At 43.4% G+C, this 288,358-nt stretch overlaps 1 protein-coding gene across 1 annotated transcript; it reads right to left on the reverse strand.

The window, feature by feature from the left end:
• Window positions 1-5,664: 5,664 nt before the first annotated feature.
• On the reverse strand, window positions 5,665-229,536 carry LOC126161886 (uncharacterized). The gene is made up of 14 exons (XM_049918026.1): window positions 226,538-229,536; window positions 34,663-34,776; window positions 28,312-28,417; window positions 28,054-28,117; window positions 25,272-25,349; window positions 23,701-23,795; window positions 21,210-21,356; window positions 17,826-17,973; window positions 14,465-14,628; window positions 12,241-12,418; window positions 12,000-12,129; window positions 11,016-11,142; window positions 10,590-10,652; window positions 5,665-7,545 (listed from the first exon to the last, which is right to left on the reverse strand). The coding sequence occupies exons 1-14, from the start codon at window positions 228,456-228,458 to the stop codon at window positions 7,380-7,382; spliced, it is 3,501 nt and encodes a 1,166-aa protein (XP_049773983.1). The 5' UTR covers window positions 228,459-229,536; the 3' UTR covers window positions 5,665-7,379.
• Between the last annotated feature and the right edge of the window lie 58,822 nt (window positions 229,537-288,358).

Raw genomic sequence — 288,358 nt, forward strand, 5'->3', positions numbered from 1 at the left:
TAACCCGCCAACAGTCAGAGAAACACAATACCACACTTGCATGTTCAGCTCTACACTGACGCAGTCTGCACAGCTGTTTCATGAAGGTCTCTACTAACACCATCTAGTGTGAGAACCCTGCACTATGTCTACAAGTGGCAGCACCCTCGGAGTCCAGTTTCTTTTGTGTCCCCCCTCGTATTGTGCTCTGGTTGAAAGATAAAAATATCCCAGACAATATAAGCCAGACTCATGCTAAGTCCTGCAGCTCATTAATTTGTAAAAGTCAGGTGACAGAATGTACAAATTTGACTTTCTTGCACATGTATGTGCTCACACAGTTTTGCATTTACCCGCATATCGTGTCAGTATAATCCGACAAAATTAATTTTTTCACGGGTAGCAAGCTATGGATGGGGTGCGGGGTGGGGTGGGGGGGGTGGGGTCCGACAAAACATACTGAAATACTTGTGCACGAAGCAATAGACAGCATCCCCCTTCAGCATGGGCACACTGTATGAAGCACGCTAAAAAGTTTCAGGTATAATACTCTGACAGGGAGATGAAGATGGATAACAGCCTTGGTTTATCATCCTAAATTTACAAACACATGATTCAAATATGAACTTGGATAGCAAATGGTATTATGATGTAGATGTTGAAACAAAGTAAAGACTCATGGTTTTAAAGACTCATGATTTAAAAATGTTTTTGTCTACATATCAATTGCATACATATTACATGAGAATTTCCTAGCTTTTACTGATTGGGAATATGTAGCCTATGAAGTAATCAGACAATAATGTTCAACACATTGCCCAAGGAGGAGTTAAGCTTTTCCCAGAGTATCATATGCTCTAACTATTCGCGAGAATGCAGCCAGATAAATTTGTCAAAAATTCCAATATTTTGATAAGTGAACCCCTGTCATTTTCAGGGAACAAACTGGAAAATGCCTTAAAATGAAAGGGGCTGTTACATGTCAAGATATGGGTGGTTTTAAACATTATCAGACAGCATTCCATCAAGTTATTAACATAAGATCGTTAATTGTTTGCTTGTCAGTGTATCATAAATATGTTCTCCAACTGTAATGTCGAACTAATTTGTCTAAAATCATAATTATATGGAAAAATATGATAACATTTGACGATTTTTACAATAGTCTTTTGCACTACTCTTTGCTACCAGTAATTCTTTTTTACACATAGTGATTTACATTGAACTACAGTGAAACACACCCACATAGGCACATTATACACACTTTAAAAAAACTGTAGGGCATAGAAGCAGTTATCAAACAAATCTGATGATTTCACTTTGAGTTTGAAGTGTATTTTGTTGTGTATTACATTTTTATTTATAATATAGTCCAAATCATAATAAATGACAATTATTGCAACCATTTTCGATGATTTTGTCATTAGACAGTCACCGTTTTGAGAAAAATTGGACTTGACGTCTTCACAAAGTTGAGCCACCTGTTCTTGCCTTCCAATGTCACACAGATGATTGCAGTGCAGCAGTGGACACAACCTCAAGGTATGAAGTGAGATTTCTCTCATGGAGACAACTGATTGAAATCGGTTTTAAAATGTATTATTATTCCCTCATAGATGTGGAAGTATAATATGATGTACTGAAGGCAAACGAACCTTATTGTTGCCCACAGCAACACACACTTTATTTGCCCATTCTCTGCCACCATGCATATGCACTCTTCCTCTATGCATGGGAGTGTCGTCCTATATGATGCGAGCTATAATATGACATTATGCACTCACTACATGATTCTCATAATATTTATTAACAGCATAACTGTTAACATCGCCTCCAAAATTCAGCTAAATTTGCAAGCCAAACTAATGCATGCCACTCACTGCCTGCCATCTTACTCCTCAGCGTGCTGTGTGTTGTACATTTTGGCAGTATATTGCTTTGACAAATTCTATATCATGATGATACTTGGAGGAATAAATAAATAAAATATGAAGTTTAAAGTTTGTATTGAAAGTAAAATGCACCATTTTTATTTTGAAAACAATAGAAGAATAGCAAAAGAATCATTAGATACCATTCATGGTGATTTAAATGGGACTTACTCAACTCGTGGTTTCCATGGAGAAAGAGATTTTCATGTTTTTATTGATGATTATAACAAAGCAGCTAGAATCTACACTATAAGACCTAAAAATCAAGTTTATGATTGCTTTGTGCAATATGTTAATGAAACTGAAAATTTACTGGCAATGTTTTGTGGAACATGTTAAAATTGAAAATTCAGCTGGGAAAACTTTAAGGAAATTGAGAAGTGACAATAGGAAGGAATATTTAAGTTCAGATGTTTATCAGTTTATAAGACAGAAAAGTGTTATTTTAAATACATGTCCTCCTATGTACAGGAATTTAATGATACAGCAGAAAGATACTACAGGTCAATTATGGATATGTCATTATGCCTGTTAGCTGAAACAAGAATAAATGGGAGATTTGGCCTGAAGTTGCTTGGGCAGCTGCATACCTTGAAAACAGTACTTTAACTAATGCTTTTGAAAGCAAAACTCTTGTGAGATATTGTCTGGGAAGAAATTTAATATTAAATATTTGTAGTTGTATATAAGTATGGTTTTTGTACATGCATGAGAACAATGGAGAAGAAGTGGAATCATAAAGCAGACCTTGGAATTTTAATTGGCTACAGTGAAGTTGGATTAACTATAATGTTACCATTTCAGAAATGTTAATATTGTGAAAGAGGACATCAGGTGTAGGTTCTAAAGGATTCAGGGAGTGAACATTTTTAGTGATAATGAGTATAAAATCATAGAAAATGAATCTTTAAATATCAAATGGAAGAAACAGTTAGCAAAGGTATCACGCAACCAAAAAAATATCAAGAATGCGAATAAGGTCAACTATAAAATGTAGAGTGCCTGATAAATGTCATGAGTAACTTCATTTATGTAAAATTCTGTAGTCCAGAAACTTTTAAGGAGGCAGTTTGAGTAATGAGTTAAAAGTCTGGAAACAAGCAGTGAATCAGAAAACTGAATGCTTTAACTTCATTAAAACTGGAAACTAATAATTAAACCAGTGAATGTAAATGTTCTTTATGTAAAGGGGTTTGCACAAGAACAGCAGATAACCTTGTAAGGCAAGATTAGTTGTAACAGTTTTATTTTTTTTAAAAACGTAATTGTGGGTGATATTTATTTTTCTGTTGCTATGTTGCAAAAATTTTTAGACTTTTTATGTTATACTGTTGTCAAAATGGATGTACAGTATACATACATTTCTTAATGCTACATATTTCTCACAAATTTATGTAAAGCAACTCCAGGACATGAGGATGAAAGAGGTGGAGTTTGTAAGTTTAAAACAAAAACAAAAAAAAAGTCATTGAGTGTGGTATAGTTTTAAAAGAGGTAAAAACATTATTGTGTATATGTACTGATAACTGCAAATTATGTGAAATTGTGATCTATATAGTTGTTTATTGATGATTTTCTAATTTGTTGTAAAAGTAAATGAGAAAAACAAGAAATCAAGACTTTGTTATCCAAAAGATTTCAACTGAAAGACTTATGCGAAGTAAAGAATTATCTTTGTGTGTGTATATATCAGATTGAACATTAAAAGTTATGCAGCACACCAATGGAAATTAATTTGAAATCAGAACCAGCACAAGACGTAAGTCTCAATATTAAGTAGAGAAACTTGATAGGTGCTTTCCTGTACATTAGCTCCAGAACACAGCCAAATATAAGTTACAGTGTAAACTATTTGAGTAGATTTCAAAATTGTTGTAATGACACTTGCTTTAAGTATGCTTTGTGAGTAATGAAATATTTGTATCTAACAAAAGGTTTTAAGTGAACATATGGAAAGGCTGAAAATATCAATTTCTTAGATTGTTCTGTAGATGCAGATTGGGCAGATTTGTAAGTCTGCATCAGGGCATGTAAATAAATTATTGGGGAATTTAATATTTTGGGAATCTAAGAAACAAGAAAATATTTTTAATGCAAAGACTGGTGAGCCTGTTCAGATATACAAAGACAACTCAGGGGCCTATGGTAATATTACTAAAAATTCAAAAGATGTTTAAATACACTACCATTTTGTAAATGAATGTTACATGAAAGGAGTTGTATATATTTGTATAGTAGATTCAGAAAACAATGTATCAGACATTTTGAGTAAACCTTTGAGCAAGGATTAATTTGTAAAATTTCAAGAAATGTTAAAAGTAATTTGATTGCGATATAAATGTAAGGAGGTGTGTTGAAATATGGTACATTTATATCGAGATTATCAATAATGTGAGAGGTTCCTCAACATTAAGCATATATTTGTTCACGACACAACAGTCTGTCAGTTCCGTACTGTGTTCTCAATTTAAAGATCGACGTATGTTGCGTTTACCTTGTTGTTAATAAATATTCTTCGTAGAGCCTAAAAAAGGGATTGGTTTCAAAATACTTCTGCCTTCTGTCACAGAATATTACTCAAGTGTGTGGTAACAATACAAGATAGGACTAAAACGGGATATTGGCCATAAACAAAGAAGGGTAGCACAAATAGTTACAATGTTCTTTGACCTATAGGATAGTGTCACTGAGATTCTGAAAACTGGCAGGCACTTGAAGATAGACAGTAACCATCCCACAAAAGCCTGCTTAAAAAGAATCAAGAAACAGTGCGAAATGAGGAATCTAAGAATATACTACAGTCCTGTACATATTGCTCCCATAGGATTGCAAAGACAGTAGTAGATTAATTACAATATGCAGAGGAACTGAAGCTACCAGTTTGCCTACACTCCAAGGAAAAATGAAATGGGAAGAAAGATTAACAGTAGTACAACAGGAAATATTATCTACCACACACTTTATAGTTGTTTGTGGAGTATTAGGTAGATGTAGACACTTTTCTTGGCCAAATTCTTGCTGGTCATCTTCCCCCGGAGAGTGTCGATCATTACTCCTCAGCACCCAAAAAACAGTGTATATTCAAAAAAAACCTCTGTCAACACAAAAACCCTTGGAGACAGTTACTGGTATCATTAAGATGACGTCAGATTTTGTGCCAAAAGGCAGTGCAATCAGTACTGTCATGAGGATTGTTTTCTATGGTACTATGCTTCTTCATGTACTGTCTGTCCTCACACTAATACTACAACTGCTGTATCTGTTTGAATGGGCAATCTGCAGTCTAAACCTTGATACTACAGTCTTTCCAGTGACAGGAGAGCCCTGATAGTTAAAGTGGCCTTAATGTGGCTGCTTTCACATATATCACAACTAATCACATAACATGACAGATGAGTTGTTGTCAGTCACACAGCTTCAGTACAACCATCAGCCTTTTTGGTTTTGCAGATGAAAGCTGAAAACAGTACTGCCAGTTATCTGATGCCTCTCCTTCTGACATATGAAGCATGGTGATTTTCACCTTTACATGCAGCACAAAAGGTGGGAAATGTTTTGGAATTGATGCCAGGGTGAAGAATGCAGTAAGAAACTGGCCCAATGGAGGGCCCATAGCAACTATGACATGGAAACATCAGTATTCAGTTTATCTCTAAAAACACATTTGCTCTTCTGTGGGAATATTTTTTGTCCTCTAGGGCCTTTACACTTGTGGTAATGTGGTAGTCCTGGTATAAGTAAATAATAACTTCAGTTGGTCAAAAAATATTAACATTTATTTTCTGTATAATTTGGACTATTTTAAATGACACAATTGACCTTTATAAAAGATCATCAATTTCTGTATGTACAAAACACACAAAAGCAGTTTACAGATACAATCATAAAGTTTTACATTTGAGCTCACAGTTCAAATCATTTTGATGTTAGAGCATTTTATGTATGTGACATTTAATTTTTAGTATATACATAAATTTCAAAGAAGCTGATGAGTTACCTAGCTCCAGCTGTAGATACAATCTCTTCATTAAAGAAAAAGAGGGAGTGAGTGGAGACCATCATAGAATTTCAAAACAAAAGATGACAAAGTAATTTCACACGACCATTTCAGATCACAAAGGTAACAAACATATATGTACATAAAATACAACATGCCTCTCGTTGGCAACTTCAATACTTTGAGCAGTTTTGGTCCCTAAACTAAAGATCACTGGCGATGACCTACTTCTGCAGATAAAGTTTGAAGATAAGTGCAGATACCAAACTGAAAACTTAAAAAAATTGTAACAAAGATAAATGGCACTGCTTTTGTTATTCCGTTTGCAGATATAACAACAAACACCTCCAGTTTCTAGCAAATTTTCTCTGGATTACATGCAAGCATTGATGTTACAGCAGTAAATACATTTCCAGTAAGACTACAGAAATTCTGTTAACAAAAGTATGAGTAATGTCTGGTAAGTACAAAATAACATTCTAAAAGCTGGAGTAAAAATGTATATGCAACAAAGGAACTTTCTTCTATCTTTTTTCTTTCTCTGAAATACCATAATATCCTAATGCTGACAGAGCAATAAACAAAAACATGTTACTTGATCCAAGACTGCTGCATCTTTAAAATTACATACAAATTATATTTAAGGAAACAGGTTTTCAAATTACATTATTTTTCATGTAATACATGCCACAGTCTATCACCTCACTTCTTCACTGTGTGAAATAATATTCCTTTCATTCCTAATAGTTTAAACATCTATGTGTTATCCTTGTAATGTTCTGTAATTCAGACATTTCGTATTAAAAATGTATACTTAAAGAGGAAGTAATAAATTATATATTACAAAATATAACTTGCTGAAAATCATTTCAAATTCTGCTGGATGAGAGATAGTAATACAGATTACTGACACGCATATTTAAATGACATACTTATTACAATAAACACATGGATAATATAATAATGTATACTGCAATTATTGTACCTATTATTTCCAACTAGCTTGTTGTTTATTATTGTGATGATTTAACTTATTATAGTTTATTTTCTTTGAATTTTGAAAAATTTGAGGTTTTTCAAGATTTTCATCCTAATATGCTCAATATTTGGCAAGTACATAGATGATTGATCTACAACAATGTGTCAAAGTAATAAGCATATTACATTTAATGTGTGTACTGGATCTCTTAAAGGTAGTTTTTACTCTTTAGTATCAAAAAATATTCAGTCTGTCAATGGCGTAAGATGAAAGAAGGTAGCACAGCCCAAGAGAGACTTTGAAAACAATTTCACAATTGTTATTTTAATTTCTTTGAAAATATGATGAAGCAGACATGGATCCATAGCATGATTTCATAGGCATTATCTGCATTCTGTCAGCTCTTGTCGCAAACACGCAATGAACCTTCCTGCAATGAGAGACAGACAGGCTTTCTGCTGTTGGCACTTTCCCCTGTACATCCTAAACTTCCTTAGAAGTCAGCATCCCAGCCAGTAAGGTCATCAGGAGGAGGACCATCACTGTCTGGAGGGTAGGCATCGAAGTTTGAGGTGTCCGTTACATTGCGAACAACAGGCACAATGGGTGGGGTCAATGTAAGATTGCGAAGACCTTCCCAATTAAAGCCATCAAACCACCTGAAAATTGTAAATTGAAGTGTATTGGTTAAAATATCTGGATCAAATAAACCTTATTATTACAGACAACAAAATGGTGTATCTTAAGATAGGGTGTTTTATGACTATGAAATTACTAAAGAAACCTGCTTTAAGAAAAAATCATAACAGTCAGGATATGGTGTTCATTTAACTGGAAATGATTAACAGAAGGCAGAATGTCAAATGATAGCTTTAGAAAAATGGTTATTTTGTTCACTATGTATAGTTTTTCTGTCCCTTTTTTTTTTTTTTTTTTTAGATAATCTCCTTAGTGTTGAATCAAGTATAGCATCACAGTCAGATTGTAATTATCCTTCATACTGCTTATTGTAACTGTATTTTGAGCACAGAGAAATCTCATCTTCCTTGAAGATGAATTTACTCCTCAAATATAAAGCTTACCACTTATAAGCTTTCACTAATGGCTTCAGTTGGTTTCCTTGTGATGCCTTCACAGCAGTGAGAAACTCAATTTTACTGCACAACAATTTTTTTGCAGCCTTAGTTCACCATTCTGCAGTTCATTTCTGTTGATATGATGAGTCTAGTGGATGATACTGTAATTCATGCATCAACTCTCTTAGTTTTCCCACCATCAGAGCTGCTTTGTGGGCAAGCAGATTGCCCTGATGAAATGTTAATCCAGGTCTCATTTTACTTTTTTTCCATTTAGTTGATCAAAAAACTTCTATATCATTGATCAGTTACTACTTTGGTGTTCAGAAGGTAATTGGTTAGAATAATTCCTTTGGTTAGAATAATTCCTTTACAGTCCAGAAAAAATTCTCCATAATCTTTCACCCTTTTTTGGTGTAGGACCATCTGCTATGACCCACTGCTTTGACTAAACTTCAGCATCAAATCTGTACTTAAAGCAACTGGGTTCTGTTTAAATCATTCCAAACACTGTAAAGTACCTTGTTTCTGGATGTATTTTTAGTCAGCTTTACATAAATCTTCTGACAGTTAGTTCTTCAAGTAAAATGTGCCCTTTTGTGCCTAAGCATCACCTATTCTGCAGGGCCTAAATCACCAATGGTTCAATAACATGCTGTGTACTTTCTCACTGTTTTCATATACACTGATGTCCAAAATGAAAGCAACAAAGATAATTTTGCAAGGGTGTCTTTATTTTGCCACAAAACAGTATAAACAGATGGTTGTATAGTAGAAATGAAGTAGAGGATACAGAACGTAAAAAACTACAACATGCACAACAGTAGACACAAATGTTCTTCATTTTTTCCAACTTAACAGATTTGCACACACATTCCAAGAACTGGTTAATGTGCTCAGTATGGGGTGTGACCACCTCTAGCAGCAATACAGGCATGACAACATTGGGGTATGCTGTGAATGATTTTGTCAGTCCCACATTGAGGCAACAATGCCCATTCTTCCAGTAGAGCTGCTCCCAAGTCTTGGAGACTGATTTGAGGATGCTGACATGATGCAGCCCATCTTCCTTGTGCATCCCAGACATGCTCTATTGGATTCAAATTGGGACAGCAAGCAGGCCAAGCCATGCACGTAATATCTTCCATTTCCAAGAAAACATCAACAACTAGTGCTCTATGAGACCGAGCATTATCATTCATCAGTGTCAAGTGTGGGCCCACAGCATCTCACAACAATTGCAAATGAGGTCTGAAGATCTCATCATGACACCTGACACAAGTGGAACTGTGCCAATTCATCCATATAGCTTCAAGAAGAGCTGTTTGAGTGGTCAAGGTAATCCTTGCCCACATCATTAGGGATCCTCCTCAATCTCAGTCTTTTTCCACAATGTTTTGGCCCTCAAATCATGTCCCAGGTTCCCTCCAGATGCGAATCCATTGAGAATCACTCTCCAGACCAAACTGGGATTCATCTGTGAAAAGAACATTGGTCCACTGTTCGACTGTACAGGATGCATGTTGATGACTTCACTCTGCATGTTCCCTTCTGTGAAGACCTTTCAGAGGTGCACATACAGCAGGTCTCCAACACTAAAAGCCACCCTGTTGAAGCTTCCTGTACACCCTTGCCTTGATACAACATGGATGCTGCAAAATCAGATGCCAGTTGCTGTGCAGTACTAAGGTGGTACAGTCATGACTTTACAGTCAAATAATGGTTCTTTCTCTCTAATGTTGCACATGGTTGGCCCTGCCTCGCTCTTCGCTTTAAATTCAACCACCCCTTATTAATTCTTGACTTCATAAAAATCTTCATTGATTTAGAGTACTCTTTCATCAGTGTAAACCACACAAAACAAAAAGTGTTATGACAGTACGGTATTACTGTCTCTCTTTGTGTACAAAATGCACACTGTGTTATTTTTAAAAGTGGTGAGAAATTTGTAACAGGATGATACATAATTACTATTTGAGAACAACTTGTTATCCACTTCGTCACTTTGCCTCTAGGTTTCCTCTTATTCTCTGTGATACACTCAGTAATATGAGAAATAATCTTCCACTGTGCAGAAGAATTATTGAGCAGTACTAGGTACATAAATATGAAATCGGATTGTGATTTGTATCTTTATATGGTTACATATCACCACCCAAATAAAAACACTTTACTATGTGCAGTACACATTTTGTTGCTTATTATTTGTAAAGTATCCTTTTAATGGTAATTTTTTGTGAATTTTTTCATATCATCTATACTTCATTTCAACTGTTTAGAGTTATTTGCTTTTCTCCAATTTACTGTCCTTTGACTACATGCATGCACTTCCCCATCACTAGCAAGGTAGATAAGAGAGTGTTTTTGCTCGTACGTTCTAAGCACACTCAATCAAACTGATACGAGAAGTGTAGTTACAGCATCCTTATACTGCCCAATAAAAGGTGTCTACTACAGAACAGAAAAGGTTTATCCAATTTTTCCACATATGTTGAGCTGGTTAATAACATAGGGAGCACTGTGTACTGCCATAAAAATAACAGGAAATTATATTCTATAGGAAATTATATTCTATTACAGGAAAGTTAAATAATAAAAGTTGGAGATTATTATGAAAATGTTCTTACTTGTGCTTCTGTATCTCACTAATACCACCCTTTTGGTAACCAAGCCTCTCAGCAGGATTGTCCCTGAAATAGACAAAGAAAAATTTAATATTATAGAAGATGGAAAGTAAACTTTTCCACTTAATATAATTTCCAGTGTGTCACTCCAAAGACTATAGCTACTACTAACAGCCTTCTTTGAAGCACTGTTTGTCTTTACTGTATGAAAACACTTGTTTGTTATTCTATCAACATTCTGATATGCAGAACTGCATTAATTGATATTCTCAATCAAACTTTCATGCACAAATCTATGGTCTACAATCACATTACAAGATCTATGAACATTACTGAGCAGAATTACAGGTATGCATTTTTAAAAACTGCACTAATTTTTATTGTGTAGATAGAATGAAGAAAAATAATTATGTAATTTAATTTACTCACCGACATAGTTTCTTAATAAGTGCCATGGCGTTGCGAGTAATAGTCCTTGGAAAGTCTATGGCATCAATACCCTTGAGAATTATGTTGTACGTCTTCATTGGATCAGCCCCAGTAAATGGTGGTGTCCCTGATTAACAGAAGAATATAACACTGTCACCAAATGAAAATATGGCAAGTAAACCATTCATTTCTAATGTTCAGCCAATAAGTGACAGCAAATTGGCAGATACTTGCAAAATATAAAAGACTGTTGCACTTTCAGAATCCGTGGTTTCTTAGCTACAAAAAATACGACAAAGATTACAGTAGGAACTGTTCTTTTCTGTATTATTCTTCAGTTGCTAAATGTGTGCTGCTATTGTGGTATTAAAAGATAACTTTTTCTGCATACATGCTTTCTCTATTTTCCCACCGAGAGAGGTGGTGCAGTGGCTAGCATAATGCACTCGCATTTGGGACGACAACAGTTCAAACCCACATCTGGCCATCTTGATTTAGGTTTTCCATGATTTCCTTTAATCACTTCATGCAAATGCCAGGATGGTTCCTTTGAAAGGGCATGGCTGACTTCCTTCCCTGTCCTTCCCTAATTTGATGGGACCAATGACCTCACTGTTTGGTCCCCTCCCCCAAATCAACAAACCAACTTTATTTTCCAGCTCCCCTCTCCCTTCTGAAACTTTTGTAAAATGGTTGAAAGATCAGCAGACACTAATATTACAACAGGTTTCCTTGCTATCTACGATGAACATGAAGAAAGAAAAAATAAATCACAAATCTGTGTGTATTTCTCAGATTAATGCATTTCAACTTTTACTGATACTGAAACACTTAACCTTTTGAAAAAATATAAATGAAAAATAAGGCACTACACAATTTTGGAAGCCTGTTTTAACCATCTGCAAATCTACTGATGTATGGTCAAAAGGTTTACACAGAATTTATTACACGCAAGATAAATCCACTCATAATCAGAAACATTACCTGTCAGCAGTTCAAACATAAGAACTCCAAGAGACCAGTAATCAGCACTTATATCATGCCCACGATTCAGAATTACTTCAGGTGCAACATATTCTGGTGTGCCACAGAATGTCCAAGTTTTTCGTCCATGCTAAAATAAATAACAAGTCATAGTAAGACAGAAAATGAAAAAATAATATGTTAAATTTTATTGAAAACCATACAAAAACAATTTAAGAAACAGTAGTTAAAGGGGACCTACCTGCAGCTTTTTTGCAAAACCAAAATCCACTAGTTTGACGTACCCTGCATTATCAAGAAGCAAATTCTCTGGCTTGAGATCACGATATATAATATTACGGCTATGAAGATAGTCAAAAGCCTCAACCACACAGGCAGTATAAAATCTAGTTGTGCCATCATCAAAATGCCCTTTGTCCCTGTAACCACAAGTAAACATTTTCTAAGTAAGACATGAAATGAAATTCAACTAGCAAGTAGACTCTGTGTGCAATAAGTTGATTATTTTTTGATGTGAATAATCAAATTAACCAAAAGTTTTTGTCACATGCATCACAAATTACAAAAATATAGCAAAAGATGAAAATTACAGAAACCTTGGTGCATTATAACTATACAGCTGGCAGCTGGAGAGCATTTTATTGTTGGAATGCCACTGTAAGTTCAAAGTAGACAGATTGTCCCTAACATTACTGTAGTAATATTAACATAAAATCTTAAATCCACATTAAAAATCAGGGATTATATTTTACCTTTCTTTAAAGAATATTTTGGAACATATTTTACGCACATAACCAACACTCAGCACAATCATTCTCCACTATAAAGGAGTGTTGTACTCCAAACAGTTATTCATTTTTTTTTTACTTCCTTAATGTCACAGCATTGCACAAAAATTCAGGATGACTATTATCTTTAGCCATATGTTATCTACTGAACTGTGAAAATAACAGTAGCTGCAGGTTCCAAGGGACTAGATTTACCATTCATGAGTTGTAGCTGTCATGGGATGATGTGCCTGTGACATTTTAATATGCCAGTACACAGTGGCCTTCATAGTACCTCTAAGATACAATGTGACACAGTTCAGTCTTGAAACTTACTTATTTATCTTCCTCCTAACAGGCATTTAAACATTGAGTAACCAAACAACGACAGTAACAGGATTATGCAACAACTAACTGGCAAGAACAGTCTACATCTAGGTGGGTGTGGTGACTTTGGTAATATTTATTTATCAAATCTCCTTCACAGAGTAATGATTCCATAACTCCTTCACCAGAATACTGCACTACACTGTTATCTCTCAGCAGTTTAACTGCTTGCTGTTCATAATGTTGGTTTTTCCATAGGTCCAATAAGTTCAGTTTTGGTGTATCACAATTCACTTTAGTTATAAAGTTGTGTCATCACCAGACCAAATGGTGTAATTAGCATCATAATCTTTGATGAATTTGTCCAAGAAAATACTGAATATTTGGAAAGGCAACCTCATCTTCACTCAACATCAAGAAACCTATGCATCAGGGAACTCCACTTTCATTGCCTGAAGGTTTTGTGACATGAATCATTGCCACTTGACACTTACAAATCTTGGGATACAAAGTTCCACTTGTTAAACAGCATGTGAAATCTTATAAATGCCTTCACACCCAGCCCTCTCTCTCTCTCTTTCTTTCTCTCTAAGTGGTATAAAAAAGTGAATATTTACAGTTTACAAAGGAAAAAATTACAGTGTCCCATTTATAAAAAAATTTGCTTGTTTCATGATGTAAATAAGTCATACAAGCAACACAACAACTGAAAAAAATGAATGAGTTATAATGTTTTTTTATAGAAAGGAAAATTTTAAAAACTAACATTTGCACAAGAAAGCTTAACTCCAGTTTAAAAACTGTGTTTTACATATAAATGGTCAGGGTTGCCAAAGACATAGTTTTTTTTTTTTTTTTTTTTGGGGGGGGGGGGGGGGGGGGGGGGGGGGAGTATGTGTTTGTTGCTCTCGGTAGCAGAATTTTCTGGTATTTAAAATGTTTCTATGTCTTATCTATCATTATCTTGCAGTAGTATTTTTACCTCTATATGTATACTCTCTAAACCACTGTGAAATGCATGGCAGAGGGTACTTCCCAGTATATCAGTTATAAGCGTTTTTTCCCGTTCCATTTGCACATGGAACACAGGGAGAATGAGTGTTTAAATGCCTCTGTGCAACCTGTAATTAATCTAATATTGGCCCCAGTTTGGCAGCTGGTTCACAGGCACGCCTCTTTTGGAACAAGTACTATTGGTATATGTTTTACTTTAATTATCTGTACATGTAAGACTACCAGTTACTGATCATTGTAAGACACTTTTTATGAGTATCATTCTATATGACAGACAGTTATATCTGTTATATTCATAACAGAATTGTAGAATGCTTAAAAATCTCATTTGGACATACATGCAGGAAATGTACAAACCTCAAAATTGTCCATAATTCTCCTCCAAGGCAAGATTCCATAAGCATGTATAAATACTTCCTATCTTTAAATGTCTTATACAATTTGACAATAAAGTTGCAATTGGCCTCTCCCATAATCTCCTTCTCTGACATTATATGCTGCTGTTGCCTGGTTTCCACAATCTAACAAATAAATAAATACACAAAAATTTAAATAGACAAAATTATTAAATCATGTACTACCTAAAAGTACACTGTACAAACCAGGTCAAACCTTCTAATGGAGTGATTTTGATAGAGAGACAGAAAGAAGAAACATACTATTACATAGAAACCATGAAATAAAAAGATCAAAGAAGGTATCAGCCCATAGAATGAGATAAAATTTATGGTTAAGACAAATGTGAAACAAACAGGGATAACTTCAGGTACAGAAATGTTTGTAAGCATAAAATATTCAAAGTAAAAAAAAAAAAGAAAAAGTGAGACACAGGCACTGTGAACAGATAAAAAATGTACTAGACAGAACAGAAATAAAAAGAAAGCTACCAAACATTGCAGAATAATAAATAATACTGATGAATAATGTTAAAGCAACAAAACAGTAATGCTAAACCTTTTATTACTACCTACACTACTTCTGCTGCTGCTGCTGCTGCTGCTACTACTACTACTACTACTAGTAGTAGTAGTAGTAGTAGCAGTAGTAGTAGTAGTACAAGCAATAATAATAATAATAATACAAAGCTCATTCAATAATAAAAGAGACAAATTGGTCTGGAGAGAAAAGCATTTATTTTTACAAAAATATACTTCTACTTTACGACATAATCCCCTTGAAAATTTATACACTTGTTCCAACAGGCTACAAGCTGTTTTATTCTAGCTGCAAAGAACTCTTTATCTTGATGTTTGAACCAATTTCCTGCAAACTTTTTCATGTCCTTGTTGTCCTGGAACCTCTTCCCATGTAATGCCTCCTTCAGTGAACCAAACAAATGGAAACCACTAGGTGCTAAATCAGGACTGTAAGGGGGATGAGGCAGTACTTCACAGCCCACTTTGTCAATGGTTTCATGGGTTCATTGAGCAATATGAGCACATGCATTGCCTTGCTGGAGAATCGCACCTCTCCTCTGAGATCCATGACATCTCTCTCTCATGGCTGGCTTCACCTCATTTAAAAGTGTCCATTTTTGAACTGCTCTACCCACTTGTAAAAATTTGCATCATTCATTCAACCATGACCATAAACTTTAGACATTCTACAGTATATATTCACTGATTTCTCACCTTCAGCAAGTAAAAAATGAATAACAGAATGTTGTTCATCTAATGTGGACATTTCAAGAAGACTCGCCATCTTGAAATGTATTTTTGAGGTTATAAACAAAACAATGTTGATACATCAGGTGATCAGAGCTCATCCCAGTGATGTTAACTGAAAGCTATAAAGTACCAAACTTCCCCTACTAACTGTTTTTTCCCCAGACCAATTTGTCTCTTACTGAATGACCCTCATAATAACAATAATAATAATAATAATAATAATAATAATAACAATAATAATAATAATGACAATGATAGTAAAATGCCATTAAGGAGTAAATTTCTGAGGAACAGGTCCAATTCATCAGGACATATGTCAAAGAGAAATTGATACTCATTTGTGCAAACAAACATATGAACCAATGTACACAACAGTCTGTTTTGTTGTTAGGAATAGATTTTGTTCTTCATTATGCTTAATTTATAAGTAAATATTTTCATGTTCACAACACTAATTTTATTAGAGAAATACATAAACTAAGAGTTATGTAATAATCTTTGCACTCAAAATATTTAGGATAAAACAGTAACTTGGAAAGCATGAAGAGTAGGGTTTAATGACTTGTCAAATGCAAAGCTAAAGATAAAGAAAAAAGTCAGGCTGGGCAAGGAGTGAAACTAAACTGACTGTGTTCTTTTCCAAAAATCCACTCTGCCGATTTGCTTTGATTTATTCAGGAAAAATCATGGGAAACATCTGGATGGCCAGAGGAGCTTTCAACCTCACTCCTCCAAAATGCAAGCCCAGTATCTTAACCACATATTAAAATATGTACAAACAAAACTGTGTGTGATAAATTGTTATTGTGGCTTGCTAGTAAAGCCTGGAAGCCTGGCACTGTCAGGTAGGAGACAGCAGTCCTAATGTAATATATTTAATAAAAAAAATTTATTGCAAAAAGCTTTTAATGTCTGAACTAAATTTTCAACATAATTTTCCTTCTTTATTACCATCATCTTGTGAGACTATGGTTTACAACTCCGTTCGCTCATGATAAAGTTTTTAACCAAATACTGAAATACTGTCATAGTCTTGTAGGCTCCGTTGCATGACTACAGTTCATGATGATGGTTTTCTAATACATGTCCGCCACTTTTTTTATAATTTGAACAGTCTGAAGATGGTAGATGTAGAAAACAACAGAAACTAGTCATCATACTGAAAATTGCAGTCTAGGCATTAAAAGTTTTTAGATCAAATATTTTTTATTTAATAAGGTGTGTTGCATTATACATACTTCTGAAAGGTTGAATATTCATTCCTTAAAGAGTTGATAATCATCACATTGTTATAAAGAAGCCTACACATACCAGTGACTGTATGCTGGCCCTTATTTCAATTGTATGGGAGGTAGGATTCTTCCTACATGTCGGTCAGGGGGCCTGAAGATGGCATAATGTAATGCCAAAAAGGTAGCAAAATAAAATAAATTTGGAAAAATAGACAGCTGAAGTTATTTTTTATTTGACATTTTACAATGATAATTCTGTGTGCCATCACAGATATTTGGACTTTCATACAATATCAGGCATTAGAAGATATCAATCAGATGTAGAAACATTTCTCAAATAGCAAATGGCTCTGAGCACTATGGGACTTAACATCTATGGTCATCAGTCCCCTCTCAAATAGCAACAACCCTTATTTCTGCATAGGTGTTCCACTGGCTTATGAAACTGGAGTTACATCATTTTGTTGTTTTTTGCCAGGTTAGAGAAGGTCCTATTACATGACAGGTTGTAATGCAAGAGTTATGGGACTACACATAACATGTCTACAGCATAGACAAGCATCATTTTATAACCTGGTCATCATCATGATCTTAAAATCACATATAAGAACACAGTTGCATCTGAGGTACTGCAGGCTATCAAATATGAATGATCTGGCAGTTAATAGTTATAAAGCAGCTTAACTACTTAACATAATTATTTCTATAAATATAGTCCAATTAACAAATGAAAATACTGTATTATTACAAATGAGTTATGTTCACCGTTGAACAACATATGGACATATCTGAATATAAAATAATGATGAACAGACTCACCTGACTTTTCTTCATTTGTTTCAAAGCAAATGAACGTAAAGGATCTCCTGCAATCTGAACTAATTCAACACGGCCAAAACCTCCAACTCCCAATGTAGCCAAAACACGTAGATCTGAGAGCTTAACGTCCCTGAACTCTTCATCAATCCTGTACAGAGAAAAGTTGTGTGAGACAGGGAAAGAGGAAGAAATAACAAACAAAAAAAACTATAACTAACTATCAGCAGCATGCACCTGTTTCTCTGAGAGGGTTTATCAAATGACACAGCTATAGCATTGTGATCATCACTACTTGCAGTGGGAGTAGGTAACTGTATATGAGAAGTGAAGACATTTTAAGTTGATGTACAATTCAAAGGTATAGTGACATATGTTCATTGTATAGTGCAGTTTGAAATGCAAACTCCAGCGGCTGAACAGAATTCTAGAAAAGACTAATTTGTCTGGGACAAAAGTGTACCTTTTTTCCTAATTGCTGTAATGAAAAGGTATTCAGGATATGTGTTATAGAGAATGTTATAGGATATGGTAGGGAAAACATGTTACCATGGTGTCCCAGTATGCTTAGGACGACACAGCAAGATGTCACCAGACATATGTGAAAAATTATTGCTGTCAGGAGTGTTTTACGTCTTTAAATATATGGAACAGCTTCTAAATTCATCTGACTTTAAGATCCCATATTGCTCATTAAAATCAGAACTTGGGAATGCAACAAATCCAGCTTTTTGTCACTGTCTTTTGGCATCTATGCTGCTTAGATCATCAATTACCTTAAAAGCAAAATATTGTGCAACACACTACTAATTGGGTGGTTATAATTCAATCAATATATAGAGTATTACATGCATTTAGGAAATCAAACAGGTGTGGTGAATTATAAAATATATTGTAACTGGAAATTAAATGGTAAAAGATCACATCTATTATAAAATTATGGTAACTTTCCTACCTTGACACTGATCCTATAGAATGGCATGAAACAGATGAAGTGTGTCAGTTAGTCTGTACACAATTTCCCACTACACACAATTAAAAATTTGTCTAGTGTAAAACACATACATTTTGGCAGTTAAGATTGTATAATACAATATTTTTATGGCCATGTGATGACTATGTGTGGTAAAATTTAGAACTTCATTATATGCATTTAAATTGTTAGGAGCTTCCTAACTGAAACACATAATTGTAATAATAAAAGACTATTGTAAAGCATGTAATATAAGTGTTTTGAAACCCGCAACTCCTTCAAAAAAAAAAATAAATAAAATAAAAAGAAACTATTTCCTACACCTCCCTTTTTGTCAGATATACTGACATCCCTGTTGATACTTTCCACAAGAATGTTACCAACATCCTCCACTCAAATTTTAAACATCTCATCCACAAATATATTTTTATTTTACCTTATTCATTGGCAGGACTTTAAAATTCCCTCTAAAATATAGGAATGATGTTCTGCTTGTAACATTATTTAATTTGGAGCCTCAATTTAGCATTGGAGGGCAGTGTGGAGGGTAAAAATCATAGAGGGAGACCAAGAGATGAATACACTAAGCAGATTCAGAAGGATGTAGGTTGCAGTAGGTACTGTGAGATGAAGAAACTTGTACAGGATAGGGTAGCATGGAGAGCTGCATCAAACCAGTCTCAGGACTGAAGACCACAACAACAACAACAGTACATTAATCAGCTTTTGTCTCAGGTTTCAGATTCTCTTAAATCAAGTTCTGAAATAAAACCCATTCAGTCTACTATTTTCTCAATATCTTTATTACCACACACTTCACACATGGAAAACCTGCCCCCACGTACCCTCCGTTCATTACCTTTCCCAAACTTATAAGATATTACATATATGCTAGGAAACAAGACTTGCTTATATTCCCATTGCACATATAAATATGTGGCCATCCTTGTTTGAATGTATATATAAAAATGATGACAAAATGTCAGTGATAGCAGAGAGAAATACTACCTTGTGGTAGCACAGATTGACCTAGCACACTAAAACAAAGACTTTCTAGTGGTGTCTTCCTTATCAAATAAACTGTCTGAGAACACGTTAACCCACAATTCAATGTGAAGACATTACTCTTGCACTGACACTTCAGATTTCCAAATCTTTTAGTATGCTTTCTGGCATATACTTAATTCCTGCTTTCAATGAGATGTCTAAATTTTTCTAATCTTCTATTACTATTTACTATGTTCTCCTTTTCCTTTCAACATACTTCAGTTGTGTGTGTGTGTGTGTGTGTGTGTGTGTGTGTGTGTGTTTCTTATACTTTTTTCTTTTGTATTTAACTACTGCTCTGTTTCAATTTTTCTGCAGCTGCTTTTTGTAACCTATGTCATTTTATAATATTTCTCTTATCAATGTGTCTTTCCACTTCCCTAATTTCTCAAGTACTTTCATTTTCATGGTACTTGCATTTTACTTTGTATCTGTTGCACTTCTATTTTAATTTCTACTGCACAGCATCTTACTGTATCTCTTTGACTGCTATCCATACTACAGTTCTTGTGCAACATTGTTAGAAAAAAACTCAACATTTTTTAAAAACAATTTTACAATTAAGAACCTCTGGTTCTGAGAACTTCAACAGCCAACTCTGTTTCCGGCCTAGGACATTGCTACTGTTGCTATTATTATTATTATTATTATTATTATTATTATTTTTACAGAAAGAAATTTTATTTACATTTGCCTGATTTATTATTTGAACAAAATAATCTATGCCCTGTTTATATTAACATGTAAAAACAGATAAAATTATTGTTGAGTTGAAAAATATGAACACATATGATCAAAATTTGAAGCAGGATATAACGTGCATTTAATAACTGCCAAAACAGTAATAACGGCACTGGAGCTGACTTGCACTCAAATAGCTCAGCCCCGATACGAGAATTTCAGTTTTGGCAAATTTTAAGTATGTGCTCCACATCGGTTTCAAATATGACTGTGATTCATTTTTATATATTTTTTTTTTTTTTAATTCACGTGCTTAAATTTTGACATTAATGCTTCGGTATTATTATATTATACTTCATACAGTTGAGAGCCTGGGAAGATGCTGCTTTCATAACAGTAAAAAAAATCCAAAGAGTGTAAAATGTTCCCTTAATGTTTACATGGAGAAAAGTCTATGTTGCAGCTGGCGTACATTATTTGTCAGTCCTTTGTTGCCACTCTTTCCTAATTTCCTACCACCTATCATATATGATCTGTGACCCCTTCACAAAGGGATTGATGGAATCTGTTGTATGCATGAATAAATGAATGAATGAATGAATGAATGAAAACAATATCTTATTTTCAAGAAAGTTAATTAGACATTTATCCATAGATTACTTTTTAGGAAGTTGTAGTGAATTTACCTCCTGCGTTCAACACCTTCATCTTTGTAGCGCGTTCGAATCTCATCCAGACTTGATATTAGTTGATTGAATGTCTCACGGTCAATCACCAAGCATGTGACACCTTCAGGGTCAGAGGCAATAATATTTGCTGTACGCAGATCATCACTGTTGAGAGAAAATCAAAATGTAATTGACACAGTAACAACACACGAAGCATTTAAGAGTAAAATGGAAAGAGCATTACACAGTTATTTAAAAAAAATTGCCTGAGATCTTCATCCATTTAACATCACAGTGGTTTGTACATTATAGATGCAGGTTTAGATAAACATACAGATTTAGTTCATACTGAAAGGACAAATTATGAGTAGAACATTACACATACGTAATCAAGGCCTAAAACTGAATCACTTATTCTTCATAGATGAAATTGTTCATTATTCACAATAAGGACAGAAAATTTAATTTTTCCTGTGCTAAAACTATAAACAACCAAATACTCACTTCAACACAAAACTGCAACATCATGCATGACATATTAATTAGTATGATTAATGGAAAATCTCATATAAAGATGTGAAACAAATACTAACAAAGAGATAGAGGAGCTGGCCAGTACTTACCTCAGCTCAGTACACCCAATATATACACAAAAAACAGAACTGAAAATTTACGTTCCTAGCTTTCGGAACAAATGTTCCTTCATCAGGGAGGAGAGAGGGGAAAGAAAGGGAAGAAGGGAAACTGGATTCAGTTACTCACAACCCAGGTTATGAAGCAACAGGGAAAGGAAAACAGGGAGGGTAGCAAGGATGGAGGCATGGTTGTCAAAGGAAAGCAAAAGATATTTTACTGTAAGTACTGTGCCAGCTTCAAACCAAAGAGGATGTGTTCAGGTGCTCATTTTGGTATAATCAACTACATAATCAGCTGTGTGTTATAGCAAAAGAAACTGGTACACCTGCCTAATATCGTGTGGGGCCCCCGTGACAACACAGAAGTGCCCCAATATGACTTGGCGTGTCTGAAGTAGTGCTGGGCGGAACTGACATAATGATTCCTGCAGGGCTGTCCATAAATCCATAAGAGTATGAGGGGATGGAGATCTCTTGTAAACAACACATTGCACGGCATCCCGGATATGCTCAATAACATTCATGTCTGGGGAGTTTGGTGGCAGTGGAAGTGCTTAAACTCAGAAGAGTGTTCCTGGAACCACTCTCTAGCAATTTTTGACATGTGGGGTATTGGACTGTCCTGCTGGAATTGCCAAGTTTGTTGGAATGCACAATGGGCATGAATAGATGCAGCTGATCAGGCAGGGTGCTTACGCGCATCACCTGTCAGAGTCGTATCTAGACGTATCAGGGGTCCTATGTCACTCCAGCTGCATATGCCCCAAACCATTACAGAGCCTCCACCAGCTTTAACAGTCACCCACTGACATGAAGAGTCCATGGTTTCATGAGGTAGTCTACATACCCTCACACATCCATCCGCTTGCTACAATTTGACATGAGACTTCTCCGACAAGGCAACATGTTTCCTGTCATCAACAGTCCAATGTCGGTGTTGACAGGCCCAGGCAAGGCATAAAGCTTTTTGCTGTGAAATCTTCAAAGGTACATGAGTGGGCCTTCAGCTCCAAAAGCCGATATTGATGTTGTTTTATTGAATGGTTCACATGCTGACACTTGTCGATGGCCCAGCATTGATATCTGCAGAAATCTGCAGTCTCATGTTGAACAATTCTCTTCAGTTGGTCCTGTTCTTGCAGGATCTTTTCCCGGCCACTGTGATGTTGGAGATTTGATGTTTTCTCTGATTCTTGATATTCACAGTACCCCCGTGAAATGGTCGTACAGCAAAAGCCCCACTTCATCGCAACCTCAGAGATGCTGTGCACCACCACTCATGTGCCGAATATAACACCACATTCAAACTCACTTTAGTCTTAATAACCTGCCATTATAGCAGCAATAACCGATCTAACAACTGCATCGGACTCTTTTTGTCTTATATAAACAGTGCCGACTGCAGTGGCGTATTCTGCCTGTTTATGGATCTCAGGTATTTGAATATGAATGCCTATACCAGTTTCTTTGGTGCTTCAGTGTATAATGAAGTTGGGCAATGTGACATAAACAGTACAGATCTACATGAAATGTAAGATAATCAAATTGAAGTTTATAGCAAACAAATGTTCAAAAGTTGTGGAATTGAGAACTGCCTGGACCACAAAAAATTTTGTTTATTTTATAATCATTTCATTATTGAAATAATGGCAAAAATTTGCAATTAAAGATGGTTTTCAGTTCCACAAAATGAAATACCTAATCTGTGCACTGAGACAGAAACCAATTTTATAATAATTTCTCAGTGATAAAAGCTATTAAGAGAAGCAGCAAAGTATGCACTACACACAGTTCTTACCATTGATGACAGCTGACAGTAATATGAAATGATACATCAACAATGCCACAGAGTCAAATACTATATTAAGACTCACCCTTGTAAAGCCTTCTCTCCAAAGAAATCACCTTTGTGCAAAGTCCGGACATATTTCTCCTCGAGTGAATTGGGCTGCTTCATCGTGACTTTCACCTAAAAAGTAAAAATCAGTATAACCGCTACAGTGATATGGAGATTTATCAGAGGCAAAAGTACAGGAAGGCTCAAGAGTGATGTGCTTAGGATGTAAAATGGTAGTGCACATGTGCTACAAAATTTACTAACTGTGGTATGTATGAAGTACAAGCAAATCAGATTGTATGGTGTCAGCTCACAAGACTGCACAATTTTGATTCTGTCAAATGAATCCATGTACACATACATAGCTACAGAATCTCACACTTCAATGCTGTAGCAGCAGCTAAATGGAGTCCTCCTCCATAGCTGAGTGGTCAGCACGTCCAAATGTCATGTGAGGGGTCCAGGTTCAATTTCTGCTGGCGTCAGAGATTTTCTCCACTAGGAGACTGGGTGTTGTATTGACTTCATCATCATTTCATCCTCATCAACATGCAATTTGCTGAAATGGTATCAACTAAAAAGACTTGCACCAGGTGACCAGTCTATCTGTTGAGAGGACCTAGCCACTTGCACAACAAAAAAAAAAAAAAAAGCCAAGGACTGAATGACCAATGTAATCCTCAGCCAATGGCAACATATGAATGCAGTATGGAGGGATGGGGGCCAGCATGCTGATATACTGGCTGTTGATGGTTAAGCAGATGTGATGCCAATACTTTTCATTCAAGTAGCTCTGCAGCTGGCATCACAAGGTTGAGTGTACCACAGGCCAGTCTCCCCACCAAGAAAAAATCCCTAGTAGTACCAGGAATCAAACCCAGGTTACCCGTATGGCAGCCATCTGCACTGATCACTCCGCTATGGAGGCAGCTTTATGGGCTACTTTAGTAATTCTCTGAACAACATGCAGTGCGGTCAGGCTAAAGACAAACTGCCAGTTGGTAAACACACCAGTTAGAGTAACTATTGCTTCAAAAATTATTCTTATAACAAAAGACAATTCTATACAGTCATCCAAAAATTAATGTAATGAGAAATGGTAATATCTGTCCACTTATACACCACGTCTATGTATTTGGTAACACAGGCCCCAAAATGATTTTAATGATTTTTGAGAACTGTGGTTTTTACCCTACAGCCCCCTTTCTATCTGTCCTCGTCCTACAGTCCAGAGTTATTACAGGATGCTTTAATATGATTAACTAGTCCAATGGTAATGACCTGAATCCATGGAGACAGTGGTGTAATCCTTTCGATTGCTTAAAATTACCATATTTGATGTATAAATGCCAATTCTTTTAATCAGTTTAATTATTTGTTCCAATGCAGAACAGAGGTTACTTAGGTGATACTGTAGTCATGTCAGCCTAAGAAAATCCTTGATGGCTAGAAACACTGTTGCCCCTTTCCAACAGCACAGCGCTAACGGCTGCAGGCAAAATCACCTATGAAGTTCTGACTACACTGACGTGGTGCCCCCCCACATGCACACACACACACACACACACACACACACAAACATTTTTTTTTTTTTTTTTTTTTACATACCTGTCCTTTGCTAATGATGAAGAATGTGTCACCACGTGCTCCTTGCCTGATGATGTAGTCACCCTCATTGTAATATGTCTGCAAATGAAGCAAGTAGAGAAGATTCAACATTTTTCAAGTGGAACTAAAATGTCATTTTACTAGCATAACTAGGTTAATGAAGGAAACAAAGACTCTACCAATACAGTAGCGATAATTTACTTCTACATCTTTTACATAGCATTTACATTTCAACATGTAAAATTTTTTAAATAAAATATTGTCAGTTTTTGTCTACTGATAATACAAAACTAGATTATCTGATATAACTCCAACAATAACCATCTTTACAAAATGGAATTGGGGCATTAAGAATGCCCATTGCTTTAGTTAATCAAAGTAACTCTCTCTCCTTTGTACTGAATGAAACAATTTAAATTTGTACACACAGTAGTAACAGTGATGTAGCATTCACCTAAAGACTTCTCCTTCAAGTGCACCTTATGCTATAGGCCTGGCACTAAGCCTTTCAGTCTTTCTACTAATGATATTTCAGCAGCTGCTAAATATGTTTTATCCTCAGCAGAAACATCCATCATTGTATCCAATGTTTGTGCAATGAACCACAGTTCATTTCCTTTGCTGGCCGTATCGAGTAAAATGTTTCCAACAACCTTTAGTGTCAAACTGTCTCCCTTCATTATTCCTAATATCCCACTGATCTTTAAGAGGTTTGCCTGAGCACTTGGGTCAGAGCACTGTTGTGTCCAGTCAAGCAATATCTTCATATCTGAACTGGGTCATATCCTTAAAACAACTGAGTAGAAGTGGCACAGATTTTTGAAGTATTGCTCACATAGCAGCCATTACAGCTTCCATCAATGCAGTGTCACTGCAATCTGCTTTGAGTGTTGCAATGTCTCCCCACATTTTGTAAAGACCTTTTCTACCTTCAAAACCTGATACATCAAGGTGGGTTATAAGATTAATTAAGCACAGAAGTGCTCAGCACCTCTACATTTAGTCTTTGTTGTAAATATTCAAAGTTTCTGTGTTTTCCTGTGATAATTTACATACTTCTCAGGTGGAAAAGCCATTTTCATCCATACTTTTTGCACAAACTGATGGTGCGCTACTGCTTCATGAACCTCTGCAGATGAAGTCACAACAGATGCTTTACAAGATGGAGGTTCATCATCTCGGATACTTGAGTCACTCATAATACAATCACCTTTTTTGGAAGAGTCAAGCTCCATTGTACTACCTTCATCGCCATCACCAGAGAAAATATTTGTCAAAATTTCCAGACATCTCTGCTACCCTTCAAACAGTGTCTAATATATTAATGATGTTAAAATGCTCCAAGAAAAGTGGCTTCCATTGTAAACCATTCAAATGCTAGTCCAACAATTTTTTCATAACCTCTGAGCAACTACTAAGGTACAGAAAATCAAATAAACCATTATTTTTAGCACAGTGTGACAGTCCTTGATACATCATATCAAAATATATATCACAAATATTTGATATATCATATTAAAATATGACAAATGTATCTGACAAAAATTAATTTTACTAGATTCTGTTTTTTCTTTTTTGCATACTGACAAACATGTTTCATTCAGTCATCATGTTCTGTAGATCCACCTGGCAGGGAAATCTTTATGATGTGGAACAAGTCAACTTACAGATCAACAAAGAGAAGCAGCTACTAGAAAAGGCATTAATAAGAAGTTATCATTATAATATTCATTTGCGTACTCAAGCTATATTTAACACAGTAAATAGGCATGAGCGCCACATCTTTGAAAAAGCTGGTACCCACTCTGTTATCCACTGAAATAGCTCCTGCTTATGTCCTACTACTAGCTTCATACCTACATGGTCACATTACAATGAATATCTACAACTGTAACCAATGATGGCTTGTTTACAATGATTACTACAAATTATCATTAGCCTAATAAGAATCTTCAATTGTTTAATCAAAATAATCAGATAATTTAGGAGTAAAACTACTCCCTTTTGGAAAAATGTATCTACACTTTTCTGTATAATAAATAATTTCAAATAGCTGCAGCATTGCATTATCAGTGGGCACATAAACTTGACAGAATGTTCCTTCTCAGTCTTGTGCCTGTTAACAACTCAGCACTTCAACCATTCACTGCGTTTTTACCTTTTTTTCCTTAACTTATTTATATTCCATCAAAACTTTCCATTTATATATCTGAATGTGTAATATATGGAACATCTTTACAAACTAGTTGTAGGACACAGGGTAAGTGACAATATATTTTAACTGACACTTCCCTGGAACCTGTGTGTGTCACTGTTGTTTAGTCACACCACTGACCAAGCAAGTTATCTAACAGAAAAAAGTCACAGATTACTTGTCACGTTACTTACATTCAAGATCGGTAGTTGTAATAATGTTCAGTGTGTAAAATTGCATTTCACTATAACACACAACTCAAACATTTATCTATGTAGCAAGTCAAGTAATGTGACAACAAAAACATGAATTGCACTTGTAAAATGCAACGCAGGAGAAATATCTGTGAACAAAGGTGTTTGTTGTACTAATCATGCAGTCATGTACATGACTGAATTTATGATAAAATTGAATCAGAATGAAAAACGAACTTCCAGTAACAATTTTAGATTTAAAACTCTCCAGGAACTTAATGTTAAATACTACAGAATGAACTATGATTAGTACCAGTGTTAAACTACAGTTCAGTAACTAACAGTACGTCATGTTTGAACAATAATTCAGTATGCTACGGAAAATATCACTCACCTCTTCCAGCACATCTGATATCTTTGTGAGTGTTTCTTCAGGTAAGTTCTTGAAGATGGGAACGCTAAAAAAAGAAAAAAAGAAATAAACAATTAACAGCTGAGATACAGAGAAGGCAGTAACAAAACGTACAATTCACTGCCCTTTCTTTGGCAAAAAAATCATTCATGGATGTTTAGTGACTGCTGAGAGTTACATTACATTTATCTTTTGCACGAACAAATTATTTTTACAAAAGAAACTTGTGTGACAACATACCTCTTGAGAAAGTCGGTGTACTCTGCCTGCCGGCTGAGGCCAGTCCTCATCATGATGGTCTGGAAGCATTGCCGCTCGATAGCCCATAGCTTACAGTCGGTCGCCGCTGCAACACCCACCATCTCATTCATATCACGGAACAATAAAATAGCTTTGTATGAGTATTTAAAACTAATTCAGTGTTAAAATATATCAAACAACTGAATGATAATGCAACTGTCCATCATGTGAACGTTACTACTCCTGATATGAGGTCAGTTCAAAATGTAACTTCCATCCATATATTATGGGCTCTAAAATGCATACCTTAAGAGCTATGAAACTTGTTCAGTAGAAGAGACATGGCTCACAGTAGCAAAGATGAACAAGTGCTCATGGTTCCAAAGGTATGCAATTTAGAGCCCATGTTTGCTGAATTTTTTTTCTTGTTTTGGACCATACCATCTCTCAGACTAAGGAAAACAAAAACAATGCAGTAGAAGAGATTTGTTTTGCAGTACCACAGATGAAGAAGTACTCAAAACTCCTGAAGTAAACATTGTAGAGCCCATGTTTACTTGACTTTTTAGCTCTGAATAATCATTGCCATCATACTCCACAGTATTGACCAGTCCTCATGGAATACCCAGTATTGTTATTCAATCTAAAGTTTCTTCAGCATCTTTTTCTCCTACACTAACACACTTATTGCAGCATACACTCTTGCCATAGAACACTTCTGCCAGTGACCTTAAGGACAACTTAGTAGCATCACGAAGCTCTGTATCCTTAACAAAATGCATTGACAATAGCCAGTTTTCAAACTGAAGAACATGTTATAATTTCCATTAGCCAAATCAGGACTATAAAGATGAACCTCTATCAACCTCCATTTGAAACTTGCCAAGAGTTGTTGATGTTTCTCTTTTTCTTTATGGCAGGTGGGTGGTATTGTGCAGCAAAACCACACCAGAACTCAAAAAACATGCCATGTCACTTGTTTTGAAGTGACCTTTGTAGCTTCTTCTTAGGTCTCACTGTATACTATTCAGTTGTAAACTGAATCAGCAGTTGTCATTTCATGTCCCAGAAGACAATGGTCGTAACATACTTGGAAGAAAACAACTGCAACACTCTTAAATTTCCATGAACTTCTGTTTTGTTGCTACAGATGCACACAGAACCCATAGCTCATCACCCACATCAATATTATCAAGAGAACAATCACCTTTGTCTGCATACCACAGCAGAAACATGAGAGCTTAATCCATTCTGTAGAATCTTCATTTTGTCTGATAAAAACTCGACATAGTTTACTCCTAATAATGTACAAATAATGTTTCTACAACAAGAAAACAGTAAATGATAATTCTTTGATTGTGAGTCCTCAATTTTTCCTTAAGTTTTTGAAGAACGCCATCTTTATGCCAGTGACTGTTAAAAGTTTTTATTACACACTATCGCAACTTTGGCCTTAGGTCATTATCAAGTGATAGGGCCAAATTGCAATTGTGTGTAATAAAAACTTATAACAGTCACTGGTGTAAAGATGATGTCCTTCAAAAAGTTTTTTTTTTTATGACTGTGAATCCCAGCTACAACAAGTGTTTTCCTTAAGTGTTACGTCTACTTTTTGCAGCTGATTTGTGCCTACAGATAGTTGTGCCCCATTTGGCCAATCGTGCAAACAGATTTATGTAGCTGGTAAATGTATCCACTAAATTCAGGTAGTAAAATAAAGATTGAGATTATTCATTTCTATCTGTATTCAATGGAACTGAATTTTCTGTTTAAAAACTTAATTTTTGTACTGTAGAATGAATTCATGTATTTCATATCTTCTGAAACACTGCTAGCAATCAAAACCCCACAATTCCCTTTTGTTTGATGCAAAGGAGGCAATTCCTGTAACTTTGTAGTTTCTTCCATATACAAACTGATATCATGAAATATTTTTCTTCACTTTTCAAGGGCCATTAAGGTAACCTGACATCCCTGTGACAGCTAATGATTCCAGGAGCTTGTGTGTATCTAACTCGGAACAGTCAATGACACACTTCTGATGCTGCACAAGACTTTCGATGTCCATTGGTCTACACAACCATTTTTATTGTTTCTGTTTTCTGCTTTTGCCTACTGGTATGGCACAGTGATAACAATATGACAGTGTTTGTTTATTCCCATTTTAGTAAAATGTCTATAGCAAAATGTATATAATTTAACATTCTGTAAGAATATACCTTTTGACAAGCAAAATTAGGTTCTCTCTACAGATGGGCTAAAATAAGTCCTATGAACTTTGATTAGGAGCTTACTGAGCTCTTTCTATTGGCTGTGTTTATTGCCTGCAAGAGTCATCAGGCAATTTCGTGAGGAAATGACTATTTATTGTCTTTTGCCTGTTACTCATTGTAGTAGAAGTGGCCATAGTTAAACCATTATCTTCCTTACTTTGTTCCTTTTCTCCATGACACCTCCTTGTTCAGTTACCATGTAACTCATTGGACACAGCTTCACATGGATTTTTTTTTGTACATGTGCTTTACAAATAAGAGTAATAAATTACAGTGATACAACAGTCTCTGAGTGTTGGGTGCTATACTTAATGGTTCCTTATTCTAATCATATTTTTTGACTATGAGGAAAAAGCAAAATAGATAAAAGACAAAGACAAACTGACATCTACAAGAACTATTCAAAAAGTAAGGTCTGATAGGCTGCAAAATGGAAATGACAGTGAAAATCTGATAAATAATTGCATACATGTGTTGGGCAGTGTGTCTAGTATGCATGTCAGTTGCATCATGTCACTCTTTTCACTTCTGAGTACACAGTGGGCACATACAGGTACTAAGAACAATGGTGTCTCCTCCCAAGTATGGGTGCCCACTAATTTCATGCAACCCCCACATAACATTCCTGTCATGTACTTTCTTCTTCATGACAGTACTTTGCCACACACTACAGGAACAATGAGGAACCCCTGCACTGTTTTCAGAGAAGAGTTTGATCAACCACCATACAGCCCAGAGTTGGCTCCCTCTGATGTTCATTCATATGAACCGCTGGCTATGAAGACAACATTTTGGCACAGACATCGAGCTGCAGTCCATCACAGGCAAGTGGTGGGAAACACACACAGCTGCCTTCTCTGAAGAGGATACTGGAAAGTTGGTACAACGTTACTACAAATGTCTTTAAGTTGTACTGGCGACTATGTAGAGAAATAGCTGACAGATGTAGTAAACTGTTGAAAATGAAACATTTTTGATTCTCAATTTGGCTTCCAATTCACGACCGATCACACCTTACTTTCCAAATAGCACTTGTACTTGTATAAATTTCACGACACACTTATAACTAGCAAATAAAAACATAGGATGTAAAATACTATGTGCAATAAACTTATAAGACTTTTTATTTCCCTAGCGTTTCCCTCTTTTAACACAGAGTTCACTGTACATAAGACACTGCATTACAAGGAAAGAAAGACAATCGGACAAAACTGAACTGTTTTTGTGGGCACAGAGTTCACAACAAATCTATTTACAGAAATGAAACGTGTTGCACCATGAACGCCCTGATAGAACACTATAAATCTGATATTCCAGTACTTGCGTACCTCTTCGATATGTTGATTGAAATTTCACCCGTATACATATGAGCTTATTTTCAGCACAGAAAATAGCAACTACTACAGGTAAAGAATGATGGGAGAACATGATCGCTATAGGGTGTATCCGACGTTACTGGGACATTTGAGGTGGAGATGACAACACAGTACGCCCATAGGAAGTAGATGTGCTGCAGTTTATGACTATCTTTCGGACTCTGAGAAAGGTTGAATGATTGGCATGAGGGACACGGGAGAATCATACCAACAGGTCGCACACACCATTGGCTGTAGTGAAATGACTGTGGAACGAGTGGTGGCGAAGTGGCACGAAGAGTAGACTCGGATTCTTACAGGACTAATCCATGCGAAGATCATAAGATCATTCGACTGGCTCTGATGAATATATGGATGGCAACAGCTGAAATCTGGGCGGAGGTTTCACGCAGATGTGTCACCACGAACCGCCGGGAACGTATTGGAAGCTGGGTTGCGATCTCGAGTTCCCATTTGTCGTTTGCCGCTGACACTGTCTCACAGACAATGAAGAGTTGCATAGAGCCAGTGTCAACAGGAACATTGAACAGTTTTTGTGGTTTTCAGCAACGAGTCTTGCATTCATTGTGGTGGTCAGATCGATGCCAACGTATCAATGAACGACTAGTTGAAAGGTCGTAGGAAGCAGTGCTTCTTCTGACCTGTGCATCCCCAACTCCTGCACTCGCAATGTTGTGAGTTACTGCATATCACAGCAGGACTGATATGGTAATTGCTGAGGGGAGTGTGCTTGCCAGTAAGTGGCAAGAGCGGTAAACGTTGTTGTCATACCCTTCATAACAAGGGCACCAAATGGCATATTCCAGCAGGATAATGCAAGATGCCACACTGCAGTTTGCACCGCAAACACCTCGAGGAATGTATGGATCCTCGACTGACCAAGATGACATTCAGGGACTATTTGCTTGCATGCCACAATGAATACAAGAGTGTATTCTTGCACACGGGATCAACATCACACAAATAATGATGTTGGCTATCAGTTCTGAATGGAATGGAAGTTTAAGCGTTTAATACCAATTATGTGATATTCATATCCAGAAAGTTTGATAAATAGCCGATAGGTGATTCGTGGTGCAACTCTTTCCATCTCCGTCCGTGTACTATATCGGATCTTAACTGACAAAACACACAAAAAGCTGAACTTTTCATGATGAACACCTTTTATATACCTTTAATCACTCTTAAGCTAGCGAACATTTACAGAGGAGGCAGTCAAATGAAAACGAGACAGATGGAAAGAAAGTAAGTAAACTATTTAGCATTTCAAAAGTAATCACCAAACTGTGAGACAAGACGGTCAGTGCCTTCACGGAAGAGTGATTGCGGTTGCTTAAGGAAGCACGATTGTGGCTGGGCGTGCACCTCTTCGTCTGAAGCAAATCAGCGGCCACGAATGTCTTCTTCAAGTCTCCAAAAGTATGGAAATCCCGAAGAAACTTCAGCAGAGTACACTCTAAGATAAAAAAACGGCGCAGCACTAACGAATTATCCGAATGGGGAGGAAATCTGTAGATGTACCACACACGTACAGACAAACAATTCACTACAATTTAAGAAAAAATGAATGATTTATTCAAGAGAAAGAGCTTCACAAATTGAGCAATTCAATAACGCGATGGTTAACCTCTGGTCATTACGCAAGCAGTTATTCGGCTTGGCATTAATTGGTTTGACGGCCTCCTGAGGGATATCGTACCAAACTCTGTCCAATCTCTGCGTTAGATCGTCAAAATCCCGAATTGGTTGGAAGGTCTTGCACATAACACTCCAAATGTTCTGCACTGAGGAGAGATCTGACGACCTTGCTGGCCAAGGTACGGTTTGGCAAGCACGAAGACAAGCCGCGGGAACTCTCGCCTTGTGGGTGCGGGTAAACCCTAACCTGGGCATCAAGGTTGCCGGATCTCTCTAACGCGGCAATAGGACAGGATTTGGCACTGTATCCGTCAGGAGAACATGCAACAAAACTATCAGCCAGTGCCAAGAACAAAACTGCTTGCATAACGACCAGAGGTGGACCAACGTATTACTAACTTGCTCAGTTTGTGAAGCTCTGTCTGCATATGTGCATCACATCTACCGATAACTGTCCTTCCGTGCGTCTTTTTTTCGTAAAAGTGTTGTCGAAACAACCTTGCCAACATATTGGCCCACCACACGGTGTTTAGCCCTTACATATCCTCCACACAGTCCCGATGTCTCCCCATGTGATATGTTTTATTATTATTATTATTATTATTATTATTATTATTATTATTATTTTATTGTAGGCCTGAAGAAAGACATTCGTGGATGTCTACTTGCTTCGTACAACGTGGTGCAAGCCTGGATAGCAACTGCAGATATTTTTCCACAAAGGAACTGACTGTCTTGTCTCACATGGGGACACGCGGGGATAAATATATTAACAGTCACGGCGATTACTTTTGAAATAATGGAAAGTTTCCTTGCTTTCTCCATCTGTCTCGCTTTCATTTGACTGCCCCTTCTATGACAGAAATTATTATTACTTCTCATAACATTTTTCTATTAAATACTTCTTCGTCGAGTTGAGATTATAACCACGAACTTGTTTAATCAATATTTAGGTAACATCAAATAGAAATGAGCTTATAAATAGCGCTTGTACAGAATTAACTTGTGGAAACTGTCGTGAACTACTCCGCCGGCTGAGGTGTTAGAGTATGTGCTGGACTTACCCTTGATGGTGGCGGTCCTCTTGCAGTTGTAGAGTATGGCGAGCTCACCGAAGACCTTGCCCGCTGCGAGCGTCGAGAGGTACTTGTTCTCACGCGACACCTCCACGCGGCCCTCTGCAAAAAGAAACAAAAAGCCGGCGTCAGCACGAGAGAAATTATTGCAGTTCTGAAAAAGAGCAACGGAACTTCCCTGTGGCGCTTTCCTCGCAAGTGAAAGCGAACTAAAATCATACATCAGTTTCGGTCATTAACTTTATACGGCGGGCAACACTAATTGATTTCGCGATTTGATTTCATTGCGTAAGCGTCTTTCACTTCTGTTCTGCGAAAGTGGAAGTCAATGCTAAATGTTCATCTTATTGTTCCACTGCTTCGTTACATAAAGCAATAGCCCTTTCGCTTTATTACGTTGTTTACTTTTTGGTTTCGCAATCGGCTAAAAGAAATGGTAGTTTTTAATGTAGTTTATCATCTTCTAGGTCTCTCTATAAAGATTTGTTGCGCCAGTAATGATGGTTCTGGATTTAAATTTTCACTATTCAGCGGGGTATGGCGTAATATAAACTTTAATGGCGATTAATGCCAATGTACTGAACCGATTCTCTAACCCGGAAATTTGTCTTTCGTGGCCGAAAGATACATATCGATTTTCATTGTAACACACTCTTTTGCTCTGCTCGACGGTTGTAATCTGCTACGAGGACTCAAAGTCACTTTACATCACAGTAAAAAAACCTAAGGTAGGAACCAATCTCCAGTCGTATGTATTAAAACGAATTCTACATAGAGGGGATGTATTGTAAAAGTACCAAAAAGTGCAGAACCCTGTATGTAATGTTCTATTAAGAGAAATACATTGTTGTATTCAAGGCAAGTGTGTCTATATATTGACTGGGAACGTAAAAATTGATAGGCTATGCAACACTTCAGATACGAAGTACGTAAAAATGTATTTCCGAATTGTAATATAAGTTTATACCAAACGAGTACCTGCTCAGCTCCTTTTTAATTTTTATCATTGCTGGTGGAATACGTCACGAAACGACGTCAACTTTATTCAGAAGCCGAGTCACCTGCGCAAGGTCTCCAGGAACAATGGCTACAATGTTCGTCAAATAAATGAAGGGATCTCACGTAAGACTTACAATAAGACTAGCGACGAGGCGCAGGACAGACTCTTTTGCCTTTCTGTGTCTCTGTTTAGGGCACAATAAACCTCCTGCCGAAAAGACACCAAATCAAATCGATCTTCCGGCCTCCGACAAAAATACGGCAATTTACTGAGACCAGTTAAAGACGCAGCAGGTCCCAGAATAGCTGGGGGTCTACAAGATCACTTGCGAGAGTGGCCAGTCTTACGTCGGGTAAACAGTGCAGGAGTATCATGAGAAGTTTCATCGCCTACGCTACCCTAAAAGAAACCGCGTTAGCTGAACATGCTGTAGAAAATGGTCACCGGGTCGAACTTGGCAAAAACATCTGTCATAGGCTCGCAATAATCGCCATCGAAATAGAAATCACCAATAATATCCTTAAGACGGTGGCCTGCAGTTCAGCGCGACGTGGGATCCAACGATCGTGAGGTTGAAGTGGGCGCATCAAACGCCGAGTCAACATATGCCCATAAAAATAGCGATTCCGTGATTGGGGCCCACAGGAAATACGAGCCCGGCAACTAATTTGTGACGTCATGCTAGTTCCCTTATCCGAAATACATCGCGAACGGTCGGTTACGTTCGTGGGAGGCGGGAAATCGGTATATCAATGAAAAGGTAGCGAATAAAGTCATTTACTGTGTTCACGTATGTTATCGAGAGCGTGACTCTATCTAGAAGCGCAGCTACGAAGTGTTAGAGTGGTCTCAAACAGTAATTCGCTCCTCACTGTAAACGATTGTCGCGTGCTGTGACCTACGCCTCAGTGCCCGTATATCTCTTTGGCCTCGCGTGAGCACCAGTGACGTCACAGCCAGCAGCAACCCACTGGCGGTCATACCACTTGACAATGACAAGGGAGCGCTTGGTCGAAAGCTCGTGGCATTTTAACCACTCGACACGTCTGAAAGCCGAGTACAATTTATTCATTGTTCAAAAGTCGCTTACACTGATTCATTTTAAGAATTAGACAAAGTTAACAGGTCTGGCTAATATAATGCCAAATTAACCGATTTCTACTGTATCGCCGGCCGCGTTAGCCGAGCGGTTCTAGGCGCTTCAGTCCGGAACCGCGCGACTGCTACGGTCGTAGGTTCGAATCCTACCTCGGGCATGGATGTGTGTGATGTCCTTAGGTTAGTTAGGTTTAAGTAGTTCTAATTTCTAGGGACTGATGACCTCCGATGTTAAGTCCCATAGTGCTCAGAGCCATTTGAACCATTCTACTGTATCTCGTGGTGTACCAGGCACGACAACGAAATAAAGCGGAAGTGAAATAGGCCACAACCAATTGTTATATTAGCCTAACACTATAAGGATCACATCCGAGTTTTTAAACTATACTGTCGCCTTTTTGCAATTAACGAAAGCGTTCGATATCGCTTCGCTAACTCTCATCCAAATTTTCATCTTTCGACCTAATCTAAACCTCGGCAACGCTACAGATCAGTCTGGTATAGCAACATACATTTCAAAAAAGTAGCATCGACGCATAAAAAAATTTGTCATTATTCTGCTCTCTTCCTGTTTCTGCATGCGTGACGGCATACGCCATAACACCATTAAAACATGGGACGTAGCATACATCCAGGATCGGTACGCTGACTCGTTTTTTGGACTAGTTTTGAAAGCATTTTGTTGTTATACAGAAATTTTGAACACCGGATGTGGTGCTCCATTGGGGCAAATTATTGAAAAGTATTTCCTTTTACATCTTACGAACACTTCGTGGCTTCTACGTTTGACTCGACAACCAGTTCGAGGAGACGGACGGGTCACTGTTTAACGTGTCTGTCTTTTAAACCTTTCCGAAGGCATATTCGGTTTCAGTTGCAAATGTGTCTTCAATTACTGTGGTGTCGTACGTACAAAAAAAAATTGTAACATTGAGCGCACAATTTTCTCAGGTGCAGCTTCTCGCTGTTGATTACGGATACGCGATATAGTTTCCCCGCGTCCCAGTTGGCCGTGCTCTCTGCGTCGATATCGATCTCTGCGTAGTTTCCGCACGATTTCACTTGTCTAGGGACAGCGGTGACAACAGAGGCAAGTCGAGACGGACGGGAGAAGGGGGTCGCGGGTAGCGGTGCATGTAAACAGCGGGTGGTGGTCCCTGCTCGGGGCGGCGACACGGCGCGATGTGGAGCAGCGCCGGGGGCGGATCAGGGAAAGCAGGCCGCCTGTTCTATCCTATCCCGTGACAGACAGACCACAAGGACACGGCAGGGAAAGCGAGCGAGGCGACGTCGCCAGGCCGTGGGCAGAGTGCACAGCGAGGCGGCCGGGATCGCGCTGACTCACCCCCGAGACAGTGCGTCAACAGGAAGAAAATGTTCGATACACACACCATGTTCACACACTGATATAGGAGCGGGCCCACAAGAACTTCCCGCCCTGAACAGATTGTACGAATAATTAATGTAACTAATTTTTTTTCTCTGCCAATTTTGGTTGAAAAAAATGCGGAATTTGTTGTGAGACATCGTGAAATATTACGGCTTCAGCCCCTATAGTTTCACGAAGTTCCGTTAGGCGGCGGCGCTATACGTAGCCCTCAAAATGGCGTCTGTAACGGAGGTGCGTTGCAAACAGAGAACTGTCACTGAATTTCTTTTGGCGGAACGCTTGCAGAATGTCTACGGAGACCTGGCAGTGAACGGAAGTACGGTGAGTCGTTGGGCGACACGTCTATCATCATCGCAACACGGTCGCGCAAACTTGTCCGATACCCCGCGTGCCGGCCGGCCGCACACAGCTGGGACTCCTGCAATGTTCGGATGTGCGGTCACACTCATTAGAGGTGATCGACGGATCACAAAAAAACACCTCGCTGCTCAACTGCACGTCTGTGTTGGTAGTGCTGACACAATCGTCCACCTGTTGGAGTACTCACATGTGTACGCTCGCTGTGATTTTCCACCTTGCAGCGCCGGCCACGGTGGCCGAGCGGTTCTAGGCGCTTCAGTCCGAATCACGCACTTGCTACGGTCGCAGGTTCGAATCCTGCCTCGGTCATGGATGTGTGTGATGTCCTTAGGTTAGTTTGGTTTAAGTAGTTCTAAGTTTAGGGGACTGATGACCTCAGATGTTAGGTCCCATAGTGCTTAGAGCCATTTGAGCCATCCACCTTACAGCCCAGATCTCGCACCTTCCGTCTTCCATCTGTTTGGTCCAATGAAGGGTGCACTCCACGGGAAGCAGGACGTGGATGATGGGGATGTTATTAACGCAGCAAGACGTTGGCTGCGACGTCGACCAATAGTATGGTACCATGCAGGCGTGCAGGGCCTAACAGAAAGGTGGCGTAACGCCATCGCATCGAAGGGAGATTGTGTTGAGTATATGGTTTTGTTGCCAGATGAGTGGCGAATAATATGGTGTATTACAATCCTGAATAAAACCACCCTGCTTTCAAAAAAAAAAAGATATGAGTTTCTTTACTTACTGAACGCCCCTCGGACTAAATGCTGTTATCTACAGGGTGATCGGTGATCACCAAGACCCATTATCCCGTATGTATTACAGAGATGTTAATGAACTGTTTTTTTCTTATTGTTGTTGGCGCTGATATACATCTAAGTCGTGGCTGATGAATCCACTTACACCCTGAAGAAACAGATCGCAATCTGATCGCGAACGACCCATACAGAAAAATCAATGCGAACTATTTAGCTTAATTTCACAATAAGATTTCACAATCCTTCCACACCAAAACCCATGGGAGAAAAAGCTCTTTCTAACTGGTTGAACAAAAGACAATCCCGCTAAGGACGACCACCAAAACGACTGGAAAAGAGGGGGGGGGGGGGGGACGGGGTGGCGGGAACGCGGCGGCGGATTGCACCGTCTGTCGAACGTTCGCCCAAAAAGTCTATTCATAAGCAAGAATTGGGAGTACCATATTCGACGTTACAAAAATATATGAAGACTGTTTCTAGAACTTTTCTCGGCGGATCGGGTATTCCATCATTTTTCGGGCGAACATCCCGACGTATTTTTCAGTTCCGATATTTCGGCTGACAACTTGTCTGCCATTCCATGGATTACGATAAAGTTAAGATACTGGCCACAACCTCATCTTACTGGGGTTCAATGGTCAAGGAAGCTGTAGAGATACAAATAGCAGACAATACGTTCAACCGGTAGGAGGGTTTCTTGCTCGACAAATCATGGGAAACCCTCATTTCATGTCTGCGTTCACAAACGAAATATTCTAAACTCCATGCGATCCATAATTATCAACAACACACTTCGTAAGCATTGTTGGTTCGCTGCTTCTGCGCTTGCTTTGTTTTACTCTTAGACGCCTCAGGTTTATCTATGACCGACGCTCTTGTTACCAACAGTGTTTTCTCTCACGCATGCGCGTTTATTCCACAGTATGTAAAGTGATTTAAAAATTTGCAAGCGACTCACCTTGAGAATGGCTGCAAGGTCGTCAGCCGAAATATCGGAATGCGAATTAAAAATATCCCGAGTGCCCGTCCGAAAAATTGTGGACTGCTCGTATGAAGAATGACTTAAATTTAAAGGTATTTAAACATTCGTTAATAAACGGAATGAGTGACTGAGTGATAATGCAATAACATCATCAGACTTGTGGGTGAGTGCTCGATGTCTTTACAACTCTTCCTTCAAAGGCGAACATGTTTTTCTCGGAGGAGTGTGCAATATATTGCAGCGCAAAAGCAAGAAACTCTCATTTTTACGAAGGACTTGAGCACAACCCATCACACGGAATTATATGTGCTGGAATGTCCGTAACCCACTTGGTAGTTCCATATTTCTTTGACAGTGTTTTGAATCACAGTGCATATCTCACAAGTTACATGACTGGTTTATTCCACGTCTGCAGGATCGGGGATTGCTCGGCCGTATGTACTTCCAGCAGGATTGAGCACCAGCCCAGTACGCTAACGCTGTTAGAGAATATCTCAAAAATGGTTCAAATGGCTCTGAGCACTATGGGACTCAACATCTTAGGTCATAAGTCCCCTAGAACTTAGAACTACTTAAACCTAACTAACCTAAGGACATCACACACACCCATGCCCGAGGCAGGATTCGAACCTGCGACCGTAGCAGCCTCGCGGTTCCGGACTGCAGCGCCAGAACCGCACGGCCACCGCGGCCGGCAGAGAATATCTCAATGAGATATTTCCTTATAAATGGATTCGACGTGGTTCTGTTCTCCGTCTTTGGAGAGGTCACCCTGAAGTCCAAATGTGTCATCTTGTGGCAATGCATTATGGGGGTTCATTAAACGGGAGGTTCCTGCCACATGTTACGAGACAGCTAACGAACATCCTTACTGCTGTTCGACGTGCATTTACTGCCGTCACAACAGCGACGTTGAGCAGAATTTCGCATTGTACGTGGGGGAGAATCATACTCCGTTATGAAAATGCTGATGTATTCGTAGACACTCTGGAATACATAATTACACTACTTCAAAGTTGTCCTCTGTCTACGGTCGCAGGTTCGAATCCTGCCTCGGGCATGGATGTGTGTGATGTCCTTAGGTTAGTTAGGTTTAATTAGTTCTAGGTTCTAGGCGACTGATGACCTCGGAAGTTTAGTCGCATAGTGCTCAGAGCCATTTCAACCATTTTTTTGACCTCTGTCATTATCCCACGATAGTACAGTGCGACCATCTATGAACATGAGGACACGCGATAGGGGGACTTCATGAGCACTCTGTATATATTTACAAAAAACTCGCTGTATGCATATGCATATGCTCCACATCTGAATTACTGGAACGCTATCCCGAAACTCAGAACCCAGTGACACCTACAGCGTAAGGGCAACGAAAATTCGATTTTCAGTACTTAGCGTAGTTATTAACCGAATATAAAAATTTACGCTATGATAATATTTTCATTAACAGGTATAATCTTATGTGAGACGTTTAACGCTGTAAGTTTTACAGTTAGAAACTGTTTGTTTGTCTTGAGGCAGCGTTAACTGACGACATCTTGGTTCAAATCGTTCAAATGGCTCTGAGCACTATGGGACTTAACATCTGAGGTCATCAGTCCCCTAGAACTGAGAACTACTTAAACCTAACTAAGGTTAGGTTAGGTTAGTGGTGTTTAACGTCCCGTCGACAACGAGGTCATTAGAGACGGAGCGCAAGCTCGGGTTAGGGAAGGATGGGGAAGGAAATCGGCCGTGCCCTTTCAAAGGAACCATCCCGGCATTTGCCTGAAATGATTTAGGGAAATCACGGAAAACCTAAATCAGGATGGCCGGAGACGGGATTGAACCGTCGTCCTCCCGAATGCGAGTCCAGTGTGCTAACCACTGCGCCACCTCGCTCGGTACTTAAACCTAACTAACCTAAGGACATCACACACATCCATGCCCGAGGCAGTACTCGAACCTGCGACCGTAGTGGTCGCTCGATTCCAGACTGACACGCCTAGAACTGACGATATCTATTTGAGAGTGACAGCACTTGGCGACTTCCAGAAAAGATCACACATAATTTCAAAACCTTATGAAACTTCTTCTCGCTAACACTCTCTCTAAATGATGAAAACAATAAATTTTATTGATTACATCATTTTCGTTGTTCATACAGACAAACTTCAGCGTTAGTCATGAAGTTTACATTTAGTACTTCTTTACTACTAACTCTACTCGAAACACAGTTTGCAGGCAGTATCCACATATGCCACCGAATGTACGTGCTAAATTATATCATTGCACGACACATAGGTCAGGAGATACGACGTCAAACATTTAGATGCATGAAAAACTAGCTTTTGCTTTAAAAGGCGCACAGTAAAACTTCAACATCAGGCACGAGGCTTTTATTTATTACTTCCCTAGCGCCAAATCTATTCGGAGTGTTCTTTGCATATATTGCCTGCATGTGACAAACAAGAACAGGCTTTAGTATGAGTAATAGACATACTTAGATTTGGTAGTTGATTAGTTTTTATTTACGGCAGAAATAGTTTTTCGGTTTTTCCTAATTATTATTATTATGAGAAATATTTATAGTGACGGGAGGTAGTATGGCATAGGAAGTAGTAATGTAAATTACAATTTGTGTAAGAATCAGTACAGCCTATGTTTAAATTATAGATAACAGGCTACAATGGAATAAATAAATAAAATAATAAAAGTATCTACATATATCAATTAATGTACCTGCAAAATTATATCACTGAACGACGCATACTTCAAGAGAAATGGCTTCATGAACACTGAGATGCCTGAAAAAACTATCTTTTACTTACAATTGAGCCCCATCCATTGTTTCATAATGAGAGTACTTGGCCATTACCAAGAAACTTTGAGCATCATTTCAAGACTTCCCTAAACTTTTTCTCGCTTACACGTTTAAAGGCAAATATTTAACACATTAACTCAGTTGTAAAGTATCAGACGTCTGAAGCTGTTTTACACATGGGAGTTCAGTTCAAAGGTTTGGGGTTTACTGGTCTCCTTCTACACCATTGGATCAATTTCAAACAAACTTGGTACACACACAATTTGTTCTCTGGAAGGAAGCACTATGGGGTAAGAATCAACTAACCCCCCCCCCTCCCCCCATAGTGGTGTGGATGACAAGAGGCTGATACAAAAGCATAACACAGAAACTTCTGGAGTAATTACAACAAAATTTTGCATAATTATAAATGGGTTATTTGTATTACTTCTGGTATTATTTGAGGGGTAATACATCCTTACAATACTACGCGGGCAAAACCGAACGTCAAAAGTTAGTATTTTTACATACACTAATTTGCGAAATTCCCAGCTGACGGAGGATAACACAGCATGAAGATCAAATATCAAGAAAACTGCAACAAATTCTAGGTAGTTACAAGTTATGTTTATCACAAGATACTTCTCAGATGCTTGCCTGAGGGCATACCCCCGTAGAGAACGTTGCTGCCTGAACAGGAGCAGAAAACATTTCAGCCTGAAAAAAGACCCAATTCACAGAATGACCGTATCTAGTGCCAACAACTTATCTAAACGCTGTAGAAATGTTACTATCACAGAAATAGCTGATTTTCCTAATCTGTGTTTAGAAGTGAATTATATACAGAGTTGTTTTGCTATATTAACAGAGGCTGCACCGTTCTACTCGGGACGTACAAAAATACATGTATGAAAATAGGCAGCTTGGATTTGTCATAACATTCGCGAAAACTAGAGGTCGTAATCCAAGTGTCCCCACTCTGTGAGTCAGTTTCCTGGTGCTGGTCCAGATGCAGATAAGAGGAATCGTCGCGCGTCGCGTGGAATCTGATATAACAAGCTGCAGTCATGCTTTCCCACATGAGCTTAGGTACGGACTGAGTTGGAAACTCTGCAACCGTGTGTAGCCGCAATGTAGTGCGGGTTGCACGTCAGTCCGGCGCTCCTAGCAAGCCGAGACACGCAGCGCCTGCTATAAATAGCGGGAGGCCAGGAGGCCCGTGGCAATGCGATCGCCACCTCCCACCGTGACCTCGCATTGTCCAGCCTCACCGCCTGCATAAACGCTGTCTCTGGACAGTTCCGCGTGAAGCTCTGCTGTATAGTCTGGCGGCGTGGCGCTAAAACCCCACAGGATCGAGAGAGAGAGAGAGAAATGCAACGTAGTTTACTCAAGTAACTTGAAGATAACTTCAAAAGAAGGCAATAAAAGAAATATCAACAGAACAATTACTTTTTAGCAGTTATATATATATTTCTAAAAAAAATCAGACAAAAATTCGCTTGAACCTTTCTCCACGCCTTCCGAAACATGTAAATGTACACCAGATGTGGCGATTGAGAGATTTATACCGAATAAATTAATAAAAGAAAGTACTGAATCCAGTGGTAAAAAACAGGTCAGAAACTGTTTCAGAAACAACGAAAAAAGCATGCCAAATTGAAAAAACGCAAAATCTCCAAGATTCGCGATATTTTCCGGAAGCTCGAAACTCAGCACGGACTTCGATGCGAGATGCTGTTAGTTGGTTCCACAACGAAGCTCTGTCTCGAAGTCTGGCAGAATATCCAAAGAGATTCTGATCGTTTGTAAAGTAAATCAGCGGCAAAACACAATCAATTCCTTCACTGCGCGATACCAGAGGTAATATTACCGATTACAATGCTTCTAAAGCGAAGTTACTAAACACGGTTTTCCTAAATTCCTTCACCAAGGAAAACGAAGTAAATATATTAGAATTCGTATCGGAAACAGCCGTCAACACGAGTAACTTGAAAGCAAAAACGCTCAGTGTCCGAAGCAGTTTAAAACCACTTAATAAAGACTAGTCTTCCGTTACAGACCGCATACTAGGTAAGTTCCTTTTAGAATATACTGATACGATAACTCCATACTTAGCAATCATATACAACCGCTCACTCGACGAAAACTCCGTACCTAAAAACTGGAAAGTTGAACAGGTCACACCAATGCTCAAGAAAGGAAATAGGAGTGATCCAATGAATTACAAACTCCTACCAGCGGCGTCGATATGTAGTAGGAGTTTGGAATATATATTGTATTCGAACATTATGAATTAGCTCGAAGAAAACGGTCTATTGTCATCAAGTCAGCACGGGTTCAGAAAATATCGTTCTTGTGGAAATAGCTCTTTATTCTTACGAAGTAATGAGCGCTGTTGAGAGAGGATCTCAAATTGATTCCATATTTCTGGATTTCCAGAAGGCGTTTGGCACTTCCAATCAAATGGTGTTCCTATGGAGTATTGCCTTAGATGTGCGATTGGATTCGTGATTTCCTGTCAGAAATCAAATGGCTCCAAGCACTATGGGACTTAACATCTGAGGCCATCAGTCCCCTAGACTTAGAACTACTTAAACCTAACTAACCTAAGGACATCACACACTGCCATCCCCTAGGCAGGATTCGAACCTGCGACCGTAGCAGCACCGTGGTTCCAGACTGAAGCGCCTAAGAGCCGCTCGGCCACAGCGGCCGGCTCCTGTCAGAAAGATCACAGTACGTAGTAATCGATTGAAAGTCATCGACTAAAACAGAAGTCACATCTGGCGTTCCCCAAGGGAGAGTGGGGTAGCGTCAGGAGCGCCCCATGGAAATATGACAGCACTGCTCTTAATTTCTGTATACATACGAGTAAATGACCTGGCGGACAGGGTGAGCAGTCGTCTGCGGCTGTTTTCTGATGATACTGTGGTGTATGAGCAGGTTTTGTCGTTGAGTGACTGCAGAAGGATACAAGATACCTAGACACAATTTCTAACTGGTGTGATAAATGAATGGCAGCTAGCTCTAATTGTGGAAAAATGTGAAATGGAATTAGCATGTAAGGATTGTAGTAGGGAAGGCGAATGGTCGACTTCGGTTTATTGGGAGAATTTTAGGAAAGTGTGGTTCTTCTGTAACGGAGACGACACACAAGGACACCAGCAGGGCCCGTTGTTGATTATTGCTTGAGTCCTTGAGATCCGCACCATGTCGGATTAAAGGAGGACATTGAAGCTATTAATAGGCGTGCTCTTACATTCGTTACCGGCAGGTTCGAAGATTAGGGCCTGTACGGACGCATATAGACAATAGTTTCTCCTTCGTTCTGCTCGCGAATGGAACAGAAAAGGAAATTAGTAGCAAAGGTACAGGGTATCCTCCACCACGCACCATACAGTGACTTGTGGAGTATGTAGGTACATGTAGAAGTGTTATACCCATTCTGCTATTCCTTATCTATATCAATGATTTAGGAGACGACTGAGCAGTCTGCTTTGATTGTTTGCAAATGATGCTGTCATTTACCTTCTAGTAATGTCATCAGAAAATCAGTACCAACTGAAAAAAGATTTAGACACCATGTGTGTATGGTGCAAAATGTGGCAATTGATTATGAATAAGGAAAAGTGTGAGGTCATCCACATGAGCACTAAAAGAAAGCCGGCCATTGTGACCGAGCGGTTCTAGGCGCTTCAGTCTGAAACTGCGCGACCGCTACGGTCGCAGGTTCAAATCCTGCGTCGGGCATGGATGGGTGTGATGTCCTTAGGTTACTTAGGTTTAAGTAGTTGTAAGTTCTAGGTGACTGATGACCTCAGAAGTTAAGTCGCATAGTGCTCAGAGCCAACTAAAAGAAATCCGTTAAATTTCGATTACATGATATATCGCACAAATATAAAGGTTTTATATTCAACTAAATACCTGGCAAATATAATTACGATCGAATTAAAGTGAAACGATCACAAAGATATTTTTGGGAGAAGGAAAACCAAAGACTGAGTTTTATTAACAGAACACTTAGAAGATGCAACAGCGCCACTAAAGAGACTGTCTACACGGTGCTTATCCGTCCTCTGCTAGAGTGTATTATTTTGCGGTGGGGTATCCTAACCAGATAGGACAGACGGAGGATATCGAATAAGTTCAAATAAGAGGAGAGAGGGTGTCACAGAGATGATACGCGAGTTGGGGAGGCAAATATTAAAATAAAGGCGCTGTCGTTGAAGCTACTGTCCTGACAGATCCAGCGGCTGAAGAGATCTCTCTCATACCCCCAGCTGGAAAGGTCTTTTTCATATCCCATATACCAAAGATCCCATCCGATTTACCCATTCATTTTAAGTGACTTCGATTCCCAATCAAGGTTTCGTTTACAGCAGCAATAGGCAAGGCTCAAGGTCGAAAGAGGGTCTAAGAGGAGACGAACAGGGGGGGGGGGGGGGGGGGGGGGGGAGTAAATGGACATGGAGAGAGACAGAGAGGGGGAGGAAGAGACGAGTGATGGAGGGGGGAGCTGGTGATAGACAAGATGAGTGGGAGGATGTAATGGACGGACAGAGAGAGGAGCAGGAGTAGTTTACGACGTATATCCAATTGTCACATATATTTAGCAACTGCAAAGCGTTACCGGGTTCGCAGGTATATTATAACACATTTTGCATGCCAACACAACCGGCAGTTTGTGAGCGATTCCCGAATGTCTTTTAGATGTACTGAATTATCCGTACAAGTGGTCATCAGCGTAACTTGAAATTATATGATTCATAAGACACATCATAATTCTGGCATTGGGCTTGTATGACTTGTTTGACACAAGGAAATGACGTAACAAACAATATGAACAAAGGGAAGCAGCCTGAGGTGAATTTGCGGAGTTGCTGTGAGTTTTGGCACGCTATCGACAGCTGTAGTAAGCAGACAGGCATGTTTTTCTAGATTCCATTGCATTGTTTCTGCCCAGTGTCAGGGTGGAAACACTCGTGGGGCGAGATAGCTCAGAGCATTTCAGTTATTGCTGTTTAAGCCTGGATGTCACATAAATGAACATCAAGCAAACTTTTAGTCTCTTTATTTATAAAGTTAAAAAACGCTTCAAAAAATGGAAGCCTCCGATCCTGGACAACCAAAAACTACAAGATAAGTACTCGTATATTCAAAGGAACAGTGGTTTTGGGACTTCATTGATGGCGTCTCGTATTAATACTGTTTCAAATAAACGTAGATAGACCCAAACGGCTTCAGATTACTACACAAAGACACGCGAGTATATGACAGCTAGCCTTTTACTCCTTCGTATGCCGTCGTAAGGTGTAATGTGTGCTGATATGACACTTTCTGTAGTTGTCATTTTACTAAGAAACGCGTTCGTGAGTGCGGCTCATGGTTACGAACAGGCGTGCACATAAGACGTACGGATACAAAAAGAAGAGTTGAAGACAGCAGTGAACAGATCAAGGATGAACATAAACAGGAGGATAGATAGTGGTAATAAGCTGCCAATGGCAGCTTTAGCAACATGCGTTAATCATCGATTATCTCTGTACCAAATCTCACACTTCTCGGCTTTTGTTTCCGAAGTTCATTGAACCTTAAGCCAAGTCGTCCTAAAGCGCAGAAAGAGTGTCTTCCGTTCTGTATCACTTCTACAATACACCTGTTGATAAAGTAGGATCACGTTAAAAAGAGCCGGCTTGCAATTGCTGCATTCATATGAAGCCTCTACTGTTCTGATCGCGGCAAAGCACACCACCACTAAAACAAAACTGCTTTATTCAACACCGCAACTCCATTTCACGTTTGTAAATTGTTTCACGCTCTATGAATAAGAACTACGAAGGATGAAAATTCTTAATCACCAATCGACCTCAATCACGTGCAAATCCAATATCTATAATGAATTGCCCTTGAACAGATGGCATTCTTAATATTGTCACCGCAGTGTGGTTAACTAGGCGAGTCGGGCGACAGATGTCCTCGTTTCTCGTAACGTAATCAACTGTTTCAACATACGTGTCGCTGTGTGGACAACTTTGTAGCGATGAACTGATAGCGTGACGGCATGAAAGGTACGTTCGCCGCTATGAATAGAAGAGAGCAGTGCAGAGATAACGGCGGGCTTTCAGTGATACAGAACAATGCTGATCTTCGCGATAACGTACAGCATGTGTGACGCAATCAGACAAAGCAAGGACCAGGGGGCAGCGCCGAATTACGTACATTACATTATGTTATGTTACAGAACGTTGGCACACGCACAGTCTCTCGCCTGAATGTTAAAAATAACTCTAGGTGAAACACGTACGTGCAGGAAACTGTCGCATTATTTTATTTAACTAATGGAAACTGTAAGCAAATGATACATGGCAAGTATTGCAGCACACTATATTAAGTCTATGCAAAGTATATGAAATACAAGATGTGACACTTCACTTCATAGAGATGTAAGTCACTTTAAGTTTTGCAGTGTAAATTATAAGCAGCACAGTTAATTTTCCATCAGCTAAACTCAAACCAAGTGTTAATTCTTTTGCAGTGAAGCAGTTAAACGGTCTCTCTACGAATTCTAGACGTTATAACTGAGTCAATCGTAACAAGAGAAACTAAGTATCTTAAAATTGGTGAGTAACATGGAGGCGTGAGATGACGCGAACAGAGTAAACGAAACTTAATGTACATAAGTGACTGACCAATTTATACAGTATAATAGGTGTTTACATACAGGTGCTAAGACTATTAAAATATCAAACTAAATGAAGAGTCCAACAGTCTGCTGTGGCTTATTTACTTAAGTCAATTAGAGACGCACACAACCGGTTTCGCAACTTTTAAGTTGCGTCTTCTGGTGTATATAAATGCTATGTCATATGGTATAGCCTGTTATTACAAAATACGCAAAGCTCTCGGCCTTTCTCAATTGATAAAAACCATTCTCAATGATGAATGTCCACTCTGTATTAAAATAACGAACTGTCATCGCCTCACCGATTACAATATACTCCCGTGGGCTTATGTCAAACAACAGACGGTGCCCCACGTAAATGTTATCTGCGAAAAAAATTGGGTCCGGTGGCCCACACGCTGATGTGTATTCTTTACCATCATAATAGTAACCGTAGCAGCAGACAACACAAACCACGAGGTGTCCGTTATGTTGTCGGAGCGTGTGTGGTGGCTGCAGTCTGGGTCAAGATACTTTAATGTATACTTGGCAGCGCTAATTTTCTTTACATGCGCTGCTGCTGCTGTTCGTACTTTATGCTGAATTTTATACAGTGCTCCTGGTGAAAAGGCAGTGTATATAAACTAGTGGCTTTTGCGGTTCGTATGTCCCTAAGTTCCATGTCTTACTACCAAATTAGCAGTAACAAGCGGTAAGACAATGTGAGGGTCCAGCACACTAATTCGCCTGAAGCGACTGTTAACCCTTTAACGAGAAACCCTGTCATAGTTGAATCAATGAAAGCAAGTCCTCATTACGAGACGAAACAAAATTTTAACTTACCTAAAATTATCAGTGAGAAGCTATAAAATGTATACCAGTCAATCGAAGTCTCAATTCCTTTCCTTATGTGACAAAAATGCCATAGGTGCACCGTTTTCCCGCTAGGTATCCATGAAGCTTTTGATGCTAATGATGTTCAGAGATGGTGTTCAAAATGCCGTCTGATGAATATTGATCTAGAGATGTTGCTGACTTCTACGGATTTCTTTTTGTGGGGTAAGCTGAAGCATTTGGTGTACGAGACAATGGCAGGCACTCCAGAGGAGCTGGCTGTCCGTTTGTCTACAGCTGCAGCCATTAATAGTGAAACACCTGGTGGTTTCTAGCGTATCAGACTACATTAACGAACGACTGCCACATGCATGCTAACAATAAACGGACATTTTCAGCAAAATATCTCTAAAACAATATTCATCACACAGCATGTGAATATCATCTTTGAATATCACTATAGTCAAAATTTCATGGACTCCTAGCGGGAATATAGTACATCTGTGACATTTTGGCTCATAAAAGAATTGTATTTTTCTCTCCTGGAAACGATCTAAAATTTTGTAAACGTATTTTTTACACCTTCTATATAACTGGATACCAATAGTAACGTATAAAAATAGTGAGTCAGCTATCCACCGCATAATATGGAAAAGCATTTTTAATTGTTTTCAGAACGAAGATGTAGTAAAAAGTACTCGTCTCTATTACGTAAAATTAATCCTGTATTTTACGTGAAAAGTACTAATATGCAATAATTTATTAGTTAAAAGACAACAATCAAATACGTACTTCTAACTCCAAAAGGAGGACGCTAAATATACTACCCGATCAAAAGTTTCCGATCACTCCTATGCACTGCGAAATTGATCACGAGATGTTACAAGAGAGGAACCTGCAGTATAAGTGCAGGCCGGAGTGGCCGAGCGGTTCTAGGCGCTACAGTCTGGAACCGCGCGACCGCTACGGTCGTAGGTTCGAATCCTGCCTCGGGTATAGATGTGTGTGATGTCCTTAGGTTAGTTAGGTTTAAGTGGTTCTAAGTTCTAGGGGACTGATGACCTCAGAAGTTAAGTCCCATAGTGCTCAGAGCCATTTTGTTGCAGTATAATTATAGACGGGAAGTTTTGTGCTGTCAGTAGGGAAGCACCAGTGGCAGAATGGGTCGGTCACGACAGCTCGATCACTTCGAAGGCTGGTTGTTCATTAGACGTTGCCTGAGTATGAAATCCGTCAAGGACATTCCAACCCTTCTAAAGCTGCCCAACTCGACTACTGGTGATGTGACTGTGAAGTGGAAACGCGAAGGTTCAAATCAAATGGTTCAAATGGCTCTGAGCACTATGGGACTTAACATCTGTGGTCATCAGTCCCCTAGAACTGAGAACTACTTAAACCTAACAAACCTAAGGACATCACACACATCCATGCCCGAGGCAGGATTCGAACCTGCGACCGTAGCGGTCACACGGTTCCAGACTGAAGCGCCTAAACCGCACGGCCACACCGGCCAGCAAACGCGAAGGAATAGCCACAGCTACAACAAGACCCTTACGAACTGACGACGATGATCTTCGAGCACTGCGGAGGGTGATTGTAAAAAGTCGCAAAGACTTGGACACTTGGAAATTTTTGGTAAGTAAAAAATGCAAATGTTGTGTGACTAGGGCCTCCCGTCGGGTGGACAATTCGCCGGGTGCAAGTCTTTCGATTTGACGCCACTTCGGCGACTTGCGCGTCGATGGGGATGAAGTGATGATGATCAGAACAACACAACACCTCGTCCCTGAGCGGAGAAAATCTCCGACCCAGCCGGGAATTGAACCCGGGCCCTTAGGAATGACATTCTGTCGCGCTGACCACTCAGCTACCGGGGACGGATATTTGTGGTAAGTGCTATGGGACCAAACTGCTGGGGTCATCTGTCCCTAAGCTTACACACTACTTAATGTAACTTAAACCAACTTACGTTAAGGACAACACACACACCCATGCCCGAGGGAGGACTCCTCGAACCTCCGACGGGGGAGTGGTGGTGGGGGGTGGGGGGTGGGGGTGACGAGCGAACCTTTGCAACACGTCCCAGACCGCGTGGCTATCCTGTGCGGCTCAGAGGAAAAAATCATTCGTGAGTTCCCCGTGTTCTACCAGTCGGCAGTCGGCCAGCTAGCACAATGATTGTGCATAGCAAGTTTAAAAGGAATGGGGTACAAATTTCGAGCAGCTATTATACCCACACATTTGTGTAGTCAGTGTGGTGCAACTCTTGACGTGGTGCAAGAAGCCACGCCAATGGACAGTGGATGACATGAAACGAGTGATCTGGAGTGATTAATCACGCTATAACCTTTGGCAGTCCAAAGGAAGAGTTTGGGCTTGACGAATCCGTGCAGAACGTTATCTGCCATTCCGTGTAAGCACGGAGGACGTGGTGTTACGGTACGAGGGTGTCTATCGTTGTTAGGCTGTGGTTCAGTTAGTGCGCTAAATTCGGAACGATACGAACACATTTGCCAGCATCGTGTACTGCGTACAGGAGAGGAGCAGTTCGAAGACAATGATTCTTTGTATCACCAGGAAAACACTGACCATCAGGAAGCAGCGTCTCTGAGACAATGGTTTGTGCACAATAACTATCCTGAAATGCATTAGTTCGTTATGAAATGTGTCCTCAGCTTCTATAATTTTTTTAAAATGATGTCATCTTGTTTTCACTGTTAGAATTTTATTTTACGATTTCAATTTCGGCATTAAACCATTTTCAAGCGTAAAATTTTGACTTGTATGTAAACCTACGTCAGAATCTTATGCTTGAAAATAGCTTAGTGACGAAACTGCAGTCGTAAAATAAAAGCGTAACAGCTGAAAGCAAGATTACATCACTTACAAAATTCCTTAAATGGACTGGCCTGCCCAGAGCCCATCCTGAACAGAACGGAACATCGCTGAGATGAGGTGGAATGTTGGAACACTGATTTTGCTCCAGACCCCAGTGTCCAACGTCACTACCTTTTGTGGTTTCGGTTCTTGAGGGAAAATGGCCTGCCATTCCTCCACAATACATTCTGTCACCTCACTGAAAGAGTACGCAGTAGAGTTCAGGCCTTCACAATGGCGAAAGGTGGACAAACCCCTTATTAATGTCCACTAATAACTGTCCGGATATTTTTGAATAGATGGTGCACTTTCTTTTTGGCGTTTAGTCTCGTGTCGTGCGTCCGTTCGCTGATATCGTATTTCCGTTTACAACGGCGCTAACTCGCTCGCGCCGTCGATTCCATTAATACGTGAAAGCACAACGTGCGGCTGTCACAGGCGTTAAAAGGTTAAGTTTGCCCGCTTCCTGATTTGTGCAGGCGGCGTTTGGCTGCCCGGAAGACCCGCTCGCTGAGAGCTGATGATCGGAGCGTAGCGAACGCGGCCAGCCGTGGCCGATGCAGCGGCCGGCGGAGTTATGAAACGCGGAAGAGAGCTCCGCCGCGCCCCCACTGCGGCGGTGGGCTTGGGGGCGGCTCGCAGACACGCCGTGTGAAGCGGCGCCAAACGACGCTCTCCGCGCTCCGATACAGGGAGGCGTTAACTGTACGGAGAAAGTGCTAATCGCGCTGCGACGCGAAAAGTGTTTCCTCAATCGGTCGGGCACTTGCTACACGGCGCCATTGCGCAATCAGCGTGTGCAGTAGGATTACTTAAGGTGGGTACTTCCACTGGAGCCCGGCAATGATCTCCTCAACTCCTGCGTGACGAAGACGCCTCGCACGCGTCCAGCAGATAGAAGGCCTTCGTCTCGCCCACGTAACTTCCGTGGCGTCGCACGAATTGCATTTCACTTGCGGCTGTGGCCGGAACCCGCGCGCTATCGTTGATGTGCGAGGCGCTACACAAATTACGGGACGTCTTGCTCCGCAGTTTCGCAAGGAAACGTCTGTAGGCTGCCCAAATCAGACACAAAGGTCCCACTGAAGGGAGCTCAAACAGTGGCATCAATATACAGAGTACCCCCGTCTGGAGGCAACGCAGGCGTGTATTCTCACATGCAAACGATCATAAAGGTTTTGGATGGGATCTTGTAACAGACTGTTCCAAGCACATTGCACCTTTTGTTGCAATGTGGCAATGTTTCTTGTATGCTCTGCAGGACGAGTTAATTCCCGCTTCATCCTGTCCCACACGTGTTCCAATCGGTGAGTGATCTGGTGATCTTGCTGGCCAGCGCAGTTGTTGTACACCATGAAGAGCACGTTGCGCCCCAGCAGCCGTATTTGGACGTGCATTATCCTGCTGAAAAATCACATCTTTTTGTCGAAGAAATGGGGATAACGACCTGTGCAGTGTACCGGGCACCGGTTACTTTACCCAGCAGAAACACCACGAGCTGTAACTGATGCCCCCCCCCCCCCCCCCACACACACACACACACATACCACGAAGCCTGATGTGAGAAGTATATGTGGTGGGGAAATGCACTCCAGAATAGCCTGATCACCGTATCTACGCCGTACACGTGTACATCCATCACTCCCATACAGACAAAATCTACTCTCATCACTGAAGACAAAGAGTGTCATTCCACAAGTCGACTCTTTCACGACACCAGAGTAGATGTGCTTGACGGTGTCTTGGTGTCAGTGGTAACACGGCTACATGTACACGAGATTTTAGCACTGCTGCTCGCAGACCAATTCCAGGGTTCCTTGGTGACAGATCAAGAGAAACATCTGCCCATATTACGGTTGACCGCTGCTGCTCCAGAACCTGGAGGAGGGTGTGGGAATGTTCCACAGAAAGCAGCGACAAACCACTGCTACAGTTATAAAACAGTCTGAATAAGGGTCACCGGCTCATATTCATTCGCAAAACAGGATTTAACTGCTCAGTGTCCCTAAACTAAAACTAATGACGTGTCCCCTGTAGCTATCTAATTCATTCCGAGGTCATTCATCAGCGAGGTTCTGCACATTGCCTCCGTCCTATTCCTAGCACTTATAAATTCTGCATAAGCAAAACTTATAAAAGTTCAGAGTAAAGTGACCTGGCATAGTTCAAGAAACGAAGGCAATTTACTGGTTTATCGACGATTACTCCGCCGTGCACGGCTCTAGCCTATATCAGAAGCGTATGCACTTTTGACCGAAAATATGATTCGCTTGCAATGCTCGACATCCTTAACATCGGCACTGAAGGCCTGTTTTAAGGTTGTTCTAAGCTGCATCAATCGTGTAATTTGATTTTCGGTCACTTTTCAGTTTCGACGCAGCGGATGGATCACAGTTAAAATAGTCTCTTCACTCACTGCTTGAAACACTTCCTTAGGAAATGTAGTCCACCCATGAAAGGGGCTGCTTATGAAATCCTCGTTCGCCCAATATTTGAATATTGCTCGTCTGATCGTACCAGATGGAACTGATAGAGGGAATAGAGCAGATCCGAAGAACAGCAGTGTGTTTCGTTACAGGTTCATTTAGTAAGCGCCAAAGCGTCACGGAGATGCTCAGCCAATTCTAGTGGCAGAAGCTGCAAGAGAGGCGTTCTGCTCACGATGTGGTTTGCTGTTACGACTCCAGGAGTTCTGGAAAAGTCAACCAATATATTTCTTCCTCCAGGAGAGTAATGTTCGAGATTCGAGCGCACACAGAGGTTAACATCAATCGCACTTCCGCGAACCATTCGCGACTGGCGCAATAAAAGGGGGACGGGGAGGGTGGGGGGGTCAGGGAATGACAGTGGACAACGAAGTACCTTCCGCCACACACAGTAAGATGGCGCACAGAGTACAGATGTAGATCTAACGGACTCATAATCTGATTAGGAACCGTAGTCGCCACCGCTGAAACCCTGGCTATGGGATGTTTCTTCCTTTTTTTCTAGCACAATTGGAACGGAGGAAATAGGCAGTGTGCTTCTCAGAGGAAGCATTCCGGCATTCGGTTAAATGAGTTTAGGGAAACCACGGAAAACCTAATCCTGAATGGACAGTGGGAGATTTGAACACTACTCCACCAGGATGCGACCTCACTGTCTTAACCACGTCGCCTCGGTCGGAAAGTAAACTGGTGAGCCTCGTCCTGACCGGGAACACCTCTTAGTCCTTAGATCTTCATGAATTTCACCAGTGTTATGCCCGCATCGTCTCATCAAGCAGTTTTATTTTTCTTCTGCTCCGAATACTGAAACGCTGACTGTCAAAATTATCACATTCCGTCTACAAAAAAGATTAAATTCTTGTGCACTAGGGCGTACCGTACAATTTGGCTATGATGCAGCAGTGAACATTGACTCCAGCCGTATCAGTCCTTCCAAACACATGATAAGGCACGCCGGCAACATCTAATACTTCTGGGTTGAAACGTAACGTGGACGAGCTGTTACCCAAAATATCCGATAACTGGAATACTGTAACCAAAGCAGCGGCAGTACTATCTTCTTCTGCGGCCGTCTCATGTTGTGTAGTTCAACTGGCTGCTACGTGACATTACTGAGATTGTACGTTCGTCGTAACTTGTGTTGGTTTCGTTCGACCCGTTCAACGAACTGTACGCCTAACGAAGTAGTAAAATTAGTGAACAAAAGATCCTACAAGAAATAATGTTTCAGTATGAAGAAAACTGAGGCTAAAGCCAACCGAGTGTTAAGGGAGGCAAAGCATTAATAACATTATGAACATTTCAGTTGTCGATGAATCAATAGGATCACAACATTCTAATCGAATTTCATGAAGCACAACTCGGAGAAGTGACGCTAGTTTTTCTGATGATTTTGAATTTTGTACGTAAATAATATATAGTTGTTCAGCCTGGTAAAGGGGAGCGGGATATTGTACTACCACGTTTTAAGGAGGCTGAGAAAACATGTACAGTGTAATCGGCGTGAGGCATTTAGGACTATGCATGCAGGTGGCCGAGGTGAATGATTTACTTGTAAACACCCCACAAGCCACTATACGGTGCACGGCGGTGAGTAACTTGTACCACTACTAGTCATTCCGTTTCCTGTTCCACTCGCAAATGAAGCGAGGGATAAACAATAGTCTATATGCCTCCGTCCAAACCCTAATTTCTCTACTCTTCTCTTCAAGGCCCTTATCCGAAATGTACATTGGCGAAAGTAGAATTGTTATTTAGTCAGGTACAAATCCCAGTTCTCTATACTTTTTCAATAGTGTTACGGGAAAAAAGTCCTCTTTCCTCCATTGGTTCCCACTTGAGTTCATGAAGCACCTCCATAATACTAGCGTGTTGATCGTGCATGCCGTAATCGCCACTGAATTGCTTCAATGTTTTGCTTTAATCCGAACTCATGGGGATCCGAGACACACGAGCGATACTCAAGAACGGGCCGCACTAGTTTTGTATAAGCGACCTCGTTTATAGATGAAATACAGCCCGACGAAAGTTACAAATTCTAGTACGACCGATACTAAAGTACTGCACTACAGTTTTTGATCCTTAGAAAGAAGAATTAATCGAGGAAATAGAGAAAATTAAAAGAAAAATGGCGCGTTTCGATTATTACATGCAGGAAGATACGGAAATGTTCATTAAACTCCAGTGGAATACGCTGCAAGAGATGCGTTGTTTATGACGAAGAGAGTTACTGTTAACATTCCGAAAAGGTACGTTCAAAACAGAGTAAAGCAGCGTATTGTTTCCTTCCAAATATATCTCACGCCGGCCTCTGTGGCCGAGCGGTTCTATGCACTTGAGTCCGGAACCGCGCTGCTGCGACGGTCGCAGGTTCGAATCCTGCCTCGGGCATGGATGTGTGTGATGTCCTTAGGTTAGTTAGGTTTAAGTAGTTCTAAGTTTAGGGGACTGAAGATCTCAAATGTTAGGTACCATAGTGCTTGGAGCCATTTTTTTGTATCTCATCAAATGTCCTACTATCATTTTAAGTGTGGGTGTGTGGAAACAGATACAGGGGTTACTTCCTCGCAAGAATACGATCTGTTTCTCCCACCTGCTCTTCTTGCTTGACCTGGTCACCTATGATTTTTAGGTGTTGTTTGAAATGAAAAATTTAGTCGAAAAGGGGACTTGTTAATTTGACTGAAGAGGTCCAAGTGGAACCCCAAAGGCTACGTTTGAGTCGAGGAACTCCGGACAGTGCATCGAAAAGTTTTAATATCGCCGGGATCGGAGGACACGAGCGATTGGAGAATTCTGCAGAGATGGTTCAAATGGCTCTGATCACTATGGACCCGCATCTCGTGGTCGTTCTCGCTTCCCACGCCCGGGTTCCCGGGTTCGATTCCCGGCGGGGTCAGGGATTTTCTCTGCCTCGTGATGGGTGGGTCTTGTGTGCTGTCCTTAGGTTAGTTAGGTTTAAGTAGTTCTAAGTTCTAGGGGACTGATGACCATAGATGTTAAGTCCCATAGTGCTCAGAGCCATTTGAACCATTTTGGACTTAACGTCTGAGCCGACCGTGGTGGCCTAGCGGTTCTAGGCGCTTCAGTCCGGAACCGCGAGACTGCTACGGTCTCAGGTTCGAATCCTGCCTCGGGCATGGATGTGTGTGATGTCCTTAGGTTAGTTAGGTTTAGGTAGTTCTAAATACTAGGGGACTGATGACCTCAGATGTTAAGTCCCATAGTGCTCAGAGCCATCTGAACCATTTTTTGTCTGATGTCATCAGTACCCTAGAACTCAGAACTACTTAAACCTAACTAACCTAAGGACATCACACGCACCCATGCCCGAGGGAGGATTCGAACCTGCGACCGTAGCGGTCGCGTGGTTCCAGCCCTAAGCGCCTAGAACCCCTCGGCCACTCCGTCTGGAGAGATGGCGGCGTAAACTAGCGAGTAGACTAGACTTCGGTTGTCAATGCGCGCTCGATTCCTTTTGGTTCAAGGGGAGGGAGTTCTCTGTTGCTCGAAGTGTTCGATCGTGATAAGCAATTCTCAGCATTTTCGGCAGACACCGCGCATGTCAAATTGAAAAGGAGCGTGGTGTTTCTGCGAAGCTCGAACAGAAACGCTGTAGCGGCCTGTAATGACATGCAGAGAAGTTTGCCAGCGGCGCGCTCGAGCAGAAAGAAAAGCGCCGGCTGCGGCTGTGGCGGCAGCTGGAAGTGGACCGGACGGGACGGAGTGGAGCGCAGCGGCGACTTTCACCGGCCGGCGCTGGCTCTGGGGCCGGGGCTGACCTCGATAGAGCCGCTGCAGGCACGGCGAGGCTGCCCGAGCCTGCAACGCACAACACAACACGGCCAGAACAGCGCGCCACGGTTCAGCGCAGCGCAGGACACCGTGCCGGCTGGCGGCGCTTGCACAACCTGGTCCGCCTGCAAATAGCCGATGCCGCGCGCGCTGCTCGCTACTCTCCTGACTCGTGTACCTTGTTGACAACGCGGCGTCCTCACCGTTTTCCTCATCCTCTCGTGTTGACTTCGTGTCCGCATGTAGGATATGCAAATACACTATCTGTTCAAAAGAATCCTCAAATCTAGAGTTGTACGGCTCCCCGGTAGACTACCGTAAGTAAGCACACACAAAAGTAGTTTTGAAACTTCCTGGCAGATTAAAACCCTGCGCCGGACCGAGACTCGAACTCCGGACCTTTGCCTTTCGCGCGCAAGTGCTCTACCAACTGAGCTACCCAAGCACGACTCACGACCCATCCTCACAGCTTTAATTCCCCCAGTAGCTCGTCTCCTACCTTCCAAACTTCACAGAAGCTCTCCTACGTACCGGCAAAACTAGCACTCCTGTTATACAGGAGAGCTTCTGTGAAGTTTGGAAGGTAGGAAACGACATACTGGCGGAATTAAAGCTGTGAGGACGGGTCGTGAGTCGTGCTTGGGTAGCTCAGTTGGTAGAGCACTTGCCCGCGAAAGGCAAAGGTCCTGAGTTCGAGTCTCGGTCGGGCACACAGTTTTAATCTGCCAGGAAGTTTCATATCAGCGCACACTCCGCTGCAGAGTGAAAATCTCATTCTGGAACCAGTAGTTTTGCTAGCAGCTTTGGTCAGTTTACGTCGTACCCGCGTTACCTGTACGTGTTGCATACCTATTGGGCGTTACCTCATAACAATCGCTTTCTTTACATGTGAGATCGGTGTCTTAGTAAGATTCCTCTAGAAATGACGAGCAGTGAACTGTCTATAAACAGATTGAGGATATATAAAGGACCAAGTAACCTATGGAACATCTTTGTTCTTCATAGTTAGCCACATGTCTGTTACTCAAAAATAAAATTGCAAAACTGAAATTGTCAATATTTAATTCAGGTTTTATTCGAAAACTGATTTTCAAAGTGAAGTAAAGGGAAGTTGTAGTAAAAAATATCGAAATCAATACACATTTATCATATAGCGCTAGAAAAACGCAATTTCCTCAACAAAAAGGTAAAATAAAAAATACTGCAAAACAAAAATGTATCAAACATCGCTTAAATACTTCGTCGAACTTACATAAAACATGTTTCTCTCATTCATAAACGCCGGCCGGAGTGGCCGTGCGGTTCTAGGCGCTACAGTCTGGAGCCGAGCGACCGCTACGGTCGCAGGTTCGAATCCTGCCTCGGGCATGGATGTGTGTGATGTCCTTAGGTTAGTTAGGTTTAATTAGTTCTAAGTTCTAGGCGACTGATGACCTCAGAAGTTAAGTCGCATAGTGCTCAGACCCATTTGAACCATTTTTTTCTCATTCATAAACAACTTTCGCATTTATCAATAATAACAGGAAATTCTTGCCTTTGATCGTAATGAAGAACGTTCTATTGAGTACAGAGTAAGAATAATAATTATATATGTTCCTTATGTTTGTGCGTGTAACCGTACCTGCATAAAAAGTAATTTCTTTGGTTACATAAAAGCGCACAAGTTAGGTTCAAATGGACTGAGCACTACGGGACTTAACATGTGAGGTCATCAGGCCCCTAGAACTTAGAACTACTTAAACCTAACTAACCTAAGGACAACACACATATCCATGCCCGAGGCAGGATTCGAACGTGCGACCGTAACGGTCGCGCGGTTCCAGACTGTAGCGCCTAGAACCGCTCGGCCACCCTGGCCGGGCACTAATAGGTTTCCGCATGCTTTTGATCAGATAAGACTGTGAGATGAAATATGTTTATCAGACAGGAATAAATTTTTAAATAAGGTTCAAGGAAGGTAACAATAGAAAAAATGGTTCGTCGCAGGTAGCAAAGGACCTTAAGAATGAGCAGCACTTGTTAGCAATCATAACGGACAGTGTGAGTATATCATATTTACAATAAAAAGATTGTTTATGGTCAGATTTACAGGAAAATATTTTCCGATCTGAGAGAGAAACTACTCAGCGTCATAAATGAAAAGGCATAGCGTCCAATGGCTATGAGAAAACTGCCCGTAAGCCTAATTCGTTTAATAGTAACTAAGTTTTCATGTTTTCAGTTTGTAATTTCTAATGTACGTAGTGACGACAATTTAGAATGCGGATCATGTGTCATCAGAATTCGATTGGTTGCCAGGTATTGCGCAGACATCTGTAAAAAGTAAGTTCTGCTAAATCAAAGAAAGATGAAAGTAATGAGAAGTAGCAGAAATAAGGACAGTGAGAAACTTAACATCAGGACTGATGGTCACGAAGTAAATGAAGTTAAGGAGTACTGCTACCTAGGCGGCAAAATAACCAATGACGACGGACGGGGCAAGGAGGACATCAAAAGCAGACTAGCACTGGAAAAAAGGACATTCATGGCCAAGAGAAGCCTACTAGTATCAAATATACGCTTTAATTCGAGGAAGAAATTTCTGAGATTGTACGTGTGGAGCACAGCATTGTATAATAGTAAAACAAGGATTCTGGGAAAACCGGAACAGAAGAGAATCGAAGCATTTGAGATGTGGTGCTACCGACGTATGTTGAAAATTAGGTGGACTGATAAGACAGGGAATGAGAAGGTTCTGTGTATACTCACAGAGGAAAGGAATGTGTGGAAAACACTAACAAGGAGAAGGGACAGGATGATAGGACATCTGTTAAGACATGAGGGAATGATTTCCATGACAGTAGAGGGAGCTGTAGAGGGCAAAAGCTCTAGAGGAAGACAGAGATTGTAATACATCCAGCAAGTAATTGAGTACGTAGGTTGCAAGTGCTACTCTGAGATGAAGAGCTTGCCAGAGGAGAGGAATTCATGGCGGGCTGCATCAAACCAGTCGGAAGACTGATGACCCGAAAAAAAAAACATCTTAACAGATGCAAATATTGTAACATACGTGTAAGACTGTTTTTAGCTTTTCCTATGACGTAGATACTCAGACGTTCGTGGGTCACTGAATCTAGATCTGTATTGCAAGTTGGCACTGATGTATAATTAACAAGCTATTACAATATTTGCAGAGCTCTGTAATAACTAACTTTATACCATTATCCGTATGACAGAGACTCTTACATGTTTTACAATGCATGTTTGTGCTTGATTATTTTTGCCTGTGCCTAATGGAATGATACTTTTAGAACACATAATACTGCATGGACTATTCCGACAAATTTACGTTGCATGTATGTAATTGAATGAAACAACACAAAATTGTGTGTGTTTCCCTTGTTTATAGAAATTTATAACGGTAACATGTGCTCCTGCAACATGTGTTTTTAAATTAAATAGATCACACTTTTGGATAACTAGGGCCTCAAAAACTCGTACTGAAAGACAGGGAGCTATACTTGAAAGGAATATCTTGAAAAGCACTGTAAAGACAAGAAACTTTAAGACAGGAAAAGAAAGTGTTTGTAGATGTGATGAGTGCTCCGATACTGTGAGAATAATTTGACAGACCACTGAATAACCTAACTCGAATAAGGGACCTGGAGCAGACGACGTTCCATCAGAATTATTACGATTTTCGTGAGAACAATGCTGACAAAAATTTTACACCTGCTACACGTGATAATGTATCAGAGAGGCGAAATACCGATGGACTCACAGTACTAATCCCACTCTCAGTACTAATCCTAATACCAAATAAACCACGTGCTGACAGGTGTGAGTATAACCGAAGCATCTGTTTCGTAAGTCATTATTGCAAAATACAAATACGAAACACTTACAGGAGAATGAATAAACTGTGAGAGGCCTATGTGGGAGAATACAAATCTCGGGTCCCTTAAAGAGTTAAGAAACGACGAGGTAATACTAACTCTGCGCATTATCTTGGAAGGGGAACTGAAAAAGCCTTAGCCTTTTTTACGTCACTTATAAAAATTCACTAGGATACATAAAAGATTACAAAAAAAAACACATTTATTGATCTTCTCACTAACCGTTTCGGAAAATTATACGTACAACGTTCTCCACAGTAACGTTGCCTATTTGCTGGGGTGGTAAACTTTAATTGCGCATATATGACATATAATACTCCGAAACGCATAGAGGGAGTACTGGTTACAGTTCTCTGTGTATTTCTGTTGGAGGAAGTGAGTTTTTATATACAAGGGCTAGTTGGAAAGGTCTCGACCGCACAGGGTAACATTGTTACTTAGGTAAAAGAATACAAGTGCGATTCCGGAGCCACCGCAAAACACGCAACTACGTCTACCACAACATCTTCGCTGAAATGTAAACTTTTCTCGTCCCAGATGTTTCTGGATGTGGAAATAGGTGGGAGTCAAAGGGTGGCAAATCTACAACAATTCGTACTAGTCCAGCAGGTTCTCCTTTGTCAAATTACGTTAACCATCAGTTTCGTAAGAAAGCTGCAGCGAAATGCAGGAAGATTTGCAGCGGATAGGCACTTGGTGCAGGGAGTGGCAACCGACCCTTAACATAGACAAATGTAATGTATTGCGAATACATAGAAAGAAGGACCCTTTATTGTATGATTATATGATAGCGGAACAAATACTGGTAGCAGTTACTTCTGTAAAATATCTGGGAGTATGCGTACGGAACGATTTGAAGTGGAATGATCATATAAAACTAATTGTTGGTAAGGCGGGTGCCAGGTTGAGATTCATTGGGAGAGTCCTTCGAAAATGTAGTCCATCAACAAAGGAGGTGGCTTACAGAACACTCGTTCGACCAATACTTGAGTATTGCTCATCAGTGTGGGATCCGTACCAGATCGGGTTGACGGAGGAGATAGAGAAGATCCAAAGAAGAGCGGCGCGTTTCGTCACAGGGTTATTTGGTAACCGTGATAGCGTTACGGAGATGTTTAGCAAACTCAAGTGGCAGACACTGCAAGGGAGGCGCTCTGCATTGCGGTGTAGCTTGCTCGCCAGGTTTCGAGAGGGTGCGTTTCTGGATGAGGTATCGAATATATTGCTTCCCCCTACTTATACCTCCCGAGGAGATCACGAAAGTACAATTAGAGAGATTCGAGCGCGCACGGAGGCTTTCCGGCAGTCGTTCTTCTCGTGAACCATACGCGACTGGAACAGGAAAGGGAGGTAATGACAGTGGCACGTAAAGTGCCTTCCGCCACACACCGTTGGGTGGCTTGCGGAGTATGAATGTAGATGTAGATCTAGAATTACGTTTGGCAGGAATGACTAGACTTTCACGACCTGGAACTTGGTAGTCAGCTCTTTATAACCGTTAGCAGGTGCCTTGGCATCTTAATTGGCCATCAACGGCGCGCTGGACGATTTGCAAATCAGTGGCCACGTTAAGTGTCGCGTAGGAAGGACGAGGCCACGGAGCCGCCGCGGCACATATATGGGAGCGAGTGGCTCTGGAGACAAGACAGTCACGAGACACGGCAGGGTGCTGCGAGGGGCCAGCGCTGTGGCCGCGGCTTTCCTCCGCTCGCTTTCACGGCCTGCCTGCTCTCTACACGGTCTTCTCCAATTGCGCCGATCCAGTTGGCATCGCCCATTGGGGACATCTCGCGGGGCAGTTGCCAGCCGTCAGTTATTAGCGCTTCTTGCGTTTCAACTCTTTGACAACCGCACTCCCCACAGTAAAAAGCGCCTGCACTCTTTTCTTAAAAATGGAGAACTTTCATTTTGGTAAACGTCAAAATTATCTGTTTTACGTAACAGTTTCTGTGTTAGCAACCTTCGTTATATCTCATTTACACTATTTTCAGTGCTCATCTCTGCAATAGATCTTGCTATCGTTCACTAGAACATTGGCGCTCGACTCGGTAATATTGAAACTACCGACACAGACGTTTTGTTTTGACCCACGGCGAAAATGGTGGACATAAACCACTCGTTGAAATCCACTATGTGTAAAATACGTCATAATAGGAATAATAGTTATTCTCATGACATCAAAATCGCTTGCTTTGGCAGTTCATAAGCAAACTCTGAATCTAACCTCGACCTCGGGCTACACCACTGATAAGTCTGACACCACAACCTATATTAAAAAAAAAAAAAGAAATTCTCCGTGTCTTTAGCCCACGCTATGTTCCTCTTATGGCTACTTTTTCAGTATTCGTCGCTTGGAGAGTTCAGTTAACCGGAGATACAGAAGATTCCTGAAGATCCCAGCAGAGCGGTTGAATCGTCCAACAACTCAGGTTATTTCACCTCTAATGACAACACGAAAGAGCCGGCCGGAGTAGCCATGCGGTTCTAGGCGCTATAGTCTGGAACCGCGCGATCGCTACGGTCGCAGGTTCGAATCCTGCCTCGGGAATGGATGTGTGTGATGTCCTTAGGTTAGTTAGGTTTAAGTAGTTCTAAGTTCTAGGGGACTGATGACCTCAGATGTTAGGGGTCCCATAGTGCTCAGAGCCATTTGAAGCAGTTTTGACAACAAGAAAGGCTGTCTCTATGCACGGACACGGAAAGCTTGTTCATTACAAAAATACCGGTCTACATCCGAATACATTTGGTAGTACAGCTATCAACCTAATAAACATTAATGATTCACCCAAATGTCATTTTAATGCCACGGTACTTTAGTAGGCACACTAGTATTGTAAGTCGTATGTCGTCCCACTCGTCCGATCTATTTGTCCCTTCATATGGATGCTTAGAGACGAAGGGTAATACCAAGCACAGCTCAGCTTGGCATTTTTCATATAGACAGAGCAACTGCCAGAGGTGAAAAGTGTTCTGGCGTAACTACAAGCGCCGGAACGAAGAGCAAGAACGCAAGACCACAGAAGGTGGTGAGGCGACGTCGGCCAATAGCGCGCTGACCAGGGCGTCACCACGATAAGAGCGCCGGCCGTGGTGGTCTAGCGGTTCTAGGCGCTCAGTCCGGAACTGCGCGACTGCTACGGTCGCAGGTTCGAATCCTGCCTCGGGCATGGATGTGTGTGATGTCCTTAGGTTAGTTAGGTTTAAGTAGTTCTAAGTTCTAGGGGACTGATGACCACAGATGTTAAGTCCCATAGTGCTCAGAACCATTTGAACCACGATAAGAGCGGCGTCTAGCCGAAGTGAATATAAGCGCCGCTCCTGCCAGCCTCGGCCGGACATTAGTGGACAGTATTAGCAGAGTACTAGCACGGCCTAGCAGAGGGAACAGTTATTAGTGCTCCACATCCATTGCTTGTTTGCACTTTGTCTATAGAATATGACTGTTTGCATGTCGTCCATGGCTTGCGACACTTGTTCTAAATACAAAGTCAATTACTGTTAACCAGCTTTATTGAAATAAAACTACTAATGCTATTTGCTTGAATTGTTGTATACCATTCCGAGAACGCAGCATCCCTTAGGCACCCTATACGAGACGAGTGGGCAAGACCCCACAGAAAATGCCTGGGGACAGAATACAGAAACTTCGTATTCACAGTCTGGAAGTGACTCATTCAGTTATAAAATCACACACACATTGATACGAGTCCTTCTCTGAAACGGCGAAAAATGTAGAGGCAATGGTCTCCTGTGGATACATGGAACGGTTGAGTGGAAAGTGAAATTTTTGGTGGGTGTATAAACGGAAGGAGAAATAAGCTATTTGCCACAGTCTTCATTCTTGATGTCATTAGTGCTCAATTATGGTACAAATTCCTGTAAGATCGCCGGGAAAGAATGCAGTATATATGGATTTGATTAAATTCCATTTCACCTAATAGTCTTCAGAAATGTGGCGCTTACTCACCGGTCGAATAAACATGATGTTAGCATCGGTTTAAAGAGACAGTTATGGTCGAACGAACTGCTAACGTTCACGCCGGAGTACTCTGCGAACATTACTGAGAAGGAGCCTTATCAGCCGAGTTTCCACGAGGACTGCGCTTAAATTAGTAGCTCAGATATATTCCAATGAAGGTGAGTTGCGCGCACATACACACACACACACACACACACACACACACACACACACCTGGACGCGCGCAGAGAGAGAGAGAGAGAGAGAGAGAGAGAGAGAGAGAGGGAGAGAGAGAGAGAGAGAGAGAGAGAACTGAAGCTTAAAACAAATGAAGCAAAATTTTGTATTCTTATTGAAGAGAACATTTATAAGGAACATGTTTTAACCAACGATTCGCAGCGCATCAGAACTTCCATACAGCACTGAATGCCAGGTGCTTGTTGTAGGCTACAGCGTTTTTATGTAATGCACAAATCAATTTATACGTCGCTGTGTGATGGACTGTTTGTAAGTATTCTATTATTGCTTCGTGTATTGTTTGTGTAAATGAATCAAATGCACCGAAATTGTATAAATGGTAAGACTGGTGTACAATGAATGAAGAAGCAATAACGTAATAGTAATCAGTGCGAGTAGTTCACAGATGCGGAATAACTGATAGTAACCGATAAGCCGTATTGTACTGATTAACGCGTGGTGTTCCTTAAACGATGGACTATGCAATTTGGTCCCGAAAAACTGGGAAATCTGCATTCGTGCCCCAGTCTGGGACAAATTTTTCAGTATTCACTACAGGTCCATTACAATGTGTATTCGTCATATCTGAACGGTTAGCAATGACGCCGTTTCCCGTCACTGCATCTTCATTGACTTTATCCTCTTCGAATCATTCATTTCATTTCAGGACATTTAATTAATTTCCTGTATCTACAGGCTCTTTCGGGGGGGGGGGGGGGGGGTGGGGTGGAAATAGTAATCATTTTACGAGGTGGAAGTGTAAGCTAATCGGAATGAAATACTCCTTATAAGATATGTTCAATTTTTGTTACAGAGACACAGCTATTCGCATGTAACCCTAACAAATACTCATAGATGGTGTTAGGGCAAATGATTCAATTCAATGTTAACTTTTTATAAATTCCACCTCAGACTTTGATGCGCTTTCGATCTGTCTTGACAACACCAGATCCAGCTCTTGTATGAGAGTAGCACTGTTCTTAATCAGAACGATCAATTCGTCCCTTGCGTTCACTTCTTTAGAGACTTCGCTTTTCAGCCATTCACACAGCTAAATATCAAAAAGTAGGAAGGTTAGAGGACCTTGCTGGCCATGAGACTAGACCATTTCTGCCGATCCATCTTATGGTGAATGTTACGTTTACATGATGCGTCACCTGACGACCAGAACGTGCAGAGTCCGCGTCGTGCGAAAAGACATGCCCATCCTTGTTGCCAGAGGAGCCTCTTCCAATAATGCTGGAAGTTCGTTCTCAAGAATGTCTCTGTAACGAAGCCCTGTAAGACGATGTGGTAACAACTGTTCCGGTCACCTATCACAGCACACCACGCAATTACAGAAAAGCGTTCTTGAAAACGTGGCTCCACCGTGGTTTCATCGGAACATCGATGTGAGTTACGAATGTTATTGATAATGTCGCAAGTGAAAATGGCTTCATCTGTAGACAGTAGTAATGGCATTATCCCCATACTGGGCGTTTGTAAACGCGTTCGGAATGTTTAAACAAAACGGCACAATTAACTAACAAACAAAAATCACAGCTCTTAAATCCAGTCATGTAAACTCAAGCACAACTCCACAACTTGGACTTCAAAAGGGGAATGAAAATCGATAAATAAATCCATAGTAACTGTTGTACCCTCATGCGAAACGAAAACATTTCATCTGAAACCAGCTGTATGTCTCCACCCAATAAAAGATGGACACAGCTTATTAAGTTGTTTTATTCGCTAGTCTATTTTACTACCTCCTAAAATATTTACTACTGAAACGCCCTATGTACCCCGATGCCAGTGTGAGCTTTGAACCATTCTTTCACCGACTGCTTTCCCCTAGGGGTGGAAGAACCTCTGGTGGTAGTGTTTGTAACCCACAGGTCGAAACATCGTCCACAATAAAAATGGGTCTGGCCTGGAAGCGTTTCAGATATCCGAATGGTCAAGGTGTCTGCTCTCGACAAGGAAATCCAGGTTCGTGTCTCGATGCAGCACAAATTTTCAACTATCACCACAGTTCACTTAAGAACTTAACGTTTCACATTGTGGCAAGACCTTCGAAAGATATAGATACTACTGAGCAAACAGCAGAAACTTAAGAATCCAGACAATTATTATAACGATGCCGTGTTGGTGAAAGTGCCGGGAGACGCTTAACGCGTCTGCGACCGGCTGCACATGTAACGAAACTGAAACTGAGGGACGCTCGAGTTGGGATTGGAGTGAGAGTGGCTGCTTAAAATTCCGCGTCCGCCACTTTCCATTACGGGCGTAGGTGTGACGAGGCAGTCGGAGGTCGACGCGTAAGGCGCGCGGCGTGCGTGGAATGCAAGCACACGGGTGCGTAATGCATTGTAGTGTGGTGCTCCGCCGCCGCTCACATACGTGTGCCGCCGCCCTTGCCACAAAGAGGAGATCCACTGGACTTTCTATATTTAACCGAGGCAACACCCAAAGGAAGCTCTACCACCCTACATCTACATCAGTACTTCGCAAGAAACCTTACGGTGTCTGGCGGACGGCACTTCTGTCCCAACAATCACTTTCCCCATTTCCCCGTTCCACTCACAAACGGTGCATGGGAGCAACGACTGTCGGTTAACTTTCACGTAAGCCCCAATTTATCAAATTTTCTCGCCGTGGTCATTTCGTGAGACACATTCTGGAGGAAGAAATATGTCGCCCACTCTTCTTGGAAGGGACGATCTGTGATTTCGACAACAGACCTCTCCCTGATGCACAGCAGGTCTCTCGTTCGCCACCGCAGTTATCCACGCTTCTTTATGGCGCTCCCGCAAAACGAACAAGGGAACAAACCAACAGCAGTTATATTCTGCCGTTTCCAAGACTGCCCATGTTGTATGTCTTATGATGCAAACGTATATTTTCGAAATCCACGAGTTTTTATTTTATTTCGTCCTTCATAAAACTGTTGTTGAAAGGCTACGACACTGAAAACAATGATTCGATTTTCAAAGTATAAGACAAATACTGCCGTCATTCACGATTAATAATTTTACTCCGACACGTTCCGAATAACTACTTCCATTATTATTTTATTATGTCACAAGACCCCAAAAGTTACACTTCCTGTTTATCAGCTGTAACGTTACCATAAACCGAAGTCGTGGAATTTTTTGTTAGTAGTGTCGTTTTTTCGTTTTTAGGAGCTAACAACTTCGAGTGATCTATCACGCGGAAAATCAAAAATGAGCAGAATTGCTACAGGGTGGCTCCAGGAACACTCTCCTGAGTTTAAACACTTCCGCTGACGACCAAACTCCCCAGACATGAACATTATTGAGTATACCTGGGATGCATTGCAACGTTCTGTTCAGAAGAGATCTCCGTCCCCTCATACTCTTACTGATTTATGGACAGTCATGCAGGATTCATGGTGTCAGTTCCCTCCAGCACAACTTCAGACATTAGTGGAGTCCATGCCAGGTCGTGTTGCGGCACTTCTGCGTGCTTGCTGGGACGCAACACGATATTAGGCAGGTGCACCAGTTTCTTCAGTTTAGTACACATGTAGCAAAACTATTTGTATCACTTTATACATTTTTTTAAGAAACAGTGTTTGCTTCTCCTTTAAAATTCAAAAAAATGGGGATACGAAGTTAGCATTGCATACCAAAAAACAAAAGGTTCAAATGGCTCTAAGCACTATGGGACTTTACATCTAAGGTCATCAGTCCCCTAGACTTAGAACTACTTAAACCTAACCAACCTAAGGACATCACACACATCCATGCCCGAGGCAGGATTCGAACCTACGACCGTAGCAGCAGCGTAGTTCCGGACTGAAGCGCCTACAACCGCTCTGCCACAGCGGCCGGCTCATTGCGTGCCATCGATATTTACCACTCATCAGTTACTTTTGTCTGAGAACTTCTGCGCTTGTTCAGATACTACACGTGGACTTCGCGTTTACGGACGCGCACATACGCGTTCCAGAAAGACTCGCTATCCCGGAGGTCATCAGCGAGGGGAGGGATGATCCGCTGATAGCTCGCCGCCGGTAAACAAAGAGCCTCCTTCACCCGCTTCCCTTCCCTTCCCTTCCCTTCCCAGGCTGGTGAGACTGCACGGCCTCCGGGATAACGCCTACGCCTCGCTCCTTAACGCCAGCAGCTAGGCGATAAGATAACGGAGCTACCGACTGATTAAGACGGTGTCGCCTTATCGCTCTAGGCTGAAAAAAAAACGTGGAAAGAGATGATCTTGTCCTGGAGGCAGACGAACCAAGAACCAAGTAAACCATGCTTCGAGATGACTAACGGAAGTATATTTCCTTACATAAAATTGTCCAGACGTTGATAACCATACAAGTGATTGCCATTTACAAGTTGAAAATACAAGCAGGTACAAGACTTGCAGGTACAGCAATAAGAATGAAAAACTTTATTGGTTATCGCGTAACGGAATAACAACGGCGCTCTCCAGCAGAGGAGACACTGGTATGGTAGCTGCACTGAAAAAAATCTTTAATACACTGCCTGACCGAAAGAGTGAAGAGATGGTAGGATCTCAATTTAGCTTCGCACATGTACACACTATGGACGGGTATGTAAATCATTAGAATTGCAATTTCTTATGACTAGTAGAACGGCCAGCAGATTGCATTGGTTGTTCGTGTTTACGGTTGTTACTAGGCCTGTTTTTCATTCAAATGGCGTTAACAACGTCAAATTATGAGTGATCAGTGTGAAGGGCATGGAGATGCTGCTTAATCATTGGAGACAGCGCTATCAGCACCCGGCAGAGAGTGAACTGGACCTCACTGTGGATCTCCATAAGGCCGGCAGGATTTGTGGGGATATACAGATGGGATTTTGATCCCGAGCTGGACTGCTGAGGGAACATGAAGTCCCGGTCAATCCCGTCTGGCCACCACAAGGGAGGGTCGCCGTACTGTCCACCAAGCACTTCATAAACGCTTCAAAACTGCGCCTGCCTTCCTAGAACAAATAATTAACTCCTTGCAACATTCTGTGTCATCCCGCACCACTGGTCGGAGACCAGCACCAGGCACACTAGGGAATTACTGTCCCACGCATAGGCTGCCGGTAACACAACAATGCAAACGGGGGTAGCCACGCGGTCTAGGCGCCTTGCCACGGTTCGCGCGGCCCCACCTGTCGGAGGTCCGAGTCCTCCCTCGGGCGTGTGTGTGTGTGTGTGTGTGTGTGTGTGTGTGTGTGTGTGTGTTGTCCTTAGCGTAAGTTTGATTAAGCTGTGTGTAAGCCTAGGGAACGATGACCTCAGCAGTTTGGTCCCATAGGAACTTACCACAAACACAAACGGGTGCGTTTGTAGAGGTTCATGACCGGGAAGCATGGACTGCTGATGAATCGCATCACAACGTGTTCAGAGAGAATCGCGGTTCCGCACTACCCGAGGTGCCCATCGTCAGCCGGCATGGCGGCGATCTGGGGGAGGTCCCACTCTTCCAATATTTTGAAGAGGCACAGTGATGTTATCACCCGACCACAATATTACTGCAGTTGGTCTCCCATGACCGTCGTCGGGAACATGCAGTGACACTGCAGTAAACAAGTACAGTGGTGACTAAGCAAAACGCATCGTGCTGTGGATGCTTTCAGGGCAGCTGTGCATATATATCAAGTGTTTCAGCGTGTCCTCGTGAAATATCACGATAAAACTCATGATAAGCCGACTATTGCGCCCTCATTCCCAAGTGCAATAATATTGTGGTCGACTAATACTCCGGACGTCACTGTGTGGGAAGCGATTGCGTACGACTTCAGTTTACTACTTGTAGTGACTGAGGGAACTTTGACGGCACAACGGTACGTCATGGACATCTTACGTCCTCGTGTGCTACATCTCAAGCGACAGTATCGTGGTGCCATTTCTCAACAGGACAATGTACGTCTGTTCTTGACGTATGTCTTTATGAAGTGCCTGTGTGATGTTGAGGTACGCCCGTGGAAAGCAAAATACACAGATCTGTCCCCAAAATAACACATCAGCTGCGTCTGGGTATCAGTATCCAGGACATCAAGGATCAGTTAAAACATTTGTGGGTCAGCTTGCCTTAGGGGAGGATACACCAGCTTAACGACACCCTTCCCAATCTCAATCAGTGCATGCATCTAGGCTGGAGGGGGGCAACGTTGTACAGACAAGAGGGCTTATGCTGCCAAGCTCTTTGTAAATCTGACTCGACCTTGTAATCACTATCATAGAATCACACACCGTGTCAGCCCGTGAAGTTTCGTTTCATTCACTCATCCATATCTGAGTCGAGAAGTATAACTTCCGGGTTAGCGAGTAGTATTGATTTGATTTGTTTGAGCGCAAGTACTACTTACGTATTAAGTATCGAGTATTTCGGTATGTTCCTCATCATGCTGTAGCCACATTTTCTATGTCTCCACGTTCTTCTTGACATATTTTTGAGCATGTCCGGCTTATAGTGCGCAATGCGTACTCAACAGCATTGCGCAGTTCTTCATTTGTAAAATAACGACGGCAGATACATGCGCCATAATGACTACCCGTAATGAGTTGTCAGGTGAGGTGAGGTGAGGTGAGGTCAGGTCAGCAGTTCGTGGTGGCCATTTCAAGGGAGTTGTTGCTGCTGATGAACGACCGTTCTGGAAAGTGTTCGTTTAGTACCTCGCGCACTGCAAGAGCGTAGAGAGGAGGCGCTCCGCCGTGCTGCAACCATATGCGTTCTGCGAGGGCCCCTTTCCTCAAGCTGAGGAATTAATCATGTTTCTAACATGTATAAATAATCCGCGCCTTTCACCGTTCTTTCAAAAAAGTACGCTGAAGCAGATGTGATTTCATCGCTACACATATCATTACGTGAGGCGGGTTCTTTCTAACTTGACTGTGTAATGAGGTTCCTCTTTGGCCCAAACGACAATAACCGGCCGGTGTGGCCGAGCGGTTCTAGGCGCTTCAGTCTGGAAACGCGCGATCGCTACGGTCGCAGGTTCTAATCCTGCCTCGGGCTTGGATGTGTGTGATGTTCTTAGGTTACTTAGGTTTAAGTAGTTCTAAGTTCTAGGAGACTGACGACCTCAGCTGTTAAGTCCCGTAGTGCTTAGAGCCATTTGAACCCATTTGAAACAAACGACACTATTTCTAGCATGTTAGCTGCGATAAATAGCACGTTCATCTGAAAACGTAACCTTGGCACGGTTCACTGCCTTTGGAAATTGAGTTAACAGAGCACAGCACGCTAAAACGCACTCATTCCGGTTGGTATCTGATAACTCGTTTACGAAAATCAGTCGAAAAGGTCTGACCTTAAGGTATTTTTCCACGTGGCCTCGCATTGTTGCGCTCGGTGTACCGAGTTCCAAAGCACGTTTACGTTTACTTCATAGGAAATTGTTCAATCGAAGCACAGACTCCGGCACATGCTTCTTCTCGTGTCTTCTTTCTTCCTGTCCGCGGACTGTCTTTCAAAAATGGCTCTGAGCACTATGGGACTTAACCTCTGAGGTCATCAGTCCTCTAGAACTTAGAACTACTGAAACCTAACAATCCTAACGACATCATACACATCCATGCCCGAGGCAGGATTCGAACCAGCGACCATAGCGGTCGCGCGGTTCCAGACTGAAGCGCCTAGAACTACTCGGCCACAGCGGCCGGCGGACTGTCTTTAACACTGCCAAAACCAAAAGCACCTCTTTCCCAATCCAGAAGTGTTGCCTTTCCTGGAAATTTCGCATAATCTGTCTCATTGTTTCTCCTGTTTACTGTCGTTCGTGCACCCACACACTTGTCACTAGGCGCTCCTCAATTGTGTAACTATGACCGCCCACATCTGCTATGGCTACAAATTGAAACTCGACTGCGACTGCGTAAACATGCAAATATGCATTCTAACAGTTGATAAGTTAACCTGGCTACCGAGCGGTGGCGCCTTTCGTGAGGGTGCTCGCATAATTATACTGGCGCCACTTGTGCGCGCCCCTATCGACTCTGACCCTCGTCATATCATCTTTGCTGGGCTGTGTGCTCGCTCTGGGTCTGTGTGGTGGTGAGTCGTGTGTCGGACACGGCGCTGGACGAGTCTGCCTGATTACTCGGCGTCCTGGCGATTCCAACGACTTAACACCGTTGACGGGTGGGCAGTGTGGACCTGCGTTTTCCTGCATTGTTGACCGTTGCTACCGACGACGATGACGACGATGATGATGATGTTTGGTTTGTGGGGCGCTCAACTGCGCGGTTATCAGCGCCCGTACAAATTCGCAACGTTTGCTCGGTCCAGTCTCGCCACTTTCATGAATGATAATGAAATGATGAGGACAACACAAACACCCGGTCATCTCGAGGCACATTTAAATCCCTAACCCCGCTGGGAATCGAACCCGGCACCCCCTGCTCGGAGCTACCGACGCATTTAGTGGGCAACGAGCGTGCTCCGTGGTTACGACGTGCATGAATCAATCTTGGTGTGCTAAATATGCCGAGATGTATTGAACAACTTCTCAGCAGTCACGAGCAGCAGGGAAAAACCTTTCGTTGCCTACCTGGAGTCTTGAAGCTATTGGCCCTCTCGCCATTTGTTTGAAATTATCTACGAAGACTGTTTAGTAAGTACTGCACTTAAAGACTGTTAATTCTGCCCGGTGTGAGCTGGCCAGGAGTCCAGTTTCTTTATTCCTTTCGGTAACCCCTTTGGGGCAGTGTGTCTCAATCTGCAGGTTTCTGTATGCGCCAAGCTAGTATTTCGCAATGTCAATCTCGTACTTGAAATCATGGTTTGATACTATCTGATATTACGGGTTGTAATTTCTGTTTTTCCCCCCCCCCCCCCCCCATGAACCATGGACCTTGCCGTTGGTGGGGAGGCTTGCGTGCCTCAGCGATACAGATGGCCGTACCGTAGGTACAACCACAACGGAGGGGTATCTGTTGAGAGGCCAGACAAACGTGTGGTTCCTGAAGAGGGGCAGCAGCCTTTTCAGTAGTTGCAAGGGCAACAGTCTGGATGATTGACTGATCTGGCCTTGTAACAATAACCAAAACGGCATTGCTGTGCTGGTACTGCGAACGGCTGAAAGCAACGGGAAACTACGGCCGTAATTTTTCCCGAGGACATGCAGCTTTACTGTATGATTAAATGATGATGGCGTCCTCTTGGGTAAAATATTCCGGAGGTAAAATAGTCCCCCATTCGGATCTCCGGGCGGGGACTACTCAAGAGGATGTTGTTATCAGGAGAAAGAAAACTGGCGTCCTACGGATCGGAGCGTGGAATGTCAGATCCCTTAATCGGGCAGGTAGGTTAGAAAATTTAAAAAGGGAAATGGATAGGTTAAAGTTAGATATAGTGGGAATTAGTGAAGTTCGGTGGCAGGAGGAACAAGACTTCTGGTCAGGTGACTACAGGGTTATAAACACAAAGTCAAATAGGGGTAATGCAGGAGTAGGTTTAATAATGAATAGGAAAATAGGAATGCGGGTAAGCTACTACAAACAGCATAGTGAACGCATTATTGTGGCCAAGATAGACACGAAGCCCACGCCTACTACAGTAGTACAAGTTTATATGCCAACTAGCTCTGCAGATGACGAAGAAATTGAAGAAATGTATGATGAAATAAAAGAAATTATTCAGATAGTGAAGGGTGACGAAAATTTAATAGTCATGGGTGACTGGAATTCGAGTGTAGGAAAAGGGAGAGAAGGAAACGTAGTAGGTGGATATGGATTGGGGCTAAGAAATGAAAGAGGAAGCCGCCTGGTAGAATTTTGCACAGAGCACAACTTAATCATAGCTAACACTTGGTTTAAGAATCATGATAGAAGGTTGTATACATGGAAGAACCCTGGAGATACTAGAAGGTATCAGTTAGATTACATAATGGTAAGACAGAGATTTAGGAACCAGGCTTTAAATTGTAAGACATTTCCAGGGGCAGATGTGGACTCTGACCACAATCTATTGGTTATGACCTGTAGATTAAAACTGAAGAAACTGCAAAAAGGTGGGAATTTAAGAAGATGGGACCTGGATAAACTGAAAGAACCAGAGGTTGTACAGAGTTTCAGGGAGAGCATAAGGGAACAATTGAAAGGAATGGGGGAAAGAAATACAGTAGAAGAAGAATGGGTAGCTCTGAGGGATGAAGTAGTGAAGGCAGCAGAGGATCAAGTAGGTAAAAAGACCAGGGCTCTTAGAAATCCTTGGGTAACAGAAGAAATATTGAATTTACTTGATGAAAGGAGGAAATATAAAAATGCTGTTAATGAAGCAGGCAAAAAGGAATACAAACGTCTCAAAAATGAGATCGACAGGAAGTGCAAAATGGCTAAGCAGGGATGGCTAGAGGACAAATGTAAGGATGTAGAGGCTTATCTCACTAGGGGTAAGATAGATACTGCCTACAGGAAAATTAAAGAGACCTTTGGAGAAAAGAGAACCACTTGTATGAACATCAAGAGCTCAGATGGAAACCCAGTTCTGAGCAAAGAAGGGAAAGCAGAAAGGTGGAAGGAGTATATAGAGGGTCTGTACAAGGGCGATGTACTTGAGGACAATATTATGGAAATGGAAGAGGATGTAGAAGAAGATGAAATGGGAGATACGATACTGCGTGAAGAGTTTGACAGAGCACTGAAAGACCTGAGTCGAAACAAGGCCCCCGGAGTAGACAACATTCCATTGGAACTACTAACGGCCTTGGGAGAGCCAGTCCTGACAAAACTCTACCATCTGGTGAGCAAGATATATGAAACAGGCGAAATACCTTCAGACTTCAAGAAGAATATAATAATTCCAATCCCAAAGAAAGCAGGTGTTGACAGATGTGAAAATTACCGAACAATCAGTTTAATAAGCCACAGCTGCAAAATACTAACACGAATTCTTTACAGACGAATGGAAAAACTAGTAGAAGCCGACCTCGGGGAAGATCAGTTTGGATTCCGTAGAAATACTGGAACACGTGAGGCAATACTGACCTTACGACTTATCTTAGAAGAAAGATTAAGGAAAGGCAAACCTACGTTTCTAGCATTTGTAGACTTAGAGAAAGCTTTTGACAATGTTGACTGGAATACTCTCTTTCAAATTCTAAAGGTGGCAGGGGTAAAATACAGGGAGCGAAAGGCTATTTACAATTTGTACAGAAACCAGATGGCAGTTATAAGAGTCGAGGGACATGAAAGGGAAGCAGTGGTTGGGAAGGGAGTAAGACAGGGTTGTAGCCTCTCCCCGATGTTTTTCAATCTGTATATTGAGCAAGCAGTAAAGGAAACAAAAGAAAAATTCGGAGTAGGTATTAAAATCCATGGAGAAGAAATAAAAACCTTGAGGTTTGCCGATGACATTGTAATTCTGTCAGAGACAGCAAAGGACTTGGAAGAGCAGTTGAATGGAATGGATAGCGTCTTGAAAGGAGGATATAAGATGAAAATCAACAAAAGCAAAACGAGGATAATGGAATGTAGTCGAATTAAGTCGGGTGACGCTGAGGGAATTAGATTAGGAAATGAGACACTTGCAGTAGTAAAGGAATTTTGCTATTTGGGGAGCAAAATAACTGATGATGGTCGAAGTAGAGAGGATATAAAATGTAGACTGGCAATGTCAAGGAAAGCGTTTCTGAAGAAGAGAAATTTGTTAACATCGAGTATAGATTTAAGTGTCAGGAAGTCATTTCTGAAAGTATTTGTATGGAGTGTAGCCATGTATGGAAGTGAAACATGGACGGTAAATAGTTTGGACAAGAAGAGAATAGAAGCTTTCGAAATGTGGTGCTACAGAAGAATGCTGAAGATTAGATGGGTAGATCACATAACTAATGAGGAAGTATTGAATAGGATTGGGGAGAAGAGAAGTTTGTGGCACAACTTGACCAGAAGAAGGGATCGGTTGGTAGGACATATTCTGAGGCATCAAGGGATCACCAATTTAGTATTGGAGGGCAGCGTGGAGGGTAAAAATCGTAGGGGGAGACCAAGAGATGAATACACTAAGCAGATTCAGAAGGATGTAGGTTGTAGTAGGTACTGGGAGATGAAGAAGCTTGCACAGGATAGAGTAGCATGGAGAGCTGCATCAAACCAGTCTCAGGACTGAAGACCACAACAACAACAACAATTTCTGTTTGTTGTAGAACTCATAGCCCTTCCTGGGGCAAATTACTGGATTTGGCCCGTAACTTGTGTGCTCTCAGCCTAAAGGTACGCATGGGTTGGTCACGGTGTCTGGGCGTACTTGCATTTGCACATTCTCTTAATAAGTGTTGAGCAGCTCTTCGGGTTACAGGTGTACAGTTTAACAGGCCATCTGCCTTGGTGCGTATCCCCATTACAGTGTTTATCAGTCCCAGTACAGGTATACCGTGACGTTTTAAATCTTGTTTGAATTATTATGTAATTATTCCTTTAAATGTCCTCGTACATTGCTTCTTGTCATTGCTGGGGAGGTTAACTTGTAATATTATGAGCGGACCGCTCCCATAGTGAATGGTTGATTCTATAATTGCCCATTTAAGTATTACTGTTTGTTAATTTTTATCAGACTTGCTTTGCTGTTTGGTATATGTTGACAGCCTTGTATCAGCAGCGGTGGAGGCGTTTCTGTACTGCTGGTCCGGAGCAGGGATGCGTTTTCCTCCTGCTTCGGCGGCTTTTCCGTCATCGAACGAGGCCTAACTGTTGGCAGGTCGCACGCGATTCTGCGGATCTCCCGTTCCAACCTAAAGCTGAGTAGTTTGTTGTTGTTCTTTTGGTATCGTGCCACGACGGGGTTGTCACCGGATTGGGATGTATTTGACTCAGTATTTCTGTTACTGTTAGGCCTTTGTGGGGTGTGTGAAAGTCTTTGGGCAAACTGAGCACTGATTTTCTTGATTTCTTTAAAAAATTAAGGGCTTAATTGCCATTATTTTAATTGTGTTTTAGGGCGCCGGTAGTTCAAGTACTTAACGTGATTTATAAAAAAACAGGCTTGCGGTTAAACAGTGAAGTACTACTTTTGCTTCGGTCTTACATGTGGGTAGACTTTGGGCAGTTATTAAATAAAAATTTTTGTTTGGGAATGATAAATGGTCTCCCCCCTCCCCCTTCCACGTGTTTTCCTTAAATTAATCCCGATCCTTGTTCTTTGTCTCAGCTACCAAACTGCATAACAACATTTGATAGTAAACAGGTGTTTCAGGGGTACGGGGACTTCTCGCCCATCCTGCACATCGCCACAATGTTTTCTTCTTCTTCTTATTCTCAGAGTATTAAATTTGAATACGATTCCCCTGAATTTTCAAAAGCCACTTCATGGGTGCCACTCCAGCTTGTACGACACAGAAACAAACGGAAACGCTGGAGCGGCGCATCAGCGAGCTACACGCAGCTTACAAGCGGAGCGCGCGCGACCGTCACGGCCCGTGTGTGTCGGTAGCCGCCGTCCATGAAGGCGACTTCCGCCGAAGCGCCGAGTGCTGGCGCTTCTAATAGCCGGAGCGCCCGTGGCAGACAGCGGCGCTCGCACGTATTACTGTACTCATACCCGGCCCTAACCGGCCCTCTCCCCCGCGATTACACCCCCGCCAGTGGCGGCCTCCTTCTCTTCTCTCTCCGCCAAGCGTTTCGGGGACGACGATTTCCGTCCCGTTATACCTGTACCTTATGGGTCATCCTCCACGTTCAGCCGTCAGCATTAACCTGAAACTCGCGAAGAGTAAAAGACCGACCAGATCTACAAGTGCTGGCGGCAAAAACTGGAAAATCTGCATGCGTACTCCTCTCCGTCTGCTCTCACGTTGGCCTCTTTACACGTCACGTACAGAACGCAGGAGAGAAGTCTCGTAGATCGTTCACTCCTTCCTGCGTCGTGTATTTCTTGGCTGTGATTTTTGAGTTGTGACCGAAGCACGATATGAATATTTATATTGTACAGTGAGGTGACAAGAGTCATGGGATACCTCTAAACATCATGTCGGACCTCTTTATGCCCGGTGTAGTGCCGCAACTGGACGTGGCATTGACTCAAGTCGTTGGAACTCCCCTGCAGAAATACTGTTCACGTTGCCTAACAGTCGCCCATAACAGCGAAAGAGTTGCCGGTGCAGGATTATTATTATTAATTACGTCCCATGAATGGTCGATGAGATTCACGACCAGTTCTTCGCCTCGAAACCACGTGATTTCTACGGTCGTGGCATCGGAAAGTTACATCAGCGTTAGCAGACTGTTGTAAATAGCGAAGGATAATATTTTATTGGTGACTAAAGTCGCAGCCGGCCGGAGTGGCCGTGCGGTTCTAGGCGCTGCAGTCTGGAACCGAGCGACCGCTACGGTCGCAGGTTCGAACCCTGCCTCGGGCATGAATGTGTGTGATGTCCTTAGGTTAGTTAGGTTTAATTAGTTTTAAGTTCTAGGCGACTGATGACCTCAGAAGTTAAGTCGCATAGTGCTCAGAGCCATTTGAACCACTTGAACTGAAGTCGCTGTTATGCGTATCTGTTGTGTTTGTTGAATTTATGGAAAGACGCTAAGAACTTATACACCAACCCAACATATACTTCACAAGCCATTCCATGGCGCAGGTAAAAATATTACCAATTTTCTTTCCATCTCAATTCGTGTATTGAGCGAGGGGAAAACGACCGCCCACATGCCAGTGCACCTGTGTGCGCGCGCCATAACCCCACTTACCTTATTCTCGTCGTGCGCAAGCGAGGTGGCAGAATAACAGTAACCCAGTCTTATTCGAATACAGGTTCTCAGTAGTCATCCAACAGGCTACATCTTTTTTCATGTAACGATTCCCATACAAGTTCTCCGAACATTTCTTTTACACTCTCGTATCGACTATCTCGATCTGTTAACGATCCTAGCAGCGTGCCTGTGAAAACGTTGTCAAACATATTTAATGAGTACTCCAAACACCGGAAGAACTGATCGCATTCACGTGATGTGTATGACTTTCCTTACAGATACCTTGAATTTACCGAGAAAGCTTCCAACGAATCTACGACCCGCAGTGCCTCTGGAATCCACTTCGAGGCTCACGTGGTCTGGGGGCGTTAGAGATCTCCAAAAGACGAAAAGAAAGTCTTGTCGGCGCGGAACTGACTACACACTTTCACGGATATCCTGCACTTGATCAGGTAGGTAATAGTGAAACAGTTTTTGTGAGATGTGTTACCCGGCCGGGGTGGCCGAGCGGATCTAGGCGCTACAGTCTGGAACCGTGCGACCACTGCGGTCGCAGGTTCGAATCCTGCCTCGGGCATGGATGTGTGTGATGTCCTTAGGTTAGTTAGGTTTAAGTAGTTCTAAGTTGTAGGGGGCTGATGACCTCAGAAGTTAAGTCGCATAGTGCTCAGAGCCCTTTGAACCATTTTTTGATATGTATAAGATGGTCCTTCACCACATAAGAAGAGAAGGCTTACACCACAGTACCAACGTATTTTGTTATCCATCCAGATATATCTCATAACAACCAACGGAAATTAATAATTATCTGATGTGATCCTTGAAGTTTTTAAAAAAGGAAGGAAAATCAGTGTTTATTATCCCATGGATAATGAGGTCAATGAAGACAGAGCACAAGCTCTAGGTGTGGGATCATAAATTGATCCCTTGAAAGTTTTCCCAGGGTAAAAAGTACTGCATGAAATTTCGGGATTACAGCCGAATGACTTCATCTCACCACGATATTTCGGCTGACAACCACTCAGCCATCTTCAGGAGAGTGTTTACACTGTAAAACACTTACTGCCATCTCACACTTGGCAACGGAAGCGCGCAGAGTAACAGCAACTCACTCTTCTTCGAATACAGGTTCTCTGTATTCATCCAACAGCCTTTCGTGAAAACTACACCTTCTTTCATGTAAGGCTTTCCAGTCATGTTCTCCCAGCATTTCTGCTACACTTTCGCATCGACTATCTCGATAGTGATCAGTGCAGGGACCCAGCGGATCCAATGATGCGCACCCGCTGCGTCACGCGTTTTGTGGCTCCGACTACGAATGGCCTCCGTTAATGCGATATAGCATAGTTGGCAGCACCTACACGGCCAGTCCCAGTCGCAGTTTTCGACAGTCCTCAGTCTTAGTCAGCCTTCGAGACCCCGTGGCTACCCCGTGCGGCATCTGGCTGAAATCCCGAAACCGCGGAATAATAAATCTCTCATTAAATAACGCATTTCGAGTATCTGTATGTGACTTAGGGTAGAATCAAGGTGATCAAAAACATCAACAGAGGATGGGCTCAGTACTTGTTGTCCACACAGTATTCCAACACCCTGTATACCATCGTGTCGACCAAGATCTGACTGCCTGTGACATCTATTGAACAAGTGCGGAATGTCGTGAACACAGCAACGGCCGTGGAGCGGAACATACGTAATACAACTATGTTCTAACGACAGCAAAGCTATATAGCTGGCCATCTGGCCTGATGTACAGGATCGTCGTGTGAACCGTTCTTGAAGTCACGAGCAGTTTGGCGAGTGGGCCATTAGTGTGAGTGCAGGTTGATACCGCTCCGGTGTCGGCATGCCCAGGAAACGGATAATGATGATCGCTCGTATTCACAGCTCGCTCGGCTGCCATTGCAGAACCGCCTGACTCACGCACGTGGCAGCTAAGAGGGAATGCGGCCGTGCAAGCAGGCAGAGGTCACAGCGGTCGGTATCAGCTGTTCTTCCGCTGGCATGTGGAGGACACCGCACGACGAGGTGTGCTCTAGCAGACAAGGCCGTGCTAATACGATCCTTGCAGTGGCCATTTCCCGCCACAACGACATAAAACTTAGTTTTTTCCTTCCTAAGAATTTTTATTTTTGATCCTACACCACTTTAAGCCCAGAACATTTTCTGTTTTAAGGATTCCATACCTTAGTCGGTAGAAAAGGAACCCCTATCGAATCACTTTGTTGTCCGTCTGTCTGTCTGTCTGCCAGTCTGTCTGTTTGTCTACCTGTCCGACTGTTAAAACCCCTATTCCTCAGGAACTGGTAGACGTATCAAGCTGAAATTAGTCACATACTAAGGTTACAGTTCCTTGGCGGTGTACATATTTAAAGCTTCTACGTCAAAGCCATGAAAACATAGGTCGTTTATGTGGTGTATTTTGATACTCGAAAACTCACTCATCAAAACCTACCGGGTACTTATCGTTAGCCTAGAATCATGAGATTTGGCAGCCAATAAGGTTTCACGGTACATGTAAAAAACAAAAATCCGAAAAGTGTTGATTTACACTTGGATCACACGAAAAAATTTTACCATTTGCAATCCGACTGTCTGTCTCCCTCTCTGTTCGTTGAGACCCCTTCTTCTTAAGAACGGGTAGACATATCAAGTTGGAATTTATGTCACACAGTAAGGTCTACAGTTCCTTGGCAGTGCAATAAATGTAAGCATGTAAGTCAGTGCAATCATAAGAGACTACCATTTGTGTCACAAACTTTGATATTCGAAAACTTACTCAACAAAATCTATTGGGTACTCACCGTTGGACTACAGTAACGAAATGTGGCAAGAAGCAAGACTTCACTCTTCCGGAAAGTGTTAATTTGTAATTACATAAAACGTAAGAAATATCTTTTGTTATTTACTAAGGCTTCAAACTTAAAACATTCTCGGAACTCTTGCAATTCCCGCTACTCATATCTTACCAGTATCAATGTCGATAACAGCATAATTTTCAGGTTTAACTATAAACAATGCAGGATTAAAAATTCAATTCAAAATTATGTTTATTGGAGTACTTTTAAGATCGGCGAGCTTTCGAATACCAGGGTCGACAATAATCTGTATATACATCACTAAATTTGCACGCAGGCTTCAGTGCGTGAGCCCTACTTGCCCCTGGCTAAGGTTTTAAGAGAAGGGCAAGCAGTTTCTGCGGTAAGTTCAATACCTACGCACAGTTAATTTTTTTTTACATAATTTTGATGCCTTTCGTATTCTTATTACGTTTACACACATACCCAGACAGTGACTAAAACTGAATTCCTTTAGCCAGTGACAAGTGTACGTTATTTTGATTATATGGCGCGTTTCATAATTCCTATTGCAGACATATAGTGGCTGTGGGTGGGACTTAGTAGATAAAATTCCGATGAGGAACCCATTTCCGGAAATCTGCCGTTTAGAAGTAAAACACGTTGGAAGATCGGATAACTTTCAAATCTCCCGCATCACTGTATACACAATGCGGAGACAAAGAGTCCTCACACATGTATTCTACACGAGCTGCTTCCACTGCCAACGATCCTGCTGTTCGTTGCACGAGGTGTATCTGCGGCGCCCGCTTTCATAAGCACGACCCACAAGCCGTGGTGCGCGTCTGGGGAGCGCCACAGTCAACCCTACGAGGTGCGACCTAGCTATTTAGCGCAGTGGTTAGCACACTAGACTCGCAGTCGAGAGGCCGACGGTTCAAATCCGCGTCCGACTAACACTACTTAGGTCATCCCTCAATTCTCTAAATCGCTCCAGGGAAATGCCGGAATGGTTCCTTCCAAACAGCGTGGCCACTCTGCTTCCCCATTCTTGAAACAATCCGAGCTTGTGCTCCGTTTCGAATGACCCCTGTCGACGAGACGTTTAACCCCATCTTCCTTTTCTTAGTTGCGGAGCTCCAGTTTCTCTCAGCTGCTGCTGTTGTTAATCGGACGGAAACGGGCTGAAGTGATTAGGATAACATCTCGATCCATGTGTTGTGCAGCTCTACCGTTACGAACCGAACTGTGGCGAAGAAGATTTTAAGGTAGACTTATTTTATATCCAGACAGCACATTTCTGGACATGGCCTCCTTAAACCAAACTTCATCAGCACCTCCATTTTAAAGCCCCTACATGCTCCTAATAGGAATTGTTAAACGCCTTGTACGTGGTCACGTACGAACCGGTCCCGGTTCGGCACACGCCCACAGCTAATTACAGCAGTACCAGTATTTGTTTCAGACCAGGTCGTGCTCAGCGTATGGGGTTCTGTCCACCGCACTGCGCCTGCAGCAGTTGGCACCACTGTGAGACAATGAACTGTTACAAATCGGTTACTTCAGAACAGCTCCGAGCCACAAGCCCTTTAATGTGCATTCCACTGACCTCATACCACCGCCATTGGTGACCTGAGTGGTGTCAAACGAGATCTCACTGGAGGGCGGCTTGCATGTCTATTGTGTTTTCTGATGAAAGCTGAGTCTGCCTCGGCGCCAGTGATGACCGTGTGTTGATCAGCAGGCGACCACTTGAAGGCCTGCACGCAATCTATGTGCGTGCTAGACACGCTAGACCTACACTTGGAGGTATGGTCCGGCGAGCGATGTGGCATGACAGCAGGGGCACTCTCGTAGTTATACCACAAACTCTGACCGCAAATTTGCACTCAGTGATTCGACATGTTGTGCTTCATGAATACATTCCAGGGCGTGTTTTCCAACAGGATAACGCTCACCCATATACAGCTGTTAGCCGGCCGAAGTGGCCGAGCGGTTCTAGGCGCTTCAGTCTGGAACCGTGCGACCGCTACGGTCGCAGGTTCGAATCCTGCCTCGGGCATGGATGTGTGTGATGTCCTTAGGTTAGTTAGGTTTAAGTAGTTCTAAGTTCTAGGGGACTGATGACCTCGGCAGTTAAGTCCCATAGTGCTCAGAGCCATAATTTCTTAATTGGGTAAATAAGAGTGCCAAATGAATGATCTGGTGAAACACACAACCTACATAGTAAAAGTAATTAAACAGCACCTGAATAATCATGACGTTGACAAGCTATGTCACAATGGTTACGCCAGTAGCGTCGTGCTGGCGGGTGAGTGGTTTAGCAGCAAGTGATCTTTGGGCGACCTCGGCCGTGTGACACAGGCGGCCGTGGGGGAGGCCTTGGCGCATTGCCACTGCTGACTGGGGGACCCTACCAGTAGTCCTGTAAACCGGCTCAGTTAGGCGCGGTGACAGTTACAAAGATATGAATTTACATGCCTCCATTCTAGACGTCACAAGTTCGAAATCGACTACTTATTTCTACTCAGCTTCCTGCATCAGCATTCGGTATGACACCGTCCTATACAGCTTTATAGGGCGAACGATCTTGTACGAGGTTCGGCGTGATTACTGGTAAGTCTATTCAACAGATACACTAAGCAATAATTAGGTATTATCTCTAGCTCACCACATCGTTGTTGCTATAATGCGGACTTATAACTTCAGAAAACTGATAACATACACTATGTGATCAAAAGTATCCGGAGACGCCCAATAACATGTTTTTCATATTAGGGGCATTGTGCTGCTACCTACTGCCAGGTACGCCGTATCAGCGACCTCAGTTGTCATTAGACATCTTGAGATAGCAGAATGGGGCGATCAACGGAACTTCGAACGTGGTCAGGTGATTGGATGACACTTGTGTCATACGTCTGTACGCGAGATTTCCACGCACCTGAACATCCCTAGGTCCACTGTTTCCGATGTGATAGTGGAGTGGAAACGTGAAGGGACACGTACAACACAAAAGCGTACAGGCCGACCTCGTCTGTTGACTGTAGGAGACTGCCGACAGTTGAAGAAGGTCGTAATGTGTAATAGGCAGACATCTATCCAGACCATCACAGAGGAATTAAAAAAAAAAAAAAAAAAAAAAAAAAAAAAAAAAAAAAAAAAAAAAAGTTCAAATGGCTCTGAGCACTATGGGACTTAAGATCTGTGGTCATCAGTCCCCTAGAACTTAGAACTACTTAAACCTAACTAACCTAAGGACAGCACACAACACCCAGTCATCACGAGGCAGAGAAAATCCCTGACCCCGCCGGAAATCGAACCCAGGAACCCGGGCGTGGGAAGCGAGAACGCTACCGCACGACCACGAGCTGCGGGCTTCCAAAATGCATCAGGATCAACTGCAAGTACTATGACAGTTAGGCGTGAGATGAGAAAACTTGGATTTCATTGTCGAGCGGCTGCTCATAAGCCACACATCACGCCGGTAAATGCTAAACGACGTCTCGCTTGATGTAAGAAGCTTAACCATCGGACGATTGAACTGTGGAAAAACGACAATAACATACGAATATTGTACGCAATGTGGCGATCCGATGGCAGGATGTGGGTATGGCGAATTCCCGGTGAACGTCATCTGCCAGCGTGTGTAGTAAAATTCGGAGGCGGTGATGTTGTAGTGTGGTCGTGTTTTTCACCGAGGGGGCATGCACGCCTTGTTGTTTTGCTGTCACTATCTCAGCACAGGCCTACATTGATGTTTTAAGCACCTTCTTGCTTCCCAGTGTTGAAGAGCAATTCGGGGATGGCGATTGCATCTTTCAACACGATCGAGCACCTGTCTGTGGCGGAGTGGTTACACGACAATAACATCCCTGTAATGGACTGACCTGCACAGAGACCTGATCTGAATCCTACAGAACACCTTTGGGAAGTTTCGGAATGCCGACTTTTTGCCAGGCCTCACTGACCGACATCGATACCTCTCCTCAGTGCAGCACTCCGTGAAGAATGGGCTGCCATTCCCCAAGAAACTTTCCAGCACCAGATTGAACGTATGCCTACCAGAGTGGAAGCTGTCATCAAGGCTAAGGGTGGGCCAACACCATCATTACCGATGGAGGGCTCCACGAACTTTTAAGTCATTTTCAGACAGATGTCCGGCTGCTCTTGATCACATAGTGTAGGTCAGTATACTGGAAGATATATAACTAACTTGTAACCTTTGTGTCACTCGGTCTCTCCCTTTAGCTTTTTGGAGCAGGGAGATCCATGTTTCTCCTTGTCATAACTCATCGAGGGTACACTTACAGGGACAGTTGAGCCAAGTCAGGAGAAGTTCTATACCCTGATCTACGCCACATTTATCTTTACCGCCCCAGCTTGATCTGGTTTGCCTTCACTGGTGCTATTCCCTTTCTGATGCAGTTCAGTCTCCTCCAAATCTTCCATCTCAAGTTCTTCGCTGCTAGGTATCTCACGCACTGAAGCGCAGTCGTTCGATGCTCGGAAAGATCCTCGTTCGAGAATCTCTTACAAGATTTAAGTCTTCCAGGTTTACGGGAAGCTCTAAATAAGGAGAGGCGTTCGCCGAATGTATGTTTTAAGCTTCTCGGTATGCTGGTGACCGGTTCTTAGGGAGTTGTGGTCCGTAAATCCGGCCGCTTTGCATGGTACATCGAGTGGCTTGGGTTTCACGCAACCGGTTATTAGTCGGCATGTTTTATTGAAGCTCAAGTTGACCTTCTAGAATTTACGGGCCTGGACTACACCGTGCAACCATATTCTGCCGTAGAGAAGCACAGTGCCTCCTTTGGCCTGCTCCCCATTTGCTGTTAGCAAGTTTTCTGAGCACGTCATTTCTTGCTGCAACTTTATGACGGGTCTCATTGCAGTGGTATTTACACGTCTATGAAAGGTCTAGTGCGACACCCAGGTATGTCATTTCATCTGTGTTTTCCAGGGCGGCGCCATTACAGGTTGCATTCAGTTTTCGCTTTGCTTGTTTTGGGCGAAGAGAGAAGACCTGTCTTGTGTCTCCGACAGCTTTGGTTTAAGGGATTTTTTTCTGGAAATATTCTGTCTTCTTAGAGCGCGTTGTAGGTTTTGTTCTACCTCCCCAAAACTCTTTTCCTGTGCTATGAAGGCCATATCGTAGGCGTACAGGAAGTACTCGATAAATGTAAGATTTTGTAACCTTTTACCTTGACTGTCATACACAACCATATTTTACGATTCTCTTTCTACTAACGATAAAAGCAGTTCGCTCCCACTATTTAAATGCTTGGCTAATTGTGCTATGAACCCCAGTCGGACGTCATACACGTAATACCACAGAGGACAAACGATTTAAAAGGTAATAAGCTTTAGCTGTTACTCTATTCATTCGATCATGCTTCCACTTGTGCTTGGAGGCTAATTTGGTTTTATGCCATATTCCATAACTGAAAGCTCTATCTGCACAGGACTAGAGACGCTGGTAGGCTCACAGCAAAAGGAGGAAGTAACTCTCTAAGAGAAATAACAGTAAAGAATAACTATCCAGTCATTAAAACATGGGTACTGCAAGTGAACATAATAACAATTCAGACTTCAATTTACCTTCCAACGTCCTCGGAGAGAATGGGTAAGTAAAATCTCGACTCAATTATGAATAATCATTGGGCAACGATCATATCTCTACTGACAGTGTAGCCAAGATTCAAATTCTACTGGTTGTTTTATCGTAGTCATTAACCGAATTCCTAGAAAGATTAAATACCCGAGTGACGGTTTGAGGAAAGCTTTAGGAGGACGAGATTAATAAGAGATCTTGTAAGACACCAGCCTGTCGCCCACCTATACGGATTTAATAGAAATAAAAAAGTGTCTGTTGTACAGATATTTGAATCACACTCCTCACGAATGAAAGTGCAGAGTGTCTTCATCTTTACACCATCTCCACTGGTAGGAGGTTTAGTGGCAGGAAGTAAGTGGCCATAAGTTGCGGTCAGTGAAACCTACAGTGCGACCGTGGCTTACCTCCTTCCGGCCACAGCGATGAGAAGAAACTGCTTTCGTACAGTTAAGAGTGGGACCGTCCTCTGGCACATAGCTTTCTCCCACCGTGGGAGGAGCCACAAATGTGCCAAACTTACAGAACATGGATGCCGATACGCCATACTTTAACTGAGAGTGTTTTTAATTTCACAGTTGAGGTCCCCTTTGTCTTCTACTATCTTACGTGGCAATGAGACGAGTTTGTCAGTGTTTAAGGACTTCGTGTACTTTCTGTATTCTAGGGCGACGATATATCTCCACACCTCTTTAACAACGTTCTGGACAAATCTGACTAGAGCGGGAGAAAGAACCGGAAGTTCAGAACTACTGAGAACTCATATACGCGGGTTTGAACTGTAATAGTGGCAACTATTTATTTACAGCTCGTACAAAATAGATGTGTGTTTCAGTGTCCTAGAGAAAGTGTCATCACTTCTGTCTCTAAGCTGGTCGAAGGTTCTGTTCCAAAAATGAACAGCATAGAGACAGAAATGATGACACTTTCTGCAGGACTTGACCCTCATTTTGCAGGACAGTGCTCAAGCACGTACAGTGCAAGCTGTTACTGATTTGTTTGACTGACGGGGCTGTTAAGTGTTTTACCACCTACTACACTCCCCTGACTTAAGCCCTCGTAGCTTCGACTCGATTTCTAAAATGAAGAAAACAGTTCACGGCATTCGCTTCAAAACTGCTACAAATTCGTCGGACAATAGACTGCGCCGCTCGAACTGTCAACACAACTGGCACTGCTAAGAGTATCCTACGACTTCCACATCGCTGGCAACGGGCTATACACAATACTGGTGACTACCTTGAAGGTCAGTAAAACATTGAAACACGTATCTATTTCGTACGAGCTGAAAATAAATAGTTACCACTATTAAAGTTCCAACCCTCGTAGTTATGACGACAGAAAGGTGACAATATTTTACTCTTACCCATTTCAGACGAAAAATATTTTATGATTTGGTTTTGCAGACGAGAAAATAGCAATCAGTCGGAGAGAAATCCTCAAGGAATGCGCTAAGAATTTTCACTTGTAAATTTCATTCCAAAAAACTCACTTCAAGTGCTCAAAACTCGACATCAAAATACTCTCCACGAAGTATGGTCAAACTGAGTGAGTCCCGTCTTCAAGTACGTATGCGAGATCACTGAACCCTCTGGGGAGAAAACATAGCACAAAGAATTAGAGTAGGTATACTCAAGAGAAGCTACGGGAAAACTCACGGCGTTGACAATGTCTGTCCACACATATAAAAAGCAGGCACTGAAACCCATCTATCTAACCAGGAACACTGTACGCCAGCTAAACTCTCACATGGAAAACAACCTGTAAGGGACACGCAAAATTATGAGAAAGATTCTCGTCCCAAACAGAACAAGAGATGGGTGCAGACTAAAACTCCGGAAAACAACAGAAAATTATTCAACGTCGCGTCAGGTATCCGAAACGGAAGATATAAATTTCAAGGACACATTCCCAGATTCCCAGCAACAAGGCTTACCCATGAAATGTAAATATAGACGGAACAACTGAAAATTATACGTTGGCTTCAACAAGCCAAAATAGATCACAAAAGAGCCCAGATAAATTAGTCAAAGTCTTACTGTTAGACAGAAGTGTTACATACAAATATCTGACCGACAGAAAGTTCAAGCGGAGAACGAAACTGTGAAGACAACAGGAACAGAATAGACACAAAAAAGAAACAAAATTCATGGAGGAAAAAAATGAGAACTGCATGGAAACTCAGTAACAATATAATCATTTGTTGAAACACAGCAAAAACGGATTCAGAAAATACTTCTTGTGAAACACAATTGATCTTTATTCACACAAAGTAAGGAATGCTATCGACGGTTCATCCAAAGTTGAGTCCATAATTCTAGATTTTTAGGAGGCTTTTGACACCGCTCCTCGTAACGGTCTTGAAATGAGACTGAAATTTTCACTCTGCAGCGGAGTGCGCGCTAATATGAAACTTCCTAGCAGATTAAAACCGTGTGCCGGACCGAGACTTGAACTCGGGACCTTTGTCTTTCCCGGGCAAGTGCTCCACAGGATGAGCTACGCAAGCACGACTCATGATCCGTCCTCAAAGCTTTACTTCCGCCAGTAGCTCCTACCGTCCCTGAAGGAAGTTTTCACTCTTCTGCGGAGTGTGCGCTGCAGTGTGAAAGTTTCATTCTGGAAACATCCCACAAGCTGTGGTTAAGCCATGTCTCTGTGTCATCGTTTCTTCCAGGAATGCTAGTCTTAAAAGTTTCGCAGGAGAGCTTCTACAAAGTATGGAAGGTAGGAGACGAGGTACTGGCGGAATTAAAGCTGTGAGGACGGGTCATGAGTCGTGCTTGGGTAGCTCAGTCGGTAGTACGCTTGCACGCAAAAGGCAAAGCTCCCGACTTCGGGTCTCGCTTCAGCACACAGTTTTAATCTGCAAAAAAGTTTGGTCTTGAAATCAAATTGCGTGTCTAAGGAGAATCATCTCAGTTGTGTGACTGAGTTTGTGATTTCTTAGCAATTGAGGGGAAGTCCCTGAGTGAAACAGAAGTGATATCTGTGGTTCCCTTTAATCTATATAAACGATTTACGAGAAGATCTGAGCAGCGGTCTTAGATTGCTTGCAGATGATGCTGTCCTTTACCGTCTAGTAAATTCATAAGAGGATCACAAAAAATGATTCACACAATCGTACCTGACCAATGGAAAGTGTAATATTTTCCACGTGAGTACAACAAAAATTCCGTTACTTGTCGAATACACAATAAACTACACAAATTTGAAAGTTGTCGATTCAACTAAATACCTAGGGATTACGGTTACAAAAACTTAAAGCGGAACCATCACACAGAAAATGTTGGAAAGGCGACAAAAGCTTGCGTTTTATTTGCGAAAAATGCAGCAAATCTACTGAAATGATTGCCTATACTATGCTTGTCCGTCCTCTCGTAGAGTCCTGCTGTGCGGTATGGGATCCTTCCCAGACTGTATTGACGGAGTACGTAAACAAAAGATCAAAAAAGAGCAGCTCGTTTTGTATTACCGCGAAATAGGGGAGAGTTTGTGTATTAAAGTGAGATTGGGGAGTGTGTGTCACAGAGCAAAGTGCTTTAAGAGAAAGACGGTATCGTTACGACGAGCTTTTTTCACATTTCAAACATTAACTTCCTCCTCCGAACGCGCAAATATTTTCTTGAGTTCCACCTACGTAGGGAGAAATGATGATCGTGATAAAATAAGAGATCGCTCGGAAAGATTCAAGCCTCTATTTTTGCCAAGTGCTCTTTGACAGTGGAACGGTCTGGAAATAGTGTGAAAGTGGTTCTACGAATCCTCAGCCAACAGTGAACTGCAAGAGTAGTCATCATCATCATCATCATCATCATCCGGTCCTGTGCGTGAAGTCTACCAACAGTGTACAGAACAGCGGACTACAATTCGCTTTCCGTGACCTCCCGTCGCGCCCTCGTTACTTGCCCTGAGGTACCGCTGGAGCAGTGATTGGTGCGCCCCCATCTGAGACCCACGCATCCCGGCCGCGACGACGCAGGGTCTGGGGGCTGGGTGGTCGGCTCGCCTCGATAAGACCGGTTTCTGCACAAGTGGCCCGCCGTCCTTCTCCCGGATGTCACCAGCACCCACACTAACGCGTCCGCGTCCGTATTCAGGAGTTGACTCCTGATATACGAGCAGAGGGCGACAGCGTCCAAGACCAACTCGTCTTTCTCGCCGAAACGCCTGACTCAGCAACCACGCTGTAGGCGATCAAATTAACCCGGCTTTCCAAATCTTCGAATGAACTGCTGTCCACACGATTACTTTTTTACAGAGTTCAAGACACAAACAATTCCAAATTTACTGATCTGACGGAAAGCTCTCAGGTTTCCAGCCGGTGGGCGGTTTTATAATACTGCCTCCCGGCTAGAAACTTTGGAGTTTTTCCATCAACTGTATACGCCAGGAAAGTCTACATTCACATATAAAACCTTATTCATTATTTTGATTTGCTGCTCTTCCATTTGCCGAGTTTGTAGGTAAAATAAAATAATTGGGCCCGCATCTCGTGGTCGTGCGGTAGCGTTCTCGCTTCCCACGCCCGGGTTCCCTGGTTCGATTCCCGGCGGGGTAAGGGATTTTCTCTGCCTCGTGATGGCTGGGTGTTGTGCGCTGTCCTTAGGTTAGTTAGGTTTAAGTAGTTCTAAGTTCTAGGGGACTGATGACCATAGATGTTAAGTCCCATAGTGCTCAGAGCCATTTGAACCAAAATAATTGGATATAAGATCTGCCTGTTACGCGAAACTCTGTTTTCTCTTATGAACCAAACTTGTTTCATCACCTCTGTGAGATGGTCAGTAAAGTTAAGATTTGAATAAAGAAAAAATACAGATGATGGCACAGTAGTGCTGAAACGTGTTTTGCGTCCCGTTAAAAAGAAAATGTTTGACATAATAGGCGGACGTTGTATCCTTCCTGCATAAACGATTCGACAGCAAAATTTATAGTTTCGGCGTTATTCAAATCGATCAGATAATCACAGCTTAACCAACCTCCGACCACGACAGAATGAGGTGTACTATAAATACCGTCTAATGTTCTATTCTGTTCCTCGGAAGAAAAAAGTTATAGAGGGTTCTCGTCTATCCGACGTCTAAGTCAGTGTAGACAGAGCACTAACTTAACTGGGCAAGCATGAATGAGACGAAAGTAATGGTGGCATCTTAGAACGACCAACACAGACATTCATCTACAGCGGTATAGGGAAAGAACAGAAAATATGAGTTATGATGATTGACTGAGAATTTGAATAACGCTATTCCTGAATAATAGTTAGATGCCTTAGCCACTGTCATCTCGCTTGGTTAGAAACACATTCATTCTGAAGCACAAAACACAATCCAGAGAAGTACAAAATATTTTAGCGTGTATAGACAGTTTTGTTATTTTTGTGTCATGAAAGTTTTCGATGTAAACGACCCACAAACAAGTAAAGCTTAGCAAAAAGGTTAAGAAATGGAGTGAAAGGAGAGGTTCTGGTGGCAAGCTGCATCTTTCACGCAATGCGTGAACCGAGCACTGATGATTCGTGCGTTAACACAATATCTGTGTGCTGCAACGTCATCGTCCAGCTAACGACTGCGCTAATTAGCGAATTTTGTAACTCATTTGATAATGGTGTCCGAGAAACACTATACAATCTTAAGAAACCTGTACCAGCCTGAAATGAAAAAAATTGTTACGGGTGTATTCTCTAGACCTGACCATATACCTCTCGGATATTCAAAGATATGACACTCAAGCAGAAAATACTGAAGAGCTCTAAATATCAACTTTCTCCCCATTTCCTCTCTTAATAATGAGTAAAGTTAATCTAAAACCCTGACAACACCACTGTCAACATTCGTGTGCCGACCCATGATTTCTTTATCCTCTGTGTAAGGCACCACTGAAAGAAATGAAAAAAACTTTGATTAGGATTTTATTTTCCTGTAACGATGAGGTTCTTGGTGAGAGAGCACAACATCGAACTGGACAAAAATGGGGGAGGAATCAAAAAAATTCAAATGTGTGTGAAATCTTATGGGACTTAACTGCTAAGGTCATCAGTCTCAAAGCTTACACACTACTTAACCTAAATTATCCTGAGGACAAAAACACACACCCATGCCCGAGGGAGGACTCGAACCTCCGCCGGGACCAGCCGCACAGTCCATGACTGCAGCGCCCAAGACCGCTCGGCTAAACCCGCGCAGCAGCGGGGAGGGGGGGGAGGGAATCGGCCTTGTCCTCTGCGAAGAAACCATCCCAGCACTCACCCTAAACGACTCTGGGGAGTGACGAGGAACCTAAACCAGATTGATACGACGAAGATTAGAGCACCGTTCCTCCTAAAGTCGAGACCAATGCCTCGAGGGTCACATCCCTTCTCTGAGTGCGCATCACTTGAAAGGCGTGTTGCAAAGGCGTGTAGTCCGCTAATCATTCTATCAGCCATTAATTTCAGCTTTCAAAATCAGTTGTCCTTGGGAGATTTAGCTTTCATGAAAGAAACGTCCTACCTGTATCGCAGATCTCCTCGAGGTCGCCTGTGTGAGCTAGATATGCAGTCCACCCCGCCACAGAGTTGCCCGAACAAATAATCACAGGAGGATATAAATGATACATTGTTATCATACGATCTCAGTTGTCTTTTCTAATGATTATTTTGTTGCACAAGCTGCTACATAGTTTGGTGCCATCAAAATGACAGCGGTTGTCCACATTTAAACAAAAGTCGTTTTGGATAGATCATTTCTCTCAGTTACTGAAAATCTTTGTTTCACATTCGGATTGACTAAACTAAACATCCAGGAATTGAGATGTCTGAAATTAAATTTTCCATTTTCTGCATTAGACCAACCATAAAAATATCCTGCACATCAACATATGTGTTCCGGAAGATGTTTGTCTGGAGAATAAAAGTACATTTTCCGCACAGCTCTTCGGAGATTAGAAAGCTGACTGGCCAGCCACTTGGGAGTTACATTTATGTTCTCGTGTCACTTGTCTTCGTGCCTCGCTGCGACCTTCAGCATGTGACAGTATCTCTTAACATGTTATTAACACTCTAATGGAGCACTTAATATCTTACTCTGATTTATATCGAAGTACGACGCTGTTCACCATACGATTCATAATGCATAGATTGTCTTAGTCTGAATCTTTTTAAAGTTTTATCACTAAGGCATGCAAAAGAGAGAGCATTAACATAGATTATCGCGAGTACTTAGCTTACTCGAAGCAGACTGTGAGATCAGGCGGTCGCGTCTCGTTTCTTTTCTTTTCTTTTGTGACACAGCTTACATTAGGAGTGTTTCCGAGCACTAGAGAGCTTGGAAACACGAAGCTGGAGAGAATATTACTACTTCATATGTTCAAAGTTCGGGTCCTGATCATGCCTTAACTACTTCTGACACTTTGCGAGACTTGCACATGAATGTGAAAAACGCCAAACTGCAGCGTAGATCACAATTACATGTTAAACTACGGAATCACATCTAAAAATAATTTTAATATTCAGTTCAGATTCCCAAATGATGACAAATTTTCTTTTCAAGTTACCAAAATCGCGAAGTAGGTTCCCCTCTTCGCTATCATATGTTGTTGACGCAGCGGGAAATTATTTTGTAATACAAATCATGCGTGACCGTCAGTCAGTATCTTTGGCTCTGGGCAGTGTATTCGTAAACTGTCAAACTCTAACTTTCTAGACACACTTTTCATTTCCGGTGACATTTCTTAGAAAATTATGACAGAGCGTTATACAAATAGTGATTCACAGAAGTACCTTCAAATTCAGAAATATTTGAAAGGGTTGGCGGAATAAAGTGTTAACCATGAAAGCGTATTTTAAGTTATAGCATGCTACATGTTTGCTTAAATTCAAACACAAGAACATAAGGACGAAAGAATTTATATACTACACAGTACTTTCAAGTCGCAATTGAGGAGCTACTTGGCTGAGAAGTAGCGGCACCGGTCGCGAAAACTGGCAACGGCCGGGAGAACGGTGTGCTGACCACATGCCCCTCAGTATCTGCATCCAGTGACACCTAAAGGCTCAGGATGACATGGCGGCCGGTCGGTGCCTTTTTTTCTTTCGAGCGATACATAATAAACTAATTGTTACTTGCACGTGGTGCATTCGGAAACATATCAGGGTTTAGGATTAGCACGTTATTCCGTTGACGCATTCAATAAATTAGTCTGCTTAAAGGAGTAGTGCAGTATCTATGCAATGAAACAAGTTAAAGAGGATTAAAACAACAATCAAAGGTTAAGTAACAGATAAGTAAATTATTTTAAATATGTAGATTAACTGCATATGTAAATATAAATTATATTTAAACGTTGAAGATGACGTCTACAAATCAACGAAAGATCTGAATTAACAGACGCGCTTGAAATCGTTTGAGGGCAGACCTAAGTTAGAACGTATATCATCATTTAGTTTCCTGGCCTTTTCTTTGGTAATGAGGCACGGAAGTTGAGACATCTGAAATGCGAATTTCCAACGGGCCATGCCAACGTTTCTCAGAGATAAAATTAGAAGCGACGATACTCGATCTGAATTAAAAATAAACAACATACGCGAGGAAATGGTTAGCTCCGAGAAAGAACAGTTCTCACGTTAACAAGCAACTCAACACGACTGGCTCTCGTAGCTAGTTTATTTTCACAAAACCAGAGAAAGACGTGATATTAGAAGACTCTAGTCAATATAGTATCGGTAGTTCCGCCAGTTTCAGAACAGCCTGGCGCAGAAGCAAAGAACTGCAGACTTTTAAAAAAAAATTACAACTCTACGTCTACAACGACTCGAAACCAGTTCAATCATCAGCGCTCACCTCTCACACTGCGTGGAAGATGAGACTTGATCCTCTACTTTCAAAACCTACACATACACTACTACACTACAGAAGACCCTACACAGTACATGGCGGAGAGTTGATCGCATCGGTACTACCGATTTTGTCATATCCAATTCGCGTATCGAGCGAGAGAAAAATTACTGACTGTATGCCTCTATAGGCGTCCTAATCACTCTTACCTCCATTGATCCCTATGCGAGGCATACGACAAAGGCAGCGTAATGGTCGCACGGTCATCTTCGAATACAGGTTTTCCCAATTTAGTCAACAGAGTTTCTCAAGAACTACATCATCTTTCTTCGAAGAGTTCCCAATTAAGTTGCCCGAACGTCTCTTTTCCGCTTTTGTATATACTGTACCTAATTGTTACGAGCCTACCAACATATATCTGAATTCCTTCGTTTTTCATTGCCATATCTACATAATGACTCCAAACACCGGAAAATTACACTAGCATTGGTCCGATTAGCGTCTTGTACGCCATTTACTTTACAGATGCATTGCGCTATCCTAGAACCCTTCCAACAAATCTCAGTCTTCCATCTGCTTACCCTAATGCCAGCTTTAGGTGATCGTCCCAGTTGCTACCACTTCTTAGTTTACACGATATGACGTACTCAAGATCTTCACCACTAATCTTGTAACAATATACTAATGGGTTCCTTGTCCCTGTTATAGGCACTATCGTACATTTATCCACATTTTATACGTAGAACTGCCATTCATTCCACCAAATGATAAATTTTTGCAAGTTTTTCCGCCATACTTAGGCTCATTCAACGGCAATATTTTTGATATAGACAGTAGCATCGTCAGTAAAAAACACATGTTGCTACTGATGTCATTATTACGTTTCCTTAGAGCACACTTGATGTTACTATTGTTTCTGTAGAAACATTTCCGCCGTGCAGTGTGAAGTATTTGTTCTATTGATCAAGTATTCATCGTGTACATTACGTATGAAGAGAGCACTCGACATGTCGCTCTCAACGGAACAAAATCGATTTATAGGTAATTTCAGAAGTAACCGATAGAAGTGATACATGACATTTACTGTTTACAGAATATATGGGCTAAATGAGCTAGTACAAAAGTGGGCAGCTCTTGAAGACTGTTTGCACACGATGAGATTGTCTATAAGAAGGTATCAATGCCTGAAGACCATAGTGATTTATACGATAAGAAATCCACTACTGTACAACTACACCTTTGATGACAAATTTTGGAAACAATATCGACTATAAAATGTATAGGAGTAATCACCCAGAGCTACCTTAAATTATATGACTACATAAAACAAATAGTTGAAAACAGATGCGAGACTGACATTTATAGGTAGAAATTTAACGAAACTTAAGTAATCCACTAAAGGCGTGGCTTGCGAAACAGTTGTTGGACCGATTCATGAGTATTGCTCCTTACTGTGGGACCCATACCAGATAAGACTAATAGGGCAGATAGAGAAGATCCAACGAAGATTGGTGTGTTTCGTCACAGGGTCGTTTGGTCGGTTCGAGACCGTTACAAAGATGCTCGAGAAACTCCGGTGGCAGACGCAACAAAAGAGGTGTTGTGCATCACGTGACCGTTTACTAATGAAATTCAGAGAGAGTGCGTTCCCGGAAGTGCCTGCCAACATATTACCTCCTCCCAAATACATCTCGCGAAATAAGCACAACGAGAAAGTTCGAGAAATTGCAGCTAACATGGAGGTTTGGCGACAATCATTCTTCCCACGCGCCATTCGCGAATGAAGCAGATCTCCCAGAAGTACGTTCGGCACACATCGTCAGCTGGCTTGAGGACAATTGATGTAGATGCAGACATTTGCGAAGATACTCCATATCTTCGTATCTTGCTTAGAGCAACAGTCGACGATATGATTCTTTCTTTTTCCACAGATTGTGATACGGCAACGGACTCACGAAGACACAGTACTGATCCAGCGCATCTTCACACCATTATCAACTTTCAACGATTCTGCAATGAAACACCTACAGCCGTCCTTACGATGTTATTTATTATATGCACCATCTTCAGGCCCTAACTGACGCTGAGGGGTTTAAACCCAATCGTATACACGATTTTTCAGTGGCCAACATCTACACTACTGGCCATCAAAATTGCTACACCACGAAGATGACGTGCTACAGACGCGAAATTTAACCGACAGGAAGAAGATGCTGTGATAAGCAAATGATTAGCTTTTCAGAGCATTCACACAAGGTTGACGCCGGTGGTCGTGCTGACATGAGGACATGAGGAATGTTTCCAACCGATTTCTCATACACAAACAGCAGTTGACCGGCGTTGCCTGGTGAAACGTTGTTGTGATGCCTCGTGTAAGGAGAAGAAATGCGTACCATCACGTTTCCGACTTTGAGAAAGGTTGGATGGTACCCTATCGCGAATGCGGTTTATCGTATAGCGACATTGCTGCTCGCGTTGCTCGAGATCCAATGACTGTTAGAAGAATATGGAATCGGTGCGTTCAGGAAGGTAATACGGAACGCCGTGCTGGATCCCAGCGGCCTCGTATCACTAGCAGTCGAGATGAGAGGCATCTTATCGGCATGGCTGTAACGGATCGTGCAGCCACGTCTCGATCCCTGAGTCAACAGATGGGGACGTTTGCAAGACAACAACCATCTGCACGAACAGTTCGACGACGTTTGCAGCAGTATAGACTATCAGCTCGGCGACCATGGCTGCGGTTACCCCTGACGCTGAATCACAGACAGGAGCGCCTGCGATGGTGTACTCAACGACGAACCTGGTGCACGAATGGCAAAACGTGATTTTTTCGGATGAATCTAGGTTCTGTTTACAGCATCATGATGGTCGCATCAGTGTTTGGAGACATCGCGGTGAACGCACATTGGAAGCGTGTATTCGTCATCGCCATACTGGCGTATCACCCGGCGTGATTGTATGGGGTGCCACTGGCTTATCACCCGGCGTGATTGTATGGGGTGCCACTGGCTGCACGTCTCGGTCACCTCTTGTTGGCATTGACGGCACTTTGAACAGTGGACGTTACATTTCAGATGTGTTACGACCCGTGGCTCTACCCTTCATTCGATCCCTGCGAAACCCTACATTTCAGCAGGATAATGCACGACCGCATGTTGCAGGTCCTGTACAGGTCTTTCTGGATAGAGGAAATGTTCGTCTGCTGCCCAGGCCAGCACATTCTCCAGATCTCTCACCTATTGAAAACGTCTGGTCAATGGTGGCCGAGCAACTGGCTCTTCACAATACGCCAGTCACTACTCTTGATGAACAGTGGTATCGTGTTGAAGCTGGATGCGCAGCTGTACCTGTACAGGCCATCCAAGCTCTGTTTGACTCAATGCCCAGGCGTATCGAGGCTGTTATTACGGCCAGAGGCGGTTGTTCTAGGTACTGATTTCTGAGGATCTATGCACCCAAATTGCGTGAAAATGTAATCACATTTCAGTTCTAGTATAATATATTTGTCCAATGAATACCTGTTTATCATCTGCATTTCTTCTTTGTGTAGCAATTTTAATGGCCAGTAGTGTATGAACTGGTTTACGAAGACTAGCTGTAACAACGATGTTGCGCCTCCAATCATCAACTACCAATTAGTTGATGTAGTAGACGGTGCACTAAGCACCGAAACTAATAGCCATATAACAAATAACATCGTGAGGGCGGCTGAAGGTATTCCATCTTATTGCATAAGTGAAGCGCCGAAGTACCGCAAATCTCCAGTCAGAAGGACGGACATACAAAAACTTCAATGATCCTGGCGGTTTCATGAGAGTGATTTCTCCTGCGAGGCGCCGGCTTCGGTATGCACATGTGGGCATCGCAGCTCGTGCAGTACCCGCCACGGCTGCTGGCGCCGGCCCAGGCGAAAGGCGGAACTGTGTACATAAGCTCCAGCTGCCTACCACACAGCAAGGCCGGCGCGTGCGCTCCCGCCCCCTGACGTCACACGCCGCGGCCACCCGCGCACCGCCGCCTAACGGTCAGCCAAGGAGCAGATCACTGCTCACTCTCCGCTCGTGTCTCAATTTCCCGATCAGCTAGCAGCGTTGGGGAAACCTGCCACCTGGTGAACACGCACCTAACCGCTTCGCATTCCCTAGCCGCAGAACCACTAGCAATAACAACCTAGTGATTCCTTTCAATTTAGACAATTTCCATGCATGTTCAGCGGTGCTCGTTGCATTTCCCGGGTAGTCAAGATGACAGCCAGCTACAATCTTACATACGACCCTGGTAGTGCACTGCACGTGAAATGATACGATTCAAATAGCCAGTATCGCAATTCGACTGATGTCCTTGAACAACCAGTACGGGGTGGTTACAACTAAACCTTCGCTACTTGATAGGACACCCACGGAAAACGAGTGATCGTAAGACAATGAAACTTTGTCGAAACATTTGTAAGGACATGCGGAAGAGAAATAATGAACAAACCATTGAAGGAAACACATTTTAATTTCCGTATGAAAGAGTCAAATTTATTAATTGCGTACCTTGTATACAGGCACCGGCCTTGCCGCAGTGGATACACCTGTTCCCGTGAGATCATCGGCGCTGGCGCTGTCGGGCGTGGTCGGCACTTGGATGGCTGACCATCCAGGCCGCCATGCGCTGTTGCCATTTTTTCGGGGTGCACTCAGCCTCGTGATACCAACTGAGGAGCTACTCGACCGAATAGCACGGCTTTGGTCAAGAATACCATCATAACGACCGAGAGAGCGGTGTGCTGACCCCACGCCCCTCCTATCCGCATCCTCCGCTGAGGAGGACACGGCGGTCGGATGGTCCCGGTAGGCCACTCGTGGCCTGAAGACGGAGTGCTTAGTACCTTGTATACAAGTTACAAACGTTGCTCAGTGTGCCGACCATCTACATCCACGACAGCATGGAACTTTGTACGGACACCAATTGTTCGGAGCACTTTTCAAACAGTGAATCGTGGAATGTTCAGCCATCGTGACACAGCTCGTGCACTGCTTGAAGGGTCGCACATTGCGTTCAGCATTCTCAGCCATGGCAACAGTAACTTCTTGAACAATTTGTGGCGCAATTGTCCATCGGGTTTTCCGAGGAGCAATTCTCAAATCGTCAGTTAATTCGAACTTCCGAATCATGTTCTTCATCCCGATGTGGAGCGAGGACCTCTCCGTATTTCTTTAATGCGTCGATATTGTCTAAGAATAGCAACAGTCTTGTTGAACTTTTGATAAAACAGCTTTACGAGTAAACCCTTATGCAAACCTATGTTGACTGTCAGCAATTATAATGCACACAGATGCTTGTGTTTCATACCTATGATGCCGTGCCAGTACCGACGCCTAACGGCAACTTATGAAACTAACAGTACTAACAACGCAAATCCTGCAGCGCACGGTCTGAAAATCATTCCTATGAAGTTGGGTGCTCACACAGAAATCGTTCCTTTTCTACTCTGGCTCAAGCAGCGGAAGTTTAACTACAGCTACCCTGTACTTCACAAAGGAAAAGAAAATTAAGATTCAAGGTACGAACAATATCAGTACACCAGAAATAACACAACCTTTCTGTCTCTGGATTTCTTTTCTGCCTTCTGCAGTTCATATCATGTCAGACACGACGACGCAGTCTTCAACGAAACCAGTACAATGACGAAATCAAGTGATCGGATGGTATTATTTGTCGGAAGACCGAGGGTTGTCAAGTAGGCTGATCCATATGTATCTGACAACACTTCGGTGACTCTCGCATCTTTGAGATGAATATGAGATGAAATATTTATGAAAACACACGCACTCTGTGCCCGAGAGAAAAAGATTCTCCACCAGGCCGGGAATCGAACCCGGGACCCCGCGATCAACAGGCACCAGCGGTAACGACTAGACTACGAGCTGTACGAGCTGTGGACATTACACTGACTACAGATTGCTTGTGATCTATTCCATCGGATAAGCTTTATTACCTGAGAGAAATAATGTCACAGAATGTGGGCAGTGAAGTGGCTGCCAGGAACGAGAGACTTAATAGTGGAGCAGAGGAGGCAAATCGGCACTCAGCAAAGGCTGAAATCAGATGGTTCAAATGGCTCTGAGCGCTATGGTACTTAACTTCTGAGGTCATCAGTCCCCTAGAACTTAGAACTACTTAAACCTAACTAACCTAAGGACATCACACACATCCTTGCACGAGGCACGATTCGAACCTGCGACGGTAGCGGTCGCGCGGTTCCAGGCTGTAGCGCCTAGAACCGCTCAGCCACTCCGGCTGGCAAAAGGCTGAAATCCTGGGGAAGATTACTTGAGAATGCATATACTTGAGCTACTGCTAGAACTAAGTGGCCGAGCGGTTCTAGGCGCTTCAGTCTGGACCGCAAAAACGCTACGGTCGCAGGTTCGAATCCTGTCTCGGACATGGATGTGTGTGTGTGTGATGTCGTTAGGTTAGTTAGGTTTAAGTACTTCTAAGTTCTAGGGGACTGATGACCTCAGATGTTGAGTCCCATGGTGCTCAGAGCCATTTGAATCATTTTTGAACTAAGAAGAAAACTCCCCCCTTCTATTAACAGCTAACAGAAACTGAACAGCTCCAGTCTGGTCACAATGGAAGCTTGTTGCTGTAGGAATCAATGAAGATGTTACAATCATGAGAGGGAAGATCCATAGAGAGCATGATATAATGGAGTTTCAGTACTGTCGACGTGGTTTGTTCTTTTCCACAATGACAGTTCACATGTCACAGGCTCCAGTACTGTCTGTCAGCAACATATTCGGATAAAAAATGTTATTGTACGAAAACATGCAGGCCGAGCTGCTTGGTGGTTGCGAAAATAATTGTGCATTTCATGTAAATTCGAATGTTTACATCTGTTTAATTAGTGCCGTACGTCAAATGTGAATTGTGTCGCTCATATCACTGTAATGTCGTCTTGTACTGCGTAATATCGTTTTTGTGCTGTCGTAAATTATTATGGAAAGAAAAGAAATGGGAGAGTGTGAAACCCGACGCCGCGCCCTCCACAACAGCGTCGAGGGCTCCGCCGACCTTAGCGTTCGGATCCGTCAGATGGATCAATGTCAGTCTAAATGCACTGCGCGAAATGCTGTGGATAAGTTTGGGATTTGATGCAGTCCACGCACGATTTCGCGTCAATAAATACGCATCGGCCCTGGCCGGCATTGGATTTATTTCACCAACAAGATTCATCAGCCCGTCTAGTGGCGAGCGTTGCTGCCTCTGGATCACGGGGTCCCCGATTCGATTCCCGGCCGGGTTGGGGATTTTCACTGCCCGCGGACTGGATGTTTGTGTTATCCTACCCATAATCATCATTCGTGACAGTGGCTAGATTGGATTGGGAAAAAAATTGAACTGTGTAAAAACTGAGACTTTGTACGGGATCTGATGACTGCGCAGTTGAGCACCCCACAAACCAATCATCATCATCATCATCATCATCATCATCATCATCATCGTCGTCGTCGTCGTCATCATCAGCCCAACAGCGCATCTGATATGACAATCCGTTCTGTTGACGAACCGCTGTACACTCCCGACGCGATGATCTGTTCTTTCACCGAAGAACTTCTTTCGGGGAAAAATAATCACAAGATTGGAGAAGTTTGCATCCGACTCTAGTTCGGCGACACTAGCGTCCGCCAGCGCCCTACAGCAGCAGGCACCACTAACAGCGGCTGTCCACAGTACTGCATCACGCTGTACGCATGCGCAAGCGTGCACGCAGAACGCTGATTAGTGCTGGACGAGGCAGCGCGTGACGGAGTTGGCACAGAAAAGGACGCGTCGCAGTGAGTGGAGAGAGCTGTCAGTACCTGTGACCCGTGACCCCACAACCGCAGAGGCGACGCGACACGAGTCCGCTCTCCACTGTGCCCGGCTGGACGCCAAGGTTCCCATCAGCCTTCAGCGCGGCTTTCCCCGGCTCCGAAGATAACTCTTTGGACGTCAAGTGTGACAGGGATGGGACGGCGTTTAAATTTCCCATGTCTTTCGCACACCAAATGCTTAGATGTTCTGGAGGTAGTACCACAAACTGCTTTTCACCATGTTTTGCCTCCTCGTTACCGACAACTTCGCCAAGCATCAGGAAAAATAAAGAGAGAACATCTAGACTTTTGTTATCTATATCTTACAATATTTTGTAACTTACATTGCACTGCATAAAGCGTGTCCAGGGAACGCGGGAAACAGTGCAGTGGTTGTCGTAATGTCGAAACAGAGCGATTTATCCAACGTCCAAAAAGGGCATGGTTATTGGCTTTCAACCCAAGGGTGGAAGCTCAACTGCCCGCGTGCCGCCGCGTTTATAGTATACCGTGCATGGCAAAATGGCGCTACCCAAAAGCGGCCGCGAGCCAACTGTGGTACACTGCGGGCAAAACGCAGCAAGGTGAACGAAGGGTTGGGTTGGTTTTGGGGTTTGATGGGGGCTAAACATCGAGGTCATCAGTCCCCAGTTCCAAACAGACATACTTGTAAAAGGCCTATACGGTAAAAGCGTAACCACTGCACCCAGAGGGAGGGAACACCATTGGGTACAGAGCTAAAATGAACACCGCAGTAACACACAATAGAGGACACTTAAAAGGAGCAGAGGAAATAGTTGACATGAGTAAAACAGACTACAGTGGTTGATGCATCAGGTAAAAGGTCAACCACTCAACGACCAACGAAGAACCTCCAGCTGGAAAGCGTTTATGGAGGTACCAACACAACTTGTTACCATAAAAGACACTACTTTGGTATCCACGTCACAATTAAAAGTCGCTGGAGTGGGTGTAGCCTGATAAATCATGCGAGAGCGCTCACACTAGAGCGAGTGATAAAACTCAGCTGCACGGATAAAACTTAAAACGGAGTCAACTATAGAGGCATCGTCACCGAGAATTAAAGGAAGTGCAGCTGGTAAATTAAAGGACTGCCGCAAGGAGGCTAAAAGGGGGCAGTCCATCAGAAGATGGACCACTGTCAGCCCTGCATCACAGCGACACTTGGGCGGGTTCTCACGACGAAGGAGATAGCTGTGGATCAACCGCGTGTGTTCAATTCGGAGACGGCAGAGAACAACTGAGTCCCTACGCGTGTCCCTCAAGGATGAGTTCTATACGGCCGTGGACGACTTGACCAGGTGAACGATGGCTGCGGAGATATGTACGGGCATTACACGTGCACCTGTTGAGTAACTGACAGCCCAGAAGAACCAAGGGGCTAAGAATAGTGTCTCCCAAACGACCGTTCAGCGAAATGTTGCTGTGTATGGACCTCTGCACAGCTGGTTCGTGCACCCACGCTGACTGCTGCTCACCAGCAGCGCAGGATGGAATTTCCAAGCCAGCACCGCGACTGGACGCTCACTGAGCGGCAACAGGTGGCCTTTTCAGATGAATCACGTCTTATGCTCCACTGCAATGAAAGCAAATACCCTGAAACAATCGTCGGAAGGGTCCAGACCGGAAGAAGCAGCTTTATGGTCTCGGGAATGTTTTCGTGGCAATCCCTCTGTAATCTCATCAGTCTGGAAGGCACAATGGATCAAGACAAGTTTGCAATTATCCCTGGGGACTAAGTCCTCTGCTACGTGTAGTCTGTTCCTCCTCGGCACGACAGCACCTACCAGCAGGACAATGCAACACTTGCACTGCTCGTAGTGTGATTAGAGAAGCTCCAGGATGAGTTCACCGTACTCCCCTGGACACCAAACTCTACGGGTTTAAGCACAGTCGAGAATCTACGCGGCCACCTCGATCCGGCTCTTCGTGCCTGGATCCTCAGCCGAGAAACATAGCGCATCTGGTCATGGCACTTGAGTAGGCGTGGTTCCATGTCACTGTCGGTACTTCTAGAACTTCACTGACACTCTTCCTAAATGCCCGCGCTGCAAAAGGTGGTCATTCAGGTTTTTGACAGGTGGTCAGATGATGAGGTAGGACAGTGTAGCCGGCCGCTGTGGCCGAACGGTTCTAGGCGCTTCAGTCCGGAACCGCGCTGCTGCTACGGTCTCGGGTTCTAATTCTGCCTCGGGCGTGGATGTGTGTTATGTCCTTAGGTTAGTTAGGTTGAAATAATTATAAGTCTAGGGGACTGATGACCTCACATGGTAAGTCCCATAGTGCTTACAGCCATTTGAACCATTCGATATATCTAGTAATTTACGCTCCTCATACTAGCATCATGAAGGAAAAAAGGAATAATAATAAAATAGAAAAAGCAAATTTGACTTGTCAGCATTCTTCGCGGCAATTATCTATAACTTCTCTAATGAAATAAGTATACTTTGAAGTGTGCGTGAAAAAGAGAGAGGACTATTTCAAGTACGAAACTTAAAGACACATTATTAGGCAACAAATGAAACTGACGCTGTGAATATTTATGGCGGACTCTTAATGGCCTCGCTGTCAATTTTCCGTTCTTTCCTACCTTTGCCTCCCAGTCCCGCATACAGAAGTAGACAGATGTTGCCCATTGGTCCAAAAGTAAACTACACACGTTCGCTCACCTGCTATCGCCACTTATGCGGCTATATTTCATAACGAAGAGCTACATACAGAATAGAACTACGGTCTTCAGAAGCTCTCTAGATAGTTATGACCTCCAGTCTAATACTTTGTTGCTCCACAATTGCCTTGGGTAACAGCTGCCGCTGTATGAATTTTACAAGCTGCTAAGAAGTGGAATAATGTAGACGGCACCAGGTGCTCTTTCACTCGCGGACAACATTCACACATTTTACGCTATTAGAGGTGTCTTCAGCAAAAAACACATATCCCCGTGGTCCCAGATGAATGTCTCCTCCTTGCACAACACTGCCCCATCACTTCTCAACTCTTGGAGTTTCAAAAAATGGCTCCAAGCACTATGGGACTTACATCTGACGTCATCAGTCCTCTATACTTAGAACTACTTAAACCTAACTAACCTAAGGACATCACACACACCCAAGCCCGAGGCAGGATTCGAACCTGCGACCGTAGCAGCAGCACGGGTCCGGACTGAAGCGCCTAGAACCGTTCGACCACAGAGACCGGCACTCTTGGAGAACTATGTCTTTTTGTCAAGAACAGTTGTTGTATAAATCAGCTACTAAGATCACGCAAACTACAGATCTGCAGGATATTAATTCAACGAGTGATACTGTATGGGTGTGAGATGTACAGTGCTCGGGGACAAGAAGTCCATAGTTTCCTTGTTTATAAACGCAAAGCCTTAAGAAAAGTCATCAGCTCAGTAGGAGATGCGGATAATGGAGAATAGTAAGTCGGGTATTGGATGAATTGTACGAGAGCCTACACAATGCAGGTCTGATATGATGAACACGTCAAACGTGAGAACGCCATGTCATTCGAATTGACATGCGAACAATAGTCATGGCCTGCGAAACTGCGCTTTTCTCTCTCTCCCTCTCTCGGAGGAAAACGGCCAAGAGGTAGGGCAAGAAGAAGGCGAAAAATTTGTCTTCTTCAATGCTTACATGAGACCAGCATACAAGCTGATCTACCTCTACATCGAAACTTTCGAAAGCTACCACACGGTGCATGGAGTAGGGTACTTCTGGTTCCTCTAAGTGATTCCCCCTTTTCCTGTTCCACTTGCGAATGGCGCTTTGGAAGGATGATTGTCGGTAAGTTTTAGTATTAGCTCGAATTTCTCGCATTTTCTCATCGTGGCCATTTCGCGAAACGTGTATGGGAGGAAATAATATTTTATCCAACTATTTCCGCAAAGTATTCTCTCGAAATTTCAAAAGTAAACCTCTCCATGATACACACCGCTTCTGTTATAGCGTCTGCCACTGGATTTTGTAGAGCGTTTCTGTAACGCTCCAGCGGCGACTAAACGAACCCGTGACGAAACGCGCCGCTCTTCGTTGAATCTTCACTATCAGTTCTACCCGGTAAGGGCTCCAGATTTATGAACATATTCAGGAATCACTCGAATAATCGCCTTCCTACTATCTGCTATACGTGGTCATTCCACTTAAGATCCCTCCAGTTACTGATAGATATTTACTCTTCATCTGTAGTGTATTTGTACAGCAGTGGATTTCTTTTCCCGCTATGCGCAATATGTTACATTTATTTACGTTCAGAGCCTGCACCTTTCATCAATCATCTGAGGACCATTCTGCAAATCGATACTAGCTGCGTCGCTACTTTCTTACAGAAAACAGCATCACCCGCCTTCTAAAATATCCTACCTTCTAAAACTTCCGTAACTTTGTACTAAATCAGTTACATACATTGTAAACAGAAACACTGAGAAATAATAGTCACATCGCATACGATAAACTCAGTCGTAGGTATCTTAAGAATGAGAGATATTGTGAATGTATTCTTCGATCAACTTCGTCTAATTTCTGAATACAGGTGCGAAAAACAGTTAGTAATCCTTTGTTAACTATTCGATATCTTCGTAGCCGAGTTGCGGCTATAGTTCTACGAAAATGTCACCCGGTACTTTGGGACTATACAATGGCTACTCTAAATGCGTGCCTACGAGATGTAACAAATGAGGCTAAAATCAATCAGCTTGTGGGATTGAAAAATAGAAGCGATTCAGTCCCATGTAGCTGAAGATAAGCAACGTTAACATGCGAAGCTAATTAGTACGAAAAACTAAAAAGCCTCTCTGAGCCCTGACTGTTGATTAACGCTTTTTGTGCAGCTTATCTGCAAGTTCTCCTAAGACTTTTCATTGTATTAAGAGCACATGGTGGGAACATTATGATTATATCTTGTTTACGCAGGCCAGTTTTGTCGAGTACTTTCACTACTTACTACAGCAACGTAACAGATATTGAGTATGTCTTGGATGCACCATACTCTATCAGCTCTGATTTACAGGTGGCTTACAACGTTCCAAACAATTTTCAATGAAATTTCAGAATTGAGTTTCAAATTAATTTCCAGACAAATTAAATGACTAAGTGATTAAGAGTATATACATATGTAAGATGACGTGTCTAAGTGAGAATGTGATGAACATTACTTTCTACGAGGCGATAGAGCAAGACACTGCCTTCCCGACATGCGCCGCATATCGTAGACACGGTCTGTATATTAGCAGGGAGCAACTACATGCTTGCTAGGTTTCGCTCTGCAACTTTCCTTGCAGTAAGAAAGTGGTCTTCACTTGACGCTCTTACTGCCCTTAGAACCTCCCTTTCTAAGTTCATTATAGTCGGAAAAGCGAAATATAATTCCACTGAACGCAACGTCCACAAGTTGTAATCGGAAGGTATGACGACACCAGTGTACGTGTATCACAAATGATCAGACAAAAATGGTTCAAATGGCTCTGAGCACTATGGGACTCAACATCTTAGGTCATAAGTCCCCTAGAACTTAGAACTACTTAAACCTAACTAACCTAAGGACATCACACACACCCATGCCCGAGGCAGGATTCGAACCTGCGACCGTAGCAGTTCCGCGGTTCCGGACTGCAGCGCCAGAACCGCTAGACCACCGCGGCCGGCATGATCAGACAGGTTACACTCGAATTACGGCGGAAAATCCTAGCACGACGTACTTGGAACAAACGGAAGCGTCAGCCTACCTATAGCTCTGGTGCATAGCTACATTCGGCGTAACAAGTACAGTAGAGGACTGTCGGACTCCCTTCGATTACCGAGCGCGATTGCAATAATTTAGACGCTCCATTCGTGTTCAGGAAAAGCAGCGAACAAATAACTATTCGGCCTCCTGACTTAAGTTTCCCTGAATCTTTTCCGACTAACCTCGGAATAGTTTCTTTGATAAAGACAAAGCTCATTCATTCCACCAAGTCCTGAAAATAACCTAATTTTTCTATCCTTAACTCGAGCTCTGCATGACGTTAGAGTCCACGCTTCCTTTCTGGTTGACAAGCGATTTTCTTTGGTGTTCCTGTGATACAGTGGAGACAAGCATCTCATATCAGAAACCAAGCTGACGACAGACTAGAGACTACGTTCTTGCTAGATACATGTGCAATACTTTTCGTTGTACTATTTTTTCCGTAAACAGCCTCTGCTACCAACAGCTAACCAAGTACATTACAGGTTTCCTTCGTGACTCTGAGAGATTACCAGCGGGACTGAGCAACAGTAGAAAACAGGTGGGCAGACCCGCTTCGTGACTTACAGCTGGTGCTAATTGTAATGATGTCTCGTCCGTTCATCACAGCCATGGGAATTTCCCAGTGAGTCACACTTCAGTCTTGGCACTTGCGGCCAAGGCATACGTGACGGCTATCCAACTAACGCTGGCATCATCGTGCAGCAATAACTTGGGAACTATGTTCTATGATATTCAAGTACTCTCTTTCTCACAGAGTTCCTAAAGCGCACCGACGTTGCAGTAACGTATAACGAAAATGTGTTCTCATGGCGTGCGCAAGTAGGTCGGTTTTTGTTTCAGTTTCAGATCTTCCAAGGAGCAATTGGGTTTTTGTGTGGTGTATTACTTACCTATTTGTTCCCTTTGAAGTCCATGGGACCCTAAACAGTTTTCTCCAGAACCACAATTCAAATGAATATATTATACGACGTTTAGTCTTTTTCATGATCCGGGTCTCACGCCCGCACATCACACCTGGGAAATACCGTAGACCTTACTATTCGAAATTTTGTTGTTAAAATCATGTCTTTACTCCTTGAAACGTTGTCAAGGTTGGACATTGCTTTTCGATCAAGTAACAAGCGTCTCTTGATTTCGTGGCTGTAGTCATCATCATCAGAATCCTGGGAGCCGAGGCAGTTGAAAATAGAAACTACCTCCATTGTTTCTCCTCCAACAAGTCATGAAGTGATAGGTGTAACCGCCATAACTTACGTGTCCTTGGCGTTTAGCATTATCTCAGCCTATGCGCTTTCTTCTTTCACCTTCACTAAGCGGATTTTTGACTCTTCTTCACTTTCTGCCATGAAGAAGGTATCATCTACACAATTAATATTCTTTTTAATTGTCCCTGATATCAGAATTCCAGTTTGTTCTTCCTGTAATCCGGAATTCTTCATAACGTGCTCTCCATGCAGATTCAATAAATAAAGTGTCAATAGACAGCCTTATTTATTTTTAAAAAATCAGGTGTAGCGATATTGCTTACACACTAGGTGCTTCGTACCATCTGAATGTAAGTAACATATCAGCGGTTTGAGATAGCGAAACATTATGTTCGAGAAGTGACTTTATTTACAATGGAAATTAATTTCCGTAGAAGTAAAACTAGCAACTTTTATATACAGGTAGATATTGAAACATCAAGTTATTTTTTTGTATAAAACTACTTTTGTAGCGATCTAGGAACGCTCTTGAGCAGAGAAGTACAATGATGCAATGCTACTTATTGTTTGCAGTTAAATGTTTCACATAAAAGCCAAGAAATGTTCTAAATATGAAGCTCTACAATGGGTTGCCTGATAGTTTGTCAGAAGAAGTAGGACTACACTGTGCCGTCAGCACTGTTGCTCACGTGCAGTTAGTTTTCCAGCTACTCCTTTGCGAAATATTTAACTGTAACATTAATGGCTGTTGTATCAGAGTGATCTTTCTTTTACGAGCTCTCGAACATCGTTAAAGAGGTTGGTATTACGTTCCATTTACATAACCATATTTGCTTCCAGTTATCGGTAGATAAACAAAGTTATGTATATTTATTATGGCAGAGCAGTCCGCCCCCGGTAGCTGAATGGTTGCCGGCACGGTAGCTCAACGTGTTCGATCAGAGAGCTGGTTGGCCTCTGTAATAAAAAAAAACTGAGTGAAAGAATCAACAACGAATTTGAACGGATGTCATGTCACGTCCGCAACGACCAAACACAATGAAAAAAAGAAGTCAGCGTGACGGATTGTCAATCCTCTGGGCCCGGGGAATTTTCTCCGCCCAGGGACTGGGTGTTGTGCTGTCATCATCATCATCATCATCCTATCATCCTCATCGACTGCAGGTCGCCAAAATGGCGTCAAATTTAAAGACCAGCACGTAACTGGCCTTTTATTTAAACAATGAACTCCAGCACTGAATGTGGAAACATAGATATGAAAGTAAAATCATCTGAAGATGGGCAAAATCCCGAAACCGGTCGTGTTTTAAATAAATAACCTTCAATTGTGACTGGTGGCGTATCTTATTCTACATCCTACACAGTTCTTACGCGGCTAATATCAAATATTTAACTCGTGTATAAAATTATCAGACTCTGAAGCTGTTTTCTATACATGGAAGTTCAGATCTTTAAGGAATGGGGGCCGTGAGTTACTGGTACTCATGATCTTACGGCTCCCACTCGGTGCAGTCAACTTATTATTAACACTATTCAACTACTCGCGTCGTGGTAGGCGGCTGATGTGTTAGGTTAGTGCAGAAGTTCGTAGCGTTATGTTTCGGGTGTTGTTGGTATTCCGGTTGCTATGGGATTATTTATCGATTGTAATTTTTTTGTGGCTCACTGTTTGTATTTGAGGTTATACATTGTCATTTTATTATTTGGATACCGGTGGAGCTGTGGACGCAAGTCGGAACATTTCCGACATATTCTTCTGTTTGAGTTCAATGGAGGGGTGACACCAGCGGAGGCAATCAGAAAGATTTGCGCCGTATATAGGGATAATACCGTGGGACAGAGCATGACAAGACAACGGTTGTTGTCATTTTAAGGATCATTGCTTTGACGTTAGTGACCTTCCACGTTCAGAAAGACCTTCGGGATTGATGATCGTTTAAACGGATTAATCCAAAATTATGCAAATCAGTGTGCACAAGAACTGGCAAATGTGATGAACTGAAATCGTTCCACCATCGTGCGACATTTACATGCGATGGGGAAGCTTGAAAAATCGGGTGTGGGGGCAACACATAATATAAGCCAAAATAACTAAAATTTGCGAGTGGCCATTCTTGCAACGCTCCTTGCTCATAATCAATTTGCTCATGATCAACACCGCCCATTCCTGTGCTGTATCGTCACTGCTGACGAGAAATGATGTATTTGTGCTAACATAAGGCAAAGAAAGGAACGGTTGAGCTCAAACAAAGCAGCGGTTCCACGCACAAATACTGTGCGCATACACACACAAGATAATGTTATATCTGGTGGGATAGCGACCGTGTGGTGTATCACTAATTGCTTCCCCGAGGTATAACATCACTGCTGACGTTTGTTGTCAACAACTGAGACGTTTTGCAAACACAATCCAAGACCAACGACCAAGAAGAGTGCGTGAGTTGATGCAGCTCCTCGACAACGCCCGCCCCCATTCTGCTAGCCTGGTTGACTGGCTGGTTGATTTGGGGGAGGGACCAAATAGCGGGTCATGTCCCATCGGAAGTCGCCCTTGCTCTTTCAAAGGAACCATCCCGGCATTTGCCTAATGCGATTTAGGGAAGTCACGGAAAACCTAAATCAGGATGGCCGAACGCGTGTTTGAACCTTGTTCTCCCGAATGCGGGGCCACTTCGCTCGGTGCGCTTTACTCATGAAAACCACTAAACGAGAGTTAGGTTGGGAAGTGATTCGACACCCAACTTATTTACCTGATCTTGTGCGCCCAAATTTTCACCTTTTCCGCTCTCTATCGAAGAACCTTCAACGTACTTTCTTTCCGCATGAAAATGGGCTCCGAACATAGATCGATGAGTTCTTCGCCTCAAAACCAGGTGATATCTACAGTCGCAAAATCGAAAAGTTGCCCCATCGTTGCCAAACTGTTCTAAATAGTGAAGGAGAATATATTATTGATGACTAAAGTCTCCGTTATATGTATCTGTTGTGTCTATTAAACTTACGGAAAAACGCTACTAACTTATGCATCAACCCAATACACGCAGGTATGTGACGGCACCAACTACGAACACGGTAATCGATTCCACGCAGAAAGTGTCTCGTGTAAGACGCGAAGTGAGCGCGCTCGATGCCCTGAGGGGAAGGAAGGGCAGTGGGCTGCCAGCCAGACGGCGGTCCGCCCTCAGTATGCGCGCCGAGGTATCATGCGATCCCGTTGCTGGCTGCGGCGCCCGCCAGCTGCTGCCAGCTGCGAACCCACCGCCCAGATCGTGTCGCACTCTGCAAACTGCTGCTCTCGTCGTGCGCTGGCAATCCATTTATGGTCAGTGGTAGGTGAAGTGGGCCCCTCTCGCCACCCGATCTCTTAACCCCGTACGCAGAGGGGTGTTATACACCGCTCAGCCACAACATTATGACCACCTGCCTAGTAGCCGGTATGTCCACCTTTGGTAGGATAACAGCGGCGACGCTTCGTAGCGCGGAAGCAACGAGGCTTTGGTAGGTCGCTGAAGGCAGTTGGCACCACATCTGCACACACAAGTCACTTAATTCACGTAAATTCTGGGGAGGGGGGAGACGCGCTTTGAAGCCACGTTCAATCATATCCCAGATGTGTTGGATCGGGTTCAGAGCTGGGTAGCTGGACGGCCTGCACCTCAACTGGACCTCGCTACTGTGGTCCTCGAACCACTCAGTCACACTCCTGGCGTTGCGACATTGCGCATTATCTTGTTGGAAAACGCCGCTGCCGTCGGGAAACATGACCCGTCATGAAGCGTGTCTGTAGTCTGCAAGGTGCCTTGCACGAGGTCATCTGGACCCATGGACGCCCACGTTAATGTTCCCCAGAGCATAATGGAGGGACCGCCAGCTTCTCTCCGTCTCGAAGTACAGGTGTCAAGGAGCTGTTCCCCTGGAAGATGACGGAATCGCGTCCTCCAAACGGCACGATGAAGAAGGTATCGGGATTCATCAGACCATGCAACGCTCTGCCACTGCGCCAACATCTCGTGCCGATGGTCACATGCCCATTTCAGTCGTAGTTGCCAATGTCGTGGTATTGCCATTGCCACAACCATGGGTCGTCAGCTGCGGAGGCCCATTGTTAGGAGCGCTCAGTGCACCGTGTGTTCAGAAACTTTTACTCTTCTCAGTATCGAGGCGCGATGTTACTTCCGCCACAGTTCGCCACCTGTCATATTTTACCAGTCTATCCAGCTTATGACATCCGAGATCTGTAACGTGGGGGTGGCCGCCCAGCCCAGTGATGTCTGTACGTGGTTTCACCTCGATTTTCCACATTCTGACCATATTCCTTGAACACCCGACAAGACGTGCAGTTTCCGAAATGCTCGTGCTGAGCCTCCGTGCCATCACAATCTGCCCTCGATCCATCTCAGATAGATCGCGCACCTTCCCCATTCTACACACAGACAGCAAGCTCACTGATACTACATGCACCTTGCGTGTATCTGACTAGTGGTCATTCCTCGCCAGGTGACGCTGCTATCGCCTGGATGGGTTTATAGGTCGGTGGTGATACTCCAGGATAGCCGAGAGCGCTAACGTGCTGCTTTCTGGACTCTGGTAAGATCGCCGGCCCCGGATCGAATCCGCCCGTCGAATTAACGGCGAAACAGCCTGAGAAACCACATGTACTCTGCTCGCAGTATCACACCAAAGTGCGTTAACCCTGTCCGCGAATTCGATTCTGTTCTGTCTCAACTGTATGTCTCACGAGTTAGCGCTCTGAGTTTTCAGCTATACGTGCAGACTAATACACTTACGGAAAAAAGCCCCAACATAAAAAAAAAAAAATTAATGTAGAGTAATGAAATTTCCGGAATATATTTGTCTGGGTAACATACTTAAGCGATTAACATTGAAAAATCACAGGTTAAAGTGAGCGCGAGATAATCCATTGCAAATGTGAAATGCTGGCACATTAATAACCGATGTAACCGCCACAGTGATGAAAGCAAGCATGCAAACATCCTTGAATTGGGCTGTACAAGTGCTGGATGTCATTCTGTGGGACGGAGTTCCGTGCCTGCTGCAATTGTTCGGTCAATACAGAGACGGTCAATGCTGTATGCGGATGAAGCTGGAACTGTCGTCCAATGATGTCCCACATGTGCTCGACTGGAGACAGATCTGGTGATCAAGCAGCTCAAGGCAACATGTCGACACTCCGTAGAGCATGCTGCGTTACAACATTGGTATGTGGGCGAGCGATATCCTGTTGGAAAACACCCCTGTAATTCTGTTCGTCAATGGCAGCACAACAGGTCGAATCACCAGATCGACGTGCAAATTTACGGTCAGGCTTTGTGGGATAACCACGAGAGTGTTCCTGCTGTCATACGAAACCGCACCCCCTGTAGATCCAGTGTGTCTAGCACACAGACAGGTTGGTTGCAGGCCCTCAATTGACCTCCTCCTAACATCTTTGGCACCGACGCAGAATTAGCTAATTAGCTTTCATCGAAAAACACAACCTCCAACCAGCCCCTCAATGAGCTATCGTTTGACATCACTGAAACCGCTAATGGCGGTGGTTTGGGGTCAGTGGAATGCACGCTACAGAGTGCCTGGCCCGGAGCTGTGTCAAAGTTAGCGGTTTGTAACGGTCTGTTGTATCACTCTGGTGCCCACAGCTGCTCAAATTGTTACTGCAGATGCAGTACGATGCGCCAGAGCCGTATGCCGAACTCAACTGACTTCCAATTCGTCAGTGCCACGCGGCCGTCCAAATCCTGGGCTTCCTACGACATGCATTTTCGGGACCACCAACGCCAGCATTCACGTACAATGGCAACATTCCTGCACCTTCTCGTAGCCCTATTAAACGACCCAGTTCAAACTCAGTCAAGTGTTGATAATGTCGTCTTTGTCGCCATAAAGGCATCGTTGACTAACATCAACTCAGCAAGTCCAATCTCAAAGGCAACTATCGATCACGACCGTTACAGCATGTATCTGAAGCAACCTGATTTGCATCCTCACACTGGGGCTATTAGCGCCACTCGTATACGACTGGCGCGAAACTGAAAGAGAGATCATCTTTCAGGTTTAGAAACAAGCGTACCAGCTTTCGTTTATGTCGCACAATGCCTCCTTGGTGTTGCGAGTTTTTTGCCGTCAGTGTGCATACATGAATCTATGAAGTAATTTTTTGTGGCCTTTTAAATTACTCAGAATATTACTGTCTCGACAAATTGCAGTACTGCTGTAAATATTCTCCGTCTTCTGCTGCCACTCTTAGCGGTACGTTTAGCGAAACAAATTGGCGGAGAGAGGTCAGCTATTGAGGCTGCAGCTTCTGGAGACTGGCGTACCAAATCGCGCGGATTACCGCCGGTGGATAGATGCCGTAAGAGAGCGATACCGTCGATACAAAACGTGTGCCGGAGGCGCTTTAAAGAGCGATAAGACCGACACATTACTGTCGAGGCGATGGTTATATTAGGGCGGTGTGCCGTGTGCGTCTGGCATTTGCAGCAGCTGAGCGGAGCCGGGGAAAGGTTAGGTCAGGCAGCGCGCGGCCTTGGGGAACCGGGAACAGCCAGCCGGACTGCCCAAGCTGTGCGACTCCACCTCCGCTTACGCTTACCCCTCCCCCTCCTCCCCCCCCCCCCCCGGTACCACACCACACTTCACCACACCACACCACACCCAACATGCTGGCCTGGCCTGCTGCCCCCTCTTCCGGTGTTCCCCTACCCCTCTGAACACTCGTCTCGTAAAGGGTAAGGTTCGCCATAAGTTTCGTAGATGGCACCCTGGACTGTTGCTACCAGGGAGAGTGGACGGCTATTTCCCATGTCGAACCTGCCGGATGGCGTGGCAGGTAGCAGGCTAGATAGAATACGTGAATGGAAGTGTGCGCAACCCGTTGCTCTGGAATCTTTCTCAAACTATTTAAAATAAACTACTCGGAAAAAATCGATTACGCTGTATCTCATAGCCTCATTCAACAGCTTCATGATGAACCGTCTATCCTTTCGTTAATAGCCACACTTATTAAGATATTTCAAAGTTAAGTACACTGCTGCAGAAATTCGAATAGTCTACAATGTAAAAAGTGGGCGTCTGGTGAATTTTCTGTGATACATTGCTGCAAACGAAATGTAACTAACATACTGAATTATTCTTTAAACTTGGGAGGAGATCTACAACTCTCTCCAGTCTCGAGATAGTGTACGTAGTGCACTTACTTTCGATCGCACATCCTGATTATAAAGTCGGTATAAAGTATTAATAACAACCGACGTATCTCACAAACGGTCTGAGATACTGAAAGGAGATTTTCACAAATGATAGCACACAAAAAGGAGTGTATTTTGCCATGTGACTAATGAGCGAATCTGCCTTATCTACTGCGATATGCAAGTAATCAGATTTTTTTAATGCGATAATGTAATTTTTAAGAGCCGTCGATTCAGTTTGCAGAATTCTGTCAACTGTCTGTTAAGGTGAAAACAGAATATCAGCATCTTTCGTGGACTAAAAGATTGAATACTATGGGCTGTGACTGCTTTCGTATTTCTCGGGTCGCTGAGATAAAATACTTTGGCCAGTTTCAGTCCCGGTCATTTATTATTGAAGTAGGATCCACCAATATTGCAGCAGAGCTGGTCAATTATTTTTCCGAGACTTCTGATTCATTTTCTTCTTCTTCTGAGAAGTGTCATCAATGAGCAGTTTTGACAAATATTTAACTTGTCTTGTTGCCATGTTAAAATTTGCTTCTTTCGCCAAAAGCAGCAGAGGACTGAAAGTTTCATCTCGCTAACATACCAATGGAGATGAAATTTCGATGGAATCCCGAAGCAGTGTATTATTAAGCTAGCAACTGAGGGCAAAGGAGGTCTACAATTTATGAGAAAGCCGATTCTCAGTAAAAAAAAAAAAATAACGCATAGTTCCTTCACTAATGTTATTGCGAAACCATAGCAGTTCTCGTTTGATCAGCTATTGATCGCTCGTGCTCTGTACAGTGCTTTAGAGAGTAAATGTGTAGATGTAGATGTAAATCCCAGTAGGTAGTAGACGTAACACCAATTGCCGCCTTTGTGTTTCTTCAATGAAGGATGAAAGTAAAGAAGGGTAGCCTTCAATATTCCATCAACAGTGACGTCGTAAGACATGTAGCACTAGTTCAGACTGGATAAGAATGGAGCCCCGTTAGACATGTATCACTAGCCTGGCTTGCACAAGACTGCAGTCGCAATGGACGATGAGGCGAAACAAATTAGTCGTGGAGTATTGAAACCAGATGTTAATGGAATACGACAATGATTGGTTCAAAAATGGTTCAAATGGCTCTGAGCACTATGGGACTGAACTTCCGAGGTCATCAGTCCCCTAGAACTTAGAACAACTTAAACCTAACTAACCTAAGGACATCACACACACCCATGCCCGAGACAGGATTCGAACCTGCGACCGTAGCGGGTGCACGGTTCCAGACTGTAGCGCTTAGAACCGCTCGGCCACCCCGACCGGCTGACAATGTTTGGTAATCAAATTAGCCTGACACTGACAGACACTGTTGACAAGATTCTCACAACAGTAAGAACGATTTTTCATAGCCCTTATAAATAGTGCATTGGGTGTTATGACGTACTTTTTCGTTAGTAAAAATTTAGTAGGAAGAAAAGAAGAAAACGCAAGTGATCACTCTGCATGTATCATTCAGCCAGTTCCCTTCAGCGGTTTAGTACAAAGTCGATAAAGCTAAATAAAGATGCTCGAACTGGAGCCATGGCAGTGGTAATTAAAACAAACAACGCAGAAATAAGGTTCAAAAATGGTTCAAATGGCTTTGAGCACTAAGGGACTTAACATCTGTGGTCATCGGTCCCCTAGAACTTAGAACTACTTAAACCTAACTAACCTAAGGACAGCACACAACACCCAGTCATCACGAGGCAGAGAAAATCCCTGACCCCGCCGGGTATAGAAATAAGGTTCGCAGCCAAGTTTGTTCATCAATGTGCGAGAGACTACGGGCAGGAACTTTTTTTCCATGACGCTATCACTTTCTTCAGACCCACAAATAACAATAAATGTGTGTCTCAGACAAGAGTTGTTCTGGAAAACAGCAGTAGACAGCTATGTTCCGCCAGTAACAAGCATTCGCCACTCTTATCACCCATAGTTTGACATTCTGAACAGGAGCTTTCTGTGCCTTTTGACACCGTATTGTATGGCTCGTTGGGGTTACTAACAGGGTATGTCGTTTGAGAAAGGGCGTGTCAGCCCGTAATCGGTATCCACTGCAGCAAAAATTCTATACTCATGCAACTGACACGTACAAATTAAAAAAAGTATCAAATTTCCTCAAAACGATCAATAGCGGACCCAAATCTTTGCTACAAGAGTGATACGCCTACGCATACGTGAAGAGTCATTGTGCCCTGTAGCAACGCAAGGTCATGCACAACATCTCTAGATGACAATGAGTAACAACTTGGTCTAATATACGCAACACCTTCGCCTCCCATGTGAACTAATCTGAGATAATGTGCTTGAGCGCTGGGGAAATGACTGAAGCTCTTTAGGACAGTATTTGAGGTATGACGCTCATCTCAGTCACATCGATAAAACAGACACGTGTACTACTGCGGAACGATATGAAGCGGGATGAATAGATGCAGTCAGCAGGGCAGCCAAATGGATGACATGGACGCACTGGAAGACATTTGGGGAAAGTCTTGGGCAGCTGGTGCAGGGATCTTGTGGGACCTTGCCCTGACTACTGCTCTAGTCTTTGGAATCCTCATGACGCCAAATTAAACGGGGAGATCGAAGAAATTAACGGGCAATTTGTTAAATTAGTTACAAGTTTGTTGAAATAACACGAGATTGTTTAGGGCGTTATTCGAAAATCTTATGAGGGGGGAAGGAGGTGGGGGAGGAAGTGTGTTTTTTTTTCACAAAACAAACGGTGAAACTTTTCTACTGCCTCCATCGTAAGTCTGGATTGTAAGAAGAATTACTCTAGCGGCGCCCTGGCTGCAATGACGTGTTCTGTTGTGCGTGACGTAAGACAAATGTATGTTGTGAATAACTGTGTATACAGTTGCCTTAATTTTTACATGCCGATACCTCAGTCTTCTAGTCTTTTACGTACCGGCCAATTCACGAGAAAGAGCACTTTTACTGGGGTTTTAAGAAATATGCAATAACCTGTCTGTCGAGATCTGAAAAGGAGAACTTTAAATACTGAAACCGATTATCGAGAATAAAGCTTATTACTAGAGTTATTGGCAAAGAAATCTATCTTCTCTAATGGTTCAAATGGCTCTGAGCACTATGGGACTTAACATCTGAGGTCATCAGTCCCCTAGAACGTAGAACTACTTAAACGTAACTAACCTAAGGACAACACACATATCCATGCCCGAGGCAGGATTCGGACCTGCGACCGTAGCGGTCGCGCGGTTCGAAACTGTAACTCCTAGAACCGCTCGGCCACTCCGGCCGGCCTTCTCTAATGTATTATCACAAATCGCCCATTGGTTCTCCAAATGATTAACCAGAAAAAGAAAAAAATTCTCTAAATCGATTAAGGCAAATGCCTGGATGGTTCCTCTGAAAGCACACGGCCGATTTCCTTCCATGATCCGAACTTGCGCTCCATTTCTAATGATGTCGTTGTCGATGGGATGTTAAACAAGAATCCTCGTTTCCTCCTTCCTTCCTTTTTCAGTATTGAGGGAACGAGACGAGATTGCTCGCTGCAGCGTTTGTTAATATGAGACAAATACGCTGCCTCTCAACGAATACGTTCACACGAATGCAAAAAAAGTACGGAATGAGAGCGACATGAGAAGCGCCACTGAGCAACTGAGGAACGCCGTGTGTCCGTCAGGTAAGGCTTTACAAAGACACAGCAACAACTACTATTTATGAATGGCTCTTAGTTCAAGCATAGAATTCAGCGACGAGTCTCTACACTGCTAACCAACTCGGAAAGCCGCACGTATTACCATGCAGATTCAGTGATTCGGGGAGGGGGAGCTGGTGACAGGAAGGATATTTGGCCCCTCTGTACAACAACATTGCCCAATCCACAGCCAGCCAGCCGTTGTCGCCGAGCGGTTCTATGCGCTTCAGTACGGTCGCAGGTTCGAATCCTGCCTCGGGCATGGATGTGTGTGATGTTCTTAGGTTAGTTAGGTTTAAGTAGTTCTAAGTCTAGGGGACTGATGACCTCAGATGTTAAGTCCCATAGTCCTCAGAGCCATTAGAACCCAATCCAGAATAACATGCCGCCGACGACGCCAAAACACAAGAAATTGCTAGGGAAAAAAAAGAAGAAAGAAAACACACCAGTTTGGGAAGCAAGCGTGATGACAGCGGGCAGAGAATGGCCTGAGGATGGTGTAGTGTACCGACATGGATAGCCGGTAGGCAAAATAAAGAAAAAGTGCGACTACAGACTAAAACAAATAATTTTTTTCTGAAAGAAGGAGAGTTTCCTCATAGCTAACAGAGACGGTGGCACTTCCTGGCCAAGGAGGGAAAGGAAGACGCAAATTGCGGAAGGCGTTCACGGAACATCCAACTGCAGAAAATTGAATGGTGGAGATTCCAGGCGCGTCTTACTGCGGAAGAGTGTCTCCTTCCATGTCAGCTGAGATTACTTCCGGCGGCTCGCTTTAAGCGCGGACGGAGTAAGTAGTTGTGCAATCTTGGAAATATAAGTCCCGCTTACTTTCTCCTTTAGATTCGCCAATGTTCCCGTTATGTTGTTTGCATATCTACAATTTCGCTCACCAAAGCGGCAATACATACAAAGAAAAGAATCAAATTTCAAACTGCGCTTTTACTTCCCGTAGTGGTGCGTTCACCAACGCATGTATTGTGCTGAATTAACCTGGCGATTAGCCACAGACTGAAAACATATTTTCTCGATGCTAGGACCTATATCCGTTTCATCATCTGTCGCATAAACCTAGTAATACCAGAGATATTATTAACAACGTTAGTATTTTATTGTGGTCTGCAGACAGAAAGTGAAAGGGTAAATCATAGTTCAAACTGTCGTTGAAAACGTTGTTTGAAGGTTTCTTAATGATTTGGTGTGTTAATGATTTGGTGTCTAGGTGTGGAACACGTAGTGTTCGATAATTCTGTTCTGAAAACGTATGTGATGGAATAAGCAAAGATAAGGGAATTGTATTGCTGTGTGCAGTGCGTCGTCCTCTGTGGGGGAGCAATTACAGACGCTACTTGCTATATGCGGGTCGCCGGTTCGATTCCCGCCCACAACTGTTTATCTTAAACATTTGTGATCTCTACAAATTTGTGGTACTTATTTATGGATTAGGGGTAGCACAGAGTTCTGCGGCCGGACGAATTATTTGCCGTACCGGTAATATATTATATGCACAAACCTTCCTAGTGAATCAGCCCCTCTCTTAGTGAAAAGCGTACAAAATTCCCTGACAGTAGTTTCTGAGATTACACTTCACATACAGATAGAAAAACGCCTTCAAAGACTTAGATTTGTAATATTTATAGATTGTAATTTTCTAGAACATTCTACGTAGTGTATGTACAAAAAAATGGTTCAAATGGCTCTGAGCACTATGGGACTTAACATCTGTGGTCATCAGTCCCCTAGAACTTAACTACTTAAACCTAACCAACCTAAGGACATCACACACATCCATGCCCGAGGCAGGATTCGAACCTGCGACCGTAGCAGTCGCGCGGTTCCGGACTGAGCGCCTAGAACCGCGAGACCACCGCGGCCGGCAGTGTATGTACAAATATGAGTAGTCTGTGCTGAGTCTTTGACGAGACATACGGTAAAAAAATGCTGCCCATTCGCGCCATGGACGACGAAATACTGACAAAGCTGAACGTTTAGTTCGTACTGGGAACAGGAGGGTACGCTGCCTCGAAAACAATACTTGCTGCTAAATAATGAAACTGGTCACAAAAAATTTGTTCATCTACAACTACTGGGGCGTTGCTCCTCTGAGCTTTGAGTTCATCCTTCTACATTTCTGACTCTGCTCGATCATCGAGAATCCACGAAACGTTCTTTAACGACTCATATTCGTCTGTAAAGAGATGCAAACGCTCTTATGCTTGGTTACCAACATAAAAGACAATCTGTTTGCGATTCATGAATAATGTGAAAAGTTGTACTAATGGATTATGACAAATATTTGTGACGTTAGTTGTAGTTACCACGCTACTGTCCGGTCTTTTAGTCAGTCCATTGCCTGGTGCTTCCTACAACGTGCTAATTTTTAAATATATGTATACCTAACGTCTTCGCCACCCTTTCAACACTACAATTACTTTCACTGTCGAGTTCACTATTTTATAGTTACCATCGCTTCAGCTCTGCTACCATGTTACTGATTCAGAATATAGAAAAGTCTAAACAACCTCTGGTAAAATTAAAAGGAAAGGCAGCAACATTAAGAGTCCAGTGGAAATTCCACTGTTAAATGCAGAGCGGAGAGCGGATAGGTGGAAAGAGTGCATTAGAGGCCTCTATGAATGGAAAGGACTCACCTAATGACGTGATAGAAAAAAAAACAGGAGTCGATAGGGGATCTAGTATTGGAATCAGAATTTAGAAAAACTTTGGAAGACTTGAGATCAAAGAAGGCAGAAGGGATGGATAACATTCCATTGAAATTTCTAAAATAATTCGAGGAAGCGGCAACAAAACGGTGTGTAGAATGTATGGGACTGGCGATATGTCATCAGACTTTTTGGAAGAAAAACATTATTATCCACATAATTCCCAAGATCGAAAGATCCGACAACTGCGAGAAGTATCACACAATCAGCTTAACAGCTCTTGCACCTAAAGTTCTGAAAGAATAATGTACAGAAGAGTGGAAAACAAAAGTGAGGAGCTGTTAGATGACGATCAGCTTGGCTTTAGGAAAGGTAAAGGCACCTGAGAGGCAGTTGTGGCTTTGAGGTTGATAATGGAAGCAAGACTGAAGAAAAATCAAGACTCGTTCATAGGATTTGTCGACCTGGAAAAAGCGTTCGACAGTGTCTAATGGTGCAAGATGTTCGAAATTCAGCGAAAAATATGGGTAAGCTATAGTTATAGAGAGGTAACGTACAACATGTACAAAAACCAAGAGGGAACAATAAGAGTGGAAAACCAAGAACCAAGTGCTCGGATTAAGTACGGTGTAAGACGAGGATGTAGTCTTTCGCTCCTACAGTTCAGTCTGCATGTCAAAGAAGCAATGACGGAAATAAAAGAAAGGTATAGGAGTGGGCTTAAAATTAGAAGTGAAAGAATATCAATGTTAAGATTCTCTGAAGACACTGATGTCTTCAGTGAAAGTGAAGAAAAATAACAGAACCTGTTGAATGGAATGAACATGAGCACAGTATATGGATTAAGAGTAAATAGAAAAAAGAAGAAAATAATGAGATGTAGTCGAAACGAGAACAGTGGAAAGTTTAACATCATAATTGGTGATCACAAAGTATATGAAGTTAATGAATTCTGCCACCCAGGCAGTAAAATAACCCATGACAGACGCAGGATGGAAGTCACACCAAACCAGTCAGAAGAGTAATGACTCAAAAAAAAGAAAGTCCCTTCTGTCTGATAAGGCTTATCCATTCTCCACTTTTCTCGCGCTATTACTGTCAGCGTCGGAATAAACCTCTCTCCGTTGCTCGACATTACAGATACTCCCAGTTCATTCTCCTCTCCACAGTGGGCGGCTGAAACGAATGAGAGGCGGGAGTGGGAAGTAAACGGAATGCGAACGAAGGCAAGCTGGGCCAGCCAGGAGTAGCGGGGAGGCATTTCCCGGCGCGGGATGGCGGTGAGTCACGCCAGAGGCCGACATGGCCGCTTCCTCAATCACAGCCGACCGACCACACGCACCGCCCGCACGCACACACACGCACGCAGCTGCCGCGGCCTACGCGCCCGGCTGCTCCTCCTATCAGCTGCTCTACGGCTGCGGGGTCGCGCGAATGTGGAGCAACCAATAGCACGACGAGCTACACATCTCCCGTCCGAGAAAACGACGTGCTCACAGCTGTTTGCTTCATAGGCGTCCCAGAAAGCCCACTATATCGTCTGAACGCGCGGCTACTGCTACAGCTTCAACTGATAACGCCGGCAGTGGTCCGGTAATCACGAAGCGTGTCAACCTGTAAAGCTACCCCCATCGTCTGTCACTTTTCACACAGTCTGCCCTTCTTCCATGTCATTTCATCGGCCGGACTACTATATTATATGTACTACATTGGGTCGGTGCATAAATCCATGCCGTTATCCATTGGATTGCGACCGCTGCACTGTGAACCATTCGTTGTCCTTACACAATTTTTTTCTTTAGACTGGAGTTCGAGTGTTGAGAACAGGAGCTTGGATGTTGCTACTACTTCGTTCTGGCCATTTTCAAGTCCAAGTCTAATTGGTTAAGAACAAATGGAGTCGTTGTTTACCATACTAAATAGCTGCTGCTGTATCAGATGCACAGCACCGGAACAGACGTATCATTTGTGGATCGAGAAACATGCTGAGGTTGTGGGTAATGAGAAAACTGACCAGCTAATGACACAACGATGATTGCCACGCAAGAACAGTGCATCCCAGTGGATCTCATTCCAGTAGTTACAGACATGGCCAAAGATAAATGGAACAAAAAAATGGTTAAAATGGTTCTGAGCACTATGGGACTTAACTTCTGAGGTCATCAATCCCCTAGAACTTAGAACTACTTAAACCTTACTAACCTAAGGACATCACACACATCCATGCCCGAGGCAGGATTCGAACCTGCGACCGTAGCGGTCGCCCGGTTCCAGACTGCAGCGCCTAGAACCGCTCGGCCACTCCGGCCGGCATAAATGGAACAAGATGTGGGTGGACAAACGTGTGCACAAGGGCACCTGGTACAAACAAATCCACCTGCACCTACTGAAGACCCAATGCTATGCTGAAAAGTGTGCTCTGAAACGCAAATCTACTGACATAGTTAATGAGAGAGTTTGTGAGGATCACTGCCAAGTTGAAATTCAACCATGACTGCCACCGACAACAGCTTTCTAGACTCCACGTGGTATCATCGCTATAGTGTGACTGAGGGGAACTCCAGGACATTCACATCTTCTTTGGCTGCTCTTGATACGGAAAGAAAACAGACTGGTTGATTACGCAGCTTGCCCGCATGCATCAAGCACTTTCTTTTCGCTCGATAATCCTTCTCTTCACGAAGAATTAAGACATTTATACGAGGACTATTCGGAAAGTAAGATCCAATGGATCGCGAAGTGGAAAACACTGTGAAAACCAAAAATGTTTTATATGCAACCGTTAGTTTCACTTTCCAGCAATTTCTCTAGCTAGTCGCTGCTCTGACTTGCAAGTCAGGCATTTGTCATAGCGTTTTACCAACTTCCTAATACCCTCGTCATAGAAGGCGGCCGCCTATGCTTTCCGCCAATTCTCTACTCTGCTCTACAACTCATTGTCTGCACCAAAAGTTGTCATCATAGCTAGTGGTTCATGTGAGCAGAAATGAAACTGTGCGCTAAGAACTGAAAAGAGCGACGTGACGTGATCGACGGGCGTACTAGAGGTTTGTGCTGTGCAAAGTTTTCTCGGATTTTCACTGTGGTTTCCATTTCGCGCCCGAACGGATCTCTCTCTCTTTCTCTCTCTCTCTCTCTCTCTCTCTCTCTCTGTGTGTGTGTGTGTGTGTGCATGTGTGTGAGAGAGAAAGAGAGAGAGAGAGAGAGAGAGAGAGAGAGAGAGAGAGAGAGAGAGAAGGAGGGAGGGGTGGGACGAGCCGAGTAAGTAATGGTTTGCTTCATTTAACACTAGACGTGTTTTCATGAAGACTCTTGGAACTAAAAGTAGGCTGAAGAGTGGCCGCGCGGTTCTGGCGCTGCAGTCTGGAACCGCGAGACCGCTACGGTCGCAGGTTCGAATCCTGCCTCGGGCATGGATGTGTGTGATGTCCTTAGTTTAGTTAGGTTTAACTAGTTCTAAGTTCTAGGGAACTAATGACCTCAGCAGTTGAGTCCCATAGTGCTCAGAGCCATTTTCGTAGGCTGAAGAGACGAAAAAAAAAAAAAATGCTTTTCGTGCCGACACGCAGCTAACCTCGCTTGCTGATCATTTTAATTCGTGCTTAGTTGTTAAAAGCTGCGCTAACCGCAAAATTATTCATCATACCTTGAGAAAGAGAGACTGCTTAACATTTGAATTCATATCGCTGTAAACGAATTTCTCTTTCTCATAAACAATTGTCTTGCTATTGGCAAAGTGCATTTCAAATCCTCTCTAATCCAGTCATAACTGTAACTCTGCCGCTCACATTCTAACATTCATCTACTACTTTTAGTGTCTTATTTGCTAATCTAATTCACTTAGCATCGCCTAATTTGAATCGACATCATTCCCTCACCATGCCATACCTCAGGATCGTGTCAGTTTAATCCTCTAACATAAAGCAGGAGTCTATGCACAGCTCGTGTTGTGAGCGGTAGACGCCTGGTCCAGAAATAGACTGACCGATACAAGGCGGTCCCCTTGTTTACTGATTTCACGTGTTGCCGTCGTCAACACTGAAGCTACATTAATGTTCATCACATAGGCACCGCAGCTCGCTTCATTCACATCCCTATCTCTCTTACTTTCATTTCACTCATACCATAACGTACTAAGATAATAGGTGCTCCTTGAAACTAATTCATATACAGAAATGAAGCAAAGAAAAAAGAAAAATCATACACCGAGCGAGGTACCACAGTGGTTAGCATACGGGACTCGCATTCGGGAGGATGACGCTTCAAACCCGCGCCCCGACATCCACATTTAGGTTTTCCGCGATTTCCTTAAACCGCTCCACGCAAATTCCGGGATGGTTCCTGTGAAAGAGCATGGCTGATTTCCTTATCCATCCTTGATACAATCCGAGCTTGTACTCCGTCTCTAATGACTTCGATGTTGACAGAACGTTAAACCCAATCTTCTTCCTTCAAAATAGTGATACAAGGCGACACACTCTACGTCGATCGCATCACCTGTGATTTACAGCGACATAGGTACATTTTACATGTCGAGAAAGCCATCGACTTTACTTTGTATACACAGAAACAAACACAAGCACACATGTTCTACGTTTCCGTATTTGATGTTTGTTTGATTTAAATTTAGACCCCATCCCCCAGTTCTAAATAAGGTTTCTGAGATGTTTTTCTGTGCTAAGATTAATGATGATGATGCTAACGTATCCATAGTAAAACACGGCACAGTGCTTGCGAGTATACACCGAGACGCACGCACCATAAGTACTCATTGCAGTACTCTATATTATGTAGCGAAAAATTTAACCCATGGTACACAGGCCCTGAATAACAAATCTTAGACCATCTCCAAAATGTTACAGCCGAGAAAAGAGAATGCTTGTGTGTTCCGTTAAACACTGCAGAGACTCGAAATTGTCGGTGATTCCCGCTATCTGTAATCCCGAGCCAGTTATGTACAAGTCGTTTTACAAGCTGTTTTACATGTTAAAAATATATTTGTTATGTGAATGTTAGGTATTGAATTTTTTCGTGTAATGGCTGATCATGAGGAGAATGTGTGACGCCTTTGAAGACGGGCCGCGGAGTCGAATATGTGGCCATACGCAGTAACGCGCCAAAGGCAATTCAACTGGAATTAATTTTAAGTGCAGTCTAGCCTGATGAGATTGGCTTGTTCGTTCTAATGTACGGATCTTTCAGCATCAACAAATATTTATTAAAAATTTAATTTAGTGAAAAAGTTTTTTTCTATTTGTTTGTATTGAATTTTAATTTTACAGCAAGAACAGAATCTAATTTTTTGTATACGCTGGAGCCTGGAGGTTATTTTGGGTTGCATGAGTAAAAACGGATAAGAAGTTTATCACAGTCGTCATCTCTGCTCTATGTATCCTATTATCCTTTCTTTTTTACGCTTTAAAAGCCGAACTTGCAAAAGGATGAAAATTTATGTTAACAGTCTACGACGAAGGGACTCCACACCGCGTATAACGGGACTGATGCCGTCACAGAGTAAGTACGCATACGCCACAGATGACCACAAGCTGTAAAGCGTGAAGCCTTCTCAGTCGAATGCGGCATCTCTGGCAGACAAATTAGCGTCGTCCTGGTCTCCGGTTCTGTAAGAGCTATTATTTTGTTGTGCCGGAAAAATGATAAGTGCAACAATGGAGCAAGAAACTGTCGTTCACTTTCACGTGAACTTACGAAAATCTTTCACTGAAACCTATCTTTTACTAAAAACAAGACAATTCATAACTTTTTGGAGTCATTCTAGCATTTCGAAGATGGCCGGGAAGCTGATGAAGATGAATCACGCCAAAGACACCCTTCAACATCAAAAACGGATGAAAATTTCAAAGACATAGGCCTACGTAATCTGTCTGATTCGAAATGACCATCGGTTGAGTATTAGTTCGATTAGTGAAACTGTAGGAACTGACAAAGAATGCGCAAGGCAAATTTTACGTAACCAGTTTAACATGAGAAGAGTGTGTGGAACTGGAGCCGAAAATTCTCACGATCGAACAAAAAGAAACTCGTGAAAATTTTTGTAGTGACACTTTGAATACGATTGAAATGATCTAAATTTCTTGGAAAGAGTGATAACGTGTGACGAATCTTGGTTTTTACTTATAATCCAGAAACTAAGCGTTAATCAATGCATTGGAAGCGTCCAACACCACCGAAAGAGATGAAAGCTCGAATGAGCAAATCAAGATTAAGTCCCATGATAATTTTTTTAAAGATATTCGTGGAATTGTGTATCTTTATTGGGTACCTGAAGGTCAAACTATTAATCAACATTACTACCTTGAGGCTCATGCTCAGCTCCATAAAAAAAAGGACCGGAATTGTGGAAGAACAAATGGTGGGTTTCTGCTTCCAGCCAACGTACCGACTCAAACCGCATTGTCTGTTAAGACGTTTCCAGCGATGTACAACATATCTGTGATAGGCCACCCACCTCATACGCGTGACTTACCACCATGTAACTTCTGACTATTCCGTGAGCGCCGGCCGGAGTGGCCGTGTGGTTCTAGGCGCAACAGTCTGGAGCCGAGCGACCGCTACGGTGGCAGGTTCGAATTCTGCCTCGGGCATGGATGTGTGTGATGTCCTTAGGTTAGTTAGGTTTAATTAGTTCTAAGTTCTAGGCGACTGATGACCTCAGAAGTAAAGTCGCATAGTGCTCAGAGCCATTTGAACCATTTTATTCCGTGAGCTCATATCTGCTTCAAAAGGAATAAGATTTCAGTCCGTTGAAGCAGTGAAAGAAAAAGCGGCACGCGTCATCAAGTATTTCACAGAGGAAGATTTCCAGCACTGTTTCCATTAGTGGAAAATTCGCCTGGAGTGTAGTAGGGGCAGAGCTGATGGGTATATTGAGGATGAAAATAAATAGATATGTTTTTAAATAAAATGTTTCACAGCAGTAGTCTCGTTTTGATAGCCACACCTCGTGTATCTCCCCGTCCGAGAGTCAAGAGCGCTGTCAAAATGACGGACGTAATCGCTGTTCACAGCGTCCATTCTTTGATAGTGACGAATCACCGTCGTTATTTCCAAAGGCACACAACTGGACTTAACGAGTGGCCTCATGTACGCTTCCGTCATTCCTCCACGCGTCCATCACAAGTGACACACAGAGTGCAGCGACCACTCGCGCGCTCTCACCCACGTTACACGGGGCCCGCCTACACCATCCTCACCATTAGGTCAGTAGCGCGGAGGCGTCTTCTTTCCGGCGTCCGAGCCCACCCCTTGCGTGTCAGGGAGGAAGACCCACTTAGTGCCGCCGACTGATGTCACATCCTGTGGTCGTCTCTCGCCTTGCACGACGCCTCCGCGCATCCGAGCAGTCATCGTAGATGCGTCATCGGTCCGCCTGATACCGTAGCCGCTATGGAGGAGCGCAACGCCTTCTGCGCAAAACTGCGTGGATCAGAGGAAAGATTCCGGGCAAAAGAAAAACGTATACAACGATAGAAGCTGAAGAAAGAAGTTGAATCCTAATAACCGTTAATTGGTAGAGCGTGCGGTAGATGTGATACGGCTATACTGAGGTGACAAGAGTCATGAGACAGCGGTATCCGCATATACAGATGGTGGTAGTAGCGCGTACACAACGTATGAGAGGGCAGTGCATTGGCTGGACCGTCATTTGTACTCGGGTGATTCGTGTGAAAAGATTTCTGACGTGATTATGGCCGCACGACGAGAAATAACAGATTCTGAACGCGGGGTGATAGTTGGAGCTAAACGCATGGAACGTTCGATCTAGGAAATAGTTCCGGAAATCAATATTCGCCGAGATCCACAGTGTCAAGAGTGTGCCGAGAATACCAAATTTCAGGCATTAGCTCTCACCACGGACAACGCAGTGCTCGACGACCTTCACGTAACGACCGAGAGCAGTGGCATTTGCGTATATTTGTCACAGCTAACAGACAAGCAACACTGAGTCAAATAACCGCAGAAAACAATGTAGGTCGAACGATGAGCGTATCCCTTAAGATACTGCGGCGAAATTTGGCAGCAGACGATCGACACGAGTGCAGCACCTTTCCTGGGCTCGTGACGACATCGGTTGGATCCTAGACGACTGGAAAACCGCGGCCTGGTCACATGAGCCCCGATTTCAGTTGGTAAGATCCGATGGGACGGCTAGAGTGTGCTGTGGCCGAGCGGTTCTAGGCGCTTCAGTCCGGAACCGCGCTGCTGCTGCGGTCGCAAGTTCAAATCCTGTCTCGGGCACGGATGTGTGTGATGTCCTTAGGTTAGTTAGGTTTAAGTAGTTCTCAGTTTAGGGGACTGATGATCTCAGATGTTAAGTTTCATAGTGCTTAGAGCCATTTGAACCAATTTTTTGGACTAGTGTGTGTCGCAGATCCCACGAAGACATGGATCAGAGTTGTCAAAAAGGCACTGTGCAGCTGGTGGTAACTCCATAATGGTGTGGGATGTCTTTATGTAATGTAATATAATGCGCATACATAGGGGCAGAAATCCATTCCAGTACGATTATGCCATAGGTGGTAAATCATTGGAAGCGGTAACGACCGTAAAATACTTAGGAGTTACTATCCGGAGCGATCTGAAGTGGAATGATCACATAATACAAATAGTGGGAAAAGCAGGCGCCAGGTTGAGATTCATAGGAAGAATTCTAAGAAAATGTGACTCATCGACGAAAGAAGTAGCTTACAAAACGCTTGTTCGTCCGATTCTTGAGTATTGCTCATCAGTATGGGACCCTTACCAGGTTGGATTAATAGAAGAGATAGACATGATCCAGCGAAAAGCAGCGCGATTCGTCATGGGGACATTTAGTCAGCGCGAGAGCGTTACGGAGATGCTGAACAAGCTCCAGTGGCGGACACTTCAAGAAAGGCGTTACGCAATACGGAGAGGTTTATTATCGAAATTACGAGAGAGCAAATTCCGGGAAGAGATGGGCAACATATTACTACCGCCCACATATATCTCGCATAATGATCACAACGAAAAGATCCGAGAAATTAGAGCAAATACGGAGACTTACAAGCAGTCGTTCTTCCCACGCACAATTCGTGAATGGAACAGGGAAGGGGGGATCAGATAGTGGTACAATAAGTACCCTCCGCCACACACCGTAAGGTGGCTCGCGGAGTATAGATGTAGATGTAAAATCTACTGGGTCCTCTGGTCCAACAGAACCGATCATTGACAGGACATGGTTATGTACGGCTACTCGGAGACTATTTGCAGCCATTCATGGACTTCATGTTCCCAAACAACGCCGGAATTTTTTGGATGAGCCACATCACCACGCCACACTTGTTCGTGATTGGTTTGAAGAACATTCTGGACATTTCGAGTGAATGATATGGTCACCCAGACCGCCCGACATGAATCCGATCGAACTTTTATGGGACGTAATCCAGATGTCAGTTCGTGCACAAAATCCTACGCCGGCAACACATTCGCAATTATGGAGGGCTATGGAGAAACTATGGCTCAACATTTCTGGAGGGGATCCCCAACAACTTGCTGAGTCCCTGACACGTCGAGTTGCTGCACTACGCCGTGCATTAGGAGGTATCCCATGACTTTTCCCACCTCAGTATACATTAAAAGTAGCACTGTCACCTGTGCTGCGAAACACAGGCGAACTAACGATTGATGCGGGGAAAAGGGCAACGTGGAACGCAATGACTACTAAAGCTAACCTCGTCTCCAATAAAGCAATGTGTCCAGAAATGAAGAACAACACGTCCTACTTGTTACCAAGCGGTTGTAGAGAGATTATGTTATTTCGCGGAAAGGAAAAAAAAAAGAAAACAGAACTTCCGGGACTACCTCACCATAAAGTAGAAGAGAAACATAAAAACAACAAAAATAAAGAAAACGTCCCACACAACGAAGAATTGTTAATGTAAAACTAAAAGCAACAGAAAAAAACCCGAAGTTAATGCATGTCGCCAAAAATTTAGGTAATACATACCAGTCTCAAAGAGGTAAGTCTAATGTGTTGGGGATATTTATTCTTTTTTTTATTTTATAGTTGTGTCTCAAATTTCTCTCCCTAAATAACACTAAACATAAGAGCACATTATCAGATTACCAAGGGAATAAAGAAAATGTTTTTTTAATTATTGTTTTAGATTATAACATAGTTTGCAAGGAGTCGTAGATGAGAATGCTTCCTTGAATTATAAGTACTTCCTTCCTGACAAAAACTGTTTCGTTGGAAGTAATACATCTCTAGCGCCTTCTTTCACAGAGACAGAAACACCCGTGCGTGTAGCTCGCAGCGCTCGCCATGAGCGTATGTTTAGGAAGTATTACTTTCAGTTACGTCAACTGTTGAATTTAGTAAACTACAAACGGCGAAACTAATTCTGTAAGCAGGCCGTTGTGACCGAGCGGTTCTAAGCGCTTCAGTTTGGAACCGCGCTGCTGCTACGGTCGCAGGTTCAAATCCTGCCTCGGGCATGGATGTGTGTGATGTCCTTAGGTTAGTTAGGTTTAAGTAGTTCTAAGTCTAGGGGTCTGATGACCTCAGATGTTAAGTCCAATAGTGCTCAGAGCCATTTGAACTATTTAATTCTGTAATGGCCAGTACTCTCACGTTTGTGATGTACCTGTAATATTTTGCAAAAGGAACAAGACAAATCTTTTTATGAATATTAAAGAAATGGGAGTGAGAGGGTATTAGACAAAGTCTTATTGCTCGATCAAACAAGTCTCTGGATTGAAGATCACAACAACAACAAAATCATTGTTCGATATTTGACTAGTCCAAAAGTTTCTTTTTGCAGTACTTAAGATAATTTTCATCACTGCCGATGCTCTACATCTTCAGAGAAAGAAACACAAAGGAAAAAAAAATCCCGTTCAAGACCCCCAATAAATAGTTCGTCATATCGGTCTTAATGAGGGTAATGCATCACAGCCTTCCTCCAATCTGTGCACTGACTTCCATAAGACCTTCATTCTGGATAAACATATGCACTTAAACTACATAATACTGACTTTTGTAGTGCCGTCGTTCAAGCAAACCATATCCACTTAAACTGCATAACAAAACATGTCAGCTTTGACATTACCCGACCATTTCGTAATTTCAAGCGTTTCTACGATGCCACCTTAAGACGCAGGTAAAATACCGTCATAAACATAAGTGAGGCCTCGCGATAACGATACGTAGTTTTTAGGATCGCATATTGGCTTAAAAGTCACATTATACATGATTAAGTACGCCAGTAATCAAAGTACGGCAGTATACTTTTTATTTACTAGGATAGCAGGAAATATATCTTCAATTAAGAACTTTTCGGATGCTGCCACCAGTTCTCGTTACTGCCTCTAGCAAACACCAGCCATCAATAAAACAGGACCGTCAGAGAGAGAGATACAGCAGAGGTGACGCAGTACGAGCATTACGATGCGACTGTGCGTGCAGCGTAATGCAAGTAATATCTCAGCTCAGTCTGATTAGTTTATTGAACTTACGGCTGTCAAATTAACTGCAATTCAGCAGTAGTGAACTCAAAAAAAAGAGAAGAAATCACACCAGTGGCGCAGCACTAGCCTTAGTTGCAGCGAAATATTCACATCAACTGCACGAGCTCCGTGTGTGTGTGTGTGTGTGTGTGTGTGTGTGTGTGTGTGAGAGAGAGAGAAAGAGAGAGAGAGAGAGAAAACTACCATTACTAACGAAGGAAGGTTTGAGTTTAGCGATAATTAACGTCGAGGTGTTTAACGCTGTACAACTAGCTCAGTTCACCAAGTAAAAAGGGAGGAAGGAAGGTTAGGGTTTTACGTTCCGTCTACGACGTGGTCATTAGCGACGGACGACAAGCTCTGATGGGGAAGGATATGAATTAACTCGACATTTACCCTAGACATTTCGAGAAACCTCCCAAAATTTCAATCTGCATGTCTGGAAGGAGACATGGACCACCGTCAACGAGTCTCTCGCCTTACCAGAACGTCATCTTGCCCGGTCGCTCGATGGGAATATGGCCATACAGTATGCAAGCAGTTACGTCTTCATGGTGGGTGTTTTTCATTCTCCATTCGTGCACATTAGGCTTGGCCCAGAAGTTGTTGTGGTCTTTAGTCCGAAGACTGGTCCGATCCAACTCTTCACAGTAGCCTGTGCTGTGCACGTCTTAACATCTCGGCACGACTACGGCAACGCACATCCAATCGAACCAGCGTACCGTAGACAATAGCCGCTTCTATTACTCACGACAAATGTAAGGATGTAGAGGCTTATCTCACTAGGGGTAAGATAGATACAGCCTACAGGAAAATTAAAGAGACCTTTGGAGAAAAGAAAGCCACTTGAATGAATATCAAGAGCTCAGATGGAAACCCAGTTCTAAGCAAAGAGGGGAAAGCAGAAAGGTGGAAGGAGTATATAGAGGGTCTATACAAGGGCGATGTACTTGAGGACAATATTATGAAAATGGAAGAGGATGTAGATAAAGACGAAATGGAAGATACGATACTGCGTGAAGAGTTTGACAGAGCACTAAAAGACCTGAGTCGAAACAAGGCCCCGGGAGTAGACAACATTCCATTAGAACTACTGACGGCCTTGGGAGAGCCAGTCCTGACAAAACTCTGCCATCTGGTGAGCAAGATGAACGAGACAGGCGAAATACCCTCAGACTTCAAGAAGAATACAATAATTCCAAGCCCAAAGAAAGCAGGTGTTGACAAATGTGAAAATTACCGAACTGTCAGTTTAATAAGTCACAGCTGCAATATACTAACGCGAATTATTTACAGACGAATGCAAAAACTGGTAGAAGCCGACCTCCGGGAAGATCAGTTTTGATTCCGTAGAAATATTGGAACAGGTGAGGCAATACTGACCTTACGACTTATCTTAGAAGAAAGATTAAGGAAAGGCAAACCTACGTTTCTAGCATTTGTAGACTTAGAGAAAGCTTTTGACAATGTTGACTGGAATACTCTCTTTCAAATTCTAAAGGTGGCAGGGGTAAAATACAGGGAGCGAAAGGCTATTTACAATTTGTACAGAAACCAGATGGCAGTTATAAGAGTCGAGGGACATGAAAGGGAAGCAGCTGTTGGGAAGGGAGTGAGACAGGTTTGTAGCCTCTCCCCGATGTTATTCAATCTGTATATTGAGCAAGAAGTAAAGGAAACAAAAGAAAAATTTGGAATAGGTTTTAAAATCAATGGAGAAGAAATAAAAACTTTGAGGTTCGCCGATGACATTGTAATTCTGTCAGAGACAGCTAAGGACTTGGAAGAGCAGTTGAACGGAATGGACAGTGTCTTGAAAGGAGGATATAAGATGAACATCAACAAAAGCAACACGAGGATAATGAAATGTAGTCGAATTAAGTCGGGTGATGCTGAGGGAATTAGATTAGGAAATGAGACACTTAAAGTAGTAAAGGAGTTTTGCTATTTGGGGAGCAAAATAACTGATGATGGTCGAAGTAGAGAGGATATAAAATGTAGACGGGCAATGGCAAGGAAAGCGTTTCTGAAGAAGAGAAATTTGTTAACATCGAGTATTGATTTAAGTGTTAGGAAGTCGTTTCTGAAAGTATTTGTATGGAGTGTAGCCATGTATGGAAGTGAAACGCGGACGATAAATTATTTGGACAAGAAGAGAATAGAAGCTTTCGAAATGTGGTCCTACAGAAGAATGCTGAAGATTAGATGGGTAGATCAAATAACTAATGACGAGGTATTGAATAGAAATGGGGAGAAGAGGAGTTTGTGACACAACTTGACAAGAAGAAGGGACCGGTTGGTAGGACATGTTCTGAGGCATCAGGGGATCACCAATTTAGTATTGGAGGGCAGCGTGGAGGATAAAAATCGTAGAGGGAGACCAAGAGATGAATACACTAAGCAGATTCAGAAGGATGTAGGCTGCAGTAGGTACTGGGAGATGAAGAAGCTTGCACAGGATAGAGTAGCATGGAGAGCTTCATCAAACCAGTCTCAGGACTGAAGACAACAACAACAACAACAACAACAATTACTCACGTTTTGCCATAAATTTCTTTTCTTCTCAGTCTAAGTGCGTCCACCTTAGAATGTTCAATATTCCTCAGTAGCTTTACATCTCAGAACAAGCTTCTATTCTCTTCTTGTTGGAAATTTTTATTGTCCATGTTTCACCTCCGTACAAGGTTACACCCCAGACAAATAAAAACAGAAAAGATTTTCTAACACTTATATTTATATACGATGTGTAAACATTTATGTCTTTGAGAAGCACTTTTCTGGCAATCACCAATCTGTATTGTATTACCTCGAGACTTCGGGCATAATCAGTTATTTCGGTGCTCGAATATACTCGAGTTTATGGCCTCGGCTACTTAAGAATTCGCGATATATGGCTTTCTATATGCGCACTGCTCTTTGTTATTCCAGGAAAATATCAAAATGACACGCCTAATGGGCGGCTCAGCTTTTTTTTTACAAGCGTGTTATTATGACGACATCTCCATCATTTCGCAGTGTAGCTGACGATTAAAATAGGTGATTAGATAAAGCAACTGATAAAAGTAGAAGTTGTCCAGAAGCATTAAGGAAGCTATTTCGGTTATCATCAGTAACGTATCATCAAGGAAAATAGCTGTGTGATCATTCATTACAGCTGAACTCGGAACCTATAAACAATAAGTTAAATTAAAAGTTCCGTACATTTCGTATCTCACCGTATTTTTCTATGGACAGAAAGCTGAAATGTATTCAAACGTTAGAAACAGGTACTAGAATTTTTTCACGCCCGGGTGCGGTTTCTCAATATCTGTTCGTATAATCATGTAATTGCGGTGGTAACACCTGGTGAAAGGTGTCTCCGAGGTCGTAAAGTACCGTTACAGCAAAAAGATGAACGACGTTCGTGCTGTAAGTGGATGAGACCAGGTTAGCTGCACTCTGGTGGCTGAGTGTTGCATAATGCTGGATGGCTCCGTACATTCAAGAGTGAAAGTGAACGCCATAAAAAAAAAAAAGGCAGGTGGAAAGTCTGCAACCACACAGGCGAATGTTACAGCACAAGCGATGCCTTTAAAGGGCGATAGTTCAAAGTAAAGTAACGGAGCATAAAACCTTTAAAGGGACAAAGCCGAGGAGTTATAATAATAATAATAATTGTGAACATTGAGTGAAAGATGCATTATTGAAGAGTTGCGGTATCGTACTGAGATATCAAACTTCCGAAATATTTAAGTGTATAACCACTTCAATTTTTTTTGCAGTTTTTTTTAATTCCTTTTAATAGTCCGCGTTCAGACTTTGTAGTTGGCTAGGTTATTTCTGCTTTCTTATCCGCCGAAAATCTCTTCATTAATTCCACTATGTTCTTTTTTTCTTCCATTCTTCTGGCTACTTCTTGCCAGTCTCCTTCTTCACGAATCTGTGATTCGTTGCTGATGTCCCGAAGGCTAAACGATTTATTATCTGTTTTCTGTGCTTTTCAAGTCTTGTAAATCTTCCTCCAGTTCCTTCTAACCAGCCGATTGCATTACAGATATTGAGCAATCTTTTGGTGCGCCTATTCTTTCCCATTCTATAAATGTGACAATAGAATTAAAAGCGTCTATTGCGCGCTGTGTCAGCGAAGTTACCTACTCGCATGTAGATGTCACATGTTCCTCTCTTCATCCAAATTCTACTTTTTTGTGTGTCGACATGTTTTCTCAAGAATTCAAATGGCTCTGAGCACTATGGGACTTAACATCTGAGGTCATCAGTCCCCTAGAACTTAGAACTACCTAAACCTAACTAACCTAAGGACATCACACACATCCATGCCCGAGGCAGGATTCGAACCTGCGACCGTAGCAGTCACGTGGTTCCAGACTGAAGCGCCTAGAACCGCACGGCCAAACCGGCCGGCGAATTGACTGTGTCTGATGGCTTATTCGTAATATAATTCTAAGCTGACTAGTATTACTCACACTGTATTTAATTATTTCTATAGCTATCGATGTTAAGGATTTTATTCGCAGACTTACTTGCGCACAGAAACGGATAGAGTGATAACATGCGGGCTGATTACGTCAGCAAAAAATGGTTTAAATCCACGTTCCTCATTATAAAGCTGCCAGTCTAATTTAGAAGTCTTATTTATCATCTCTTTTCTATTTAGTGTTTGTTTAATACTGAGCAGGTGTCCAATTATGTACTTTAAACACACTAATCGCAAATTCGGAAAGTACGGCGAACGCAGGATTGTGATGCACTAACGGCAAACAGATAACGAGGGTACATCTCTCGTCAAGTTGTATCATCCCAAGGAGGATTTTCAGACGCAAAAAAAGTTAGATTTACCACTAGCAATTGATAATATTGAAGAAAGCAAGGAAGATTAGAGTAAAAAAGAGTCATATCGATGACTCTCATTAAGAACAGAGCAGACTTTCTGCTGGAGGAGTGATTGAGAAGGGAGTCAGGGCGCCCCTTCGAAGGAATCATACCAGCATTTACCTTAAACGATTTATGGAATTCATTAACAACCTGAAGCTTGACGCCCCGACAGAGGTATGAACCGTCGTCCTCCGGCATGCGAGTACAGTTTGCTAACCACTGCGCCACATGGGTCGGTGCTAATATTGAAGATAACTATAGCAGAATCTGGCTGTCAATTATGGCGTCCGTTATGCACCTCAAAGCCTAATCTGTACACAAATTAGCGTCGTCAGGATGTAGGTTGCAGTAGGTACTGAGAGATGAAGAAACTTGCACAGGATAGAGTTGCACGGAGAGCTGCATCACACCAGTCTCTGGACTGAAGATCACAACAACAACAACATGTTTAAAAAAATAATAGTAATAATCGGAAGTCCCGCATATGCTTAAATGAGTAGGCCATTACAACATCCTCGAAAAACTAAAAGATAGGACAGTATTAAAGCGAAGTTTTTTCATCGCGAATTGTTATGCCGCCTAAATCTGCTCGTTTTTCGAAAGTAGCAGTGTTCAGCCTACAGAGCTCTGAATGTTTTCCCAGGCAATATCGTTACTTTTTCTCTGTACACTGCTTTTTATACAGAATAATGTAGTTGTCGTATCTTCTACAGACGCAAATCTTCGGCACGACCTAAGGTCGCTTCAAAACAGTTCATAATCTTAGTAACCTTGCACCATTGTCAACTGCTTTACTTAAACGCACTGGACAAGACGAGTTGTTGCCCTTCCAAAGCACAAGGAGTAAGTGCTTGCAAGGAAGTGATAAACAGAAAACACAAGGCTAGCCGGTCAGCAGGTGATAAGCGGGGCGTTTAACGAGTTCTGGAGGACCGGCCAGTGCCTCTCTGCGCTGCCTTCCCACTGACGGGATGCTTACGCAGCAAACTTCCGAAAAAAGGAATAAATGAAAGACTCGGATAGTGAGCCATACGGCAAGGAGAATGAAAGTGCAGAAGATGTTCACAAAAAGCACTGTATTCCTGAGATATGGTTGATCGAGAGCTTGTACGTTACGATCCTCCAGCTAACACTCTAGACGCCGCTTTGTGGACACGTATACAACGATCGAGCAGCGAGATATCTGAGGATCACATCCACGCAATCTTTGACGCCCACCTCTCCCCACTCCCCCCTCCCCCACCGACCAGGCCATTCAGAGGCTCCGAATGCATCGCGAGGAGTGTCCACATTACACTGAATTCCTCGAAGTCATATATCACGCAGATTTCCTCTGAAGTGCTTAACGCGGGGTTTATTGTTTTCTTCAGCTCGAAGACTGGTTGGATTCAATTCTCCGCGCTAGTCTACCCTGTGCAAGTCTTAATTATGTATAGCTACTGCAGCTTCCCCGAGGGAAGACCTCGGGGAATATCAGTTTGGATTCCGTAGAAATATTGCAACACGTGAGACAATACTGACCCTACGACTTATCTTAGAAAATAGATTAAGGAAAGGCAAGCCTACATTTCTAGCATTTGTAAACTTAGAAAAAGCTTTTGACAATGTTGACTGGAATACTCTCTTCCTAATTCTGAAGGTGGCAGGGGTAAAATACAGGGAGCGAAAGGCTATTTACAATTTTTACAGAAACCAGATGGCAGTTATAAGTCGAGGGACATGAAAGGGAAGCAGCGGTTGGGAAGGGAGCGAGACAGTGTTGTAGCCTCTCCCCGATGATATTCAATCTGTATATTGAGCAAGCAGTAAAGGAAACAAAAGAAAAATTCGGAGTAGGTATTAAAATCCATCGAGAAGAAATAAAAACTTTGAGGTTCGCCGATGACATTGTAATTCTGTCAGATACTGCAAAGGACTTGGAAGAGCAGTTGAATGGAATGGACAGTGTCTTGAAAGGAGGATATAAGATGAACATCAACAAAAGCAAGGCGAGGATAATGGAAAGTAGTCGAATTAAGTCGGGCGATGCTGAGGGAATTAGATTAGGAAATGAGACACTTAAAGTAGTAAAGGAGTTTTGCTATTTGGGGAGCAAAATAATTGATGATGTTCGAAGTAGAGAGGATATAAAATGTAGACTGGCAATGGCAAGGAAAGCGTTTCTGAAGAAGAGAAATTTGCTAACATCGGGTACAGATTTAAGTGTCAGGAAGTCGTTTCTGAAAGTATATGTATGGAGTGTAGCATTGTATGGAAGTAAAACGTGGACGATAAACTATTTGGACAAGAAGAGAATAGAAGCTTTCGAAATGTGTTGCTACAGAAGAATGCTGAAGATTAGATGGGTAGATCACATAACTAATGACGAGGTATTGAATAGAAATGGGGAGAAGAGGAGTTTGTGGCACAACTTGACAAGAAGAAGGGATCGGTTGGTAGGGCATGTTCTGAGGCATCAGGGGATCACCAAATTAGTATTGGAGGGCAGCGTGGAGGATAAAAATCATAGAGGGAGACCAAGAGATGAATACACTAAGCAGATTCAGAAGGATGTAGGCTGCAGTAGGTACTGGGAGATGAAGAAGCTTGTACAGGATAGAGTAGCACGGAGAGCTGCATCAAGCCAGTCTCAGGACTGAAGACCACAACAACAACAACAACAACAACACTGTAGCTTACATCCATACGCACCTGCTGATTGTTGTCAAATCTTGGTCTGCCTCTATAACTTTCACCCCTCCACATTTTCCTTCACTATCAAATTAAGTTTTCCTTAATGCATCAGGGTGTATCGTATCAAACAATTTCTTCTATTCATCAAATTATACCATAAATATGTTTCGTCTCCAGCTCGATTCAATAATTCCTCAATAGCTTTTTGATTTAACCATGTAATCTTCAGAAAAACCCCGTAGCGCAAAATTTTTACATCTTCTATTATCTTATTGTCTGAACTGTTTATCGTCCACGTTTCACTTCCGCACAAGGCTGCGCTCAAATTTCTCTTTATCAGAAATGCTTTTCTTGCTATTGCCAATTTGCATTTCATATCCTGTACCTCGGCCGCCATCAGTTATATTGCTGCCCAAACAGAATTCAACTAGCACTTCTAGTATCTCATTTTCTAATCTAATTCCGTGAACATCGCCTAGTTTAATTCGACTGCATTTCATTGCCTTTGTTTTATTTTTGTTGATATTCGTCTTAAAATTTGTCTTAATATCACTCTCCATACCACTGAACTGATCCTACAACTCCTTTGCAATTCTATCAGAAACGGCAATGTCATTTGCAAACCTCAAGGATTTGTTTTGCTGCTCCCTGAACTTCAGTCCCCTTTATTAATTTCTACTCGGTTTCTTTTACTGATTTTTTAATGTTTAGACTGAATAACATCTGCAATATAAAGTTCATTTCAATCATATATACCCTTCTTCGTGTTCCAATTTTAACAAACGTTTGTGTCTAACTGGTAAACCAGTTAGACAAATAATGTGTATGGTCGGCAAGCATTTCAAGGAACTATTGTTCAAAAAATGGTTCAAATGGCTCTGAGCACTATGGGACTCAACTGCTGAGGTCATTAGTCCCCTAGAACTTAGAACTAGTTAAACCTAACTAACCTAAGGACATCACAAACATCCATGCCCGAGGCAGGATTCGAACCTGCGACCGTAGCGGTCTTGCGGTTCCAGACTGCAGCGCCTTTAACCGCACGGCCACTTCGGCCGGCGAACTATTGTTCTCCAGTGCAATATGAATTCAGTATTGGTGAAGTTAGCAGTGTTCGGTTATGTATGCTAGTGGTTTCATTTGATGCGTCAGTAGATATATGGTATGCAACTCAACTCGCGGGTGTCGCGTACGTGACGTGTGGGCTCCACGTGGCAACTAGTCCGCCTGAGAACAATCGGTTACGAAAGTCAGCCAGGACGCACGCACTGAATGGCCAACGGACGGCCCTAAAGTTCACCAAGCAGATTCTCGTTCTAGCAAGTTAGCGCATGTCTCGGATAACATCACAGTACCATGTAGTCGTCGAACACTGGCCTGCAAGCAACAGAAACATGCCGTACTAAACACATACGCTCACGGTCAAACCCTTGCCGACGCTGAGAAGTCAAGGCGTTCAAGTGTAAACAATAAGAAGTCTCCAGTAAAGGGGATGCTTGTAGGTAACCCCGACAGTAGGGCAACCTTGTAGGCACCGGGAGAAGAATAGGGAAAATGACGAAACATTCAGCAGTCACGGGCAAGAAACCTAGCATCGTGCTTTGCTGTCGTAACAAATTCCTGTATCATCTACAGTACCTGGGAGTTTGGATTTCAAAACGTATGTCAGCGAGTCCTGTCTCGTGCTTCCGTGGCGTATCAGGTTGTGTATCGATGCGGCCTCTAACAGGTTTCTTGTCTTTCTCTGGCAACCCTCTACCGAGTCAGCGATCTGAGCACGACTATTGCCTCGATGGAAAGTTTTAATTCGCGAGCAACAATTTTTGACTAGACACGGATGTGACTTAAGCTCACATTTTAGTGTAATGTCCAAGTTTTACTAGTCTTCAAAGTAGTCATCAGCCATGTGTACAACCCGTTGCCAGCGATGTCGATGTCGAGGACATTCTTAGCAGCGCCAGTTGTGTTGACCGAGTAGAGGGGTCTATTGTCCGAAGAATCACAGCAACAGTTCTGAAGGCAACGCAATGAAATGCTTCCTTCAATTTGGGAATCAGTCTTTAAGACTGAGGAGTGTAGTGGGTGGTTTTGCATTTCCCAGCCCCATCGATCGAACGTGCGCCATATGCGCCCGGGAATTGACCTGCAGAAAGAGTCACCGCTTCTTTCTCTGAGCCGTACATTTTTGGCCGGCCGCGGTGGCCGAGCGGTTCTAGGCGCTTCAGTCCGGAACCACGCGACTGATACGGTCGTAGGTTCGAATCCTGCCTCGGGCATGGATGTGTGTGATGTCCTTAGGTTAGTTAGGTTTAAGTAGCTCAACGTTCTAGGGGACTGATGACCTCAGATGTTAAGTCCCATAGTGCTCAGAGCCATTTCAACCATTTTTTGTAGTTTTTTGGAACTCAGCCTCCGACTAACAGAGAAAGAAGCGGCAACACTTTCTGCAGGACCCGCGTGTCGTATTGCAGAATACTGCTCTCGCCCACATGGCGCAAGCTGCGATGATCTGTTCGATCGATGGGCGAGGAAGTGCAGCACACTCTCCGGGCTTAAGCCCTTGTGACTTCAACTTGATTCCTAAACTGAAGGAAGCCGTTCATGCCATTCGCTTCAGAACTGTTACCGAGATTCGTTGGGCAATTGACGGCTCCGATTTAACTATCAACAGAGCCGGCGCTTACAAGGGTATTCAACTACTTCCACACCTCTCTCAACGGGTTTGCACTATGCTGGTGACGACTATGAAAGACAGTAAAAAACAGAAACCTGTATCTATTAAAGTAAGTTGTAAATAAATAGCTCCATGACTTGACGGAGAAATACATTCACGGTAGAGGCACGCGACCGTTCAAATTTGGCGCAACTAGTAAATGCGGAAAGATCTTATTCGCACAATTCTCTATTAAGCGTTTCAAAATTTCAAGTCTACAAAGTGTACAAAGAACTCAACGATAGCAAATTTGTATATAGTAACATAAGTATGCAACTTGGTGATCGATTTCCAGAATTTTCAGTTAATATCGTACTTAAATTTAAATTAAACTTAAGCATATAGATTTAATATAATACAGACCTCATCTCATGCAGATGTCTTTGACAGTGCCGTCGTCTATTCGACGAGAACCAGTGCCAAACTGACTGTGGCGTTAAGCTATCTAAGCTTCAGTCTGAATATGAAATTTTGAAACGCGTAACACTTAAAAAAGAACTGTGCCATGAGGACTTTCAATATTTCAAAGCTGTGCCAAAGAAATAGTTGCCACTAGTCAAGTTCCAACCCATGTACGTGAACATATCCACGAAACTTTTACTTGCACGTAAGACCTGGCTGAATACTTGCTTCGCTGACCAATCTCGTGAAGAAATAAGCAATTTCACTTCTGAAAGACGGGTCGTTCCGGGTCATCTCCTCAGGAGCGGCGAAATTACGCGAAAGCCAGCGTAAAGAAGAAACCTCCCCGACTTGTCGCTAACTTTCTGTTCGGGAGGCAAACGTTTTGCTGCCTGGGACTCACGACCCCACTGGGCGACACGTGAAAGGCATGACTTGCGCTACGGTGGCCACTGGCAGGCTATTTGGGAAAACGGCCAGTCACCGCGCTTTGCAGTCCGCTGCTCGTTTCTTACTTCTCTGGGCTCGTACCGAACTGGCAGGGGATAATGTAATGAGCCGCACGTAGCTTTCATCCTGAATCGCCTCGTCCCCCTTCACAGCACGCCCCTGTCGCCTCCCTCACTGTACGTGTGAGGGTTTGCCTCTCCACCGCCACCACAGAAACCTCTCGTCGGTTTCAATGCACCCAGCTGCGCTCGGCCCCCCAGCCAGGTGTGTACTGGACGCACGTCGCTTCCACAACAAAGGCCCGGCCCGAAACTCTACCTGGCCTCGCGAGCAGCTGCAGCCTGCCACTCTGAGTTTCTTCGGTCTGTAGCCGAATGGTGGTTGTCTGAAGCACTGCTGCATAGCACAGGCTGACGGAGCAAAATCTGAGAGAGAGAAAAACTGCAGAGTGTTTCTAACTTCACCCACCCACCTTCTATACATCTGAAACTAAGGCCAGGTAGGCCCAACGGTACCGACCGGCCGCCGGGCATCCTCAGCCCACAGGCGTCACTGGATGCGGATACGGAGGGGCATGTGGTCAGCGCACCGCTCTCCCGGCCGTTTTGTCAGTTTACGAGACCGGAGCCACTACTTCTCATCAAGTAGCTCCTCAGATTGTCTCCCAAGTACTGAGTGCACCCCGCTTGCCAACAGCGCTCGGCAGGCCGGATGGTCACCCATCCAAGTACGAGGTGCATTCAAGTTCTACGGCCTCCGATTTTTTTTTCTCCGGACTGGAAAGAGATAGAAACATGCGCATTGTTTTAAAATGAGGCCGCGTTCATTGTCAATACGTCCCAGAGATGGCAGCACCGTACGGCAGATGGAATTTTACCGCCAGCGGCGAGAATGAGAACTGTTTTAAATACTTAAAATGGCGACGTTTTCCTTACTTGAACAGCGTGCCATCATTCGTTTTCTGAATTTGCGTGGTGTGAAACCAATTGAAATTCATCGACAGTTGAAGGAGGCATGTGGTGATGGAGTTGTGGATGTGTCGAAAGTGCGTTCTTGGGTGCGACAGTTTAATGAAGGCAGAACATCGTGTGACAACAAACCGAAACAACCAGAGTTGGCATTTCTGTGGGTTCTGTGCACACAATCCTGCATGACGACCTGAAAATGCGAAAAGTGTCATCCAGGTTGGTGCCACGAATGCTGACGGACGACCACATGGCTGCCCGTGTAGCATGTTGCCAAGCAATGTTGACGCGCAACGACAGCATGAATGGGACTTTCTTTTCGTCGGTTGTGACAATGGATGAGACGTGATTGCCATTTTTCAATCCAGAAACAAAGCGCCAGTCAGCTCAATGGAAACACACAGATGCACCGCCACCAAAAAAATTTCGGGTAACCGCCAGTGCTGAAAAAATGATGGTGTCCATGTTCTGGGACAGCGAGGGCGTAATCCTTACCCATTGCGTTCCAAAGGGCACTACGGTAACAGGTGCATCCTACGAAAATGTTTTGAAAAACAAATTCCTTCCTGAACTGCAACAAAAACGTCCGGGAAGGGCTGCGCGTGTGCTGTTTCACCGATACAACGCACCCGCACATCGAGCTAACGTTACGCAACAGTTTCTTCGTGATAACAACTTTCAAGTGATTCCTCATGCTCCCTACTCACCTGACCTGGCTCCTAGTGACTTTTGGCTTTTTCCAACAATGAAAGACACTCTCCGTGGCCGCACTTTCACCAGCCGTGCTGCTATTGCCTCAGCGATTTTCCAGTGGTCAAAACAGACTCCTAAAGAAGCCTTCGCCGCTGCCATGGAATCATGGCGTCAGCGTTGTGAAAAATGTGTACGTCTGCAGGGCGATTACGTCGAGAAGTAACGCCAGTTTCATCGATTTCGGGTGAGTAGTTAATTAGAAAAAAAATCGGAGGCCTTAGAACTTGAATGCACCTCGTACTAGCCCAGCCCGACAGAGCTTAAATTCGATGATCTAACGGGAACCGGTGTTACCACTGCGGCAAGGTCGTTGGCTACCTTCTATACAAGTACATTCTGCGTATTTTCAGATAGTAATAATGATACACATTGTCGTCCGAGTCCGATTCTTAAGTATTGTTCATCAGTATGGGACCTTGCCAAGCAGGATCTCCACACGTGTTATATAAATGATGTCCGCCCCCGGTAGCTGAACGGTCAGCGTGACGGATTGTCAATCCTCTGGGCCCGGGTTCGATTCCCGGCTGGGTGGGGGAATTTTCTCCGCCCAGGGACTGGGTGTTGTGCTGTCCTCATCATCATCCTATCATCGTCAGCGACTGCAGGTCGCCGAAGTGGCGTCAAATTGAGAGACCGGCACCCGGCGAACGGCCTGCCCGACGGGGAGCCCTAGTCATACGATTAAATAAATAAATATAAATGCGTATACGCATGTGTATTTGTGTGTGATCCACATCTCCTCCTAAACCACAGGACCGATTTCAACCAATCTTGGTACTCATACCCGTTACTATCAGGCAACAATCGCTGTGGGAGTAACAACCAGATACCTATCGTAGTTCAAGAGATACGGCGTCATAAACAATGAGATGCGTGAAAAAGTGCCGCATCACTCTTGACGTTTAAATTTATTGCTTCTATACTACCAACTCTATTCGCAGTAAATTTAGCAGGCAGTATCTATATATGTCGCGGAATGTTCCTTCATAAACACATCATTGTATGACACACATTAAGCAGCTGCGCCCAGAGTACAGAAAATATTCGGGATCATCTCACACCGAGTCTACTGCAGGAGTACATATAAGGTAACAATAAATTAAAGGAAGATGTTCGCCTTAGTCACAAGTCAAACATGTTTATCTACTGTAGGCATGCTGCACTAAATAACTGACGGTTACGTGTTGGCATACGAATGTAAAGCTTTCCTGAATTTCGATTTGACACAATTCCTGAATTTCGATTTAACACAAACAGTATTGCCGAGGAGCGCGAATGACCCCCGACAGATCCCCCCTTTTCATTTGAAGAGTCTACAGTTTCCAGTGAGACTTGCATTTGCCATTCAGTTAACAAGCTGTAGGGGCAATCCATTAAATACTGCGAGGTGCATTTGACATCTCCATGTTTTTCTCATGGACAGCTTTATGTCGCTTGCTCACAGGTGGACTCACAGAAGAATTTATTAATCGTAGCTCCTGGACATTTAACTAGAAATACTGTTTATAATCAACTTCTGAGTGAAATAGACATTAGAGAGAAACTGTAATTTGCATACTACGTTTCTTAATTTGGATACTGTCCTTTTACATTTGTACATCATTGTTAGTTCACTGTAAGACTGTTTCATAATTTCAAATATGTTGTCACGAATAAACGGAGACGAATTTTTTTATGTTACACTACAAACGCAGTTAATTTTTTTGTTTTCGTTTCTAATAGACAATTGGAAACATGAATACCCGGGCAATGTCGGATTTGCCATCAAGTAAAACAGATAAAGAACGTCCAACAAAGAGTGGCACGTTATGTCATGGGACCGTTTGGTCAGCATGAGAACGTTACAGAGATGCTAAACAAACTGCAATGGCATTTGCTACAATAGAGGCGTTGTCTTTTACGGAAATGAATAAAATAAAATAATTTATGGCATTATGGCCGAGAGACCCCACCATGTTTAATCTTTGTTATTGGACGTTATTGCGGCGACTTGTGGTGGTGGTGATGATGATGATGATGACAAAAGAACACCATGTCCCAAAGCGGATAAAATCTGCGACCCGCCCGGCAATAGAACCCGGGACCCCAGGGGGTAGAGGCAGCAAGGCTAACCGCTAGACAACGAGCTGCGAACTGTATCAAGGAAAAGGTTCCTGCTGAAATTACGACAGCGTACGTTCGAAGGAGACTTGAGCAACACATTTCTTCCTCCCGTCGGGGTAAGTGCCCGAGTGGTTTGAGGCGCCATGTTACGGATTGCGCGGCCCCTCCCGCCGGAGGTTCGACTCCTCCCTCGGGCATGAGTCTGTGTGTTGTTCTAAGCCTAAGTCAGTTTATGTAGTGTTTGACTCTAGGGACCTATGACCTCAGCAGTTTGGTCCCTTAGGAATTGACACTTATTTGAACATTTTTTGCTTCCTCCCACACATGTCTCGAGGAGTGACCACGATGAAAAAATCAGAGAATTTACTACTCACACGCAAGTATCTGGACAGTAAGCCTCTCCATGCACCCCTCGCGAGTGGAACAGAGAAGAGGGAAAATGGTAGTGTCAGTAGAGATACACACTGTCACACACCGTAAGGAACAACAATGTAGCTGAGGATGATATTATTATTATTATTATTATTATTATTATTATTATTATTATTTGTGAATAAGCTCATCAGAACTACACCCATATTTATTACATTCAATGTATCCGCAATTGCTAATAATGACCGCCATCAGTTGTAGAATGGAATGACGACAGTGAAAATTTGTGCCGGACCTGGTCTCGAACCCGGGTTTCCCGCTTATCGCCAGCGGTCGCCTTACCACGTGGCTATCCGTGCACGACTCACGGCCACACCCAAACTTCCATATGTCGTCAACCATATTTCTTTCATTCTTTTAATGTGGACTTCCTTTCTCTCTTCAGCCCATGTTGTTTCAGTCTTCTACTTTGGTTTTCTCTCTTGGTGAACTTGTCATTTGTGAAGTTTGGACCTGAAGATTTCACGGGTTTTGACATCTGCTGGGGTAATTATTGACAATTTCAGATCAGTTTTGACTCCTTCATTCCATTTCATCGAACCCGTTTTAGTCTGTTCCTCTTGTCCAAAGAAATCAACTGTCTGCGTTCCTTCTCTTAATGTGTCAATGGAACCTTAACGTGCGTTTCTCCACCTTTTTTTTTTTTTAATTGTGGTGTTCATCTTCGCCTGTTCGTACCACAACACGAGTACCAGATCACAAGTACAGGGTAAGACATAAGGTCAGGAAAGTATTAGCTTCGGAGAGGTAAGAACTGCGAGGCCGCCAGACTAAGCGCTGAGCATGAGAGGAACAATATTTATTATGATGTTCAGACCTAAGCGTTTAGTGCAGGTACCGTTACCTTGTAGCAATATGGAGTTATTTTGATCAATGGTGTACGCGTTTGGCGGCAAGTAAAGAACGGTGCTTAGTACTTAACGTCCCGTGGACGATGACAGCATTGCAGACTGAGTATACGTTCGAACAGTACACGGTGAGTATACGTTCGAACAGTACACGGTTGGCGGAGGAGAGAGAGGCCGGGTTCTCTTCAGACGAATAATCCTGACATCATTCTACAGTGCTTTAGGGGTACCAAGAAATCCTAAATCTGAATGACAGGACGAGGATTTGACCTCTGGTCCTCTAGAATGCGAGTCCCACTATCTAAGCATAGTGTCACCTCAATCTATCACGAGAACGCTCCTAGTAGGTAACAGGTACAAACCAGAGGTGATTCAAATGAGCGAGAACGCAAATGAAAATGAAAAGAACAGATGAAGTACGATTCCGCACAGCAGCCACTGCAATGGGTGTTTGTATATTCCACCCATAAGCTTGCATGAGGCGAATAAATCATCTTTAGTTAGCTGAGCACATTCCTTTCCCATGTGACACGACCTGCAATTGCAGCTATTAGACCGAGCAAACAAAATTAGCTGTGCGTCTTCCATATGATAATGCTGACAAGATTAAGAGGCATTAAACTCTGTCTGAAAGTCATTAAGACGCAGCAAACAAATTACCAGTGCAACAGCCTGGAAAGATTGTGTAAAATACAAAACGAACTAAGGAATTTTTTCAGAGATAGTATTGCTTTTAACGAGTTAAGCTACAGTTACCTGCACAACCACGAAAATTCTGGACAATAAATTAGACGACGACAGTTAACAGTCCAAAAATGAAAACCGCAAAGCCCAAGATGTATCAGAAGCTGACTATAACACTGCGTGACGATCACCTTCGGTAATCGCCCCGTATTGTTCTTTTTTCTTCCGACAATTTAGGCCCGTCACACTCTGCCCCCTTCCCGTTGACCTCCCACTCCCCGTTGCACTAGGTCCCTTGGCTGTCTTTATAAACGGTCACATCCGGTCCCACGCTATTTTCGTTGGCTGCCTTCCCATTCAAGCAGACATCGTTTATTGACTGTGCGATACTACCACCACTGCTGGTTAATTCTTCCATATCCAGGTATTATCTTAAACATTGACTCGCTGATAGGTGCAATGAACATTTGACATTAACAACCCAGCCGCGAAATAATTCGTTCGAGTTAAAAAAAAAGAAAAGAAAAAGGTAGTTAACTGCCAGACCAACAACTTTCTCATCAGTTCTAAAATTCACCCATACTATTTGTTATATTTTTAAATATATTTACTTTCAACTCTTCAGAGCAAGTTGGGGTGTTGCACAGATTCTTTCCTTTCATCAGAATCGCAGCAAGTTTGAAGTGGACCAGTGGGGATTCCAAACTGGAATACTGGACTCGCCTGATGAGCAGGACAAACCTCCCGAAAAATCTTGGTTGAAACTGGGGCATGTACTGTTTCGAAACTTCCTCACAGACTCAAACTATGAAGGCCGGTCGTGAGGCGTACCTAGCTAGCTCAGACGGTAAGGTTAAAACTGTGTGCAGGACCGCGACTCGAACCTGGGACCTTTGCCTTACCTGGGCGAGCGCTCTACTGGCTCAGCTACCCAAGCACGACTCACGACCCGCCCTCAAGGCTTCACTTCCCCCAGCACCTCATCTCCACCTTCCATACTTCACGAAAGTTCTCTTGCATACCTTCTGGGACTAGCACTTTTGGAAGAAAGGATATTGCGAGACACGGAGGCATGGCTTAGCCACAGCCTGGGGGATTGTTTCCAGAATCAGCGCACACTCCGATTTAGAGTTAAAATTGATTCTGTAAGGCACTGACTGCGAAATGCAAGGTACCGGGTTCGAGTCCCAGTCCGACACACAGTTATAATGTGTAAGTAAACTCACTTTTAATTTGTTTCTGTGTGTGTGTGTGTGTGTGTGTGTGTGTGTGTGTGTGTGTGTGTGTGTGTACACATATGCATGATAATGGGTAGGCTACATCTTACAGACAAACATTTCAACAAAAGACATATACAGACAATCAACATCAACCAACTGGCTACATACATCATTAGTTCAAAGTATATTTACCGCTGATGCTGTCAGCCACGTTTAAAATTGTGAAACAGTTAATAACTTTTGTGTTAAAAATCACGTCCACTACAGTATCTGTGATCGGTATTCCAATAGAATGTATACTCTAGTCAATAACTCGAGCGGGTAATGCAGCAAAAAGAACCCAGAACACACAAAAGAGAAAGAAAGAAAGAGAGGAGCGGGGAAAAAGATGTCTTAAATCTGCTCTAGGCTGGCTCAGTCTCGAGAAATAATGGGAGATTTCTATGACAACATGGCATTCAATTTATTTTACTCTTATCAATAAAAACAGAGGTCTTCACAGACCATCTACCTCTATCAGGACTGGGTGTGTACAGCATTGTCTTCCCTTCTGGCATATCGTGTGTGGGGCTGGCCGTTAGCACGTTCGGAGAACGGTGTAAGAAACATTAGTAGTACTAGTGAAAGGTAAAACCAGAGAAATCAGCTGTTCAAGAGCACTACCTCTAAGGTAATCATAAAATGAGGTACCACAAAGTCAGTACCGTTCCGCTAGCTCTGACTTTCTGGGTCAACACAATTCAGAAATCAGTTGAAATCATTGTGCTGAAAAAAATAATAAACATGAAATGATAAGCCTGTTTAATCAAGGCTTGAAATGCGACGCAAAATTTATTAAGATCAATTGAGTCTTTTTTTCAGAGCCGAAAATTCCCGAAAGGCATACGTTTAGGGAGCTCCAGTGCTCTGAGCCGTACTCTGGAATAATTAGCGGCAATACAGTGAATATATACTCTTGTGGGGACTATGAGGTTCTGTAATGAAACGCTAATGGCCGTATTAACCCTTAAAAGCATTGCATGCTACACTATAAACGTACACTCATTGAAATAGTCCGACACTAAGAGGTACGTGTATCAAAGCTAGACTCTGGGAAAAGCCAGCGTTGGTTCTCCGAACAACGGAAGTAGGGCAGTGAAGAGAAACCGCGACAATATTCCTGCTGCTCCTTATTCATCTTCCTGTTTGCTTATCGTCATTTCAGTCATTCGCAAATTTCTGCGAATTTCTTTGGGCGAATCTGACAGTTCGCTTACACATAAACGCCATCAATTCCTTTCCTGTTTCTTTGACCGTATGACTAAATCTGACCTAATGTAGCTTTTTTTAAATCTGCATTTGTCTGCTTGGCCTCTGGTCACCTCATTTGTTTTGAGTGAATCTTCTTTGTGTTTAGTTATCATCCCCTATTTTACTTATAATCGTAGTAGATATGCTTCAATATTAAAATTTTGTTTACGTAACTATAGATGAACATTTAAAACCTGTGCCCTTGCGCGAGCCAGACTCGATGCCGTCGGTGAGAAGCTAAAAAATGCAATTTTTAAGGACCTGATGCAGCATTCGTGTGATCACAGATCAAACCACAGCGCGCGTATTTATTTCCGTAGCAGTATTAACTGATTGTGTGACCAGCATTAGATCACATGAAAAACCTTAGAGAGGGGTATACGACGGTGCGTCAACGAAGACTGGTATTCTGTGGCACGCTCAACAACACGGTCGTTAGCAGCGAAGGACAACGCGTATCTAACAAGGATAACCAAAGTAGCGTCGCCTAAGTATACCCGACTAGGATTATAAACACATATCTACACAGTAAAAGTGCACAGTACCTGTGATCTCTTCTAGCTGTTGTTCATTCTTTCCAGAATCATTATATGGGCTAGCGCATGTTAAAATTGGCATGAAATAATTTGAACTTCACCACTGTCGGTTAACTTTTATGTTACAGAGGAAATGAAAGAAGGAAAAGAAACTTCTAAATGGAAGCGAAAACTCTTGCATACTATATGGGTTGCAGATGCTAGTCCTGCCAGGAAGAGAGGTCGACTTAAAAAATCTGTCGACGGGGACTGATAACCTCTTTACTGTAGAAATTCAAGCTCAGGATAGTAATAAAAAAATGAAACTGATAAATTTAAGCAGAAACGAGACTTGTTAGAAGCCAAAATAACGTCTGGTACCTTCTATTAAATGGCATCTTCCAGAAGTATGAGATTCTACATCTACTTCTACAAGGGCTGTTCGGAAAGTAAGGTCCGATCGGTCGTGAAATGGAAACCACTGCGAAAATCAAAAATGTTTTATTTGGAGCATTTAGCTACAGTTTCCAGATACTTCTCTACATAGTCGCCGCTCCGACTTAGACACTTGTCGTAGCGTTGTACCAACTTTCCAACACACTTCGTTATAAAAGCAGCCGCCTGTGCTTTCCGCCACTTCTGTACGCTGGTCTACAGCTCATTGTGTGTCCCAAAATGTCGTCATAGCCAGCGGTTCATCTGAGTAGAAATGAAACTCAGGGGGAGCCAATTACGGGCTGTGATCAAACACTTCCCATCAGAAACGCTGTGGGATCATCTTCATTGCCCCTGCAGAGTGCGGACGAGGATTGTCATGGGGAAGGAAATGCTTGACAGTTACGTCATGTGGGCTGCATGATATCAGGCGAAATCTCCCACCAGTCTCTCATACTTTCAGGAGACACTATTTCCTAGGCTGTGCGCTCAGAACTGAAAAGAGCAACGTGACGTGATCTATGGGCATACTAGAGGCACTGCCCAACATTTCTATGCAAAGCTTCATCTGATTCTCACTGTGGTTTCCATTTCGCGACCGATCGGATCTTAGTTTTCGAAAAACCCTCGCATATTCCTCAAGCTATCTTACGGTATGTGGCGGAGGATATTTTGTGCACCACCGTAACTTCCCCCATTTCTGTTCCAGTCGCAGATAGTGCACAGGAATCTGTGTCAGATTGAATCTCTCTAATTTTTCGTTTATAGTCTTATCGCGAAACGAACGATAGAGGAAGCAAAATAACAGTTCACTCTCGTAGGAACGAACACTCTCGGAATTTGAATAGTAAATCACATCGTTATAGACAACTCCCTTCTCGTAGCGTCTGTCACGGGGTTTGGATGAACATCTCCTTGGCTTTCAAGGTAGGGGGACACCAAACAAACAAACAAACAAACAAAAACCATGAAGACATGTAGAGGATGAGATCGCCAGCAGCAGTGCTGCCAGAATGCAGTGTGTACACATAAAATCCCGCTGTCATTTCAAGAAAAACGTAACTTCCAAACTGTCAGAGACAGAGCATCGTGCTTGTTGTCAAAAGGTTAACAGCTCTCAATGTTTTTCTGTTATGCCATTATTTCAATCTGCGCCCCACTCGTCGCTCGTAGAACATCAAGGCGATATTGGAGCTCTGACCATGTACAGCTCAGCAGTGCAGTATCAGCAGCTCTGACTTTTTCATTGATTCGTGTACGAATGGTAGCAATGTCACTGACAGGCGTTGTGTTTACGCGGACGTTGACGTGATCTCCAAACGGTGTCTAATGACGTGACATCGGAAGAACGCATGGTCCACATGCGATGGGACCATCACGACTCAACCTCCTCTGAGGAAATGTGTCGCTCAACACATCCGGCATGTCCAAACTCCAGTGCGCGGTTGCACACTATCGGGCTGTAGGATGACGTTCGGCTGCAGCTCTTCGGTCTGTGGTAGCAGGAACTATTTGAGCATGTCCAGGTAAACACTTATCGTCCGGGTTTTTCAGCGAAGAAAACTGGGCCTGTAACCCTATCGTGCATTAGACTACACTTTACATTAAGCTTCGGGCTATCACAGGTGTTTTCACGTGTGTTGTGTGAGTCTTCGGATCCCCAACTCCTAACGTTGTTTAGATTCCCACGTTCAGAAATGTGGGGTGTTACTTGATCTGGAAAAAGGCACCTTTTCAGGTAGTCATCGTCAGCATCTATGGAGACCATCATAGAACATGTGAATACATACCGGAGAGGACGATAATTTGACTGCAATGCTTGAATTAATTGCACTTCGTACGCCAAAAAAGATGTAACCACTTATGTCACACTTTCTGGGCAGTTGATCTTCCTATCCACAAGTCGCGTGAAGAATGACGAATTGACTCCTGATGCCGCGTTGAAACACATCGGGCACTCTATGAACATATGCTTGAGACACAAGGGGACGTCCACTTCGAGGAAGGTCTTTGACACACCCTACCTCTTAAGTTTTTTAACCGTTTCATTATCGTCACAGATTTCTATTCTTCGTACCAAATGACACACTGCGCCTTTTCCTGGTATGTCATCACTTGATACTGTCCAAGTTAAAAATGGGTCAAATGGCTCTGAGCACTATGGGACTTAACATCTGAGGTCATCAGTCCCCTAGAACTTAGAACTACTTAAACCTAACTAACCTAAGGACATCATACACATCCATGCCCGAGGCAGGACTCGAACCTGCGACCGTAGCAGTCGCGTGGTTCCGGACTGAAGCGCCTAGAACCGCTCGGCCACCGTGGTCCACCATCCAAGTTAAATTTGCGACAAAGGACAAAGGGAAAAAAGTTTGAGGGCTGGTAAACGTTTTAAGAAAAACCAATATGCTCAATTTCTAATAGTTTCCAAGGAAAGATTTTGTGAAATGAGAACGGTGCTTTATGGTCGCCCTGTACCTACTAGCCACGTATCGTATTCACGCCGGTGGGTGACATGGCGCCGCCATGCTTCGAGTGTACGACTCTTCCCTCTTCCTTTCGCCTGAGAACGTGAGTCCAGGGGGAAAGCAATGATACGCACGGGCTCGCTCATTAGGCACACGTGATGGACTTCTTCAATAGGGGCACGTCGCCGGAAAACGGCGGAACACTTTCGCCGCTACACTACGCTGAGCGCATACTTTTACGACCGCTCTTCCGCTGCGATGAACCTTCGCAATCAGACCTGCCTTTAGCTTATTAAGTACAGCGGTGCACAGAGCAGTCAGACTGAATGCCTTTACCTTTCTCAATTATCTTGAAAGTAGTGTCCTCGAAAACTCAACATCGGGTGCAAGGTACATTTCTACACTGGAAAGGATAATGACTTTCCCCGAGCAGCGATGGGTCGATGCCCGCTCCCAGAAACACGATGGTGAAGTGGTGACAACAGCAAGGAAAAACGTGATCAGTACCCATTACCATTTGCAACAGTTCGTCCACTCTCGTATTGTCAACAGTTATTTACCGGTCGCAAATTTGACCAAGGGCATCTGAAATTAATTAGAGGGCGAAGAAGACACAAACAGGTAAATAAGAGCTGTTATCGTGTGCCTATCACCAAGCCCATGTCCTTGTTTCGACTATTTGATACATCTTACAGCATCTTTACTGAAATTTAACGGATAATAATTATATACCTAGTCTAGATTTAACAGTTAACGAAAAGCACTTTTAGATGAAGTCGGTGTGTATTACATGATTTCAACCTACGAGTAACAATACACACTTCAGTCCGCACTCGCACTACTACTTGTCTTTACAAAACTACTGTTAGTCTGGATATTGTCACTAAGGTATATTCCCAATGAAAATTACTGAATCTCAAACAAAACATTGTTATAGAACATTTACCATTTCTCAACCTGCGTGCGTGTTTCTTAATCTTACAGCACCAGCGCCTTTTGAAACCGACGCTACTCACTTCATAACTTTTTATTACATTATTTTCACCGGAATTCTCTAATCAGTACACTTCTTGTTGTCACACTTTCACCTCTCACCTTCTGTCGTCATTTATCTCACTTTTAATAATCGCAATATTCGATATACTTTATTTTACTCTAGATGATCTCTATCTCCCCTCATGCCACATATCTGTACTTGATTCTTGGATCCTAACTGGTGACTGACTTGAGAATACACGCGCGTTCAGTTCGAAAAACTCTCATTGCCGATGTGAAAATGGTCGACCGAAGAGAAAGAAGAGACTGCGAAATCATTAAAAGACGCAGCAAGCGAGAAAGAATCTGCCGTGACCCTCCTGAGCAAGAAAACCTTGCTGTTAAGTGAATGTGAGATCTACAGCACCTGGAAACGTAACTTTCACAGTTTCCTTGTTCTTAAGAGGGACGCCTTGCACAGACGCAGTGCAACAAATGAGCTCCTGAGAAAGGAAGGTACGACAAATAGCGATTTGGATGAAGTGGACAACAGCGAAAAGATTGTGGACCCGAAGAAAATTAAACATCTTCTATAAGTAAATCAAGTTCAAATGAACGCCAACCAGCAGCTCGAAAAACTGCTCGATTTTGTTACCGATGGGATTATCCTATTAGACAGGCCAACATAAAGATAGAGTACAACTGGAATCCGCGACGTTCTGGTGTACAGGCATACTGGGCGACTTGTGGAACAGGTCAAAAAGCAGAACTCAACAGATGCACAGACTCGGAGATTCTTATAGTCCTCTGTGCATGATCGCGATGTCGTGGTGATAGTGGTGGAAATTACCCTGGAAAGCCCCTGGGAAATCGAAATTGGATTGCCCGTTCGGAATTTGAGCCCCACTCGCGCAGAATACGAGACTAGGTTTTTGCCATTGCACCTCCTTTTTGTAGTGGAGGTGGTAGCAGGATCAGGAGTGGAATCGGAACTACCATTTGAATTCGACAAAGATGGAGGCAAGGAAATCAAATTTGCCCATGCAAGAACTATCCAGGCACTCCCCTGAAGTGATTTTTTGTTTAAATCAGGAAATCCTAAAACAGGAAGGCCGAACTGAAATTTGTACCCGATTCCCGCGATTACAATGCCCATGTACTGCCTATAACGCCGCCCTTTCGTTGTCATGTCTGAAATACTGTGTTCTGTGGTAGTGTTGTCTCAAACCACCACCGTGGTGCGCCAGTCACGTGCTATGGCTCTCTGTGACAGTCGTGCAAAGGGAATTTCTGGTCGGTTGTAGGTGTACGTGTATGAACTGAAGGATGAGCTGGTTGGCGAAGCCTAAATGGGAAACGTTATTACACCCGGAATGGTTGTTGAAAAGGTTTTATCCTCTTCCCACAACAAAACAGAATTCACCTCACGGATCAAAGTGAAACGTCCCCTAAATAAAATTATAAATGACTGTGCTGAAACTGAGACACAATATTATTAGCGCAACGCAATCTGACTTTCAAAAATCCCTACAAAAGAATGGCCCTGACTAACAATAACCTATACCTTTCATGAATCACTTACCTCACAAAAATCTTCGATACTCGTCACAATACGAATGCATTATCTTGGCATTCTCAGTTGCAGTATAAAAGCACAGATCTCATTTTCGCATGTAACGCTGATTTATCCACGTGTAACTAACAAGGGAAGAAATGTAAACGGTCATAAACTAAAGCAGAATTTCAAGAAAACGGAGCTAATTAAGCTTTTGTAACTGCAAGCGGAAAACACAGCGTATCAGTACTATTCCGTGTTAACTTGTAAAATGCGAACGTTTATCTAAAAGAGATAACAGTACAAACACATAGGAGTACTTTTTCATGTTTCTGCAGAATTCGAATAAAAGCTTTAACTTCGGCATAAAATGATGCAAAATATTGCAACACCGCTGGTGAATAAACGAAATTTGGCTTAAATTACTTTTCGTTATTTTACACCGTTGTTTCGACTAGCGAAAGAGGTGAAATAGCGATAAACCCTCACTCGCTCGCTTGTTGGGGCTCTTTCTCCTACACCATTATGTTCAATATATCCCAAAATTATTCTTTTTTCTTTAGTCATGGCTTGAAGAAAGGGCTGCAAACCAGCCTACCGGTAAGGCATTCAAAACTAGCGTGGATGGTTTCTGTTGATTTTATCCGCTAGCAATTTTAGTGACTCTCCCTTCCTTTATAGAAAACTTTAAAACAACTCTTTTGCTGTATGTTGTCTATTTAGGGCTCAAACTGAAAGGATTGCATGTTGTTTGCTTGTCTTTTGTGGATGACCTACCCATTTTTGCAAACAATACTGACTCAGAAATCATAAAGATTGATCGAATTACAAAGATAGCTGAGAAAGTACGATAACAGTTCTCCGTTGACAAGACAAAATACATGACAAACATGGACCAGAATGGATTATTTAAACCAAGGTAGGATTAGTCATGTGAAGAATCTTCCATACCTTGGTGAGGTAATCCAACAAAATGGATTATAAATGAAAGCGATCGATCTTAGGACCTGCCGCGCCCAGTGGCTGCACGGTTAGAGGCGGCGTGTCACGGACTGTTCGGCCCCTCCCGGCGGAGGTTCGAGTCCTCCCTCGAGCATCGGTGTGTGTATGTTGTTCTTAGCAAGTAAGGACCGATGACCTCAGCAGTTTGGTCCCTTAGGAATTCACACAATGTGTTTTCTTAGGACCTGTAAAATAGAAAGAGTATATCATCTGACGAAAAACTTTTATAATAAGAAATCGCTGAGCACTGGAGTCAAGTTAAGACACTACATTGCACGGTTGTTAAGCCAGAAGGGTTTTATGCATCGACGACTTTAATTATGAATAGAAGGTGACAGGCCCACACACCAATCAAAAGAGAACACAGGATACTAAATAAGAGTTCAGGCGACAGATGAGATTAATGGGCCGCGCGGTATTAGCCGAGCGGTCTAAGGCGCTGCAGTCATGGACTGTGTGGCTGGTCCCGGCGGAGGTTCGAGTCCTCCCTCGGGCATCGGTGTGTGCGTTTGTTCTTAGGACAATTTAGGTTAAGTAGTGTGTAAGCTTAGTGACTGATGACCTTAGCAGTTAAGTCCCATAAGATTTCACACACATTTGAACTTTGTTCTTTTTTTGAGATTAATGGGCAAATATGTTTGAGAGCAAATGAGTAACTGTAAAGAAAGATAGAACCAATAACCTCATCAATTAAAAAGAAAAGTTGGTATATGGGCACACCTTTAGAATGTCCAATGACTGCCTAACAAAGAAAAAATGGAACTTTCTAATGCCAAAGGCAAAAAGTTTTTTGATGGTTCCAAGAAAGTGACGGAGATCATAAAATAATCGGTATACCAGAGGTCAAAAATATAGATAGGTGTGGATTTATACAAATGGTAAAAAGTTGCCGGGTTTTTAAGCTGGGGAGAACAACTCAGAAGTCGGAGGGAGCTTCTGTCAGAAGACTGAATTGCCTGATACTTGCAGGACATCAAAGCTGGCTGACGAACAACAGGTAAAAATGAAAAATGATATTGAGTGTTAACTCTCAGTTTATAGTGGCAAAATTTGGTTTTGAAAAAAAAGGGTTTATATTACAGTGACGAACGTTAAAATAGTTAGAAGAGATAATAACGTATTTGTCTTAGAACAAGGAGTTCGGTAGATCACCGAATAGAGAAACAGATCAATGTCGTCAACAACACAAGCAGCTGGAGAGGTCACTGCTCTAATCACATTATGTCTGGAAAGGAGCATGAAAATACCGTATAATCAACGTGGCCGTAATTACGCCCGAATAACAATTTCGAGCTGTATACACAGCTTATCAGCAGCTGAAGTCAAAAATTAATATCCAAGAGAAAGATAGTTATCAGTGCTGCTGTATGAAGCGTGAATGTGCAATCCGCGTGTTGTTTATATTATAAACTTCTGTCGCAATATCGATTGTGCTGAAAAGATACCAAGGGGGTAGATTATGAAGAGAGACAGTTCAGCAGCTAGGTGGAATATTTTGGCTTTAACACTGTTCGTAGTACCTGGTAATTATGAAGTGAATTTTCACATGCTCTACTAACGATTAACACAACAAACATAGACAGACCGTTCACAGTTATAAATTAAAGTTGATGCTCGCTTATTGGTACTGTAACTGCTACGTAAGTAAACAAAACAGCACATCGTAATTTTCGGTAATGCTGTCTTGTGCTTCCATTCTCCAATTTCTGCATGAATATATCTATGTCTTGGATGCCACATTAAGGTGTGTGGTAGACGCAACCCCACTTCTTCCTTTCCAGTTCCATTCGCGAACGGTGGCAGGATAAGTGATGGCCGTCTTCAAGCCTCTGCCTGTTGCCGAATAGCTGTGATTTTAAGTCATAGTCATTTCGTAGGGAATTTGTGTGATGAACTAAGATATAGGTGACTCCTGTTGAAACGTTTATTCTCGGCATTTTAACGCCTTCCCCTCCACCCGCACTCCGCGATGCACCACGTCTCTCTCCTAATGTTTGGCACTCCATGACACTCCCGCGCACACTAGTCGAGCCGGTGACATAACGTGCAGCTCTTCTCTGAATCTTTTCTGTCTTCTATATTACTCCTGCAGCGTAAGAACCCCAGTTTGACGGGCAGCCCTCATGAATCGGCCCAGAAATAGTTTTGTTAGCTACTTTCTTTTCGGAGCATTGTACTCCTTACAACTGTTCTAATATAACTCCGTCTCTACTGAAAATAGTTTCATTTGGCCGTTCTGTCTTAATTAACCCGTACTAATACCTTCAAGCATTTTGTTTTTGCGACTGTTTCGAGTGATTGATCACCAATGACATAATCAAACAGTAATGAGCCATTCCGCATATTTATGCGCTACACACTATTTAATCGAAAGTATCCGTACACCACTATGTAATGCGACATTGATCACTAAAAGTCATGAGAGGTGGACCCGCGAGTATAAAAGAAGGCGAAGAGTACTGTGTCGCCAATAGATAAGCAGTAACAGAGAATGGATCAGTCACATGAGCTCAGAAACAGCGAAAGTGGACTACTCATTGGAAGACACAAGAGTAACTAACTCATCGGGGACATATCAGCCTTCGTAAAACTGTCCAAGTCGATTGTCATGTGGAACGGGAAGGAACAACAACAGGTAACCCAAGACCAGGCAGATCACATGTACTAACGAACGGGGAATGTGAGCATTGCGATGGTTCTTGTGTAAAAAAAACGCATGAACTCAGCGGAAGAAATCACTCGTGAGTTTCAAAGTGCTACCAGCAAACCGCTATCAGAATGACTGTGCGTAAAGAGTTAAAAAGAAAGGGTACGATGGTTGAGCAGCAGCTCATAAGCGAGTTATTTCTACAGTCAATGCTAAGCGACGATTGAGGTAAGAAGCGACGCCACTGGAAGTTGGGTAATTGGAAATCAGTGATTTTTCCTGTGACAATCCGATGGAAAGGTTTGTTTTGACGAATACCTGGAGAAGATTACATCCCATCAGGTGAAGTAAGGACGTTTGGTTGGTTGGTTGGTTGATTTGGGGGATGGAACCAAACAGCGAGGTCATCGCTCCTATTGGATTAGGGAAGGTTGGGGAAGGAAGTCGGCCATGCCCTTTCAAAGGAACCATCCCGGCATTTGCCTGAAGCGATTTAGGGAAATCACGGAAAACCTAAATCAGGATGGCCGGACGCGGGTTTGAACCGTCGTCTTTCCCGAATGCCAGTCCAGTGTTCTAACCACTGCGCCACCTCGCTCGGTAAGTAGAGAGAAAGTGATGTATGGAGGTATCCACCGTAGTTAGGGTGTGGTCGCTTCTTTGCGCTTCAGAAAATACTAAATGGGGAAAGATACGATCACATTTTACAGCGTTGTGTACTACGTACAGTAGAGGAACAGTTCGGAGACGATGATTGTATCAGCCTGGCAATGAGCATTGTCATAAAGCGCCATCTGTGAGGTGATGGTTTGTAGCCAGTAGCGTTCCTGAAATGGACTGGAATGCGTATAGTCCCGACCTGAATCCAATAAACCCTTTGGGATGAGTTAGAATGTGAACCAGAAACCACCATTCAACATCACTAAATTCTGTGGTTTCGACTCTTGAGGAATAATGAGCTGCTATTCATCCACAGTCATCCAGACACCGCCCTTAAAGACTTCCCAGCAGAGTTGAAGCCTTGATATAGGTGAAGGGTGGACACATCCCATATTAAGTCCACTAACCAGGTGTCTGGATACTTTTGATCATGTCGAAGATCAAACACAAACCTTGCACCATGCAATGATCTTCTAGAGCTAGTCCTGGATGACTTCCTGACCTCACAGAGGACAGTGTACTGTAACACCTAAATGTGTTACGCCTGCAGAAGGATGAAGACACTAGATTACTAGTTGTCCTTTTTTTCTTGGCCGTAGCCTTCCTTGCTTCTGGCTGTCTGAGGACTATGGAAGAGTCACCACGCCCTACCGTGTCAGTGAGCAACAACAGAGCTATTCTTCCACTAGTTAGGAGCGTAACTTGGAGATAAGGACCAGGGAGGAACACAGGTGTGAGCGCTGTTTGCTGGCGGCAGGTCTACACGGGGAACAGAGAACTCTCACAAGGCAGGCAGTGCTGACAGGGGCGGTGGCGTTATCAGCGGCCACAGGAAGAGGCGCCTCCAGTTACCGTGCAAACACGCCCTGCCCAGCAGCCGCGCTCAGCGCCCCGTAATCCAAGCTGCGCACACACCGGCCGCTTCCGAGAAACCGTTGCTGAGAATGTCTTGTGGCACCGTAGGCCGGAAGACTGCCTCCTGGATCCTCTCAGGGCAAAACCGGCACGTCTGGACGTGTGCTGGGAACTACCCTCCGGATCGTCTGTCAGAACTGGCGCAACGTTCTGACTGTAAGTTCCGCTGTTGCCTACGGTTGTTCTCTCGACTGAAATGACTCTCGGTAGATGTGTTTCTGAGGAGATGCTCAGTTTCTAAGGAACTTCACCGTTAAATCTTCAGGCACTGTTCTAGAGGACAGGAGATAACCGTTGAATTTTAAATGTGTCGTTAATGTGTATGTAACATCTAACTAAGAGTGGATTACATTGCATAACTTCAAGTTCTGTGTCCTCTGTTCGCATTTTTCCGGCCGCTTTGGCCGAGTGGTTCTAGGCGCTTCAGTCCGGAACCGCGCTGCTGCTACGGTCGCAGGTTCGAATCCTGCCTCGGGCATGGATGTGTGTGATGTCCTTAGGTTAGTCAGGTTTAAGCAGTTCTAAGTCTAGGGGACTGATGACCTCGGATGTTAAGTCCCATAGTGCTTAGAGCCATTTGAACCAAAGACTGTCTGAATGAATCGTGCATGGGAAAAAAATGGAGAAATTGAACGTTTCTATACTCATAGTTAGAGGTCTGCGCGGATGCGGATATCCGCGGATATATCCGCGGTATTTGTTACTTGGCGGATAAAATCGCGACCGGCGCGGATATCCTCGGGTCATCTGCGGATAATGAGCAGTCCTCAGCCCCTGGCTACGACCGACGTAGCTGTACCCAAGAGACCTGCACCTAATCCGTTTCCGCGACCGTGTCTTTTGTGTGGCGTGTGAAGCGCTCTCTGGGTGGCAAGCCTGCCCACTGTCTACCATCAGATGGATAGAGCGTCTGCCATGTAAGCAGGAGATCCCGGGTTCGAGTCCCGGTCGGGGCTCATATTTTCATCTGTCCCCGTTGGCGTATGTCAACGCCTGTAAGCAACTAAGGGTGTTCATTTCATTGTAATTTCATTCTAACGAGATGCATGGTCACCGATTCTAAGTACTACTGTCTATTACTATTAATTACTCATTCAAAACTTAAATATATGCGGATTCGGATAAGGAACTTGCGGATGCGGATTAATTGCTGCGGATGCGGTTGCGGATTAGGACCTTGAGGATACGGTGCGGATGCGGACTGCACTTTTCTTATCCGCGCAGACCTCTACTCATAGTAATAACAGGTTATCGTGGAATTGTTATGGGTGATCAGGTAGGTCCACAAATGATCTGCATCAACGAACAGACAGATTACAGAACATGCACTTGATAACACACAATACTTCTTGCTCATTATGAAGTCGTTACGGACAGGTACACTACGAAAAAGGCGAAAGAATACGCAATGCAAGAGATCTGAAGAGGGAGTGAGGGGACAGGGAGGGCAGGAAACGACGATAATAACGACACGTCTCTCCACGATGAAAAAAATGTACGAGAATAATGTTCCGCGGCATAACAAAACTACGTAAACGACAGTAGCTATACAATTTATAAGATGATGACTGCTCGTCATATGGCATGACTAATTTCCATTTACTTTATTTTACGATAACTGACACCTTTCGGTTTCTTGTTAAACTTATTCTCTAATTGTTAAGTTTTGTTTCTTCATGTGAACAGCGAGAAAAGGATCGTCATTTACAGGAGGAATGGTCAACATTTCGGCATATGACACGAACCATCACTTGAAGCAAAACACTTGAGGCGCCATGTCTCGGATTGCGCGGCCCCTCCCGCCGGAGATTCGAGTCCTCCCTCGCGCATGTGTGTGTGTGTGTGTGTGTGTGTGTGTGTGTGTGTGTGTGTGTTTTGTTCTTAGCATAAGTTAGTTTAAGTAGTGTGTAAATCTAGGGACCGATGACCTCATCAGTTTGGTCCCTTAGGAATTCACACAAATTTGAACATCCGAACAAGCAATACACTTCATATACACATGTGCCATGTTCTAAATGGATTCCGAAATAGAACACATTGATTGTAAAGTGTTACTTATTCTCTGTAGTGTTCACTACACTGTCAGGTTTATTCACGTACACATGTACAGCAGCTAGTAAACATCACAACGTGCGTTTCACAAAGTATCAAAATTTAGTACATAACCACATATGTATCTTCGCGAACTTACATCTTAAAGCATTATCGTACACATACTTGTTGCACAGTTCACAATAAACGTCCGAATATCCCAGCGTCAATTTCAGTGCATTTGTGCGCTCTTGGGAGAACTTTGTGTTGCTTGTCTGAATGCCTCCACACGTTGACTACAGAGGACAGCACTGTTCATGATGGGACCAAGCAGTTCATCTCGCGTACTGACCTTTCATTTGTACGCTTCAGACCTTATCCAATCCCATAAACAAAAATCTAATAGCGTAATATCAGGCCATCTTGGTGACCTCTTAATTGTACTACCACGATTAACTCGGCGACTAGAATAGAGAGAGAGAGAGAACGGGGGTGGGGATCTACTACTTATGTACAACTGAAATGATCTTACAGTACGAACGACGAATTGAAACAGAAAGTTATTGTGAGAATACGTTGCTGACACAAAGAGTATTAATAGAGTGATTTGGTCGGAAAAAGTAACACATGATTACAATGATGATAAGTCTACTCAATCAACTTGACACCTTAGTGCCTGTTTCCTGTTAGTTATCAGTGCTAAGCAAAAATAAACAGTGCTGTGACATTAATAATCTATCTCGTGTCAGCTAGCTGGCTACACGTTTGATGTATTGGTAATGTCTGCACGCATTAAATCCCACCAGGACAATGATGCGATGACGTCATTGTTATGAGTATTGGGCGGCCTTGTCGCCATTCTGTTTGCCGTCCAAAGTGTTATTGTGTGTTGAATTAAAGCGACGGCAGCACAAGCAGGTTTGGAGAGCTAAGACGAAAAGCCACCAAGGTATCTGATAAATAAATATGCAAAAGATAGTTAGCGACTTCAGGCGCTGAGAAGGCGTCAAAACTTGGAAAATGAGGCGGCACGAGAAACAGGAGGGGGCAGCGACCCAAGGCAGATCACCAAGGACGCCTCAGCCGCTCCCCCGTGTATTGAGAAAAAGAGCTGGAAATACCCATTACCACACCGTGAACAATAGGCTAGTCAGGCAGAAAGGCGCGCGGAAACGAGCCTGTTACATTTGTGAGGAACTGCGAATTATTTATAATTGCCAGCAAGGTCATATGAGTCGGTACACCGAGAAATGATACAATCAAGCATACCAGAAGTGCTTTTAATTGGAGTAATACTCTGCTTATAGATAAGGAAAACTATCTGAAGGTTAAGAGAAGGCTCATGAAATGTCGCATATCTGGAGGTATATATCGCATTGAGGCACACGAAAGGAGGATAGATGGAAAGAGACAGTAGGAAGTTTTGAATAAGCAGAGCTCAATAGGAATTATGAGCTCAAGAAGAGTAGAATACAACTAATGTCGTACGTCGTTGTTGGCGTAGGTTCTGCCGCATAACTGGGTTTTCTTTTTTCGTACTCAGTGAGACCTTCCTTCCCGCTAGGGATGGAGGTTATCGCTGAAATAAACGGTTTTTGGTTATATCGGATTTCTTCCGCGCCTGACCGTTAAAACAGCTAAAAATAACCCGTTTCTGAAATAAATGACTTTCAGTTTTTATTCATACTACTTCGTGCAATAAACGCGGAAATCGAACGAAGATTGAGAAATTTTCTCTCTCTCAGTTTCAAGATACATAGAATCAAAATATTAAATTAAAAAGGCATCCACTGTTCGCTATTTTCTCGAAAAGTGATAAGAGGTGGAAAACAAAAAAAATCATTAGTGTTTGCCTATTCATTGTAATTTTTTGAAACTAAACTCAAAAATCATGTTACAATTAGCGGTCATAGCACTATTTGGGCATTACGAATATTCGGTGCTAAAGGGTGAAAACCGAGGTTGGAGAACTCTGTTTTTCTTGTTAACTTATCCCTTTTCAACATCTAAAAGCAAATAAAGGCATATGTGTAGACAAAGGCAGCAGATCAGCTTCTTTTTATTTTTATTGTATACTATAAATGGATTTTGTATAATTTTCTATTTATTACTGTTACCATAATTTCGTTTCTCTTTAATTCTTTTACAGAAATGGCAGATAAATCTTTAATCTTTTAAAGCTAATGAAGCATTGTACTTCATTGCTACGTCACTTCGTAAAAATATTTCCAGACTAGGATTGGTGCCATTCTGCAGTACAACGAATGTCTGGCAACGACAGAGAGAACCTACCTCACAGATCAGGTGGGGCCAAGTCTTGTACACTACACAGTCCACGCGTGTCTTAAGCCACGACACACGGCAACAGGGACATTATAGACTCAGCAATGCTGTGCCAATTCTTATGCCACGAGTTCGTTGCTCGTTTCTGTCGGCATTGTTATTAAAACAACACTGATCGTATTTCCTATTTCCTATAATATCGCAATATTTCAAACCAGTGCAAATGTTACAAACACGAATTACTCCTTTTTTAAAAAAAAGGTTTATTTAAAAACAAAAAACCGTAGCACTGCTGGTATGGCTAATTGATATTTCGGTTTTTATACTCGATTATTAGTAAAAACTGGAAAACACCTGTTATCCCCGAGACCAAACAAATACCGAAAAATATCGGTTATTCATAACTAAGCATTGTAAACTTCGTAATTATGTTGTTGATGAAATGAGCGAGAGGTGTCTGCATATAGTCTAACCTTACTGGAGAACACCAACATGGCCGCAGAGTGAAACTTACAATCCGACATATGGACTGCCATCCCCAGTATAAGATGTCCTAGATTCATAATGACACTATGGAGAGATTTAGCACGTAATTGAGAACACTGACGCACAATCTGTGTGGTGCACCACCATCTCTCCCCCTTGCCAGCCAAATACTGCAGTACGGCATTTATTCACAAGCATAATTCTAATCGTAAAGCTTTGGCTTCGCGGTTGGTCCAGTAACAGTGAAACTTATATACGTGTCATCATTCAACACTGCAACAGGACCATAAAATATGCGTCATCAGATGCCGGTATCGCGCCAGCAAAGACATTGGCTTCTCGCAGAACAGAAAGCGAAGATACCGCCGCTTATCGAACTTGATAATAAGGGGGTTAGGGACAAAGCACAGGCTGCACGCGAGACATAATGAATAACACGCAACTGAGCACCAACATAAATCACAATTTAGTACATAACCACATATGTATCTTCGCGAACTTACATCCGCCGGTTTGAAAGTGCTGTGACATTTTGTAAGTCGTATTCTCCATTCTAGGGTATTCCACTGCGCAGACTGAATGTTATCTGCGTAAATTAATACCTATGCAATATGTTTTGTTCGTCTTTATTGGGCTATAACAAGCGTAAAGCTATTACTGGTGGAGTAGTCATACAGGATTGCTAATGACTGGGAAGAAGGCGGTCGTGGGCGTGCGTAATATGCCATTACAGCTTTCAACTCCAGCCAGCGAGAATGGCCTTTTGAGACCTATGCTGCGACGGCTGTTGCGAGAATTATATACATACCCGTTCTGAGCAGAAATACGGAGTATTTGCGTTCCAGTCGAGCTCCTTTAACAGTCTTTATTCACAGTAGAGAAAAAATTTCATAAATTTGAGTAGTTGAAGTACCTAGGAGTCGTTTGCGAAGTCAGCGAAACGATTAGGTATAACATTCGCTATGAGGAAAATACTGTTTCAAAAATGACCTTCAAATCCTTTAGAGGGAACAAATCTATTTAAGAACGTATTTTTTGTTATTCGTTGCTTGCTTCAGCAGACAGCGTAAGTTGAAAAGGAACAGGGTGCACTATGGCGGAATCCCCGCGTAAGCACAATGCGAGATAGTTTCGTGAACTCCACATAGTTTACTACCAGAGACGGGTCTCAAATAAAGCTGAGGACGTAAGCCTTTGAAACGTCTGCGAAAATCCCGGTCGAGTCGTTCCTTACACTCAGGATTTAATCAACATAACTCACGAGTACAGAGACGTTCGTTTAGTAAAAATGCAAGAAGGAAGGTTGGAGTTTAATATCCCATCGAAATCGAGACCATATAAAATGAAGCTAGTGCCATCAGGAGAAAGATGAGGGGAGAATCGACCACATCATTATTGAAGGAACGGTCCCCAGGGGAAACATTACCTTATTTGACTTACAGAACCATGAGAAACCTAAATATTATAAGGGAGGATGATACGACATTCGTTTTTTCCTAACACATATCCGTGCGTTATGTCGCTCTGTTGAGGCACTCATTGTTGTCATAAATACAGGGTGCCCGGGATAGAGGTGTACAAAAACATTTGCTTGTATTTCAGCATCTATTAAGACTTACTTTATTGGCACAACATTCTATACAGAAGCTCAAACATTTTTATGCATGTTGGTACAGTTCAATGTGGGCACCATTTGTAGCTCGACAGATGTGGAAACGGTACTCCACTTCTCGCCACATGTTCATAAGCATGATAGGTATTTTAGCGTCTACTGCAGCGTAGATCCGTTATCTCCAATCTACCAAATTTCGCACCCCTGCTCTGTAAAGAACGTCCTTGATAAACCCCCATGCACAGAAATCGAGCGGAGTCAGAATGGGAGACGAAGGGGATACGGCAGGGAAGGCTTCCCTTTCCGATCCAACGCTCAGGAAATGTCTCGTGGAGAAATGTGTAACATCCCCGTGATAGGGGATGGGGGGGGGGGGGGAGGGGCGACACCATCCTCCTGGAAAATGATCTCGGGAGGCAACTGTGGAATTGCATACTTCGCCAACATATCGAAAAGATGTGCCGTATCACTCAGCACAGTTCATGAAATGGTGAGGATCACATCCTGGGAGAGTTTCTCTATCAACTGCATATTTACCCAACAAGATAAAATGTCGAAATTTTTCGTTAAAAGGATTTGTTTGTCTATACCTGCCGCCCAGTCAAGCAGTGTACTCTGATTGCTTGGGATGATGGAGTCAATGGCCTCTCTGTTTTATTGTATTTTCTATGGAAATCACTTTGCAAATCAGGGAAAACATCACAAAAAGTTGATTAAGATACTTCATACATAGAGAAACTTTCTATAGAATACGTAGGAACTGCTTATTCACCTTGATGCAACGCTCTTTTTGCTGTCGTCGATAGGCTTTTAGTAACTGTCCCTTTTCACATTATCTCTATGTTTGTCTTGCAACAACTACAGCCTTCCTACCAGACGATCAAGTGTCTCATTTATATTAGATACAGCTACAAAGTAAAATACAGCGTTTTCGTATATTTTAATAACGTGTGGCCTTACGATGCAATTTATGCTGCAAAAATAAATAAATATTTAAATAATACACATGTGAACGAGTAGTAGAACGTTATCGACTGTGTCAAACTTTACCGAAAGATATATAAGTAAAAACAGAAAAGAGTTTTTCTTTATGTTTTTGAATCATGGCGGAACCAGACAGAGGTGTGTGCGCGTGCGCGCGCGCGCGCTTGTATTAATTTTGGGTACTGGGCCGCTTCATTATAAGACACTAAAGGAACTAAACTGTCGACATTTCGACTGACTTTAAGGCAGTCCTCTTCGGTCGAAACCTTGGCAATTTATTGCTTTAGTGTCTTATAACGAAGCAGCCTAATGCCTAAAATTACACTGACGGAAGAAAAATCGCAACACCAATAACTCCAAGAACTAGTTGTGCGAGATAAACGACAGTTAGTAGGCGTGTTTCTACACCTGAAAGATGATGTCTGTTCAAATTAGTAGTGCCACTATGAGGATGTAACTCAGGTCTGCTTGAAATACATGCTGTAACGTTGTGAGAGTTAATTACCTTTGAGATTGGATATGGTGAGTTGATGTTAGTCAGGAACGCCTTTAAGGCGACAAAGAAGCCATTATCAGCACTCACTGAGTTTAAACTGGGTCATGTAATAAGGCTACGAGAAGCAAGATGTTCGTTCTGCGACATTGCAGAAAGACTAAGCAGGAATGTAGCCACGGTACAGATTGCCGAGAGCGGTGGTCACAGGAATGTACGGTCGCAAGAATACCGGGCTCTGGACGACCAAGTGGCAATACCGAGAGGGAAGACCGCCGAGCTCGTCGTATGGCTCTGGCGCATCGTATCGCATATGCAGTATAAATCTGAGCAGTAGTTGGCGCCACGGTAACACAACAAACTGATTTCAAAGACAGCTCGGATGATGTTTGTTTTGTGGGGCACTCAACCGCGCGGTTATCAGAGCCCGTACAAAGTCCCGCTTCCTCCACAGTCCAATCTAGCCACTGTGAAAAATGATGATGACCACACAAACACCCAGTCCCCGGGCAGAGAAAATCCCCAACTCGGCCGGGAATCGAACCCGGGACCCCGTGATCCAGAGGCAGCAACGCTAGCCAGTAGACCACGAGCTGTGGACGACAGCTCGGAGCTAGACACCCTGAAGCGTGCACTCCACTGACCCGACACTACCGCCAGGTCTGTTGCGTTTTCTGGTGAAAGCTAGTTCTGTCTCGGTGCCAGGGTCTGCCGTGCGTTGGTTAGGAGCAGGCCAGTTGACGGCCTACAACCAACCTGTCTCCGTGCTACACCCACTGGACCTACCCCTGGATTTATGATGTGAGGTATGATTCCGTATGATAGCAGCAACACTCTAGTGATTATCCCACGCTGCCTGACTGCACGTTTGTACGTCAGTCTGGTGATTTGACCTGTTGTGTTACCATTTACGAACAAGTTGCCTGGGATTGCTCGAACACCAGATCTCTTTCCAGTCGAGCACTTGTCGGACATTATCGGAATGCCAATGTCATCGCCAGCCGCTGTGGCCGAGCGGTTCTAGGAGCTTCAGTCCGGAACCGCGTTACTGTACGGTCGCAGGTTCGAATCCTGCATCGGGCATGGATGTGTGTGATGTCCTTAGGTTAGTTAGGTTTACGTAGTTCTAAGCTGTAGGGGACTGAAGACCTCAGATGTTAAGTGCCATAGTGCTTAGAGCCATTTGAGCCAATGTCATACAAGAACAGCATTAACCGTCCCTGTACTGATCGATCAAGTACACCAGACACCGAGCAACATCCGGCCCCTGTATAACTCAATAAGTGAACGTTTGCATATTTCCATTCAACAGTCTGGCGGTTGCATCGGTTATTAATGTACCAGCCTTTCACATTTGAAATATCTCGCGTTTGCATTAGGCTGTGGCCTTGCAATGTTAATCGCTTAAATGTGTTACCTAGACAAATGATTCCTGAATTTTCGTTATTCCACATTAATTACTTTTTGGTGTTGCTTTTTTTTTTTTGTTTTCTTTTTTTTTCGTCAGCGTATTTTATTCGGAAAGACACTGGCCATGGAAGCGTCCGAACTTGCGTCTGCTACCAGCACTAGATCCTCTACAGCGCTCCAAAGCAAAGTGTGCTCTTCTAAGGGGGTGAGTAATACTTCGTCCAGTGAGCTTCTTCACAATGATGATGATGATGATGATGAAATTCCATACTCCGTGACAGAGTGTAGAGGAACGATACTGGAGACCCGCACCGCCGTTCTAGGCAAGGTCCTAGTGGAGGTTGTTTGTCATTGCCTTCCTCCGACCGTAATGGGAATGAATGATGGCTGAAGACGACAAAACACCCAGTCATCTCGAGGCAGGTGAAAATCCCTGACCCCGCCGGGAATCGAACCCGGGATCCCGTGCTCGGGAAACGAAAACGCTACCGCGAGACCACAAGCTGAGTAATACTTTGTCCAGCGAGCTTCTTCACATGTCACGTATTTACGACAGCAAAACATCTCGGGCTATTTTAGGAATTCATTCTGGTAAGCTGTTTAAGGCCTTCCAGTTATGCTCGTCTCTAACTAACTGAGGAATATTTGTTGTCCTCAACAGATGGCTGCCATCGCAGACTACCTGCGTCGCTCGAATACGGCGCGGACTCCGCTCAGGCGCGCCATACTCACAGTGTGAAGGCAGTCTCACGTAAAAACAGCGACGGGTCTCGACTGCAGCCTCCGCTTCACGACGGAGCGGCGCTGCCGTCGGAGCACGAGGCGTGTGCACGAGTTCCGCCTCGGAGCAATCTCCCTGGAGTGCGGCAGACGGCCAGGCCGCCCCATCTGTTTGGCAGTAGCGCACGTCGGCGCCCCGCCGAGCGTGTTTCTCGTTAACAACAGCGGCGGCCGCCGCTACCCGAAGACGGCGGCGCTTATCCCCACAGCCCATCGGCACGCCGCGAACCCGCCCGCTGGGACCAGATATGCTACTCCTGTCTTTTCCTTTTTATTAGCATTCTTGCACATCTACCCTTTCTCGTCAAATTAACTCGCTTTGCTGTGCTCCTAAGGCCAAAAAGAATTTCATACTATTTGCTGACGAAACAAGAATAAAGGGCTTAGGTACCTTTCGGAGAATAAACAAGCGTCTAAAGAGGAAATCTACAAATTACAAGACACTTCTCAGTTGATTAAAAGAGGGCCTGCCGTTTCCGCCTACTACACTACTGGCCATTAAAATTGCTACACCAAGAATAAATGCAGATGATAAACGGGTATTCATTAGACAAATATATTATACTAGAACTGACATGTGATTACATTTTCCCCCATTTTGGGTGCATAGATCCTGAGAAAACAGTACCCAGAACAACCACCTCTGGCCGTAATAACGGCCTTGATACGCCTGGGCATTGAGTCAAACAGAGCTTGGATGGCGTGTATAGGTACAGCTGCCCACGCAGCTTCAACGCCAAACCACAGTTCATCAAGAGTAGTGACTGGCGTATTGTGACGAATCAGTTGCTCGGCCACCATTGACTAGACGTTTTCAATTGGTGAGAGATCTGGAGAATGTGCTGGCCAGGGCAGCAGTCGAACATTTTCTGTATCCAGAAAGGCCCGTACAGGACCTGCAAGCCGGCCGGTGTGGCCGTGCGGTTCTAGGCGCTACAGTCTGGAGCCGAGCGACCGCTACGGTCGCAGGTTCGAATCCTGCCTCGGGCATGGATGTGTGTGATGTTCTTAGGTTAGTTATGTTTAATTATTTCTAAGTTCTAGGCGACTGATGACCTCAGAAGTTAACTCGCGTAGTGCTCAGAGCCATTTGAACCTTTTTTTTGACTTGCTACATGCGGTCGTGCATTATCCTGCTGAAATGTAGGGTTTCGCAGGGATCGAATGAAGGATAGAGCCACACATCTGAAATGTAACGTCCACTGTTCAAAGTGCCGTCAATGCCAACAAGAGGTGACCGAGACGTGTAACCAACGGCACCCCATACCATCACGCCGGGTGATACGTCAGTATGGCGATGATGAATACACGCTTCCAATGTACGTTCACCGCGATGTCGCCAGACACGGATGTGACCATCCTGATGGTGTAAACAGAACCTGGATTCATCCGAAAAAATGACGTTTTGCCATTCGTGCACCCAGGTTCGTCGTTGAGTACACCATCGCAGGCACTCCTGTCTGTGATGTTGCGTCAAGGGTAACCGCAGCAATGGTCTCCGAGCTGATAGTCCATGCTGCCGCAAACGTCGTCGAACTGTTCGTGCAGATGGTTGTCGTCTTAAAACGTCCCCATCTGTTCACTCAGGGATCGAGACGTGGCTGCACCATCCGTTGCAGCCATGTGGATAAGATGCCTGTCATCTCGACTACTAGTGATACGAGGCCGTTGGGATCCAGCACGGCGTTCCGTATTACCCTCCTGAACCCACCGATTCCATATTCTGCTAACAGTCACTGGATCTCGACCAACGCGAGCAGCATTGTCGCAATACGATAAACTGCAATCGCGATAGGCTACAATCCGACCTTTATCAAAGTCGGAAACGTGATGGTACGCATTTCTCCTCCTTACACGAGGCATCGCAACAATGTTTCACCAGGCAACGCCGGTCAACTGTTGTTTGTGTATGAGAAATCGGTTGGAAACTTTCCTCATGTCAGCACATTGTAGGTGTCGCCACCGGCGCCAACCTTGTGTGAATGCTTTGAAAAGCTAATCATTTGCATATCACAGCATCTTCTTCTTGTCGGTTAAATTTCGTGTCTGTAGCACGTCATCTTCGTAGTGTAGCAATTTTAATGGCCAGTAGTGTAGACAACATCTGAGCCAGCTAAAGCCGCATGTTCACAGCCTATCAACAACAAATCCGACACAACTCTTGAGAACACAGCCAAAACTGCCCAAGCACATAAGTTTACGTAAGGGAAAACAGAAGGGATAGAAACTAAAAAGAAAAAAAGGCATGCCCTTCGTTTGTGCTGAGTGAAATAGTAGTAAAGATGAGTACACATCTACTTCTCATATTTTCGGAAGGTTAACACACATAGGAATCACAGATACTGTCTGCGTGCGGCCATTCATTTAAATCAGCTCGGAAGGTTTAAAATTTGTGCCGGACCGGGATTCCAGTACGGATCTCCTGCTCTCCAGGTAGATGCTCTGAACACTAAGCCATCTGGACACAGTCGTCATATCAATTGCGCGAACTACCTTAGCACGCCTCCCGTCAGACCCCAATTCTTAACTTATCCACACACTACGAATGTAGTGCCCTTCGTCCGTTACCCTCATTACTCTCAGCATTTCGCCTATTGCCATATTTCAGAAGATTGTCTTTCATGTTCTGTATTTTTCTAATTACGTTTTATTGGTCATTATGCTAGCAATGTAGTATGGTTATATTATAATATTATTAGTATTATTATTAAAACCATAGACGTCTGTTAAGCTAAAAGTGAAAATGATGACAAGTTATATTTGTTGGAAGGGAGGGGGGTGGGAGGTAGAAGGAGGGGGAAGAAAGTTGACCATGTGTGAGTAGGACTCGTGCACTGAGGATTATATATATATATCCTAGACAGACAGACAGAGAGAGAGAGAGAGAGAGAGAGAGAGAGAGAGAGAGAGAGAGAGAGAGAGAGAGAGATCATTCGTCCGGGAATCGAGAATTTCAACGATTTCTGCCTCTTATCGATATCGACATTGGCAAGGTGTAGGTCCCGGGAATTCCAAGAGCGTATTAAAATATCTACACTAGCTCCTGAGACTAGCCCACACATACACAGAAAGAAGCGAGCAGGGAACTCCGCTTGATATACACAGTGTGAGAAGATTTAATAAAATACGTTTTATTTACTTACCAACATGACTACAAATTATTGTAATACTTTTCTATTTTGTTTTTGATAGATGATGGATATAAGTTCTAATGGCACAAAGGTATATTTTATGATATATAAATGCAGTCCAGCAATTTTCGGATTTTTTTCTTTATTTGCATTGTGAAACCTTGCTTCTTGCCAAATTTCGTGATTCTAGGTCAACTGAAAGTACTCTATACGTTTTGATGAGTGAGTTTGCACAAACCAAAATAAGTTACTTAAATGGCCGTATCTTTTAATTGCATTTAATTAAAATCTTAAATGTGTTGCACCTCCAATGGACATAAACCTTACAATGAGACAGAAATTTCAACGTGGTAAGTCCACCCGTTTGCCGGCCGTTGCGGCCGAGCGGTTGTAGGCGCTTCAGTCCAGAACCGCGCGACCGCTACGGTCGCAGGTTCGAATCCTGCCTCGGGCATGGATGTGTGTGGTGTCCTTAGGTTAGTTAGGTTTAAGTAGTTCTAAGGTCTAGGGGACTGATGACCTCAGATGTTAAGTCCCATAGTGCTCAGAGCCATTTGAACCATTTTTGAACCATCTACCCGTTTCTGAGAAAAAAGGATCTTAACACTCTGACAGACAGACGGACGGAGAGACGGACAACATCTACATCTACATCTACGTCCATACTCCGCAAGCCACCTGACGGTGTGTGGCGGAGGGTACCTTCAGTACCTCTATCGGTTCTCCCTTCTATTCCAGTCTCGTATTGTTCGTGGAAAGAAGGATTGTCGGTATGCCTCTGTGTGGGCTCTAATCTCTCTGATTTTATCCTCATGGTCTCTTCGCGAGATATACGTAGGAGGGAGCAATATACTGCTTGACTCTTCGGTGAAGGCATGTTCTCGAAACTTCAATAAAAGCCCGTACCGAGCTACTGAGCGTCTCTCCTGCAGAGTCTTCCACTGGAGTTTATCTATCATCTCCGTAACGCTTTCGCGATTACTAAATGATCCTGTAACGAAGCGCGCTGCCCTCCGTTGGATCTTCTCTATCTCTTCTATCAACCCTATCTGGTACGGATCCCACACTGCTGAGCAGTATTCAAGCAGTGGGCGAACAAGCGTACTGTAACCTACTTCCTTTGTTTTCAGATTGCATTTCCTTAGGATTCTTCCAATGAATCTCTGTCTGGCATCTGCTTTACCGACGATCAACATTATATGATCATTCCATTTTAAATCACTCCTAATGCGTACTCCCAGATAATTTATGGTATTAACTGCTTCCAGTTGCTGACCTGCTATTTTGTAGCTAAATGATAAAGGATCTATCTTTCTGTATATTCGCAGCACATTACTCTTGTCTACATTGAGATTCAATTGCCATTCCCTGCACCATGCGTCAATTCGCTGCAGATCCTCCTGCATTTCAGTACAATTTTCCATTGTTACAACCTCTCGGTACACCACAGCATCATCTGCAAAAAGCCTCAGTGAACTTCCGATGTCATCCACCAGGTCATTTATGTATATTGTGAATAGCAACGGTCCTATGACACTCCCCTGCGGCACACCTGAAATCACTCTTACTTCGGAAGACTTCTCTCCATTGAGAATAACATGCTGCGTCCTGTTATCTAGGAACTCCTCAATCCAATCACACAATTGGTCTGATAGTCCATATGCTCTTACTTTGCTCATTAAACGACTGTGGGGAACCGTATCGAACGCCTTGCGGAAGTCAAGAAACACGGCATCTACCTGTGAACCCGTGTCTATGCCCCTCTGAGTCTCAACAAAAGTGATCGTATAAGGGTTTCGTTTTTACTGATTGAGGTAAGGAATCCTATAAGTGGTGACTCCGCCCCTTCTCCGATAATATTCCGTTGCAATTTGACGTCATTCTGACCAGTGGTGTTATTTTTACAGCGGTTTGAAAGTTTAACTTTAATTATAATCACCCTGTATTTATCTGCTTCATTTTGTTATCAATTACAATCGTGCCATACAACCGCGTTCCTAAATTCGTCTTACAAACTTCTGCGATGCGCAGAGGGCACCGAGAGATAATGGTTCGAACAAAAGTCCAAGACCGGAAGCGAACAGCTATTTATTCTACAGGAACAAACATATCAATCAGCGTCTTCCATCCTTGTACATATAATTGTAATAGTAATTTACTGAATAGCGAAGCAATAACTGTGCTGCCAATGCACGGTTCTGAGGTACACGACGAACGTACAGTATTCTCGTACTACACTATGCACTCTAAGTATCCTCATGTACTAAAGATTCGCATCATGTCATACAAACACATCACCAGTTATCACTGGACACCGTCACCATCAAAGAGAGTCAGGTTCTTATACAGTTGATTAGAAATTCAAATTACTGCAACATACTACCGCTTTTTATGCCACTAACAAAGAATCCTATACTGGCACTTGGAGTCAGCTCTGCCTATATGTCCCATGCGTTTGTGAGGAGAATTTCAGAACACACTGTACACAAATTTCTAATTCTTCGTGTCAATTCACGTGCTGTCTTTTCATAAGGTTGTACATTAACGTAAGACCAATTCTTCGGCCGTCAATTTACGTCCTGCTTGCTTAATATGCAACAGCTAAATATCTGTTACTGTCATGAGGCTTTCTGTTGTCCTCGCAATTTTTGTAGAAGTCCCATCCACACATTGCTCAACATCAACCGGTATGCAGAATAAAAGAAATTAATATCACAGAGACTAGTTAATTCTTAAACAATACGCTATTGATATTTAGTCGTACCATTTCAAACTGCCACTTGAGGACTGGATAATAATGCGATAGTAACTACTTGGCACTATAGTTGATAATATGCTTCATACACAGCATCTTCTGTACACCTCTTTCCCCAGCGATGCGCAACTGGAGTTACAACTTTCACAAAACACGACGCAGATGTGAAAGCTGATTATTACAGAGACACAAAAGAAGAAAAGCACTGATTATAACTGCTGTAAGTGCCTCACAGCTAGATGTGGGAGAACATTAAGCGCGCAAATATACGGCAAGCAGCGCGGCGGATATTATACAGCTGTGAGCAGACCAACAGCCCGTCTATTTACAGCACCGGCAGCGGTACACTGCATCAGCTGCTGCTTCCACTCATGCAGCCTACAGTGAAAACTTGGCACATTACGTCCTGTAGGCTTTTTGACAAGCGTTTGACATATGCAGCCTAGTAAAAAAAAATGTGGTTACAACATATCAGACCACTTACGCGGTTCGGCTACACCAGAAGGCTCACCAAAAACAGTTAATTGTCTCGTTTTCATAGGAGAGACAGTGATTCCCTAAGGAAGTAATACAGGGCTGCAACTATTTGCGAATGATATAGATACGCTGGCTGGTATTGTTGGTGCACCTCTGTGCGAGTCCGTGGGCTGTGCGCTTGTGTACACGCGGTTTTCTCTCAGTAGAAAGCACGGCAACAGATTGAAAATTGTTTCATTATACCATCGAAGATCCATCACTGAACTCTAAACACAACCCAATGCAACCTCAGTACAAAGCACGGCAACAGGCTCAAAATTGTTTCATTATACCATCCAAGATCCATCACAAAATTCAAAACCACGAGTACCTAGGAAGGAAGGAAGGAAGGAAAGAAAATCGGAGTTTAACGTTCAGTGTTCGAAGAGACATTAGAGCTGAGGCCCAGCTGCGGGAATCAGCCGTGTTATTTTCAAAGAAATCATCCTCGAATTTGACTTTAGAGATTTAAAACCTAAATTTGGATGAGAGAACGGGGATTTCAAGCCTCGTCCAGCGTCTTACCAGTGCGCCATTTTGCTAGCTGTAACACCTACGAATATCCAGCGACAGCAGTTTAAGGTGGTACGAAAATATAAATATAGCTATTAGGAAAGGTACACACCAGACTTTGAAGACGTTTCCCGAGTATTTCTGCTTGTATGAACTATTTCGACATATTATCATCTTAATAGTGCGTTTCTGAATTCCTTCGGTGTTTGTTGCTATGCCTACTTGGTAAGGACTCTAAACGCTAGAACAGTACTCTTAGAATTGGTCGAACAAACGTCGTACATGCAATTTCCTTGACAGAAGTATTTCATTTTCCCCAGAATCCTTCCGACAAATATAAGTTTTTTATTTGGCTTCCCTATTAGTTATTTCACACGTTTGTTACATTTCAATTCGCTTCGTAGTATAACGTTCACGTATTTAACTAACTAATGACGCGATCTACTGATTTGCTTTTCCCGCAGCAATGCTGAGTCGTACTCATTTGCTTTAACACCGTCTACTGTACGGCAATACGGAAGAGTACTCGCATTTATCCATTTTTGCACAGATTCCTAAGAGTATTGTTTCCAGGTACGGTTTATCTCCTGTTGGTTTCTTGTCTTCCCGTTCCTTATTTTGCCATCGTTGGCTTTGTTTCATTGAGAAGATTCGTCGAAAGAAACCTGTTTTCTGTCTTATTCCCCGAAAGCACTTTTGCCACTGACTGTCACTTTATAAAGGCGTGATGGTCGCTCCTACCTCTTCTATCTCGAACGTAATCACACCGCTGCTACTGCACCGTGCCTCCTCCGGCTCAGATCGCTAATCGTCATCGCCCCTGCCGTCTGCTGAGATTTTTAAACTCTTTGCGAACTCAGTGAAAGAGGTATCATTTCAGCAAGATTAAAGGTGGCTGCAGTGAGAAGGCAGGCCACCAACAGTACTGGTACATACAATACTTACGAGTGTAGCCACGGTAGGAATTCACTGAAATCAATACAATTACAATAATTCTAAAAAACGAACGCTCATGTGGGGTTGAGACAATTTCAGAGTTCCGAAAAGATGTTCCAGCGTAAGAAGTAACGTCCTTAGTACACCACTGGCACAGGGAGTTCTTCCTGGCATTTAAAAACATGCCGCTGTTAAATCACTTCATAAGAAAGATGGCGAGACAGGATTAAACAATTATTGCATAGTTTCCTTACTGTCATTTTCTTCCAAAATATTAGGAAAAGTGTTGTTAAGAGTAGTCGCACACTTACTTGGAAACAATTTACTTAGCATACCACAGTTTGGATTCCAGAAAGGTTGTTCGACTGAGCATTTTGTTTATACAACCACTCAACAAATGATGCAACCCTTAAATAATAATATGTCTCCAGTTACTATTTTTTGTGAGCTTTCCAAGGCGTTTGATTGCGTAGATTATATTACTTTCTAATTTTATGGAACTAATGGCTTTACACGCAGCTGGTTTAAATCACGCTTCAGAAACAGAATTCAAAAGTTGTGCTGAATAATTCAGACAATGACGGAAAAGTAGATAATTTTAGTGACTGGCGCAAAATCACAACGGGAACCCTGCAGGGTTCAATTTTGGGCCCATTCCTATTCCTTATGGATGTGAATAATCTTCGACTTAACATTCAAAAAGCAAAATTGGTACTTTTTGCAGACGGCACTACTGTTGTAGCAAATCGCATTAGAGGGAAAGCAACAGAAGAGTTGGTAAATGATATTTTCGAAAGAACTATGAAGCAACGAATCAGCCATCTGATATATTTTGCATTGTCACTCAGTGTCGCACGGTATAATTCTCTGGGGTAAGTCATTACTCAGAAAGAAAGTACTGATTGCACAAAAGGGAGCAGTAAGAATAATTTGTGGTGCTCACCCGTGGATGTCATGTATGTACTTCTTCAATGAGCTAGGCATTTTAACTGCGCTGTCAAAAGACATACTTTCACTAATGAAATTGGTGATAAATAAGCCATCACAATTTGGGGAAAACGGTGATATCCAAACCTGCAATACTTGAGGGAAAATTACCTTTATTACCCATCGTTAAAGCCGTCAGTAGCTCAGAAAAAGGAAGAGTTCAATTTATAGCAAGAAAATTTTTTCATCATTTACACAATAAAATAAAACTTCTGTGGGTAGTAAAGCAAGCTTTAAGTCTAATTTAAAATCATTCCTCCTGGACAAGTCCTATTCCACTGACGAATTTGTACCTAAAAACTGGTGGCCAGTAACAAAAATTAAGTGCAGTTACATGATGAGAATTAAAAATAATATGTTCATTAATGCTACCACTAATCACGTATACATATCGTGTAAACTGACTCGTCCCACACCATTTCGAAAAAATATTGTGGAACATATGACTAGCTAAGTAACTCACTCACCGAGGGATTTACCTCCACGGCGTGAAGCGCAGTGTGGGAGCAGCAGCCTTAATGAGTGGGACCGCTGCTGGTTTCACCTGAGTTTTCCCATCCCACGCAGGCGAGAGCCATCACGGCGCCGTAATCTCGCATCGTTCTGCCACCTCCGCTAATTCTTAAGAGCGCACCACGTAGCGTCTGTACTGTGTACGGGCCGCGGCGCGCCGCTACCACTGGCAACGCCCATTGAATAGTGACTAGCGTATCATCAAGATCAGAATCAATAATAAAGCGAAGCTGTGTACTCCGTAACATTACCAACAAGTCACCAAGATTCAGTGATTAAAAATAAAGCGAAACAGACAGAAAAATTAAATTATTTCAGTTGGATAAAAGTTCCTCAGTTTTCTTACTGAGTAAAACTCTGTTGCTTCTGAATTGTGTTTTCTTCTTCGGCCTACATCTGGAGCTGCGATACCAGATACGGTGGTTGTCGAGTTATTAAACACGTTATACGGAGTCGTGTTCACAAGCTGCGTACAGCAAGTGCCGCCAAAGACGCCGCTCGACAGCATGTGGAACAGATCAGTGGAGGCAAACTAACCATTAATATTACCAGCCCTACGAAGCGCGTGTCAGACAATTTCTACTGTACGACTTATTACAGTTTCTTCCCTGTAATTCACGGACCGGGCAGGGGGAAAACGAATACTTGTAAGCATCCTGGGTTTTAATTTTATCCTGAGTCTATTAACAAAAGCGATATGTTAGAAATTAGAATTATATTAATACCTTCAGCTGCTAACGGGCGTTGATATATATCAACGGGGACATGTGAAACTGTCTGCCCCGACCGGGACTCGAACCCGGAATCTCCTGCTTACATGGCAGACGCTCTATCCATCTGAGCCACTAAGGGCACAGAGGATAGTGCGACTGCAGCGACTACGACTGCAGGAACTATCTCGCGCACGCCTCCCGCGGGACCCACATTCTCATCTTGCATGTTCACACACTACATTCGTAGTGTTCCACCTCAACACACTCATTACTCGTGTAAGACATTCTTACCAAGTCCCGTAATAAATGGTTCACATGGCTCTGAGCACTATGCGACTTAACTTCGGAGGTCATCAGTCGCCTAGAACTTAGAACTAATTAAACCTAACTAACCTAAGGACATCACACACATCCATGCCCGAGGCAGGATTCGAACCCGCGACCGTAGCGGTCGCTCGGCTCCAGACTGTAGCGCCCAGAACCGCACGGCCACTCCGACCGGCAGTCCCGTAAGAGTTCGGGGAATATCCGCACAGAAGAAGAAGGTCATGGCCGGTGTTGCCAGAACTATATACTTATATGGATATGTGGTGAGCTACAGAGCGTATACTCATTACAGTCTGAAAGCAGAAGTTTGGGATTTCATAAAGAAGTTCTCGCGAGATACGCGACGTCCTCCTTCGGGTACGTGCCAGATGTGGGTTTTCAACATTTCGCCAATCAAAGGAGCACGTGACTAATCGAGCAGCTCTTCTTTGTGACGTCTCTTCTTAGATTTCCAGATGAATTTAGACGCCGTTCCCGACAAGCTATCTTTAATCAAACTACATGCCTATGGAGTAACGCCTCAAGTGTGCGATTATATTCGCGAGTTCCTGTCAGAAAGAACACAGTTCGCAGTTACTGCCGGAAAGTTATTGAGTGAAACAGAATTAATATTTGGAAATTAGCGGCAAGTTCCTATGGGACGAAACTGCTGAGGTCATCGGTCCCTAGGCTTACTCTCCACTTAATCTAACTTAAACCAGCTTACGCTAAGGACAACACACACACCCATGGCTGAGGGAGGACTCGAACCTCCGACGCGGATAGCCGCGCGAACCGTGGCAAAGCGCCTATGACCACGCGGCTACCCGGCGAGGCTGGGAAGTAATATCTGGCGTTCCCTAAGCAAATGTTACAGGCCCTCGCTGTTCCTGATCTACGTAATCGACATAGGAGACAACCTGAGCAACCCTCTTACATTGTTTGTAGATGACGCTGTCAATTACCGTCTTGTAAATGACGTCAGGTGATCAAAACCAATTGCAAAACGATTTAAACAGAATATCTGTATGATGCGAAAAGTGGCAATTGATTCTAAACAATGAAAAGTGTGGAGTCTTCCACATGAGTAATAAAAAGAATCCGATAAATTACACGACAAATCAATCCGATCTGAAGGCTGTAAATTCAATTACGAGTGACTTACACTGGAACGATCATATACGAAATGTGTGGAAAGCAAACCAAAGAATGTCAATTATAGCCAAACCCTTAGAAAATGTAACAGGTCTAATAAAGAGGCCGCTAACAGCATGCTTGTTCTACTCTTTGAGTATTGCTGTGCGATGTGGGATCCGAATCAGGTGGGACTGGAGGAAAAAGTTCAAAGAAGGCGAGATTGTTTTGTACTACCCCGAAATAAGGGAGAGAGTGCCTCGGACATGATACGTGATTTGGGGGGGGGGGGGGGGCAAACACTAAAAACAAACGGGTTTTTCGTTGCGGATGGACCTTCTCGTGAAATTTCAGTCGCCAGCTTTCTCCTCTGATTGCGAAAATATTCTTTTGGCGCCCACCTACATAGGAAGAAATGATGATACTGATAAAATATGAGAAACTGGAGCTTGCATAGAAAGATTTAAGTGCTCGTCTTTCCCGCGCGGCATCAGAAAGCACAACGGTAGAGAAATCGATTGAAGGTGGTTCCATGAACACACTGACAGGCACTTGATCGTGCATTTCAGGCTAATCATGTAAATGTATTCTGAACTGGAGCATATCGCAGATACTTGGTTAGGTCCTACACTCTTTTTTTATAACCAACAGTGGAGTTTCTCAGCATTCTGCAACTGAATGGAGCCCTGCCAGTTCGCTTTAGACCCCACTGAACCTACGCTATGTTTCCGCTTTAAATTCCGATCCACTGTTAATACCGGCTGTTTTTGGCGTAACTCTCGTTGCGATTAATTATAGATGCAAATAAAAGTATACCACGTTTTAATTTTTTCGAAAAGCGCACAACTACATTTCTCAACGTTTCGAGCTACTTCCATCTTTCTGTCGTGTTGATATTATTTTGTTAGGATTCTTCAGAATACGTGTGTATAATCATAACAACTGCTCTGCTCCCTTTAAACGGCCGTAAATGTAACATTAAATATATCAGTCATATCACATTGCCCTACGCCACACACTGAACTGTTTGTGACTCCGTCGACGATATTCCATCTAGGACAGAGGTAGTCAACCTGTCGTACCTAACGTCCATTTTTGTATCTCTGTTAGCAGCTGAATTTTCTAACCGCCCACCAGTTTTACGGTAAAGATGATTAATAAAGTAGGGAAGTAACTTTACATTCTAAAATTTATAAATTATGTCAAAATTTTATGAAAACTTAATGACAATATCTTTAGCCCCCCAACTGCACACCGCCCACCATAAAAGCTGGAACGCCCACTAGTGGTTGGTAGGGACCACGTTGATTACCACTGATCTAGGAAAACGTGCTACGTCCTGTGTCAGGAAGCCTCAGATCAGTTGCAAGTTGCAGATACACGGAAGTCCATTCTGTGGTACTCATAGATACGATATTCACTCAAAAGCGTTTCTAAAGTAGAAAGACAACATTTTTTAAAGAAATTTTCGCCATTCGACTGTTAATTGTTCATTTATTTTACATAATCATGATTTCATTTTTATTGATCATTCTCAAGTACATGTTGAAATGTTAAAATATGTCTGACCTGTATGTGACATGTCATCGCCAAAAAAACATATTTGTGTCTTATAAACCGGTTGTCGTATTACAGTGCATATCGAGGATATAATATGGCTGACATTGCGGAAAGTGGAAAACCATTAACACACTGTATGTCATTAATACAAACATAAGTGACGAATGTAGGTCACACAAATATATTGTTTGTTAAATATGCCATAATATCAGCCGTATTACTGTGTGTGTCCTCGATATGTACTCATATATCCCCATTTACGCGAAGTGGGGCAATGACATCTCACTGAAGAATCAGACATGTTTTAACAATTCGACATGCATTTGAGAATGGCTATAACACCCAAATCGCGACTGTGTAAAATAAATGAACTGTTAACAATCTAATGGCGGAATTTTTTTAAAAAAAATTCTATATGACTGTGGTTCCCCACATCATCAGACGACAACAGTTTCAACTAGTTGCTACAATGGTTTCCAAGTAATTGATTCTCTCAGAAAATTCTAGGGTAAGAGTTACAGTTGGAAAAGAGCCTAAAAACAGGCTGACTCGTATTCAACACAATGGCTGTTCAGTGTAAACCATCGAATCGAGTCGACCCGGGAGTGACTCAGCCTACTGTCCATGAAGCAAGCGCTCGGTGCCTTTCGTCACCTGAGCAGGTTTCTTGAGACTCCGCCGGCGCAGCGTTAATGAACATCCTTACAGTGGTGCATTAACAAAAATCTACAACGCGGTCAAACTTCGTGCAACCTCGAGTCATTTCCGTGGACAAGCGTACGCGTCTGATACTGCGCCTGGAGTGATGGAATCAGTAATTAGCAAATGCAGTCGCGATCTGGAAGGAACGTGCACACAAAACAGTACTTTACGTCCGCTTGCCTCAGGCATTATGCCTGGGCACGGACCGAAACGAAAGGTCTTTTGTTTTCTTTAAAAAAAAACTGCCGCAGACTTCCGCGAAACAAGTGCAGCGGGAAGCCAGCGAGGGCGCATTGAAGGGCGCTGACGCATCTCCAACAGAGCTTTTGACTGCAGGTGGGTTTGTTAGAGACTTGGCCAAGTCAACTTCGATGTTTCAGAGACATATGTGAAGCTTCCCTTCGCCGAGAGCAGGAGACAAGCACATCGATGTCTTTATTGGAAGGGAAAATTAGTGGGTAAGATCCTGTCGACGTCAAGGTCATTAGAAGACGGAGGGCAATTCCGGAATAGACAAGAGAGAGAGAGAGAGAGAGGGGGGGGGGACATAACAAGAAACAAAGATCTGAATTGTCGACCGCAGATTTGAACCACGCTCCTCTCGAATACGAATACACTGCTGTAATCATTGTAGCACCTGGCGTAGTAAAATTGATGGGAAGAATTGCGTGGTCTTAAGTGAGACTCTGGAGGAGTCCGTACTCGGTTGTGTTATATAAATATTAATAGACTATTTGTATACGACACAACAAATAATAATAAGAAGAAGACAAAGCAAAGGAATGGAATGGAAAGGTGAAGGGCGTAAGGGGAAAAATGCTGAATCAGTAAAAAGATCTTTTAAAAATAAGTCCTGTATTGGAAGTCTGTGGAAAGAGTTTTTAATGGTATGGTACTGTTAGGCAAAAATGATACATTAAGAGGTTTGCTGAGGGAGTTGAAAAACCGCTGTTAACAATATGCTGTGAAGATAAATTTGAGGAAAAGACAGTGCCATAAAGGAAAGGATAGGAAATGAGAAAACAAAGCAGGAACGCAGTTTCAAGTATTTAAACACTATTATGAGGTGCGACAAGGACAGAAATGACAAACAAAGCCTTTCACTGAAGAAGGACACTGGACTGACAGTTAGGTGAAGTCCTGATGGTAAACCAAAGTCGCAGACATCATGTCTCCAGACATCGTTAGTTCGAGCAGACAGGAATTTTTTAACGAGTTTTTTGCACCGCTCTACATTTTGGACGCTCTGTAAAGAGTATTCGCCCGAGGTCACGACAACAGTGTCTGAAGTATTTTATTTCATCCTCTGGGCACAGCTGATCGCCAGACCGGAACACCACGAAACCAGTGAAGCGAATGCCCTTAGTAAGTAAACCGATTTTAGACTGTTGAATTAGTTTTCCATTTATAACTGCCTTACAGCTACAGACAGTGTGGGGACTTCATGCATATAAATCGTGAAATATTAAAACAAGCGAAAGAAAGGCTGTAACCAGAAAGTCGCTCATCAGTTAAAACTTCACCCCTCTGTGAGTTGACCCCATGTAAGATCATCACTGATTCTCACGGTTGGTCCCAAAAAAAAAAAAAAGAGTTAATTTATTTTCGTGCTGTAACTTGTCTTTGGAAACAATGACCATAAAAAGTCACGTGACATACAACTCGTACTTTTCGCAAAATTAATTACAGCGCTAACATGATTTTATCAAAGAAAATCATTTGGAACAAAAGTTTAAGAGCTACATCAACGTACTAAAACAGGACATATGTCTGTATTACTTGATATACTCTGAGAACTGTCCATTACGCATTTATCAAAAAATTACGCTGTCCTATATGTTACGTCATATCAAACTGCTTCTAATTCACCATTCGCATCAAACATTGCGCTAACGGTTTTAATAAATACGTTGAATAAATTCGTGACCACAGATTACAGTTTTCTTCCTTATGCTAAAACATTTAATGAAATATTTTTGTCGTGTAAATGGCCTTGCGCATAACAGATACGAATCTAATAAAAACTTTGTCAGTCAGAACAGGACACATATACTAAGGAATACAGATGTAACACACGGAGTGTTATTAAACGAGGCAGCCAGGCTCACGTCTTCGTAGTCTACAAGTTTAACAAATGATCTGTGCCGACACAATCGTTCAATAATCCAGAGTTGATACTTGCGAATACGCAGGACGGAAAAGAACGGGGTATAGCTGAACAACTTGCATTCTTTTTTTTTGTCAAAAAAAAAAAAAAACAGCTGTAGCGTAACCATGAAATGTATAAGCGAGAGAAAAACGCTACACGTTTCCGAAATTGTGCTCCACAGCCTCCAAATAATAATCCGCCATAAAATGGATTAGTACTTAACGTCCCGAATAACATAGTGAAACACGCCGTGATCCGAGGTGAACAGGAAGCACCTTTCACTTCAATCTGCTACGCTACAGCTACTACTGGAGGTGAGCCAGTCTATGATCAACATCCTTCCGCCGATATTGACCTCGACGTCGACGGGCCTTTAAACCACAACCTTTAATTTTTCCTTTATTGCACAGTTAAATGCGAGAGGGAACAAGAAAAGGGATGGGAGCAGCGATGCAGTGACAGGAGAAGTAACTTTAGAGTGCCTTGCAGATTATAGATGCAGATGTAGATGGAAAAAATATTGACGCCCGCCAACCGTGGAGTAATTAGATAGCGTGTCATCTTCTGAACGATAGCAGCATTCATTGCATGAAGAATTTAGTGGCATTACAACCCTTTGTCAAATGTTTTACTAGTGGCTAGAGTTGCTGCCTCTAGATCACGGGGCTCTGGGTTCGATTCCCGGCCGGGTCGGGGATTTTCTCCGCCCGGGGACTGGGTGTTTGCGTTGTTATCATTTCATCATCATTCGGGAAAGTGGCGAGACAGGACAGTGTAAAGACTGGGAATTCGTACGGGCGCTGATAACCGTGGAGTTGAGCGCCCTACAAACCAAATACCACCATCGTCAAAGCTCTAGTTCGATCTACGAGTGTAATGGTCTTCCCACTTTGTAGTAAATTTAGCGATACAGTAGCCGAAGTTTCATTGCAGAGCTGCTTACACTGTCGAGACGATAAACGAAAGCACGTGTGAAATATTCACGGTCTTCTTGTCACTTAAAATTCGAGTAAAAAGGGTGAGTCACCGTGACGTCACATTACCAGAGACTGTGTCTATCCTGCGATGCCAGTGATGGAACGTTTTTAAGGGAAACAATACGGCAAGCATCTGTGTAGCCCCTCATCATCGAAAGCGAGCTTTATGGCACCGCTAAGATTATAGTCGCTGTCCAGATTAACTTAGTGCTGTACTTACGCATCTTTACAGCCACTTACATGATACAGTGCCAGTAGGTAGATAAGGCAAGAATACCGAGAATATTTTGTAGAAAAAAGCCTACAAATGAAACGAAGTTTGCCATTTGCTTTACCCAGAACTGAGCCTTTGAGCTCACTCCATTTTACATCCGTACAAAATGTTACCTCTATGTACTTGTATGAGTTAACCGATTCCAAATGTGACTCGCTGCTATTATAGTCAGAGGGTAGTAAGTTTAATTTTGTGTGTGTGTGTGTGTGTGTGTGTGTGTGTGTGTGTGTGAGAGAGAGAGAGAGAGAGAGAGAGAGAGAGAGAGAGAGAGAGAGAGACAGACAGAGAGAAGCATAACTTTATACTTCTGAACATTTAACGGAAGTTGCCAGTGTTCGCATCACTTTAAAATATTATCAAGATCAGACTGAATATTAATGCAGCTTCTTTCAGACAGTACTTCATCCGCAAAAAGTCTGAGGTTAATAGTAATATTGTCTGGATGGACATTAACATACAACATGAACAAGAATCACAAAACACTTCACTGTCGAAAGAATATATTGAAATATGGAGATTTGCATGAGAACATAAAATTCGATCTAGTCGCATCATATAAAGATGAATTTCTTTCGATTCAGACGGAAGTCTTAGTACCGTCTCACTAACTGTAATTAATTAAACCTGCAGCACAGAATTCGTGAATATTTCTCATCACATTTCCGTTTAGAAATATTGACCTATTTATTTTCTCTTTCACTGAATGCGGAATGTTCCCCGTTACAAAAGTTGGTGTAAATTTATCTCTTTCGTGATTTGACACTGAAGTGTGTATGTAGTTGTAATATTCTGAGAGAACAATGATAATTCGTAGTCGTCCTATCCTTTTCCATACTCCTTGTCGTGATCTTACTGAGAGGCCTGCTTTTATTTGCTCGCTTGTGACGAGTAAATGATTTATTTCCCGTGTTACTGGTTACCGACGTCTAACCAAGGTAGCTAGCTGGTAGGACTGACACTTTCAGGCATCCTGTCATAATTAATAAGAGTACGAAATGCGTTTCTTCAACATCTCTGTCTATAGTCGTACGAGTGGGTGCCCAAAAAACTGAAATAACACTGCCGGGGGCGGAGCTTGTGTAGTGCGCATTTCTGCCGCTAGGGGTGTATGGCACAAATCATCGCCTGTGTTGTCGACCTGACTTACTCTGTTCATCTGCAGTGATTGCTTTTGCTAGTGCTGTTTTTTTTTTCTTGCTTCGTTTTTTATGTTTAAGTGAACAACGCGCAGCTGTGAAATTTTGCTTTCTACTCCGTAAAAATACTGGCGAAACTGCTTTAATGTGGGAAACAGCTTACCAAGAAGACGCTGTGGGAAAAAAACTAAAGTGTACGAGTGGTTTGCTCGATTTAAAAATGTCGACATGTCGCCTGACGACAAACCGTGTTCTGGAAGTCCATCAGCTGCCTGAACTGCATAGTTCAAATGTGTGAATTTCTAAGGGACCAACCTGCGGAGGTCATTGGTCCCTTGTCTTACACACTACTTAAACTAACAACACACACACACACACACACACACACACACACACACACACACACATGCCCGAGGGAGGACTCGAACCTCCGGCGGGATGGGCCGCGCAGTCCGTGACATGGAGCCCCAGACCGCTCGCCCACTCCGCGCGGCTGCATAGTTGATTCACAGTTCGTTCCAACAGGTCAGACCATAAATCAAACCATTTATTTGGAAGTTTTAAGAAGATTGCACAACAGTGCTGTTAAAAAGACCCGATTTGTGGCAGGCACGAGAATGGTTCTTCCACCACCACAGCGCACCTCCAGTCACAACCATCTCTGTTAGACAGTTTTTGGCTAAAAACGGCATGGTTCCGCAGCCCCGCGCACCTCACTCGGCTGACCTGGCTCCGTGCGACTTTTTTTTATTTCCACGCATGATAGGGACATGAAAGGACACCGGTTTGACAACACTGAAAGAGTCAAGTAAAACACGAGGGAGGAGCTATCAGCCATTTCTAAAGATGACCGCAACAAATGTTTGGAACAGTGGAAGCACAGGTATTAACTGTGATAAACAGTGGCCGGCCGCGGTGGCCGAGCGGTACTAGGCGCTTCAGTCCAGGACAGCGCGACTGATACGGTCACAGGTTCGAATCCTGCCTCGGGCATGGATGTGTGTGATTCCTTAGATTAGTTAGGTTTACGTAGTTCTAAGTTCCAGGGGACTGATGACCTCAAGTGTTAAGTCCCATAGTGCTGAGAGCCATTTGAACCTTTTTTTTTTTTAATGGAGAGTATTTTGAAGGGGATAAGGTTGTTTTGTAAAGAGTTTGAAAATAAACTGAAGCGCCAAAGAAACTGGTATAGGCACGCGTATACAAAAAAAAAAAAGTATATGTAAATAGGCAGAATACGGGGCTACGGCCAGCAACGCCTATATGAGACAACAGGTGTCTGGCGCAGTTGTTAGATCGGTTACTGTCGCTAGCTTAAGTCAATCTGAACGTGCTGCTACAGTCGACGCACGAGGGATGGGACACAGCATCTCTGAGGTAGCGACGAAGTAGGGATATTCTCGCACGACCATTTCACGAGTGTACCGTGACTATCAGAAATGCGGTAAGACATCAAATCTCCGACATAGCTGCGCCCGGAAAAAAATCCAGCAAGAACGGCACCAACGACAGCTGAAGGGAATCATTCAACGTGAGAGAAGTGCATATCTTACGCAAACTGCTACAGATTTCAATGCTGGGCCATCAACAAGTGTCAGCGTGCGAGTCATTCAGTGAAACCTCATCCACATGGCCTTTCGGAGCCGAAGGCCCACTCGTGTACTCTTGATGACTATACGGCACAAAGCTTTAGGCCTCGTCTGGTTCAAAAATGGTTCAAATGGCTCTGATCACTATGGGACTTAACATCTGAGGTCATCAGTCCCCTAGAACTTAGAACTGCTTAAATCTAACTAACCTAAAGACATCACACACATCCATGCCCGAGGCAGGATTCGAACCTGCGACCGTAGCGGCCGCCCGGTTCCAGACTGAAGCGTCTAGAACCGCTCGGCCACAAAGGCCGGCGCCTCGCCTGGGCCTGTCATCACTGACATTAAACTGTTGATGACTGGAAACGTGTTGCCTGGTCGGAGGAGTCTCGTTTCAAATTGTATCTAACCGATGGACGTATACGGGCATGCAGACAACCTCATGAATCCATGGACCCTGCGTGTCAGTAGAGGACTGTTCAAGCTGATGGAAGCTCTGTAATGGCGTGAGACGTGTACAGTTGGAGTGATATGGCACTCCTGATACGTCTAGATACGACTCTGACAGGTGACACGTACGTAATCATCTTATCTGATCACCTGCGCCCATTCATATCCATTGTTCATTCCGTCGGACTTGGGCAATATTGCACGACAATGCGGCACCCCACAACAGGATTGCAACAGAGCGGCTCCAGGAACGCTCTTCGGAGTTTAAACACTTCCGCTGGCCACCAAATTCCCCAGACTTAAACATTACTGAGCATACCTGGGATGCCTTGCAACTTGCTGTTCAGAAGAGACCTCCCTCGTACTCTTACGGATTTACGGACAGCCCTGCAGGATTCATGGTGTCAATGCCCTCCAGCACTACTTCAGACATTAGTCCAGTCCATGCCACGTCGTGTTGCGGCACTTCTGCGTGCTCGCGGGGGCCATAAACAGTATTAGATAGGTGTACCAGTTTCTTTGACTCTTCAGAGTATATCGCTTTAAAAAAAATAATGTCCTTTTTTGGGTACCCTCTGGTACGTTAGGTTTTACAGAGCGACGGAGGCTCAGATGACCACTAGTGCCAGTTCGACACTGTCTGTGGCGCTCTAAAACGACCAAGTGCTATTTTAAGTAGTGGAAGGTGGAGGAGGGGGGGGGTATAAATATTTTGTGCTGTGAGTTCAGTTCGAATCTGGGGTGCGGTGGTTCTGGAGTAGAGCTGCCGTCACACGTGCGCCTACTAGAGCGCAAGCGCCGGTGCAGGCAGCGGCCGTCCTTGGTCAGCGAGGAAGGCGAGCGGATCCGGAGCCGTTATACCGTAGCCCGCGCCAGCCGCCTTCGCGCGGCGGTGCGGTGGCGCGCTGGGTACGGCCTTGGGCGCCGCCGCAGACCGCCACGCCACGCCACGCAGCGAAAGTGAGTGCCGTCAGCTAACGGCACGCCCCGGTACACGACCGGGCGGCCAGGCGCAGACAGCGGCTGCCTGCGGCCCGCACAGCTGACAGGCGACAGCCGTCACACCTCCGTCTGCGAAACACTGTCAAGTGTACGGCGGATGCTGCTTCCTATCAGAGTTTCTTCCCATTTACCATACCATTCACGTAGCGAGCGCGGCAACAATCATTAGGTCGGCATTACACTATCAAATTTCTTTGTCAAAGATTTTATCAAAGACGTGTTCAAATATTCCGTCATATTTGAGAAAGATCTTTGACGTAGCGCTAAAAGGGGTATTACACTGTCATCGCATTTTTCGTCAAAGTTCAAGATGGCTGACAACAACAACTTGCTATTAACCGCAGCAGTTGCATGTACCACATTGCACTGTGTGCAGATGTGGAAGAGAAGGAAGAGAAGCGGGAGGGGGGGGGGGGGGGGAGGGAACGTAACTGGGTGAAGCCGTGGTTTTTACGACACGACAAAAGCATTCAACAAAACTTGTTACGTGAGCTTATAGTGGAGGACGTCAAGTCGTACATCAATTACTTAAGAATGGGTGAGCATACATTTCTGTATGTGCTCAGTGAAGTGTATCCTCATATCACAAAGCACAATATTCACTTAAGAACTGCTACATCTGCAGAAGACAGGCTCACTGTAACACTCCGATTCCTTGCTACACCGAGCGAGGTGGCGCAGTGGTTAGCACACTGGACTCGCATTCGGGAGGACGACGGTTCAATCCCGCGTCCGGCCATCCTGATTTAGGTTTTCCGTGATTTCCCTAAATCACTCCAGGCAAATGCCGGGATGGTTCCTTTGAAAGTGCACGGCCGACTGCCTTCGCCTTCCTGATGAGACCGATGACCTCGCTGTCTGGTCTCCTCCCCCCAAACAACCCAACCCTTGCTACAGGAGAGAGTTAGGTTAGGCTAGGTCTCCAATCTCCTTAATCTATTTTTGTATTCAGGGTGCCTCACGTTGTAAAGTGCCTCATCAGCTTCTCTATTAATTTTGTAATTGTTGGTATACACCAATTGTATTTATCAGCAATGTTTATAAACACACTACAGATGACAGAACGCTGCAGCGCTGCTAGCGCTCCACGTGGTAACATGTCACATAGCAGTGAACAGAAGACAAGCGACTTCTTTGATCAAATCTACAGCGAGGCCCCAGATTTGATCAAATATTTGACGACATTTGACAAAGATATTGGACAAAGAAATTTGATAGTGTAATACAGGCCTTAACCCCAGAATATTATAGCAATTTAGAACACTTCCATACCTATACCTTCGTCGATTTGATTACCACCTAGATTTGGCCACGAAAATTACTAAAACGACGCAACGGTAGAATTATAAATCCTTTGTTGCAAGAAAGTTAAAGAAAAATACATCTCCCGTTTTACACGGTCTTTCCGATGCAGTAAATCATAAAAACTCACATCGAATAGGTTCACAAACAAAAGGGCGTCGTTACATATTTTTACCCCCCCCCCCCCCCCCCCGGAATACTATGGAGTGTACCGAAAAGTAAATTGCATCAACTGTTACAGAAGAAGAATGTCATCTGAGAAAAATAACTCAAAACAATTTAGAACGTCACAGTCATATCCAGTGGAAGCAGTCGGTCCTTGGTGAATATAGTGGTTTACCAGGGGTTTCACACAGATTTTTCGTTTCCCAGGCCACTCCTGTCCTAGACATTAGCTAGCCTTTAGATGGACCAAGATGGACTTGAAGTTGCCTCCAGAGGACGACGTTGTGGCTGGCGACAGGGAACCTGTTGAGGAACTCTTCTTCCTCGAACGATTTTCTTTACTTGCGTTCAGGCCAGTATATTCGGAGCGTATAGTTGACTGTTTTGCCCCCTTCCTGTTTTCCCCAACAGATGCTTGCTTCTCCATTTGCGCCACCACTGCGTTGAGTATTTCTTCATCCCAGTCCGATGCAGTGTCGATGGTATCATCTTAGACGTTGCGGTCTTCGTCAGAATCATCAGATGATGATATGTCAAGATTTGGTTCCATTGAATCCATAACTGTCGGTTTTGCGTAATTGGTCAGAACATGAAAAGAAAATGGAAGATATGAAAAAGGTACCACAACCTACTTGAAACCAAAACGTTCTTTTCAACATGCATCCAATCACATACCTATAGCAAATTAGTGGCTCATTACTAAACTTTTGCCGAATCGACGAGTGCCTTTTGTTCGTGAATACTACACGCTAGTCGTTTCAACGAATCAATATTTATGTTCACACATCGATTCGACGCTGTAACTTCGGGACGAAATAAGGTCTACCTGACCGAAGAGCGGCATAGGTCACTTCCGCCGGCGGTATCACACAGCCCCAGACCTTCGACCACTTAAAAAAGACTTTGAAAGGGCGACGATTCCTGTCGGATGAGGATGTGCAGCAGGCAACTTCAGACTCCTTCACGCAGCAAGACACGGTGCTTTACCAAACAGGTATCATCCACTTGGTGCGTTGGTGAGAAGATTGCGTTAATGCACAAGGTGATTTTGCTTCAACGGTTTATCGATTCTTGACTGTCAAGCCCTCGAAGGGAAACTTTTTTGATGGTCCCTCGCAGATAACTGCTTGATCTGTCAAGACGTTGAGGCTGCTAGAAATACTGTCAGCCAGTACATTTACGACATGAGTAGCAATGGTCCCACCACGCTTTTCCGGAGCACGCCTGAAGTTATTTCTACATCTGTCTACGACTCTCCAAGATACCATGCCGCTTTGTACCTACGCTCATGGAATGCCAGGTGGCCTTCTCCACCCAGAAAAAAGAACGAGGAAGATTAGGAATGGTCGGCCGCTGTGGCAGAGCGGTTCTAGGCGCTTCAGTCCGGAACCGCGCTGCTGCTACGGTCGCAGGTTCGAATCTTGCCTGGGGTATAGATATGTGTGATGTCCTTAGGTTAGTTAGGTTTAAGTAGTTCCGAGTCCAGGGGACTGATGACCTCAGATGTTAAGTCCCATACTGCTCACAGCCGTTTGAACCTTTTGATTAGGAATGAACGCCTTCTCGAAGATAAATTCACTACAGATACAGCATAAGATAGACGAGAAAGAAAATCAACCGTCTCCTTCTTTCAAAGGCACCATTCTGGCGTACTTTAGGAAAGCTTCGGAAAATCTAAACCCGGATAGCCCAACGATGATTAGAACCGCCGTCTTACGAATTACCATCGCGTTGCCTCGGTCAGGCACATCCGAAACAATCCATTCACAATCCACTTCACGTCTTTAGGGCATGTTCCCTGGTGGCATCTGTAGACTTATCAGGACTATAGGACATGGTGCTCGAGTGTGTGTCATTTGAGGTGGCGCTTCGACGCAAAGACTTGTAAGAAGCACTTCCGTTTAGGATGTCGTAAAAAGTACACTCCTGGAAATGGAAAAAAGAACACATTGACACCGGTGTGTCAGACCCACCATACTTGCTCCAGACACTGCGAGAGGGCTGTACAAGCAATGATCACACGCACGGCACAGCGGACACACCAGGAACCGCGGTGTTGGCCGTCGAATGGCGCTAGCTGCGCAGCATTTGTGCACCGGCGCCGTCAGTGTCAGCCAGTTTGCCGTGGCATACGGAGCTACATCGCAGTCTTTAACACTGGTAGCATGCCGCGACAGCGTGGACGTGAACCGTATGTGCAGTTGACGGACTTTGAGCGAGGGCGTATAGTGGGCATGCGGGAGGCCGGGTGGACGTACCGCCGAATTGCTCAACACGTGGGGCGTGAGGTCTCCACAGTACATCGATGTTGTCGCCAGTGGTCGGTGGAAGGTGCACGTGCCCGACGACCTGGGACCGGACCGCAGCGACGCACGGATGCACGCCAAGACCGTAGGATCCTACGCAGTGCCGAAGGGGACCGCACCGCCACTTCCCAGCAAATTAGGGACACTGTTGCTCCTGGGGTATCGGCGAGGACCATTCGCAACCGTCTCCATGAAGCTGGGCTACGGTCCCGCTCACCGTTAGGCGTCTTCCGCTCACGCCCCAACATCGTGCAGCCCGCCTCCAGTGGTGTCGCGACAGGCGTGAATGGAGGGACGAATGGAGACGTGTCGTCTGCAGCGATGAGAGTCGCTTCTGCCTTGGTGCCAATGATGGTCATATGCGTGTTTGGCGCCGTGCAGGTGAGCGCCACAATCAGGACTGCATACGACCGAGGCACACAGGGCCAACACCCGGCATCATGGTGTGGGGAGCGATCTCCTACACTGGCCGTACACCACTGGTGATCGTCGAGGGGACACTGAATAGTGCACGGTACATCCAAACCGTCATCGAACCCATCGTTCTACCATTCCTAGACCGGCAAGGGAACTTGCTGTTCCAACAGGACAATGCACGTCCGCATGTATCCCGTGCCACCCAACGTGCTCTAGAAGGTGTAAGTCAACTACCCTGGCCAGCAAGATCTCTGGATCTGTCCCCCATTGAGCATGTTTGGGACGGGATGAAGCGTCGTCTTACGCGGTCTGCACGTCCAGCACGAACGCTGGTCCAACTGAGGCGCCAGGTGGAAATGGCATGGCAAGCCGTTCCACAGGACTACATCCAGCATCTCTACGATCGTCTCCATGGGAGAATAGCAGCCTGCATTGCTGCGAAAGGTGGATATACACTGTACTAGTGCCAACATTGTGCATGCTCTGTTGCCTGTGTCTATGTGCCTGTGGTTCTGTCAGTGTGATCATGTGATGTATCTGACCCCAGGAATGTGTCAATAAAGTTTCCCCTTCCTGGGACAATGAATTCACGGTGTTCTTATTTCAATTTCCATGAGTGTATTTCGATTTTAATAATAGTAAGGAACACTCACGTTCTGTCGTAGATCTTCTAAAGAGTAATTAAGTTTTGTATGGAATTAAAGTTTGGAAATTGATGTTTGTAAATTCTGTCAATCAATCGAATTAAATGTTGCACAACATAGAAGTTATAAGCGTGAAAACTTTTAATTTCGCAGTTAGCGCCCGAACGACTATTTTGGAACCCTGGAAAGCTTTGATTTCATGTAAATTGAAGGTGGAGAGGGGGGGAGAAATGAAAGGAAAGGAAAGGAAAGAAGAAACTACTGAGAGCAGCTGCATTGACAGTTTATGCGGATTCAGCGGCGACGCATGGAAATTTGTGCCGGACCGGGACTCGAAGTCGGGATCTCCTGCTTACCAGCCACTTGCGTTAACCACTGCACCACCCGGACACAGCGTTTATCGCAAATGCGCGGACTATCTCGGCATGCTCCCTGCCGACTCACATTCCCATCTAGCGCCACCTATCCGCAGGCCCTATCCCTGTCCATGTCCATGTCCATGTCCTCTACACTCGCTAATTCCTGCCGGCGGTCGAATGAAATGAGCATCCGCACTGGAGATTGTGGATTAATTGTCCTTCGACGTTACTCAGTTGTATGAATGTGTGGTGTGTGTTCTTTCGGACATCTCGAAAAGAACAGACACCATGATTTCATAAAAGTTTTGATTTCTTCGTACAGAAAGTGTTCAAGACCATCAAACCCTGAAATGAAGACAACATGGCCATCAACAGAATCAGCTAAGCAACATAGCATTAAAATGCATTAATGTGAGAGTGCATTTCAATAATAGTCAAAAATGACGACATCCTTGGAAGTGGATAGTCGTAAGACAATTATTCTTCGGGGAAACGACACGTTACAACGTCAACAGGCATAGGAATGCAGTGACTAATGACACCAGCATGTTATCTCTTCAGCGCAATCTGACAACTACATTTTAAAGTGCCAGATAAGTGTTTTCCTACAAAGTTACCACGGTCACTGGTTCAGTCATGTCGTCTTCTGAATAGTAAAATGAGTGAGGTGCGTTAAAATGTAAACTACGATTATGTAGAGAGAATTGTCACTTTTCTAAGTGACGTTTCAGTACTTGCTTGACAGATGTGATATATCTGTATCAGCGGCAAAATCAGCCCTGTAGGCAAATTACTCTCCGGAATGAAATCCTACAATCTGTATAAGAGAACGGTTTGCTCTTCTGGGAGGAGCCTTGCAGCTCGGGTGACGACACAGCCCGTTAACGGCACACGAGGTAAGAACCGCCGTCGGTCGCAAACTCTGCAAGATAGCGTCTCGGCTGTCGGGGTTAGTGTGGCGTTGATGACTCATATTTTGTCGCCGTAACTGTGCGAACAGTACTTCACTCTTCACTGTCACCTGCTCCGCATACTTAGCACCTTCCTCTGAGACACTGCAGCTCGTAATTTTGCCGCCACAGTGACTTGCAGTACGGATGACACAATACGTGTTTGCGCGTGAATCACGCATGCGACGTGAGGACAACCGGAAATGTGCCCTTCTCAGCGTCACATCAACATTTCTGGAACTTCCCACAAAGAGGTAAGCACGACAGAGCACCAGCTCCACTTATTTGATCATGTAAAAAAATACTGTTTTTCATTTGATATTTACATTCCTAATGCGGCAATAGTTTCACTCCTACAGGGTAAGCTCCCCTATTTTAGCGAAGAAATGTCAGAATACATACAAGAACGATGTGTTCCTTCTTTGAGAACAGTAATTTTCCATTACAGCTGTTGCTACGGGTGTATTTTGTACTTTAATGTAGGGGCAAAAATCAGGAGGAGATGGTTCATGAAGTACAAGAGAGTCGTGGCAATGTGTAAAAAATGCGTCATCTATGTCTGATAGTGTTGTTCAAATAACTCTTATGTACTTTTACTGATCTAAAAACAAAGCTCACACATTACTTTTCATCCAATTACGCCTATGCACTTCAAGACTCTCTCTAAATTAGCGAAATTAACGTTTGGTCGCTTAGCCATACATCTCTAGCAGAAGTAGGGACGTGTGACTAGTTTTGTGTTTCGATTCTGAGTCATAAGAGAGGGAAAAAAATTCTTCCGTTGGCAGGTGATCGCAAAAGTCAGTGCTCTACTTAGCTTTTCAGATAGTAGAGTGTTTCTTCTTTCACTTATTTTTGTTTCGACTGCTTGGAAGAGAGAGAGAGAGAGAGAGAGGAGACCCAGAAGAGAGAGAGAGAGAGCTAGGCTAAAGTTGTTTCTGGAGAATTATTGACAGCATAGTTCTGTAGTCGTCACCTCGTACTGTGAACTACATTTTAGAGCCGAGTCTACCATTATCGGGAGAATTTATCGAAACGCGAAGATTTGCATGAAAGCATAGTTCGATTCGATCGTACGAGATAAAGAACATTTTCTCTCTTCTCTGAGAGAAGTCTTAGTAACGTCGCACTAACTGCAATGAATAATTCGTAAATATTTGTCATCATATTTCTGCTTAGAAATATTGACCTATTAATTGTCTCTTGCGCCGAATATGGAACGTTCCCAGTTACAGATGTACGTGTAAATTTATCTCGTTCGTGATTTACAATAAAATGTGTATGTCCTGATAGATTGACAATAATCTGTAGTCACCCTACCCTGTTTCATAGTCCTGGTCGTCATCTTAGTGACAGGCCGGTTTTTATTCGCTTGCCTGTGAAAAATAAATGACTTTTCCCGTGTTACAGGTTACCAACATCTAGCCTCCATGCCTAATATCATCCGGAGCGAAGAAACCAAGAGTTACCAATCATGTAAATGTCATGAAGCCTGTGTCTATGAATGCATATGATTGCCAAACCAATTTGAAAACATGTTTGCTTGCTGAGCTGTAACGGAAAGAGAGAACGATTTTGCGTTACTTACTTTACAAAAGGTGGGTACATTTTGCGATTTTTACCACCTGACGCGACTGTAAATCCGAGAAGATTTTATAAATTCATGTCGCCGCGAGACCATACATTCATACTTTGCCTAACATACTTCACCCACACAACTAAAACGGACTCTACATAAGATGAAATGAAAAAAAAAAAAAAAAAAAAAGAGTACAGTACAGAAGAACATACATGCAGCTGGCAGGTACAGAGCTGACCTCTAACATCTTTGACTCGATGACAAAAACTAGAATGTGAATGTCAAAAAAGTTCAGAGAAAAAGATGAACACGTCCTACATTTCTCCACAATAGCCATTTTCGAAATATGGTGAAGTGGTACGAAAAGAAAATGAATATTCGTCAGAATGCTGTATGACATTACCTGACCGGTTAGCGAAATAATAATAATAATAATAATTTTCTGTAAATTAATGAGTTTTCAATCCATATTACAAATACTTACGCCAGTTATATATAAAAACACACAGTTCTTTGTTGTTTTTACAAGTCAACAACATAATAATAATAAATCAGTTAAGTGTTTGAGGGAATTAGTCTTGATATTTTTCAAGAAACTTTTCTAATAAGTGTTTGAAGAGATGTTGTGAAATTATATTATTACTATGATTAATATTATTATTATTTACTATCGTCATCATTAAAGGAAATATAAATTCACCTGGCTTTCAGTTTCCGTTTCAATGTGAGGCCGACTCTAACTTTAGCATCGCTAATTCCCATTCTATCGTCGACTATCAACAAAAACATGAAAATATTGCGTCCATAAACAGGCGTCAATAAATTTTTAAAAAACTGTTAAGCGATATTCGTTACGACTACCTACATAATTAGGATTTCTTTCCCTTACAAGGGAAGCGAGGACCGGTGAAGCAAGTTTGTCGTCTAGCCCATGCACGTCTCTATGCCATTTACCACAGCGAGGGAGAAGACTAATTACTCTCAATCTGTTTTACCTGAAATATGACATTATCGATCTGAATAAAGTTCGAACGGAGTCGATAAACACACTGACTGTGTTTCAGATGGTTGTCGTATTACTCTGTGTTTTGTGGTGACGTATGGTGATTGGATACTACAGTATTTTTCACCGTTCTGTAGATATTTTCGCAGAACCAAACATAACTGGGTAACAAATGGAATAAATCACAATTACATTACTACTCTGTAAGGAGCTACCAGAGACCATTGGTCCCGTACAACAAAATGCTCAGAAAACACAGGGTGATTACAGACAAACTGTGAAAAATAGAAACAAATCGCGCACGTCACTGGATAGAGAAAGGTTAAAAGTTTTATCCAGGAAAAAAAATCGCAAGGTGTGAGGTCCAGTGACCTAGGAGGCCAAAGGCAGTGACAGGCTCTTAATGCCCACCTCTTCCAATCCAACGTCGTGGGATAGTGTTGTTAAGATAATGCCGCACCTCAAAGTGAAAGTTAGGCGGGGCGCCGTCATTCATAAATGTGAATCATTGGAATCTTCGTGAAGACGAGGAAACGACCAATTTTTGCAGCGATTCCATGTACGAGTATAACACTACTGCCACAGCTTACTCCATAAAATGGAAAGGTCCATGAATTTTTGAACAGAAACGACACAAAACACATTCAGTTTCGACGAGTCTCATGTTCGGCCACGACGCCAGGATTTTGTGACCCATAAATCCTTACTTTATGGCGGTTTACTTTACCCGACAGATGTAACGTCTATTCTTCCGAAAAGATGAGTCGTTCGGAGAAAGTGCCCTTTGCCAATTTCCTGGGGAAATGAAATACAAAATTCAGACCTTCCGTTATGGTCGCCGGGACGGGATTGCTACAGTAACTGCAACTTGTAAGGCTTCATTGCAGGCGTTGTTTCAGAATACGCCAACCGTTGTTCCAAGAAGTTGCAGTTCCTGGCCGGCCCGTCTTGTGGACGTCCGAGCCCTCTGTGTCTACACATCTCGGATACCTCCAGATTTTTATCAAACGTGTGTGGCCGACCAGTGCTCTCTCCTTTGCATATACAACCAACTTTCAAGAATTTTTTATGTCATTCATAAATCTGTTTGTGCTCAGGCGGCATCTCGTTCAATCGACGGCAGAATCCACATTGCACATGAACAATTGACTGACTTCGCGCAAATTCCAACACACAAAATGACTTCTTTTGTGGCGTAGTCGCCATTTTGTTGCAAACAAACAACAGCACTTCTGCGTCAAAACTTTAAACCTTCCCCTATCCAGTCACTTGTGCAATGTGTTCCTATCATTTATAGTTTGTCTGCAATTTAAAAAAAACTGATGTCTGTTTTTTTCTTTTTTAATCGCCCTGTATATCTTAATAACCTCTGAAATTTTCTCAGTGGAGTTCTAGTGCATCCTACATATACAATGTTACGCAGCAGCCTGTGTGTTTCATAAGCAGTAGATACCTGTTTTATTTACCAGCTAAATTTGTTTTTGTTTTCGGTTGTAAAACGTATCTTCAGTGTTCCTAATCAGTTTATCAAGTCTTTCAGGCATGTTATCATATTAACCTGCTTGTTTACTCCACGAAAAATAACCGGTAGTATACTTATTAGTACCGTCTGGACAGTTTCAAACAAGTTTTGTATGCTGCATTACACGTAGTATTTAAGATATGTCAGGGCTGCTGGTGCCAGTAAAGTGCTAAAAACTCGTATAAGCAAAGAACTGAAGAAAAATAAAAGTCTCTCTGCAAACATGGGGCATCCTATTTTTTATCAAAAGGAATGTATGTTCGGCTAAATAATTCGCAACCGCGGGAGGGCACTAAATTACGGGAGTATGTTTCGCCTTGCAACGAGGCTTGGCGACTTCAGTTGTGGCCAGTACACGCGCTGCGTCAGGTTTCATGGGAACTTCGCTTCCAAGAGACGAACCCTGGCATGCGTAAACAGTCATTTCTCTAACATAGCCCAAACAGGACCACAAAGACAAACAACATTTACAGTTGCGCTGCCCGCCTTCAGCACAGCACAAAACTAATCTGCTATGTTTTATAAACACTCGCGTCCTCTTTTAAGGACAATATTTATATTCAGCTGAGCTAAACTTCTCAACTGCGAAGGCTGACATGGAATTAAAGTAAATATTTGGTGGTAAATTCCGGAACTCCACTTATTTCTTAAACAGCATTTCGCAGTCGTGTTGCTGAATGGCTCAGCATCGACCTTTGTCCCCCTGACTGCAACAGTATTATCGCTCTGCGAGCAACGCGGCACGTGCCTTCGCATATCAGCGGACATTATCATCGACAATGAATACTTGTTAACAATGAAAGTTTACAGTCTGGAGGAAAGAGTCCGCTAACAGCAGTTACCAAATTCCTAGAACGCGCGTTCTGCACCGCCCAACATAATCTGCTGCTTAATTCAACTGCACAGCGGATCACAAAAATGACGTGCTTCATCTGCACAAGCCATTCTGAAGCTTAATTCTTGCCCAGACGCCGCATGAAGCACATTAAGGCTACGTGAATACAGCACAACAGTCACACGATAGAGCTGGAACGGTATACTATACGGCTCGGTTTACGAGCAAAATCGCTGCAAAATACGAACAGCTACGTAATGCAATGCAGGCATTAAGTGCGACTGGTACGGAGTTAATCTCCGTACCTACTCCCTCTCCAACCTCTCGTGTCGGATTCACCGCTCTGTTTGACTACTAAGTAGGGAAAATTGAGAAGTTCTAGGTATGGTACAGAGACGGCGTTGATATCAACGAAATTATTTTTTTCCTTATGTTGTTGCGCAAATCAAGGGTCAGTTTGATCTAGGCAATAATTATGTTTATAAGGGTTTTTTGAAATAGCCGTGCGGTGCTTCTGCCATTGAAAGGGACAAACTGGGATGTACTGCTGCCATAAAATTCTTTGTTTCACTACTAACGGAAATTCCTCCAAGAACAATGATCAGCATAAAGACGTCCTGCAAGTCGAACGCCAGTCGAAGTGGCCGAGCGGTTCTAGACGCTACAGTCTGGAACCGCGCGACCGCTACGGTCCAGGTTGGAATCCTGCCTCGGGCATGGATTTGCGTGATGTCCTCAGGTTAGTTAGGTTTAAGTAGTTCTAAGTTCTAGGGGACTGATGACCTACGAAGTTAAGTCCCATGGTGCTCAGAGCCATTTTGCAAGTCGAACGACGGAGGAAAACAGAAGTAATAAAGGGTACAATAAGACTGAAACCGCATGAATAGCTGATTTCATGAATATGTCATCCGTTTTACAGTGGCTTGCAGAGGTTTTATGTAGATCAGTAGAGATTATGACATACGCTACGGTAAGACTTATCTGCGAGGAAGCTTTGTGCAAGATGGATAATCGTAAACAGACTAATGAGTAACTTCTGTAGAGTGTCGAAAGGAATCCAAAAGATTTTCTGCGCCAGTTTGTTGCTATGGAAGAGACTTTGCTGTAGAAGGAGTGAAAAAAAAACTATTCCACAAGCCGGAAAGGTGACAGTCAGTGATTTCCGCGATCCTGAATGCATTCTTGCTATTGATTACCGGCTAAAGTGTAAAATTGTAACTGCCAAATAGCGGTAGTGTCTTCTGTACCAGTTGGACGAGAAATGTGGGGAGAGCCTAGACTGCAAAAAAATGTTATAATGGGAAAAGTACGCCGGTCCTCAAAAATACTTTGTCAATGGTTGAAATGAGAGATTTAAAGTAAGAACTGCCTGAAAATGCACCCGATTCCCTGGATTTGACACAGTCTAGCATCTCGTGCAGTTCCACGAGTGAGGTTACTTCTGGTTTTGATTCCTATGAAGGAGCTGTGGCAGCTATGGATGGGTACTTTGCAGAGCTTGCAGAATCACACTACAGAGACGAATCTACGAGTCGTGGAATCCTGAAGCGACTATTCCAATATGTCTCCACTACCGTGTGTCGCCTTCGCATTTCTCCATTCACGGAAGTGACACAGTGCACAATACATAAAGAAGAGAAAGAGGGTAAAAATTGTAAGTGTAATAGAAAGTAAGAAACTATAAAATAGACTGGTGAGAGTGCTGGGATTAGTACCTCACAGCAAATGATGAGGATTGTAAGAAAGCATGATACCTCTTAAAAGAGCGACGATTACGAACGAAGGGCAGTAATGCACAATAAAAAAACACGTTTCCCAAAGCAGTAGAGAAATGTGGCGATTTCTGAGAATATCACATACGTTACCTTTTCTCGCTCACAACGTTCATTCATTCGCGCATGCGGGAGGTTAGATACGCAGCATGAACGGAAAAAAGAGTCTTTCCTTAGTTATAAGTGTAAGTATGCCCCGGTTACTGACTGAGTCCTCACCAGGATGAACAGAACTCGCTCTTCTCTGCCCGATCAAGTGCTACACACAGCAGAGCATTTCTGTATCCATGCAGGCTGCACCTTGTTATTCTTGAAGTGGGAAATTAAACTACGAGTTACTAAATACACTACCGATATTATTTGGATACTGGGATGTTTATCATGAACTATCTACTATTGCAAACTTAACTTCAGCAGGTTACACTTATTACTACATAACGTTTCAGCTTGTAACGTCTCTAGTGTTTCAGTAACTTCTTTCCCAACATCTCAGCAAAGTAAGATCTGGTTTTTCACAGGCGATGCTGTTATCTACAATGAAGCGTTATCTGTATATAACGGCACTGATATCCAGATAGATGTTAATACGAATGCGGCCTCGTGCAAATATTAGCAACTGGATCTTAAAGCAGAGTGTGTCTATTAATAGCCACGTGCATTAGCAATCGTAGAATATTTCTTGCCCACGACAACAATAATAACAAAAACAGGAACACTGTAATGTCGTACCAGTATCTGAAAAGGCCTCTTTAAATGAAACAGTTTATTGCGTACGATCTTCACAAATGCGCTGCTTTTTCTCTATAAAATAAAATAATACAATAAAAAAAAACACATTTATCGGATAGGAGTCGTGAGTCATGTTAAAACAGCCTGGAACTGCAGTCGAAGAGGCTACACGTTAGAGATAAATCTTCGTCCAGCAAGTGCAGTAGGAAAAATTGCCATAAATTCCTGACACAGATATCAGCTTTACTTCTTCCTGGAACTTGTTCCACCAATGCTGCAACAAGGCCAAGCAGAGAAGAAATATTGTAGAGCAGAACTTGCAGAAAACACTGTGCTGTGAGCCAGTTGCTTGAAATGTACGTTGCAACAACTTCCTGATTGATGGTGGAATAAGTAGCTGTCTAGATGGGGGACGAACAACTTACAAATAAATGTTGGCTTTCGCAAAAATGTCATTTATTAACTTGATCTCCAAGTTGGACAATGCATTATTTTTTTTTGCTTTCCAAGTCCTTTACTCCCTCAGGACACAAATTCATTTCCAACAACGCTTACTAAGTAATTCACCTCATAGATAATCTCTTCGTTGGACGAAGTTTTCTTGCCTTCAGTCCATTTGGCAGTGTTAGGAAACAGAAACGTCACATGCGGCTGAGATTGTCATGTAAGAAGTACGGCGAACTGCTTCCTGCCTGAACAACTTCGTCACTATAGTGGCCGCCGTGTGAGCAAGCGCACAGGTGCTGTACTACATATCTGCGCGCTAATCGTGGTCGCTTCTGCCTCCACTCACAATGAAAACGGCGCACTAACGCTATGAAATGAGAAACCGCCATTGCTCTACCGTTTTCCTAGTAGACAGTCGCCATGGTATCCGGTTTTCAGTTTTCACGAAGCACTTTCATCTCCACCAACTACTGCTTCGGTTAAAGTACTGCCTTAAAGATGTAGTGATAAATCGAAAGCCGGCCGGGGTGGCCGAGCGGTTCTAGGCGCTTCAGTCTAGAACCGCGCGACCGCTACGTCGCAGGTTCGAATCCTTCCTCGGGCATGGATGTGTGTGATGTCCTTAGGTTAGTTAGGTTTAAGTAGTTCTAAGTTCTAGGGGACTGATGACCTCAGATGTTGAGTCCCATAGTGCTCAGAGCCATTTGAACCATTTTTGATAAATCGAAGTTGCGTCTATAGCCACGTACTGACGCCACAGAATTTTTCTTCACCTTCTCCAAACATGATTCTAAGCTGGCCTTCCACGAGCGTTCCTTATCTGGAATCAACTAACTCGGCACACACCGCGCACTTTATTCAGAATACTGTGTACCTGTTTACATCAGACATATACCATCTCAACCTCCTCATGAACCTTAATCCGGCATTCTTCTATCACTAATCACGAAGAAACCTCAATCGGGCGTAAGGATCGTCCCAAATCTGCAGTGTTCGCACAAAGAACGTGTTGTTCAAATATCCAGTACCAAACAAACTACAGTACTGGAGCAGAATTTCAGGGAATGTCCTCACTTCAGTTTCTGTCTAGATCACAGCCTTTTTATTATTATTAATTATTATTATCTTCTTTCCTTTCTCAGACCTTAGGTCTGGTTAAAAATGGAAAGTGACGCAGACCTTGATCAAGCGTGACTTCCTTTTAACTGTACGGTATATGTTACATTGCATTTAGGAACTTTCGGGTAATTGAACATGATTTCTGTAGCTGTATATATACGTTTATTATTTTTATTATTGTTACTGCATAACATTCACTTTTCTTTCTACGGAACATGTGACATCAATCACGTAAGACAGTACCAACAAATCCCACCTGGATAGCCGAGGGTGTTAGTGCGCCACTCCCGGAACTAGAGGAGGCGAGACTGACCCCGGGTAACCTTAACGACGAGAGCTGGAGACCCAGCCAGTCTCGACGCGGTTTTCTGGCGGTTTCCCACATCCCGCTAGGAGAATACTGGGCTGTTACCCACGTCTGGCCTCAGATAAACGCTACACAAATATTTGGAACTCATTCTCACACTTTCAGATCGGATTAACTCGCTCGCGCATTTTACCAACGTGTTAAAATAATTTTATAATCAATAGTTTAACACTGCGAGGAATACAATAAAATGAAGAGAAAAATGGTAGTAGTAGGAGGAATCAAACCCAAGCCGACTGCCAGCCTGTGTGGCCGTGCGGTTCTAGGCGCGTCAGTCTGGAACCGCGAGACCGCTACGATCGCAGGTTCGAATCCTGCCTCGGGCATGGATGTGTGTGATGTCCTTAGGTTAGTTAGGTTTAAGTAGTTCTAAGTTCTAGGGGACTGATGACCTCAGCTGTTAAGTCCCATGGTGCTCAGAGCCATTAGAACCATTTGAACCAAGCCGACTAGCTGTCAGTCAGTGCACACGACTCTGTGTCATAGAACCATTACAACTCCTGCTCAAAAAGCCCTCATACTCTATGCGTAAATCTTTAGGGAGCGTTTTACCATTGCTCTGCTTAGGCGAAATATTATAGGAACCTGAAAGGGGATATTTGCTTGCTTCTATTCACATAATTTGGGTCAAATCGGCGAGCCCCGTCCCACCCCTTCTCCTTGTTTGATTTAAATACACTTACAAACAAAAACATTAACCTCGCAGCACTCTCAGTGCTGGAAGGGATGGCGTCACATCAGAGCATGCAGAGGCCTACGAGAAAGAAAGGCAGCACCGAGTACGTCACGAAGATAGGCCTGAGCTCCCCGATCGCTCAACACAGCAGACAAACTGCGTTTCTACACCTGTTAACTCGTAACTAGGAGTGTACGTATAAAAGAGAATTGCATCTTCTACTGGAATCCGCTATTATGGACTCTTACTGTTATCAGTCCTACAATGATCGGAAGTCCAAAGGCCGACTTATAATTTCTTACATCTGTACTGGGGGACAATAAAATTAAAATTATGCAAAAATGATTGTCAGTTGCATAAGGCACCACTTCTTGTATGAAACGACGACTGTTAAGCAGAAGATACTAAATGCTATAAACAAGCAGTTATACCATTTATATCGAGTATTGATCTCAAATTAAATTTTGTTGTAGTACTGTTAGATTTAAAACTTTCCCCGCGTACAACACCAAAGCTCAGTGCGTTTTCGCCAGTATCACCTGAAGCTGGGCAGAAGAGTCTGCGTCGAAATACTGTGGTAGGAAGCTACAGACATCCGGCAGTTCTCCCGAAATTTTCTGGAGCAATTTGTTGTAGTACTGTTTATCAGAAAGCCTTCATAATAGCAGATTCCACTAGAAAATATAATTCTAGTTATTACGTACACGCTCAGCTGCGAGTTAACAGTTTAGAAAAGCATTTTGCCTGCTGCGCTGATCGAGCGACCGAGTTCAGGTCTACCTTCGTGACGTTCGCGCCTCGAGAGCATGCACAGTGGAAAACACACAGCTGCGTCCCTTCTCTGAGTTGATCGTGGCACAGCTGGCCATCATTTCAGGACCCGACAGTGGTTTCTAGTTATCGCGGACAGAGCGCTACAAAACACGTTTCTGTCCATTCCATTTGCATACCAGCAAGCATTCGAAGAGAAATGGCGCGCTTTTATTGCCACTTCCAACTCGCTTTAGAAGAGAAAGTGTGATATTTACAGTTGTCGTCGCGCACTGGCACAGGTTCACCGGCTGCCACTGTACAGAGAGACAGGCTACACAATTTATATCGTGAAGCCTGGTGACCTTAGATGTTTCGTCTCTTTACTCAGCAGTAACTTTTCACCAAAAACTGTGCACTGCATCTGCTTGAAGAAGATACAAGAACCACGATTTGTGAGGTCGCAGTGACTTCTGTATTGCCGTAATACGCCATTGTGAAAGCATTGTTTTGGACACTGTTGCAGTAGTGTGATCGGCAACCACAGCGAGTTCGCGAGAGCGCATTGGTGTGAAGGGTCGTAGGCGCGTTGTGCGCTCGCGCGTTGTATATTATGCGAACGTTAGGCCCTATTATGTAGATAAAGTGAAATGTCGAATGTTGTAGCTTCAGTTAACAATTATTTCATTGAAATTTAGTGACACATAGTACTTTCACACTCCTTATTACTGCAGAACACGAATAACTGCAAATAACTATCAGTTGGTAATTTCCGTCTCGACTTGACAATTTTAGAATGTAGCAAATGGATCCCACGGCAAGAATTAATTAGTCGCACCCCCGTGACGCGTCCAACAGCCGAAAAAAGCGTCTCAACTTCCCTAGAGTTACGCCACTTATCTGAATTTCCCACTCTTTCCTAGGAATTTACAAGATTTATGCATCCGTAATTAGACATAATTTTTATTATTTGTCGCCCCTGGTTGTTGTTCACCGGGATATGGGTCCCTGGGAAAGAGGAGGGTGCTTGCGCCTCAGGGGTCCAGGCAACCCTTTGTAGGGCTTCTGGGGTGCGTCTGCCACCTGTTGCCCCCAGCTGCCGGTACCCGACACCCCTCCACCGCTTGCTGTATGCAGTCGAGTTTAATGGAAGCACATCGCCTTCACGGTTGTGACCGTCCCACGCAGCAATAAACAACGCGGTGTTTTGCCTGTTACTTCAATCATCCGCAGGAATACAGGTCGTTTGAAGCATGAAACCACTCGGTTTTGTCGAGCAGTCTTTGGTGCGGAGTCAACGTAGTCACTGCTAAACAAATCTAGGCTTCCGTCGCGCTCTTCATCTCGGTAGACCCGTACCGAAATATGTTTGTAAATGGCACAACACAGTTCCTTTCCGAGACTGTGAGAAACGTTATGTTATTTCACCTCTGTGTGTCAGTTTCAGCCTACGGGCTTTTTTTCTCGACCTCAACAACGTTTTTCTGAAGTTCAGAATTATTACTCCTTCGAAAGTGCTTCCTCAGACAATCTAGTAAAAATAGAACTTTCGCTAAACGAAGTTGCGATTAAAACTAACTTGCGGATAACATTTAAAGATTTATCGTAATGTATCAGTTGACACTACACCGCTACAATACAAATGAAGGAAGACCTGTGTTAAGTTCCGCTGGCGATGAGGTGATTGGAGACTGACAACGAACTCGGGGTGGAATAGATAGGGTTGGAAGTCAACCTGTCCTTTCCAAAGAAACTACCCTTTACTTGTCTTACGCAATTTACGCGAACTACATAAAAATATGATCGCCAGACTGGGGATAGAACCGCCATCCTTCCATACGCGAGCCCAGTGTCTTAATACTGGATCTATTCGTTAGGTGAATTAAAATACATGAAAACAAATTTATCGCAACATTAGCGGAACTTTTCCGCCTGTGTTTGACACAATATGATAACAATACTAAATAGGAAACGCTTTCCTGCTGTTCTGCAAATATTATTTTATCAATGGAAGTCTGCTGCCACCTGATGAGCTGAGAAGTCGAAAGCCGGTTCGTGATAAAATAAATAATATTTGAATATCATCAGGTAAGAGTTTCCTGTTTAAAAAATTATCCTAGATTATTGGTACATTTTCTTGCAAATTTGCCACTCAGCGTGTATTTACCAATGTATATTGTAGCTCGGCCTAAGATGCCGTCACATGCTCAACAACAACAGTCGCTTGCCGAAGAATACCTTTCGAGACGCTACGTTTCGTGTCTGCTGATTATTTCATTCCGGAAAAAAAAAACATTTTCACGTGTGTTTGTGCGAGATGATAAAAATGTAATCCTCATTTAATACACGTGTCATATGGTTGAATGAGCCCGTCACAGATTAATTTGGAATGGATGCAATGAAGAGAATCCAGCCTCGACACGTAGTCTACTGCTGTCGAATAATGCTTCAGAGTCAACCATGCTTAACGCCTGCGGACGGGCGAGTACCACACTGCCACATACCTTCGCCTCACTCCGTCACGCAATGTGGACGCGTTTCGAAATCAAGCCGCAGCCTTGCGCAGAGTTTGGTGTTCAGGAACGTAAAGTCGCTGCAACTCTTTTCCTGTGCGGCAGAGACGATGAAGATTTCTTCCACCATCAGATTTAGGAAATTTTACATTCATGTTTCGTGCCACAAATCTCGTCTCAGAAGTTGGTGGGACAATACGACCATCTCAAGTATACATCACACTCCGCAAGCCCCCTAATGGTGCGTGGCTGAGGGTACTTTCGCACCGCAATCTGATCCCTCCAACCCTGTTCCACTCGCGAATAGTGCATGGGAAGAATGATTGTTGGTAAGCCTCTGTATTGGCTCTAATTTCTCGAATTTTCTCCTCATGGTCAATACGCGAGATGTATGTAGGGAGGGCAGGAGGGGGGGGGGGGGGGGGGGAGGAGGAGGACGTAGCATGTTGTCCGACTCGTCCTGAAAACTGCTGTCCCGAAATTTCAAATATCTACGTGATGCACAATGCCTCTCTTTTAACGTCTGCCAGTGGAGCTTGTTTAGCATTTCCATAACGCTCTCTCGCCAGCTAAACGATCCTGTGACGAAACGCGCCGCTCTTCGGTGGATCTGCTCCATCTCCTCTATCAGTCCTACCTGATAGGGTTCCCAGACAGATGAACAATACTCAAGATTCGGGCGAAGCCACTTCTTTGGTGGATGAGTTACATTTCCTTAAGATTCTTCCGATGAATCAGAGTCTGGTATCTTCTTTTCCCACAATCCGTTTTCTGTGGTCATCCCACGTAAGGTCGCTCTGCATATTTTACGGCAGACGCTGTCTCCAGCTGTTTGCCATCAATAGTGTACCTGTACAGTAGTGGATTTGTTTTCCTATGTATGCGCAACATGTTACATTTATTTACGTTCAGGGTCCACTGCCAGAGCCTGCGCCAATCATCAATTCTCTGCAGGTCGTTCTGCAAATTCTTACTATCTTGTGGCGTTGCTACTTTGGTATAGACTACTCCGTCATCTGCGAATAGCCTTAAAGAGCATCCGACGCTTTCTACTACATCATTTTTATATATATTATGAACAACAACGGTCTTATCACACTTCCCTGTGGTACTCTGGATATTACCTTCACATCTATCGATTTAGTTCCATCAAGAGCGACGTGCTGAGTTCTGTCTGCAAGGAAGTCTTCTCGCAAGTCTCCTCCGATACTCCGTAAGCTCGTATTTTTTTCATTAAATGGCATGGGGTACGGTGTCATATGCATTACTGAAATCAGGAAAGGCTTCACGCGTTCACATTGATTGGTGTCAATCCCAAAAACAATTCTACGACTTTAAGTTCACACTCAATGCGCGGAAATCACAGGGTCTAAATAAGAACTTACAATTGCTTAAAGTGCTGTCATTTTGCACTGTCTCACCATCTGACACCTCAGCAAGATAAGCGTTCCGCGAAAAGCCTTTTATCACTGATACAAGAATGACATCATATCACACCCACGACGCTTCAAAGGTCTCTTTTCGCTTTCTATGATTTGCACGTAAATTCAGCTGTGAAGAACAGTAGATTTCCTACAGACGAGAGTCGCGACATTACACTGAGTGGTGGGCGCGAAATGATTGCAGCGAAAACAGACACTGGAAAAATTCTGTACCCATCTCTAAAGATGTTGCCACGGAGGTATTCATCCGAAACAGTTTTTTAGTGTGCACAATGGAGCATACAGACACGAAATGGGCTTCTGTATGGGAATAATCCTCAAGATTTATTTGCTATCCTAGCCACAGCGACGTTTTGGATCCTTCACAGAGGAAGGTGTCACTCCAAACCTTGGGCGTATTAAATTTACAGAATGAAGACAACAGGGCACCATACACAGATGCCTCATCAACGTGTCATTTACAGTCCAATCACACGTAGAACATATAACATACAGTGGTATAGACTAGTTTCTGGTTCTGTCACATGCAGACACTGAAGACATATCTATACACATAGGTAGTCTCTTGCAGTTATAGAAGTTGGGAAATGAGATGTAAAATTTCAGGAAACGCTGTGGGTATTTAATATATCTTCTTGCTGTTAACGACGTCATTTGACTGTCGAGATGTAGGTTAAAAGACTTCTAATGCCTTCGGAACGATATGACCTTCTTGATCAAAAAACCTAGTACTAACAGCTTTATTTTTGAAATTTTAGAGATATTGCCGAAGTTTCCAATTGTAGTATACGACAAACAAGTAAGTCAGGTCCTTCTACAAAGGCGTATGACCTTACCTTCGACGAGACGGTTCAATCCCGCGTCCGGCCATCCTGATTTAGGTTTTCCGTGATTTTCCTAAATAACTTCAGGCAAATGCCGGGATGGTTCCTTTGACAGAGCATGGCCGACTTCCTTCCCCATCCTTCCCTAATCTGATGAGATCGATGACATCGCTGTTTGGTCTCTCCCCCAAATCAACCGAACTCAACCCCTTAGCTTCGAGAATGAGCGAGATGATGCATTCGTTAAGACAATCCAAAAGCAGGACTGAAATTCTCTGCGAGCATCCCGTTCACTAAATCACTTGAGACGAATGCCGGGATGTTTCCTGCGAGAAGGTTACGGTTGATTTCCCGCACCATCCATATTCAATCCTAGCTTGTGCATCGCGCCTGATGAGGAAGTCGTCGAAGAGACGTCCAACCGAGATGCTCCTAATTAATTACCATTACGTCATCTCTTATTGTACTCTGTTCACACGAAAAAACTTGTAAGCCTAAACTATGACTGAAAATTCACTGAGCCTGAAGATGGTTCCAGAGAAACCAGAATTACAACGTACTTTGGAAAACAATAAGCAAAACCACGATGACAAGCGTGAAAAACGTAATCCATTATGCAATATTAGTCGCCGACTAGTCCGAATGAACGTGACATGCTGTATTATCAATAGCATTCGATGAAAGTTTTGTGGCATTCAAGAAAAGAATTTAATAATTCAATGACGAAGACAGTACCTTGCTGATTTCTTAAGGGGGTATGTAAACTCTATGCAATTTTCTATGGATAGGGATCAATGAGAAGAGTAAAATGTGCGCAGAAATCAACTTGCACGGACTTCTGCGTTTCGTTAGAGCAGGGCTGTCCAATTTTTTTAGCTTACCTGGACCACACTGGAAGGAGACGATTGAGTGTTAAAGTATTTCCTCCTTCCGATAATAACGTCATGTGGCTGTCGCGATGTATGTTACCAGATTTCAAATTTTTAAACAAATAAGACAGATCCTGCTCTCTGTCTCTCTCTCTCTAGGTAATTAGAAATCGTAGAATTGATGTGACATTTGGCTTCTATATGGGTTCGATCGAAGTGGTTGCAATTCTCAGGGCCTTCATCTGAGATTTTCGTTCTATTTTTACTCTTTCTGTGCTTTAGAAAATAAGTGTTTCCAAACGTATGTGATTCCAAACAAAGATGACACATATAATGCATGACTGTTCAGCAAGGGTTATTTGTCTCTGGGCAGGTATGATTCGTGTAAGTCCAACGAAGATAAGTCTTTCTTTCTTTTTTTTTTTTTTTGTTCTTCTGGCAGTGTATCCATATCTGTTGGTAAAAGCTCTCGCATAAATACAAAAGCTGATTATTTTTTTGAAAATTCTGAAATATATTTTCAAATGCTTGCATCAAATCGGAAAGATGGCTGCATATGTCATCCTCTCTTTAGGACTGTATTTTCATAAACGGAATTTTATGAATTTTTTTAAATACCGATCGTGTGATAGGTGTTGGCTCCTTGGGACGCACTGATACTTGCTTTGCGCCGCATGCGACCCACGGGATACTCTTACACACGCCTGCCTTAGAGTTTCTCGTACATTTAATGCATTAGAAATAACAGCCAACCAGTTGAAAAATACAGGTTTATTAAAGCATGACCATGGTTTTGACAGTCTTAAAAGCGTCTTCTTGAGAAGACATTTTACCTATTAAGAAGTTTACGAAATTGTGTGCGGAACAAAGATAGTAACATCACAATATGCGAAACAATTTGTAGTGAAGCATACCCACGTAGAATCACATTATCTATAGCCAGGTGTGAGAGACGTTGACTATCTAGGATATGTCATTCACTTAATCACCATTTAAAAATACATTATACAAAAGCAGTAGCTGTCTGCTGCAGAGCTTGGTTGAAAATCTTTTTAAACTATCACACATATGCCGCTGGATGAAACAACATATAGTATGCCACTTGGAAGACTTGTATAAGAACTGACATTCAAATATAAAATGTGGCATCGGATACTATAGAGCGTCAATATATCACGTTCAGAGCTAGCCAGTTTTATACAAACCTTCCACGTGGCATACTATACCAGGTGGTTGTATCCAGCGTCAATTGTGTGATGTTTTGAGAAAGTTTTAAGATAGTAGATGGCTGCTGCCTTTATACCGGGTGATCAAAAAGTCAGTATAAATTTGAAAACTGAATAAATCATGAAATAATGTAGATAGAGAGGTACAAATTGACACACATGCTTGGAATGACATGGGGTTTTATTAGAACCAAAAAAATACAAACGTTCAAAAAATGTCCGACAGATGGCGCTTCATCTGATCAGAATAGCAATAATTAACATAACAAAGTAAGACAAAGCAAAGATGTTGTTCTTTACAGGATATGCTCAATATGTCCACCATCATTCCTCAACAATAGCTGTAGTCGAAGAATAATGTTGTGAACAGCATTGTAAAGCATATCCGGAGTTATGGTGAGGGATTGGCGTCGGATGTTGTCTTTCAGCATCCCTGGAGATATCGGTCGATCACGATACACTTGCGACTTCAGGTAAACCCAAAGCCAATAATCGCACGGACTGCGGTCTGGGGACCCGGGAGGCCAAGCATGACGAAAGTGGCGGCTGAACACACGATCATCACCAAACGACACGCGCAAGAGATCTTTCACACGTCTAGCAATATGGGGTGGAGCGCCATCCTCCATAAACATCGTACGTTGCAGTAGGTGTTTATCAGCCAGGCTGGGGATGATGCGATTCTGTAACATATCAGCGTACCTTTCACCCGTCACGGTAGCAGTTCCTGACCTTTCGCTGTCCAGCGCCATCTGTCGGACATTTTGTAAACTTTGTTCTTTTCTTGTTCTAATAAAACCCCGTGTCATTCCAAGCATGTGTGTCAATTTTTACCTCTCTATCTACATTATTCAGTGGTTTATTAAGTTTTCAAATATACTAGACAACGATTCTCATATACAGATAATGTGATTCTACGTGAGTATGGTTCACTAATTTTTTTAACATTTCCTGTAATTTTCCTTATTTTAATGGTACTATCTTTGTTCAATACACAGTGTCGTAATCTTCAATAGGGAAAATATCTTCTGAAAAAGACGGTTTTAAAACTGTCGAAACCACGGTCACGGTTTAAAAAAACTGCATTTTGCAACTGGTTGGCTGTCATTTCTAATCCCCTGTGGCTCTTGTATGCACAGCTGCTGAAGTGCAGCCATGTTCAAAATCTTTCTAGTGGCTATGGTTACAAACTGCGAGTATTAGGCGGCAGCAGGTGATGCGTCTGTACCTGGCAAGGTGTACGTATTGCCGGTCCGGCGCGCGCGGTACGAATGGACCGGCACGATGAGGCGCGGCCGGGGGATGCTGAAGTCGTCGTCTCCAGCTTGTTGTTGTTGTTGTTGTTGTTGCTGCTGCTGCTGCTGGCCGGTGGTCTGCCAGCGACTGGACACGGGGTCGGGGTCGGAGTCCCTGCGCGGCCGGCCGTTGGGGGTGTAGACGGGCCGGTAGTCGAGGTGCCGCGCCACGCCCCCGCCGCCCCCGCCTCCCTGGCGCTGGTAGCGCGCGGCCGCCGCGCTGCTGTTGTGCCTGGTGAGGCCCCGGCTGGCGGCGCTGGGCGCCTCCTGGTAGCGCAGCAGCGGGCTGCTCCTGGACGGATGTATTCGACTCGCGGCCACACCCCTGTCTCCCGTCTCCGCGTTGCCGACCGCCGCTTGCTTAGCGCCGTCCCCGGTCTCCGCACGGTACCTCGCCACTTGGACTGCAGCGGCGGACGAGTCGCCGTTCCTCTGGGCGTCTGCGTTCTCCGTCGGAGCGTCCTTTCTCGCCGCATCGACCCCTCGCACTGTAGCAGTATCGTATTCCGAACGAAACCTAGGGCTGCTTCTCGTCGACGGTGGACTAGCGTCGTCTTTACTAGCTGCACCCTTCGGCTTCGGTGTCAGCTCCTCGCTGGAGTTGTCCGCACTCTTCTCCGCGCCATTGAGTTTGTCGTACCGATACCTCCTCGGCAGAGCTCTCGAAGTTTCGCCGTTGGCCTCGGTGGTGGCAGGTGAACCGTTGTCTTCAGCGCTGGTACCACCGTTGCTGATCCCGGGCACTGCTTTGCCATTTGTGCGGTATTTGAGAGGCGGCGTCAAACTGTTACGGGCACTTCCGCTTTCCTCCGCCTCGGTCAGTACTCTACGAGGCTGCCCTGGCCTCGGAGGTGCGTCTTCCTGCGAGCTCCTGCCAGCTTTCGGGGGATCCGCCCCCGCACTGTCGTAGTAACGGAAGCGGGAGCTCTTCGCAGTCGCATTAAACCAGTCGTTGCTGCCGAAAGGCAATAGTCCATTCTGTTTCTGCGACTTCGTCGTATCGCTCGAGATCTCGACCGCTTCTCTCCTCCTGTCGATCGCGCTGCTCTCGAAGTACGACCTCGGGCTTCGGTTGCCTGCGACGCCGCCTTCGCCGTTGGCTATTTTACCGTTCGCTCTCTCCGCGGCGCCGTTCGAGTGCCACACCCGGGACTGCGCGCCCTCGATGGACCCGTTCGACTGGGCGGCGGTGTCCTTCTCGGACGCTCTGTTCGGTTCCGCCGCTGCCGCCTTCTCCTGCTGGCGATACTTGGAGATCCTAGGGGCGGCGACAGGAATTGTAGGAGCGGTTTGTAGCGTTCTAGGCGGCACTTCTCCGGGTCGACTGCAGGCGGCGTTGGCAGTTTCGTTGCGCAAGCTCCGCGGCGGCACTTCGGGCCTGTGCGGCGTTTCGCTCTCCTGGTGAGGCTTAGGCGACTCCGCACCGGCGGCATCCTTGCGTCCGAAGCGCGCGTCCCTGGCAACAGCTCCGTCGCCATCGGCTGCCGACTGGTAGCGGCCTTGGGGCCGTCGGGCCGTTGCGACAGAGGCCTCCTCGTAGACGTGCTCCGCGGCCGAGGTGGGAGGCGGGGGCGGCGTGGGCTTGTAGTAGCCGAGCCCCGGGCGCGCCGCCGCCGCGTACACGGGCCGGTAGTCGAGCGCCGAGCACCGCCGCCAGCTGTCCTCGTACAACAGCGCCATCAGACGGCGCGACGGCTCGCCGCCCGGCTGCAGCTCCGCCTCCAGGTGCGGAGGCGGCGCCACGTCCGCCGCCAACGGGGGCGTTGGGGGCGGCTCGGGGGCGGGCTCCGAAGGCGGGGGCGGCAGCTCCCCCGCGGGGGCGGCACGGCCCGGGTAACGCCGCATGCACAGCATCTCTGCCGTCAGCTGGCCGACCGCGCGTCTCCACGACACTCCATCAAGCCCATACGCGTCTCATTAGCCGGTCTGTCCGATAAGCACCTTCTGAAAAACGCGGCCCCCACAGCGACGAGAAGTACACCGCTGTCTTCACAACGCAGGGGAGGTTTCATGCATCGTTCAACTACCTCGCCGATACTAAATATCTCTGACCTATTCTTCATACGCTGTCATTTTCACCACCTCATAGCTAATTCTTGATAATTCTAGATGTAAACAGGTGTAATCTGTAGAAATTTTTATTTGCTCCACACGTCAACTTCCGTCCAAACAGTCTTTCCTATTGGTGAGCAACACTGTTTCACACTTCTACTGCTGCCCAGATAGAAATAATGCTCTAAATATCTGCTCAGTTAACCCTTAGCGGGAAATAACATCGGCCTTTTAGCTCTCTCACAAAACGCAGTATCGTCTGCAACAATAAATGCTGCCACTCTAGGAATAAATATATCACTAGTTACTATTTGTAAGCATACAACACACGAAAAACACTAAAACGTGACGGTTCTTCATTCAGACTGTCATTCCCTCAACTTCCACTATTTTAAAAAACAGTGGGTCTCGTAACTTCTTCCTGAGCACCTACAAAATTTTATCTGTACCTGGCGCGTACAAAGCTGTTAACAGCTGAGTAGAATGCATTTACCTACGGAAAACAAACAAAAACTTTGCACTTTTGTGAAACCAAGGCGTCTTGCGTTCGCCTTCAAGTACTGGTAATATGGCAGCCTCAGAAGTATAGAAATCAGTAAGATTTGCACGTTTTAGAACAGTTTCAGATATTTTTTACACATTGCCGGCTCAAGAAGCTGTTTTTAGCACTCGTGAACTATTCCTCATGAGACTCGTTTGCAGTAGTGTAAAACAGACGAAACACATCACAGTTGTTCTTTGGTGTACGGAAGCAACATCACATCGACACGGCACACTCGCGGCGAGGGACGACGTCGGGACGAACCTGCGGGCTTCACTCGCGCGGACCGGACTGGACGCACTCCCTCCGTACGACGCGGCGCAAACCGCACTCCCCGCCGCCCGCGATGCTACTGTCCGAGATGTGACAGCCGAGGCTGCTACCGCGGCGCTGGCGCCGCGCGGAGGAAGAGGGAACTAACGCGAGGAGAAAGGCACGTCTGCACACAGCGCTGCCGTGTGAGCGCAGGCCGAACTGCCGAGCTCGGCGGCACCGTAGATCCGCCAGTTTGGCAATATCATTTGCCATCGTTACGTAAGATCGCCACCAGCAAGCTTAGAGAAGGGCGTGGCGCTGTAACCCTCCGTGTTAACCCCCTCCGACAACCCACGACGTTGCCGATACTCGGCAGCAAACCCGTCTGCGCAGATCGGCTGGAAATAGCGCGCGGTGCCCGGCTGGCAACTTCAATGGCCTTCGCTGGGGGACAAGGCGCCTGCGGGGGAGAACTCGGCGTCGCGACAGCCGACGGGAAAAAAGGAAAAGAAAGGCGGAGAAGAGGCTTTCTTCTCAAGGAGAACTGGACGCCGGTCCCAGCAGCCTCCGTCTCGCCGGGTAGAGTTTGTCTGAGCCATCTGATAGACACCGAGGCGACGAAGCCGTCCGTAATCTCCCACACATGCTCAGCCACCTCAAATCCTTGCGAAATCCTTGCGGGGGAGTTTATCGCCCCATTTATGTTCTTCATAGGGAAGGTATCCATGATAACCTTCTTTACAAAGTGAGTATTTGTCATAAAACGTAAAGAATACTCTATAATAATTTCACAAGTCACTACCTTAAATGTCCCTTTAAGATGTGTTTCGGAAGCTTAGCCCATTTATCAGTTGACAGTTTTGGTTATTTGGTCATCAAATTGCTCCCATAAAAGCAACGCCGTCGAAATTTCTGTTAATGTTTCCAATTTATCATTTTTTTCATACGGCCATGGTTAAAAAACAACCCTTTCACTGTTATTTTTTTCGGAGTGAGAGCCATTAATGTATGGTTATTTTAATTAATGTCGTAGTCACAAAGAACAATATGAAATAAATATGGCACAGTGCATTTTCGAATGCAGGAAGGTGTGGGACACACAGGTGTATTCATAGGTAACAACGGGGCTCGAGAAGATGACTGCGAAGAAAATTGGCACATACCAGTGGATAAAGTATCTCTTTCAGTTTTAATCTCTCTTTACAGATGCTTGATACGTGCACAGTTTCTGGCGCGGCACGCATCAATACAGGAATTGGACAAAAATATGGAAAAACAGCCAGAAATGCAAGCTTGAAGATAAATGAAGACGCCAGCCTAGCCTGCAGGTGGCGCTGTTGTCTTTGACCACGAACAGTACCTGTGCAATGTGCTCAATACGTTGCAAGTGTCATGGTCAGTGTGTAGTTGTGAAAAAAATGGAAATTTGTGGTACAATCTTATGGGACCAAACTGCTGAGGTCATCCGTCCCTAAGCTTACGCACAATTTATTCTAACTTAAACTAACATAACTTAAACTAACTTAGGCTAAGGACGACACATGCACACATGCCCGAGGGAGGACTCGAACCTCCGACGGGGGGAGCCGCGCGGACCGTGACAAGATGCCCTGGACCGCGTGGCTACACCGCGAGGCGTGTAGTTGTGAGAGCATTATGTTGGAGCTAAGTGAATTCGAACGTGGCCAAACTGTTGCTTGTATGGTCGGTGTTTCTGTAACCAAGGAAGCCGAAGTGTTTGGTATTTCAAGAGGCACCGTATCGGAGAAACATCACCCGCCAAATCACAACACGGACGAAGATGTGTCACAGACGGTCACTGAAGAAGTTTGTGACGTAAAATGAGAGGACGACAGCTGCAAAAAATCATTGCAGAACTGAATTTCGAACTCGCGAACCCAGTCAGCACCAAAACACGAAGGGACCTCCATAAGCAGGGAACTGAAAGGCGAGCTAGAATTCCAGAATCACACATCAGTGATTCAATTGCCCGCATCGTGCTGCCGAAGCCATAAAACTTAGGCTATGAAGCAAAGGAAGAAAGTAATTTGGTCGCATGAGTCTTTTGACGCACTTATTCCAACTTATGTCCGAGTTTACGACCCAAGAGTGAAACGTGGCGGGGTTCCCTTATGATTTGGGCAGCCGCATCGTGGTATCCCAAGGTTACTCTGCAACGTCGCATTAGCGTTATGTGACCGCTTTGGTATGGTACAATGTTTGTCCTCCAGTGCACTGACGCTGTGTTCCAAGACGAAAGAGTCCGTGTTCATACGGCTCCCATCATCTAGGACTGGTTTTGTGAGCACGAAGATGAATTATCGCATCTCCCTTGGTCACCAGTCACCACATCTCAATATTATTGGGCCTTTGTGGTCTACCTTGGAGAGAAGAGTGTGTGATCGCTGTCCACCTTCATCAGCGTTACCCAAACTCGCCACTGTTTTGCACAAAGAATACAAGATTTCCATGAAAACTGTACAAGACCTGGGCTTATACATTCCGAGACGACTGGAAGCTGTTTTTGAAGCCAACGACTTTCCCACAGGGTATTAGGCATGGGAATGTGTTGTGTCGTGTTCGTGGTATTTCCGTATCACTTGTACGGGTGCGCGATTCGTGGGCACGAATTGACCGGGAACTTGAGACAGCAACCCGCTTTGCAAGTCGGTCCATTGGGTTGCCTATATAGAGGGGCAAACTAGTCCGATAAGATAACACGGAGCATAGTGGAGCAGTGTGGCAACAATAACATTTAAGACATCACAGACTAAAGGTGCAAGCTGTAATTAAAATAATTCTGCAAACCATTATCGGGTTTCCCTTTACGAATGGGACAGTGAAACAGCAATAATGTGAAGATAACTGCCACCAATTCTCTGAAAAACCTATCATGGGACACAAATGTCCCAATGGTAGTGAAAGGGTTAAGCTACGAACGATGAACATAAAGCGTCACATAAACATGAGCCGCAACATCGTCTATAACACAAGCATCAAACTGAACATATGGCAGAATTACAATTCAAGCACTCCCACTAAAATGCATCGCAAAACAACGGGAGAGGCTTGATTAAGTCGGATCAGATAATTCAGCCTACATTAGCTTACGTAGACACACTGCGTCTAGCAAGGAACAATAATGTGCTTTGTATCTCCCACAATCTCGCAATCTCGCAAGTGTATCAGTTTGATTGCAACAATATTTAGTGAATTAGTGAGGTGAAACAAATCTAGAACTGGTATTGTGTATCTGCAGTCATGTGCATACGTGTTGCGTATTTTCTTCGAGAGCTCTGTTCCCGAACTGCACAAAAATGAAATAACGTATATAAATTCCTATAAACATACAATCTGCTTAAATATGTAAAAACAAAATCCACAAATGTACAACTTTATTATAATTTGCACACCAGAAGATGTAAAAAGACCTCTAAAATTTTTGAAAACCAGAAGACAATAAATATTTATATTGTCTTCTGTACGCTCTGTGAATAGTGCTTGTAAATGTTCACATGTGACTGTAAGAAAGGCAGGCATTTTATTGTTCCCCCGCTTTTCATGTGGAAGTAGACTGCTAGCCCTATGACTTGAACTGTAGATTGATTGTTCTAAACAGCATTCCAAACGTGCAATGGCGAAGCTACCGTTCAGGTATTTGAAGTGAAGCTTCCGTTCAGTTATTTGAAAGGTATAAGAAAAAGACGGTCTGTCATACAATACTGCTACTGAGCTGTCACCCATTATCAGATGTGAACATCTGTGTTTGTGGCCTTAACATTTGCTCGCCCCCGCCCCGCTTTCCCACCACCCACCCTTAGAAATCGTCTAAATTTGTTTACAGTTTTTCAATCAAAGTGCGACGCTTCAGAGCAGCTCCAATGTTTTTATTTTCAGTTTTGGCGAATATTTAAGAAATCAACGAAACGGCCTCCGCCATTTTGGAAGCAGTTCAGCGATATTCCCGGAACAGCAGAGGGCCGATTTCAGAGACTACGATGCAACCAGCACATGGTAGCAAGTATCTGAGGTGCCATCTCTGAATTTACCTGTCAACTTCTCGCCGCCATTTGAGTTGCTGGGATTAAATTATGCCAAACAGTAAAACAGTATTCATATCACTTAAGGTGATAACTACAGGTATTCCACATTGTACTAATTACGTCTGTAGTCCAACAGATTTTACTCGTTGTTAGAACTTTGCATTCCTGTGCTAACATTATAGTTTATGAAAGATGTTTCTATCACTGCTATATGATTTATGGAAGTGCTTTTTTAATTAGTTTGCAGGCAAAGTGAAGGCTACATTAATTTATTAGAACTTTCGAGTCTAAAACATCACTGTTGTTGAACGTAACAGACAATGGCATTCAGCTATCAACTACTTCAAAGTTGCAATTGCTCACAAAAGTAGTTTATTACTCACTGTAAACAAGTGCTAGTCAGTTTTACACATCATTTACTTCCAACTGTAGATAACGTTGCCACAAGTTTGTATCCCAAGAAGCAATTAATTTTTATCATTATAGTCGATCTGAAAAAAAAAATGGTTCAAATGGCTCTGAGCACTATGGGACTCAACTTCTGAGGTCATTAGTCCCCTAGAACGTAGAACTAGTTAAACCTAACTAACCTAAGGACATCACAAACATCCATGCCCGAGGCAGGATTCGAACCTGCGACCGTAGCGGTCTTGCGGTTCCAGACTGCAGCGCCTTTAACCGCACGGCCACTTCGGCCGGCAGTCGATCTGAATTCTTACGACAATAAGCTGTTAACGCATGTCAGCAAGTATATATTCAGTTTACTTATTCTGTGAATAACATTTTACATAAACCGTATTTGCGGCATTTGCCCACACACATTCTTTCGGAAGCTAACAGTTAACATGTATAATCACAACTACAGCTACACTTATAACAATTGTGTATTTATAGCTATTTATGTATTTACTGTATGCATTGGTTGTGACTGTAGGTATGTCTGTGTATCGCAGGGATAAGCTAAGTCGGGTGTAAGGAGAAAAGCTACCTGCCAAATATTTGCATATGTGTATTCGTTCAAGTTCTAGACTTATGTGCTGTACTGATTTTGACAGAAGAGGCGTGGCATCTCAAGCTATGTTTAGGTAGCAAGGTGTTGCAGTGCATACATGCTGGTGCCGATCTATTAAATGTTTGTGACGGTGTATTATACTCTGGGAATCTAAGTGTATATTCAGTGTGGGAAGAGTACTGCTTACGTACACATTTGTTGATTACAGTGAGAGCATACTGTGAAGATGTAAACTGTTTCACAGCTCCACGAAATTTCGTAAAACTGTCTTAACCCGAGTCGTGGTATTCAATCAGTCAGTAGGCAGAGAACTGTCTGACAGGACGGTTTTAGCCGCTCTGTGTACTAAAATATGCAGAAAACCTCGGTTCAGTGTCTTGAACGGTTCACGAAATTAAAGGGATGCAAATTTTTGGAAATCTACTCGGTAAATGACAGTATTACAAAATAGAGTTGTCACCAGCTTAAACGGCGTGTTTTCACATATTTGTGGCACTTTCTGACGAATTTTCCCCTCTGGAATGTGCAGCTGAAGGACAGTGGAAGGCCGGTCGACCAGCGACCACACTGCGGTTACAGGCGGACTGCCGCAGCTCAGAGGCCGAATACTGATACCCCATGCGGTTGTTCGTGCTCCTAGCTGTTCATAAACACGCAAACGCAGATTTGCTCCTTTCTGGCTAAGAGTCAACGACCGATCCAGCACACTGATCCTATCTTCTATTCTATCCTGTTTTACAAGCTGGTTCTCTACAATTAAGTCATACAATAACGTCTATTAATGCAAAAGGTCTTATCATAAAAGCGGGTAATGTTAGCTGAGCGATCTGTCAAAGTGGTTATAGACGATAAGAACAGGATTTAAATCAGTGTTAAGTCAAATGATTTGAATTTTCCACAGTTTCTCTAAAAAAAGTTTCCAATATGTTTTCGATAAGGGGTAAATCATCCAGATTATTATTTACCTTTTTTACCATGATCACTGCTTCTTTTTCCTTTTTATGTTCCACTCGAAGCAGTAGAGCGGACTGTTTGACATATGGCCTATTATAGAGTCGCGATCCTTTTCAGCCAATGCCACCACGCTAGTTGGTAATGGAGGAGACGGGCTCTCAATTGTAAGTGCGAGGAAATCATCTGTTCTGACATTAGCTTTGCAACCAATGGGAACCATTTGAAAAACTTGATCGGAGCCCGAGGATTTCCTTTATTTCTGAGACAATTTCGATCACAGTATCTAACTAAAACAAAAAATGTGTGTAGTGTGTTTTTACGTAAATCCGAGTGTGTGAAACTGTGTATGACGTGCGCTAATTGTTGAAGAATTCCTTGAACCTACCTGTCATATTAAAACTGTTTTCCGGACTGGCACTCGAACCTAAGACCTTTGACTTTCGAGCGCGGGATTAGCCGAGCGGTCCGAGGCGCTGCAGTCATGGATTGTGCGAATGGTACCGGCGGAGATTCGAGTCCTCCCTCGGGCATGGATGTGTGTGTTTGTCGTTAGGATAATTTAGGTTAAGTAGTGTGTAAGCTTAGGGATTAATGACCTTAGCAGTTAAGTCCCATAAGCTTTCACACACATCTGAACATGTATGAAACTTTGACTTTCGCAGGCAAGTGCTCTACTGACTGAGCTATCCACGGGCGACGCTCACTCCGTGCTGACAGCTTTACTTCTGCCACTACCTTAAAAACTAAAGTTCAAGTCCCGGTCAGGAACAGTTTTAATCTGCGAGGAAGATTCAAATTAGCACACACCTCGCTGCAGACGGAAAATTCACGCTGGAAACTTCTCTTCAAAAATGTTCAAATGTGTGTGTGTGATCTTATGGGACTTAACTGCTAAGGTTATCAGTCCCTAAGCTTACACTCTACTTAACCTAAATTATCCTAAGCACAAACACACACACCCATGCCCGAGGGAGGAAACGAACCTCCGCCGGGACCAGCCGCACAGTCCATGACTGCATCGCCTTAGTCCGCTCGGCTAATCCTGCGCCGCGGAAACTTCTCTTCATGTAACCGAGAATTTAGAACAGAAGTTGCAATTAGTGTGCCTCACGTGTTGTTGTTGTTGTTGTTGTTGTTGTGGTCTTCAGTCCTGAGATTGGTTTGATGCAGCTCTCCATGCTACTCTATCCTGTGCAAGCTTCTTCATCTCCCAGTACTTACTGCAACCTACATCCTTCTGAATCTGCTTAGTGTATTCATCTCTTGGTCTCCCTCTACGATTTTTACCCTCCACGCTGCCCTCCAATGCTAAATTTGTGATCCCTTGATGCCTCAGAACATGTCCTACCAACTGGTCCTTCTTCTTGTCAAGTTGTGCCACAAACTCCTCTTCTCCGCAATTCTATTCAATACCTCCTCATTAGTTATTTGATCTACCCATCTAATCTTCAGCATTCTTCTGTAGCACCACATTTCGAAAGCTTCTATTCTCTTCTTGTCCAAACTATTTATCGTCCATGTTTCACTTCCATACATGGCTACACTCCATACAAATACTTGCAGAAACGACTTCCTGACACTTAAATCAATACTCGATGTTAACAAATTTCTCTTCTTCAGAAACGCTTTCCTTGCCATTGCCAGTCTACATTTTATATCCTCTCTACTTCGACCATCCTCAGTTATTTTGCTCCCCAAATAGCAAAACTCCTTTCAAGACACTGTCCATTCCGTTCAACTGCTCTTCCAAGTCCTTTGCCGTCTCTGACAGAATTATAATGTCATCGGCGAACCTCAAAGTTTTTATTTCTTCTCCATGGATTTTAATACCTACTCCGAATTTTTCTTTTGTTTCCTTCACTGCTTGCTCAATATATAGATTGAATAACATTGGGGAGAGGCTACAACCCTGTCTCACTCCCTTCCCAACCACTGCTTCCCTTTCATGTCCCTCGACTCCTATAACTGCCATCTGGTACTATTTGCTAATCTCGTTTCGTCGTGTTACACCAGTACCGTGACTAGCATGGGTGGATATGCCAGCCGTATACATCATTTCACTGTGGTTGCGCTGAACAAGAAGACGATGATCTGTATCGTAAACAGAGTGTCGCTGTTTACAGCAACGACCGCCAGCTCAGCGTTCGACAGAAGCACGTACCGGGCAGGCGGCGAGAGATAGCCGTTGCTGGCAGCGCTGGGCCCCCGGCGCCCTCACGACCTGCCACGGCCCGTTACGGCAGTGGGCGCTGGCTGTCCCGAGCCATTCCGCTCACGTGGCGACACTACTTCCACCGTGTCGGCATTCGAGGGTCGTCAACGCTAGCCAAACCTCTCACCCGGTACTTCGTTCACTCTGGGGCATAGGGCGAGGTCTTCTCACATCCCAAACAGTCTATTTTCATTCTCTGCTTCCATATGGCATAATATTCTGGGGTAACTCATCATTGAGTAAAAGACTGTTCATTACACAAAAGCGTGTAATCAGAATAATTGCTGGAGCTCATCCAAGATCACCCTGCAGACACTTATTTAAAGAGCTAGGGATCTTCACTGTAGCCTCACAATATATATATATATATATATATATATATATATATATATATATATATATATATATATTCGCTTATGAAATTTGTTATTAACAATCCGAACGAATTCAAAAGTAATAGCAGTGTACATGGCTACAACACTAGGAGAAAGGATGATCTTCACTACTCAAGGTTAAATCTAACTGGTCACTTACCTAATGGCATCAGAAGTCTGACAGATAGCCATATAGCATTTAAAAGGAAATTAAAAAAATTCTGAATGGCAACTCCTTTTAGTCATTAGATGAATTTTTTGATATAGTAAATGGGTAATTTCCCCACCTCCCCACACAAAAAAATTAAGTGTCATGTAACATTTTGTGTAATGTAATATCTTGTATAGACACCTTTTATTAACCCGACACTTTCCACATCATTAAGAAGTGTCGTATTCATGATCTATGGAACAAGTACTAATCTAATATAATATAATCTGAGGGAGTTGGCCTGAAGTTGCGATATGTGGCGGAGGGTACTTCTGTACCGCTGTTACTTCCCTGTTCTGCCTGTTAAAGTCGTGAACGATTCGCTGGGAGAACGATTGCTGGTGGGTCTGCCTATCAGCTAGAATCTCTCTTATTTTGCCTCCACGCTCTTTTCGTGAGATACACGTAGCAGGAAGCAATTTGGTTGAGTCTTCTAGGAAGGTACGCTCTCGGAAATATAGCAATAAACCACACCACGATGTAGCAGTGTGCGATTTGCAGGGGGGGATGGGGGGGGATTTCACCCCCTCTGCATCAGACCATCCCCTCCTCTGGTTTTAGTTTATGCATCCCAACCTGGGATGTTCATTTCCCACGCACTGGAGTAAAACTTTACATATAATTTAAATTTGTGGAGGCGAACACTGAATTACTATTAATACTATTAATATGTTTGCTTATTAATTTTGAAAAAGTGTTATGTAGTAGTTAAGCATTTCAAAACATTTAGAACTAAATGACAAGACGACGCACGCCACATTTCCGTAGCATGCCACATGTTGCAAGACGTCGCCCCAGCGTAAACGAGACTTTAGAGCCAGGTCTGTATTGTATGGTGGATGTGATGTGTTGCGTATGAAACTAAAACCTGCAATCAGATCCAAACGTCGTGGAAAACTGTGAAGAGGTGTCATCCTGCAGCAAGATAACGCTCGCCCACATTCTGCCAAACGGACAGCCGACGCAATAAAGGAGTTCAGGTTCGAGGTGCTGGAACATCCACCATACAGTCCAGACCTGGCTCCAAGCGATTTTCCCATGTTTCGACCGTTAACGGAAGCACTACAGGGAAGAAGATTTGAAAGTGATGAAGACGTCATTGCTGCGGTGCAAAATTGGTTACAGATGCAACCGATAAACGTATTATCTGATGAAATACAAAAACTCGTAAAACGTTGGGAAAACTGCACTGAAGTCCAGGGAGGTCACGTAGAAAAACAACGCATGTTTCAGTTTTCTATCATCAGAATAAATACAGCTTTTCACAGATGTGCCTTTACTTTTTTAATTCCCCTCGTATACCTGTATGTAGAGGATTTTGTAAATAAGCTTTATCTATAACGTACTTTTAAAGATACAACAAGGGATGGCTTTTCTGATAGCGCATACGCGTGAATAGTGAGTTTCGGCATTAAAATCTATTTATAAATAACTATTTAACCATGGGTAACACCACGGTCCACGCTAGTAACATATATAATTATACTAACCCCCTAAGACATCCCCCCCCCCCCCCCCCCCCACTGGTAAAACCACAAATCGCACACTGCGATGTAGTAACTCTCTCGGTTTCTAAAGAAACATGTAACAAAACACCGTGCTATTCTTTGGATCTTCTCTATGTTTTCTATCAATCCTATGTGGTATTGATCCCAGACTGAGGTGTTGCATTCAAGTATCGGTCGAACGAGAGTTTTGTAACCTATCTCCTCCCTGGGTGGACTATATTTGCTGACGATTCTTCCAACGAATCTGTCTGGCATTACCTAATCTGCGATTAGTTTTATGTGCTGGTTCCGCTTTAAAACGTCAACTACGCTTACTTCTAAATATTTTATGAAAACGACTGCTCCAGAGGTTGTTCGGAAATTGTGTCGTCATACAATAATAACTCTTTCTGCCTGTATGTGACCAGTACATTACATTCGTTTATGTTTAGGGTCAATTTCCAATCTCTGTATCATGTGTCGATCCTGTACAGGTCTTTCTGCATTTTGCTACAATATTCTCGTATAGTGACTTAGTTGCAGATAACAGCATTATCCATTGAAAGCCTTATGCCGTTTCCGACGTTATCCAGGGGGATTTTTGAACACTAAAGCGCGAAAAAAAAACTGGTATACGCACCCGTATTCAAATACACAGATATGTAAACAGGCAGAAGGCGGCGATATAAGACGCCGATATAAGACAACAAGTGTCTCGCGCATTTGTTACATCGGTTACTGCTCGTACTATAGCAAGTTATCATGATTTAAGTGAGTTTGAACGTGGTGTTATAGTCGGCGCACGAGCGATGGGACACAGCATCTCCGAGGTAGCGATGAAGTGGGGATTTCCCCGTACGACCATTTCACGAGTGTACCATGAATATCAGGAATCCGGTAAAACATCAAATCTCCGACATCGCGACGGCCGGAAAAACATTCTGCAAGAACGGGACCAACGACGACTGAAGAGAATCGTTCAGCGTGACAGAAGTACAACCCTTCCGCAAATTGCTGCCGATTTCAATGCTGGGCCATTCTACGAAACATTATCGATATGGGCTTTCGGGGCCGAAGCCCATTCGTGAACCCTTGATGACTGCACGACACAAAGCTTTAGGCCTACGCCTCGCCTGGGCCGGTCAACACCGACATTGGACTGTCAATGTCTGGATACATATTGTCTGGTCGGACGAGTCTTGTTTCAAATTGTATCCAGCGGATGGACGAATACGGGTGTGGAGACAACCTCATGAATCCAAGGACCCTGCGTGTCAGCAGGGGACTGTTTAAGTTGGTAGAGCCTCTGTAATGGTGTGGAGCGTGAGCAGCTGGAATGATATGGGACCCCTTATACGTCTAGATACGACTCTGACAGGTGACACGTACGTAAGCGTCCTGTCTGATCACCAGCATCCAATCATGTCCATTGTACATTCCGACGGACTTGAGCAATTCCAGTTGGACAAAGCGACACCCCACACGTCCAAAATTGCTACAGAGTGGCTCCAGGAACACTCTTCCGATTTTAAAACTTCCGCTGGCCACCAAACTCCCTAGATGTGAACATTATTAAGAATATCTGGGATGTCTTTCAGCGTGCAGTTCAGAATGGATCTCCACCCGCTCGCAATCTTATGAATTTATGGAGAGCCCTGCATGATTCATGGCGCCAATTCCCACCAGCACTACTTCAGACATTATTCGAGTCCATGCCACGTCGTGTTGCGGCACTTACGCGTGCTCGCGGGCGCCTACGCCGTATTAGGCTGGTGTATCGATTTCTTTGGCAGTTCAGTGTATATGCTGTGAAAAGTAACGGCCCAATAACACTCCCTTGGGGTACTCACGAAGTTACTTTTACGTTTCAGGATTTCCATCCGTCGAAAATGACATGGTGCATTCTGTGCACTAGAATATCTGCAGTACAGTCACACAAGTGATATGATATTCCGCAGGCTCGCATTGTGTTCATACGGCGGCAGCGCGGAATGTATCGAGCGCCTTACCGAACTCGACGAACACGGCATCAACCTGGGCGCCTGTATCTATCTATTGCTTTCTGGGCCTCGTGGGCGAACAGGGCGAGCTTGGTTTTCGTACGACCGTTGCTCTCAGAACCCACGTTGATACCTATAGAGGAGTTTTCCAGCCTCCAGGAACATAATCATACGAAACACAAAACATTTTCCAAAATTTTACAATAGACCAACTTTAAAGATATAGTTTTGTACATATGTTTTACGACCCTTCTTGAAAGCGGGAATGATCTGTACCTGAAGGAGAAAGTTCTTTCGCGTATAAAAATGCAGAATCTATTGACATCCCATTAGGCCTGTGTTCTTTCCTTTCTTGTGCGATTTCAGTTGCTTTGCTGTCCGATGGTCACTTATTTCGATATCTGTCATTCTGAAGTTCGTGTGACCGTGTAAAGGAGGTACTACAGTGCGATCTTCCTGTGCGAAACAGTTGAAAAAAAAAAGTTTAGTAATACGAACTTTCTGTGTCATCTTCTGTTTCGACGTCAATATGGACGTAGAGTGTCTGGACAGATGGCTTCGATCCGTTTATTGGTTTAACATAAGACCAAAACATCTAAGGATTTTCTGTCAAGCCGGTAGATATAATTTCACACTCGAATTCACTGAACGCTTCACTCGTGGCTCTTGTTACGCAAATTTTAGCTTCGTTCAGTACTTTTTTTAAGACCTTGACTACGCTTGAATTTGCAGCGAAGGTCTCTCTGCTTTCGTATCAGCTTTGTAAAACGGCTGTCGAATCACGGCGGGTCTTTCCCATCCCTAAAAACTTTGGTCGGCATATACTTGTCTAAACTGTTGGACAATACTGTTAAACTTTGTCCACCGATACTCATCACTGTCAGTGCTGCAGATGAAATTTTCATGTTGACCACTCACATAATCGGAATCTGTTTCTTGTCGCTCTTGCTAGGCAAAAATAACTTCCTTTCCAAGATAGTGTCCAAATTAGCGTGAGCAGGGATTGTGAGCAGCGTGTACACTGGCATTGTTTCACTTGAAGAGCACTTGTCTTTAATGTTTTAGGAACGGAAACACAATGGAATGGAAGAAGTTCTGGAAGTATTCTGTGTTCCTCCATCAAACAACACAACTGTAGTGTTCATTGTAGGCTTTCCACGCTACGATGCTGGAGCTTGCCTCTGCATATCAGTGTGTAATTTATAGCAGTAACTGCCATTTCACTGATCGATGCTGCATTCGCTGATGACTATCACCGACGGCAAGGCAGAATCTACTCCACTGTTTAACACAACCTCGTCACAAAAATACGTACACAGCTAGACTTTTCTTCCCATAGATCCACGATGAGGTCATGCTGAAGGACGTAGAACGTGCCCTAAAAACTAAAAATGCTTTATACATATTTACAGAATAAGACATTAGCCTTGGTCAAATAGTTTTCACCATTGCATTTCAGCTGCTAGACACGACAACGGTATAACGCCAGAATTTCGCGGTTAATCATTTTGCGATTCAAACGTTTTACCGACACGAATCGTACTGTCCCGCGTAATTATTCAACTTTGCACTACGTTTCCAGATTACGTCCCATTTCACTCCCACATCGTGAAGCACCTGTTATCCGCACCACAATCGAACTTTGTCTGCAGCAAACTCAGAACGTGTACTCTCTTACGACAAGGTGCCGTTCTTGCCTAATGGCCTCAGCATGTACGGCATGTGCAACTTACTGTTTGAAGTCTCCTCGTCTGTACGGGATTAGGTACGCAGAGTTGGTCAACATCTGCATCTGCACATCGACGCCAACGACAAACCAGGTGCTTGTGTGATAGAATGTAACTTACGGAGCATGGGAGGTGCGCCAGAACACCAAGTCTTGAATGGGACGCCAGAATGCAATTTCAATCTCAATGGAGAGACGTCTACAGACGTTAAAATAACCTCTGGCGTGCACACAGGGGAGTGTTATGGGACCATTGCTTTTCACAATATTTATAAAAGACCTAGTAGCAGTGTCAGAAGTTCCATACGGCTTTTCGCGGATGATGCTGTAGTATACAGAGAAGTTGCAGCATTAGAAAATTGCAGCGAAATGCAGGAAGATCTGCAGGAGATAGGCACTTCGTGCAGGGAATGGCAACTGACAAATGTAATGTATTACGAATACATAGAAAGAAGGATCCTTTATTGCATGATTATATGATAGCGGAACAAACACTGGTAGCAGTTACTTCTGTAAAATATCTGGGAGTATACGAGCGGAGCGATTTGAAGTGGAATGATCATATAAAATTAATTGTTGGTAAGGCGGGTGCCAGGTTGAGATTCATTGGGAGAGTTCTTAGAAAACGTAGTCCATCAACAAAGGAGGTGGCTTACAAAACACTCGTTTGACCTATACTTGAGTATTGCTCATCAGTGTGGGATCCGTACCAGGTCGGGTTGACGGAGGAGATAGATGAGATCCAAAGAAGAGCGGCGCGTTTCGTCACAGGGTTATTTGTTAAGCGTGATAGCGTTACGGAGACACTCTGCAAGAGAGGCACTCTGCATCACGGTGTAGGTTTCGAGAGGGTGCTTTTCTGGATGAGGTATCGAATATATTGCTTCCCCCTACTTATACCTCCCAGCGGTTCTAGGCGCTACAGTCTGGAACCGAGTGACCGCTACGGTCGCAGGTTCGAATCCTGCCTCGGGCATGGATGTGTGTGACGTCCTTAGGTTAGTTAGGTTTAAGTAGTTCTAAGTTCTAGGGGACTGATGACCTTAGAAGTTAAGTTCCATAGTGCTCAGAGCCATTTGAACCAACTTATACCTCCCGAGGAGATCACGAATGTAAAATTAGAGAGATTCGGGCGCGCATGGAGGCTTTCCGGCAGTCGTTCTTCCCGCGAGCCATACGCGACTGGAACAGGAAAGGGAGGATATGACAGCGACACGTAAAGTGCCCTCCGCCACACGCCGTTGGGTGGCTTGCGGAGTATAAATGTAGATGTAGAGATGTAGATGTACTACAAGCCCGACTTGCTGAATCAGTGTTTTCAGCCGGACAAGACGCTCCTCGAATTCACGCGCAGCCCGCGCGAAGTTGCGTCTCCGGACTCGGCAGTCGCCATGTGGTTGGCTGTGGCTGCCGATCCGGGAGGCTCCAGCTGTGCTTGCGCCTTTGTGCATCCTCCTCAACAGGTGTAATTACACAGGCAAGGACGCGCCGGCCGTGCCGAACATCGCGTGCTACGACGGCTGGCGTGACAACCTCGCTTCGCCAGAACACCACCAGACCTTACACACTGCTCTTACATCAAGTTAACGCTCTATCTACTCTACAACGCACGGTTTCACGGCCAGTATTTACAAATTTACGTATTCTTTCGCCACTTCCCGGTAGAATAATTTCATATTTAAGGTTGAAAAATAAACAACTGCGGTTTGTTCTAATAATTTGTTCATTTCGAAAAGGTATTCGGCTTACTGAGGCATCGTCACGAAACAACTGACTAGCGTCCACAAGAGAAACTAAGGTTTACGAAATCAAAAATTAGAAACAAAGATACTATCAACACATACAGAATCTTTGATCATGACATTAGGTGAGAAATGTTAAATCGAGCGCTCGTCGCTCCTGTTATGCACCAAGCATGTTAAAATACAATTTACAAGATTGATACTATCCATCATAGTACATCAGGTAAAAAAACAACAACATGGAAATACAGAAGTTGTATGAATTTAATACCATATGTACAAAGTAATAGAGCAAAAACACAATATTTACGTCGTTGGTGGTTATATGGGCGTTAGGCTGTAGTCTGAGGCATGTTTCTGTGTCTAGCGTTGCGTCTCCTTATGAAGGAGACATCATCAGAGGCTGTAAAGACACAAAATTTTCAAACTTTAACGAGCTGAGCTAGCAGAACTGACTGTACGTATCCGCGCACCGGTTCGTTTCGTGATGTCACCAAACCGCTGAAGATTGCGGGGTTTCTCCGACGTGTGTCTTCGATCTTGTCCTGCAGTGAGTTCTAGTCCGATCCACGAACGATGGCTTTTCGCGCAACTCGACACAAGGACGGTGTTTGCATTGTTCCACGCGACGTTTTCGGTAAGTCCATACAACTGCGTTGCGTTCGAAGAAAACGTGTATACTGCAAATTACTTCTCTTGCTTGCTTGCACAGAATTTTTCGCTTACCACCATCATCAGCAATAACAACTCACAACAAATTGAATAAAAATTCGGCTAATAACTCGCTACGATCACGTTTAATGCTCGCGTTAGTTACGACATTCACAGCGGAGCGCTCAGAACACAACTGAACGCTCTTTGGTTGCCGGATAATGCGTGACGCAGATGCGCAGAACAAACCTAAACTCTACCACCAACGTGTCTTGACTCCAACTACAGTATTATTTATGTAACTTCAAAGCCCACAACTTCTCCAGTAAAATCTCCATAACCAATAATCATCATGTGGCGTTGCAGTTCTTCTTATGTCCGTGCTTGCTATGAAAATAAGACGAGGAAATCCGCCTTACGCAAGACACCTTTTCAGTCCCGCTTTACACAGACATGTTTCAGCATATTTTGTGCTATCTTCAGTGGATTTTTTTATTTTTTTACTTACACGAAGGAAACATATCTGGGTACACGAAACTGAAAAAGGTGTCTTGCACAAGGCGGATTTCCTCGTCCTAGCTCTATACCCTTTTGAGTACCAGTAGTTTCTGTCTGAAACGACCATTTTATCAATTTCTTCTTTTTTTAAGTATCAGTCCTTTTCGCATGAAACCACTGGGAGATGGCGTTAGGTATGTCTTAAGACTGTTGCTCCGGTGGAGACATCTGTTAAACTTACCCTCTTAGCGTTAATGCGTTGAATTGGCAGTCAGTTCGGAGTATGTACTGTGAGATAATATACTTTCATTGATGAGTACTCATCATCAGACAGTTGACAATTTTTAATGCCAATTCCCACTCGTCGAACAGGTACATCGCGGCAAAATAGTCTAACGTTTTATTCCTGTTTTAAGTAAGATCACTGCAATAGGAACACTTCACGAAGACTCAGCAATATGGCGGAAACAGGCTTCAAGCTAACCTCCTTGAATGAGACCACCGATGTTATTGCAGGATAGTGGAACACTGAGGTACTCCTACGAATGTAGTGCATTGTAGCAGTCGTTCACAGCGTTCAAGCAAACAGCCGTCGTGGAGATTGTGCTACATGATGGTGGGAGATTGTGCCATATTGTTCTTTATTTCAGAGTTCATGTTGAAATCATATCCGAAGTACTGTAACGTAAATCTGAGTTTATATTTCTGTTTTGTGAGCGGTTTCGAACTGAAATGACTGGACCAGTATGTACTTTTGATATAAATTTATTCAATTTCAGGTCAACTTTTTATTGTTATTTAGGACTATAATTTGTTTTTGAAATTGTGCGTTCATGAAAGTCTTGAGATGTTGGACTGTGTCTAGGAAAAACGATAAATTGCTTTCAAATATATCTCAGGAAATGATGGGTGGCTGTAAACTGTATGTCCCAGTGGTTCCAAAGTGCAACCACCTGCTTATAACAAGTGACTATTAACTTTTTGTCAGTTTCTTCTTGTATTCGTTGTTGATTTCATTTATAATGAAATATTCTGCAAAGAACCGACCAAACCATCAGTCAATGCAAGTAAATCTAACTACTTTGTTTAAATGAGCTGCCAAGGATCGCTACAGATCACTGTACAATTAAATAATTTTCTTTGTGTTATAGATCACTGAAGATTACTAGGAAGAATAGGCGAAACAGGGTTGGTACATATTGAGCAGCAAAAGATGAATTATTCTTAACTATATGATAAGAGCATAATTGAAGTAACAACTGAAAACATATGGCTGGAAATATTAATACTTGTTACGGAAAAGTCGCAAAATATCAGGAATTCTAAGGACACTATTTTTTGGAGATTCAAGAAGTATTTCCGGCCGCGGTGGCAGAGCGGTTCTAGGCGCTTCAGTCCGGAACCTCGCGACTTCTACGGTCGCAGGTTCGAATCCTGCCGCGGGCATGGGTGTGTCTGTAGGTTAGTTAGGTTTAAGTAGTTCTAAGTTCTAGAGGACTGATGACCTCAGATGTTAAGTCTCATAGTGCTCAGAGCCATTTAAACCAACCCAAGAAGTATTAAATGCAATAACCGAAGGTTGCTTACCTTATGGTGTACGCATTAATATAAGGAACGCAAAAAATTATGCTTAATTCGATATAGGACATTTCACCCTACGAACATTTAGGCGGAAAGACGGCTATTTGCATTACCTCATCTCCATAGAACATCCCCACGAGACAGAAATGTGGACACTGAAGCAAGGCAAGATATAAACACTGAAACGTGCTCATGATGTGGACCTACAGACTCAGAACATACTCGACACCCACATTCAAAAGTGCGAAAAGTTTAGTTGTAAAAGCAAGAGACGGAACTCCAGTATCTCGTCCATGTGATAAGGCGTCCTGAGCGGCACAAACACCCACAGCTGACACTCCAAGATAAAGTGGACGTGGAGGTAGAATAAACTGGACCTTGTGGTTTGGAAATTTAAGAAATTGGTTTCAGGCATAATCTAATGACGCCGACGGAAAAAGACAAAAAAAAATGCATGTCGAACAACAATAACAGTTAAGAGAACGGCTCATGGTGAAGGAGACTGGTCCATAAGACGTTAAATAAACCCTACGGAAGGAGAAATAACAGTGGAATCTCGCTTATCCGCCTTTCATTAATCTGGATCTCCGGTTCATCCGAATATCTCTCTCTCTCTCTCTCTCTCTCTCTCTCTCTCTCTCTCTCTCTCTCTCTTTCCGATGACAATTATTAAATTTAAATTCAGACGACCACTACACACTAATCCTAACACGGTGTCAGTTATGAAGTAGACATTGCTTTGTACACTACTATATTGCACCCATTTGTTGCTAGTGTTAAATGACATCAAATGGAAGGCGGCAGGCAAAATGATGCACTGCATACGATGGATTGTTGAAAAACATTGGTGTTGGAACTTCAACGATGTCATATTAGTGGTACAGTCTACGACCAGCCATTTTTGAATCCACTGACACACTTTACAGATTGAATAACAAGATCGGTGACCAAGTCGACCCGTTTGAGTTCGCCGAAGCATTCGTAAACATCGCAGGATGCTTAGGCATGGGCGTTATAGACGTTTATGAGTGTGTGTGAATTGACAACAACGCGGCGGAATGATTTCTGGTGACTAAATTATCACCGTTTGTTTACCTACAAACAATGGCGATGGAGAGGATGCGTTAACTGATGACGTTGGCCTTCAATATGAAGTTGTTACGACTGATACGGAGACGATAGAACTGTGCAAAATGCTGGTTTACCTGGACGTTGGTTGGTTGGTTGGTTGGTTGATTTGAGGGAGGGGCCAAACAGCGAGGTCTTCGGTCCCATCGGATTAGGGAAGGAAGTCAGCCGTGCTCTTTCAGGGCGCACCTCCGAATCCTCCCGAAACCAGGTAGGTAAGCAGTTAACAGGACCGAATCCTCCCAAACTGACACATTGTATGTCGTATTATAGACAATAATATAATGATCTCTGCCATGTTCCTTATCTCCTTCCCCTCCCCCTCCCATGTTTTAAACAAAACATATTGATTCACCTATGCACGCTTTACGCGTGACCTTGAGCGGGACTTAGTCGCTTGCGCTGTGCCGGCTGGACTTTATCTCAGTAAGATAAAAGATAAAACTTTTAAACATACAATACACGCGAAAATTTTTTACATCTTCCGCTGTAACTTCATATGCCTTTCTTTGCTCTCTTGGAGTATTCATAACGTTTAGAACTGCTACCTGCTTCAAACGGGAGGATTCGGTCCCTTCGTTTTTCAGACCCTTGCGGGTTTGGGAGGATTCGGTAATCATTTTTCTGACCGCGGGAGGATTCGTGGCTGCGCCCCTCTTTCAAAGAAACCAGGTTTATCTGGAAAGCCAGGCGGAAACAGCACTGGACGAATTAATGCTGCTGAGACGACTGGGTCATCATACCACACGTAAAAGACGCACGAATTTGGCTCAAAAGAAATCTGTTGCTTTATTTCAGTTTTATAAAACTCCCCGCATATCTTTTTTCCTTTTTCTTCAGCGTCTGCGCAGAATTTATCTCAAGAAAATGCATAAATTGCATTTGCGCAATGTCATTCTAATTTTTTCTGAATTTCTTGATTATCCATATTTTAGATTACCGGGTGACCTATACAGTTGCACCTAGACCGAATAAACGAGATTCAACGGTGTTGGTAGTAACGTTAACTTTCCTTTTAGGTAAATCTTTAATCTTGCCAGCGACCAAGAAATGTAATCTGCTTGTTGGGCTCCTGTGTAACAACGGCAGTGGACCTGTGCCGTAGCCTCACCACCAGCAAAGCCTCACCTCCGGCAGCTTCGTAACGCCGCAGCGCAGTGTTATGGCGGGCCCTGGCACGCAACGTGACGGCCCCTGTGACCCCCTTGTGACGGGGCGTGGCGTGGCGTGTCGGCCACCCTGCATACCGATGACTGGGGCCTTACCGCACAGCGGGGTACCGACTGCTTCCAGAGCCCAGCCAGATCCGCAGCAGTAAGCCTGCTAACTAGGACACGGCTCCAGCTGTGGACATCAATACATTATTATTCAAAGAAAGTCTGAACTACGAGGTGTAAAAGTCGTGCCCTGAGGGTTCCGTACAAACTTAACGAGTTATGTCTGTGAAACTGTTAAAAATGTTGAAAATTTGTCACCAGATAGTTCTAAAAAATGTTAAAAATACTGTCTCCAATTTTCAGAGTTTAATTCGTGCTCTAAATGACATAAAAGCCATCTTGTTTCAACCAATGCGCACTGCCACGCCCTCTTTTGTACACGACTATGTTATTCGCGATATTTTATTATTTCCTGCCATCAGAGAAGACATCCGTATAGTATAGAAGACCGCGAGCCCATTTGCGAAGCGCTTAATTAAGATTTATTAAAGAAATACACATAAGATGGAACAAAAAAAACGAATGAAAGCTTTAATAACCTCGTTTAGAGGAGATGCGCAAAGACAACATTTTGCTCATCTACTGTTGTTACAATTTCCTCATATGATGCTTATCTGATGACCAATTACCATAACAATGGAAGGATCATGATCCTTATGAACCTGGGATTTGATGAAGGTTGCTTCACTCAAAACCTACGGAAGAAGAGTGATGATGCGTGTATTGCTAGTCTGTACCGTCAATAAAGGATATTGCCAAAAGGGCATGCAAAAAGGATCGGACTAGAAGAAGCTACAATAAGACCTAAAAGTGCTGATGTACGATTATGACCAGCCATAAATTACTTGTTTCTGGCATAAAGGCTAATAAAATCTTTTTTTTTTTTTTTTTTGCATTCCCCGCAACTTTCATTTTTCAGTGTGTAAGGAACATTTCTGCTGCACCATTGCAGGTAATGATGAAATTTGCTATAGACATTTTACATTCTATAACACAACTTCCCGCTGCACAAAATTTTTCGAAGTGCTTTACTGTTAAACTTATTTCAACTTTTGTGAAATAAAAAATTCTATGTACCAAACACACAAATTTAAACAGTTCTTGCCAGAGTTGTAAGACTGTTCTCAATAAACGGTACACATACTTGCTCATCTAATTACTAAGAAAAACCTACCACATTTTGAAGTGATAAGTGAAGTAACCTTTGAGAAAATGTTCCTACTGTGATAATATATGCTCCAGAAGTATCCAGGAATGTAATGATGAAATTATTTGAAAAAAAATTGGAAAAATGCTGGCTATAGTCAATAACACAACGACAACGTGTGTAAAATTTGGTTCAGTAAAAGATACATTAGTATATATATATATATATATATATATATATATATATGTATGTATATATATGTATATATGTATATATATTAAAACCAGATGGCAGTTATAAGAGTCGAGGGGGCACGAAAGGAAAGCAGTGGTTGGGAAGGGAGTGAGACAGGGTTGTAGCCTCTCCCCGATGCTATTCAATCTGTATATTGAGCAAGCAGTAAAGGAAACAAAAGAAAAGTTCAGAGTAGGTATTAAAATCCATGAAGAAGAAATAAAAACTTTGAGGTTCGCCGATGACATTGTAATACTGTCAGAAGCAGCAAAGGACTTGGAAGAGCAGTTGAACGGAATGGACAGTGTCTTGAAAGGAGGGTATAAGATGAACATCAACCAAAGCAAAACAAGGATAATGGAATGTAGTCGAATTAAGTCGGGTGATGCTAAGGGAATTAGATTAGGAAATGAGACACTTAAAGTAGTAAAGGAGTTTTGCTATTTGGGGAGCAAAATAACTGATGATGGTCGAAGTAGACAGGATATAAAATGTAGACTGGCAATGGCAAGGAAAGCGTTTCTGAAGAAGAGAAATTTGTTAACATTGAGTATTGATTTAAGTGTTAGGAAGTCGTTTCTGAAAGTCTTTGTATGGAGTGTAGCCATGTATGGAAGTGAAACGTGGACGATAAATAGCTTAGACAAGAAGAGAATAGAAGCTTTCGAAATGTGGTGCTACAGAAGAATGCGAAGACTAGGTGGGTAGATCACATAACTAATGAGGAGGTATTGAACAGAATTGGGGAGAAGAGGAGTTTGTGGTACAACTTGACTAGAAGAAGGGATCGGTTGGTAGGACATGTTCTGAGGCATCAAGGGATCACCAATTTTGTAATTTCGCGTCACAAGGGGCGGTAGGGGGAGGGGTGAGTTGGAGGTAACAATTGTTTTGGATATATCAACCATCCCGATATTCATCAGCTACCTAGCGGTAACAGCTGCAGAAGAGAATAAAGGTGTTGACAGTGGAAGAGATGGCCGCCCAAAGGAAGGCAAGTGGTCACGTCGAGTCGACAGCCAGGCGTGATCCGCAGCTGGTTGTACAAAGCGAGGCAGAACAAACGGCGCTAAGTGGAGACAAGAAGAGCGCCAGACAATACGCGCGCTATCGCGGCGGGGCGGCCACGACTCTTAGGCGGAGGGAGGCACACCGGCCGCTTTGTAGTCCTGAGGCCGAGGCCGAGCGCTACAAAGAAACTCTCACAGGCGGATAGCGGTTCCCTTACATTTTCTGCTTTTTTCAGTAACGACGCCATTTCCTCTGCACGACTAGAATTTCCCTCAGTTTGTTGTGTTACCGTGTCGGCAGTACTAGTTGTGCTAACGTGGGGGGGCTCCAAGATTACTTGTCACAAGCCAGCAAACCGAATCTGTTGCCAGTCATTTCTTAATTACCGGTGTAGGGTCGATTCACATTGGACTTAAAGGAACGGCACGTCAAAAAATCCCACAATACATTACAAACGGCCGCATTCACACAGACACTCAGAGGCGCGTAGAAATTTCAGAGCATCAACAGAACGAAACGGGAGGGAACTGTACGCCGCCGTCAAGGAATTTCCGCAAGGAAGTTTTGAAGTTTTTTGGGCGCTGACATCGTATTTTCGTCTATTATTATCATCGGAAGTTGACGTAATCTCGCCACGTTCACTCACGATGAAGTAGTGGATTGCCTCTCTTCTAAATACTTAATCTACTGCTCACTTGTCTTCATGCCACATTATAAAGGATGCACCAGATTTTTGAAAAAGGGTGTCCCAAGGCGAATGGTCAGTATTCGGGGAAATGACAGGAACGATCATTCGAAACAAAAAAGGGTAGTAAACGTGGGCTCTAAAATAAATACCTCAATAGCTATGAACACTTGTTCATCTTCCCTACTGTGAAACACATCTCCTTTACTGTACAAGAGCGCGTAGTGCTTAATGTATGCATTTTAGAGACATGTTTACTAGGATTTTATTTCTTTTTTTGGTCCATACTATCTCCTCCCAAAATATGAAAACAAAGAGCTTGCAGCAGAAGAGATTTATTTCACAGTATCGAAGATAAAGAAGTGTTCATAGCTCTTAACATACGCATCTTAGACATCACATTTACTAGACCTTTTTACTTCGAGTGATCATCCCGTCGTATCCCTGATATTGATCATACCTTCTGCGACACTGTGTATAATAAAAAGTTGTAATATTTTTGCTAGCATTCCTCTAATACACAAATGGATGTTACATTCGAAGTAGACGTTCACATCACGGATATCTGAACATCATGGATATTCAGATTGTCACTAAGTCATATATGATATTTGATACTCTGCTACGTAGTACGATTAATTCGGTACCTCTTGTACCCACCGTGATACTGAAGTAAGGATCGTTTTTAATATGGTATGTATACCGTTACTTCGGAAAAATATCCGAGATATTATGCTAAAATTGAAAGGTGTAGCGAGCAAAACGAACTACTGCGGAGCAAACACCGCCAAATCTGTGCCAGGCTCCGTCATATTGTGCAGCAAGAAGACAGGCCTAGCCTAAACGCAATTCTTCTTGGATCTACGTTACACGACAAAAATACGAGTTCACTTACGATTGTTGTAACTGGAACTATACGCTAACTTCTACGAGGGCGTGCTGAAAAGTAAAGTCTCCAGTTTTTTTATGTGAAAGCTCTTACAGCTTTTTAAATAAAACAAACGTTATTAACATTCTACATCTTTATTCTTCATGTCTTCATATTTATTTTCACCATTGTCATCCTGGTGACAAACACATTTCTCCAAACGAGAGATCAGTTTCTTGATACCGTCACTGTAGAATGGCTGACTTTGTTGAAGGAACCACAACCTCACCTCTGCTTGCGCCGCTTCATCACTATCAAAGTGAAGTCCTCGAAGGCATCCTTTAAGTTTTGGAAACAAATGAAAATCGGTTGGGGCCAAGGCGGGACTGTATAGAGGATCATCGATGACAGAGAACCCAAGGCGTCGGATTGTTGTACATGTTGCAGCACTCGTGTGTGGTCTGGCGCCGGCCGCGGTGGCCGTGCGGTTCTAGGCGCTCCAGTCGAATCCTGCGTGGGGGCATGGATGTGTGTGATGTCCTTAGGTTAGTTAGGTTTAAGTAGTTCTAAGTTCTAGGGGACTGATGACCTCAGATGGTAAGTCCCATAGTGCTTAGAGCCATTTTTTTGTGGTCTGGCACTGTAATGTTGGAGGAGAGAGTGCTTCATGTGTGGACGAACTCTTCGAATTCGAGCTTCCAGTTTTCTCACGCACCGATATAGGTACATTACACATCGCCATGTTACACGCTACAATTTGAATACCTCTAGCAGCACGGCATCGCAACTTGCGTCAGCGAAGCGGGAAAGTCTAGCGGGTAATACGCATAACATGTAATCACTGAACCGGTATTGAGAATAGAACAAAAAATTCGGAGGTATTATTTTTCAACAAACCGTCGACACGTCTCAGTAAGAACTTGAGAGAAATATTTCAAATGTATGTACGTACTCATGATTAAATGAAAAGCTTTTGTGAAAACAAATAAGTAGTCAAATGGCTTGTATAACATGGAGTCTGGCACGACAGGCCCCCTCGATCCCGTTTGATAATGTTTACACCGCAATGGCTGATTCCAGCCACCTGACTTCCAATAATTTTAGCTAACTTCTCGGATACCTTTGCGAAAAGCTACACCACCAACACAAAAAAGCGTTATATCACTCTACTTATCGTTTGAAAACTTTTCGAATGCCATTCAAAAGCTATTGCAGTGTACGGCAATACCGTACTTATCCGCCGACAGCGGACAAGCGACTTCCAATTGCCGGCCGCGGTGGTCTCGCGGATAAGGCGCTCAGTCCGGAACCGCGCGACTGCTACGGTCGCAGGTTAGAATCCTGCCTCGGGCATGGATGTGTGTGATGTCCTCAGGTTAGTTAGGTTTAAGTAGTTCCAAGTTCTAGGGGACTGATGACCTCAGAAGTTAAGTCCCATAGTGCTCAGAGCCATTTGAACCAGCCATTTGAACTTCCAATTAAAACGTCTGCCATGTATGGGAATATACATAAAGAGTGTACGAGTACAGCGTATTGACACGCGGTTGATGACATATAGAAGTTTGGGTCTGACCGCGAGTCGTCGTCAGATAGCGTAATGGTGAGGCAACCGCTCGTGATAAGTGGGAAATCGGGGTTCGCTTCCCGGTCTGGCACGAATTTTCGTTGTCGTCATCCCATTGTACGAAGGCTGTCAAAAAATTCCGGAACATTCATAATTCCGCGCTACTGGTGTGTTGGAATGAAATGCGGTTGGCGTCCTTGCACATGCCTGTGTTTAATATGTAACTGTCAGAAGTTTTATTGTTGTATGTCTGTAATTTATTGTTTAGTGCTTTACTGAGTAGAATGTTGTGTCGCACAGTTCGCGAATTTCTAGATGGCAAAGGAGCAACGCATGCGAATTTGGAGATGGCATAGTTAGAGGATCAACGCGTCTGCATTAAATTTTGCGTGAAACTCAAGAAAACATTTACAGAGACACACCAAATGTTGCAGGAATCCGACGGTGATGAGTGCTTAAGCCGTACTCGGTGTTACGAATGGTTCACAGGGTTTAAAAATGGCCGGACGGAAGTTAAGGATGACCCTCGTTCAGGACACCCTTCGACCTCTATCGATGATGCTCACGTCAGAAACGTCAACGTGCGTGCCAACCGAAGACAGACTGACAGAGATCGCAGAGGAATGTAACTTTCCAGTTGGATCGTGTCATGAAATCGAGACGCGTCTTGGAATGCATTGTGTCGCCGCCAAGTTCGTTCCACGGCTGATGAGTTAAGACCAGAAAGACCTTCGCTTTACGATCTGTGAAAAGATTTTGAATCGCGCAAATGAGAAACAGGTGTTTTTATGAGAATCATAACTGGTAATGAGACGTGGGTCTACGGTTATGATGTTGAGACCGAGATTAAATCGTCTCGATGGCTCGGGAAAGGTTCTCCAAGACCAAAAAAAGCTCGTCAGGTCAGGTCAAATGTTAAACCCATGTCGATAGTTTTCTTTGACTCTGAATGATTATTTCGTCATGAATTTAAGCCACAGCGGCAAACTGCTGCCATGCCTGCGAGAAAATGTGAGAAGGAAAGGGCAGGAAATGTGTCGGGACAATTCATGGCTGTTGCATCACGATCACGCACCCGCACATTCACCCCTATTGGTGCATGACTGTTGCAAAAAAACACGAAATCACTGTATTGCCTCACCTTCCGTACTCTCCAGATCTGGCCCCTGAGGGCTGCTTCTCATTTCCAACGTTGAAAATCCCCTTGAAAGGACGAAGCAGGTGAGATAAAATAAAATTCGAAGATGGTGCTTCGCACAATCCAACAAGAGGCGTACCAAGACTGCTTGTGGAACTGGAAATGGCGTTGGGAGCAGTGTATCAATTGTGGGGGAGTATTTCGAAGGAGACATTGACAATAAGTAAAAGGTACGTGTAGAAAAAGTTTGTGGACAAAGTTCCGGAATTTTTTGAACACACTTCATATAGTTGAAGATTGTACATATTCGCAACTGCGAATACATTTCATGTATTAAACAAGCTATATTGTTTCTTTTTAAAAAAAAATCAGTTTACGAAACGATAGGTTCGAACGCTTTAACACGTGATGTTCCTTACGTATAACTCAAAGCCACATCCTTTATGGATTCAAAAATTAGTGACATGTAGCCTGAATACCAACTACCACATCAATCCGCGCAAAACCTACTTCGATTCACTAATTTCCCTCAGTTCGCTAGGTAATGAGATATATCAACTGCTGAACAGTAGGGACAGCAGTCGAATTGTGACAAGGGTCTTTCGTGTTGTCATAACGAGAATACGCAAGACCGCCTCCTATGGTTTGTCACTTCCCGCATTCGACAGGCGAGGAAGATTAGTTTTACCAAAACAGCTGGTGAACGTCCTTGTACGACCTGTCGTGGCCTCTCGTTAGCGTCGAGATAGCATCGGCTTTGGAGTGAGACAGATGAGATCCCAAAGCGATAGCGCTTGCGCGTTAAACGCACATCTACCTCCCCCTCCTCCGCTAAAAGGGTAGGGTGGCGGGGATGAGGGAGGGTAAAGGTAGGAAGGGGGGATTCCGAAGCGGGGACAAAGAGGGAGAGGAGGGGAATTAGAGTGTGTGTGTGTATGTGTGTGTGTGTGTGTGTGTGTGTGTGTGTAAGCCATGTTACCAAAACAACCTTGAAACCGAAACCAGCTGTGGAACAGTTACTCGCAACAGTGGCACCAACTATACGACGCCAACGGCTGCGTCTTCGTAGTGTTAACAAGTGTAGCGCGACAAGAGATGCCGTTTAATTACCTACGGACGTGTTGGTAATTCGACTGTTAGCCGCAATTTGCAATCGAGTAATCCTGTCCCGATTTCCAGTACTTCGGGACGCGAGTGAAACCAGTTCCCGGTGAACCAATGCGCCGGGCCGTCAGCCATTAACAACCCACTGGCGAAAGCCAGTCGCCGTTCACCTCACAGCGGCCAGATGCAATACCGAACCAGTCTGCCCAGAATGCTGCGTGGGAGGAGTCGCGTTGTACCTACTCTGATACATTCAGACAGCCACTATCAAGTCTGACCGAGCAGAACGTGACGTTTCTTCTCTTTCCCATATTCTTCTAGTGGTATTCTAAGTGGGATTCCGACACTACTTAAATAAATAAATAAGTAAGCAAATGATGTAAAAAACAATGCACGTATTTATTTTGTACTAGCTTGGCGCACGCTGCTTCGTCGCGTAGGCTGTAAGGTGTACACAGATTTTTTTTCTTTTATCGAATTTTTATGTTGTTCACAAACTGCAACATCATCTAAATTTTTCCCACTAATTAATGCCGTAGAAGCATGGGATTTTCCAAATATACTTCTGACTAAAATGCGATTCTGGTACTTAGATTCTGAGGTATTTGTTTATTCTGCTATTTGAGTGCTTGGGGTGATATTTCCACAAAAACTTCCATCGGTAACACTTTTTCCTCTAGCAGTAAAATAGCAGTTTTCGTATATTTAGCTTTAAATATGTTTTACTGTGACGAAATATCTTGATAAAAATTTTCATCCCCTATTTCACCCCCTTAGGAGTTGAACTTCCTGAAATACTGAACCACATTTTTTTAATTTCCAGCCGAGAAGTCAGATACCAATTTTCATAGATGTAATTTTAAAAAGGCTTTATTAACACTTTAACAATGATCTGTTTTCAAAATAATCTTTCACCCGCCGTTTTACCGCCTTAGTGATTGAATTTCCAAAAATGTATTTTTTATTTCTGATCTAGAAACCAAACACCAATTTTCGTAATTGTAGCCTCAAAATTACCTTAGCAGCGACATATTTTCAAACAACTTTTCAGCCCTGATTTCAACCCTTTCGAAATGTAATTTCAAACAATCCTTTATTAAACGCTACCTACAGTGTAAGATCAACATTCTCTCCGAATTTTAAGTTTCTATCCTTAGCGCTTTGGGCTGGGCGATGAGGAGTCAGTCAGTCAGGAGATTTCCTTTTACATATAGCGATAAACTACAGACAAGCTTTTCTACATGACCTTCACCGGTCATGGTCCTAGGAGGGTTTGTATGCTGTTCTTCCCAATTTTGACCTAACTTACCCAGCCAGTTGTAGGAGAAGCTACAGTTTAACATAAACTGCGAATCGCGGTGCAACTACACTCCTGGAAATTGAAATAAGAACACCGTGAATTCATTGTCCCAGGAAGGGGAAACTTTATTGACACATTCCTGGGGTCAGATACATCACATGATCACACTGACAGAACCACAGGCACATAGACACAGGCAACAGAGCATGCACAATGTCGGCACTAGTACAGTGTATATCCACCTTTCGCAGCAATGCAGGCTGCTATTCTCCCATGGAGACGATCGTAGAGATGCTGGATGTAGTCCTGTGGAACGGCTTACCATGCCATTTCCACCTGGCGCCTCAGTTGGACCAGCGTTCGTGCTGGACGTGCAGACCGCGTGAGACGACGCTTCATCCAGTCCCAAACATGCTCAATGGGGGACAGATCCGGAGATCTTGCTGGCCAGGGTAGTTGACTTACACCTTCTAGAGCACGTTGGGTGGCACGGGATACATGCGGACGTGCATTGTCCTGTTGGAACAGCAAGTTCCCTTGCCGGTCTAGGAATGGTAGAACGATGGGTTCGATGACGGTTTGGATGTACCGCGCACTATTCAGTGTCCCCTCGACGATCACCAGTGGTGTACGGCCAGTGTAGGAGATCGCTCCCCACACCATGATGCCGGGTGTTGGCCCTGTGTGCCTCGGTCGTATGCAGTCCTGATTGTGGCGCTCACCTGCACGGCGCCAAACACGCATACGACCATCATTGGCACCAAGGCAGAAGCGACTCTCATCGCTGAAGACGACACGTCTCCATTCGTCCCTCCATTCACGCCTGTCGCGACACCACTGGAGGCGGGCTGCACGATGTTGGGGCGTGAGCGGAAGACGGCCTAACGGTGTGCGGGACCGTAGCCCAGCTTCATGGAGACGGTTGCGAATGGTCCTCGCCGATACCCCACGAGCAACAGTGTCCCTAATTTGCTGGGAAGTGGCGGTGCGGTCCCCTACGGCACTGCGTAGGATCCTACGGTCTTGGCGTGCATCCGTGCGTCGCTGCGGTCCGGTCCCAGGTCGACGGGCACGTGCACCTTCCGCCGACCACTGGCGACAACATCGATGTACTGTAGAGACCTCACGCCCCACGTGTTGAGCAATTCGGCGGTACGTCCACCCGGCCTCCCGCATGCCCACTATACGCCCTCGCTCAAAGTCCGTCAACTGCACATACGGTTCACGTCCACGCTGTCGCGGCATGCTACCAGTGTTGAAGACTGCGATGGAGCTCCGTATCCCACGGCAAACTGGCTGACACTGACGGCGGCGGTGCACAAATGCTGCGCAGCTAGCGCCATTCGACGGCCAACACCGCGGTTCCTGGTGTGTCCGCTGTGCCGTGCGTGTGATCATTGCTTGTACAGCCCTCTCGCAGTGTCCGGAGCAAGTATGGTGGGTCTGACACACCGGTGTCAATGTGTTCTTTTTTCCATTTCCAGGAGTGTAGACATTTGTCATGTACAAATATCATTGCCAAGGAGAAAAAAGCGACGATTCGCGGAAGAGGAGACGTAAAACCAACTAGGGATTCGAACCCTTGAATTTCAGATTCATAGGACAACACTAAAATACTTATTTTACTGTTTACCACATTTTATTCAGTAAATGGAAGTTAGGAAACTACTGCGAAAGCAAAGAGAGCTTCACTCCAAGTTTAAACGCAGCCAAAACCTCTCAGACAAACAGAAGCTAAACGATGTCAAAGTTAGCGTAAGGAGGGCTATGCGTGAAGCGTTCAGTGAATTCGAAAGTAAAATTCTATGTACCGACTTGACAGAAAATCCTAGGAAGTTCTGCTCTTACGTTAAATCAGTAAGTGGCTCGAAACAGCATATCCAGACACTCCGGGATGATGATGGCATTGAAACAGAGGATGACACGCGTAAAGCTAAAATACTAAACACCTTTTTCCAAAGCTGTTTCACAGAGGAAGACCGCACTGCAGTTCCTTCTCTAAATCCTCGCACAAACGAAAAAATGGCTGACATCGAAATAAGTGTCCAAGGAATAGAAAAGCAACTGGAATCACTCAACAGAGGAAAGTCCACTGGACCTGACGGGATACCAATTCGATTCTACACAGAGTATGCGAAAGAACTTGCCCCCTTCTAACAGCCGTGTACCGCAAGTCTCTAGAGGAACGGAAGGTTCCAAATGATTGGAAAAGAGCACAGGTAGTCCCAGTCTTAAAGAAGGGTCGTCGAGCAGATGCGCAAAACTATAGACCTATATCTCTGACGTCGATCTGTTGTAGAATTTTAGAACATGTTTTTTGCTCGAGTATCATGTCGTTTTTGGAAACCCAGAATCTACTCTGTAGGAATCAACATGGATTCCGGAAACAGCGATCGTGTGAGACCCAACTCGCTTTATTTGTTCATGAGACCCAGAAAATATAAGATACAGGCTCCCAGGCAGATGCTATTTTCCTTGACTTGCGGAAGGCGTTCTATACAGTTCCGCACTGTCGCCTGATAAACAAAGTAAGAGCCTACGGAATATCAGACCAGCTGTGTGGCTGGATTGAAGAGTTTTTAGCAAACAGAACACAGCATGTTGTTATCAATGGAGAGACGTCTACAGACGTTAAAGTAACCTCTGGCGTGCCACAGGGGGGTGTTATGGGACCATTGCTTTTCACAATATATATAAATGACCTAGTAGATAGTGTCGGAAGTTCCATGCGGCTTTTCACGAATGATGCTGTAGTATTCAGAGAAGTTGCAGCATTAGAAAATTGTAGCGAAATGCAGGAAGATCTGCAGCGGATAGGCACTTGGTGCAGGGAGTGGCAACTGACCCTTAACATAGACAAATGTAAAGTATTGCGAATACATAGAAAGAAGGATCCTTTATTGTATGATTATATGATAGCGGAACAAACTCTGGTAGCAGTTACTTCTGTAAAATATCTGGGAGTATGAATGCGGAACGATTTGAAGTGGAATGATCATATAAGATTAATTGTTGGTAAGGCGGGTACCAGGTTGAGACTCATTGGGAGAGTCCTTAGAAAATGTAGTCCATCAACAAAGGAGGTGGCTTACAAAACACTCGTTCGACCTATACTTGAGTATTGCTCATCAGTGTGGGATCCATACCAGATCGGGTTGACGAAGGAGATAGAGAAGATCCAAAGAAGAGCGGCGCGTTTCGTCACAGGGTTATTTGGTAACCGTGGTAGCGTTACGGAGATGTTTAGAAAACTCAAGTGGCAGACTCTGCAAGAGAGGCGCTCTGCATCGCGGTGTAGCTTGCTCGCCAGGTTTCGAGAGGGTGCGTTTCTGGATGAGGTATCGAATATATTGCTTCCCCCTACTTATACCTCCTGAGGAGATCACGAATGTAAAATTAGAGAGATTCGAGAGCGCACGGAGGCTTTCAGACAGTCGTTCTTCCCGCGAACCATACGCGACTGGAACAGGAAAGGGAGGTAATGACAGTGGCACGCAAAGTGCCCTCCGCCGCACACCGTTGGGTGGCTTGCGGAGTATAAATGTAGATGCAGATGAAATAAGTTTACACACTCACATCAGAGTAACAGCGTAAAGTATTTTACAATGTAACGTATTTACGCTCCACACAGCGGTGTTCAAATCATCCTTCAGTTAGATGATAGCCTTACCGTTACGTTGTCCTTCCTATCTGTTTTCACACATTTTTAACGGTATCCTACCTCGTCTCCCATCATGACCGTTCTGCCGTACTTGATGCCCACCAGCAAACCACTGGTTATCCCATTGTGGCATCCAACATATGCTCCCAACTTTGGGGGTGATTCGGGGAAGGGGACCAAACAGCGAGGTAATCGGTTCCAGCAGATTTTGGAAGGATGGGGAAGGAAGTCGGCCGTGCCCTTTCAAAGGAATCATCCCGGCATGTGCCGGAAGCCATTTAGGAAAATCACGGGAAACCTAAATCGGGATGGCCGTACGCGGGTTTGAACTGTCGTCCTTCCGAATGCGAGTCCAGTGTGCTAACCACTGCACCACCTCGCTCGGTGAAAAATTTGTTGGTTACCGCTATCATAATGCGCATTCCGCAACGGGCGACGTATCATAATAGTCAAGACACTGGACGCGCATTACGGGGAGGCGTTGTTCAAATCCACGTTGGATTATTCTCGAGTCTGTTCGCGCTTGCTGAGACACAGTACACGAGCCTCTGAAAGCGTGGTGTACTACCCACCAAAATAATTTCCACGCAGACCCAAATGGTACCTGCATCACTTTCCTATCAGATTTATTAGCGTAGCTCACTCTCCGGATGACTTATTGTGCTTTAATGAGCTTTGCAGAGTTTTACAGGATGTCCGTGTTAAACGTATAATAATATAAAATGTAATAACTTAAGAAGTAATTTAGATATTTATTGACGTTATGTATTTACGAAAATGTAACCCAGTAAACGTCGATAACCTGTCCTTCAACAAGCAAAACCACACATTCACTTTCGGAGAGTGACGTTTGCACTCTATCACTACATAGGGCGGGTTCAGTTCCCCACGTGCGGCAGTTGCGCGTGTTTACCTCTTGCCTCGTTCGAGAAACAGACGAAATCAAGGAATGCCTAGTTCTCATTCATGTTTTCCAGAAATGTCTACGCGAATGCCTCCCGTCGTGGCCTTCCCTAGGCTTAATTTTGTGAGGAAGCTGCAGCTTTGCACGACATCGTGTACTGTGGAATGAGGTAACTGTAGTTGCCTGCTTGTTTGTACGACGTCTCCGCTGGAAGGTCGAACGGATTAATTTAACAGTAATCTCTGGAACTGCGTGCTTGGCGTGGTGGTCCGCCATCGAAAGCAAACTCCCAGTTTTCCGAAGCCACTTGTCCTATTTCTTGATCGTTACGTAAAAGGTAACATCACCAGTTGGACGCAGTTCATACTCTGTCGAAAAGGACGGTGTACCAGTAAAACAGACTTTAGCTTCGCGAGAGAAAGCACAGACAACACTTTCTGCTGTGGAGTCCACATGTCTACACTCCACTGACGCGCGTTCACGTGAACAGAGTACTTAGTGCATGCGCAGGCGGTATCAACTACCGCAAGCAAATATAAGAAACATTTTGAGTTACTATGCTTGTAAATGAAAACCGCCGATAAATACCTGAATTACGTCACACGTTATTACATTTAATGCTATTTCATGTTTCACCCGGACACGCTGTAATAAGGGTCATTTTTTCAACCGTGTACAAACACTAGTGATTGATCGATGACAATATATGGAACAAAGAAGGTGCAAAGGACTTATGTCAAGAAATGCATGGTTTCCAAGCTAGAAACCATTTATTCAGTCATACACTGTTAACAGAGACTGCAGTCTAATTCGCGCTGTACCATGCAGCCACAGTTACAGTAAGTGCTGAAAAATGGTTTGCGTGCCGTAGCATGTTTTGTCTCACACGATCACATCGGCCAGGCTGCACCCGACAGCGTCAAAGGCAGCATGAATACGCTGCTCCAATGTCTCCACATTTGGAATGTGGCTCTGTACACACGATACTTTTGAGAGGGCCCCGCCGGCCGGAGCGGCCGTGCGGTTCTGGGCGCTACAGTCTGGAACCGAGCGACCGCTACGGTCGCAGGTTCGAATCCTGCCTCGGGCATGGATGTGTGTGATGTCCTTAGGTTAGTTAGGTTTAAGTAGTTCTAAGTTCTAGGCGACTGATGACCTTAGAAGTTAAGTCGCATAGTGCTCAGAGCCATTTGAACCATTTTGAGAGGGCCCCATAACAACATCGCACGGATTAAGATTCGGTGAACGAGCAGACCATGTAACTGGATTCCGTCGTCCGATCCATCGACCAGGGAAGACATGACTGAGATGCGGCCGGACGTTAAGGGCGAAGTGGGCTGCAGCACCTTCATGTAGCAGCCGCATAACCCTTCGAAACATCAACGGTACTTCTTCCAGTAGGGAAGGCAAAGTCACCCGCAAGAAACGCCGATAGTTTCGGGCTGGTGGGCGACTTGGAAGGAAGACTGGTCCCAAAATACGGTCGCCGATTACCCCGACCCACATATTCCAGTTGCACCGATGCTAATGATTTGCACCATGCCATGAGGGTTCTGCATACTATTCCACAGATGACTGTCATGAAATTTGAAGATACCACTTCGTGTAAAGGTTGCCTCATCTGTGTATAGGATAGATGACACAAATCCCGGAATCGTAGTCGCCTGGTGAAGAAACCAGGTGACAAAACTGCTACCGATGTGGAAAGTTTGTCGCTAGTAAGCCCTGCACACGCTGTAAGTGATAAGTATAGTAACAATTGTCATGGAGAATGTTCCACAGGATCGTGTGGCTTACCCTGTGCTGACGGACCAACTGCCCGGTACTGACACGACGGTCACCTTCCGCAGTGTTAATCACATTTCCCTCTAAGTCTGGTGTCCGAACATTTCGGGTACGTCCTTCATGATTTCCGGCTTCCTGAAACGACCCTGTCTCAGACAGACGGCGAAACACTGTTGCCAACATTGAATGCTGTGGCTGTTCTCAGCGGGAATAGGTCTCCTGATACAACCTTGCTGCCCGCCGCCAATCACTGTTTGCCTTTCCGTAAGTAAACACGATCTCGACACGTTCTCGATTTGAATACGGAACCATCGTATACAACGCTGTATCACATACACTACAAGGTGAGTCAGGAAGAAAAGTGAATCGGACATAACATTACAACCACTATGGCAGGAGATGGCACTAGGGTATCACGTTTTAAGAACAGTGCCACCTTCTAGGAGGAAATAATGCATACTGTAACTGTGGCTTCATGGTACAGCGCGTCTCTGTAACGAAGTATGATCGAATAAATGGTCTTTAGCATGAGAACCTGCATTTCCAGACATAAGTTCATTAGACCTTTCTTGTTCCATAGCATTTCATCGATCAATCCCTAAAGTCTGTACACAGTGGAAAAAATCACCCTGTATGTTAGTCCAGCAGCGCTCCAAAAAGCACGCTGTAGTGTGTTCTTGCGTTTCAGTGGGACCTGTGAAGCTGCTGAAAGCGACATATTCCATTTAATATGTGCTTAATGGTGGAGTTATGGTAGTTATTTGTCATGGGTTTGCTGTTGTTTTCGGCTGCCGCTCGAGAGGTTGATGCGTTCAAAAAATGGAAAGTGTATTTTCTGCGTTAATCCGCATCCCGCTCCTTTGCGTTGAAGTTTTTAGTTTTACTACAATCTAAAGCCTGGGTATGTTACCTGCATGGTGTTTCCTACGGGTGACAGTCTCTGAATTGTGCAAAAAGCGTGGTTGAAGTCATTGGAAACAAAGTATGTGTAGACGAATAGAAGTCACTAGCATGAGACCCGTAACTGTTAGGCTGGCACTGCCATTTTATAGAAACTCCCTAAATAAGGATCTGGGTATATTTTACTAAGTAAGCGCTACAGCATGTACAGAGACTGTAACTTCTGACGAACACATACCTCAAATCTCGGTAATGGGTTATTTATGAGGATTTTATTTATAGGGATGGTTATCTGTTGAAAGCAAAATTGTCCCAGAGTAATAACACCTGTGTTGCTGATGGCTTCTTAATGTGTTTCTGTGCACTTCGTTTCAGCAGTTACCTCATCGAGCTGAAAATAAGTGGTGTGTTCTAACTGGAAGTCTGGAGACGTTATCGCTCGGTGGTCGGTACAGAACATAGTCTGTGAACCCCCACTGGTACAGGAATGACACGTTCTCTAAGCATTTACTGTTGATTCTTCTTAAGAAGTCAGAACAGCAGAGCCTGCAGATGCTCCTCCGTGCAACAGGCAGCTGCCGGGTCGTTTGATCGCTGTGCCAATTTTGCTCTGCGTTTTGAGGCCATATCAAGCTACTTCTCTCGCTGAGTCCTAAATGTGTTGCCCGCTTCTCGGCCAGACCTTTCAGGGGCAGTGGTCGGATGTTGGTACACTCAAAACACTGCAGCCGTAGCATCTGCAACACAAGCGCAAGGGGCATAATCGATTTCCTTCACAGAAAAACTCTAGGGTAAGGTGCCGTCATCGGTCTGTAAAAATCTTACAGCTTCCTGTCTACGCCGTGTTCCTATCCTTAGCACATGCTTTGAGCGGAGATTGAAATAGTGATACTGAACAAAAAAATCATATGGACATATACCCCTTCCAAATGATAGAGCACATTTAATGGACTTTGTTATTTATTATCTGCATTATGCAAAAACTGTCACAGTAGTGTAGAGGAAGTCGAGACGAACAGTTTCGTATATGACAGCCGTGGTCTATTAAGTCTGAAAACTATCTCCAAATGACCTACAAAAACTACCTAAGCAAGTTTTCAATATTCTTGCGCTCTCTTCGGGCAGACTATTATTCCTACAGAAAAGAATGAATAGGACCCTCTTGCAGGAAATTTAATGTACTGTAGTTTAATTTTCTTCTGAAACACATTTTCGCTAGAGGGTGCGGTTTTCGAGTTATTAAAAGAACGTACAGAAGTGATATTACGTGTGTTTTATCCCGGAAACCATTCAGTATTGGGCATATGTCCATAGGAAGTTTTTTGTTCCGAATCGCTAATCTTATCACTCGTCACAGCGTGTACCTTTCCTCCTGACGCATCGTGAATACCATGCATCATAGCTGCGCAGCATCTGATACCGCTACCGTGCCTACTGCTAATCGCACTGTTCAACTCGAGCCCAACAACTTTCCTGTATTACTCTTTATAAAATCAGTATCACGTTGTGCAATCACTAAGATTGCAGCTTCTTACAACCACGAAAGACACTCCAAAACAAAGCCAAGCTTTGTGTTATATGTTTATGCTGCGCTGAGGAAAAGTTCCTTCAGGAATATCATAAGACTTTTTTTTTTTTTTGGGGAGGCTGCAAAATTCCCTACCAACTTAACACTCCCCAGCGATGTCCGCCTCCGTAGCGTAGCGGTAGCGTTACCGCCTACCACGCAGGGGAGGGGAGTGGGTGTTGTGTGTCCTTCATCATCATTTTCATCATCATTGACGCGCAAGTCGCCGATGTGGCGTCAACTAAAGAGGACTTGCATACGATCATTTCATTTCAGTTCCTCGCGATAACGCCCTAAACCGGACAAACCTTACTGCAATCTAAACTAAAAAAGTATAGATATCGAACTTCAAAACCAATTTGTCCCATATAGCCGGCCGGAGTGGCCGAGCGGTTCTAGGCGCTACAGTCTGGAACCGCGCGACCGCTACGGTCGCAGGTTCGAATCCTGCCCCGGGCATGGGTGTGTGTGATGTCCTTAGGTTAGTTAGGTTTAAGTAGTTCTAAGTTCTAGGGGACTGATGACCTCAGAAGTTAAGTCCCATAGTGCTCAGAGCCATTTGTCCCATATAGCCCAAAGCGAAGCAAGAAAAATATTCGTGTAAGTCATTTTGCGATAGGCCTATTCCTTCGCTTGTAATTGAAGTCGAAACTTGAGTCCCCTAATACAAAAACTGAAGGCGGTATGCCTTTGCCTTCCTCCGATCTTTGAAGTGACTTACCCAACCAGTCACAAGGGAACGTGCTGTTCAACGGGCAATCCAACCCTCACTGCACACAGTAATACATCATTGTCAGACGCGAAAGAAGAGATACGTGACACAAAAAATCTTAGGACCGATTCGAATCGAACCCCGAACCTCTGGATTAGTATTTTGGCACTCAAACAATTCTACTGTAGTTCCGTTCAGTACACTGGCTCAGTTCGGCTTGGGAAAGACATCGGCTGTGACCCGTTGAAGTGAACCATCCCGCTGTTAAGGAAAACAACGGAATATGACTGGAAGCTGATATGAAACGTCCCCCTCAAAGCACGAGTACATAGCTTTAACTAAGGCGGTGTGGCGCTGCCCAGTCTCCAGTCACGTTTCACTGTGTACGTAGTTTTGCGATCTGCTCTCGCTTACCACGGTAAACTGTGACCGTCGTCCCCAGTCTTGCTGACACACGTACGGCATTCACTGCTCTTGCCTATGTATTTGGAATGACGACAGTATCACACCAAGAAGCCACTGCTCCTGAGCAGAAATACGCCATCTGATCAAAAGTGCCCTGACACCTGTCAGTGCTCCCAAAAAACGTTCAAATGTGTGTGAAATCTTATGGGACTTAACTGCTAAGGTCATCAGTCCCTAAGCTTACACACTACTTAACCTAAACTATCCTAAGAACAAACACACACACCCATGCTCGAGAGAGGACTCGAACCTCCGCCGGGACCAGTCGCACAGTCCATGACTGCAGTGCCCTAGACCGCTCGGCTAATCCCGCGCGGCGTCAGTGCTCCCTTTCGCCTTGACGACAGCTTGAACTGTACTGGGGATACTTTAAGTAAGGAATCTAAATGTCTATGGAGCGATGGAAGCCCATTCCTCCTCCAGAGCCGAAGTTATTGACGTTCTAGTTGAGATCTGGAGCGAAGTCGACGTTCTAACTCACCCCAAACGTGTTTCATTGGCCCAGGTCGAAACTCTTGCAGGCCTGTCGATTTCAGGAATGTTATTGTACATAAGCCATTGGCTATCAGATACTGCTTCCTGACAAACCGTTCCTCTACAGACGTAATAAACAATGTTGTAAAATATGTTTATAGTAATGAGAGCAATAAGGGGACCACACTCGTAACCAAAAGAAACCGTAACACCACCTCATCCGCACTTCAGGCTTGGCATTACTCACGATGGCATTCGCCAAACCCCAAATCCTTCCATCGGACTGCCAGAGGGTATAGAGTGATTCATCACTCCAGATCACTCGCTCCCAGTCATCGAATGCCCAGTGGCGTCGCTTTTTACACCAGGCCAAACGTCACTTAGCATTAACTAAGAAATCGGTGGCTTATGAGGAGCTGCTCGATCACTGTACCCCATTCTATCTAACTCTCTACATATAGTAATTGTGCTAGCTGGACTTCTGGTAGCACACTGGAAATCTCGACTGATTCTTTCTGCTACTTTCATGTGATTTTTTACAGTCACCATTGGCAGTCCTGGACTGTCCCTGTCCGTCACCACGTGAAATCTGTCACGTCTTCGTTTACCTGTGGTTGTTCCTTCCCGTTTTCACTTCATACTCACCTTACCAATAGCCCACTTGAGGAGCTTCAGTATGGTTGAAATGCCTCTATTGGATTTGCTGCTCAGGTGACATCGAATGATTATTCCACGTTCGAAGTCGTTGGGCTCTTCTGACGGGCCCATTCTGCGGTTACTGCTTCTCTACTGACAGCGCAATACTCTACGCCTCCTTCTATACTAGCGGCCCACCTCTCGTGAATGCCGCATTATTTAGGGGTGTCCAGATGCTTTTGATTGGATACTGTATAAACTCCGTGCGGGGTGTGACAAGAGCAGGTTATTAATAACGCTCTTGTCTTCCGGTCACTGGCCTACAGTGTCGAGAAACATTCCTCATGTCTGGCAACACACAGAGTGCAAGATAGGAAGTGACATTTCGCAAATTGATACGCCACGGCAATATTAATAATGCTTTCATAATGCGGGGCCACAGTCATAATACATTTCTTTAAAGTCAGTACCGCAATTAGACTTGTTTATTTGCAGTGTTACATTTACACGATCATGGCTCTAAGTAAATGGCCCTAAGCACTATGGGCCTTAACACCTGAGGTCATCAGTCCCCTAGACTTAGAACTACTTAAACCTAACTAACCTAAGGACATCACACACATCCATGCCCGAGGCAGGATTCGAACCTGCGACCGTAGCGGTCGTGCGGTTCCAGACTGTAGCGCTTAGAACCGCTCTTCCACAGCGGCCGGCTTACACGATCATGATTTCGACTTCAAAGTGCCATTATCAAGTGTTTTAAGTGTTACACAGTGCCTAAGATGGCATACTCTCGTATTTAAAATACATGGCATTTTGAAGCCGAAATCATGAATCTTAAATATTCGTGTTATTTTCGTTTCATCAGACCTGCTGACTGTTGGTTCATGAACATTCGATCGAAACAACTGGATCAGTAATCCGACATACTGAGTGGGTAAGATGTTACGCTATCCGAATAACTCTGTTATCAACTAAGTGTGTGCAGTTTTATAATCCTTCAGGGCACGTAGGCTTAGGAGTTGAAACGTTCGTGATTAGGAGGTTACTAGTATTCGTACTGATCTACACTGAAGAAGAGTGATGAGGAAATGAGGTTCTCCACAGAATAGACAAGGAAAGAAGTATGTTGAAAACATGAAACAGAATAGGAGACAGCACGACAGAACATGTATTGAGACATCTGAGAAAACTTTCGTCGTAACAGAGCTGTGGAGGTCTTAGATTGAAGGGGAAGATAGAGACTCTGAAATGAAGAGGCTGGCACAAGAAAGAAATCCGAAGAGTACTAATACATTAATTTCGGAAGAGATTGTAGAAGTGAAAGAAAATTTTTAAACATTTTTTTTGGTGTACAGCTGTTTCGGTCTACGAGGTTATAACCGAATTTTATGCCAAAGGAGGAACACCAATTCGATATGATGAGTAGTCTTTTAGTTAAGGCATGATTTCATTAAGAGGTAGTTGCTATGGGAGTCCAGCGTAGCGTGAAGCAGCTTAATGCACAGTATACGTTACCACAGCTTCCTGTTTGCATATTTCTGTAGTACATAGCGCTGCGTATGATGTCTCGAGTTTCCTTGGGCACAAGAAGTGGCCGAGATTTCTCTGAGAGCGTTCTCACTGAAAGATGAAAGACGACGCCTGGACAAAAAGCGTCAAAATTATGGTTTCCGGTGTGAAACGCAGCGAGGACTCTCGTGAAACCGTCACGCGTTATTAATAGCCCGAGATAAGCTTTTTTTCCATATACTGCTGGTATCTGTTAACGTATTTTACAAGTGAACAAGAAAATTCTCATCTGCTCATGAATCACAGAACACAGGATGTTCACAACTCAAGGCAACTGAGGGCAAACACAGTAAGAGCTTTTTTTGCTCTCATTGTGACAAAATGTCCACCTTAAAAGGAAGAAAACTTAGCTCAGAGTTTGCGTCCCGTCAAAACCGTTGTCATTAGAGGTAGAGTTCGTTAGACAAGTAATCAATAGCGCGCCTTGTTGTTTAAACCATCCCAGCATTGGCCTGATGTCTTTAAAGAAACTAATAAACAGGTGAAACAGAATGTATTCAGGTATATTGCAGTTTTGCTCGTCCTGAGAGTAGAACATGGTAACCACAAAGCTGCTTAGATCTTGCGATTATTTTTCGAACTGTCATTAAATAAAATAACATTGCAGTTATTGATTGTTAGCGTTTCTTAATGTGCTCTGTATTACTAAACCATGTTAACGATCTATCAAGTCGACCTTTAAAACTGTGATTAAGTCACTTCCAGTTAAAATAAATTTGCACGCAAGGTAACATACTGGAGAACAAGCATAAAGAGAAGATTTTATGACAGACAAGAGTGTGCTGTAGCAAGACACTTGGATTGTAACTGCTTGTATACGTTTCAAATCTTATTACTGCTTCTTACGTTCCACAACAACCTCGAGCTAGCGTTACCATTCGCTCAAGTTTGTCTCGCTGTTTTCCTGTAATGGCGACACATCAAGAGAAATTTACTAGCAAGATGTGTGTCACTTAACGGCAGCGAGGGTACCTCGCCAACTCAACAAATGTCGGATTAGTCGCGAATAAATTAAAGAACGGCAAAAAATTGTTGTAAGCTCCCGCAAATCAACAGATATGGCAACAATGGAACTTTTCATTACGATTAAACAGCAATAATTTATATTATCAAGACTAACAAACTGTAGCGCTTCCGAGATAAAACAATAATAAGTGTGTCCTTCTGCTTTAATTCTGTAAGATAAAGATGACTTTTTTTTCAATCGCTTTGGCTACTTGTTTTGTAGCAATTTTTCTCGTGTCAGGAGGCCTCAACCAGCACAATGTCAGAATTTGGAGGAATGAGTATCGTGGCTAAATGTTTGAACACAAAAAAGACTCATAAAATCAAAACCTGTTAGTTGTCACTGGACCTGTCTTATTTGTGGAGGAAACTGTGACCAGCACTCGTTACTTTTTCATACTACAGAATTGTTGATCTCCTCAGTTGCAACAAGCTTCAAACTACTTCTTTTCACAAATGATGGCGTTCCACTACGTTTCATTTTAGAAGTCCAGAGCGTCTTAATGACCCATTCCTAAACGTTCTTTCAATAGAAAAGAGACATGAGAACATGTTTCTTTTACTTCTTTTTATTCTAATTAGTAACAATTAAATAGTATTTTAAGTCTTATTAATTTTTTATTTTTGCCATTCTACCTGTGTATGTTTTAGTTGCCGATAATTACGTTTTCCGTATTTATAATTTCCGTATTGTACATATTTTTTACGAAACTTTCAATTTCTAATTAATTTTATTGAGCAGTTGTGCAGGCGGAGGAGCCCTACATCTTTCAGATGCTTGAAAAATGTCTTACTTCAAACAGCAAAGATCTCCTGACAAAATATTTTTTTAGCTTATTATCGGTTACGATCTTTGTATCACCCTCAGTTATCAGACATGTAGAACGCCTCCACACGAAATGGGTGAAACTAATCAAGATTTTGTCTAAGGCGCTGCAGTCATGAGCTGTGCGGATGGTCCTGGTGGAGTTTTGAGTCCTCCCTCGGGCATGGGTGTGTGTGTGTGTGTGTGTGTGTGTGTGTGTGTGTGTGTGTGTGTGTGTGTGTGTGTGTGTGTTTGTCCTTAGGATAATTTAGGTTAAGTAGTGTGTAAGATTAGGGACTGATGACATTAGCAGTTAAGTCCCATAAGATTTCACACACATTTGAACATTTTTTAATCAAGAGTTTGCCAGGGTGGGGGAGTGGGGGGGGGGGGGAGGCAAGACCTGTGTAACGAATGTTTTCAACATTTTGTAAGACTTCTAAGAAGCCAAAAAAGAGTTCCAGGTCCGACGACGTTATTTTCTTGAAAGACGAACTCCTCACTACACTTTAGTTTTTCCTTTCCCGTAGAGAAAGAGGTGGAGGGACACCCCTTTGTCCCTGGGTATGGGCGCCCTTGAACCTGATTATGACAGTGTATGAAGATTGATTATCCGCGTCAGTATATTTTGCTATTGTCAGTATAATGTATTTTAAGTGTACGGCAGAGAAGCAGTACGGCTTTCATGTTATAATACTTGAATATAATCTACAGTTCAAAACCGGTAGTACATAAGGAATTATTTTATTAGCAGCTCTTCATGGTTTACGACACGACATTTTTCAAATACACACACACACACACACACACACCACACCACACCACACCACACCTGCGTAGAACACCCAAGTCAGCAGAAGGTACTTTAGACCAACTTTCATCAATATACAATACATAATTTGTGACTTTCTTGCGTATGCTACCTTCGTAATAGAATTTTAAAATCTACTCTCTCAAAACAACGTAAACTATGATGCAAGTAAAGATATTAGCGAATTTCACTCGGACTGGCTGAAATAACACTTCAGACATTTGGGGAACAGAATACAGTATGAAACAGAAATTGGTAGAGAAGGGGAGAGAGAGGTGACAAATGTGGAAGAGCAGGGAAGGAGGGGAGGGAGGAAGGACAGAGAGAGAGAATTAGTTACAATCTGCGGATGGACACGTACTGAAGATTTTGATTATGCTGGTCGAAATGGAGAAAATTAATAATGCCGATGAAATACTGCAAGAGGTAAAGGGCCGACAGGTCTGACCCGTAATAACAAATGTTGCGTTAGCGTTCTCGCTTCCCGCGCCCGGGTTCGATTCCCGGCGGGGTCAGGGATTTTCTCTGCCTCGTGATGACTGGGTGTTGTGTGATGTCCTTAGATTAGTTAGGTTTAAGTAGTTCTAAGTTCTAGGGGACTGATGGCCATAGATGTTAAGTTCCATAGTGCTCAGAGCCATTTGAACTTTGAACAAATGTTGCGGCTTGTCTCGTACCCGCCACACAGTTCGGCTCCAGTGCTCCTGTCAACTTCTCCATAATCGCCGTCTGTGGTATAGAACGAGCTGTCGCGTCGTCTTCTACCTCTTAGCTAGCCTTTTAGGGAGGAGGAAGTGTCAGCTACCGAGGTCGGTGAGATCAAAGCGCAGAAGCACGGGAGATAAGCACAACTGCTCATGCCTAATGCATCCGCGCTGTAATACCCAACTCAGGGGCCTTGCACAAAGATTTCCAACGACAGGATACACGCAGGTACAGACTGAATCATTTCCGTGAATTAAATGTCTGTTTAGAGCAATCCACACTCTCATGTCGCACGCATTTAATCAGCGTTATGAGAAACTCGAAAGTAATGCCATCGGCCACTTGCAAATCTGTCACTCCTTTGTAGTTCTTACTTATGCGAACCCAAATACGTTTCGATGCACTTACTAACAATATGTTCTTTTTATATCAAAAGATCTGAGACGTTTCTGTGATAATAAAAAAAGCATCATGGCTTAAGATTACCATTTATTAAAGAGAAAGCGAACACTCATGTTTCATCATGGTATAGAGTTTCTGAGACATTAGTAGTTTTAGGAGTTGCGGCATTTCCACTGCAGATGCAATGGTGTGCAAAAATTAAGCAAGAAATTAACTTTCGCATGGTGTTTCACTCCCAAGTAACGTTGCTCGAAGAAACTAGGAACACACTTAGAAAGAAGGTACCTGAAAAAAAAGCAATGAAACGTATAGAAATGACACTTTTCTTCAAAGACAATAATTAATTTAGAGAGATCCGCTTCAGTTGTTCTAACATTTATTTAAATCAAGACCGGTTTCGAAATAGCATGTTGGCGGACACTGTTCGCCGCTGAGCAGCCGCACGGCAGGAACCCCAACCATTGATGTGTGGAGGGCCACGCCGGAGGTCGTAATTGCTCACTGTTTAAACACCCTGAAGAGCCAAAGAAATTGGTACATCTGCCTAATTTCGTGTGGGGCTCCCGCGAGCACGCGGAAGTGCCGCTTCACGACGTGGCATGGACACGACTAATGTCTGACGTAGTACTGGAGGCAACTGACACCTTGAATCCTACTGGGTTGAGCATAAATCCGTATTTTTACGAGGGGGTGGAGATGTCTTCTGGAGAGCACGTTGCAAGGCATTCCAGATATGCTCCATAATGTTCATGTCTGTGGAGTGTGGTGGTGTGGTGACCATGTGAAGTGTTTAAACCCAAAAGAACGTTCCTGGAACCACTCTGTAGCAATTCTGGGCGTGTGGGCTGTCGCATTGCCCTGCTGGAATTTCCCAAGTCCGTCGGAATGCACAATGGACATGAATGGTATTCAGACAGGATGCTTACGAACGTGTCACCTGCCAGGGGTCCCATATCACGCCAACTGCGCAAGCTCTCCACCATTACAGAGCCTCCGCCAGCTTGAACAGTCGCCTGCTGACATGCAGGAGCCACGAATTCACGACATTGTCTCCATACCCATACACGTCCATTTGCTCGATGCAATTTGAATCGAGACCGTCCGACTAGGCACCATTTTTCCAGTCGTCAACAGTCCAACGTCAGTGTTGGCGGGCCCAGGCGAAGCGTAGAGCTTTTTGTCGTGCTGTCATCAAGGGTACGCGTGGGCCTTCGACTCCGAAAACCTATTGCGATGACTTTTCGTTGAAAGCTTCGCACGCTGATATTTGTTGATGACCCACCATTGAAATATGCAGTAACTTGCGGAAGGGTTGCACTTCTGTCGCGTTGAACGATTCTCTTCAGCCGTTGTTGGTACCGGTCTTGGAAACCAACTCTCGCTGTCGCCATGCCACTGGAGGGTGTGAGACTTCGTGTTTTGCAGCCCTGTTACATGTGGTTGCAATTGCATGCACTGTTTGACTTCGGTACATTATTACCTATTGCACTATCTACCGATCATCTCCGGCTGCAGTTGACCATGGTCGACCATCCCCTTTCCTTTCGGCAATAGTGGCTGTGGTTCGGAATGCTCCACATGGACGTGAAAAAACGCTGTGGGCAATACCTAACTTCTGGGATACACTCACCACACTTCGTCCTCCTTCCAGTTTCCCGATGACGTTTCCTTCCGTGAACTCGTAAAAATAATTGCATGGCAACTGCCCATTGATTTACTCAAACTGTCTTTTCCTACTCCTTCAACTGAAACGTGCTAAGAGGTCAGTCCTATTTGGCACTATTTTCACAATGAGCTCACTCCGTGGCCTATGATAAATACACTGAATCACCAAAGACATTGGTACAGGCATGCGTATTCAAATACAGAGATATGTAAACAGGCAGAATACGGCGCTGCGGTCGGCAACGCCCGTGTAAGACAACAAGTGTGTGGCGCAGTTGTTATATCGGTTACTGTTGCTACAAGGGCAGGTTATCAAGATTTAAGTGAGTTTGAACGCGGTGTTATAGTCGGTGTACGAGCGGTAGAGCACAGCATCTCCGAGGTAGCGATGAAGTGAGGATTTTCCCGTATCACCATTTCACGGGTGTACCGTGAATATCAGGAATCCGGTAAAACATCAAATCTCCGACAGCGCTGTGGCCGGAAACAGATTCTGTCTGCAACGATGACAGAAGAGAATTATTCAACGTGGCAGAAGTGCTGAAAGGTTACAGTACCGCCCGACATTGAAAATAGGTACAACATACTTCATTATTCTTGTCAGTACAACATATTTTTTCTAATAATAACTCAATTTCAATTAATACAGCGAAGCCAGATACCAGTGTGGGAAAGAATGACAATTTATTTATTTAATTGATCACATGTGCACTCCCATAAAATAAATTCCTACATCCAGTTTGGTGAGATCTGTGAAATAAATGAATGTATGGTCGTCTGCTAACCGCAGATAGTGAATGTGAATATATGATCATCTTTGAGGCGTTCTTTTGGTCACCTTTGGTGGAACCAAAGAGATGAAACTTACCGGAGCTTTGAGCGCCTGAAATGTGGCTGACCAATACGGTAGCAAGGTGCTCCCCCACTTCGGCAGAGGTGCGAGAGGACCTGAAGAACGGCCATGGTTCAGCATTCTGCCGCTAGAACTAGTGTTGGTAAGGCCTGTCTTAGGCGTGCTCCGTAAAGACAAAAGAGTGGAGACATGGTATGCATGTGAAATACTTAAGAGTAGTTTGGAATAATAATTTCTCTATTTCAGGAACTTTTGTGGGGAGAATTAAATGTCAGGCAGGTAATATTAAGGGGATCGTAGTAATCTTTGGAAGTGACCAATGGTCACAATGAAACCACGAGTAGCAATAAGTTGAAATACTTCCGAGTGCTTAAGTTAAGCTGAGTTACTAGCGTGTGTACTATAAGTTGGAAATATTTAAGAAATGGCATGTGCAGGACTTGAAATTAGAGACGAGTACTTCCACGTAGTGAGTACTGTGTGAGTCTCAATCTGTGTATGAGCCAAAGGATAAAGAGAAGTACTCGTCCATGGTATCAGTTGAGGACTCGCGTGTGTGATGAATATGTTCTTAATATTACTTTGCGCGTTATGTTTCCGTGTGACGCTGGATTCAAACTATAATACTCTGAGAGAGAAGCCAGGTGAGTCAGCCGTCTATCCAGCAACGCCACTTGGCTTGCATTGCACAGGAAGACGTGCATATATCCTCCAGAGTTCATAGTAGGAAAGAAAAATTACGAAGCGGGGCAGTGTCGTGTGAAACTGGGATAAATACTAATTGAAGTGGGAAAGCTGAAAGTGATAAGATTATAATGTTGTGACTATTCCTTTGTTGTATTCCATGTTGCAGTGTGGTATATGTCATGTAATTTAAGTATTGTGGTTTGCATGGGAGAGTAGCAAGGTAGTTTCAGAGGTAGTGGGTTATGCATGTTCCTTTTGTACCGCTCGGTCTGGAGGAAAGTTTCGTGATGATGGTTGTGAGAGTCGAAGTGTGAGATATAGCAAAAGATCCACCATCCTATCCAGAAAGTGCACTGTAGCATTAAATAATTACGAGACCATACGTTAGAGAATCACCAATGTAAAGCCATGCCCACTGGGCGGAATTTCTCATGTGTTATTGTTGTAGGTTATAGAATTTGTGTGTTTAGGTTATAGAATTTATCGGAATAAATAAGATAGTGAAAAGAAAAAGATTGGTGGACTTTTCCTTCGAATTGTATGTTGTCATGATATCCAGAATTTATAATGTGTGCGCCATTCATATTCAGTGCGATGGCCACATGTTGATAAAAGCCGTTAAATAAGAAAGAAAATGTGGTATTGCCAGTGCGTAGTGAACAGTCAGTGTTGTGTAAATTACTAATAGTCAGATGTGCATTTCCGTTGCGTAATATTCAAACAGGAGAATAACTTGTAACTTAATTGTGAGTACTAGAGTTCATGTTACTCGATAAATAGGAATGAGCCCACTCACATGGCAGACCACTCATCTTGCAGGCCTGACTGCTTGATGCCACAGTATGAGAAAGGCATGTGGGTGCCTCTCAGTGCAAACCTTCGGCAAATTGCTGCAGATTTCAATGGTGGGCCATCAACAAATGTCACCGTGCGAACCATTCAATGAAACATCATCGATATGGGTTTTCGGAGCTAAGGCCCACACGTATACCCTTGATGGCTGCACAACACAAAGCTTTACGCCTCGCCTGAGCCCGTCAACGTCGACATTGGAGTGCTGATGTCTGGAAACATGTTGCCTGGTCGGACTAGTCTCGTTTCTAATTGTATCGAGCGGAGGACGTGTACGAGTATGAAGACAACCTCATGTATCCATGGACCCTGCATGTCACCAGGGCACTGTTCAAGCTGGTGAAGGCTCTGTAATGGTGCGGGGCATGTGTAGTTGGAGTGATGTGGGACTCCTGATGTGTGTAGACACGATTCTCACAAGTGACACGTACCTAAGTGTCCTATCTGATCACCTGCATCCATTCACGTCCATTGTGCATTCCGATGGGCTTGGACAATTCCAGCAGGACAATGCGACACCCCACACGTCCAAAATTGCTGCAGAGTGGTTCCAGGAGCACTCTTCTGAGTTGAAAACCTTCCGCTGGTCATCCAACTCCCCAGACAAGAACGTTACTGATCCTATCTGGGATGCCTTGTTACGTGCTGTTCAGAAGAGATCTCCACTTTGCTTGCTTTAGACCATTTAAGCTATAAAACGACGAAGTATATTTGGTGCGTAGTGGTCGTCGCAAAGTATGAAAAATACAAAATTCTTCATACCACAAAGCATGCTAACTCCAAAAACCGCAATAAGCGTTGCAGTCTCACGAATAAATAGCTGCATCATTAAGCTGCATTCGAAGCTGCTGCAGTGTGGGTGATGTTAAGCTTACGTACAAAAAGAAAGCTGTGGAAAGAGATGGGGGTTTCAAAAGCCAAGTGTGTTCAAAATATACCTAAATGAAATGTGTTCATTTGTACTCCAAACAACCTAACATAACATAACCTTCATAAATGCCTCATTGGGTGATTTATATATTGGTTCACACGTTTCTGGAATAATACGTAGAATGGTACATTGTGGGATTCGAGTAAAATACCGAAAGTTGGAATAGCTTTCGGCTGTTCCTAAAAACCTTAAATTAGCCATCAGACCCTCTGTAGCAGAAATAGCATTCATGATTTAAAGAATGAAACACTGCACCAGTTATGTATTTTGTCATGATTTGCACAATTCTTTGCGATGATTTGTTCTCATGATTAAGGACAAATATTTGCATCGGTATTTTATGCGGAGTTTCGGAAAATCGCCCAAAAGAAATCTGTCCGACTGCAGACGACCATAATAACATAACTGCACAACAGGATAGGCAAAACAAGACACATACGAACATCAAACAAAATCCTTACGTGAATATTTCTTTCTGATAATGGGAATAAATTATCGAAAAACTTTATATGAAGCACGAAAAATATGTAGCTAGTTCAGTGTTTCATTATTTAAATCATGAACGATACAGTGGCACGTTGCATGGATTATGATGAATGAAATTAAGAAATGGCATTTCTTAAATGAGTATCGTGTATGCAAGTAAGAGGGACCAGTTTCACGAGGGCAGACTGAAATGTTTCTTCGGCTATTCTCAAATAATTCTCGTTATGCTTCATGTCCTCGCACTGTAGCTCAATTTTTGCGAAGCAGTGAACAAAGATTCACTGAGGGTTTCAATACGTTTTCGTAAAAAGGAACTTCGAACCGTGAGCAACGAAGGAGAAGTAACTGAGACGCTTAGGAGCTTCATCCGGTGCTTTAAGCGGAAAGTGGGCGGTTTTTAAATGGCTATGTAGTGTGGTCCTTCCACTAATGTTTTTAACTAGATAGGGAGGTTTGAAACTGCAAATTGTTCTGAACGTTCGGATATTTTGTACTTGACTACGGAAAAGAGATAAATATATATGGAGCGCGTACTTACTACTTACGATGCATAGGACGTCCAGTACGGATCGAAACTTCATTTACTCACCTGCAACAAAACAAAATGCACTTAGTAAAAAAGCAGTTTGATATCAGGACTACGTTACTGTATTTCCATACTATCAGTCAAGCCAGCTTCCAACATACGAATAGTCGTACCATTAATCTAAAATTGGTACACTCAGATCCAGGCAAATAAAAGAATTTTGCATTTAAAATAGACATCATAGAAAGAAGGCAGTAACATGGATGAAAGACACAGAAGGAAAAATGATAGCATTCCAATAATGAAATGTGAGTACTGATAAAGCTTCATAGCATGGAAGAATTCAAACAACCGATGCAGGAAAATCTTGCACTATTTCCTCTGCTTTTGTTAATCGTAGTACGAAATAGAACTATCATGATATAATCTGGAATTAAATCTTTTCGACAGTACTCCGACAGGTAATTGCGCACAGCAGTTACTCTTAACATAACACCGAAGATGCTGTAGTCTTTAAATCAAATCATATGCAATCTCAGCAGCACGACTTTCGCTAGGGAAAGTAAGTCTTGCATTGTTCCCGGGGAGATATCTCGCACCGGTATTTGAATATTCATGCGTTGCAACACTTCTCAGCGTAGAGCATCGGGAACGTAGTTTCAGCCACCGCCGTTAGAGCGCGCACCAACACAGCGGTGAGTCATTCTGCCATCTAGCGGCGAAGCAAGCAAGCAGGAGCGCCATGCAACTTCGCTCGAAGTTTGGTACCACGTCCATTTACATAATATAAACAACTGTTTCATATATGTGTATAAATCCCCAAGCATGTTTTATTACGTACATGCTATCGTCAGCGGGTACTTGTGTTCAGTTCTGTATAATTTAAACATGTTTTAACTGATAATTATTCTAACGAAATTAGGCCTAAAACTTTTGTTTGTTGTTACTACCTTAACTTACTTTCCTACACTGGTGGTTTGTGTAGAACCAGCTGTGGATCACTGTTATCGATAACTTGCCACCCCCAATTAAGTGATGTTACTGTGAGTTTGGTTAGCGAGTCATTCAACGGAAACTAGTAATTTTCACTTTCCTTGCGTCAGCCAATTATCAGTGCGGCAAACCCCTTCATCATTTGTAAAATTGCCCTCACATTATCATAATACGTATTAGTTGGATAATTCGGACCGCGGAAGGATATACGATGTTTTAAGTGCATTTGTGCCCAAGTAATATTCTGCTTACATCATGGTATAGCTTGTGATAGTCGAGCAGTTGACTGTACCGCTGTTCCTGAATACCGTGCTCTTAGTCCTGTTTGTATGTAGGTGCATACCACGAACAGTCTAACCAACAAGTATATGCTCCGTGGCCAGTGAGTCAAATACTTGTTAATCATACGGCTATATATTTGATGAATTCACTACTTCATGTCAGCTCCAGGGCAACCAGATTTTTCTAAACTAAAGTCTGGATTCTTTGTCGAATATGATTCTTTTAAACGGTACAGTATTGGGATTTTTAACGTTTGATTTTAACGTCACTTTCGTTTCGATGACACGCAATAAACTATGAGAGGCTTACAATATAGTGAACATCACAGCTAATCATCTTTACCTTTGTAAAGCCAAGAGTAAACCTTCCACCATCCGTAATTAAAACTGGTTTTCAATTTCACTTTTTGCTTCCTTTTTGGCAGTGGTACTTCATTAGTTTCGATGACGGCGAATCCAGTACTATAAAAACGGCTCACCATCAGTAACAATAATAACCAACTGTTTCGATCGATTTATGACGCGCTACTGAGTTAGTTATAACTGCAAGCCCTGCCCTCACACTCACCGCCACCGAGCGGGGTGAACAAGCCACAGCTACTTCTTCAAGCACAAGTCGAGGAAAAAATCGACTAAGTGATGTTTGCAACCGAAACTAAAATTTTCATATCTATTGATATTTTAATAAGGATCGTAACTGCAACAGTTAACGTACGTACACTGATCACAAGGAAAGGAAATACTCGAAATAAAGTGAAGTACAACACACAGTAACAAAGCAGACAACAATGGCTACCTCACACAGTGCTGTCACTTGTATAGGTAACGTTGGCTGTTGATCGAATCCTATCGACCTCTACCGACTGAGGCCTTTTTTGTCCTAAATTGGCGTTTGGTCATCGTCATAGAGCGAGTCCGGTCTAGGGAGCTGATCGGCCAAATTAAAGTCGAGACTCTGAACGGATGTTGACTGCAAGACTTTTAGGAGTAAGAGCTGCATATTTAAGTTCAGTTACATTTACAAGAGTGCCTCTTACCTCGTAAATGAACAGATCATATCGAGTGAAATATTACCCGTTCCGGTGTAATCGAGGTTCTTATGTATTCCGACAAGATTTTAATCGGGAATCGGGCTTTCAACAGAAAAATCGGGACGGTACCGCCCAAATCGGGGTAGCTGGCAAGCCTGGTCAACTCCCACGTTCAAATTTTCACCATAAGCGGCTTGTCCTTTACCTGAAGGGCGACACATTATGAAAGTAAATTCACTAAACAGATGAGTCAGTCCACTTACCTTTCTTCACATTTATTTCTTCGTTTTCGGTCACTTGAACGTTGAATATTTGCAACAAGTTAAAACTGTCATCTGAGCGGGTTCTATAACCCAAAAACCTGCATTTGCCGGACAGTTCGCACCAAATTCTCTATTCGAGAAAATCTCACGTAGCGATTGACAGCCTAAGCTGTGCTGTTCTCTGTACAGTTTTTTTTGCGCAAATCTGTTCTGCCACTGCTCTCCACAGACAGCATTTCATTCTCTTTTACTGTGGTTATCTGAGGACACAAACATACCTTTTTGCGTATGCTCCCCATCATCTCAAAATTGGGCTTGCATTTGCACCACCATAAAAGCGGAACGGCTTTAGTCTAAAGGAAGAAATTTCTAGGAACTCAGTTCCAATTTCTCATTGATCTAAACAACGGAATGCGAAGACACATTCTTGTACTACAAGAAACCTAACAATCCAGCGTGTTTATTGTAAAGTGCCGTTCAAGAAGCTATCCAGAATGTTTCACTTGTAACGAGGCCGTTGGGATTTACTACTTGATTACTCTTTCTAATTTGGAACAATGGTCGTGAGCATATCGAAACTCCGAATGCTATATATTCATTTTTTGGATTTGCAGTTCTTGTATTTTTTCCGTGTTTGCAGTTAAAATTATTGTGTATAGGTTCCGCCTTTTAAGCAAAAACACTGTTTTTTCTTGTTACCCAAACATGTTTCGGCACCTCTGTGCCATCATAATTTACTGAAAATTGTAAACAGTTAACATATTTTAGGTTATAACTAACCTAACAAAATGAGGCCTCATTTTTTCCAGTTTTCAATAAACAAAACCCACTGAGGATGCCACAGAGGTGCTGAAACATGTTTGGGTAACAAGAATGGTTCAAATGGCTCTGAGCACTATGGGACTTAACTTCTAAGGTCATCAGTCCCCTAGAACTTAGAACTACTTAAACCTAACTAACCTAAGGACATCACACACATCCATGCAGGATTCGAACCTGCGACCGTAGCTGTCGCGCGGTTCCAGACTACCGCCGGCCACTCTGGCCGGCATAACAAGAATAAACAGTAATTTGCGTAAAAGGCGGATCCTATACCCAGCAACCCTCAATGCTATGCTGAAAGAAAGTGCACCGGTAAGAGTGCTTTACTTTTACTTTTACATGCACTGTTTTGAAACTGAAACTGGTATGTTGACATAAGCGGTCAGTGATGTAATATGAACCGAAGTCTATTGACTTTAGTGCCAAATATAACGACTGGAATAAAACGTAATGACTGCTATCGCATTATGATGATAGATTGTAAAGTAAATGATTAATAAAAACGGCGTTTTCGTTGAAACGACTTTTTAATGAACTAATGTCAAAAAAGGTCCGAATGGAGGCATCGAGAAGCTGCACTTCACAAAATATTTGACTTAGCTAAATCGCAGCATCGTTGCAGTAAACGTCGTGAATTTGGTGACAAATTGACATCTTCCTCACTCTCTTTCTCAGCGTCTCCGTGGAGATTTTACGTTAAATACTTCGTAGTAGTAAACCTCTTCCTATGACGCCTCAATGTATTGTCGCCACATATCCATCAGTGTCGCAAAGTTCCTATACGACATGTGAAAAGTCCTTACTTTCACCTTAAGAGTCCCTACGAATGCAAAAAAAAAGAGAGAGAGAGAGACTGACAAGGAAAAAAATCACACTGGGCAGTAGCATTTTCCCTTTAATAAAATTTCGTATACTTAACAGGCACTGTTTTTAAACAAAATAATCACAATGTAATTTGGGCATTTGGAAAGCTTGTCACCGTGTTTTGGGCAATTTTAGAATCGACGAAAATGTCTTTTATGAGTTCACCTAACGATCAGTTTTTGACAAAGATAGTGAGTGCTCAGCGCATGTTTTTGTCAATCTTATTTCAGCAGCTTTGGTTTGCTCCTCGAGCTTCAGTCTTGCGGTGCTTGTGGTATGTTGATGGTGCGCACTATGTATGCACTTTTTGTTTATTAAATTTTCGCACTCGACTTCTGAGCGAATGGCGATTTGCGTGTTTCAAAAGTTCGCTTCTTTCAACACACTAACTAATATCACACACCCTGCAAAGAACACGGTAACTGTCCTTGGGGATCTGCAGTTAACCACCCTTTAAAATGTTCTAATTCTTGCCACACTTCCTCAAATTTCTGTCTTCGGCTTCGATTGTCACTGTTTTGTAACTCTCTCTTTTTAGGTGCTGAAGACATAACAAAAAAATATTTGTACTATAGTTGCACACTCCCAAAAACAGACTTTAGAAGCTTGTATTAAGGCGAAAGGAACTGTTCATCATTCATTTTCAACGTGTGAACACATAACAAACACAAACGCCGCTGCGGAAGTTAAGACTGTAACTATGGAAGTAGCAATGGTGCAGAGATTGTAGGTAGACGCGCTAGAAGTTGCCTAATGATACTCTGGTTTCGCTCGTTGCATGTCGGCCCATTCGGTGCACTTCGCGTTGATTGTCTTCTGTTCAGGACTGTTGACAGCGCCAGCGTTTCCTCAAAAGTGGCCATTTCTCTGTTAATCACTGCGTTGTATTCCAACAACTTTAGTTTAATTTACGTTCATTGCTTCAGATAAGTGCCACATTTCACAAGTGAGAGGACAGGCAGAGAAAGACCAAAAAATACATACCTGTCAGCCTCCTCTTCGTAATGGTCAAAATAATCACTAAAATTCTCACCAACCGCGTTGAACGCTGTTAGATTTATGCCAGGCAAAGGAACAAACCGACTTTAGAGGTGGTATTAGCACACTGGACATATTTAAGTCGTGGTGTTCATCAGAATAAAAATTACATAGGATTACATGTAATCAAACCATGGATGAAAAACTTCTGAGCAAAAGTGCTCTCATCAGATAGAAATTGTCACAAGAATAAAAATTAAATTGTAAAAATGTAACAGGTTTGTCAACTGGACAAAATATTCCATCGAAATGCAATGGCAGCCGCGAGGTCGCTTAGGGCCAAGAAATGTGACGGTAGCGGCTGTTTGATGCACACCTGCATATCATCGGCGTGCACGTAAATGAATTGAGTTGTAATTCTCTGTTGTACATGAAACGGCCAACAGAGTGCATTACTTGTTGCTCGTGTTTAGTGTTGTTATCAGGTCTAGTACGGGGTATACACGTCGTTGCAGGTTACACGTCGTCGTCGGTGTGCTACGTCAGTGTTGTGTTTGATGCTGTTCTCCCGTGACGTGAAGAGCTGTGATTTTAATCACGTGCTGGACTTGTACATAGTGTTCCTGTCAGTGATTGTTATGTGCTACTCCACCCATCGCAAGTTTTATGCTCCGGCCGTACTTCGCCTTCTGTTTCTTTTACTCGTCACAGGGCCGGCCGTTGTGGCCGAGCGGTTTTAGGCGCTTCAGTCAGGAACCGCGTTGCTGCTACGGTCGCAGGTTGGAATCCTGCCTCGGGCATGGATGTGTGTAATGTCCTTAGGTTAATTAGGTTTAAGTAGTTCTAAGTTCTAGGGGACTGATGACCTCAGATGTTAAGTCCCATACGTAGTGCTCTGAGCCATTTGAACCATTTATAACATGGCACTGTTTCTGTTACGGAACTAAGTATTATTGATAATTATTTTTTACATTAATTTACAGTTAGTCAGATGCATTTTAGATTAATTGGTCACAAGCATCAAAAGTAATTTGCACAATTATGTTCGTGTTCAAAAGTAGGGTAGCTACGGCGATTCTAGATGAGATACCGTAATCGGAATTTAAGAGTACTTTCACATTGTTAGCGGGATATATTGGCGCACATACACAGTTTCCAATTATTAAAATTAAAATCATATTAGTTTCACTCCTAATCCCACCCATTAAACTACCAAGGTACACGAGGCGAAAGATGTCGCCAAACCGGTTTGTTTGAACTATGCATTTCTCTAGTAGGTATGATACTGTTACAAATGACACGTCCTCTCCTTCTTCCAAACTTCTGACTGACTTACCCAGTCCCAGATGTCAAGGGGATCCCATTTGCCTGGTAAACGATACT

The sequence above is a fragment of the Schistocerca cancellata genome, chromosome 2, assembly GCF_023864275.1.
Source record: "Schistocerca cancellata isolate TAMUIC-IGC-003103 chromosome 2, iqSchCanc2.1, whole genome shotgun sequence".
NCBI classification, from domain to species: domain Eukaryota; kingdom Metazoa; phylum Arthropoda; class Insecta; order Orthoptera; family Acrididae; genus Schistocerca; species Schistocerca cancellata.

What these genes read in the sequence shown, in the direction of transcription:
- LOC126161886 (XM_049918026.1), bottom strand. Translation starts at nt 228,458, where the DNA reads ATGCTGTGCATGCGGCGTTACCCGGGCCGTGCCGCCCCCGCGGGGGAG. An exon ending in GGAGAGAAGGCTTTACAAGG is followed by an intron (nt 21,357 to 23,700) that starts GTGAGTCTTAAT and finishes TTCTCTCAACAG; the next exon opens with TGATGATCTGCGTACAGCAA. An exon ending in GTTTTGCAAAAAAGCTGCAG is followed by an intron (nt 12,130 to 12,240) that starts GTAGGTCCCCTT and finishes TATTTATTTTAG; the next exon opens with CATGGACGAAAAACTTGGAC.